General features: G+C 43.9%; 1 protein-coding gene across 1 annotated transcript; it reads left to right on the forward strand.

The window, feature by feature from the left end:
- The first annotated feature begins 89,158 nt into the window (after nucleotides 1–89,158).
- Nucleotides 89,159–243,544, forward strand: HHIPL1 (HHIP like 1). Its single transcript, XM_086937760.1, has 9 exons — nucleotides 89,159–89,689; nucleotides 104,562–105,211; nucleotides 144,832–144,975; nucleotides 153,171–153,499; nucleotides 174,687–174,813; nucleotides 176,115–176,260; nucleotides 199,178–199,259; nucleotides 233,515–233,597; nucleotides 240,260–243,544. The coding sequence occupies exons 1-9, from the start codon at nucleotides 89,603–89,605 to the stop codon at nucleotides 240,913–240,915; spliced, it is 2,304 nt and encodes a 767-aa protein (XP_086793886.1). The 5' UTR covers nucleotides 89,159–89,602; the 3' UTR covers nucleotides 240,916–243,544.
- The last annotated feature ends 17,648 nt before the right edge of the window (nucleotides 243,545–261,192 follow it).

Consider the following 261,192-nt stretch of genomic DNA (forward strand, 5'->3'; position numbering starts at 1 on the left):
ACTGCTGCCTGAAGGCTACCTTGGGCTCTTCAGCGGACTGCCCTGCTGCTTGAGACCTGCTTTTCTGCCTGAACCCAGGGCTTCCAGATTGGCTCCAAGAGCTAGTTGGCTGGCCCCCTAATCAGAGCCTCAGGGATGGAAAAGTCTCCACCCATCTTGAGCCCTCACCTGGACCCAATATGAATGAGTCCTGACCCTTCAAGTGGTCCTGCTCCCAGCCCTGGGCCGTTGAAAGTGGTGCTAAAGGTAATCAGATAGCCCAAATCCAAAATGTGAGACTTAAAAGATTTTCATCCAAAAATGCTCTATAAACTAAGAGGAGACCAGGGCCAACCTGCTTGCTGATCTGCCTAAGGTGCATTGCCAGTCGGTCTGACTTTGCAGTAGCACCCACAACATTCTTCTCTGAAGCAGCAAAATCTGTTTAGCTGCTACTCACAGAAGGGGGAGTTGGCCTCAAGGAGCCCTCGTCAGCTACAGCCTGCAGCTTCATCCCTCTGGAGATTTTGAACTTCATGAAAGAGACTAAGGGCCATGTTTATGAAAATGGTGACGCAGGGCAGTGCAGCAAATCAACTTGCTGCACTGCCCTGCGTCACAGGGAAAGGGCAGGAATGTGCCATATTTATCCAATATTGCACATTCCTGTCCTTTTCCCCTGCACTGGCTCCGTATTGGCAGCCTAACACCAACACAGGCTCCCTTGCACCTTGTTGCAAGGGTGCCTGTGTTGTATGCAGGATTGTTTTCCTGCAGGAAGGTACACCTTCCTGCATAAAAAAACAATCCTGAGAGGCTTTTTCCTCTTTCTATGTGTGCCTGAGAATGCAGCACACTGAGAAAGAGGAAAAATGAGGTGAAATAAAGATATTTCTCCTCTTTACGCCTCTTCTGGGGAAGCATATCTTTTTGGCATGGTCCTTGTAAATCTGGGAATGCGTAAAAAACCACGGGAGTTGCGTGGGAATGCCCACCACAACGCCCATGGAAGGCCTCTCTTGCGCAGAGTAAGGCAACACAGCGATTTGTGCTGCATTGCCATAATTCAGATTTTTTAAGCCATTCAAAGCCACGCACAACAGCCATGCAAACTACAAGTCGCACCCCAACTGCAATGCTCACTCCCTTAATGCCACAGATGCAATTACAAACATTATAAAAAACCTTACTTCTTAAATTACTTATCACATTACACATGCCAATTACATATATATGTATATATATATATATTTATATATGCCTCAAACCGAGTCCATCAGCAGAAAACGACTCCCGCCCTGCCGGAAAGACACCTCGGACACGGACCTTCGAGTTAGTGCAAATTTATTTAGATTGTTGCAGATATATGCCGCATTACGTTTCGGCTCTGATGAGCCTTGTTCACATGACAACGCAAATCTTAGCAGTGCTCATTTTAAAGTGACAGTGCAAGTTTGAAATTCATCACATGACTATTACATTCATAGACAAGGAAGAAAGCTTGCTTGTTAGAACCAAACCACGATTGACATATATATATTTCTCAAAGTTCATTTGTGTTGTTGGATATTATTCCAGAATGAGTGGGCCGTATAAAATTGCCCCTGAACATTTATAATCATGTTTTTTACATAATCATGTTTAAATAACATTGCAGTCAAATATGCAGTAAAAACCAAAGCTGGCCCATGTTGAAATAATATGATACACAGCATATTGATTATATTAGCTGGTGGTACATAAAATTTGCCATGGCATAGTTGCTGACATGTCATTAGGTATGTCACACACAGTACTGAAAAGATAATACCGGCATGAATGCCCTTGCAGAATGTTCGTAAAATACTGAACATAATCCTAAAATAATTCAAAAAACCTGTCGGCAAAGTATGCATAGTGACAGATATCTGTTGAAATAACAAAAATGCTTAATGCATACTTTTCATAATTAGATGACTGTCATATAAAGTGCAAATGTGCAAAATAGTGCAAGTACGCAATGTAAACATGACAACTCAATTGCCCGGGATGTTGTAGAAAAAATACCTGCATAATACAGTACTCAATATAGCTTATACAAATATCCTTTCACCTAGGCACGTTATATTTTATGTCAGTCATAAATATGAACTGTCCTTACTTGGATAGCTGCCATATGAAGTGCAAATGTGCAAAATGGTGCAAACAAGCATTGTAAACATAAGTATGAAATGCACTACCCGGGTATCATACACCCTCCCTATTACATACAATATCAATATGAAATGTAATGGAGTCAAAAATGAATCCCTAGGTCAATACTCAAATAACTCATATGGTCTTCATGTCCACATTTGACACAAAATGTAGTGCTAATCATCAGTAGAATACCCCTAGAGAATAGCAGCATGGGTTAGATCCATATGTAATAAGCTAATATAAAGTGCAAATGTGTATACGTTTGTGCAGCTACTACAATGTTAGCTATTCCAATTAATGTCATGTTCCAGTTGGGCTAAAACATTTCTCCTGATGAATAATCATATTTAAAGTGCTTCAGAGTCTATGAAAGTGAAAATACATACATGAGAATACAAAGTGTCCCACCTGGTGTACACAAAGATAAAGTAAAAATGGGGGACTAGTATGTCAAAAATATTAAATTCCATCAAATAGCAGCAACAGTATTCAATCCTAAATTAAAGGAACTGTCTTAATTAATATCTGTTTCAGTTAGTCAACATATGCAAAAAGTTAAGGGAACTCTTATCCAATACTGATTTCGATTTGATATATAACAAGATATATATATATATATATATATATATATATATATATATATATATATATATATATCTTGTTATCTATTAAGATATATATATATATATATATATATATATATATATATATATATATATATATATATATATATATATATATATATATATATATATATATATATATATATATCAGTGCTGCCAATTCCGTCGCTTTAAAAACTGAAATTCGGGCACACAGGAGGTAACCGTTGGCGCTGTTTATTCGCAAATTGTACGGTAAACAAACGCGTTTCGGAATCAATCCTTCGTCAGTGTTAGATCTCATTACTGTGAGGCGCCATTTAAACACGATCGCGTCACCAAGGTAACAACAGTGACGAAGGCCTCTTAGACACGATATTGTGGCACAAACATTTACCGTCATCTTTGCATGGTAAACATATCAATTTTTTCTACTTGCATTTTAAACGTTTGAAGATCAAAATCAATTGCAAAAAGATGACAACCAACAGTATTATACTGATATGTTACATAACAAACGTTGGAACATTCCACCATCACTGAAAGTAATCTCGCCGTGTATCGGCATATGTCCACATCATCGGGGGTAAACTCAATGTATGCTGGTAAAATTACTTATGTCTTAAAATGAAGAACAACGACAAAAACAACTAACCCAACGGATTTCGACATCCTGGAAATATCCCTGTGTCGTTGTTGTCAATCAATTAACCCCGCTTGTGGACACCAAAATCAAGCCGTGTATCGGCAGCTCAATGACGGGTATTGTCCCAAACAAAAGAATACCTGTTATACACAGTGCCAAAATACTACTCTGAAAGCATGAAATAACAAAATCCCAGAGAATGGGCAGAATTCTAACAATAACTATAATGAAATCCAAAATTCGAAAAATATATAATCAAGCGAAAACCTCATTACATTATATCACATACAATCATGCTGATATTGAAAGAAAAAAATGTCTAAATCATGATACTGTTTACATTAGCCCAGGTGTACTGTCAGCTCTTCACTGCTATTTAACCCATTTGGTGTTTTGGTCTGTAAATCGATGATATATCGAGATTCCAGTCTACGTAATCTTTGCACCCTATTTCCGCCCCTATGGCTTACGGGTACATGATCAATTCTGTAGTACTGGAGCAGATCCCTGTTGCTCTGATGTTTTAATGCAAAGTGCCTCGCCACTGGATAATTAACATCCTTATTTACTATGGCTCGTTGGTGTTCCAGGATCCTAATATTTACATTGTGAATGGTGCTCCCTATGTACTCCAGTCCACAGGGACACACTAGACAGTAGACTTCAAATGGGGTAAGGCAGGAAATGAATTTGCTGTTCATTTTGTGCTTTTTTAAACCTGGGATATTATAGCTCAGTGTTCTTTTACTGGAAGCACAGGCTTTACATTTCCCACAAGGGATAAAGCCCCTCATATCCTTAAGTGTTCCTGTTTTCTGCGATAAGGGTGGTAAGTGACTCTGAACTAAAACATCTTACAGTGATTTCGATTTACGGAAAGTCATTAAGGGGGATGCTGGAATATCTTTTCCTATATAAGTCAGTTTGTAATATGTGCCAATTTTTCTTGAGAATACGTCTCAGACATACATCATCATCTGAATACCTGGTGATCATGCAAAATTAGCCCATATGTTTATTCGTATCATTGCCACCTTCTCCTACAATTTCTTCTTTGTTCATTAACAGTTCTTCTCGTGGTTTAGCCGGAACTTTTTTATAGGTAGATGTTAACAACCCCTGCTCATAGCCCCTGACCTTGAATCTAGCCAAACATTCACTTGCTTCTTTGTCAAAATCTGAGTTGTGCGTACAATTCCGTTTAAGGCGAAGAAGTTCTCCGTACGGAATGCTTTTTATCAGGTTGGGGGGATGACTACTCTCCGCATGGAGAGTTGAATTCCCTGCAGTGGGCTTTCTATAGAGTTCCGTACCTAGGACTCCCTCTCTCACAAACACTCTAAGGTCAAGATAATTGACCAAGGTGGTACTCATCTCATACGTGAATCTCAAGTTCAAGACATTGTCATTCAATGCGTTGATAAACTCTTCTGCCTGCTCGGAAGAACCCTTCCATATCAGGAAGAGGTCGTCGATGTATCGACGCCATACCACTACATTGTCCCCCCACTTAGAATGGGACCCGGCTAGGGTCACCTGTTCCTCCCACCAGCCTACGAACAAGTTCGCATAGCTGGGGGCAAAGCAGGTGCCCATCGCAATCCCTGAGATCTGTCTATACATGTCTCCCTGAAACAAAAAGATATTATTTTGAAGACAGAAGTCGATAAGTTCTAATAGCATAATGCTGTGTTCTGCGAACTAGAGAGACCTTTTTCTCAGGAAATAGCTTATTGCTTGAATTCCTTGTGAGCACTCATTACACGTATATAGACTCGTGATGTCAAGAGTAATTAACAAAAATGTAGGATCCCATTGAATGTCACTCAATTGTACAATAAAATCCTTAGTGTCTTTAACGTATGAGGCAAGTTCTAAAACCGTCTGAAAAAGGAAGGAGTCTATATACCTGGAAAGGTTTTCAGTGAGTCCTCCTTTGGAAGAGACAATAGGCCTCCACGGCGGATCAATCAGGCTTTTATGAACTTTAGGAAGTTGATAAAACGTCGGTATTACAGGTTCACAATTTCTCAAAAACAGGAATTCATCAGTATCCAACATAGATTTAGTTCTCCATTTGTTAATCAACTCATGGTAAGAGGAAATACTCTCAAGATAACGCTCCTTCGTTGTTCTTTCATAATATCTCTCATTATTCCGTTGTCGTAGAGATTCGCGGAAATATTGCTCTCTAGTTTGTAGCACAATGTTGCCACCCTTATCCGAGGGTTTAAAAATTATGTCATCATCTTTGCTCAGAATACTCAGGATATCTTTCTGTTCTTTCGTCAAATTCTGGTGTTTGCGAGCTCGACCCTTCTTATCGTGCCTCAGTCTCACCAAATCTTGGAGAACCGAATCCGAAAAAGAGTCAATCGCATCGTAGGGCATTTGAGGATTAAATTGGGAAGGATGCTTAAAGATAGTCAGAGGTGCTTCCTGATCAATGCCAATCTTCCTAGTCCTCTCAGCTATGCTTCTAGACTCTCCTGTTCTGAAAGTAGATCTTCCAGCATTTCCACCATGCTGAGATCATGTGTTGTAAGGATGTCAGTGTCCTTGGTCACGGGTTTGATTTTTATCTCCTTGCTTCTCCAACTGATGGTTTGAGTTTATGAAATTTAAATAATTTTATCTTCTGGACAAATTAAAACAGATCAATCCTGGTCTAGGGCTGAATGTTAATCCTAGTTGCAGTATAGCTTCTTGTGTTGGTGTTAACACACAGGGGGTCAGATTGCCAATGGTTAGGTTGTTTTCTGGTCCTACCACCTGTTGCCCCTCTTGCTGCATGTTATTCGCTGTGTGACTTTTCCTCTGTCTCTTCCCCTTCCCACCGCCTCGTCTTCTTCTTCATTTTCTGGTGGTTTGCTCTTGCCCCCTCTGAGCCATGTTTGTCGTATTAAGTTGAACTCCAAATGAAAAGGTGACTTCATTTTGTCTGATGTTGGAACAGCTATATCATCTCCTGACTGATCCTCCTCAGTGGCCTCTGATTCTGAGGTTTTGACCCTGGCAGGAGGGGGAGTAAATTTCTTCTAATTCATCTCTTTCCGGGGACCATCAAATTTTTTGGCAAAGGTCAGAATCCTGCCCTGTGCGTAGTCTCGTTTGTCCCTCTCAAATTTTTCTTGCTTACGCTGTCGAATTTTAAGTTCGTATTTTTTCAAGCGTACCTTCCTTTCTTCTCTGAGTTGTTCTTGTTTACTCTTATCAGTATCTTTCGCAATTTCCTGTTCAAGGCTCTCTATTTCCTCCAGAGCCGTAGCTCAATCGCTCCAGGCAAATTTTACCAGGATGTCCAGCATCCCCTTACACGATGCCGCAGTGTATTCAGCCCATTGTTGCAGCAAACCTTGGTGACGCGATCGAGTTTAAATGCCGCCTCACAGTAATGAGATCTAACACTGACGAACGATTATTCCGAAACGCGTTTGTTTACTGTACAATTTGCCGAATAAACAGCATCAACGGTTACCTTCTGTGTGCCCGAATTTCTGTTTTTAAAGCAACTGAATTGGCAGCACTGAGAATTTTTGCGGCAGCACCGCTGTGATCGGGCACCCGCCTGAGAGTTCCTCGGCTGGGTGGTGCACTTTGGAGCGGGATATATATATATATATATATATATATATATATATTTCACTTTCACTTCCTCCATGTAAACCGGGACTCTTCGCTGGCGGTGCGAGTCGGGTTTGGAGGATCCCGAAATTATGCCAGTTTCTCGTACAAAAAGTACAACGCACTCCGCACAGACAGATTAGGACACAATAACGTCTGCTTAGTCAAATCCTGGGTTTATTCCATAACCACAAGCCAAAAACAAATGAGTGATATGCTGGTGAAGAGCAGCCCAGAGGTAGTAAGTAATACCTGATTGCAGACAAGCAAAGGGTTCATAAAATGCACAATTTGCAAGGTGTGCAAAATGGGGAAGAATAAAACAACATACATGAACCCATTCAGTGAAATACCAGTACCCATTACCAAGAAGATCACGTGTAAGTCTGAATTTGTCGTGTATGTTACCCCCTAGCCTCATCTCATTTAATTGAATAAGGGGCACAGAAATAAACAACCTTCCACACCGGGAAGCATTAACAAGATGGCGCAAATACAGGCCAAGCACCAGTGAATCTAGGGGCACAGACAGAGACCAGTTTGTGGCGCATCCCGCCTCTGCTAATGCAGTGTTGCTTGCAGTAATTAAACCACACAGGAGCCCAGTTTGTCGCCAAGGCTTGGGGCATGGTCCGGAGGGAACCAAAACAAGTAAAGCTTATGTTCAAGACGCCAGGCCGCCGCGATGAGGCACAGTGAGCCAGCATGGCGGAGGGAGGTGGAACACAAAAGGCTGCGGTTGCCAGGTCAGACATCATGTTGGTGAAACTCCGGGCGGGCTTTAATGCCCTGGGCACCCGTTTTGATGCCCTAGATAAGAGGCTGGGCACCACGGGCAAAAGGCTTGACCAGCAGGAGGGACTCTTAACAACTGCAGAGGGCAGGAGCTCCAGCCTGGAAGATGGCGCCAGCCAAACCACAAAATAGCTTGAGCCTATGGAGAAATTACTCAAGTCAATCGTCATTAAGAACGAAGATTTGGAGGTGCAGAGTGGCGCAACAACATACGGGTAGTGGGTGTACCCATGTCCACTAACACCGGGTGACTGGATGGGTTCATGGAGGCACTCCTGACTGATCCCTGACTGATCCCTTTGGACGGGAGTCCTTCACCTCCACCTTCGTTGAGGAACACGCGCATCGTACTCTTGGACAGCGCCCCTTCCAGGCTGCCCTCCAAGGACAATTATTGCCCCCTTGCTCAGTTTTAAAGACTGGGACACTGCATTGAGCATGGCATGAGAAATGGGCCCCCTCTGTCCCCCACTGAACTGCGATGGTGCAGGAAGCTGGATGGGAGTATGGGAGGGTAAAGGTGAACCTTCGTAAGCTAGGACTGCGCTATGGGATGCTATACGCGCCTGTTTAAAAGTGGACATGGATGGCCGTTTGCATGTCTTTGACTCTCCCAAGGATACCCAGGAATTTTTCTGGACTGTTCACATGAGGCACAGGGTCAGACTGATTTGCATATGGCCATGTCTGAACTGGGGTGGCAGAGTGGGCTAAAGAAAGGTGATGGATTAAACCCAGATCTGTTGACTAGGTGTGAGTGTTTGATTGGTTCAGATGCTGCATCCATCACCACCCCCTTTTGTACCGTTTTGTTTGCCATATGTTGGCAGGGTATGCTCAGACGTGAGTCCCTTGCTCACTTTGCCACTGGATTCAAGCAAGCTGGGCTGAAAATGGCAGAAACGCCAGAAACCGGTCCTCGGAAGCTTGTTTCCGGTCCAGGGAAGACATGGCTTGGCAGTTCGGGCTGGACTGTTCCCATGAGGCACAGGGTCAGACTGATTTGCATATGGCCATGTCTGAATAGAGGTGGCAGAGTGGGCTAAAGAACGGTGATGGATTAAACCCAGATCTGTTGCCTGGGTGTGAGTGTTTGGTTCAGATACTCCATCCATCACCACCCCCTTTTGTACCACTTTGTTCGCCATAAGTTGGCAGAGTATGCTCAGACGTGAGTCCCTTGCTCACTGTGCCACTGGATTCAAGCAAGCCGGGCTGAAGATGGCTGAAATGCCAGAAACCGTTCCTTGGGAGCTTGTTTCCGGTCCAGGGAAGGCATGGCTTGGCATTTTGGGCTGGACTGTTCCCATGAGGCACAGGGTCAGACTCATTTGCATAGGGCCATGTCTGAACTAGGGTGGCAGAGTGGGCTAAAGAACGGTGATGGATTAAACCCAGATCTGTTGACTGGGTGTGAGTGTTTGATTGGTTCAGATGCTCCGTCCATCACCACTCCCTTTTGTACCACTTTGCTCGCCATAAGCTGGCAGGGTATGCTCAGACGTGAGTCCCTTGCTCACTTTGCCACTGGATTCAAGCAAGCCGGGCTGAAGATGGCTGAAATGCCAGAAACCGGTCCTCGGAAGCTTGTTTCCGGTCCAGGGAAGGCATGGCTTGGCAGTTCGAGCTAGAATGTTCCCATGAGGCACAGGGTCACACTGATTTGCATATGGCCATGTTTGAACTGGGGTGGCAGAGTGGGCTAAAGAACGGTGATGGATTAAACCCAGATCTGTTGACTTGGTGTGAGTGTTTGATTGGTTCAGATGCTCCGTCCATCACCATCCCCTTTTATACCACAGGAATTTTGCCAGGCATACTCCAGGTCGGGGCGACAGCAGGGAACACCTTCTCCGCAGCCTTCACAGAACATCCCCGACTCTGGTGTAAGTGTAGATCTCGTTTCGGCCAGTTAAAAAAACCATGCCATCACTAAAGACAGTGGTAGTCCTGTGTCCCATCGCATATAACAATGCCTGTTTCAGTCTTTTCTCACTTCCTTGTCAGTCTTGCGGTAGCTGCTGCCCGAGGTGGACTATACTTCACCCACACAGGTGCTAATGCGCCAACAGTACCAGGGAAGCAGCGTGGTGTTGCCACCCCCCTAGTGCAGATGCACTTACTATGTTTGCCACAGTATTGTAGAATGCTTTTTTCTCCTGTATGCTTGAATTTTGCAGTTGTGGGATGGGTTTCCCCTGAAGTTTGGTGCTGGTGATGGGAGGAGGGAGGGGGTTATGGGGTTTTCATGCAATCTTTCGCAATGTGGTTCCTTCAAACCTTTCTCTTGTAGTGCAGTAATAGCTATTCAGGTACAGGCAATTCTCTTAACATCTTTCTAGATTACGGTTAATAGGGTATAACCAGAAGCCAACATTATGATGATGTCCTGGGATGTAAGGGGTCTCAATAATGCATGTAAATATAAGCAAGTGTCTACCTTGGCCACCAATTGAGGAGCACATAGATATTTTGCAGGCTACAGTTCCTATTCCAGAGGGCTGCAATATTGATTCATAGGCGGGTACCCTTTAGGAAGATGGTGGTGTGCAGAGATGTTGGTGAGCGATATTTGCTGTTCAAGGGATGTTTATTAGAGCATTCAGTACTACTTGTCAATGTTTATTCACCAAATATTGATGATCCTGAATTTTTCAAATCCATTCATGCACAAGTCGAGTACATGGGGGAGGAACAGAACTGCTTGGGTGGGGACCTTAACATACTTCTCGACCCAGCGAGAGATAGCACAGCAACCACCACAGACACCAAGCCTAGAGCCAGATGCTTGCTGTCAGATATCAGAGAGACATACGGGTTGGTGGACACATGGAGATACCACTGCCCAAGTCAAGACGGGTACACCCACTACTCCGCCCCACACAGCACATGGACCTGGCTAGATTATTGGCTCCTCACCGCAGGGGCAGCTCTGTGGGTCAGCACAATTTATCATCTCCCACGCACATTGTTGGACAAATCCCCTGTCCTGATGCAGCTGAGAATCCCACGGGCAGGGGGTTTTGAAAGACCATGGAGATTCACTGACATGTCCCTGAGGGACGTTGTATTTGAGTCAGAACTCCGCAACACGATACTGGAGTGTGTTACACTTAACGTTTGCACTGTGAACACGAAGGCCACCCTATGGGAGGCTTTTAAGGCGTGCACCAGGAGAGTGTGCATCTCAAAGAGAGCTGGAGTACTTAGGGACCTACGTCCCAGACTATCACAATTGGAAGCGCAGCTGGTGGAAATTGATAAGAGTGAAGCTGCCCCACACTTCCCCAGTGTACAAAGCTGCACATGGCTGAGCTTCATGAGGTGGCAGAGTGGGAGGCACACTATTTGGGCAGGTATGCAGTGGACTGGTGATATGGGGATGGGGAAAGGCCAGGTAGAACCCTTGCTAGATTGATGCAACAATCCCGCAAACCAACATATATAGCTGAATTACACGGGCAGGAGGGTTCGCGGATAACTGGCAACATAGGCATCCTCGAGGAGGTTCTCAATTATTATGTTAATTTATACACCTCCAGAGCTGCGGGGGACCCAATGGCATGCAGGGATTATTTGGATGAGATTTTCAAGGTCTAGCTTGAAAAAGCGCATCAGGACTTCTTGGCCGAACCTTTTACCGAAGACGAGGTAATCAAAGCCATCGATGCACTGGATGGCTCCATAGCCCCGGGGCTCGATGGGTTCACTGGATGCTTTTATAAGAAGCTCAAAGGGATCCTTGCCTCCATACCTCCTAGATATGTACCAGGTGGCGGTAGAGTCGGGAGTGCTTCCCTCCACACTGAGGGAGGCGGTTCTAATACTTCTCCCTAAACCCTGGAAAGACCCATTAAAATGCGTCTCATATAGACCGCATTCACTTTTAAACTTTGACAACAAGATTCTAGCCTAGATAATGGCAATGCGGCTTGCCCTGATTATTGGCCAAATGATCTCATCTGCCAGTCGGGATTCATCCCCCATAAATCAATTGCACTTACCCTCTGTACTTTGTTCACTACACTGCACAGAGTGTCACCATCGGTTCCTGTGGCGACTGTGCTGCTCAATGCGGAAAAGGCAAGCAATAGACCAGAGGGCAGAGGCTAATACAATCCGCACCCAACAAATGAATAGTGTCCCCTAATTTAATTGAGGGTGCACGAAACCAAGGAGTACTTCCCTCTATACTACCCACAATGTAGGAACTAATCCTACAAATTCAATACAACAGCAAAAAAAGGTTTCAGCATTCTATAGACAAATTAATAATACTTCTTATCACAATCCACTCCAAGTAAGTATTGAAAGAATAATTGCACATAAGGAAAAAAGGTATCCAGATTCGATAGATGTATTTCTTGTTCCAAAATTCTTTTGATTATTCATCGAACAGAAACTTCTTCCATAGATGAATTCATCTTATCCAACATGTTTCGTCTCATTAAGAGACTTCTTCATCGCTTATTCAAGAAAATATACAAATACATGTTTAAAATGATGGAGACTAACCTCATTGTTAACATTGAATACAGAACATCAACATTTGTCGCATTTAAAACAGTTTCTTATACAAATTCGTCATTATTTACAAAGAGAAAATTTTTTATATACAACATCTCCAACCAGTGCACAATTTAATGTGAAGAGAAAAACAAAAAAGAAAAACAAACAATTCACCTATGAACTAACATTATTATAATAACACTAAGGGTGAAAACACTACAACATCTATACATATGTTCACGAAACACCCCATGAGTATAGAAAACACAATAAAAACAATACCTTTAAATATGTGGTATATGTTATGTTCCTCAGGTAACGCGAAATATTTCAGAGAAGCAGTGTAAGTAAAACACTCAATACAGTATTCAAACAATCTGTAATAATAAATGATTCATTAGGAATTGATTTTCCTTATGAAAGTTCCTAAGCAATAGAGATCAGAAACAGCATATAGACATCTACTGGCAAACATATACTTAATGAGCAAAGAGTCTCCCATGGAAAAAGCAGAAAAACCACAGGAGTACAGAAAAATAATGATGTCTAACCATTATGGAGTATACATTGCTTCATAAGAACACATCTCTAAATGTATAATAATCGTTGTATTCTGATTGTCCATAACATCTTTGTGTTTCTAAAAAGTAGGTTTAGACCCAAGAACGTTAACATAATAAACAATAAAAAATTATCCTTTGATGAAACACCATATCGTTTGATTGCATAGACAATATTTTAAGCAAATATAAAAACCCAGACATTTATTTCTTGAATGGAGAGATGACCCGCTAGAAAGGACACACTAGTGATACATTGTAATCTATATCAAGTACCACTATAGTTAAATACTAAGCTCTATGACTACAGCAAACACAAAGAATGTTTAAATCTCTCACTCGCAACATAGAGAGACCGATCCCGTGTTTATACAAATCACGGAATACACCTAATTCACCCATTACGTGCTCAAAGATTTAACAAAATCAATATAAACAAAGCCTGTGTTGACAGAAAGTCCCGCCAATAATGATTAAACTAAGACGGCGGCCATGTTGTCTTATCTAGCACTATCGATAAATGCCTAAAATACTTTAATTTCAGAAATTCCCCTTAAGCAAATATAAAACTACAAGATATAATATGCACAATCTACCCAACTAAGGAGACTTTACAATGTATTTTTAAACAAAAGCTCCACAGTTTGCCTTGTTGATCATAGTTACGTGTCACCTAACGTGACATGTTTGAATGAGCCTTAGTGCCCAAGTATATATTTGCCAAGCAATATATTCATGTTTATTAAGATTAAAAACATGGCAATGTTAGCCCGCTCACAATAAAGAACCAATGTTCCCAGCTGTAACCATTATTAAGTATTATAAACAAAAACTAACGTCACAGTCAATTTATAGAAGACCTGACAAGTGCAGAAAAAAACTATCAAAAAACCCAATGTGTCCCCTAACTCACCTTAAAGCGGCATATTAACCACACGCAATCCGGTCAGTATGTAGGTTTCGCCAAACAAACCCAAACTGACCACTCATTTTTAAATACTGCGTACCGGAAGTCACAAGTCAAGTGACTCCGTAAATGTCCAATCAACAAGTACAAAAACACATTTCGGCAATCTTAAGTCTAACTGACTTTGACAGCAACTGGTTCTCACATAAAAGCCACTTAGAGATGGAGAAGCTCGACAACTACCGTAATCGTAAGCAACAAAGTGCACAGAGCAAAAACGATGGCGGCCATCTTATAGTAGTTCACAAGATATCCATGTCCATGTGTTTAGGCACAAAGAAAAAAACGTATGTGTTTAAAATAATCATAGTAAAAAGTTTCAACAATAACTAGTCCTTACATAAAAGTTACTTCAAAAATAAAATAAAGGAAATCGCCAACTTCCATTCTCTCGAGCGTCAGCACACAACAGGCAGAACAATAGCGGCCATCTTGTAGTTATTGACTCGAAGTTGCCAGACAAATGATACCTCAAAATTCATACCACAAGCTGTGCTCCAAATTGCCATGATTGTGACTATTGTGCAACCATCTTGTAATTACCTTCTAGGGAGCCAAAGCCCATATATTTAGACATGGATAAATGCACGGTTTTGACAATAAGTTGAACATATACATTTCATTAGTCTATTCACATAGAACATAATACGATAACACACAGTACATAGAAATAGTTGACATCTCTAACATAGTTATATTCAGAACACAATTCTGTGCACTATGCATATACCTTCATGTTGAGTAGTGTTTTAACGCTAGATGGAGAAAAGCAGAAAACAATATGCTCACAACTACATTGCTACTCCAATATTTCTATGATACAGCAAATAGCAGAAATCCAACAAAATCCCAACATGTCATGTTGAGATTCGTCACAGAAAATAGTACATCTCATCATTAACATTTAGACTAGAATATACATTCCTAAGACAACATATTCAGGAGGCTTCACGTTGCCTGAGGAGCAATTCCCTAACACCTCCTCTCTCTGGCAATTTTACATGATCAATGCTGTGAAAGTTAAAACTCATATCATTAGGGTGCTCCCGTTGAATATGCATAGAGACAGGATATCTCTCATCTCTATTTTTGATCGCCCTTGCATGCTCCTGTATCCGCAGTCTCGGACTGCGTATGCTGCTCCCAATGTATTTCTTTTGACAGGAATATGTAATCATGTACACTGTATACATGGTGTTACAATTGATAAAACAGTTAATCTGAAACTCCCTAGAAACTTTGTTTCCAAAGTTTTTAATCCTGTTAAAACCAAATTTGCAAATGCTGCAATTCCCACAAACATGAAAACCAAGAGGTTTATCAGGTAGCCATGTTGTGGGCAAAGACGCATGCTCCCTGATATAACTGGGGCTTATCATTTCCTTCAGAGTCTTATTCCTGCGGTAAACCACTTTAGGTTTTCGTGGTATTACAGATTTCAAAGCACACTCTTTTCTAAGAAGATGCCAGCTTTAACTCAAGATGTTGTATATATGATTACTCAACATGTTATGCTCAGTGATAAACAGGATCTCAGAATCGGATTTGTTACCACCCTGTTTCACCCCTCTTTTGGGTGTCAAGATTTCCTTTCTTTTCAGGGATAAAACTATTTTCTCTGCCTTATCTAGACAAACTCGGTTGTAGCCTCTCTTGCTGAAGTTTGTTTTAATATTTCTAAGATTTCTGGTGAAATCTCCCTCCAGACTACAATTCCGCCTAGCACAAACCATCTCGCCATAGGATATTGCTTCAATTGTCAAGAATGGATGTGCACTTGTGGCGTGTAGATAGCTATTACACGCTGTCTTCGTTCTGAAAATGTCACTGTGTATAGTCATCATCATCAAAGCTTTATTTCGATATAAAATATATCCTAAAAGCATTTTACAAATTATGTAGTGAGGGTACAAAATATAAAATATTTGGACAGGGGTACCATGTTAACAAAAGGTTAAAAACACAACAAAATGATACGACTTTCCCTTTTTGTTTCTCCGTACCTCCCATACATATTTGTGCAATCAGTAAATAACAATTCATCAAGGTAAAAGCACGCAACACATGAATTAAACTATCTCTATGTATAGTTGTTTCTTTAACAAATAACCTCAGATCCAAGTATTCAATACTTGTCTCTGAATATTTTATAGTAGGTTTCACATTGAACCTGTTCTCATTTAAGTAATGAAAATTGCTGTTAAGCTGTTCCACAGACCCATGCCATATCATAATGATATCGTCAATATACCTAGCATAAAAACTGACACTGTTGCTCCATATCTGTGCTTGAGGGCGCCAGATATGCTCCACCTCGTACAACCCCATAAAGAGGTTGGCATAGGATGGAGCAATTCTGGAGCCGATAGCAGTACCACACCTGTGCAAGAACCACTCGCCATTGTGCAAGAAGGCGTTATTCGTAAGAATCACCTCTGCCATTGTTAGCAGCATATTGGTGTGTTCAAGATATTGTGCACCTCTTTTGAACAAAAAGTGTTTCAAAGCCCTCATTCCATCCTGGATGCGGATGCACGTATAAAGGCTTTCCACATCCATGGTAACAAAAAATAAATTCTCATGCTCCCATTTAAAATCTTCTAGTTTATATAAGAGGTCTGAACTGTCTCTCAAATAATATTGTACATTTTTTACAATTGGTTGAAGATAACTATCAACGTATTGAGATATATGTTCAGTGGGGCCACCATTTCCAGAAATAATGGGGCGACCCGGGGGAAAAATACCACCCTAGTTTATCTTTTGTAAAGCGTAGATACACGGTGACCTAGAGTTGTGGGCCTGTAAAAATCTATATTCATGATCGGACAGAAGGTGTGATTTATGCCAATCCCATAGTTTCACCATCGGTCCCTGTGGCGACTGTGCTGCTCAATGCGGAAAAGGCTTTTGACTCCCTTGAGTGGCCCTTCTTGTACGCCACACTGGGTCGCCTTGGAGTGCTGGAGCGGTTCCTAGCAGTCATCATATTACTATATACGCCACCTATGGGACGTATTCGCCTAATGGCACGTTAACCTCCATATATTCACTTATACAAGGAACCCAGCAGGGGTGCCCACTCTCCCCCCTGTTGTTCGGTCTGGCATTGGATCCACTGGTGTGGCAAATGCAGGAGGGGCACAGCCATCGTGGTCTGCAGTTTAACACTGGTCCTTTACTCCTCACCCTGTATGCGGACGATATCATACTTATATGTACGGCACCCAAATGACAACCTTGCACCGATTCTCTGCAAAGTTCCTAGGTATGGCACCTTGTCGGGCCTTTGCATCAATTGGGAAGAGTCTGAGGTCTTTCCGTTGACCACGGCACCCTGTAGAGAGATGGCAGTGTATCCCATGGCGTGGTGCGAAGAATCAGTTAAATACTTTGGTATCCATACACACAGAGAAGCGGATCGCAACCTACAACTCAATTACGGCCCGGTGGTGGAGAGGTTGGGACGCAACATTGAGAGCTGGTTGATACTGCCCTTGACTATGGCGGGAATGATCGCCATTGTTAAAATGGTAGTCCTCCCAGACTTTTTTTATTTATTTCATAATATCCCCATTCCGTTGTACAGCAGTTTCTTCCCCACCCTTCAGACACACTTGATTCGGCTGGTATGGGGTAGCAAGCAACCCCGAATTCCCTAATGTTTCCATATGATAGAGGAGGGCTCGGGGTGCCAAGCTTCCATATTTACTACTTAGTAGCACCGGCAAGCTTTGCTTGGCAATGGTATCACACGGATGCCAGTATTCCATACTTTAGGCCGGAGGCCGATCTGGCACTCCCGGTGTCCCTTAATACGCTACTAACTGTTGGGTTCCAGCGGGACCCATAAGACATTCAGACGCTCTCCACAACGAGCTGGGCGTGCGCCAACTACTCAACATAACTGGATCCCGCATCCTGTACTCCTCAATATTACCACTAGCGGGTAATGCCTGGATCCCCATCCTGCAGGAGACGCTGGTAAAACGGACATTGGCAAAATTTTACTTGGGAACGTTTGGAGACCTGTTCCCCAGTGGTCATATATTCTCATGTATGGAGGAACCCCATTTTCGGAGGCCACAGTTATGGATCATTTCATACTGCATAGGTTGCAGAGGGCTCTGAGGGCTAACATTTTTAGTTACCTGCTTGAACCTCCCGAATTCCCCCTTTTGACAGGTATTATCAAAGATTCAAGTGGGATTCACCTTATGTCCAGACTATATAAGGCTGCTGTGTCTTTGCTTCCCACCTGGGATTCCGGGGTGCAGACGGCCTCGAAGCAAGACCTGGGCCACCTCATCTCCGACTCACACTGGAGTCGCTGCTGCACACAAATTCGTCGAGTTTCCAGGCCCGGCCCGTGCAGGGCGTTATACCGGGGCGGTGACGTCAGGCGGGGGAGGGGCAGGGTGGGGGCTTTGAAAATGCGGGATATGGACCATTACAGGTAAGTAACGGAAAAAAACAAAAAACGAATTTCGTTGCCTACGCTGCATCACATTTGGCGATGCAGAGCAGGCAACTAAATTCGTTTTATTCATTTTTTTCGTTACTTACCTGTAATGGTCCATATCCCGCATTTTCAAACCCCCCACCCTGCCCCTCCCCCGCCTGACGTCACCGCCCCGGTACAACACCCTGCACGGGCCGGCAGGGCCGGCTCTAGGCATGTGCAAGTTGTGCACCTGCACAGGGCCACCAAACCCCAGGGGCCACCACGCCAATATATATCCTTAATATATTAATCCTCTGAGGATGGATACATATTTGCGTGGAGGCCCCTGGCAGGGATTTAGCGGCCTCTGGCTCTGTTCCACTTCTAAACTCCCTGACCCCCTCCCCTCTTTACTGGCCTGCGCGCTCCGCCCCGCCCGGACCCCCTCTTCCGGGCCCCCTACTTACGCTCCCTGCCCAGGGCCACCATGAGCCTAGAGCCGGCCCTGGGGCCGGGCCTGCGAGTTTCCCCAAATCACCCGCACAAGTTGCTGCATTTTAAATTTCTTTGGAGGGTCTACATGATTCCAAGCACACTACGCCGCATTGACCCATTCCGTCTACACTCCTGCCCCAGATGTCGCTGCCCAGAAGCGGACTTTGCACATATTACTTGGACATGCAATAAGATAGCAGGATATTGGAGGGTAGTCTTCGGGGAAATCTCTTGTATGATAGAGATGGAGCTTGCACCCTCGCCATTGCTGGCACTTATGGGATACACGCATGACCTCCCCAAACCCAAGCGACGGTTTGTCGCCATTGCGCTCCTCATTGCCAAAAGGGAAGTAGCTCTCAACTGAGGCAGTAAATACACACCCACGTTGAAAACATGGCTACGCAGCATGGCCTATTGCAACACTAACAGTGACACATATGCATCGTTACAGCTGCCTGCTGCCAGGCCCCTTAATATATGGCAGCCATTCCATTCTTATTTACTGACTGCAGGGGATACCGGCAGCACTCGGCCCCACAGCAACACACCCCTTCAGGTACTGGGATAAACAGGGGAACACCTGGGTCCATTGGGCGAACGCCGCCGCCATAGTGATTGAACACATGTGATCTCCTCCCCTTTGTTAATCAGGATTTTCGTAATCAATGATAGCCTTGTAGACCTCTAGCTGTTTATCGACCTGAATTTAACATTTTACCATGGTCAAACACCAAGCAGCACTGTACTTCTGTTTAAATGTTTATTGTGAAAATCAATAAAAAAAGTTTTAAAAAAAAACTATGTCACAACAAAATCTCAGGATTGGCAGCGTGCCATAGTTAACCGCGTTACGTGACACAAGTCAGTACTTCCTGTCAGGACTCTGGCCTACAGTCCTAGCAAAGCCAAGCGACAGCACGCTTTTGTGCAAACATTTAAAACAAATCGGTGACCAATACACAAGGACATCAGCAGTGCCAATTAGATTTGGTTCTGGAAGAATGTTCTTACTGCAATCTGTGCATTAGAATGTATATGGGACCATTTGTGCTGATTTTTAGGGTGAGAAGCACCGTCTGGTTTTGGCGAGTGTTGTATTCATGTTTCTTCTGCCAATTTTTAAGGTGTTAAACCACTTTAATGAAGCCTTTCCTAATTGGTTTATTGAAGCATATGAGTTATTGCTACTTTCGGAGTATTGTCTAAACCCCAGGGGCCTCATTTATGAGGCTGTGCGTCACTTTTACGCCACCGGTGCCTCACTTTTTGTGACGCACCAGTGGCGTAAAAAATGCGCCTTGTTGCGCCATATTTACAAAGTGATGCATCTAGGTAGATGCGTCACTTTGTAAACACCTGCACCACATTATACCTGCGCCAGGTATAATGTATGCAAGGGGGGGCGTATTGACGCAAGAAAGGGTCGTAGAAGTGACGCAGTGAAATATGTAAGATTTCACTGCGCCACTTCTAGAATGCAAATGCGTCAATATCTAAAGCCTGCCTCACAGCAGGCGTAAGACTGACGCAGGCCCTTTCACATGGGGCTTGCCCCATGTGAAAGGACGCATTGCTGGAGTTGCGTCACTTTTGTGACACACTCCAGCAATGCGTCACTTTTGCGCCATACAGATTTGTCAGATATACTGACGTATCTGTAACTCCTTGTGCAATGATGCGTCATACTGTAAATATGACGCATCATTGGTGTTGCAAGGATGGCACAATGAAAAGTGACGCATCGCTGTTTTCACGCAGCGATGCATCACTTTTCATAAATGAGGCCCCAGATTTCCAATGTGAAAATGCACATTGTGGTGGTAGTAAACCACACATGTTGACTGCTGATGCTCTAATGACGATTCAGATATACACATTCTGCAAATTAATTGGCCATACATTCAGACATAGTGGTGTGGTGGTCACCATCAGAGAAACTTTTCAAATAGAGTACAGGTCTTGAAGGGGTGCAGATATAATATTTTAAGTCGATGTAGTAGAATTAAGGCGATGATATATGTTATTTCTAAAAATAAACACCGTGCAGCTGCACTCATGCTGGCCATTCGAGCCACGACACTTCTTCCCTGCTCTGTGTACCATTTTTTAAATGATATTTAATGAATGCACCTTGATGTGCACTGAAATCGATGCAGGTGAAAGAGTGTGTTGTGAGAGTAGGGAAGTCCCTCATCTGTGAAACCCGGATGCCCTGTCATTGAAGGTCCTACGTCTTTTCCCAAATCAGCACAACTAGTAAAGTCAGAATATTTACAGGTGCAAACTCACAAATGCCCGTGGGATTTCACCACTTGTGCATTTTGAGAACTTTCACTGGCTAGCACAAATCACTCTGTAGCCAGTAAAAAAAAGTTACCTTTTACTACAATGCAAAATATATCTAGCAATGGATGAAACCTGATGGAAAACATTTGCTCTAATAGCTTTTTAAACTAACATTTGTGTTTCATTTCATGAGCAACATTATTTTCAATATTTATGATAAAAATATTTTTAATTTACAAGCAGGGAAGGAAAAAAGATGGCAGTAAGTAGCGATAAACAACAGTAGAGAACAGATAAATAATGCCAGCACTTGGTCATTTATTTCACATATGTAACTTATGTAGCAACATCATCAAAAGAACAAGCAAAACACTAGCTCCTAACAGGCACCCAGGCTGTAAATGAAAAACACGTATGAAGTGAAGGGAAGAACAGAGACGACCTAGTTCACATGACCAAATCTCCAAATCGGTTTTATCAAGCCAACAAAGTGGAAGTTGTGTATGATGGGTTCATCCTCTGATTTAAATCACAAACTGTTCTGTATTATCAGCAAACTCAGGTCGCGCCACTGTTGTCTGTTTGTTAGAGTGTTTTTATTAGTTAGAACAATAATGCCTAGTTTATATAAGTTTAAGCTAGAGTGACTAGACCTTAGACAGCTTGCATTCACGTCTATTCTTATTTGCAGAAAGGAAGTGCACTTTTATTTTAGCTAAACAAGCCTTTCCACTTTCATGTGTTTCTCTGTGTGCTGTTCCATTTCAGAAAATCAGTGAAACCGAAGCTCATTCCATGGACTCTGGATTAATAAACTGTATTCATTTGTGTTCCTTTTGTTTGAGGAAGCCAGGTTCAGGATGTTACTGGATGTTATTCAACATCGTCAAAGAATTCACCAACCCCACCGCAGCCTCAAACGACATCACCCCCTCCCAAGACCTCTGCGATTCGTTATCCTCCTTCTTCTACAACAAAATTGCCGACATACATAACAGCTTCGAAAACAGTCCCAACGAACAATCCTCTCCACCCCCCTCAGAACCTAAACCGCCCTCTAACAACCTCAGCGCCTGGAACCCAATCACCACTGAAGACACCATCCGCCTAATGAATTCCATCCACTCTGGCTCGCCAACCGACCCATGTCCCCACCACATCTTCAACAAAGCAGACTCCATCATCGCACCCCATCTCCGTGATGCCATCAACTGCTCCTTCATCTCTGCTACCTTCCCAGAAAGCTGGAAACATGCCGAAGTCAGCGCCCTCCTGAAGAAACCCACAGCAGACCCCTCTGATCTTAAAAACTACCGCCCCATATCCCTCCTCCCATTCCCGGCCAAAGTCATTGAGAAAGCCGTCAATATCCAACTCGCCGCCTTCCTCGAATCCAACAACTCCCTCGATCCCTCACAGTCCGGCTTTCGAGCCAAACACAGCACCGAAACCGCCCTCATCGCAGCAACAGACGACATTCAAACACTACTGGACAACGGAGAAACAGTGGCCCTCATTCTACTCGACCTCTCCGCCGCCTTCGACACTGTCTGTCACAGCACCCTCATACAACGCCTCAGCAACATCGGCATAAAAGGAAAAGCCTTGGACTGGATCATCTCGTTCCTAGCTGGAAGAACTCAGAGAGTCTGACTTCCCCCATTCAAATCAGAGGCCACCGAAGTCATCTGCGGTGTACCACAAAGATCATCACTCAGTCCCACCCTCTTCAACGTTTACATGAGTCCACTCGCTTCCATCGCGCGTCAACACAACAGTAACATCATCTCCTACGCTGACGACACCCAGTTGATCCTTTCCCTCACCAAAGACCCCAACACCGCCAAAACCAATCTTCACGAAGGCATGAAAGAAGTAGCCGTATGGATGAAAAACAGCCGCCTTAAACATAACTCAGACAAAACGGAAGTGCTCATCCTAGGATCATCCCCCTCTGCTTGGGACGACTCTTGGTGGCCTGCGGACCTGGGCTCAGCACCCATTCCCACAGACCACGCACTTAACCTTGGCTTCATCCTAGACTCCACACTCTCGATGACCAAACAAGTCAACGCCGTCTGATCCTCCTGCTTCAACGTACTTCGTATGCTCAAAAAAATCTTCCATTGGATCCCCGCCGAAACAAGAAAGACTGTCACCCACGCACTGGTTACGAGTCGACTAGACTACAGAAACACCCTATACGCCGGAATTACAGCCAAATTACAGAAAAAACTCCAACACATCCAAAACGCATCAGCGAGACTCATTTTGGACATCCCTCGCCAAGATCACATTACCGGCCACCTGAAAGACCTCCACTGGCTTCCCGTCAACAAGAGAATAACATTCCGTCTCCTCACCCACGCACACAAGGCCCTCTACAAACTAGGGCCCGAATGCCTCAACACTCGACTATCCTTCAACACACCCACCCGCCAACTAATATCCTCCAATCAAGGCCTCGCCGCAGTTCCGCGTATCCAAAGATCCACCATGGGAGGTAGATCCTTCTCCTACTTGGCGGCCAAGACCTGGAACTCACTCCCCACTCACCTCCGCCTTACACAGAACCACATCTCCTTCAGAAAAGAACTTAAAACCTGGCTATTCGATAAATAATGAACCCCTCCCCAAGCGCCTTGAGACCCTCTGGGTGAGTAGTGCGTTATATAAATTCTTGAACTTGAACTTGAACTGTTATTGTAAGTTTCAACGTCTTTCACTCATGTCTTTCATATGCACCATTCATTAGTTGAATCGTCTATCATACTTCTGTATTACATAAATGGCTTACTAGGAGGATATATTGCTAGTTCAATCCTGTTTTGTCATCTTGTACCACTAATTAGTGCAGCCTTTTTGTCTAAAACCCTTTGAAAGATGCAGTTTTTAGGAGATGTGCGAGACTTCTTTAGAGAGCAGACTCAGCACCAGTCTATCTATTGATTTATGCTTAAGACCTTTTCCTAACTTACCACCGTGTAGACACTGCGCTAGTCTGTCTATTGATTTATACTAAGAGCTTTTGGCACACTCTTTCAAGACAAACTCCTAGTCAGTCCTCCTGCTTAACTATATTTTGATGTGGCTATTAACTTGCTTTGAAAATAGATTTTATGTTGATCCTCTTGCTGCATTATTTTAATTACTATTGAAACATTTATTGCCAAGTCTCTAACTGACTACTTTTTGCTTTCTAGAAAGATCTTAATTTTGAAAAAACCTTTTTGATTTTGAATTTGAAATTTGTCTTGTGAAGGTTTATGTATTGGTCTTTGGACTCAGTCTTTTAAAGACTCAGATAGTCCCAATGCTACGCATCGACCCTCTTGCTTATTTTAACTAGACATCAACATCTGTATTGCTTTCAGTCTTTCTCCCAGATCTTACATTTTCCCAGATTGCACTAGGGTTTGAAAACAAGCAGGAGGTCTCTCCATCAATAACCCGCATCCTTACAAAGAACCAAAGGGATATCTCGACAGCAATTGATAGGGGATCTTTTTTCAGTTGCCACAAGTCCTGCCTCCAAAGTGAATTTTTTTGGTTCAGGACTGGAAAAATGCAGACCCTGGAATAGTCAATCATTTAGTTTTTCGTTTGTGCTCCTGCCCTTGTTGTCCGGTCTCTGTGCTGAAATTTATGCATATCGATAAGTACCATGCAGTGGGACCTCTACTGAGCTGAGATGCTACCTGTGTCGCAATCAAAGGCCATCTTCAAATCTACCAAGAACCTCTGCTCAATATTCATATTCTTGAGTGTCTCTTCTGTTTTGAATATTTGGCAAACTGATCAACTGGCATCAACGCGAAATGGAAGCAATTTGAGGGCACCTTCTTTGGAAGATATCTTGGCCTCAATGGTCTTGGTTGTATCCTGCAATTCACAGACTCTCTAGGTGTCAGCGATGGCCCCTTCTCCCATGGATGCTCTTTATTGGTGCAGCCCTGTGCCAGTGGTGGGGGCGACCTTGGGGTAAATATGTCACCCTTCATTCTTTACGACTTCTGAAGGCTGCCATGGCCATGAGGAAAGTAGTCTTCTCGTCGTTGGGGATGGTTCATGGGATTAGACCATCTAAGGGATCACCTGCAAGTGACTCAGATTCAGCCCAGTGCCCATTTGTCCAACTTTTTCACTTTTCATCAGGTTGTCCTATACTTCGGGGGTCTCCTCACAGGCAATGGTTTTCACCAGGGCTCCATCCCTTGGGATGTTAAGCACCTGCTTCCTAGAGGTGACTACTCCAGGATTCCTCTTCCCAACTTCAATATCAAATTGAAGAGGGCAACATAGGGCACCATTTACAGTACCACTTGCTGGAAATGCGCTACTGGCCTGCCATACACATGAAGCCTCATGGTGGGAACCTGAGCTCTGCTTAATGCTTTTCCTGAAGTTCAGGACTTCCATGTAAATGCGTTTATCTATCAGTAAGTACATTTCATTTGTGCCACATCTGACTATTCTGGGGTCCTTTTGTGTCTATTGTTGAGTACTTGATCTCCTGTTCCAAGTAGACCTATATCCATGTACCATGTAAATCATGGGCTTTGAGAGCAAGTGTACTCTCAGTCAAATACTTTTCATTTATATCATTCAATTTACAGAATAGGATAATCATTATTATTAATATAAATTTAATATTATTCAAATGAAAAAATCATAGTATCAACTTAATTACCAAAAGAACCAAAATGCAAATCATGGACCTTACTGATTTTTTGTTTAAAGGGATACCTTCCATCTAACTCAAAAGTGGCTGTGGTTTGCATAAAGTGCTAGCTAAAATGCTCCCTTCTTAGGTCTGGGTTTTGACATCACAACTGTCGAATAGACCAGCTGCTAACAATATACACAACGTGGGCTTTAGGTCCGCCCATTTCAGTAATTGGCTTTTCATCAACCAGCCTCTTTCAACCATTGGATTGAGGCTTAGCCAGTCATGTCTTGGTTCAACATAGTGGAGTATTGAGCTCCCACTTAAAGCTATTGGCTATTTGGGTGTAAACTTCCACCACCACTCGATTGCCTGTGTTGAACTGCATGAGGGACTACTTTACACTCTGTGTCTGTTCCTACTGGCTCCCCCGCATGTGTCTTATTCTAATCTACAAACAGTGCATGCCTTAAAATGTAAAACCCAGACCCAATGACTGTTGATGCTTTTTAGATTAAGCCACCCCGCAGAAGACACACCCCATAAATGACATTAGCCATGCTGCCTAACCTGGAAGTGGATCACTAAGGGACACTGACCCAGAAGTCCTGTCCTAAAAATAACATTACCCATTGATGCTGACCTAGAATCAATGTGTGATCTATTAGAATAGTTCCTCGTTTCCATTGTGGAACCTCTCAGATTGGGTGTGGCATCTCCCAAGGCTCATCCTTAAGCATCTTCTTTTCAACAATGGACCTGCTCGCTGAGATTATCAGATCCTTTGGATTTGAAATCGCCCCATATGAAGAGGACACCCGGCTGATTACATCTATCTCCAACAATACCCTAAACACTAAGCTCACTTCAGTTCTTGTATGCTCCTGGTGGCCAGTTGGATGAAACCAAAGTGTTTGAAGCTCCATGGCAATAAAACAGAAGTAATTCTGTTGGAAAGTCTGTAAGTGACTGGTCCGAAGTTTGGTGCTTGGCGACACCCTACAGCCCAACTCTGCTAAAACCTGGGTATCATACTTGACCAAAACCTCATGATGGCAGACCCAATTACATATGTTTCTGCTTTCTGTTTTGGTTTCGCTTGACTTCCACGTGATACAAGTAAAATGGCGATTCAAGCATTCATCACCAGCTGACAGAACTATGGAAATGCTATTTAAGTGGGTATTCCTGCATGTATAAGGTTCAAAGAATTTCATTCTGGTAATGTCGAGGTGAAGTTGGATTTAAGCCTCATTGTAGTTTCCTTGGTATGGTCGCAAGGACCAGTGAATGCATAGATTACGTTTTGAGTGTTGCAGTTGGAAAAAATGTGTGAGAACAGTTCTAACACTTTTAAGTGCAAATTCCTTAGATTCAATAGCGTATTCTCAAACACTACAATCACCACAAATTATAGTGTCGAACAAGTGGTACAGTACCATGAAAATCATGTAATGTGCGCTGGGGTCTACTCTCTGGGATGGCAGGCATTCCCTAGTCCGACTCGATTGGCTTCTTGGGATCATCGCACTCGTGCGGTATATAGCGACCACTGCCACATCTTAGATTAACTAATCACTGCTTGCTGCATCTCTACTCTGTAATGTTGCCCGTGCTCGGGCTAACCCATGTTGAGCCTGCCTGTGGGGATCCTGAGCCCCACCCTCCTCTGAACGTGGCGCATGTGGGCTGCCCCTGCGTCCGCGCGGGCCGGCACAATAAATAGCCCAGGGCACTGGGCGTGAGTCAGACAGTGACTGGCCACTAGCTTAAAAGAACTGAGTCAGAGTGTTTATTTACGGGGCTTCTCCAATACTACACTAGCGACGAGGTGGTCTCGCCACCCCGCCGCGCCCACTTGTGCCCCGACGCCGTCAACTCAAGGAGCGGCCCGCTGTGGTCCCCCTGGCGGCCTACCTCGTCCTCGTCTGCCCGGCGCTCCCCACGTGGTGCCGTGGCCCGGCTTCGCGGGCTCATTAGCCCCTGCACACCTCCTGATCCGTCTGGGCCCTGTACCGAGCGCTGCTCTTCCACCAGCAGCGCTCACTTGCCTTGAGCTGCCTGGGTCCCTGTACGCCGGCCGTGCAAGCGCGCGCACCCGGCTGCGGCCCACACGCTATCTCGGCCCACGGACGGGCCGCACCTCTAAAGGTGAGTGCGCCACGCACACCAATGTGCTTGGCGGCCCCCCGCTGCCGGGCAGCGGCCCCACATCAGCCCCAGCTACCGGCCTCCATCTGGAAATCACTCACGGGGGCAGAGCGTGCAAATAAGCACTGGCGTCAGGTGCCATTCCTCACGCATCGCGCGTGGGTGTGTGCCTGACCCCCAGGCTGCCCAGAGACGGTACAAAAAGTCCATTCCACGCTACTCTGTGCCTGCTGAAGTCACCGCACACCCCGCCTGCTGCACCCCACGCTGGTACACTGCATTTGTGGAGACAGGCGTCACCCACATCGCCTACGCCCGGTATCTGCAGCCATGACCACTGTGCCACCTTTGGAGCCTTTCACCCTCACTGGCCCCCCTCCATCGCAGGCTGCAAGGTGGAAGAAATGGGTGGAAAGACTCGAGAACTTCTTTGAAGCAGCAGAAATTGCGGCTCCACGGCGGCGCGCCATACTGCTACACCTAGGGGGTGTGGACATCCATGAGATCTTAAAGGAAGTCAAGGAGGGTGGCCCGCCAGGAAACTACGCAACCATGTGCGACGCAATCACCGCATATTTAGAACCCTTCGCAAGTGCCGACTACGAGCGGTTCCTACTCCGCCAAGCCCGCCAACTCCCGGAGGAGTCCGTGGATGTCTTCTATGCGAGGTTAAAGAGGCTAGCCAGCACTGGCACCCTCCCGGATAGAGATGACAAAATCTGAGCCCAGTTCATCCAGGGCTGTGCGTCCTCGAAACTGCGTGAAAGAGTCTTGCAAGAAGACAACATGCCCATGCGAGACATCCTCACACTCGGGCGCTCGAAGGAATTATCTAAGACCAGAGCCGCGCATATGGAAGCCAAACCCGCCGTCGTGGTCAAAACAGAGCCGGTGTGCGCCATACGGACGGACGCCCAAGATACCCGCCCAAGACCTTCCCGGCGGGGGACTCCCAAGCCTGCCCAGTCATCGTGTGGCCGCGCCTGTGCGTGGTGTGGAGGCCCTACGCCCCATGATGGGGCCTGCCTGGCACAGGGTAAGACCTGCAGCGCCTGCGGAAAGGTCAATCACTTTGCAAGTGTGTATCAGTCAACACCGAGGAAGAAGCAGAGTGGCCCACTCCGGAGAGTAAGGACAGTGGAACTGCCCCCCGGCAGCCCCGCCAGCAGTGACATGGGCGATGACGAAGTGGACGCCGCCTCTGTCCATGTGGTCCGGATGCTGAATACCCTGGCGGACACGCCATCTGCAGCGCCAATGTGCACAATCAACGTACAGGACCAAGCCATAGCAGCCTTAATCGACACTGGGGCGACAATCAACCTAATGGCGGCCAGCGTGTACCGGACGCTGGTGAAACCTCCAGCACTCCATCCCACCAGGGTGCAAGTGTACGCCTACAGCACCAGACGCCTGCTTCACCTGTGCGGGATGTTCCGGACGGACCTATCCCGTGATGCCGCCCGCCAACAGGCAAAAGTCTACATGTCTCAGGAAGGCTCAGGATTCCTACTAGGGTGCAGAACAGTGCAAGACCTGGGGCTGATCCACTTTTCCCTCACCGTCCAAGCCCACAGCCTTGACCATCTGATGCAAGAGTTCTCGACCCTGTTCGACGGTATTGGATGCCTAAAGGGACCGGCTATCCACCTTCATATAGACAAGTCCGTCTCCCCAGTAGCCCTTCGGCACCGACGCATCGCGTTCCACCTACGGCCCAAAGTCGAAGCGGAGCTCCGGTTGCTAGAACAAGCAGGGATCATCGAGAGAGTAAGTGGTCCCACCCCGTGGGTATCGCCTATCGTTGTGGCGATGAAACCAAAGCAACCTGACGCGGTCCGAATCTGCGTGGACATGCGCATCCCGAATCTCGCCATTAAGCGCGAACGTCACCTGACGCCGACAATCGATGATATCTTTGGGGAGCTTTCCGGCTTGAAGTGGTTCTCAAAGATGGACCTTTGGTCAGGCTACCACCAGATTCCCCTCCACCCGGATTTACGCCCAATCACCACCTTCTCTACTCACGCCGGGCTCTGGCGATACACCCGGCTCAATTTCGGAATATCGAGCGCTGCGGAGGTGTTCCAGAACATCATCCAGAATGTCCTACAGGGGCTGGAAGGCGTCCTGAACATCAGTGATGATATCTTAGTTCACGCGCCAACACTGGACGAAAACATCAGACGCCTCAACGCGGTGTTTGCCCGACTCCAAGAACAAGGCCTCACCCTCCACAGGGAGAAATGCGAATTCCCCCGCAAGGACATTAGCTTCTTTGGCTATCGGTTCTCAGACCAAGGGATAAGCCTGGATCCAGACAAGGTAAAGGACATCCACGATGCCCCCACCCCAACGTCGGTGACCGCTGTCCGCAGCTTCTTAGGAATGGTCACCTACTGCAGCCGGTTCATCAAAGACCTGTCAGACCTCACTGGCCCCCTTCGCGACCTCACCAAATCTACCAGCACTTGGGAGTGGGGCCCAGAACAACAAGAATCATTCCGGAAAACCAAAGCCGCACTCTCCGCAGATACGACCTTGGCCTATTTTGACCCCCGGCACAAATCGCAACTAGTGGTGGACACCAGCCCAACAGGCCTAGAGGCCGTCTTAGCTCAACAGCAAGCCTGTGGAGAATGGGCCCCCATTGCCTACGCGAGCAGAACCCTCACACCAACAGAACAACGCTACTCACAGATCAAAAAAGAGGCCATCGCGATCCTGTGGGGGTGCAGGCACTTCCACATCTACCTGTATGGCCACCCGTTTGTAGTAATAACGGACCACAAACCTCTGGTCCCTCTGTTCCAAGGATCCTCCATGCGCCCCACCCGAATCAAAAAGTGGGTACTCCAGCTCCAAGAATTCCAATTCACCGTGGAATATCGGCCAGGCACCCATAACCCCGCCGATTTCCTGTCGCGACATGCCCGCCCAGTCACCGAGGCAGAAGCGGCGGAAGCTGCCGCCACAGAGGAATATGTCCGAATGATCGTTGAGAGATCCAGGCCGCTCCCGATTTCCTTGGGCGAGGTAGCAAGAACCACCAAAAATGACGACTGCCTTCAAATTGCGATCCAGGCCCTCGAATCAGGAAACTGGAGGCCTCTGCAAAGTCCGGCTCGTTGCGCACTCCCGAAATCAAGTCCGGAACGAACTGACCGTTTCTACGGAAGGCTGTCTCCTACGAGGCCCTCGCCTGGTGCTACCGGAATGCCTCACTCAACAAGAGGCCCTCCTGGCGCATGGTGCACATCAGGGCATAGTGAAGTCGAAGAATCGTCTTCGGAGCAAGCTCTGGTTCCCAGGTTTAGATCGGATTGTAGAAGCCATCGTGCAAAGGAGCCCCTTGTGTCTTGCCACAAGCCTGCCAAGTCGCCCGGCACCAGTGATCACTAAGAGTGGACCGACGTCCCCGTGGGAACGAGCCAGTGCTGATTTTGGGAGCCTCCCAGGCGGAAGGCACATGTTTGTGGCAGTGGATGATTTTTCACGATATCCGGAAGTGGAGATACCGTCCTACACCGCAGCCTCAGAAGTCATACCAAAGCTAGAGAAGATGATCGCCACCCATGGCCTCATTGGCGAACTACGAACCGACAATGGCCCACCTTTCAACGGCACATATTTTGAAGAATATTTGCTGTCCCATCGAATCAAACACCGCCGGATAACCCTGAGGTGGTCCCAAGCAAATGGGGAGGTAGAGCGGCTGATGCGGACACTGAACAAAACTATCCAGATAGCTTTGGCGGATGGCCAAGGTCTAGAGCTGGCCCTCTACCAGTTTCTGCGGGAGTACCGGTTGACCCCTCACTGCACCACAGGAGTCCCACCAAGCCGCCTTTGTTTTGGCAGAGTAGTAACAGACACCATCCCATACCACCCTATGTGGGCAGCGTCACCGGCTCCCCCGAGCCAGTCCATGGAACGGAGAACAAAGACAAATATGGACGCATCCTGAAGAAGAAAAGCGTTAGACAGCCCAATTGGTGTAGGTGACAGGGTGCTTGTACGGGACCGCCACCCAGGAGGAAAATTCCGCTTACCTTTTGAATTAGATCCCTGGACTGGGACAAAAGTCAATGGCACCATGATCACCGCATTCCGAGGAGGAGAAAGGGTTACCCGGAATGTGCAGTTCTTTAAAAGAGCCCCAGGGGACGACTGGGAAGACTTTCGAGAACTGAGAGAGCCAGACCCCGGTGTCGAAGCCGCAGACGATCACCCTCCTCCATCAGCCTCGAGCGGGACGAGCGACCGAGCCACCCAGGACCCTGAAGATCTCCCGTCGCAAGGGGCGCAGAGCAGCCGGGACACATCTGAGATGGACTGTTCCGAAGACATGTTCCGAACCCCGCCAGACCGGGGTAACCAGGGCAGATATCACCTGCGCCCCCATCCAAGACCGCAACAGTGGTATCGAGACTTTGTCGCCCGCTGCCAGCCAGAAAGAGGCATGAACCTGTGCACCAGCTGAAAAACAAGTAAGACTGTTCCAATTGTTCAATTGCATCTACCAGAGACTATACAATGTTATGCAGTTATGCACATTGTTCCACTGTTTGAAATGTTTTGCATTTTTGGGTAAAGGATGAATGTGCTCGGGCAAACCCATGTTGAGCCTACCCGTGGGGATCCTGAGCCCCACTCCCCTCTGAACGTGGCTCATGTGGGCTGCCCCTGCGTCCACGCAGGCCGGCACGCAGCCGAGGTAATAAATAGCCCAGGGCACTGGGCGAGAGTCAGACAGTGACTGGCCACTAGCTTAAAACAACTGAGTCAGAGGGTTTATTTACGGGGGTCTCTCCAAACACTACATATTCCTCTAGACCGCGCTGTGTGGTAGAAATTGCAACACCCCTAATGATTTAGGGGCAGGTAGAAATTACACTCCGCTCCTTGGCGCATGCTAACATCTTTCTCTTAGTCCACGTAGCAATATGGCTATTCACTACCTTTTCTCAGGCTCTGATCAGTAAATCTTCACTGGACTACTAGTGGACACACAATCAGTTCATGTGGCTATTCACTACCTTTTCTCAGGCTCTGATCAGTGAATCTTCACTGGACTACTAGTGGACACACAATCAGTTCATGGATGTTTAAGTAGAGACCTACCTATTGTGGTTTGAAGCAGGTACATCCCTATTAACAATTCACTAGACTACTACTGGACCCTCATTCAGTTCATGGATGTATAAAAAGAGACCAACCCCAATGCAATTTGGGGACAGGTAAATTCTACTCCATATTTTCCTACTCCTCACGTCAATTGCAATTTCAGTCTCACATACCTCCAATTCTTTTTGTCCATAGGTACTCCATACTATCCAGCTATGCTGGTCCTCTCCCTTTTCATTTTGAAATTCATTAACAGGTCAGCAAATATTCAGGTGTATATATCACTTGATTTTGACACGGAATATGGATTTTTTTCCGAAACAGCATGTAGATACACACGTTTTGATCACGCATCATATTCCTACTGTTACCGTGTCAGCATGCCTAAATAGGGATCATTTCCATAGGCACAATATGCATGACCCTTTTAGGTTGATGACTGTGAGTCTAGCTTCAAATGCTCCGCTAAATGTGTATGCTCTGGAGATTGCAAGAATTCGAGGACTGAAAATGAAACCATATTTTAAAACAACTCTCCTTTTTCTTTCTCTGCCCTCTAATTCTTTGTCTCAACAGGTGTTAATATTCTTATTGTATTATTGAGTTATGTGTTAGGCAAACTATATGATTTCCTAATGATAATCCCATATTGCGAAGGGATTGAAACGCCATTGACCTACACTCTGACCTGTTTGATTTTGTATAAACTTTTTGGTTGGGTGCAGTAGTGATTTGTTTTGCAAATAAATTACCCTCATCTTTTGTATGTTTACTGGTCATATTTGTTATTTTTTGCATGTATGTTTACTGTGTTGTCAGTTTAACACTTGTTTTGGAACTACCCCGGTGGGTGTATACTCCCTACTTCATGTTTTTTAGAAAATTTGAATATAAATTCCTTGTTTATTGTCATTGGAACAACCGTTGGGAACTATTATGTTTCATTAAATATTTTATGTACAATAATTAACTAGTGGCCGCTGTTCGTCTTCTCGCATAGTACTCTTGGTTCGTAGTAATTCTTGGGTTACCCTTATGGTTTTGAAAACAAGTACTAATAATAGCATTACTTTAAGACACTTGTTTATTTTTCTGTTGGCAAATATAAAGACATTTTCAAGGTATTGTATAGTGCGGCAAAAGAGACGCCTATATGTAATAAGATTTAAAGTTTCTACCCATACAGATTTACGACCACAGAGTGCTTCACAACCCTAGGCTACGGTAGGCAAGAGCTTTGTTGTAACTAGATTTATCTCCTTTAGGTTGCTGCATTCATTATTACATGGCGCAGGTAGTAAGTCGCAGTTACATTCATTATTAAATGGCGCAGGTAGTAACTCGCGTTACATTCATTATTACATGGCGCAGGTAGTAAGTCGCGTTACATTCATTATTAAATGGCGCAGGTAGTAAGTTGCGTTACATTCATTATTACATGGCGCAGGTAGTAAGTCGCAGTTACATTCATTATTAAATGGCGCAGGTAGTAACTCGCGTTACATTCATTATTAAATGGCGCAGGTAGTAAGTCGCGTTACATTCATTATTAAATTGCGCAGGTAGTAAGGCGTGTTTGACAAGCAAAGTTTTATGATTTGTTAGTTTAGCTTTTTAGCTTTGGTGCATTAGTATATTTGTTTATTCATGGTGTTTTGATATTACTTTAGGATTTTCAAAAGTTGTTAAAAGGTGTTTAAAAAAATTTAAATTTCCCCAAGGGAAGGGGATATGTGCCATGTTCTACGGTATATCCTTTTACATTGTTTCTTTGCTTTACTTATTCTTCTTCTCTTTTCTATTAAGAACTGTCCGCTTTATTGTTTTTATTGCTTTATGTTGCAAGCAATTCTGTTTAATTTCTGTGAAGAAAAGGAGATATGTTGTAACTAGATTTATCTCCTTTAGGTTGCTCAGCCAGTATGAGTGAGATGTCTGTATGGAATGTTGGTGTGCATGATGTCAGAGTGAATAGAATGTGTGTGTGCCTGGTGTGTGTGGAGAATGTCAGTTGGTGAGTGAGGGCTGAGCAACATCCATCAAGCTCCTGGTGGGACCTAATATTTATCTTACTGAAACCAACTAATAAACATCATACTTGGATCAATTACCTGGCTACCATCTACATTATATCTTCTTTTACCACAACATTCTTCATCCTGATGTCCTTTAATATTGGGAGGAGCAAGTAACCTCTTATAAGAAGGTACCTTTAATGTCTATTTTGTCTCCTAAATACTTATATTCTTGCTCTTGAATTAGTTTATGATTATTTATGTGCCAAGGACCAGCATGTTTTGCTGAACTTTAGCATGTTTGCTTAGTTGAGATTAATTTCCAACTTGGTTGCTAAGGTATAATTGCTTAATTAGTGCAACAGCCTTGTAGGCTCACCTTGGTTCTACTGAGGAGAACAATATGTGCTTATAACATGCTTGTTAATGGTTTCCCCCCTGTTTTTGGTGCACAGGCTTCTCTATTTTAAAAAGTCAACTGTGACTATAAGTATGAAAATTGAGAAACAATACCAAGTTGCTAAGTAGTAGGGTTCTGCAACACCTTCTTTCTGAGCGTTAACAATATGTAAACTTTGTTAGGTTCTAATAGCAACCATATTTAATGAAATGCGTATCCTGCTGGTGATTGGTGATTTTTTGGCCATAACAACACAAATCAAACATTTGTTTTAGAAACAAATTTAAAATAGTGGCTGTGAAACTTCACCACCCAGATGTCATCGAGGAGTATGCCTAGGGCTTCCGTTTCATAGTTGTCAGTATCCTCAAAATAATCAATGTTGTCCCACGCCTCACTGCTTTGGGTGCTGGCGCATTGTTTTCGTTTTGAACAGTATAAGCAGTCAAATTGAGGCGATTGGTCATTGGCTATGAACCTTCTGCGCCATGGAATTTCTGTACTTATTTGTGTAAGCATAGAAAGAAAGACAATCTGTTAGGAATTCCTATATATTGAATTTATGTCATAAGTAAAAAACATATTCATGGTAGAGCGCTCTCTTTGTTCATATATGGCCACGTCCCGCTCAGAGTTGCTCTGATTCATGGATGCATAGGCTTCATCAGGGTTTACCTAGAAGTTATGTGACTGTTCATATTTATTGTTTGTACACACTCATATAAATTGAGGGTGTCTTTTTAGCATACGAGTTGTATCTCTTCCCAGTGGTGGCAAATTCTCTTTCTTGTGGGAGTTTAAGGCTTTGATTGTGAATTTGTGGTTTGTGTAAGGTAACATGTTAGACGGTATGGCTCAACTGCTTATGGCTTATGACTCTGCAGATGTGGCAAAGTGATATTTGGAACTGCATGGAGTCCATCCCAGAGAAGGAAAGGCTGGTGTGTCTCAAAGAGTGCCAGCGCTATTTGGTGGGATAATTCACATGTGTTGGGAATGCACTATGTAATGGGCCGATGACAAACTACGTTACGCAGCAGTTCCTTAATTCTCACATAGAAAAAGTGCTATTCATCTCGGATTATCCAGTGTAACTTCCATCCTCTTTCATGATGCACTTGCTAGTCAAAATTGATGCAATGTTGATGCTGCCAAGACCCTGCAAAATTTATTCAGGATTTCCTTTTGCAAAGAGCAGTCACTTCCTTATGAGTTTTTGCATGACATTTGATGGGAAACGGAGAGGAATTCTGTAAATCAAGCTGTGTGGAGAAAAATTATTAAAAAAATGGAAATTAAACGTTGAAGATTATTATGGACTGTTGCATATAAGCATGGGTTTGTTAATTTGACGGAACAGGCAGACATTTTATGAAAGGCAATGTTTCACATGATGAGTACATATATTGTTATATGTACGGTAGTAAGAGTTCTTAGTAAGGACTACATGAACTGATAAAATAGGAACTACTGAATATTAATCCCTATTTTTTACTTTTTCTGTGGCAACAAGAGTCAAGGAGGAACTAAGCTTGACTTAGGCAAAAGGTTTATAGCTACAAAGTTGAGGTAGTTATACTACTCATAGGGGCAGAAGTGCTGATGAACATATATCTAAGATGCTCTTCACATATATGTTTTAGTTTGTAGAATTAAGTTTCATATGAGAATTTAAAGTGTACACTGATATAAAGGTTGTATTGTATTGTAGTGTAAATGCATTTATGTAGTGCTTACAACCCCTGACTAAGCATTGAAGTGCTTTACACCAGGTAGCACACTCCTCCGGAACCCAAAATGTGTAGTTAATATAGTGGTTATTTATTATTGCGATTAATTTTGTGCTCTCGAGAGAACTGTTCCATGCACTTATTCCAGTTTCTTTGTATTGGATTGCATTAAAAGGAATAAGGGGTGACCATTACTGTGGAAGAGGGTATGTGTGTTCATGCAGATGGTAGATTGGATTAATGGACTGCAGGCATGACTTTCAAAGAAGATTAAGTTGTGTTTTTTGCGTTTTGGAATTAAATGAGGTCTATTTGCAGAAATACAATTATAAAAATGAAGGCATACATGCATGTGACTAAAAGTAGGCTGTGCTCATAGAGAGGAGGCAAGCAGAAGAAAGAAGGTAAAAAGAGGGCCATTCGAATAAAAAGGTGAGAGAAGCTTTACATACAGAGGTTTTGGAATACAGAGTAGGCGTTCTGAGATTGCAGGCAATCTGAGGATGCAAAACTGTAAAAAATCAAAAAGAAATGTGTATGTAAGGCAATGCTATAATAGGTACCACGATAGGCCCCAGCAAAAGGGAACAGACTAGCTCTAGACCACTGCTTCAGCAAAGATAGCTAATCATCTTAGAGGCCGGCAGCATAATGTAATGGCGGACACACACAGGGAAATATTGAGAGCTCTAGTCTAAATGCAAAGGAAGCAGCAAGCTTGTGATTCTAGCAACATGAGAATATACAGGGCAAATAATGCAAATACCAAAATGAAACTCTGCAAATTCTGGAGCAAATGCCATCTGATGTTCACCCCCAAACTCTAACTCACAGTACCAATTAGAAGAGCAAAGTTGAAACCTATGACCTTTTTGTGCATGGAACAAAACTGGGGCTTTCCCAGACAGTGGAATTCTTTTGCCTGCTTTCGTTGGCTGGAGGATGAATTCCCAGACACTGATGGAGGAGCTTGGAGGAAGGCCACCCTTTCAGAGATTCAATGTGAGCTTTGTAATCAAGGGCTTATGGTCAGTTCTTCTTTAGCACTCCTGGATGGTACAGGATGGTGGACTATAGTTTATTGTCGAAGGAGAGGAAGTTTGTAGGCCTGGCCATCCTTTGTCTGCGCCTAATTGTTGCCTAAAGAAGGGTAATGACAACCAGGTGCAGCAATCTCACAGCTCATTGTGAATGTGTTGTGGGTGCTCTTGCCTGGAGACAGTCCCAGTTTTTACTGCTGTGAGATGCATCATTTTACACAAAGGATGAGTCTGGATGCCAGCCTGACAAGGGCACTTCAAAGAGAACCAAATTAAACTGGTTCTGCAGCATGTGATAGGGTTTGCATTGTGCATTCACTTACATGCCAGGATGATGCAATACAATATATATTTTTTTATCTACACTTTTGTAGGCTTCAGCACAAAGCGCATGTTGAAATGTCAGTGTAAACGCCCACAACATGCATACCACATTAATCACTTTTTCAAATATTTTAACGTTAGATTTATTGTTGCCCACACTAATTATATTTAAATGAACCCCTTCTTACTGTAAACTTATGGACATGTGCCATCTGAAATTATAAAATTAATTTTTATTGGATACTGCATTTTCTTCTTAAGCAAATAGATTTCAGCTTTCCTAACAAAGTTTAAAGCCAGCATGATAGTGTTTGTTCCTGGATTGCAGAAGTGGCTATTGCTGTCTTAAATGTAAAATAGTAGGCTCTGAATAGCGCCAGATACTGGTGAATTGTAGTTGAAGCTTTGTAACTCTAAGGTCTGCATTACTAACAGTGCCTTAAACTTTGTATTGGAGAATTTATAGGGCGCTTCATATTCCAGGATGAGGTTGCCAAGCACTCAGATTCAAATCTATTTCCTGGGGCCGCTATCAGAGTGCATAGCCCATAGGATGTGGTTTGTAACTTAGTCTATTTATGAATTTATCGTTTTTTCTTCGAAACACTATGGGGCATATTACCAAGCAATAGCGATAATTATCGCTATTGCTTGGTTAGAGACAAAAATTTACCGCTGAGCTGCGGCGATTTTTATTGCAGATAAACTTTGGTATTACCAACGTTTATCGCAAATGCAATAAAAATCGTCCGCAATGCATGAATATCGCTGAAAAGTCAGCGATATTCATGCATTACCGAGCTAATGCTCTTAGCCATGTTATCCACCTCCCATTGGATAACATGGCTAAGAACTGCTCAGGGCAGGTGCTAGCTTTTGGAGATATTCGCGCTTAGCGCGAATATCTCCATAAGTTGGTAATAGGAGATAGCGATGTTAGCAACTGTTTCTAGTCGCTAACATCTTGGCACGCCCACTTTGCATGTCATTAGTGATAAATATCACTGACATGCAAAGTGGGGCCCAAGATAGTCGCTATCTCCTACTAGCTGTCTCTAACTGGTGTTAACGACAGCTAAGTAATAGGGAGATAATTTTATCTCCGCTTTCTTGGCTTTTTTTTTTTTTGGTAGACCTTTATTGCACATTATACATATACACAGCGGAGTGCCTACAACCCACTGATAGGGCCGGCCGCAATCAGTGTACCAGTCGAGACAGACGAGTCCAAGAACATAATCACTAGGAAAGTATTACAGCGTAGTAAGGCACAACTCGTGAAGGCACAAAAAATGTTCATAGTAGAAATGTACAAAGTACACCATAAGACTGCGGCCGTAGCGCCCTGATGGAATCTCGGTCTCTTTTACATTTTGAAGAACAACCCTGCTGAGTGCCTGATCGTTTGGAGAATCGTAGCTTGCCTGCCTGCTCTGCCAGCTACTTCATCGGCAAATACCTCCACAACTTGCCGCTCCCGCTGCGCGGGAGCCGCTGCGTGTTACAGAACTCTGACCTGCCAGAGAAGAAATCCTCGGAACAGCTGCCGCGGCGTGGAGAGGCTGCAGGGGTGTTGCGCGGCAGGGACTCACTGTTCCAGGAGTCCCTGCGAGACCTGACGTCACCTGGTCAGCGCCCACTGCCTGCCCCGCCCACGGCCGGCTGACCACTGATAAGGCGCTTGCCCTTTCAACTCGGAGACAACCCTGCTAAGTGCCTGATCGTTTGGAGAATCGTAGCTTGCCTGCCTGCTCTGCCAGCTACTTCATCGGCAAATACATAATTACATAATCACTAGGAAAGTATTACAGCGTAGTAAGGCACAACTCGTGAAGGCACAAAAAATGTTCATAGTAGAAATGTACAAAGTACACCATAAGACTGCGGCCGTAGCGCCCTGATGGAATCTCGGTCTCTTTTACATTTTGAAGAACAACCCTGCTGAGTGCCTGATCGTTTGGAGAATCGTAGCTTGCCTGCCTGCTCTGCCAGCTACTTCATCGGCAAATACCTCCACAACTTGCCGCTCCCGCTGCGCGGGAGCCGCTGCGTGTTACAGAACTCTGACCTGCCAGAGAAGAAATCCTCGGAACAGCTGCCGCGGCGTGGAGAGGCTGCAGGGGTGTTGCGCGGCAGGGACTCACTGTTCCAGGAGTCCCTGCGAGACCTGACGTCACCTGGTCAGCGCCCACTGCCTGCCCCGCCCACGGCCGGCTGACCACTGATAAGGCGCTTGCCCTTTCAACTCGGAGACAACCCTGCTGAGTGCCTGATCGTTTGGAGAATCGTAGCTTGCCTGCCTGCTCTGCCAGCTACTTCATCGGCAAATACCTCCACAACTTGCCGCTCCCGCTGCGTGTTACAGAACTCTGACCTGCCAGAGAAGAATTCCTCGAAACAGCTGCCGCGGCATGGAGAGGCTGCAGGGGTGTTGCGCGGCAGGGACTCACTGTTCCAGGAGTCCATGCGAGACCTGACGTCACCTGGTCAGCGCCCCCTGCCTGCCCCGCCCACGGCCGGCTGACCACTGATAAGGCGCTTGCCCTTTCAACTCGGAGAAAACCCTGCTGAGTGCCTGATCGTTTGGAGAATCATAGCTTGCCTGCCTGCTCTGCCAGCTACTTCATCGGCAAATACCTCCACAACTTGCCGCTCCCGCTGCGTGGGAGCCGCTGCGTGTTACAGAACTCTGACCTGCCGGAGAAGAAATCCTCGGAACAGCTGCCGCGGCGTGGAGAGGCTGCAGGGGTGTTGCGCGGCAGGGACTCACTGTTCCAGGAGTCCCTGCGAGACCTGACGTCACCTGGTCAGCGCCCCCTGCCTGCCCCGCCCACGGCCGCACTTCCTAGTACAAAAACAGCAGTAGCTCCGTCTCGCGGGACGCCGGGCGAAGCCCGGGCAAAGGGCGGGCCGTCTGTGGCCGTCCGAGGACGTACAAGGACGGGACGGGCCACCCTATTAACATCTGCGCCCAAAACGTAAAGTTACAGTGTAATATTGCCCTAAAGGACCCCACCATAAAAGAATTAAATATTGTAAGAGCTCAATATAGATATCGCAAGCAAAGTGTGGGCCGATAGAGGAACGTCCTGAAGTTCGACAGTAACAACAAAACTAAACGTCGGAGAAACCAGCCTCACTAAAACTCAAACAGGCCGACAAAAGGAAAAGGAAATGGGATTTAAAAAACTACGATCACGTACAATATTCATGAAACGTATGGGCACAGAGGATGCAGTACGGAAATCCTCAGACAAAGCAATAAAACGAGGCCGCATAACTCGGACCCCAGCAATCAGTGAATATTTTTCTGCCCTAACATCTAAAGAGGATCTAGACATGAAATTACTGGAAACAGAAAATATTCCCAATCCACCGTCACACACAGGGGCAGAAACATGCACGGCAATGAAACCTCAACCAACTCTAAATTTGAGCAATCTGGTCTCTGACCCTATAAAAAAACCTACTAATTCCTCACACGACCTACAATCCCTGGAACACGAGGCGATTCATCTAAAATCCTCCACACCTATAAAAAGCTTCGGGAGTTCATACCAATTAGAAGAACTTTGTGCAAACAAATCAAAGATAACAGAAAATCATTCAGAACTCAAGTTAACCAATAGTTCTCTGAAAAAAACACCTGAACAAGCTCTTACACTTGATTCCTCTTTGGATCCCTTTTCACTAAAAAACAATATTTCTGTTAACACAGTCACACCAATGTCAAAGGCCCTTTTTTCACTACAAGAAATATTGGAATCGGTCCTTTCTTTTTTAGGAAATATATTAGAAAATTCGGACCAAACTTTGGATGTCCAAATTGGTATACTAAAGCACCTAGTGGAAGAAAAAAAGAAAAAAGATCTCCCTGAAATAGAGAAAAATCAATTGATACCTAACAACAATCGACTGCAAAAGAATAACACAAGTAATTATAATAATGAAAAGGAGCAAACAAAACGTGGCTTTGGTACTCAGACATCAGAAATACCAAAACGAAAAAAGGAAAAGTTGGAAACCCAAAATGAAACAATAATATACTCTTTAAAAAAACTATTTAAAGAAAAACCTCAAAAGGTAAAACAATATCCAATTTTCTCAAAACCAATCAAAACAGATACACACAAAAATGATCCTGTTCAAGACGCCCAAGAAATCAGCCTTAATAATATATCAGAAACTGAAAAAGGTGAAATAATCAACAAAAAAACGGAAACCGAACAAGTAGGAGGAAAAAGAAGGAGAAAAAAACCTTTAAGACGGATCCACAAAAAGAAAAACCGCAAGTTAAAATTTCAAAAACCTATTACTACCAATAAACCACAAGAAGTACAAGCAGTTGAAGCCATAAAGCCTCAATCTTTTGAAAAAGTGGAAACCTGTTATAGAAATAATGAAGAGAAAATGCAACCATTGGATCCGAGAGCAAATTATATCTTCCACGCAAGCTCTCCGAAAAAACAGCATACCGAAACACAGGTGAAAGTGAAGACGTTGACAAATACCAACAAAATGGAGAAGTGTCACACTCCAAAACATTACAACTTGAAGAACTTTTTCCAACGGATACAGTCCCACTTAATAGAGGAAGGGTCATCAATCCCCTACACCACATAAGGCCTCTGAAATCATTGAACAGTAATGAAATAGATTTAGTAAATTTTCCGAAAAAAGATAATATCAAAATAGTAACGGTAACATTCTGGTCATCTGTTCTTCCAGGGATCATACTCAATGAAAAGGAGACACTGCATAAACATGGATACGACGTCATTGAAAGATTGGAACCAAAGGAAAACAAAATCCCTAAATGGTACAACGACCAAATACGATTAATCTCTAACTCACAAAACAAAAATCTCCTTAGAAACTCTGATGTAATAGAAGAACTAGGAGTCATGTACTCAGGAGTTAAATATCCAGGGAAAGATACTCTAAAAATTCAGGTGGATAATGGTGAAAGGGCAGTATGGTATCATGATTCAAAAGAAAAGGAATCCAACAATTGCACAAAGTCCTGGTCTTGGGTCTCGGAGACTTTGAACAGTAATAAAGTCTCTACATGCCTACGACAACCTGTTTAACAATGGATTAAAAATCACATCGTGGAACATGGCAGGAAAAACTAAGAATAAAATGTCTGAAGCCACGAGTAATCCGCCTGATATCCTGATCCTGAAAGAAACCTGGGCAACTGAATCCTTCTCTCAGAAAGGCTACTATGTTTATGACTTTCCAGCAAAAGCCACCAACCGGGGCCACGCAAAATGTGGTCTGGCCATTCTACTGAGGGAAGAATACTTGTGGGCCCAGGAAGTTGTTGAGACCAAATCAGATAACTTACAGTGCATTAAGGTTTCCTTAAAAATACATAATACAGCACCCAAATAGGCAATCCTGCTCTTCAATGTATATGCCCCTCCTGGCAAGAAACAAGATAACATATTTTCCGATATCATGGAAACCATTATGCAGATAGTAGAAGATCAACTCCATTTGTCATACATAATTGCAGGCGATCTAAATGGCAAAATCTCTAATTCTGAAATCAGTAAGTGGGTAAAATTATACAATGAGGAATCTTTAGAATTTACAACTCCACATTTCCCTAAAGGCATACAAACCGATAAAAGAGGCAAACTACTACTATCTGTATTGCCTAATCTAAATGGAGTAATCTTGAATGGCAACATAGAAGGAGACATTCCGGCATCTTACACTAGACGGGGTAACGGAACCTTTTCTATCATAGATTACATCATTTGCGGTATGGATTTGCTGGAAACTGTTACGCATTTGCACGCAAATGTTAACTCTAAAGTGTGACCACGCTTTGATGAATCTAACTACCGATTGGATGCCTAAACCTACACCTGACAGTCAGATCATTTTCCATAGAAGTTCTGTTTTGATAAAAAGTGAACAGAGACAAATTTTCTGAAGCTCAACAACCCTGGACAAAATTTCTACATTGATTGAGCACACTCAACTCCTAGCGAAAACATTTTCGGAAGATCCAATAGAAAATTTTGAATACATAATTAAGGAACTTAAAAAATTTCTATTAAATAAGCTACATCATGACACAGCAGGAAATAACAAGAGGAAAAACCAAAATCAAAATAAAAACAATACCCAAAACTCTATCACTAAGAAAAAGCTCAACAAACTTATACGTGCCCAATATGTGAACTTTTCTCTGTCTATTAAGAAAGAAATTAATAAACAAAAAAATCAACTGAGAAGAGAGAAACAAAGAAATAAAAAAGTAATGCAAGATCGTAATTGGGTTGACATTCAAATAGCTGCAAAAGAATATAATCAACGCAAATATTGGTCCCTTATAGCCAAAGTAACAGGAACAAAAAAGAAACTTCAAACAATACCGGTTCCACCGAAGGATTGGGAAATTTACTTGACTGATCTCTACAAAGCAAACCCGATCAAACCAGATGGAAAAAGTCCGGACAATAACAAGGAAAAAGATAATTCACCAATATTCAAAATCACAGCAACCTCAGTAGAATGGAACATCCGAAAAGCAAGAAACACAGGTGCCTCCGGCCCTGATCAAATACCTATTAAGATCTTTCAAGCAAACCCAAATGAGTGGAGTCAGTTGCTATCAACCCTTTTTAACCATATTTTCAACACCGGACAAGTACCAAAATCTTGGCAGGGGAGTATCATCATCCCCATACATAAAAAGGGGAGCAAGATCATCGCAGGGAACTACCGTCAAATAGCACTAATGGATGCTGTAGGAAAAATCTTTGCCGCAGAGGTATTAGATCGATGGAAAGATTGGGCTTTCTCGTTGGATCTAATACCTATGTTCCAAGCAGGTTTCAGACCGAAACACTCCGTTACAGACAACATTGCTATCATCCAGACAATACTAGACAAATATGTAACAGAAAAATCTCAGGTTGTATACGCAGCATTTATTGACTACTTGACTGCGTTCGACCGTGTTGATCGACCAACACTATGGAACAAACTCAGGAGACTTGGAATTCCAGAACAATTGCTGCAAATCATAGTAAATCTTCATACTAGCACTTGGTGTCAAGTACAAATGGGGGGGGAAAAAGGCTTAACGAAAATGATTAATACAGCTAACGGGCTAAAACAAGGGTGCCTCCTAGCCCCGATATTATTTTCCTTATATCTAAGCGACTTGCCCAATCAGTTACAACAGGGCTCAAGTTTACCTCCTCAAATCGCCAAGCATAGCATACATGCACTACTTTATGCTGACGACATAGTGATGCTAGATCTTACTCCCTTCGGTTTACAAAAATCACTGGATATCTTGTACAAATACTCAAAAGAAAGCTTTTTAATCCCAAATTTAAAGAAAACAAACGTTGTAGCCTTTTCGGGGAGGAAACAAAGTGCTAAATACAGCTGGAGTCTCGGAGGAGAAAAGATAGAAGTAGTTGACGAATATCCCTACCTTGGCAGGATTCTCTCCAAGAACTTAACAAATACAAAACAGATAGAAAATGTAATAAGGAAATCTGAATTACATGCTGAGGCTCTCTCAAGACTCTATTGTTCTACTGGGAACAGGCATTTTTCCTCACTGTTAAAAATATATAGAGTAAAAATCCCCCCTGTGCTATCCTATGCAATGGAGTATATTCCAATAAAGCAGTGGATCTATATGGATCGCAAAGAAGGAAAAATCCTTAAAAGAATCATGAAGGTCTCAGATTCTATACCTGTTCAAGCGCTGAGATAAGAATTCTCCATCACAAGTTCTTACGCTACAGCCGTGGCTAATGTAATTAGGTGGACCTACAATCTCCTTCATGCAAAAGAGGGCACTTTCAGAAACCTACTGAAAAATGAGACTTTTGACTCCGAAGCCAAAAAGCTAACTTTTCTAAAGAACATGACAGTTGTACTCAAAATGGCAAAAATTAGTCCGGACATTTTGCTCACCTGGTCAGCAGCACAAATGAAACTTTTCTGAAAATGTTTTACCCCAAAATTGAGCTATGAGCTAGACTACGAACACTGTAATAAATTATCAACATATAAACCTTTCGTAGACTCACTGGAATATCAATACATCCAGCCATATATCGGGTTTTCTTTGACGCATGGTGCAAGGAGGACGATTACTATGTTACGATTGGGCATCCTACCCGTATTAACCTACACAGTAAGATGCCTACCAGGAGGATCGCCACTATGTCCACTTTGTGAAGGGGGTGACCAAAACATTGAGCACTTGTTATTTGTATGTCCTAGCTCAAAAGTAACTATAGCACGTGCAAGATACCTTGACCCTATTTACTGCACCTGCAGAATTACAAGAGTGAGAGAACTTTTAGAGTTGTGTAAACAGCCACCGAATGAATTTGTTTGCTACAATTTATATACATTTTTTAAATCTTTTTTACCTTTATACTGATGAATGTTGAAATCATCTTTTATTAATTCTGTAAAATGTAACATTTGTGGTCCTCTGTCGAGTACCAATACAAATAAAAACTTTTTGACTTTTGACTTTTTTGAAGAACCAAACTTGAGCAAAAATAAAACCCCGTCCACCCCCAACCCCCCCGATCCTGGTCGTTGTGAATAGTCCGAACCTGTTAAGTACAGTGTCCATAACGCTATCACCTCAGAAGTGGCAGGTGCGCATTAACCAGGGCAGGCAAACGTTGATAGGCCTATGCAACGAGAATCAAAACAACAGCAAACACTCGTCCAAGCAGTAGATCTCACTTTCCAGGTGTGGTGCATGCGGGTCCCCAAGGCACTCCCATAGTTCAGCGATATTGTGCAGGGCAGACGGCACACACTCCTTCAGTCAATACTCATTCTGGTGCAGCACCCCCCTCAGATAAGGCATCATTCACACTCCTCTCGCTATCAGTATCATCTAGGGAGAGCATATAGAGCGTAAATGGGGTCCATATATCCCGTGGTCGTGCCTTTTCCGGGAGCCCCTCATAGTAACAATTCACTTGATCTCTACAATAAGCTATGTCATTCAGCCACAGTCGCACGTCAGGCGCTCTCCTCCCTCCCCAACTCATAGCCACTCTCCGTTTGGCCAGCTGGAGCGCCAACACAACAAATCTTCTAGACTTTGCAGATATACCAGAAGCGATTCCCAGGAGGCAAAGTCGCACATCCAGCGCCACCTCGGTCGATGTCATGGCAGTAAGCGTCCCAGATACCGCCTTCCAGAAATCGTACACTCGTGAGCAGCCCCAGGCCAGGTGTACAAAGTCAGTGTCATCCTCTCCGCATCGGACACATTGGGCAGACTCCCGAAGGCCAAACCTAACCAGCTGAACCGGCGTGTAGTACCACTGATGCACATATTTATAATGCACAAGCTGAAAATTACCATTGATCATGTACCCCCCTGTCATAGCACAGCATTCAGTCCACTCGTCATCACTCAATGGTTCTGGGAGACTCCTATCCCATCTGGCTCTAGCCAAGACTGCACCCCCTCCCTCATCTTCTTGTGCAGCACGATACAGTTTAGATAGCAGCTTAGACCTATCCGTGGCAGTGTAAAGCAACTGTAAAGCCCCAAGTACCAACGGCTCCTCCGGGTATGTTGGATATAGAGCATGCACCGCAGCCCGAAGCCAAACATATATAAAGGTAGACATAAAGCGTTAGTGGAGCGGGCCGTCATGGCCTGCAGGGGAAGAAACGAAGCACCAGGGAAAAGGTCCCCCATAGTCTGGAGTCCAGCCTCCCTCAGAACTTATAACCCCCCTATCTCACCAGACACCGAAATGCCTGAGTGATATAGCAGCGGCATAGCTGGCGCATATAATGGCAACCTGGACGCCCGCCTGCCCAATTCCTCCCAGGCAATCGCCGTGATCCGTACAGTGTCTATCTCCCCCTTCTCGAACACCGAATGGTCATTAACAATCATGGCTCTCAGGGGATGTGGCAGAACAGCACTGGCTTCCAGGGCCACGTGTGACGTATACGGCGGAGCACACAGCCAGTAAATCGCAAAATGCGCCTGCGCACAGAGATAGTAAAGCTTCATGTCCGGTACAGCAAACCCCCCCAGTTCGTACGGTTTGGTCAGTACCTCCCACGTCACGCGTGGCTTCTTACCTGCCCAGATGAGAGATATCAGTAGTGACCGCAGCCTGGCAAAAAAGTGCGACTTCAGTGGGACTGGTATATTGACAAAAAGATAAAGAAATTTCGGCAGAACTACCATCTTAATTAAGGACACTCGCTCCGCCAGTGTCAGAGGGAGACGGGTCCACCGTGCTACCTGATCCTCTAATTTAGAGACGGCAACACGATAATTAGCCCTTACAATTTCTTGAGAGTCTCTGTGCACCCAGACGCCGAGGTATCGAACTGACTCAGTTGCCCATTCCAGGGGAAATTCCAACGGGATCTGGTGCGTAATATCTGTAAGGGGCAGTACGACAGATTTGTCCCAGATAATGGTCAGTCCAGAACGGCGACCAAACTTAATGAATTCTCGGAGGATGTTCTCGATGTTCTGGTTCGCGAACAAAGAGGACCATGTCGTCGGCATACATTGACACTGCCAAGAATCTAATAGGGAATTTCAACGCCGCGTCCGCATACCTCTGCCGCAAAATACAGGCCAGTGGTTCCATCATGATAGCAAAAAGTAAGGGCGAGAGCGGGCAACCCTGCCTTGTCCCCCTCTGTATCGGAAATGGGGAGGAAACATGACCATTGACCCGCACTCTCGCTGTGGGTGCAGTATACAAGAGTGCAATCAGCGAAGTAAAGAAAAAGGGCACCCCCATCCGGTGCAAAACAGCCAACATATATCTCCACGCCACCGAATCAAAGGCCTTGGCAGCGTCAAGCATGACCGCCACCGCAGCCAGTTCCGGTTTAAGCAGGTGAAGCACAGCAAATAAAGCCCTCAAATTATGCGTAGTCGATCTGAGAGGGACAAACCCTGATTGATCCGGCAGCACCATGACTGGGAGGAGCAATCGCAATCTCGTGGCTAGAACTTTAGCAATGATTTTAACATTGGTGTTCATAAGTGAGAGGGGGCGATACGAGTCGCATTTATTTGGGGGCTTCCCTGGTTTAGGCAATGCCACCAGCAGCGCCTCTCGCATTGTCACCGGTAGTCGGCCGCATTCAAACGCTTCCTCCAAGACCATCGCCAGCTGCGGTATCAGCAAATCTGCATACTCTTTATAAAATTCGGAGGACAAACCATCCGTGCCAGGCGCCTTCCCATTCGGGAGAGCAGCAATCGCCTCCCTAAACTCAGCCTCAGTGACATGATGTATCAGAAATTCCTGCTGTCCTCTGGATAACCACACCAAAGCTATGTCCTCGAAATACCTATTCACTTCCTCCTCATCCGCCGTGTCCCTGTGCTCATAGAGTTGCGCATAGTGTTTCGTGAAGCATTTTAGAATACCGTCCGTGCTAGTCACCACTTTCCCGTGATCGTCAATCTCCTGCACCGTACAGTGACGCGCCCAGGGGTCTCTGACCCGGTCTGCAAGGCCCTTCCCCGGCCTGCCCCCCTCTCCATAATATCTAGCCGTGGCGTGCTTGGATAGGAATTTCACCTCCTGCTCCGCCAAATCATTATATTCAGTGACCTTTGACCTGACTTCGGCCAGCAATGCCGCCTCCGCACCGAGCTCCAGGCGACGCTCCAGAACCAGCAGCTCCTTTTCCAGCCTGGTCATGGAATCTCAGATAGACGTCAGTACACCTGACCATAGGCCAATACACGCTCCCCTCACAGTCACCTTGAAGGCCTCCCATACAGTACTCATATTGTCAACAGACCCCACATTGTTCACAAAAAACTCCTCAATGATCTGACGTAGTCGCTCACGCAGCACCAGATCAGATAATACACCAGGGGAGAAGCGCCACGTGAAAGGAGCAGGTGCATGCGTAGGCAACTGCAGCACCAGTTTAACAGGCGCATGGTCTGAGATAGTGCGAGGCAGATGTTCAACACTCGACACCCATCCACTCACATCACGTGTCACCAGCCAGTAGTCTAATCTCGACCACGTATCATGCGCAGAAGTGTAACATGTTCCCTCTCTCCTGCATGGGTGCTGCATTCTCCAGATATCCAACAGTTGTAGCCCACTCATACCCTCACACACCGCATCAGCCGCTTTCTTGCGCACACATGGCCTATCCTGCTTTTTGTCCAATTCAGTATCCAGCGTGACATTCAAATCACCACCACAAATGATAGCTGACGGAGGTAGCATATAAAGTTTGTTCCAAAGGGTCACATAAAATTCAGGATCGTCGACATTTGGACCGTATACATTTAGAAGGGTGATCAGCGTACCGCACAGTTTACCCTGCACAATAATATATCTACCCTCCTGGTCAATTTCCTCATGGTGTATTTCAAACTGAACATTTTTCTTCACCAGAATCATCACCCCCCGGGCATAGGAGGAAAATGACGTGGCCAGTCGGACCCCCGCCCAGTGTTTACCTACTATTTCAGCCGCCTTCCCCCGAAGGTGTGTCTCCTGAATAAAAACCACCTGAGCACCGTGCCTATTTAGAAAAGCAAGCATCTGCCGCGTCTTTTGCGGCCTATTGAGACCCCGCACATTCCATGTGACACAAGTGAGTTTACCCCCCCTATCCATATCGCCAAACTCTCAAACAGCCCAGCAACCAATAGGCCTCCCCCAGTTCCCGCCCACCAACCCAACAGTCACCACCCAGTGATCTAGAATGTTCACGAGCGTACTTGCAAGGCACAGCATACAAATACCGACAAGAGTTAATACATCCTACAGGTAATTCAGAGCCCCAACCACCGACCAGGATAAACAACCACTCCCCAATAAACTCCAAGAACCCTTCCCCCAACCCACCACCCACTTCAGCAGACCCAATTTGCCAAAGCCATCCCATGCCCCCCCCCCATTGCAACCCCCAACAATGCAAACAACCATGTGTGGGGATCTCCCATATCCAGGGGCGCAGCGGCGCACAACTCCCGCCAGAAAAATGACGAGAGCAAGACCATACTCAATGATCAAAAACCCAACCCTCAGCACCCTCTTGTTCGTGAACTGAGAAAAGCAAAAACTCAGCCAAGTATCAGCACATTGTTATATGACACCAAGTGAGATTGTCATGGATCAGTAAAGCACCCAGCACCAAGTCTATCATCGCGGTGGGCTCACATGCCCACCCCCATCCACAGCATCGAGCCAGACCCCCCACAGCCCCCACAGAATATATAGTCAGTACAGCAGCTCACATGGTGTGACTAGGAAAAATGAACGCAGACCTCGTTGTTCGTTCCACAGCAGCAGTCGCGGGGGCTGTACAAGGCAAATCCAACCCCAGAGTACTCTAGGAGCGGGCACAGCTACCAATTGTACAAATCCAAAACAGGCTCAATGCAGTGCTGCTCAACCGTACCCCCCCCCTCAGTGTAGTACATCCAGCGATTTAAGCTACTTCATCCTGCCGCTCTTCCTTGCCGTCCTGAGGCCCATTAGTTGCCCTTTTGCGCTTTTTCTGTTTTTTGGCGTAGTCCATAGCCGCTTTAGGAGAGGAGAAGATCTTGTTGTCCGACGGAGGTCCTATCCGAAGGCGAGCAGGGTATAACATGGCGTAGGGAACGTCTTCAGCCCGCAGAAGCTGCTTCACTGCGGCAAATTCTTTGCGCGCTGTCTGCACCGCCATGGTAAAGTCAGGATAGAACTCAAGCTTGTTACCCTGATATTCAATGGAGCCTTTCTCCCTTGCGAGACGTAGAATGGTGTCCCGGTCTCTATAGTTCAAGATCCTGGCCACTATCGGTCGCAGTGTCGCCCCGGGTGGCGGGCGTTTTGCCAGGGAGCGATGAGCACGCTCTACAATGAATACTCGAGATAACTGGTCCGCCCCAAAAATGTCTATAAGCATGCGTTCCATATAGTCCTCCATGCGACCAACATTCGTGGATTCCGGTAGGCCCGTGACGCGGACATTATTCCTTCTGGACCTCCCTTCCAACTCCTCATTGTTTGCCTGCATCTGACTGCCAGCACCCTCTCCATGTTGAAAACCTTAGTGGAGACCGTGGCAAGGCCATCTTCTGTGGCGGACACCCTCTGCTCCACCTCCCCCATTCGCTCATTTTGGCGGTCGAACTGCGTCGCCATTTGGTCCAGGCGGTGATTAACCGATTCCATGGTACCTTCAATAGATTGGAGGGTCTTTTGCATAGCCACTAGCGTAGATTCCAAATTTGGGGTGCCCCCAACTGCCCCACCTTGCTCAGTGTCAGGCGGCCCCTGGGAAGACATGAGCGCCATCTTCTTGGCCTCAAACATGATCTTCGGCTGATTCCTCTCCGGCCTGCCCATGGTGGCGAGCAGTGCAACCCAGTCCCGGGATATAGCCGGCGCATGGTCCCAAGCCAAGATGGGGCAGACACCAGCCGACCCACTCCAAGGAGAAGGCCCCCGCCTCAACGACTATCCCCGGCAGGCGAAAGCGCGCCAAAGCGTACTGTTGGCAACCTCCCGGTGTTCTCGGCTTATGGCAGCCCAGCAGCGCCCACAGTCAAATTAGCAGATACAGTGCCAGGACCTCAGACTGCGCACCGTCCTCCTGGCAGCCCCCGCGTCACAGATAGGGATCCCAAGGTGGCACCTTCCTCCCCGCCACCGGTCCGTCAAGGAGGGCACAAAATGGCGGGCGTAGAATAATTCCTCTGTTATACAGCAGCGCTCTGCACGTCTGCACCGCGCGGTGAGAAGGCAGCCTCATGCAGTGCAATCCGCCCAAGCCGCACGGGCCACTCCACCACTCCGCAGGCCGTCACCCCGTGCCCCTCGCCGGTCACAGCTCATGCGGCACGGCCCAGCGCGGCCCGGCGCCACCTCCGCAGCCCCGGGCTTGCGTAGCGCCCCGTATCACTCACCGCAACCAGCAGGGCCGAGACCAGGCTGGTCGTCGTTCTGGTTCCGCTCAGAGGTATCCACGCCTGGCACCGCCACCACAGGCACCCGGCACAGCGTCCTACAGGCTTCCCTCGCAGGCAGTAGGGGGATCGTCAGCCCGGACTGCAGCAGGACGGGTCCTCCGAGCAGGCCGAGGTACCGCAGGCGGGATTCCGGTGGAGGACTGTCCGGCCCAGGAGGCGCCCGCCGCAGGCGCTGCCCAGCAGGTAAACGCACCAGGGACTCCCCACTGTCAACAGGGGGTGCGCCGCTCAGATTCAGGGCTCAAGGTTCAGGTTTTGCAGGATAAATAGGCAAATATAAGATGGTCTCGGCGGAGCCTCACGCAAGTGCGGCCATCTTGCTCGGCGCCCTCTAGCGCCCCAACTTTCTTGGCTTTTAAAGCCAAAAAAGCGGAGGTAAACCCCCTTGATAATATGCCCCTATGTTCTCATTTTGTGAATTATTAATGAGGAAGGAACAAATGAGTGAAGACTTACCTCCACTCATTCGATTTGTGCGATAACCTCATTTGTGGCTCCATTGTTGGGTCTTGCTGTATTATGTTGAGGTTAGGTGTACAGCTGGGATTACAGAAATATGGGCAGATGTGGTACAAATATGAAATGCATTTGATAGGAGGCTTAACGTTTGGTATCGTGCCTTGTAAAAGCCTTTTACAACGTGAAGAAGCAGAGACCAGCAGACACTACTCTGAGACCACCCGGCCAACTATCCAGATGTATATAAAAGCACAATGGGGAGCCTTACAAGCACAGCACACTACCCCAATATGTGCTGTGGCACACCCTTATCACAATAATACACTGTTCCCAGAACAGTCATGGTCGGCCATTTGCTGGAGGCAGCAAATTGGTCTTCATTTTAATAAAGGCAGAGGGTGAGGTGTTGGAGATTTTCCCCTGTAATGGGATGCCCAGAAAAGGAAGCAGTATGCCTCCCTCATAAGAGGTACACTGACTACACTTCCACTATGCAGTCTACATAACTCCTGAATGCTTCTTTGCCCACGTCTGTAATATGGACCCCCCCCGCTCCCCGCAGGCAAAACTAATATTACAGAAGGGATAGTGCAGGGCCTGCAGTCTATTCTATAATACCATAGTGCCTCAGGCATAAATAGACGTGCAGAAAAACCTATCTCACCCCGTGCCACAATGTATAATATGGCCCCTGACATGCTGACATTGGACACAGGTTAGGCGCCACACTTTGCAAAGCACTGTACCCAAAGCATTTCGATGGCCTGAAATCCTCAATTACTGTATATCCCTAATGGATAATATCCCCTCAAACTCCTTTAGTGCTAAGGAAATGAACTCGGCTCCTGGATCAAAGAAAATCTTCTGTTTTCAGTACGACCCCGCCTACAGATTGTTGCATCAATCGCTACAAATACACACACTTTATTTCAGATTGAAACCTCCCTTTCTTTCACAGTATGAGCAACCAAACTCAAAAAGAGGCAACATTATCTCTCACTGATAACTTTTAGCAGTATCTACAAATTGGGAAACATGCATGCTTTTTTCTTGTGGCAAAAAATAGCAAAAAAACATCTTAGAACAGGACAAAAGCACTTTGAAGTCCTTTGGTGGAGTGGTGTGGCTCACTGCTTAGAGGCGGCAGACCCGGAAGCAGAGGACGGCCCGGGACCAGGGTTCAATCCCTGACACGGCAGGGTCGTGAACCAGGGTCAGCGGACTCGATAATTCTCGCCTCAGTGCCTACTCTATCCAGGGATCACACTCGGCAACTCTGGGCATTAGCTTGCCTCATCTCCACAACGGCCCCCCACAAACGCCTGGGATGCCTGGTTTCACCTTGGAGATACCCAGGAGGGAACATCTCACAGGGAAAGCCAGGACGGGTTCCTCAGCGGTCTATAGCGCCAGGACGCCTCCGGGTAGCAGTGCGCTTTACAAGACACACACATTCACATTCACATTACATGGTGAATTGTATGTATGTTTCCGTAGCCTCCTTTGGCATCTCAGTTCTGACTAGAAAAAAACACTTGCATCAAGCCTGTTACAGCACTTATCTATTCATCTCAAAGACACTGGAAAAATACAGCCTAAGTTGAAAATAGTATGTCAAATAGCAATGCAAAGAAGGATCATATAGATACTTATGTTTCTGTGGAACTTCGTAAAAGAATGATGCATTAATAAACTTGTGCATGTAAGCAATGGTGGAGTTGTATTTTAAAATGTGAAATATTGATATATCCTTTTATTACTACTGTTAGATGTAGGACCTTCATGGCAGGTTACTATGATATTTCTTAGTTGCTTTAGATACTCACTCCGACCTGCAGACATCAGTGCCAGCAGAAGTGACAAGTGAAATTGGTGGTGTCTAGTATCTCAGTTTTCTCTCTTATCCCATCCCCCTGTTTATTTTTCCCTGTTTTCTGGCCATCATATTATTGTTGTATGTAGTTATTGGTGGAGGTGATGAGAGATGGATGAGTACATTGCTCACACTGGCTCCGGGGTACAGGTTAATACATTCTGACACTTTGACCGTTATCACCTGGATGTTGGGCCACATCCTTCTATGCTAATTCCTGCACATAGGATAAATGTTGAGTGCCTTCACTGGCAACTTCCTGCTTCATCACTTTCTGTGCAGATGTAAATGTGTTTGTATTTATATAGCGCCTTCTACCCAGAGGCCTTGTAGCGCTGTATTCATAGCGCTGTGGAACCCTTCCTGGCTTTTCCTGTGAGATGTCCATTCCTGGGCACCCTCAAGGTGAAGCCAGGCATCCAAGCGCAGCTGGGGCCATTGTGGAGATTAAGCAAGCTATTGCCCAGAGTCACAGAGTGGGACCCATGATTAGACTAGGCACTGAGGCGAGAATTATCAGGTCCGGGAAGATTGAGTCCAAGAGCTGCCGAGGCAGGAATTGAACCCTGGTCCCGGGCCAGACCTCTGCATCAGGGTCTGCCGCTCTAACCATATAGTCACGCTTCTCCAGATCTTAGCAGGGGATCAAGGGTGAGGTCACTTCCAGGTAATTGGCCATGGATGATGCCATTTCCAGGTCAGATGGCTTGGGTGAGGTCACTTTAGCAATAGAGTACATGGGCAGCATCATGACTAGGTTATGGGTCCTAAGAAACATAATTTTCATGTCAGGGATGGTGGATAATGTCACTTCTAGGTCAGGGTCAGTGGATGATGCCACTTCAGGGTCAGAACTTGTGGGCTGAGTCCATGGGTGAAGCAATTTGCAGGTCAGGGTCCAAAGGTACTGTCACTTCCAGGTCAGTACTTCTTTGGTCTGGAGCTATGTGCAACATCACTTCTGGGTAGGTGGGCATAGCTTAGGTCACTTCAAGGCAGGACTTCAGGGGTGTGGTGTAACTGCCACATTAAACATACCCCGCCCACTTTGAGTTTGCTGGTAGACACCCCTTTATACTATTACATTTGATGCCAGCAAAGTTCAGAAATGTGTGAGTGCTTCTTTTCAGTTTCTAATATCGAGTACTAATTTAATTCGAGAAAGAGAAGAATCCATAAAGTATTGTGCATACATTTAAAGATACATAAAGGAAATATGGTAAAGTGGCTAAGTTGTGGACTGTGGAACCTGGAAACCAAAACTGAATTCCTATTTTCTTCCATATGATCAAACTACTCATTCAAGTGTATTCCAGAACAGAACTCTTTACTTCACTCCACCATTTTCTATTAGCTGTTATTTGGAGCAGAATTGATTCAGGTAAGAAAATGTGCACTGCAAAACAAAAATGCTTTGCTCATGTACATCCTATATAAATCAATAACATTCCTTACTTTTGTAGTACATGCCACAAAGAGAATTGTGTCATGGTACACTTATGGCACAATCATGTGTGGGTTGTATTAATTCAGCTTGAATTTAGATGTTCATTATTTGATGTTCGTCAACAACAACTAATATATTATTGAATTAATTAATCATACCTCTTTAATGATGAATTCATTTTTTCTTTATTCGGATGCAAGCGCGTCCTTAAAAGATACAATAATGCAATCATAGAATATACAAGAAAACGCGGCATAATATAAATACATTATAAACAACGAAAACATCATCAGCATTTAAAACAGTACAGAATAATAAACTCTAAGAGTTTAAAACTATACGCACCATTGCGCTAATACAGTAGCGGCCTATGGTGGGAGTGGTGCCTGATGCTGACATGGGGTGGGGGTAGTAAACTCCGGAATACGGCTGCACAGAGGTAAGTACACAAACAAATAAAACGAATTTCGTTGCACGCTCTGCATTGCCAAATGTGATGTAGCGCGCGCAACAAAATTTGTTTTTTTTATTTGTTTGTGCACTTACCTCTGTGTGGCCGTATTCCGGAGTTTACTACACCCCAACCTGCCCCTCCCCCGCCACACATCAGCACCTGGCAGCACTCCCACCATGGGCCGCTACTGCACTAAAAGTAACATCATGAATTCAGGCCATTCAGAGATCAATCTATTCTAGAGAGCCTAGATCTGTGAGCGGCCCGCAGAAAGTTAATCACAGCACAAAGGGTGTACGGATTTGGTAGCAACTGTAAGTGCAAAAGTGCACTTTGGCATGCCTAAACTTCAAGTTCTTTCACAGAGGCTGGAGAAATCATTTTCTTTTCAAAGAGAACAATTTACACAGTAAAACAAAGTGAAGTGTGTCCTGTGGAGATCTAAGATCGCAGCCACAAGGACCTCTTTGAGTTCAGGGTAGAAATCCATCCGGGGATGCTAAAAGATGGTGAAAATGACTAAATCTAAAGCGTGTGATTAAACATCTGTTATGAGGCTAGTTAGGGCAAAAAGGTATGGTTCCAAACCCAATACAGACTTTAACATAAAAAGGAAGGACAGCGGCGGCTTCCTCTGCAGCGGGCTGGCTAGGGTTTGAAGTCCGCCCCCACTCAGTGCAACAACAGCTCCCCCACTGCGGGAGTCTACTTGGCTTTATTGATGAATAAAGAATAGAATTAAAAAGGGGGTTGGCTCTAGCTTTGCTTACATTGAAAAATATTGGGTAACACAATAATATATCCTCAGCTACAGTGTCTTGAGATGGCCCAGCTGCACTACACTGCCCTTGCCAAACACATAACACACTGCCCTAGACACCACACAACACACTTTGTCCAGGGTGTGCATATTCAGGCAGGCTAATTGCTAAGGAACACCAATCAGTAATTCCACGTCAACTAAGCCATTGTTGATAATACTACCTAAAGGGTCATCAGGACAATACTCCAAATTTACACTTTCTTCAATGGAACCATACCACAAACCTGGACATTGTGTGCACTCACATGTACGGAGGGATTCTTATGTCATCTTTTCTGCAATGTCCTCCGTAAGTACATTAAATAAAAGTACATTAAATAGAATGTCCTGTAGCTAGCCTGTGTACGACTCCAAGAATCACCACCTTTCACACCGTCTCCACACTGTCACAATAGTTTTCTGTTACTTACCAAGAACTTCTCGTGCTCTGTTGTTCTAAAATCTTTATATAATGGACACAGAAGTGCTACTACATGCAGTGTGCAGCACATATAGGATGTCCAGTATTTCTCCACCAAGATTGGACCCATGACAAATGGATCAGTGTATTGACTGCTTGCCGATGATAAATGTGGTGATCATAGGCTGGAATTGCGACAAGAAAGACCCAACCATCCATGTGTCAGAGATTGGTAAATTGAGTGTTTTAAATTGGGTAATAATAACATTTGTTATTTAGAGTGTCTAAAACAGACTTTTCCAATGAGTAGCTCATGTGCTACAGGCAGTCCTCCAACTGACTGTAGTTAACTGTCCTGTGTGCATCCCAGCCTAGTAAATATAAAACTTTTTCTTGGTTGAATTAATATATGTATTCCAAAACTGATTGTGTATTAGAGATGAAAATGTCTGTATTTGCAGAACTCATAAACATGATTTGAGGGGCAAAAATTACTGAATTTCCAAAATAGATTTAAAGCTGGCATTTTAGTGATAGGTCATGTGGCATTGCGTTGTAATATCATTCCCTGGGTGCCAGGGACATTGAAGCTACGACAGCAAAATATTACCCATGTAAAGGCATTCGAAATTGACAAAGCCTTATTATGGTTTGGCTTGATAGCACAGCTGTTGCCAGACAATTATGTGAGCATCACTAGAGAGGAGTTTTTGCTTCAACAACATGTTGAGGGCTAGAAGTAGGTTTTGATTGGGCAGACGTTGTGTACTTCCACAAAAACAGTGCTTGCCCTCTGCGCAGCCATGGTTATTTTGTTTATTTATCTAGCTGCCGGAACTTGAACATGATGGAAACACACATGACATTCAAATGCTATGAAGTGTCCTAGATAACTAGATCATTTATTTTGCTTTTCTCTGGCAACAGCACAGCTGGGAGGAGGACAGTCATTAACCTACATGGATGTTTAGGTCTCGCTTTCAGTGCAACTGTCAACTGACCTGTTAAACTATACCAATTTATTTCTACAGTTCTTTGCTGCCACATAAATACATACATACATATGTACCTATGCTATGTACTTGTAATGCTCCACATTACCACACTACATTACTTTGAAGCCAGACCTACTGGCATTGCCAATGCTCGTTTACATTACTGCTGGAAACCATGACTAATGCACTAAAGTCATTAAACATCTTGCATGCGGTGTCCACCTTCGTTATCTTGTATGATGTGGTCACTATTACAACTCTAATAATATTAGCAGTGTGGGATGGTTTTCAGTGCACGTAAGCAGTTCTTAAAACAGAACATGTTGGAGCCCCAAGCCCTAGAACCGAGATAGTCAAAGTACGACCCCCGGGGCCGGATGCGGCCCTCCTGGCCTTTACATGCGGCCCCCTGGCGAACAACAGCACTGGGCTGGGAGCATGAATGTTTCTAAATTCATGTTTGCAAACTATTACTTAAAAATACTTCTCAGTTTACTGATATACTAAGGTAAAATGCTTCTGAATATTAAAAAAATTCACTTTTTGGGATTTTTCTAGGCTTTTACATTTGTTGATGTCTTTAAGAAAGAATGTGTTCCTAAAGTTAAGCGGTACAGGACACCTTTAATTCTTTTCTCTTACTTTAGTTAGAAAGTTAGTTTAGTTGGAAATAAATCCTTACCCCTTTAATTAACATCTTTTGAAAGATGTTAATTAAAGGTGCAAGCATTTATTTCTAGCTAAACTAACTTATTAACTAAAGTAAAAGAAGAGAATTAAAGGTGTCCTGCACCGCTAAACTTAAGAACACATTCTTTTTTAAAGACATGGTGCAAGAAAGTTGAAAAAAATTAGGTGAAAGTCCCAAAAAATAAAAAAAAGTGCATTTCTTTAACATGCAGAAGCATTTCACCTTAGTATATCAGTGCATTGAGAAGTATTTTTAAGTGATAGTTTTCAAACATGAACATAGAAAGATTTGCGTTTCCCCCAACACTGGCAACAATGCAAATAGTGAAATAAGAGGTAAGTTGCTTGTTATGTTCACCGTCTGAGTAGCCTGGTTTGCTGTTATATATGTTCGACACCTGCCATCCTGCTGGCATCAATGCGGACCTCGGTCACACGACAGGCCAACTTGTTGGCCCCCTGGAAAATGTTTGCGTGTAACTATGGTCTAGATTACTGGTGCTCCTAGTAGGGCCTGCTAGTTGAGGTCGTCTGTAATGCACAGTATGCCCACCTCTCAATGATCAAGCCTGTGTTCCCTGCCTCCCAACAGGAAGCAAACTATTGTGCCCTTGCGCTTGCTGATGTTGCCTTCTCCCTCTGCTACTCCTCCGCCGCTGACTTATAGCTCCTAGGATCCTACAGTAGTGCGAGGGCTGCTTCCCACGGCAGGTCGTCGTCTGCACCACTGCGTTGAGAGCCGGTATTGATGGAGCGAGGTGGTAAAATCAAAATTTTGTGCACCCCTCTCGAAATCAATGTTCCATAACGCTAATATTTTACTAATAGTGTGATGTGATAAATTAATCAACCATAGTATAAAGATGCATACACGAACATATGGGAGTATTAATCTTGCTTGCATGATGCAATAAAATTAACTAATATGTGTTGTTATTGTGATGTGAACTAATGCACAGCTTAATTATAAACAAACACAATTTAAATGTTCTTCTTGTACACATTTTGTGCCAGAAAGTCGTTGGAGATGTAAGTATAAAGCGCATTTATGTGACTTATTTGCTAGGTAACAACTAATAGGGAAATATTAGAATGGTGGGAGGTAAACAGAAGGGTTTTATTGCCACAATTAACGTGAATTTGTGTTTGTTTCTATGATAGTTCCAAAATGTGGCTTGAGAGGCTTAGTATGAAAATGGCCACTCTGAATTCACTGCGAGCGAGTATTGGTCTGCGCATGTGCATCCTAAGCCTGCAGGCGCCAGTGAGATGACTATGCTTGGATGGGAGGTTCAAGGACTCTTTGCCCCGGAACCTTGGAAGGGTGCCAAGCATGGACGATGTAATGCTCGGAGCCTGAGAACTTTTCCCTATGTTTCAAGTGAAGGAAGCACCTAGGCCACAAACTGTCTTAAACAAAGACCCTTTATTTTTCTGCTGATTCATCGTGAAAAACATACTGTAATGATGAGGAAGTGCTCATCTACCCCAAAATGTGTCCAATCAGAACTCGAATTGGTGATGTTAGTTACTTTTTAGATAGATTAAGTTAGGAAAATAGTGTATAAAAACCCCTGATTTTGGTTAGAGGGGGTCGCTCTTTCGATTTCCTCTGGAAGTGCTGCCGGACTGAAGATCGATTCTTGGATGTATGAACTTCTTGTTTTTCTTTGTTTTTCTTTGCAGGTCTGTTAGGATAAGATGAGGGTGTTAGCTAGGGATGTTAGGAGAGAGTGAATTTGGAACTATCTGTTCTTTGCTAAACTTCTTATTGAACTTTTAAATAACTGTCTTTTTCTGAGCTTTAAAATGAATGATCAGTTTGAAAATAAAGTTAAAAGATTCTTATTGAATAAAGAAATAAATAAATGCCTAAATGTCGGACATACTAAAAGTTTGCTTTGAATAAAAATTAGATAAATGGAGAAGTAAAAGCTGGTCTTTGGTTTTTCCTACGCCTAGTTTTCGTTCCAGCAGATCCATTGCCACTATGGTGGTGTGTCTGAATAAAATGGTGTTTAAAATGAAACCATGGTAAATTGCTTTACAATTGCAGGTGTAAATAAAAATAGTTAAATAGGTTTATACACTCTGCCAATGTTATAGTAGGACTCCTGGTTTGTTGGCCAAATCTGTGAAGCCAAATTAAATGAATAGAGTAAGTGTGCAGTGTAATGAGCCCCACTGTAGAATGAATGTGTGTTCTGAGGATTCGGGGGAATGGCCATATTGATTTAGAATATGTTGCTTGGAGTCCCGCTGCAGCAGTTATTACTTGGTAGCAGAGTAGTGGTTGCTAAGGAAATTAGGTATGATTATGTATAAAGCACTATATAAAGTTTAAAATGTACAGATTTATGAACTAACATTTGTTAAGTTCGTATTACGTTATATGTAGTTCAGAAAAACTTCCACGTGTTGTGTAAAGCTAGTGCCTCTGTCTGCAGGCAGAGGAAGTGTGGCAAGTAAAGTTGCACAGTGCATCGGTCTGTTTCAAAGAAGTAGTATGGTTGTATACTGCGGCGGTATTGTCGCATATCACTGTTTAGGGACATTAGGTGTGAAAGGATAAATGCATAGTGAGGGTAGTCTGTGAAATCTCGTTTTTTAAGTATAGGGATCATTGCGTATCCTGACTAAAACTTATCACTGAAGAAAATAGTAGGACTTAACCTGAGCTTGATAGAAGGGTAAAGAAGTGGCGTCTACTTTACTAACGAAAGAGGAATTCTGTGGTGGGTTAGAAGTAAGCGCTATCCACTGGTGATGCAGAGTTCATGTAGATTTGGGAAGGGATTTCTGTATGAGCGTGTGTAAATGAAATTGCAATATGCGTTCAAGTGAAACTCTGGGATTGTCTCTAAGGAGGTGAAAAGATCTCTGTATGTGCTTTCCTGGAGAAACAAGTTTGTTATTGCCTGATAGAAGGGTAAGGCCAGTAGTGTTGCTTTATCGACGAGTTTAAAAATTCTGAGGAGATAAGCGTCGTCTACTCTGGTTACAGAATACTTGTGTGATTGGAAAATTCTATCACTTTATTAGCGAAACAGGCAAATGGTATTGTTTTCTGTAAGTTACTTACTGATTTTGTAAAATATCTTGTAAATACGGCTTCTTGAAAAAACCCTGTAAAGGAGGGGTCAGTCGGCGTTGCAGAAGCCGGAGCGCTGGTGACGTCAAAAGTGTCACGCTGGGATTGGTTCACGTGACCAAGACAGAGTAGGAGCTGATAGGCTCATAACGAAAAAGCAGCAAGGTGATTGGTTAAGCACTAAAAAGACGTATCTTGATCTAATTGGTGCGTTAGTGTAAACCACGCTGTGATAGGTTGGTTTACGGAACAGCAAAGAAGTGTGCGATCTTTTGTAAGACAGAGAATTATCGGAGAAATGTCTTAATATTACGAAGAAGAGAAGAAGAAACCTTCATGGTTTAAGAAATTAAAGAATCTATTTTCAAAAGACAAATAAATTGTGACTAGAGAGGGAAAATTACTTCCTCCACCAAAAACGCCCGCTTTTTACATGTTATCAAAATATGGTTACCATACATGCATTTGGTTAGAGAATTGGGCAAGGTATACTCAGGATGATGGTGTGCTAGCTTTTCCTGAAGAAGGATCGCTTGATTCAGCAGTTTTGAGAAATTTGAGAGACAAAATTATGAAGCTCGAGCCGAGACCTAGACAGACACAATTTGAGGCTTTAGTTGAATGGGAAGACGAGATGCATGAGCAAGAGCGTGAAAAGGCTATGTAGACATATCAGACCGAGAGGTAGAGGTTGAAATTTATGGGGTTAAACTCATGAAAGCAGAATGCGTAGATGGAGAGACAGTAATATGTTTGATGGTATGTATCCAGTTAGGTTAGTGGATGAATATAAGGGTCGGAAATGTACAGAAAAGAAAAAGAATATAGAAACATCGAACCAAAGTTATGGTGACAGTGAATAAGAAGATTTTGTATTAGAAGAAACATTAAATAGGAGACCGCCACCATATCAGCCAAGTTCATTATGGACTACTCCGAATGCTCTGGTAATAGAGGAAAGAAATAATGAAACCCCAAGACCATATTCAAGTTTAAAAGACAGAGTGGAGGTTAGATATATTCCAAATACACCTGTTGTGGAAGCTAGAATTACAGGTACTCCTGTACCAAGGAATGATTCACTCAGAAGTGTGCAAAGTAGTGAAAATCGAAGTGATGTGCAACCAAATATTTCTGATTATGAACGTTCTGCACATGAACTAATTCAGAACCTTACTAAAAACATGGAAGCAGTAATACCAGTATTTGAAAATCAGAGAATAAAAGAACCAAGCTTGACAATCCCATTACAACAAGGTTTGCAGAAAGTAAGAGAGAATATTTATCCTGATTTGTCATTAATAAAGCGAATTGTTAATGTGAATCCACCTGAATTGACTTTAAATCAAAGCTCATTATATGAATACCCGATTGGTGCAGAATCTGACTCTGCAACACCAGAGAAAAGTCTAGATAAGATAGATTTAATACAAACTCCTGTAGGACCGTCAGATGAAGAATTGAGTGACTGGATTAAAACTCTGAAACTAAAAGAAAATGAATTAAAAGTATTGGATGTAGCAAAACTAAAAGTAGATATGGAAGAATTAATTATTGGAACAATTGGTACAGATAGACTAAAAACGTATCAGGATGATGAACTTATGTTTATGTGTAAAAGCATTACATGGATAGCTAAAACAGTGTATGATCAATTGGAGGAATTAGCAAGTGAATTGGGAGTGGAATTTTCAAAGTTCAAATCATTGCAGAAATCATACAGAGTGGATTTTGCAGAAAGAGACATTGAGAATATGAATACTAAGAGAGCTAATTGTGCTGTTGCGAAGATGGGGAAATGTAAATAAATGGAGACTTAAGTGGGCAAAGAAGAAGGAAGAAAATAGTGACAAATCCACATTAGCTTTTCCGGTTAGGGAAAAGGAGGCAGTAACAACTGAGTTTCCTATGAGAGAGATACCTGGAGGAGTAAATGTACATGTTTCTTGGAGCAGACAGGATATATTGTCATTTACTAATGATTTCCCAAGATTGAGAGAGAAACCGGTAGAATGGTATCGACAAGTAGACAGATTTGTGAAAGTGTCAAAAGTTTTATGGATTGATTTAGAAGATGGATTGTTTGACATAGTAGTGCCAGCAGATTTATGGACAGAATGTAAAATAGCTATAGATTGGCCAAGGGAAGAATTTGCCAGAGACAAAGTCACAGGAGCTCCGTCACCAGATGTAATGGGGAAATATGAACATGTAATAGTATGGTTGAAAAATAAGATACCTCCAAAAGAAACTGATTGGGTAAAAATATACAGAACCACACAGGAGCCAAAAGAATCTGTACATTCATTTCATTAAATATTGTTGTTCGTTTTTAAACAGTATTGTGGTTATGAAGAACTAAATGAGAAAGATATGAGTCATTTTATATACAGATTTGCCTATGGGTTAAGTCCAGAGATTGGAGACATGATTCGACACAACATGATAGGTTGGCAGTCAGGTACTGTGGATGATGTTTTGAGAAAAGCGAAATATTGCAGTGAAGAGATTGATGCAAAACAGAAAAAGCTGAAAGAGAAAGCCATGTGGGCAAATGTAAAGGTAGCGGAACAGCAAGTGGTGCACATGGAAAGTAAGAATGCAGGAAATCAATGAAATTTTAAGGGTAAACCAAAGTTAGTGGGAAACATGGTGAACTAAAGAAGAAGCATCCTTGTTTTTAGTTGCGGCAAGTTAGGGCACTGGAAGAATGAGTGTAAATGTCCGCCAAGAGTTAATGTAGAAAATAATTAATTGAATTCGCAGGTGCAGTTTGAGGTAAATCAACAACAGCAAAAACAGCAGATAGCAAATCAGCAAAGTCAGGTGCCACAATCGCCACTGCCAAACAGTATAAACCAGCAGAGATATAGTGCAGAGACAGGATTCAGCAGAGGTGAACAGGGAAAAAGACTGCAAAGAGTGAATGCGTGCCCTCAGTATTGGTTACAAGAAGAAGGTGACAGTGAGTCGGATAAAAGTTTATGACGGTGCCTGAGAGAGGGAGAAGAGTGTGTGCATGGAGCCACTCTTGAGGTAGATCAGTATGGTCCATTTGTAAAGGGAAAGGTGAATGATGTGAAAATAACTTTCCTAGTGGACACTGGTGCCACCCGTTCTACTGTTAGATCAGTGGAAATTCAAAATCTTCCTCTCTCGGGAGAGAGCATCCAAGTTGTAGGTGTAGAAAATAGATAGATACAAACCCCTTTGACAGAACCAGTTGAAATAGAAATTGGAAATTACAAAGATATGCATCGATTTGTGGTGTGTGATAGTAGTCCTGGTAATTTGTTAGGCAGGGATACTTTGTGCAAAATGAATTGTGCCATATATTGCTCACCAGATGGCATAGAAATGCAAACCTCAGATGAAGTCAGTTTGTATAAAATGACAATGCTCATGATTGAGGCAGAGCAGAGTAAGTTATTTCCTGTTTTGATCGAGAAAAGATTCCTGTTGAATTGAAAGAAGTAGTGAAAGAGGAAGTATGGGATTTTACTGAAAAACATATAGGATTGATGAAAGGTGTTGATCCTGTAAAAGTTACAGTGAAAGAAGGAGCAAGTTACCCAAATATGCCTTAGTATAAGATGACTACAGAAATAATTGAGGGAATCACTCCAGTGATTGACAAAATGATTGAGCAAGGAATTCTTAGAGAAATAGAAAGCAGCCCTTGTAATTCACTGATCATGGGATTGAAAAAGCCAAACGGAACATTTAGAATTGTGCAGGATCTTAGAAAGGTTAATAAAATTGTTGTCCCATGTTGCCCGATTGTTCCGAATCCAGCAGTGATTTTGTACCAAATTCCCCATGATGCAGAATGGTACACAGTAATTGACCTGTGCAATGCGTTCTTTATTTTATTTATTTATTTTAAGAATTTGTAAAGCGCGACTGTCACCATTGCAGGCATCCTGGCGCTAACAGAAATCCAAACCAGATAGAATCAGAGGCATCAGAGTAGATCCGGGGAGAAAGGCTAGCCAGGGAAGACTTTACTGTCCCATTACATACAGAAAGTCAGACAATTTTTGCTTTCCGATTCCAGAATCGTATTCTAGCATGGTGTATAATTCCACAAGGGTACACTGAGAGTTCATAGATTTTTAACCAGTTGCTAAAGAAATCATTAGAAAGTTTGAACATGCCTGGAGAGTCTGTATTAGTACAATACATAGATGATCTTTTGATTGCATCAAAAACAAAAGATGCATGCGTAACTCACACAGTAGCACTGTTGAATCATTTTGCAGAAGAGGAACATAAAGTGTCTCCATCCAAATTGCAGTTTTGTCAGAAAGAAGTACAATATTTAGGCCATAAGATCGTAAAAGGAATCAGACAAGTCACGATAGAAAGAATCAGAATGATTCAAGAAATGCAACCACCTAAAACACAAAGAAAAGTGAGAATGTTCCTAGGAATGGTAGGTTATTGTAGACAGTGGATTAGTGGATTTTCATTAATTGCCAAACCATTACAGAGATTGACAAAAGCAGATATCAGAGACCCAATAGTCTTGACCAAAACTGAAATGGAAGCATTTGAACAGCTAAAAACAAAATTGTGTGAAGCACCAGCATTGGGAATGCCTGGTTATGAAAAAGAGTTTGAATAGTAATGCAATGAGCGAGAAGGATGTGTACTGTCAGTATAAATTCAGAGACATGGAAAAGTGAGCAAACCAATTGCGTATTTCTCCGCTGTTTTGGACCCTGTTGCAAAGGCTTTGCCAGGTTGTCTGAAAGCAGTAGCAGCAACCAGTGTAAGTTTGGAGCAAAGTGAAGGAATTGTGATGGGATTTCCTGTGAGGGTGTATGTACCTCATTCAGTGGAAATTCTCCTCACAAGAGCAAAAACACAATAGATGACTAACAGCAGAATGACTCGTTATGAAAAAGTAATTTTGGAAGCTGAAAATGTGACAATTGCCAGATGTGTGAATGTTAATCCTTCTACACTATTACCTGACACTATTGAAGCAGAGGTGAAAGGTGAACTTGATCATAAATGTCTGGATGTTCTTGAGTATTGCACAAAACCCAGGCCAGACATTAAGGATGAACCATTCCCTGAATCAGATTTTGTGATGTTTGTGGATGGATCGTGTCTGAGAACAGAGAGTGGCATTTTGAGTGCTGCTTATGCCATTTGTACAGTAGCAGAAGTGTTGGAAGCATCTTGTTTGAAAGAAATTCATTCTGCTCAAGTAGCGGAGTTGATTGCTTTGATACGAGCATGTGAACTGGGAAAAGAGGTGAAAGTAACCATAGTGACTGATAGTCAATATGGTTATGGAGTTGTTCATGATTATGGGCAACTCTGGTCTCAAAGAGGTTATTTAACTTCTGCGGGAACCCCCATTCGGAATGCTTAATTCGTGAAGACACTGATTGATGTAATTCAGCTTCCTGAAAGAATAGCTGTAGTAAAGTGTACAGCACACAAAAAGAATGAGGATTATATTTCTCGAGGAAATAATTATGCGGATGCCATTGCAAAGCATTGTGCGAAAAAGCAAATGTCAATCAATCGAGATAAACTGAAAGAACATGTTCCGAGTTCTTTGATGCTAACCACTGTAGTTGAGACATGGCAGGAAGATGCAGGAGAAGGCAGAACCAGAAGAAAAAGATATTTGGCTAAAAGCAGGATGTAGACAGAGAAGAAGAAGATGAAATTTGGGTTTACAAAGATGAAAGACCAGTAATGCCCGATAGCATGATTTCAGACATGGCTCGAATGTACTATGGTCAAGCCCATATTGAAGACATGCCATGATTCGTTTTTTCAGACAAACTTGGTATAAACCCAAGTTCAGGATGATTGCTGAAAGTTTGTGCCAAAGGTGTCTAATATGCCAATAACTTAATCCAAACAGAAGAACTGCTGCGAGTTTGGGAACCATAGGACGGGAGGGTGGTCCATTTACAAAGGTTCAAATTGATTTTATGGAATTGCCCCCATGCAACAGGCTTAGATATGTTCTTCTGATAATCTATTTGTTCTCCCGATGGGTGGAAGCATTCCCCACAAGGAGGAATGATGGAATAACTGTTGCCAAATCGCTTTTCAAGAGATAGTACTGCGTTTTGGATTCCCAGTATCGATTGAATCAGATCGCGGATCACATTTTCAAAATAAATAGATGCAGATGATCTGTGAAGCTCTGGATATTCGCCAGAAGCTGCATTGTGCTTATAGACCTGAGGCTTCATGGGTGGTAGAGCAGGTAAATGGAACTATTAAAAACAGAATTGCAAAGATGTGTTTGGCAACAGGACTTAAGTGGCCAGATGTTTTGCCGCTTGTCTTGATGACATTGAGAAGTATTCCTGACAAGAAAACTGGATTAAGTCCACATGAGATTTTGATGGGCAGGGTAATGAGGCAAGCTTACACACCTGTTAACAAATTGCTGACGATAAATGATGATATCATATTGGACTACTGCAAAAATCTGTCTGATGTGGTAACTTCTGTGCTCCACCAGGTGTGAACTGAGTCAAATTCTAAAGAGAAAAATCCAGCTCATGATCTAGTCCCTGGTGACTGGGTTTGAGTGAAGGTACATCGCAGAAGAAACTGTTTGGTACCTCGGTGGCAGAAGCCACAACAGGTAATCTTGGTCAGTACTACTGCAGTCAAGTGTGCTGGAAGAGGTGGGTACATGCCAGCCACACCATCCGTGTGCCTGCACCTGAATACCCATACGACGGTGAAAGTACAACTGACTCTGATTCTGAAGCTGAATCAGAAGAGACTCCAGATACTGAAGATCGACAGGAACGTCAACATTTGGAAGTATCAGAAGCCAGTTCTGCGTCTGAAGATGAAGGTGAAAGAGAAATTGTGGAGATACCAGATTCCGAAGATCAATTTGAAGGTCGAGAATCGGTAAAGACAGACACCAGTAAAGACGCGAAAGTAAGTGAAAATAAGGTAATTGAAGAGAAGAAAGCTGAAGAGAAATCTGGAAACTCTGAAGGCAGGAACGGAAATGATGAAACTGGATAAGAGGAAGCGACTCACGAAAGGGATGAGATTCCAAGTACCAGTTATGAAGGTGTTCCTAACAGAGTAACAGAAAAGAAAGCTGAATCTGATGAAGACAAAGACATTGTAAAGATCATAATCAATGATACAGCTGAAGATACTGAAAGTGAAACTGATGACAGTTCAGATGAAATTGTGTTAAGGAAAAGTCCAAGGAAAAGAGCTTGGAGAGTAGTACAGCATAACACGTTAGAGCCAAAGACTAAGAAAATCTGTAAAGGAGATAATTGGCCTAAAGAAACTGGTGGACTGAGATTCAAACTTGTGAACAAAGCAAAAGAGACAGAAGAGCAAGTGAATGAGATCACTAGCCAGAGAGAAACACTGGGCAAGAAAATAGAAGTTGTTCAAAGGCCAAAAAGAGTAAGATGACCAAATCGGAAGTACAAATCGCCAGAGTGGACTTATATAGTCTTACCACCCATTGCTGAAGTTAATAGTAGTCAAGAAAACTTGTACTGCCCAAAAGCAATTGGGAAAAGTGAGTAAAAGAAGTCAGCTTAAGAGAAAATTGATTAGTATTCAAAGTATATGATATTAAGTAAAAGCCTGCAGTCCTGTGAGATGGATATTGTAAATATAGAAGATGTCGGAGTTGACACAAGGTCGAAGAAAAACTTGTTAGAGAAATAATTTATAATATAGATTAGAATAGAATTGACACAAGGTCAAAGAAATCTTGTTAGTACACTCTTTGGTGTATAATTCATAGGTGACGCAAGGTCGAAGAAACTGTGTTAGAAAAATGACTACCAGTAATCATAAAACAAAATGTTCTATTTTTAGAAAATGGTGCCGATGTTTTTCTATTTGTATGGGATTACTGATAAATTATCGATAATTTTAGCTATTGTTATTCCTTTCCAGGATAATTTAACAAAATTAAAATCAAATGTGAGTTTGAATAAGCTAAGTGAGAAAGTAGAAGTTCATGAGACTCATGTGCATAAACCAGAGTTGCATCAGGATAGGTATTTTAGTGATTTCTCACAAAACAAATTTTCAAAGCTATTGCTTGAGTATATAAAAATCATGAATGTTGATGATTGCTATGTTTGTGTAAAATTACCTGCATCAGTGTCAGAAGTTGTGACTTATCATCACCTTCCTCTTACATATGGAGTAACCTGTAGTGTAATTGCAAGTTTGTTTTATCAGGTTGGAAAATTGGAATACCATTATTCCAATGTAGATGAGATTTTTCCTAAATTAAGAATTGATAAATCATTGAACAAAAAGAGACCTTGAAAAGTTATGGGAGTATATTTCTTAGAAATGGAGGAATTGACTCACGAGTAATTGAGTATGCTTTTAATCATAATTTGACATGTAAATTGTGAACGGAGGAAAAGACATTTCTAGATATGGTTGAAGAGAGAAGAATTGCTTATAAGTGAGAAAGTAAAACATGAAAAATCGAAGTATTGGACATTTACTGATGAAAATTTTGAGGATAAGAATGTGAATGTAGCTAAAAACATAGATACACCAATGTTAGGGAACTTTTGTATAAGAAGAGACAATACTGTGTATGACAATTATTTTGTGGGTGGAAGTCAATGTAAAGACACTTATAGAATTATAGGGGGTTGGGGATTTAAAGGAGGAAAATATCCTGTTTTCCCAGGTGTTTATTTTATTTGTTGGAATAGAGCTTATTATAAGTTACCTGACCATTGGTATAGAACTTGTTATGTGGGATTGGTCTTTCCTAAAATTTTCCATGTAGATAGAGGTACTAATGGTAAACATGAGATAGGCAAAGTTCTTAGTAGGAAAAGAAGAGTGTATTAGAAATAATAGGCAATGTTTTTGGAGCACTGATACCAGCAGTGGGAATTTCATTTAATGCAAATAAAATCCGAAAATTGTCCACGATAGTTGATCGATTGTCAACAGATACTGCAGGAGGTTTCCTGATGGTTGATACTGAAAGGGTTGCCATGAGAGCAATGGTAATGCAGAATCGACTTTCCCTTGATATAATTTTAGCAAAAGAGGGAAGAGTCTGTGGAATATTGAAAGTGCAACATTGTTGTACGTATATTCCAGATAAAAGCCAAAATTTAGAAAGGTATATTACAAACATTACAAATTTACATAAAGAAATTGAACCACTGGAGGTTGAAGGTGTTCTTGAGAAATTAAGTAGAAGTCTTACAGCAATTAAGCATTGGTTTGAAGAGATAGGTAGTTCAATTATAGGTAAAATATTAATTCCAATACCAATTATAGTAATAGTGATTTTTCTGATAAGATTATGCTGTATATGCAAAAGTAGAAGAGATTTTAGAAAAACAATAAAGAAGACAATTAAGGAAAGAAAAGCAAGGGAAAGAGAAAAGAATGAGCTAGAGATGGAAGAAGTTAGAGAAAAGATGTTTAAAGAAACAAGGAGAAGGATACTAGAGTATAGATTATACTAATATGAAACATTTGAAACATGTTCTGCTAAATTTTCCAAAATTTTGAATGATGTTTGGTGATAGGATCACCAGATGAGGGAATTGATAGAGCGAGGTGGTAAAATCAAAATTTTGTGCACCCCTCTCGAAATCAATGTTCCATAACGTTAATATTTTACTAATAAGGTGATGTGATAAATTTATCAACCATAGTATAAAGATGCATACACGAACATATGGGAGTACTAATCTTGCTTGCATAATGCAATAAAATTAACTAATATGTGTTGTTATTGTGATGTGAACAAATGCACAGCTTAATTGTAAACAAACACAATTTAAATGTGCTTATTGTACACGTTTTGTGCCAGAAAGTCATTGGAGATGTAAGTATAAAGCGCATTTATGTAGCTTGTTTGCTAGGTAACAACTAATAGGGAAATATTAGAATGGTGCGGGGTATACAGAAGGGTTTCATTACCACAATTAACATGAATTTGTCTTTGTTTCTATGATAGTTCCAAAATGTGGCTTGTGAGGCATAGTATGAAAAGCGAGTATTGGTCTGCGCATGTGCATCCAAAGCCTGCAGGCGCGAGTGAGATGACTGTGCTTGGATGGGAGGTTCAAGGACGCTTTGCCCCGGAACCTAGGATGGGTGCCAAGCATGGACGATGCAATTCTCGGAGCCTGAGAACTTTTCCCTATGTTTCAAGTGAAGGAAGCGCCTAGGCCACAAACTGTCTTAAACAACAACCCTTTATTTTTCTGCTGATTCATCGTGAAAAACATAATGGAATGATGAGGAAGTGCTCATCTACCCCAAAATGTGTCCAATCAGAACTCAAATTGGTGATGTTAGTTACTTTTAAGGTAGATTAAGTTAGGAAAATAGTGTATAAAAACCCCTGATTTTGCTTAGAGGGGGTCGCTCTTTCGATTTCCTCTGGAAGTGCTGCCGGACTGAAGATCGATTCTTGGATGTGAGAACTTCTTGTTTTTATTTATTTTTCTTTGCAGGTCTGTTAGGATAAGATGAGGGTGTTAGCTAGAGATGTTAGGAGAGAGTTAATTTGGAACTATCTGTTCTTTGCTAAACTTCTTATTGAACTTTTAAATAAATGTCTTTTTCTGAGCTTTAAAATAAATTATCATTTTGAAAATAAAGTTAAAAGATTCTTATTGAATAAAGAAATAAATAAATGCCTAAATGTCCGACATACTAAAAGTTTGCTCTGAATAAAAATTAGATAAATGGAGAAGTAAAAGCTGGTCTTTGGTTTTTCCTACGCCTAGTTTTCGTTCTAGCAGATCCATTGCCATTATGGTGGTGTGTCTGAATAAAATGGTGTTTAAAATGAAACCATGGTAAATTGCTTTACAATTGCAGGTGTAAAGAAAAATAGTTAAATAGGTTTTGACACTCCGCCAATGTTATAGTAGGACTCCTGGTTCGTTGACCAAATCTGTGAAGCCGAATTAAATGAATAGAGTAAGTGTGCAGTGTAATGGGCCCCACTGTTGATTGAATGTGTGTTCTGAGGATTCTGGGAAATGGCCATATTGATTTAGAATATATTTTTTGGAGTCCCACTGTAGCAGTATAACAGTAGTCTTCTCCGCGTTCTCCGTGCGTGTCTCAGGCGGCTCCTGTATAGCGCGGCAGAAGTCCGATAGGTCGTGCTGCGCGCCTTGTTAGCAGTAGCGGGGGTCTCATTCTGCCCAGCCGGGCGCTGCCGTCAAGAAACCGCCCGCTTCACGGCTGCAGCTCAGAGCGGCTCTCACTCTCGGATTCGCAACCGCAGAGTCCCACCGGGCAGCGACAGACTACAGTGGGGAGAGGAAGGTGAAAGGGACTTCCCATTCCCGACTCCACTCACTACGTCAGCTTCTCTTTTTTCCTGCGACGTCACACCAACTCCCAGTCTGCCCTGACTCACCGGCAAACCCCGATCTGCATCGCAGCCAACTTCCTATGCTCAGACAATCCAGAATGTTCACGCTTCACCACTCCGTTGCAGGGACCATCGGCGGCCCGGCCAGAACCACAGGCTGTCACAGTGCCAGCAGGGTTCCACCGCTAGGCTGCACGCTCCACTTTCGGCCTTCAGCACCAGCAGCTCTCCACCTTATCTACCGCATCAGAACGGGGCTGATTTCCATGGTTCCACGGTAAGGACAGCAGCGCTCAAGTATCGGGAGCTTCCAGGTACCGTTGAAATGTCTTAGTACGGTGAACCGACAGGATGTTTCCCCTCAGGGTCCGGAGCCTCACCAGGTCACGTCCGTCATCTTAGGCGGTCGGCCACGCCCCGCCCTGCCTAGTGAATACGTATTAAATAGGCATTCACTACGTATGCTCCTGCAGCCATCTTCTGTGTTTACTACCCACCTCTGTGATGTAAGATTACCTTCAGAAAGCTTCCCAAAAGGCCCTTTAAAAGTCAGCTGTAAGTGCTTTCCAAGCTGACTTTTAAAAGGGCGTTTTATGAAGCTTCCTGTTTGGACAAAGACTGATAGAGACACAGAGGCAAATAGAGGTGACAGATAGAGGCAGAGACACAGAGACAGATAGAGACACAAATACAGGTAGAGACACAGAGACAGATAGAGACAGAAACAGACAGAGGCAGACCGAGATAGAGACAGGGACAAACAGAGATAGAGTCTGGGACAGACAGAGATAGAGACAGGGACAGAGAGAGACAGGGACAGATAGAGACAGAGCCAGATAGAGACAGGGACAGATAAAGACAGAGACAGGGACAGATAGAGACAGGCAGATCTAGGTAGAGGCAGAGACAGGTAGAGGCAGAGACAGGCAGAGGCAGATAGAGACAGAGAAAGACAGAGATAAATAGAGGCAGAGACAGATAGAGACAGACAGAGGCAGAGACAGACAGATAGAGGCAGAGACAGACAGAGATGGCTGAGACAGACAGAGATGGAGACAGAGATAGAGGCAGGGACAGATAGAGGCAGAGACAGGGACAGATAGAGCCAGATAGAGACAGAGCCAGCTAGAGACAGGAACAGATAGAGCCAGAGCCAGATAGAGCCAGATAAAGACAGGGACAGACAGAGGCAGAGACAGATAGAGACAGGGATAGATAGAAACAGAGATAGAGGCAGATACAGATAGAGGCAGAGACAGACTGAGACAGAGACAGACTGAGACAGACAGAGATGGAGACAGAGATAGAGACAGGGACAGATAGAGGCAGATACAGGGACAGACAGATAAAGGCAGAGACAGCTAGAGACAGACAGAGAGACAGGGAGGTGGAGAGGGAGACAGAGGGGGCAGATGGAGACAGACTGAGGGAGACAGATGGAGACAGAGAGAGAGAGAGAGAGAGAGAGAGGGAAAGAGAGATAGAGAGAGATGTGTATATGCCGGGTCAAGTGGCTCAGTGGACGAATGCGTCCGCTGAGGGGGACTGTGTTCAAGCTCATGGTCCAAGTTTTTTTTGCTCTAGCCCTGCCCCCTCCCCCACTGACCCCGCCCCCACCGGTGTGGCCCTCGCCCACAAACCACATTGTAAATTTGAAAGAGAAAGTTTGTGAGTACCCATGTTCTAGATGCTGCAGAGGTGAAGTATGTAGTACTATATAATAAGGGGTATTATATTTTCAAGACATCTGCATGAGGTACATTTAGATACAATGTATTGAAGTAGGAATCATTTAAACATTCAGGGGTTATTTATTTCCTAAAACTATGGCATTGAACCCAACAGTGTGAAATATAGCAACATGACAGTTTGCAGAAATTAAGTCTGCTATTTCTGGCTGAAAGTGTTTGAATATTTATTTATTTATTTTTGCAATTTATTGAGCGCGAACGAATACCCGTAGGCGTCTCGGCGCTAGATTATTCACCTAATATTCTCCAGATAAAAAAGATCCTGAAGGTTCATTATTGATATTACTGATTAAAAAGCCAGGTCTTCAGACTTTTGCGAAACTGCAAAAGTGAGGGGCTTGTCCTGATGTGCTGCGGCAAGGTGTTCCATAATTTGGGTGCCACAACTAAAAAGCGGCGATCACCCCATGAAACTGTTTTTGATCGTGGAACCACAAGTTGGTTGAGAGTAGCGGATCGAAGCTGTCTGGCAGGTCTGGAGGGTATCAGCTGGTCCTTAAAATAATGTGGTCCTTGGTCATGAAGTGCCTTGTATACTATGCAGAGTGATTTAAATTTGATCCGATTGCGGATCGTCAGCCAGTGGTATGTCTTGATAGTCTCTGATATGGGCGAAAACTTAGGTGTTCTCGAAAGCAGGCGTGCTGCTGCGTTCTGGATTGTCTGAAGCTTATTGGTTACCCTAACCTGGGCATTTAAAAAAAGGCCATTACACTAGTCAAGAGACGATAACTCTAAAGAGCTGACCAATGTTTTAGCAGCTACCTCTGGCAAGAAGGGGATGATTTTTCTAATCAGTCTTAATTTGTGATGGGCTGTTGCCGCTACTCTATTCGCATGTGCCACAAAATTAAGATCCGCATCAAAGGTTACTCCCAGGTTCCTGACCTTAAGGGCTGGGCTAGGAGGGGTTCCAAAGGCTGATGACCACCAGGTTGCAGACCAGTCTGGTAACAAGGTTCCAAAGATGAGCACCTCCGTTTTTTCGGAGTTGAGTTTAAGGCAGTTCGATGCCATCCACTCTCCGATTGCTAGCATTCCGCGTTGGAAGCGCTCTGCCACCTCGTGCCCATCGCCTTTAATAGCAAGAACCAATTGTGTGTCATCAGCGTAGGAGGTTAGGCTCATCCCATATGCTTTGATGACATTAGCAAGGTCCGAAACATAGATATTAAATACTGTCGGACTTAGGGATGAGCCTTGAGGAACCCCACACGGTAATGACAATTTGCCAGATTGGTATGGCCCCAGGGTGACAGCCTGTGTTCTATCGGCCAGGAAGGATGCAAGCAGATCTCTCGCAGTATGGAGAATGCCCATTTTTCCGACACGGTCGACCAAGATCTTATGGTCGACAGTGTCGAATGCCGCCGATAAGTCCAGCAAAACGAGTACTGCTGTCCCTCCCTGGTCACGAATTGCCCTGATGTCGTCTGCGGCTTTAATTAAGGCGATTTCAGTACCATGATATCTTCGGAAAACAAATTGTGAATCATCCAGTAGAAGATGTTTCTCTACATGCTCAGCTAGTTGTTGATTCATGGCTTTTTCGATCACTTTAGCTAAAAAAGGGAGGCTTGCAATAGGCCTATAATTCTTTAATTCGGCCTTATCCAGACTTGCTTTCTTCAACAGGGGTTTCACCAGCGTGTTCTTTAAGGAATCCGGGCATGTCCCAGAGGACAGTATAGAATTATAAACTGCAGTGATGACCGGGATTAGTGTGTTCATGACCGGTGGGAGGACTGAGAATGGACAGGGATCTAGTGCCGATCCAGTTTTGATAGAGGAGACAATGATCTTTATTTGATCTATAGTAAGAGCCTTAAAGCTGGTCGGTGCCTTATCCGAAGGGAGATGGACAGGAGCTGTTATCGTCGGGTTCCGGGTAAAAGCCTGATAAATATTGTTTACTTTAGAGAAGAAGAAATTAGCCAGTGCCTCACAAAAAGATTGTGAAGGGGGCAGGGTAAGATCTGGGGTATTACCTGACAGAGTTCTGGTGATGTCATATAGTTGCCTTTTCGAGTTTTTAGCTTTTTCAATTTGTTCTGAAAAGAATGTTTTTTTTGCCTCTGTGATCATAGCTTTATAAACGGTCAATGATTCTTTATATTTGGTCTTACTCTCTGTGTCATAGTTTTTGCGCCAATGCCTTTCCCTGTTCCTACTCAGTTGTTTTTGCCTCCTTAGGTCCTCTGTGTACCATGCGGCGAATGGTGTGGTTCTATTCCTAGATTGAGTTTTAATTGATACTGGTCATGAAATTGTCGCGTGGCGATATTAGGATCATTGGACAGAGATGGTCGTGTGCTGTCCAGTAACTTTGTTAATTCAGTCTGATTAATATTTTTCCATACTTTAAGAGATCCTGGGACAGGCGTAGGGACCTTTTTTTTCAAGGTTTCGTTAATTGTCAGTCTGCTAAATATAACATAATGGTCAGTCCAGGTCATGGGTAAGATGTTTAATATATGTAAGCCTTCCACGTTGGAGAAGATACCGTCTAAGGTATGTCCAGCCTGATGGGTGGTGGAGGTAACCATTTGTCTGAGACCCAGTGTATCCAGGTCTGTGATTAGGGCTGAGGTATCCTTATCGTCATCTTGATCTAGATGAAAATTCATGTCACCCATAACAGTGAAAGACTCTTCAGTGGCTATCGATTCTAATATTGTACTCAGATTAGCTAAGAACGCAGTCCTTGTACCAGGAGGTCGGTATAAGAGTACTCCCTTGAAATTGACGAGGGCAGTAAGCTTAATACCGAACTGCAAGGCTTCGCATGCGGTAGCTGGAATGGATGATGATTTGACGACAAACCGTTCTCGAGCTATGATGGCCAGCCCACCTCCTTTTTTTAGTACGCTATCCTGTCGGTAAACTTTATATCCCTGAGGTACGGCAATTACTAAATCAGGGTCTGACGCCTCATCCATCCACGTTTCAGTAACGAACAGGACATCTAGATGGTTGTCACTTATAAGGTCTGCTATTTCCTGCCTATGTTTACACACCGATCGCGCATTAATGAGGGCCATAAGAATATTGATTTCTTTAAAATGAACTGGTGGCATAGGTTGCGTCTTGGGACTATTTGTAGATATCGTACAGTTGCAATTGGGGCATGTAAGATTAGGTTTTTGTAACATTTCTGTTGGATGAAGCATTATACAGCGGGACGTGGGGAGTGAACGAAGCTCCATCAAGAATGAGCGGGGGTAGACCAACCTATGATCCAATGGGGCCAGGCCTGGGGTCATGGCCCTAGGCCCGGTCTCGGCGCGGACAGGCGCAGACGGGCTTGCCTTTGGCGCGCCGCCGGTGCGCCCGCTGCGCGGACGGAAAGGCCAGATGTTTTTATACATGACTCAAGAAGATTAGAGGAGGGTGGGAGGCGTCCAACAACTGGAGCGCGACCCTTTCCTCCCTGCAAGATGGCGGCTGAGGTGGGTGGAATCACGGTGTCAGCCCCGAAATCGGCTGCGCCGTGCCAGGAAGAGTGTCAATTTCAGCTTCGGTGCGACGCTAGTCTCGCGCCGAGGTGCGGGGAAGTACGAGATTAAAATAGCCCAATTAAAATATTTACAGTAGTAAAGACACACACGTACTTCGCAGGTCAAATACTTGAAATGTAGCACTTGGCAAAGGTTGAGGTAAGAGCCCCCGGCTTCCGCCTCAGGGGAGAAATTAGGTAAATGTCACCCAATGAAATGTTACGCTGCTTAAATATCCAGGGAGGGCGGGAGGCGCCCAACAACTGGAACGCGACCCTTTCCTCCCAGCAAGATGGCGGCTGAGGTGGGTGGAATCACGGTGTCAGCCCCGAAATCGGCTGCGCCGTGCCAGGAAGAGTGTCAATTTCAGCTTCAGTGCGATGCTAGTCTTGCGCCAAAGTGCGGGAAAGTACGAGATTAAAATAGCCCAATTAAAATATTTACAGTAGTAAAAACACACCCGTACTTCGCAGGTCAAAAACGTGAAATGGAGCACTTGGCAAAGGTTGAGGTAAGAGCCTCCGGCTTCCGCCTCAGGGGAGAAATTAGGTAAGTGAGCGTAATCTGAAGCTGGTCAGTTTCTATTTGAGATATGTAGTTGGACGAATAATCAAGAAGCTTCCATAGTTCTTGATTTTGTTCATGTGTTAGGGATCATGAGATTCTTTCAAATAAATCGGTGGCGGATTCTCTTTTTGTAAATTTTCAGTGCAAAACCTCCTTTACTATTGCATCATAGCACCGAAATAATATATATTGCAACATAACCTGCAGATAATCATTTATTTTCTACATTTGACATCTATTTCAGTAAAGCTGACCTGTGCACCGACTGGGGAGCCTAAACAGATTGCCTCCTGGCCTCTCATTAAAAGGCTGGCTTGGGTTCTTCAGCGGTCTGTAAATATTGATTTTGGGCCATGCAGCAGCGACAAATATTCCTTTTTTGGGTGATGCTGGGAGTCGCTTAACTACAAAGGAAAAGAGAAATGTACCAACTCCTGAGTACACTGAAACTTTTTTGTGCACAAACTATTTTGCAAAGTAAAAGCTCAGCATCTGCCTATGAACTTGAAAGTTTGAAATGCTGACTGTGAATGGATTTTAAGGATCACACAACAGAACATGGCAGCAACCGTTCCTTTCTTTAATTCTTTCTTTGTTTTGGAGTCTTGCAGGTGATACCACTTTTAGGTTAAGTTATTCCTAAAAGTACATTGTTTAAAGGGGTTTGCAAGAGGTGCACTGTCATATGGGACAATCAACTTTTTAAAAAATCTTTCTTGTTGCGCACTGTGCAGTGATTATACATTTGTAAAAGGGCACCATACCACGACTCACAGTGAAGTTAGTCAGTTACTGCAGTTATGTTTGTGTGGAAATGTACATGTGTCCTGTTCAGTGTACTGGTCCAATGTGTGCTTTTTCATGAAAAAAACATATTTTGCCGTTTACTTTCTGTTTTTAATTTTTTTGCAAATGCTCTGCAGCTCCCATCGCACTACTACTGGGCCTCTTACATTGCTATGGTGCCTTCATATGCACGCATCGCACACATCATTTAATAATTATCCCAGAAACATAAGCTAAAATACTTTGCCAATGTGCTCATTTATTGTAATTCAATATTTTTTCCAGAAACATTATCTAAAATACTCGCTAATGTGTGCATTTTTTAGTTTAGTTAAAAAAACAAAGATGGCTTGGGATGCGTTAACGCCTCTCATATTTAAAAAATAATAATAAATAAAAAGAAAGGGTAACCTCACATGAAAAGAGCAAAAAAGACAGCAAACTGTGCAACAGATAACAAAATAACCTACAAAGAATGGCTAGGGGGAGAATAAGAGAGACAAAAGAGGAGAATGGGAAATAGAGAAATGGAGTTATATAGGGTCAACTTATAAAAAAGGATTCAAAGACACTATTGAACTGTGAACAAGTATATATCTCTGCTATGAGTGCCTGATTGAATATGAAATTTGTATCCTGACTTTTTGTTTGGCCCAGCCATTACACTAATCTAGTATACGCACAGAGGCCTAGGCCTGTCCTAGGAAATACGAGGTACAGCACCTGCTTAGTGACTTGGAGGGGCACCTAAAGCATGGCCTCATTGAGGGAACAGGACCCTTGTAAGTCACACAAAGTGCAGGTGGCTGCATGTTGAGTTTTGGGGAATCTTTAGTATGACTAGATCTTGTTCTTTGTGCCAAGAGACAGCACCGTCAACTAATCCCGCTTGCGTATATTTTCTGCTTTATATGTGAGCTCTTGAGGTTCGACTAACATTTGTGTGTCTGCAGTATGGAGACAGGAATGCCTTTAGAAATTCAGTCAGTGCATTGTTAGCAAGGGGCCACTGATTAGTTGTTCCTGAGCACTGCCATTTTGCAAATGTTATGAGTGAGGGGTGGAGCTGCAGTTTTTTTGTTGTTCAAGGTGGTACATTTGGAGAAGGTGAACATTTGAGAAGCGCATATCGACAAGGACATATTTTGTAGCATAGCCTTTGCAAGTACATGTATGTGTTGGTTCTCTGGGTAGAGGCTTAACATTTCGATAAGGTTTTAGCACCCCATCAATATTTTCCTAACCAGATTATCATGAATCTTTCTCTACATATGCATGATCCAAAACATTTACATGTCTTCTGATCAAGTAGAATGCTCTTTTAATGTGTCCACGCACAGAATATGACATCATTGGAAGGTCACTTAGCGGGGCTGCTCTCTTGAACTCACTATACCGAAGAGAGTCAAATGTGTGACAGTGTCGAATTTTTGATGCAGGCAAGGTCAATTGTTCCACTAGTAGACATTTGTCTGATTCTCTCACATTCTTTGACAGATAGTTCAAGATAACTGTAAAAGACATTGTGCAGTTCTTTCATGGTGCACAGTGCCATTGATAGCTGTAGAAAAGTCTGAATGCCCTCTCCAAAGTTTTGCATGGAATAAATCTTGACCATTAGCAATTGTGACATATAGTCCACAACAGCAGTTTTCAACAAGGACACCTTTTCGAAGTGAAATTCTTCAGGTGAAAGTTTTTTTCAAGCTCTTTTATGAGTTTGTGCTTCACTGGCTTGGTTGCAGCATCTCCATCAAATAATGCGTTTGTTGGAAGATCATGCAACAGAATGGCCTTGATAAATACACACCTTTCTTTTGGTACATCTCTCTATGTGCTTGCGAAAGTTTTTGTAATGGGTGGTTGGATGAAACTCTTACTACGGCAATTAAAGCATGGAATTTTAGCTTTAATGATTATGTCAAGCAGCTTTTTCTCTATCAATACAAACCTCTCCTGCTTCAGTTCTGTGTACAGTTTCGATCCATGTTCCAGGACTTCCCGTAGACGTGCCTTTATATCATTATCCACATATTGTTTGTTCACGAAGTTGTGTAGTTGCACATGCTCAGTCATTTCAAATGAGTTTCCTTGCTGCTTCATGAAATGAAAAATGCTGTCCACATGTTTATTGAAAGGTTCCCTTTCTTTTCCACAAGTTTGTGATGAGGAACAGTTGCACGATGGTTCATTAAATTATAATTTGGCATCATAAACAGAAAGGACTTCATGGTAAACTATCTGCCATTAAGCAACATATTCACTTTTACATGATCAATCAATAATTCCCTTTGAGCTTTTCTGTGATCTCTGAATCGTCTGTTCCAGTTTCATATCTGGAGCCACATCATTGAACTGTCCCTCTCTGTCTTTCACCACAAAATGTCTTTGGATTAACTTTCTGGAGAGGTATGATTTTCCCACCTCTATCTTCTTTAGTCTTTCTAAAATACCAGGACCCATATCTTAGGTAGTTTATGCAATCAAATTCACATAACTCAGTAATCAGTGACTCCACAATCTTTAAGTGCAGCTCACAATCACCTTCCTGATCAGCATGTATCAAGTTTTTCACTAGAACTATCATGAGTAAAACGTTTCCCAAGTACTTGCAAAGTTCTAATTCTTCTTCACTTTCTTTGACAAACTCTACAAGCTTGGTTTTCAGGTTTTCCGATTTTGAACTGAGTGTATTGAAGATTGCCTGGCTTTGCATTATGTCTTCTGAATAAAGTGCACCCTGCGCCTTGGTCACTTCTAAGATAAGTTATGCAAAACCTTATTTGTCATTCTTGTTCAAGAAGGCATTCCAATGCAATGTTTCTATAGCCTCAGATATTATGAGCAAACTTTGTAACATACAAAGATAATGAGCACCGGTCAATACTAACTGGACAGTTTTGCTTCCAAATATTTCAGCCTCATAAAGTGCTTCGTGTATTCCACATCCATTGAGATAACTTCATGCACACCTCAACACAAATGTTGTCAAGTGGAAAACGTCCATCATTGCATAAAGATCATCAAATTCTACTGGATTGCTCATAAAAATGTCACCTACAATATGGAAAGCACCTTCATCGCAGAAAATTGGCAGGATAGGCTGGTCTTCAAGCTGAGCATGCATATTTTGGATTTTTTTTTAGAGCTGTGTATAGTGTTGCGTAGTTTGTGACTGAAGATGGTATTCCTGATAAAAACCCAACCTTCTTAAGTGGGACGGTATTCTGGGAGCTCAGAGCATGAATTCCAGCCCACTGAGGAACTGGCATTTCCTCAGCCTTCAGTCCGCACCAAATAAGCAATAAGATACATTCGGTTAAAGGAGCTTTGTGGACTGCAGCATCAGGTGGAAGATCCATGTCCTCATCAACTTTGAAACTTTCTGGTAGATTGGGACGTGTTCTGGCTTGTAGTGATTATGCACATTTGGCTAGGCAGTTGGGTTATAAGTTTGCAGCTTTGTTTATGTCTACAGCTGACACAGCTTGTTTTGCAGCAGCTACTTCATTGGTACAGCCTTTAAAAAGCACCATGGCAGTATCATGTGTGCTGGATATTCCAAAGAAGAGCTGTCTTCAAAATCAAAATTTTCAGGAGCAGCAATTATAAATCCCTTACTGGTAAAGTGACTTGGAATTGGTGCACTGTCGTATTCACAAGGTTTTACAGCACGAGCTGCTAACAAGTTCCTGCTCCGTACTATGTCAATATAACTTGTTGATACACACATCCTATTCATCGAAGTTTCATCAATGACCATTATTTCTCTGATCTCACGGAGTGTGAACCCGTAGCCAGCACTCAAGATGGGTCATGTAACTTAATTTGTTTTTTTAAGGAGTGCAAACTTAACAAAAGGCTGGCAGTTACATTGCTGTTGGGAGCTCATTGTACATTCCTATTTTTTATTGTATGCACGCATGCAGTTTAGGTGGGCATATAAATCTGCTGCAAATACATTCATCTCGCTGTTTAGATCAGTTACTCATCTAAAAACGTAATCTTGGAAGAAACTAGCTGCACATAAAACATGTTTGACCTTTGATATTCAACATAGTCTGTTTTTTTCATGCCTCAATCCCTTTGGCCATTGTTTTGGCTAAACCACAAATAACACATTGAAGATCCTCTGCTTTTTGATCAGTTGTTGGAAGTGGACGAGGGGCAGCTATCAAACTTTACGTGGTTATGCACTTAGTTTGGTTGTCATCGCTTTCTCAGAAGACTCGGGTTCTTGTTGTGATTCACTAGTTTGTGCTATATTTTAACTAATGTTTCCAGGCTTTTTTTTGCATTGTATACGACTTGTAGCACTTGCTGTTACATTGATAAAATATTTGATCCTCTTCACCCATCAGTTTCAATCTTTTGGGAACTTCGTCTTGCTGTATTTCTGCAGCATCTCAAACTCTCTTCTGTCCAGCCGCAGTTGATGTTAGCTTTTCTTTCGGATTAGCTTGGCATGTGACAAATTTTTCTTTGTTGAAGGAGTCCTCAGATTTTGTTGTTAGCAACACTCTGTCAGAAGGTAAAGATCTTCAGCTACCACCTGCTTCGTTCATGTTTATGAATTTGTATCAACAGAAAACCTGAAACAAAAACAAATATTAAAATAAATTATCAATATGAGGGCTAAAACACATCATTATAGAGCCGCTATTGAAAATGTCAGAAGGGTTGCTCTGAGGAGGTATTTTCTGTCACTATAAGACTGCTTTCCCCCATAACAAATGGTTGGCACTAAAATGAAGTATATAGGTCTCATGGTTCCTGAAATTTTACATCATCACTGCAACACATCCGCCGTTTTAAAAAATGTTGTCCAGGAAAATTTTAACTGGATTAGCAATGTCCATCCAAGCTAAATGTCTTCTCTAATGATACAAAGACACAAATCAAAAATGAAAATCTCTGGACAACGATTTTTTACGCGGTATATCAAGCGGCCAGGACGACCTCATCACTCTCTGAAAAACCATTGACAAACTGACCACTAGCCTTCTGGTCATTGTGGAAGCTTATAGGTAATACATACTTAGGGCTCCCGGTTTTATGGTCTTTTTTTTGCCATTTCTGTCTGTATTTATCCATATTTATTATTTGTTATTTTTATCTGTAGTTATCTATATTTATTTTGGGTTTTGTGCAAAAGGTTCGCTGAAATTTGTATATTTCCATATTTATTTAACCAATAAATATATGCACTCATGCTTGAAGGTGTGCCAGGTTTCAGTGCTGAGAACACCTGCAGAAAATAAATCAGTGCGCTTATATGAAAATATGCAAATTTCAGCATCAACCTTGCGCAAAAACTTAATGCTGTAGATGCCTCTTTACTAAAATTCCTTTTTTTAACACCCTTATCTATCAAATCACACATCTATTGGCCTGGCAGTCTTGGCAGACAGTATTTAGTATAACTCAAAAAGCAACCCAACTTCTGTTTTTATCCACATTTAAAAATAAATACAGACAAGAAAATGAATGTCTTCTATCTGTATTTATCTGTAAAAATCAATATAAACTGAAAACATGGAGCCTTATGCATACTCAAAAGAGGAGGCAGGACCACTGTGAACTTGCACTGCTTAAGTCTATATCTGGGCATTGTATCTGTTCAGGACAGGGCAATTGAGGCTGAACCTAGACATTCCGATATTGTACTGGCAATTTGATGACCCTATGACAGACTCCTATGACTGAAGTATCTGCATTGAGCATTTCAGGCTTAACCATATTAGATATTTGACGACATAGATGGCCTCAAATGCTGAAATGTGTGATGTCAACAGGATCAAATCTCGTATTAGATCACATCTCATATTACAGGTTGCCTTTAATTTTATTAGACTTAAATAACTGTTATGTCACTTTCTGCGATCCAAAGAATACTTACATTAATATCAGCCAATGGTAATCACTCTGCCCTTTTTTCCTTCCCTGCGACACTGTAAACAGGTACCAACCGCATGCAAATTGGTCATGGTTCCACCTGAAAATGGCCAGTCCAGTACAAACGGTCAAGACAGGCATGCTCTCTATGGAGGGGAACGCAAGCAATCCCAGACATGTGTTGGCCTTATTGGATCTCGCCTTTGAGATGCAGCTTGACTCCCACAGCACAGCGAGCTACTGGATCCATCTCTGGACCTAGTTGTTGTTCTTCCTCTCCTGACACTTCTTACTGCAGCCCAAGTCAGTCTAAGGACATATGATGTTTCTTCTGCTTCCCCTGATTTTGATGAAGTGACGCTGGTGCAAACAAAAGTAAGATAGTAGGGGTCCGCCGTGGCGCAAAATGATGAAGTTCCCCTGCGGGATCAGAAGAGGGGCCCCTGAGAGTCCCGTATCTCACCAATATTCATTGGCCTGGGCTCAATGGGGGCACCTGAAGGCAGTTGTGGCAGCTACTGGACGGAGGCGGTGGAGCGGGGGTTAATTAATAAATATCAAAAACACTTACCTTCGAACAGCTGGCAGGTCGCTGCCTCCCCTGCATTTCTTCCTTCTTCCTCTGCACTCCAGCCGGCAGCTCGAAACCCCCAGCACATAGGCTTCCCAGAGCCAGTGCTGCAATGCAGCTGCAATGCAGCGTTGTGATTGGTCTGAGCTGTGGACCGGCGCTCAGATTCGAAACAGGGAGCCTGTGCATGTTCCTGACCAGGCTATGTAATGTAGCCTTGTAGGAACATGCACAGTGCGCATGAACTGTTTGGCCGGCCCAAGAGGACTGGCCAAACAGATCATGTGCACTTGCGGATTGCAAACCACTCCTCCCCTGGCCAACCCCGCCCCAACTCACACTGCATACAGGCTGCATACCATAGGAAAAATGAAATGCCAATAACGTACAAAATGACAATAACGATACGTTTAGTAATTTTCTTTTTTGCACAGTGAGGCAATGCTCCTCCGCCTTAGCGGACGGGCCGCCACTGCCTGAAGGGGGCGGCCCCCACTCCTACCAGCCCTGCAGGAGCCTGCCTGGGTGAAAACTGAAATGAGAAATGCATTCTTTGGCATCCATCGCCTTAGGTGTGAGCCACCAAAAGGAAAACATCACTTGCCTCTGCCAAGCCTTTAGAAATGTGTTAATTTGAGCGGGGTACGTCAACGGTATTCCGAATATTAATAATATAAATGTAGCGGAGATATGAACGAAAATCATAATATACATGATAGAAAGTTACGGGCTACACACTTTTAACGATTTTAACGAATTCAATAAATCTGTAAGCACCACGAAGCTTGATTTCAACTGAAGCAGCTCTGCAAGACACCTTAAAAACGTAATGTTCTCGATTTTAAATGTAGTCTGACTGACGAAAGTCGGACACTGTAGTAAATATTTGCAAGTAATAAAACGAACAGAGCAGCAGCAGTTTGGTCGGGATTGGGACTCTCGCTCCACAAACGCAACAACAGATGAAGAAAGAACGTGCGAACAGTTTTGTGGGCAAAGTGCACGTCCCGCCTGCCAAGGGGAGGCAGCTGGTCTCAGACCATACCCCACGGCTGGGGGAGGAGGACGGCGAGAGAGTCAGTCAGGAACGGCAAAACGACCACCATTCTACGAGAGGGCTTTGACTTCAGAGCTAGTTACCAGCCCTGAAAGCTCACAGCGACAGAAGGAGAAAGTGGACTCCGACGGAGATGAGAAGCAGCGGCGTCACTCGGAGGGCGGCAGAGCTGGGTGACTGGGTCTGGCCTGGGCTCTGCTGCTCGCAGCATGTCCGGGCTTGACGGAGTCCCACCCGCAGTGCCTCGACTTCAAGCCCCCCTTCCGGCCCTCCCGCGAGCTGGTCTTCTGCGTTCAGTACCGGGAGTTCGGCTGCTGCGAGGCGGCTCGCGACCGGGAGCTCATGGACCGCTACTACAGGGTGCTGGGGCGTCTCGAGCACTCCCTGCACGCCTCCTGCGCAGCCCACGTGCAGGACATTCTGTGTCAGGTGAGTGTGCGGTGCCACGCAGCGGTACGTCAAGCTGGAAGACCCCCAAATAGCGATGCAATATAGGGTAGGGTAGTCACCTCACATAAACAATTGCTCCTTTCGTGCAGAATGTATACTGACTGATACTACCTATATAATTTGTGCTCTGTTATCGACGTATTGTACGCCAAACCTAGCTGTTATGGTTTCGAACGTGTAGCTAAGGCACAAGCATGTAAGCAGCAGGTGCTAAACCCACTGAGCTGCCTTATTAGCCCTGCGTCCAAGGACAGGCAAGCGACGTTAATAGGGTAAACGGTGACCCATTAACCATTTTTTATTGCTGGCAGCGGCTACGTATGTGTTTTCTTTATAAACACACTGGTGCACAAAGAGCTTGTGGAGAGCCCACCCTGCAACATTCATTGGTGGCAAGCAGCGAACCCCAAGGTGAAGCGGGCCACATAATGTATGGGAAAGATTTGTGCCCTTTTCAACCAAACCTAGAGTTTCATGGAAAAAGCACTAATGGGTGAATCTAGGCCCTTTAATTCCAAGAAATACTCTGGAATTATGGCATGGTTACAGTAGTGTTTTGTCTTTAATATCTGAGTTAAGGGGCTGTACAGTAAACCCTACAGTTACATCATCTCTTGCTCCCTTTTTAATCATATAAATCTATGATTTCCATCATAGCAGCTTTTGATGTATAGACCTGCGTCAAAAATCATCTGAATTTTGAGAGAGCTTTACCTCTTATGTCCATGTCCTGTGCCTTTGGATGGACCATTATGCAATCAAAGAATCTAACCACATTTGTTAGTCCTACAATAGTGTAACATTTAGCCTTCACCGCAATCGCTGTTGTGTGGTTGGTAGGTATATAAATGGAAATATGTTGTTGGTGCTTAGGTCTCAGCTGGTGGTGAATTTCCCCACCTAGAGACCTAATATGCTTCTTTGAGTTGATAAATAAGTTGACAATTCAAATAATGTTCACTGTGAGTGATTGCTTTTTATATCCGACATGTGTTTCGTTCGGGCAAACAATACGTCCAAGAGCTTTCAATGCCTGATATGATGATGTCAGAGTTGGAATTTAAGTATCACGTCTGTACCTCCATATTCTCCATCCCTTCCACAAGGGCATGTTGTAATACCACTGGCAACTGCTGAAGCAGAATGAGGTGTCCTGGAGCAGTCTGCATGTAGACTTCTAAGGGTTTTTGCCTTATGCTTCTTTTATGTGTGATGGAGTAATGCTCTTCACCTCTTTTTCGTAGGTGTTGTTCATTGACCTATGTGGGGTTGATTGTGTCAGTGCTTATGGTGTTTGTCAATCTAGTGTTGCTTTTTATCCTAACTGGCATATGTTGACAGCGCTCTTAGGTTATTCTGCATGTCCCAATGATCATTTTTGAAGATGTAGCTTTTCATTCTTTTGTTTGTGTATGTGTTACTAGCAGCCCGTCCCGACGTTGTCCGGGAGCAATCATGGCTCAGGGCCCCCGCCCGCCCTGACGTTGTGTAACCTGCCCACGTCACTGCTCATGTCACTTTTTCCTGCTGTAATGCCCCGTTTGGTACCTGCCCACGAGACACATTATTAGGACTTGTTGACTGTTCTCCGCAGAGGGGTGACCCGGGTGCTCTGCGTGACGCACAGGCTGTGTCCACTACCTTTTTATATTTTTAATCCCCTCTATTTTCATTGTGTTGAACGTTACCCATCCACCTGCCAGTGATTAACATAACAGAACAGATTGTCTACGTGCGCTTTCTCTTTCTTTCTTTATACATTCTTTGCTTTTTAAATTTTTTTTTTATTAATGCTCTTTTTATTGAGCCTCCTTTGTCTCCTTAATGGAAAAGTGCAGGTAGTTAGCGTCACAGAGTACCTGCTTGCCCCTCAGAAGTTCCTGTACTGTCCCGTTACTTCCCCCGACAACTAATTGATTCAATTTCAAAGGAAATGCCTTTTCTGAACAGCAGACACGCTTTATATTCACTGTGCTCATGGGCCTGATAGCAGTGCTCTGCGCGTTTCACAATTCCATGTTATCAGCACCTTACGCTCTCATCCGAGAAGAACACGGCAGCTTCTCCACTATGGCGCACACCTGACGATTCAACATGATTTTCAGCGGTTAGAAGCAATCCATGGCTGCCACAGGTGCTATACAAACAGCCTCAACCTTAACATAAAACAGCATACCAAAACAATGCAGAGAAGGCATGCTTGTACCTTCCCAGCACTGGTGGCGATGTCCGGATGCCTGCAGCGGGGGGCTGAAAAGATGGCAGTGGTACAGTGGTTGCCATGGGGAAGAAAGCGTAAGAGCTCGCAGTGTTTGCAGCCTTAAAAACCCCGGTGCGGGCCCTTTAATAGGAGAGCAAGTGCAGCTCCTCCGATAGGCCCCGGTACCAGCTCTCACTAAATTATTAGAGCCGTACAGTACAGTGAATATTCAATCTCTGCAGCCCCTCACTGTCTGCCCGCCGATCCTCACCGCCTGTCCGCTGCTCCCCTGATCTCCGCCGCTCCTCATCACTGCTCCTCCCCGCGCTGATCTCCGCCGCTCCTCCCCATGCTGTTCTCCGCCGCTCCTGTACGCCGCTCCTCGCGTGTACGCCGCTCCTGATGTCAGTAAGCACGTCGCGGCTGGCGCTACTTTGAAGGGAATACTTTTTTTTTAACTTATATTATTTAATAACTTATTTATTTTTAATATATATAGCCCATGTCCATCTGCACACCCTGAGGATTACAACGATGTAGCGGGTGTGTGGATTGGCGCTATGGTTCCCGAGTTTACCCGCCTCAAAGCCTCAAAGTTCTTCCTTTATAATAGTAGTATAGATAAGGACATAAATACACTATTTTGTGGTGGTACTTTCGAAATGGACGCAACTTTATGTTGTTTGTCACACTGTACTACCTGAATTTGGGATTTGTTCATGTATGGTGCTAAACTGACCTGCTGGTTCCATTGCCTTGTAATGACGTTGTGTTTGCACAGTCATTTTGCTTTCCAATGATTTTTTGCACCTGCTAAAATACCACAAGATGTTATTTTATTTGCAGAAAAACCTATGATGTTAAAAGTGGCTGCTCAGTTCTCTTTACAGACATCTGTAGTATAATAGCATAATCTCCTAACCAAAATATTGTCTGAGAGAAATATTGCATCTTAAATATTGTTTAGAAAAATATTGCCGCCACTGGCGTGATATTCTATAAGCAATGGTACGATATTTTTGTAAACAGTATTTGGGACGCAATATTATTGTTAGTCAATATTGTTTCTAATAATATTCTGACATATAACCAAGCCTGTAAATTGGTGACAAATGATTATGGCTGCATTATTTGTGCCATCTTCAACCTTGAGACGAGTCCATTAATGTATGCCAGAAAGGATGTTTATGCCACAAGATAAAAAGTAACAAAAACGCCTTAAAACTAGCGTGACAGGAGAAATTGGTTATGTCAGGAGACAGAATCACGAAAATGTGATCATCTTTAAAAAAAATCAGTTTTGGAATGTAGTCAATCTAGAATACTTTCTCTTTGGAAATATTGTTCATCAGAAATATTGCACCATATTTGAGATGGATTTCGCCAGAAACTTCAGAGTATTCTGAGAAGAATGTTTTTGTTTTTTAACCATGAAATGAAATGTACAATTAAAGATAACATACTATTAATTTTTAAGACTTTTAATTTCAGGGTATATAGGAGTCTAAGAGAGAGTCTCGACTGAGAGTGGTCAGCATCTAGGTATATTTAATTACCACTGGTCCACAAAATGCACTGGAAGTTCCAGGACAGCTCTCTTTCTTCCAAAATGTGCCAGTCTATTGAATGTTAATATATGTACAACTTTGAGTGGGAACCAATCAGGCAATCTTTACATCCATGGGATAAGCTGTAAATTTCAACCTAAGTCACGCAGACCATTTTTACTCGACTCCGAGCCGAATGTTAAGGTTGTTTTCAAATTTAACCTAACCTTCAGTGTAAGTCTTTGAAACCCTAACATTTAAGGGTGAAAGTCCTCCGACCTCGTGTGCAGCTGTAGAACCCTGCACTTTCTTAAACTTTCTCGATGATACTGTGCTTTTCCTTGCAATTAACTCAGCATCTGCGAGCCAAGTGGGGGTGCTATATGTGCATTTTTGTTGCTGCGTCAGCAGAGCAACAGGATTTGCTGGACCTGGGATGTACTCCTACACATAATAGAAGGTGGTGAAAGTCCACTTTACAGGCTCTGGCGGGGCCTGTAGTTGGTTCCAACTGATACCCTAGTGAGTGGCCCAGGATAGGCCTCTTTACCTGTACACCTGGGATGGAGTCGGCCGACCACCTCTTGGGTAAATCTGCAAATTTCCCCACATATGGGTTTGTTATGCTTGGGTTTACATGTATTGTGACGTATCAGTCGTATCCTCTGTGAGGCATATTGCTTTCAGCACTTCTATGCACTGGTTGAAAGTTTTTTAGGTTCCCTGGCTTTGGTGTAGGCCTTTGCCTGTACCTCTGAGACCCCATTAAACTGTCATCTTTGTTTTATTTTTGCTGTCATATGTATTAACTAAGAAAGACAAAGCGTGTTGGAACAAATGCATAAATGAATATCATGCACTTCGAGTTACTCACTGCCCCTACAGAAAGGGATTGACCATATGCAAACCAGTCATGAACATGTCACAAAAGGAGCCGTCCCACATCCACTGCTAGTATATATCCACCCTACAAAGTAATACAAGCAACTACTCACATAATTCAGCCCTGTTAGACCTCGACACTTATTGTTCTCAAACTCTCTGGAACTTGTGATCCAATCATGTTGCAACGAATGTATGACGTTACAAAGCATACTTTTACAACGCATACCTTTACAACACATTTTTTACAACGCAACATCCATTACAACGCATTCCATTACAACGCATGCCATTACAACAAATTTTTAAAAACTACCTTTACAACGTATTCTATTACAACGCATACTACCTTTTCAACGCATACCATTACAATGCATACCATTACATTGCATGTATGGTAAGTATTGGATAGTGTAGGGGTAAAAATTATTATTCTAACTCCAGGGGGGTGCAACAGTAGGGTAAGTGTTGGATAGTGTAGGAGTAAAAATTATTACTCTAACTCCAGGGGGTGCAACAGTAGGGTAAGTGTTGGATAGTGTAGGGGTAAAAATTACTATTCTAACTCCAGGGGGTGCAACAGTAGGGTAAGTGTTGGATAGTGTCAAGGTACTATGCGTTGTGATGGTATGCCTTGTAATGGTATGCGTTGTAATGACATGCGTTGTAGTGGTACATGTTGTAGTGTCATGCGTTGCAATGGTTGCGTTGTAATGGTTGCGTTGTAATGGATGTCGCGTTGTAAAAGTTTTGTTGTAATGGTAGTGCGTTGCAAAAGTTGCGTTGTAAAGGTTGTTTCCCGTTCCATCTAGTCTGACCAACTCAATCTAGGTCATTACAGATACTGTCTCCAATCCTGAACTTTTCACTTACAAATGCATGATTACAAGTACGTTAGTTTGATTAGTTCAGTGGCAGCAAAACAGACTATAGCGCACAGAATGCATTAGGCTATCACACAAAAGTCCAGGCCTGTAGGGAGAGTGGTTACCTTAGTTCCAGGTGAGCTAAATTTACATATCTTCTGCCCATTCGCAATGGAGGTCATATTTAACAAGACCCATTTAGAAGTCGATGTTGGGAAGAACCCTATTAACATGAATAAGAATAACTTTATTGTACACTTAATAAAAACTCACAATTTTTTTGTTAAAATACACAGCTTAAAAAGAAGTATATATCAAAGATAAAAGTGATTATCAAAGATTAACATTTGTCGATCGCCATATTTTCAATAGTATACAAAGTTTATGTTTCCAATTTACTTTTTAATGTTGTTTGTATGAGTTGCAGTCCCAGAATTATGCTCTAGTGCTCTGTCTGCCTGTTTGTCTGCTTCCTCATTTTGCTTTTTCTTGAGTCTTTCCGTCGCTGCATCAAAGAATTTTGAGAGACGGCAGTTTAATTGGGTCTCCTGCGGGTTAAAACATAATTTGACCGCCTGTCTGCAGGTTCTGGTACTCTTCTGATTCCAAATTGCACGTAGTAAAGATCTCCTTTTATCCAATAAGCCTGGGCAAATACATATTATATGTGTTAGATCTTCAGATCCAACTCCACAAAGACGGCAAGTCTGATCATCTTGATTCCTTTTCCATGGTGCCAGATGAGGGAGGATTGGTAATATACCGAGCCGCAGCTTTAGAAATTTTTCTTTTGTCTTGTGTTTGAATCCATGATCCAAATAAACTTGAGGCTTAAGTGTTTTGTAGTCGTTTAGGACTGTCCATCCGTGTGCCCTCTTTGCTAGAGCTTCCTTATCTTTTGTTAGCGATATTATTTTTGTTACTTTGGTTACTACCTTTTTGAAGCTCTTATGGTCTATTGGTGTGTCCCAAAGTTCGATCAATTCGAGTCTTTCCAATGATTCCATCAGATACTCTCTGGCATGTGATCGTTCTCGTCGTTGCAGCTCAATCCAAAGATGGGCATTTAAGGTACCTTGCTCTGCGTTTTTGATCTTATGCCAGCATTTTATGTAACTGCCCCTTCTTTCCACTGTTTGCTTTTGAAGACCGAATTCGAGGCGTATTTGGGCTGGAGATACGTAGCTGGGTAGCTGAAAAATGGATCTGTAGGTTTTACTGATCACTTTATCGAGGATCGGCGCATCTTTTCCAAGAGTTGATTCACTTCCATATGTCAGCGTAGGTTGAAGACAAGCTCTTAATACTTGTAGAAGCGGGTCAAGCATACAATCAGGCAGTACTTTCTTCAGGGGCTTCATTGCAAGATAACTCATGGTGCCTTTCCGGTGCAGCGTCTCTAATTGAGGTTTAAACGAGCCTCTGCTGTCTAATGGGACCCCAAGATACTTGTAGCTTGTTGCATGGTCCAGTTTCTGCCCATCCAAATACCAGCTGTTCTTCCTAGCCTTCTTGTAATTCACAGTCATAGTTCTTGTTTTTGTTAGATTGATAATTAATCCATTGCGCTGTGAGAATGAGCTGGTAGTATTAGAAGGTGCTGGAGACCAATTGGAGTCCGGCTTATTAGGACCAGATCGTCAGCGTATAGGAGATTGGACAGCGTGATTTAGCCCAATCGAGGAGCATGCGATTTAATGCTGTCCAATTCCCCTGGTAAGTCTGCTAGGAAAAGATTAACCAATGTAGGTGCTAGGACGCACCCTTGTTTCAGGCCTTTAAAGGTGTTGATGCGCCTAGAGAGGTGCGTCCCATCTCCCAGCTTAATCTTGACCCAGGTATTGGTGTGGAGTGAGATCAGCTGCTTCAGAAGAGGCTCTGGTATCTCCCATTTTTCCAACTGTTGCCATAGTTTGCCCCTGTCAACGTGGTCAAAAGCAGAGCTGTAGTCTATGAAACATAGAAACAGCGAATTCTTTCCTGCTTTGGCCGCGTCTGCCAGCAGAGTTAATGCCATGACGTTGGTGGTGGTTCCCTGCCTCTACAGAAACCTGTTTGGTTTACCGGGAATATTTGCTTTGATGCTGCCCAGGATTTCAATTCCTCCAGTAGTATGCCAGCATAGTACTTTGCCTCTATGTCTATTAGGGCAATCAACCGGTAGTTGCAAGGATTGCTCCTGTCACCCTGCTTGTAAATTGGACTTATGATCGATCCTTTCCAGGATTCCGGGCTAGTTTCTAGCTCTTGTATGCCCGTGAAGAGTGGGAATAATGTGTTGCTCCAGAATTCCTTATCGTGTTTGAATAATATTAGTGGTATCCCATTTGAGCCTGGCGCTCCTTCCGATTTCCCCTTCTGTGTTTGTGTTTTTATCCGAGCCGCTGTTATGTTAATTTTATTTTCATTGCTGCTTGATATTGTGCTAATGTTGCTTGATCCATTTTCCTTCTTTTGATTGTGTTTTCCCACTTTGCTTTTGGTGGCGTTTCTGGACCCTTTTTTGATCTTTCCTGTGTCATTGTCCTTCTGATTGCTCTCCGTTTTCTGTAATTTCACTTCAATGAAGTTGCCCTCTTTGGTTTTATTAAAGTGATTATGCAGATGATCTGCCCAAACTGCCTCTGATACATATGAGTTTATTCCATGGTGCCCTGGCCGCTGCAGGCTGTAAATTGTTTGCCAAAATTTGGCGCTGTTTTTTAGTTTTCGAGTCGTGCTTTTATTTTTGCTCAGAATTCGTCGTTCGTCTGTCTTTTTGTTACCCAGATTTGCCTTTTTTAAGCTTGCTTTTAAGCCGCGTAAGGTTTCTTGCAGTAACTCTTTTTGAGGCTGTACGCGCAGTTGTTTCAGAGCTTGTTTTATTTTCTGTTTGAGTCTTTTTATCTTCAGTGTGCTTGTCTTTCCTGGTGCGGGCTTCTGAGATTTGCCTTTAAGCGTCTTTGGTTTTGTTGCGTATTTGATCCCAAGGGCCTTCGTATACTCTTCCCAGGCTTCTATTGGGTTCGTGACCTGCTTGCCCTGGTGAATTAGATCCTTCGCATTTGTAGATAGTTCTTCAATCTTGTCTGGTTTGTATCTTATTCGTTTGAAATCTGATGTGTATTCGGACCCGACCCTTACCCTGGCTTCCATGGGACTCTCTCTGGTTATGCTTAGGACAATTTCTTGTGGCAGATGGTCGCTTTGATCACTAGCACCCAGTTTAAATGTTTTGATGATATCAAACAGAGAGAGAGTTGCAAGTGCATAATCTAGGTGGAAGGAGATTTTTGCGGAGTGATAAGTTGATGCTGGAGGGATATCCTCTTTGAACCGGCCATTCAGCACCTTTAGATTTAATTGCTCTAATTCCTTTAGTAATTGATTTGAGCACTTGGATTGTTTAATTGGAAGTGCTTGTGCTTGGGTTGGAATACCTCAGGTTCTGTTAAGCTCTTGTGCTAGTTCGTCGTCCAATGTGGTTCCAAAGAGAAAAAGATTGAAGTCTCCTGCCAGGATCAAGTTCTCAGCTTCCCCCTCTTCTATGATTCTTGCTGTTTCCTTGACCAGCTATCTTGCGCCTTTCCATCTGTGCTTCGGATGTATATAGGAGTTAATTATAACGAGAGGGTGGTCCGACTTTCTGATTTTAATTGTTATAGCAATAGCCTGTATAACATTTGGGGCTATGGTCTTAATCTTTATCTCCTTCATTGCTCCTACTGTGAGAATTGAGCAAAGATCATCAATCCGCCTGAGCTATGACCAAAGGTTGCGGTCCTAGTAGCTGGGACAATTTGCATCATGTATCCTTCCAGGACTATCTCACGTTCTTCCCAGGTTTCTTGTAATAATATCAGGTCAAATGACCTTAAATATTTTAATGTTTCCTGATCATCCAGTTTATCTGTCAAGCCATTGATGTTCCAGATACATACTCTGAGATTGTTCCGTGTAGTGTGTGATAAAGGCTGGGCAGGAGTCCCTTGTCATTGTCTGACCCTATTTGTTATTGTTCGCTGTATTTTGTCCAAATTAGGGGTTGGTGGTTTTGTTGTTACCGTTTTAGTATATAAGAGCCTCCCTTGGGGGCCTGGTGACTGGCTAACAGCTCCTTTTAAAATCGATGTTGCTTTATGAAGGTGTTCTTTTTTCCTCTCCTCTAAAAACGGTGTTGGGTAGGCTGGTCTCCTTCCTAGTTCCAGCTTTATTCACCACTGAGAGAATTTATTAATTTCTCCTAGGATCCGATCAACCAGATCGTTGGATGTCCATGTTGTCTTTGTTGTTTCTGGTTTATACGGTTCGCGTGTGGATTGGAATTCGATTTTAAGTAGGTCAGTTGAGGTGATGTCTTCCAGTCCCCTAATTGAGTTGACAAATTTTATTATGTTTCCTCTATTTAGGGTGTCCATTTTGCCTCTAGATTTATACTCTGGGATAAATAGTAATATATCTGTCTCATTAGATAGTATGGCTCTGGTTTCTTGGGCTGAGGTTGGTTCGGGATGTGTGACCTAGTTGGGGAGTTGGTCATTGTTATTTTTAAATATGGCAGGAGTTTCCCTTATTTTGGGATGTTCCAATTCCTGCTCTAGGACCGGCTGTTCATCATTTTGTGGCCTATCCCTCAGCTGGCTGGCTGTATGACTCCTTGCTGAACTACGTGGGTCAATCTCTTGCTCAGATCTTTCCCATTGTTGTAAGGGTTGTGCCTTTCTGTGTTCCTTTTGCTCGGGCTGTTCGATTACCGTCTCTAATAATTCTTTTGACATTAGAGTTTTCAGTTTGTTAGGGATCCTTATAGTTTCCAGTTTCTTAACCAGGGACAGAGTCTGCTCAACCTGGGGAGAAAGTACAGCTGTCTCTTCTTGTTCAGCTTGGTCCTGGGATTCCGCCGACTGCCCTTCCTCTTTATGAACGACATCTATCATTTTCCTGTTCCTGCCCTACCTTTTTTGTTTCTGTCGGATTCGTGAGTTTGTTGTTACCTCTGTACTAACTTTTTCGTGAGATGAGGGGTTTAAGATGGAGTTTTTTGGGGATTGTCTGGAGTTGGGGGAACAGTTCTTCTCATTTTGAAGCAACTTATTTTCTGCTTCTTTTGTGATTCCGTTTGTTTGGGAGTCCCTAGTGGCATTTCCCTCGTTGACTATGTCTATCAGGTCAGATGCTGCTTTTGGTTTCAGATTCTCCAGAAGGTTTTCTAGCATTGTTGGTAGCGTTGATAGCTTATTTATTATTGGGGAACAATCGCATTCTGTTCTTGCTAACGCAGAGAGTTCTGCTGCTTCCTGTCCCCTTTTTATGAGGCCATTTAAGTCTCCTAGTTTCCTCTCAATCTCTGAAGTAAACTCAGCTAATGTTTGCAATACTGTTAGCTGCATGTCTAGTTTGTCAGATTGGTATTGTAAAGCTGTTGCTGATAGTTGTATTGTGTTTAATAAGTTTGTCCAAAAAGTAGTGAACGAGCTTTGGCTCTCTAGTCTGCACGTACTAGGGGATTTTCCCGTCTTGGAGGTTATGGTAGGTTTTAGGTTGTATGCGGCCACTAGGTCTTGCCACTCCTGTGATGCGAGGAAGGTCATATCGCTGTCTATAGTGTATGAGTTTTCCCGTTGCTTGTTTTGAGGTAAATTCGGTCGGCCCATTTCTCTCTGCTCTTTAAAGGCCATTTGGAAGCCATCTTGTGTACTCTTCAGCAACGGTGAGAGACTACTGTTTGATTGAAGTGTTACTGTCCTCCTTCTAATACACTCTGAGTTTTTTGCCGTGGGAATGGGGTTGATTGATCGCCCCAATCTTGTGGGTCCTGATGGTCTTAAAACTATGGAAGCATCTAATGCTCGGTCTGATCTTAAGCCACTGTGAGATGTTTCCTTGCCTTGGGAGCTTTCCGTTTTGGTCCTCCTGGGAGGTGTCTTCTTGCCTTGAGAGCTTTTGTGTTGGATGTCTAGTGGGCTACTGATCTCCACTGGCCTTTCTGTTGTTGTACATACTACTCCATCTTCTTCAGTTTGGGTTTTTTGCCTGCTTTCGGTTGACACCATGCGGTTATTGACGGCATGAATATCCGCTACGGTTTTTCTTTGTTCGCCCTAAGTTGGCAGGGCATGCTCAGACGTGAGTCCCTTGCTCACTCAACGCTCCGTCCATCACCCCCTTTGGTTTTTCTTTGTTCGCCCTAAGTTGGCAGGGTATGCTCAGACGTGAGTCCCTTGCTCACTTTGCCACTGGTTTCAAGCAAGCCCGGCTGAAGACGGCTGGAATGCCTGAAACCGGTCCTGGGAAGCTTGATTCTGGTCCAGGGGAGACATGGCTTGGCAGTTCGGGCTGGACTGTTCCCATGAGGCACAGGGTCAGACTGATTTGCATATAGCCATGTCTGAACTGGGGTGGCGGAGTGAGCTAAAGAACGGTGATGGATTAAACCCAGATCAGTTGACTGGGGCTGAGTGTTTGTATTGTCAACGCTCCGTCCATCACCCCCTTTGGTTTTTCTTTATCCGCTACTGTAACCTTTAAAGTTTTTTCAGTTTCCAGTGTTTTTTGTATTTGTGGCCGGGGGTATTCTATCTTCCCGGGCTCCAGTGGGGTTGGTAAACAACCTTCTGGATTCCCGTTTCAGGATCTTTTAAAAAGGCAAATTTCGTGTAGATTTTTGGTTGATAGGAGTTTGAAATTTTCCCAGCCGGCTCTCCTTCAATAGTTATGAGGTCTTCGATTCTATCTCTTTTCTCTCCTTTAAGTGAATTGTTTGGTTGTTTTATGGTGTCTGGATCCTTTGTGGTTACTAAATTGATGTCTTTAATGGCTTCCGTGCCGATACACCAAAGGGAGCCCATGTCTTTACTGATTTTTTTTGTCGATGTTGGCGTCTTTAAAGTTGTCCTTTTCCTTAATGATTAATATTTTGCTGGGGTCTTTATCTGAAGGTGATGTAGAAGCTCCGACATCTTTTATAGCCCCCTTTTTGCCTTTTGATATTGGTTTTGAAATAGACCTTCTCACTCTTCCTGACCTCATGGCTAGCCAGGTTAAAGTGTTAGACTGATAGACTGATAGCTAATAGTTGGTTATTGATTCTTGATAGACCACCTGGCGGTGCAAATAGGGTGAAAACTCCTATGATAATAAGTTGGTATTGTTAAATGTTTTAGACGTCTGGTTTGTGCAAACTTAATCCAGGGGATTTTCCTAATTTATTGGGAGGGCGGGTAGGGGCTGCCCTGATGCAGTGCACAAATCAATTAGGCCCCCACTAAATCAGCCAGCAGCTCTTGGCACTCTGCCCTCCTTATGGACTGTTCTTGGCACTCAGCTCCCTTCTACCCCTTCTGCTCTCCGTGCCTGTTCCACTGGGTTGCCCTTGGGTCCTCGGTTCCTTGTCCCCCCCCCCCCCCCCAGGCTCTTCAGCAGAGGTGGAGCAGGGCGAGGGGGGGTCGGGGGATCAGTAGGCACAACTCCGAGGCTCGCAGGACTTCACAGCGGGGGGTCGGCGGGGGTCGGCAGAAGCCGAGAGCCAACACCGAGCTGAGGCGGAGAGGGAGCCTTGCCTAGGCACCTGAACAACAGTATCTCCACTCCACTCCACTCCACTCACCACTCCTCTCTCTCCCTTCAGTCCCTCTGTTTGCTCCTCACCGGGATAGCTCCGGGACAGCTCCGGTCGGCCGCAGACCCAGATGCCGCGAATGCTCCTGTCTCCGGTCTCCCAACTTTCCCAAAGCCTCTGCGAGCTACTGGAGCCGCTGGAACCCGCGTCTGGAGCCCACGTCTCCTTGCTCCTTGCTCTCTTGTCTGGCTGGGCTGGTTCGCTCGCTCGTCATCCGGCAGCCTGCAAGTCACGGATTGGAATCAAGGGAATCTTGAATACCACAAGTACCCACGGGTAGACCCGAGCCTTCCACTGTGAGACTACTGCAGTAAATATTTTGCGCGCGAGTGCTGGTTTCCCTTCTGAACGACAAACAGCCTGCTGCGTGCTGATTATCCTAACATGAGTAATTATAGAAATCAAAAACATGCCGGGTTCTCTAAGTACTACCCATGCATCAAGGACAGATACTTCAAAGTTAGGTTACTCGTATCAGAGAGTGCATTCAGAATCAATGTGATAATGATAAAATGATAATTACGCACTTATATAGCTCACGACTACCCGGAGGCATCTCAGCGCTTGTACGAATACCGCCGAGGAACCCTTCCTGGCCTTTCCCTGTGAGGAGCCCACTCCTGGGCACCACCAAGGTGAAGTCCGGCATCCTCAGCGTTGTTGGGGCCGTTGTAGAGATTAAGCAAGCTATTGCCCAGAGGTGCAGAGTGGGGGTCATGATCAGAATGGGCACCGAGGCGAGAATTATCAGGTCAGAGTAAATTGAGCCCAAGACCGGCCGAGGCGGGAATTGAACCCTGGTCCCGGCCAGACTACTCCATCAGGGTCTGCCGCTCTAACCATTGACCCACACTTCTCTACCTATTTCTCTACACTTCTCTATCAGTACTATCAGAATTAAACAACACAACCAAACTCATCCTCTTCAGCATGAGCCATTTTTTCTGGTTCCAGGTGCTAGTAGCCATACCTTTCAGGAACATGTTTTGATAGATATTGGTGTAGTTACAACTAAACTGCTAAGTCCTTGTCTCTGCTGAGATGCACAGAGTGCTCCCTCTATCACTGCAGATCCACTCTCCACCCACACATACTCCCCACACCATTTGACTGAAATCCTATACTGAATTTTTAGATATCATATTGTGGTGCTCTCATTGTCTGAGTTGATTGATTCCCAGCACAACAAGTAGACACATGTCCTGGTACTGGTAAATAGAGCTTGTGATTCTGCCTGGCATTAATTCCTCTGGCAAAATTGATTTCCCATCATCACCATGATTAATTTTGCCTATGTAGAGGCTCCCATGTCAAAGGTAGGGTCAAACGCAATGCTCTTCAATGTGTCAGCAAACGTTTATTATATATTTCTTGGTGAAAAGAATCTCTGGCACAGGGTAAGGTCCTTATTGCTGGGCTTCGTGATCCAGTAGCAAGTTTTAGAGGTGGTAGAACTGCATACATTTATTTGAGGGGATGTGTACTAGATGTCAGTCTTGATTTGTGTGTCAGAAGTCACAGACTAGCTTGGTCAGTGGGGGAGGGTGGTGAAAAAGGGAAGGCACTGCAGATCTTGTCCGATTGGCTTTAAGGTCTTGTTGGATGCAGGACAGGGAGGCAAATGACAGAAATTTAGATGTACTACCATTTAATTATATTGATTTGTTTGTAGTTTTGAAATGTGAGTACTTATTTGCTGTGACCTACATGTTATTTCTCAGCATCTAGAAGAACTAACAGACAGTGTCTTTTTTTATAGGAGTGCTCTCCATATGCAGCTCATTTGTTTGATGCGGAGGACCCATCTACTCCAGTGCGGACCGTGGCGGGTCTTTGTAAAGATTACTGCACAGATGTGTGGCAAAAATGCAGGCCCATCTTTGGCTATATTTCCGACGACAAGGACTTGTTGGATTTGGAAAATAACATGGCAAAGTTATGCCACTATTTGGCACTCAATGATGAAGACTACTGTTTTCCCCGTCTGCTAACCAACACAAAACTGACCAAAAATCTAGGCTTGATTACAGCAGACTCCGAGGGCTGTTTACAGCTGTGTCTCGTCGAAGTGGCCAACGGTTTGCAGAATCCAGTCGCAATGGTACATGCGAACGATGGTACACATAGGTTTTTTATTGCAGAACAAGTGGGCTTGGTTTGGACCTACCTGCCCGATCGGACGAGGCTTGATAAACCATTCCTGAATATCACGGAAGCAGTACTCACATCTCCTTGGGAAGGAGATGAGCGGGGATTCCTTTGTCTTGCCTTCCATCCTAAATTCAAGCACAATGGGAAAGTCTACGTCTACTACTCGGTTGAAATTGAAGACTTTGAAGAGAGAATTCAAATTAGTGAGTTCACCATTTCCTCTCGTGACATGAACACATTGGATCATAGTTCTGAAAGGTATAGTTGTTTAATTATGTTCTATATAATTATACTGGTGTCATGAAAAGCTAGGTAATGCTTTTTATGCTGATGTGAAAGCTTGAACTCAAAGATTATGTTGGCCTCCCCATATCATGCAACGTGTATGCTGGTGTTGTGGATTGATTTATGACTGAGTCATTGGTGTTATTTTTTGTGATATAGCATGTGCAGGTATGTTATCTGTTATTTTATGTTATGATGTGCCATGAGGGAGCATGCCATGGTATATATGATTGCGCTATGATGTGTTAAGTTCTAATGTTATTTTATTCTATGCTGCGCTGTGGTAGGGTATGTTATGTCGTGTTATGGTTCAATATATCACCGTGTCTATTTACATAGTTGTAGTGATATGAGTTGTAAGATTCACTGTGTTCAGCATTTCCATTTGTAGTCAGTAATTTTGTATTGGTGAACCACAGGACGTCCAAAGGAACATTGACTAAGTACTCTAGTCCTCTTGTTCCAACGAAGAAAGAGAAAAACATTACTTCTGTCCCTAAATAACTCATTAGTCCGAATACTGGTCCTTATTGTTTGGATCCGAAAATAGGGGGTCATTACAATGTCAGTTAACCCGCCACTGGCAGCCTGCCGGTGCGGATTCGCCGCCATCGCAAAGCACTTTTCCGCCCACCAGATTACGATGGCGGGCGGTGTGCATGGCGGATGGAAAGTCCGTCCGTCACGGACTCGAGCCAGGCATTCATTACAATTACCTAGTGGACCCACCCCACATCAACAAAAGGGTAGCGGTGCCTAGCAGGTACTGTCCGCCATATTATGATGCTGTTTCAAGCCAGACTTTGAATGGCTATTCCTCCCCAGTGTATCTCTGCTTGGGGATTGCCCCAGGAGGGCGATCCCCAAGCAGGGGCGATCCCCAAGCAGGGATCCGACCAGTAGACACCAGTGAGGGGGGAGCGGCCCCTTGGGCAAGGGCCTTCGCTCCCCCCATAACAATTGGCATCATTCAGTCTTTCTACCCCCTTGGGGGGCAGAAAGTCCACTAAATTCCAGGGATTTTGTTTTGGCACATTTATTTTTAGGGTGAGGGCTGCCCAAAACGGGCATTTCAATGTCCCCACCCCCTGCCGCAATAACAGCCTTTCTGCCCCCCATGGGGTCAGAAAGCCCACTACACACCAGGGATTTTCTTTTGCGCTATTGTTGTTATGGTGGGGGCTGCCCAAAATGGGCATTCCAATGCTCCCACCCCTCCCCGCATAATAACAGCATTTCTGCCGGCCTGGGGAGAAGATGGGGCAGAAGCCCCAATGTGCCCCTCCGGGGGGGGGGGCAGAAAGCCCACTAGGTGCCAGGGATTTTTTTTGGTATAATTTAATTAGGGTGGGAGCTGCGTCAAATTGGCGTGCCAATGCCCCCACCCACCACAATTACAACCTTTCTGCCCCCCTGGGGGGCAAAAAGCCCACTAGACACTAGGGATTTTTTTGGGGCAATTTTAATTGGGTGGGCGGTGCCCAAAACAGGCAAGCCAATGCCTCCACCCTCCCATCAAAACTACAGCATTTCTGCCCCCCCTGGAAGCAGATGGGGCAGTAGCCCCCAATCTGGCCCCAAGGGGGGCAAAGAGCCCACTAGATGGCAGGGATTTTTTATACCAATTTGAATCAATGGTGGGGGCTGCCCAAAACTGGCATGCCAATGCACCCACTCCCTGCCTGCAAACAATCCAATCTTTATGCCCTCTGGAGGGCATATGGGGCAGCTGCCCCCAATCTGCCCCCCCTGCGGGCAGAAACCTCACTAGAAACCAGGGATTTTATTTATTCGTGTAGGGTTGGGGGCTGCCAAAAATCGGCATGACAATACACCCACCCCCTCCCAGAGAAATTCCAGCCTTTCTGCCTCGGGAAGGGGGGGGGTGACTGATGGGGCAGTGGCCCCTGATCTTTCCCCCTAGTGGGAAGAAAGCCCACTATGCACCAGCGATTATGTTGTTTTTTTGTATGTGCGGGGGCTGCCCATAATGGGCATACCAATGCGCCCATCCCCACAAAAAATAGCCACAGTCTTTCTGCCCCCCCCCCCCCATTGGGGGCATATCTGGGCAAACCTCTCGCCCCGATTCCCCCCCAATGTGGCAGAAAGCCAAGCCAATTAGGCACCAACTTTTTTTAGCAATGTGCCTACCTGTCGACTTTGGGCCCTAGCGTAGCTGGAACATAGGGAAACCTAGCAAACCTATACATTTTTAAAACTAGACACCGAGGGAAATCCAGGATGGGGTGACTTGTCCGGCTCTAACTAGGTTCTTGTTACCCAGAATCCCTTGCAAACCTCAAACTTGGTAAAAAAAAACACATTTTTTTCTCGAAACACTCTCGGGGAACGTGGGGTGGTTGGAAGTTTGTGGATCCACACAAATTCCAGACCTTTCCACCACAGAAATGTGAGGAAAATGTGTTTTTTGGACAATTGTTTAGGTTTGCAAGGGATTCTGGGTAACAGAACCAGGTGAGAGCCAGTCAAGTCACCCCATTCCGGATTCCCCTGGGTGTCTACTTTTCATAAATTTATAGGTTTGCTAGGTTTCCCTAGGTGCTGGCAGAGCTAAGGTTAAACAAGAATTTGCAATGCAATAGGTCTCGCATTAGGAAAGTTTGAGCTATTGGTACTGGTAATGACATATTTTTTATTTATGTGTTGGTTTTGAAAATAGCGAAATTAATAGTGCCAATAGTTTTAACTTTTGCAAATGTGACACCTATAGCATTTTTAAGGCAACATGTGTTGTATTTACGTGACTTAGATGTATTGATATTACAAATAACAATGGCTTTAATTTTTTTAAAATAATTAATAGTTGAAAAAAGTTATTGTAATTTATAATGGCAATAGCTTACACTTTTGTAAATAACTTTTGTGAATTTTATGTTCAGTGTATTTTATTGTAACGAAAGAACAGAAGTGAAATATTAACATCTGTTTGTGACATTTGTAATGAAGCTTGAAACATTGAGAGAACATATTTGAACCAGTTGATGTTGTATGGTTGCACAGATTGATGCTGTGGTGGCACTGAGTGATGTTGTGGTGGCAACGAGTGATGCTGTGACGTTCAGTGATGCTGTGGTAGCGCATAGTGATGTTGTGGTGCCCCAGAGGGATGCTGTGGTGGTGCTGATTAATGCTGTGGTGGTGCGATAGAGTGAATGCGATAGAGTGAGTGCGATAGATAGATAGAGGGCGATAGAGTGAGGGCAATAGATAGAGAGAAGGCAATAGATAGATAGTGAGAGGGCGATAGATAGAGAGAGGGCGATAGATAGATAGAGCGAGGGCGATAGATAGATAGAGATAGGGCGATAGATGGAGAGAGGGCGATAAATAGATGGAGAGAGCGATAGATAGATGGAGAGAGGGCGATAGATGGAGAGAGGGCGATAGATAGATGGAGTGAGGGCGATAGATAGATGGAGTGAGGGCGGGCGATAGATGGAGTGAGGGCGATAGATGGAGTGAGGGCGATAGATGGAGTGAGCATGAGATAGTATGTAAAAGAGAATTACTGGAGTCCTATTGTATGTGCTCCAAAATGCCTTTGTAGATAGGCCCCACTGTGTATCATGTATATGCACATCCACCTCGCAGAGGCACCTATAGTGCTGTTAATTAGAATATTCAGAGAAGGCTGCTGCTTGCATTCAAGTGCACATTTATTACATGTAAAAAAATAAAACGAGCTATGCAGTCATCTGACTACTAAAGATGGCATCTGCTACCCTTGCACTTTATCTGCTGTAATTAGTGTGGCATCTCACCAGACCTGGCCATTGAGCCTTTGAGAGCCCTTCTAAGTGGATTGGGAAGTTTTTGTTGTTGTTTTGTTTTAAAATCCCTGTGATCTAGCTATCCCGGGTTCGATCTGAGCCACTGGGGCAGCTTGCAGTAGAAGAGGCTCCCTGAACTGTATTGAGGTGTTAACATGCAGCACACTCCAGACGACTGCCTACAAGCAGATCTTATCAAGCCCCTTTCATATTCAGGGACGCAGACCAATTGGTTCTGAATTTACAAGCTCTAAACAAATGTCCGCTTCCTTTCATCTTGGGAGGGCGGGGTGACGCAGGGGGCAGAGCGAAGCGACGAATAGTGAAGTATGTGACTTTTACATCTTCCTCTGGACAGGCAGCCTTCCAGGGAATTTACACGAATTAAGCATTGCATAGTTCGGATTTAAAAAAGTGGATTTACTAAAGGATAAAGGGGAAAGAACTTTAAGGAAAGCAAAGGTTGATTGAAGGCGCTGGCAGCGTCCTGTTGCTCATTAAGGGTTCTCGAGTGACATTTGTAGTCGATTTTGGTGGAAATGGCTACTGTATTATTAACCGACACCCGATTATCATGTTTCAGTATTTGGCTGCAGGAAGTTCTAAATGCATTTTTTTCTTGCCGTGCGAGGCGCGCGCTTTTATTTGAAATACATGTTTACATTTCCATCAAAAACATACTTTGAAGTAGCTCTGTGTACACATAAATCTTTTGGCTGCAAATCTCAAAGGAAACGTGCTGCAGCAGCATTTGAAATGCTTTTAAACATCCCCGCGTTCCGTTAGTCACCGGTTTATATTAAGCACCAGAGTGCACGTGATGCCTTAATTAAATACTTGCCAAAGCTACCTTCTGGAGAAGTTCACGCTATATAAAATTTGTAAATGGAATTCCCATATGCATTAAGTAGGTGAACTGCTCCTGGCAAGAGCTCCGAGAATGTTGGCCCCACGGGCCGAGACTCAAACGTGGCTCCTCGCTCCCCTCCGAACGGAGATGCAGGGGCTCTAAAAAGGGTCACAACACTGCGAAGCCTCGTTAACAACTGAATGGTCTTTCACCGACCTTTGAAGTACTTGGGTGCGGCTTCAATCAGTCAGTCGCCAGCCCTGGGAGCTGTCTCGACTCGGGCTAGCACACACAATGGGAGAGAGAGTGGTGGAGATATGGCTCTGACGCGTGCCAGCGCCTATTTTGTCCCTCTTTGTAGAGAAAGTCTGTTACAAACACAAATTACGGAGGGCTTGTGTGTGCCCAAGACTAATATGCGAGATTGTTCCTTTGGGAGCACTTTTTTTTATGGTATTGTACACTGTGCGCCCCACATGTATGCAGTGGGTGGGGGGGGCTTTTTTCAGATGGGAGAATATGTTCGTGCGGAAAGCAGCATGCAAGACACCAATTTTATTTTCATAAAACATACCTACCTGTTTATGTAAACATGTGCAATAGGCTGTAAACTATGTTGCACTGTTTGTAATGGTAACAAGGAAATATTGCATGAAAATCCATTATATTTTAATAATATAGTGGAGAAAGAAATATTTTTAGGGAAGTGGTAATCTTGCATTGCACTGAATAGAAATCATTTCCATGTGCGCGCTTTCCGACATGGTTTTGAGGGACTGACTATTTATGTGCCGGAGTTCTTCAGTACAGTCCGTCTTCAACAAGACTAGTCCGGACTTGTTGCTAGAGACCTCGGAAGGAGGCATCTGTACCCACAGGGGTCGTTCACATGACCCTGAGGTGCAGAGCACTGAATGAATTTTAACCTTTGAAGCCGTTCTTGTCAGTGCGCGAGCCTGTCAAGTACAGGGCCCACATCGGCCAATCTCCTCCTGCTCCGTGCATGAGCCATTCCAAGACAATGACTGGAGTCTGATACACCCCCGATTCCAGAGGTCAGGATACATGCAAGCTCCGCAAACAAGAACACAGACCAAAGAGCACGCATAAAAGTACCTGGCACCGCACAACGTAAGGAAGGCGCTAACCCTGCACTCAGAGTGTACAAAATAAAAGTACAAAATAAAAGGATTTAGAACAGAAGCCTCTGCATGGAAGAGTCTTTGCTCTAATCCTAGATACGGACAACCTCAGTTCCGGGACTAAGCAGATATCTATCAGGAGAACAAGACACAGTATTAATACAAGTTCACCCCTGAGGAGGAGAGTAATACAAGGTCACCCATGAGGAGGAGTTGGCCCAACCCCTGGAGAGTTTCAAAGAGTTTTCCAGCAGATTAGGAACAATCTTAAATGCATTATGGGTAAGGAGGGAGCAAGCTTGCATAGCTCACAAAAACAAGTTTAAATAGGTTATTGTTTACAAGATAAATCCGTTTCACCAAAGACTCAGTACCCTTGTCATTGGCTTCGGTTTATCATCATAATGCACTCTGGGGGTGCTGAAGTAACACATCTGAAAACAATGATTGATAGAAAAGTCCAGCACTGGTCCTCTGTGTCCTTGGTGATGTGACGTCTTCTGCTAACATTATGTCTGGGTGAACGGCTTGGTGGCCTTTCTTGTTTGCACAATGTTAGGTAAATGTTTTGTTTATATAAAGCTCATGTTACGAGGCCTGGTTTGTAAGATGGTGTTCCACTGGCCGCCAAGAGCACTGGTATGAAGTAATTTGCCCAGGATCACACGGTTACATTGTTAAACAAGCAATGTCCTGAGCAAATGGTGGGGGCCTGAAGCAGTGGAGTGGGAGAGGTGAGGGGGGAGTCACGGGAGATTAAGGGACAGAAGGCAAGCAGATGAAGCGACAGGGGCACGGCCTGGCGGCCGTGAAGTGCAGGCGGGGGGCGGGGGCGGGGAGCAGAGCCTTTGAAGAGCCAGAGTCACGGCCTGCGGCCGTGAATAAGTGAAGTGAATAATTAGGGGAGGAGAACTGGCAGGCTGATTGGCAGAAGGCTCAGGCAAGCTCGTGCACAAGGTGTGCACTTCCCAAAATCCGCTTGGGGAGAGCCCTTGGCCTTAAGTAGTGGTTTAGCTGCATTAGGGCTCTTAGGAAAGGGGCGAGCCCTAAAAACTACAGCTAGGCACTTTGCAAAAAAAGGGACCTTTTTCAATGTGAAAATGTGGTGTGTCCACGTTGCGTTTTGCTCCATTTCCTGTCGCGGGCACTAGGCCTACCCACACAAATGAGGTACCATTTTTCTCTGAAGACTTTGGGGAACGCGGGTTGGTGGAATTTTGTGGATCCACGCAGATTCCAGAACTTTCCACCACAGAAATGTGAGCAAAAAGTTTTTATTTTACAATTTATTAGGTTTGCAAGGGATTCTGGGTAGGAGAACCTGGTGAGAGCCAATCAAGTCACCCCGACCTGGATTCCCCTGGGTGTCGAGTTCTAAACAATTTATAGATTTGCTAGGTTTGCGTAGCTGCCGGCTGAGCTAGGGTTAAAAAACTACAGCTAGGGACTTTGCAAAATAGTGTCAGTTTTCATTGTGAAATGTGGGGTGTCCACGTTGCGTTTTGGGCCGTTTACTGTCATGGGCACTAGGCCTACCCACACAAGTGAGGTACCATTTTTCTCAGAAGACTTTGGAGAACGCGGTGTGGGTGGAATTTGTAGATCCACTGAGATTCCAGAACTTTCCACCACAGAAATGTGAGGAAAATGTGTTTTATTTGACAATTGTTTAGGTTTGTAAGGGGTAAGAGAACCTGGTGAGAGCCAGTCAGGTCACCCCATCCTGGATTCCCCTGGGTGTCTAGTTTTAGGAAATGTATAGGTTTGTAAGGTTTCCCTAGGTGCCGGCAGAGCTAGGGTTAAAAAACGACACCTAGGCACTTTGCAAAAAAAGGGTAATTTTTCACTGTGAAAATGTGGTGTGTCCACGTTGCGGTTTATGCTGTTTCCTGCGGCGGGCACTAGGCCTACCCACACAAGTGAGGTACCATTTTTCTTGAAAGACTTAGGGGAACGTGGGGTGGGTGGAATTTTGTGGATCAACGTAGATTTCAGAACTTTCCACCAGAGAAATGTGAGGAACATTTTTCTTTTTACAATTGTTTAGGTTTTCAAGGGATTCTGGGTAACAGAACCTTCTGAGAGCCTGTCAAGTCACCCCATCCTGAATTCCTCTGGGTGTCTAGTTTTTAAAAATAAAAATGTATAGGTTTGCTGGGTTTCCCTAGGTGCCGGCAGAGCTAGGGTACAAAAACTACAGCTAGGCACTTTGCAAAAAAAGGGTAATTTTTCATTGTGAAAATGTGGTGTGTCCACGTTGCGTTTTGAGCCGTTTCCTGTCGTGGGCACTAGGCCTACCCAAACAAGTGAGGTACCATTTTTATTGGGAGATTTAGGGTAACACAGAATTGTAGAGCAACTGGTATTACGTATTGACTTTTGCATGCATTTCTGCCTTCACAATGAAAGACAATGTGTAAAAAAGAAGTCATTTTGAAAAATTACCTTTAATTCTCTTGCTAATATGGGTATTCCCAATTTTGGAAATGTCCGACTATCTACTGTTTCTAAACTCTATATTTTGTTCCCATTTCAGAAATACTTAGGGGTCTTTCATACTAATTTTTCCATGTATACATTTTCCCAGAATAATTGCTATATACCGGTACATAATAAGAAACCATTGCAAGTCGCTGCTCAGTTATTGGCTCTGGGTTAGTTGGGTTCTTGGTGAAATGACAAGTCCTATATATCCTCACAACCAGAAAGGACTAGCGGATGTAACGGTATATTGTTTTCAAACAGCTGGCATAATTAGAAGAAGTTACAGGTGAAAACGTTGACACACATGGCTGTTTTTTACAAGTAAATTTCAATTTTTCCTATATTTAACTGTTAGTTTCTATAAAGAAACCTTGAAGGATCTACACAAATGACCCCTTGCTGAATTCGGAATTTTGTCTACCTTTCTAAAATGTATAGCTTTCCAGGATTCATTATTGCTTTCATACCCATTTCTACCATTAGCTGGAAGGAGGTTGAAAGCACAAAAAATAGCAAAAATAGGCTATGTCCCCAAAAAATGCCAAAAATGTGGAAACATTTTTGGCTTTCTGACAAAAGTCTGTCATTCTCTAAAAGCTGGGAAATTGTGATTTCAGCCCCATAAACCATTTGCTGATACCATTTGCAGGGAAAAACAGACACTTTCATTTGCAGCACTCCCCCCCCCCCCCCCCCCAAAAAAAAAACATTTTGCTGTATTTTGGCTTATTTCTGGGTCTCCTCTTGGGAAATCCACAAACCCTGGATACCTTTGGATTCCCCATGATATTGGAATAAACGTACGCCAATTTGGCGTCCGTTTATGTGGTCAAAAACGTACAGGGTCCTAAGCGCAAACTGCCCCAAATAGCAAAAAAAAGGCTTAGCACAAGGGGGGAAAGGCCTAGCAGCGAAGGGGTTAAAAACAGAGAGGACTTTTAGTAATATTACCATGTTTTATTCCCTCTAGATTTTGGTTTCTGTTGGCAATTAATCAGGGATATATTTTTCTATATTTTCTGGCATGCTTTTTCCACCAGCCTTTAACTAGGAGGGGGCTTTCTGTGCATGCTCCTTAAATTTCCTATCCCAGTGTGGTTTTACTGAAAATATGTAAATCAACATAAACAGCAAAATGTCCTGAAATTGCTTTATTAATTTGCATAATAACCTTTCAATTTGCATAATAACCTAAAGGATCACCAGGCCAGGTATATTGAACGATTTTAAACGTAGTCTCTGGTGCTTCTTAAAAAGTGTCACCGTTAGTGGTCTTAAGATAAGCTTATATTGTTTACATTGCATGTTATTAGCTCATTGTACCCCTCGCGTGTCATTGAATCGCTGTATGGCGAGTAGCACACTACTCGGAAACCCAAAGTTAGTGGTCAGTCCATTAGCAATTGGGGTTAGTTTTGCATGCCAAGATATCAGAAATTCCCTTGAGACAAAATTAAAGACAGGTATACATAGACATACCTCCCAATACCAAAAATACAATATTATACAACAATAAGAAATTGAAAAATTAAAAATTCATTTATTTTGAATACACTGTAAAAGAACCATATTGTGGGGCTAACTAATCTAGTGCCCTAGTCTAAAATACATCAAATAAAACAATACAATCAATGGTGACCTGCACAATTGGAGTTTAGGACAGAACAAGTACAACATAAAATTGTTAAATACAGATTGTATATTCGGGCTCCGTTGTGGTTACATCGATATTTTGTTACTACAGCATCGGTACATCAACATCGATGTTGGAGTCTTGAATTATACCAGGAATGGCGTCGACACGTTTCGGTGGGTTCTTGTGATATTAACCACCTTTTGTCAAGACTTACAAATATCTGTCAAAATCAGGGGGTCTAACAAATCTCCCTAAAATAAATTATATACACACAGTTAGAATCATACTTGTGAATTTTAGGATACTCATCAATAGATCACAAGGTATACATAAATTATTAACTCTAGACCGTTATCAGTGCCTGGGATCTTGGGATTAACATCACATGTCTAGTAATTCCCAATTGTCTTGTACACTCAATTATATAGCTGTTGAACGTGTTCCCTCTGCTCTCTTAGTCAGAAATATTACAAACAGTTATTTCAATGTACACATGGAAAAATGAACCGTTGTCAAAGTGACAGGAGAAGCTACTGCATATTCTCTCTATTTAATGACAAGAAATGTCTACCACATTTCCAACAAGATACTGTGTAGACGTAATAAAACAGATATCAATACACAGTTACAGTCATGCGTATGGACTCTAGGGTACTTGTAATTGGCTCACAAAATATAAACTCTTAACTCTGGCCCTAATATCTTGGCCTAAGATCATATACTAAACAAATCATACCGGGAGACTGATAACACCATATTTGCTGAGCTTTATAAAATAATAGCCAATTTCCTCTACTATCTTAATATGAGATGTTTCATACAATTATCTCTATGAACACATTGCAAAAAGACTTGTTATGGAAAAGGTAGGAGAAACTACTGCTTGTTCTCTCTATTTCGTAGCAAGATGTGTCGTAAGCATTTCCAAAGCACCTATATAAGCAACGTAATAAGAGGATTTGTGGTAATGAATCCCTATTCAAAGAAAATTCTATAAAATCTTTGAAACCCAACTGTATAATTGGTCTAGGCTATACACCCAAAATTCATAGCTGCTTATATAATCAGGGGGTCTAATTATGTGGCATTCTTACCCTAAGTTTCTGGCATCTTAAACTTTCTGGAAATAAGGGTCTGTCGATCGTGCTGATGAAAGATCTAGTGAAGATCATAGATACTTTGTGTCACCGGATATATGTCCTGGGGCAAAAATATGCACAAATAAGTATGGTAATTCTCTGCTTGACACGATATAGGTATCTAAGGATAGTGGTCTAAAGCCTACCTGTTAGGGGTCTGCAATCGAAATTTGTCTGTGCTACTTCGAGTCAATGCCCAAAATCAGATCAGGGGTGTTGATAAATAATCATTATTCGTTCCAGGCGTGCTGATGAAAGATCTAGTGAAGATCATAAACACTTTGTGTCACCGGATATATGTCCTGGGGCAAAAATATGCACAAATAAGTATGGTAATTCTCTGCTTGACCCGATATAGGTATCTAAGGATAGTGGTCTAAAGCCTACCTGTTAGGGGTATGCAATCGAAATTTGTCTGTGCTACTTCAAGTCAATGCCCAAAATCAGATCAGGGGTGTTGATAAATAATCATTATTCGTTCCAGGCCACAATAAACTAGGAGGGAAAGAGAAAGAACAGGTTGTACTGTTATATTAAAGACTCTGGTCGTGAAAGTTGCTGAACTATCTATGAAGGGATGTATTCATTGCTGAAAAATGTACCTTCGGTGGTATCTGTATAAAAACAGCTTCTCGCGGATGTCGAGACTAACTGTTGGTCAATGCCGAACCGCTTGTTGGCCTTCAGTATGCTGGTAGCTACCTTTAGGGTAAATAAACAGAATGCCACATCACTATATGTGATTCTATTCGCATAAATGCAGCCTATTGTGAGGTCGGCAAAGAGCCTAGGCTCGTTCCTACCTGGAGGATTTCTGGTAACGTCGATGTCGGGTGGGGGTCCGAAATGAATACACGGGAATTGTGCGTCGGTTCAATTTAAAACCCCTATGAAAGTCTATAAGTGGTTCGTTTAGGTATACTTGGGGGCCTATTGCGTGCAAGTATTAAAAGTCCGCCTAGAGCGAATCAGAATCTTGAGAATACTAGAAGCTTATTGGACCTTACTATAGCTCTGGCCCGCCCCTCTCCTGTTTGAAACGGGTTCTCTATCTGGTCCGACTTCGCGTTATGGCTGTAGGGGCGGCAAGTAGAAAGAGCGCGCTTGTCAATCTTGATGTAACGGAACCCTATATTTAAATCTTATGGCTGAACGGGTGTTTGTATTTGAAACATCCTGTGTGTGAATGCAGAACCCTCGTGCGGTGAAGGAAAGCTTGTCTGTCATAAGAAAAGGAAGTCTATGAATCAAATAAAAACGGGACAGCTATGATTCAAAATAAATAAATAAAACGACCTCGTGCGACAAAGAAAAACTTATCAACAATAAGGAAAGGGAAATCTATAATTAAAAGAAAGCGGGAAGAAAATCATAACTTGCCGAAAGGATAGAACGTGCAGTGGCAAGGCCAATCGAGAACATCAGCGGGAGGAACTGAAACCTATTGCCGTAGGCAGGAGCCCCTACCGTAGGTATGGAGAAAAAATGAAAGTACTGAAGGAAGAAAAGTGATGGTTAAAGAATAGCCAGCACATAGTTGGAAAAAGTAGTCAATAAAGGGTACATAAATACATTTATAGTATACATCCCAAGGGTACTTCAATATAGAAGCGGATAGAGCTGAAGGTATTTAAAATTGAATAAGTAGTGGGTTCAAAGTCTCAATTATCCAACGGGACAGTTCCAAGCCTGTAAATAAGGGAAATGGATGGCCGCAAAAGGGATATAATTAATGCTACTGTATGATTACTGAAGGGCTATTATAAACATTTTGCCCAATCTTCCCTCGTATTAAGACCTTTCAAGATGGTATTCAGATGGCAAAAATACCACTGTTCTCTTAGCTTTCTAGTTTTATCAATGTCTCCTCCTCGCCGATTAGTCCTAATTTTTTCTGTTTAAGTGATGCTTCGAGTTTATCTATCTCTAGTTTTTCCAATTTTATAATTTCTTGAGCTGTTTCTAATATAAGTATGAGCCAATCACGGCTGCAATGATTAGCAATCTGTGTCCAAGTCTCTATGAATTTTGGGTGTACTATGAATAAACCCGGCTCATTACGAACTTGCAGTCCTATTGGTATCACTCCTGCTTTGAGATAATCAATCAGGAATTCAGCGTGAAGTTCTGTTCTAATTAACTTCTTTTTTAAATTGAGAATCTTCACTAGCTGTTCGTGGCTGGTATTGTTGAGCCCTTTTGAACTATTTGCCCTTGGATTTAAATTCATCAATCTATTATACTGGTCCTCAGAGAACCCAAAAGTTATCAATTTGTCCATATTTGATTAATAAGCGTGCTTTATCCACGCGTTATTACTCTACGTTTAGAGTCTAATGTAGAGACAGAACGCCTCTCCAACCAAAACAGCTGTGCAATCTATGTATGAAAATAGAGAGGTACCCCTTAAATAAGTCAAGGGAAATGAGGTTATCCAACCAAGATATCAGAAATTCCCTTGAGACAAAATTAAAGACAGGTATACAAAGACATACCTCCCAGTAACAGAAATACAATATTATACAACAATAAGAAATTGAAAATTTAAAAATTCATTTATTTTGAATACACTGTAAAAGAACCATATTGTGGGGCTAACTAATCTGGTGCCCTAGTCTAAAATACATCAAATAAAACAATACAATCAATTGTGACCTGCACAATTGGAGTTGAGGACAGAACAAGTACAACATAAAATTGTTAAATACAGATTGTATATTTGGGCTCCGTTGTGGTTACATCGATATTTTGTTACTACAGCATCGGTACATCAACATCGATGTTGGAGTCTTAAATTATACCAGGAATGGCGTCGACACGTTTCGGTGGGTTCTTGTGATATTAACCACCTTTGTCAAGATTTACATATATCTGTCAAAATCAGGGGGTCTATCAAATCTCCCTAAAATAAATTATATACACACAGTTAGAATCATACTTGTGAATTATAGGATACTCATCAATAGATCACAAGGTATACGTAAATTATTAACTCTAGACCGATATCAGGGCATGGGATCTTGGGATTAACATCACATGTCTAGTAATTCCCAATTGTCTTGTACACTCAATTATATAGCTGTTGAACGTTTTCCCTCTGCTCTCTTATTCAGAAATATGACAAACAGTTATTTCAATGTACACATGGAAAAATGAACCGTTGTCAAAGTGACAGGAGAAGCTACTGCATATTCTCTCTATTTAATGACAAGAAATGTCTACCACATTTCCAACAAGATACTGTGTAAACGTAATAAAACAGATATCAATACACAGTTACAGTCATGCGTATGGACTCTAGGGTACTTGTAATTGGCTCACAAAATATAAACTCTTAACTCTGGCCCTAATATCTTGGCCTAAGATCATATACTAAACAAATCATACCGGGAGACTCGATAATACCATATTTGCTGAGCTTTATAAAATAATAGCCAATTTCCTCTACTATCTTAATATGAGATGTTTCATACAATTATCTCTATGAACACATTGCAAAAAGACTTGTTATGGAAAAGGTAGGAGAAACTACTCCTTGTTCTCTCTATTTCGTAGCAAGAGGTGTTGTAAGCATTTCCTAAGCACCTATATAAGCAACGTAATAAGAGGATTTGTGGTAATGAATCCCTATTCAAAGAAAATTCTATAAAATCTGTGAAACCCAACTGTATAATTGGTCTAGGCTATACACCCAAAATTCATAGCTGCTTATATAATCAGGGGGTCTAATTATGTGGCATTCTTACCCTAAGTTCCGGGCATCTTAAACTTTCTGTAAATAAGGGTCTGTCGATCCTGCTAATGAAAGATGTAGTGAAGATCATAGACACTTTGTGTCACCGGATATATGTCCTGGGGCAAAAATATGCACAAATAAGTATGGTAATTCTCTGCTTGACACGATATAGGTATCTAAGGATAGTGGTCTAAAGCCTACCTGCTAGGGGTCTGCAATCAAAATTTGTCTGTCCTACTTCGAGTCAATGCCCAAAATCAGATCGGGGTGTTGATAAATAATCATTATTCGTTCCAGGCCACAATAAACTAGGAGGGAAAGAGAAAGAACAGGTGGTACTGTTATATTAAAGACTCTGGTCGTGAAAGTTGCTGAACTATCTATGAAAGGATGTATTAATTGCTGACAAAATGTACCTTCGGCGGTATCTGTATAAAAACAGCTTCTTGCGGATGTCGAGACTAACTGTTGGTTAATGCCGAACCGCTTGTTGGCCTTCAGGATGCTGGTAGCTACCTTTAGGGTAAATAAACAGGATGCCGCATCACTATTTGTGATCCTATTCGAATAAATGCAGCCTATTGTGAGGTCGGCAAAGAGCCTAGGCTCATTCCATGTATTCACTCCAGTTACTTTGTATTATATTATTGCCATAGATGTGATCATTAGAGGGGGCTATGTGAGAAGCAATAGCTTGCTGGAATTAGTAGATATTGTTATGGTTTCCAAACATAGATTAAGATTGATAGGCATAACATTTGGAGTGATTTATGTATAAGAGAGGTAGACAGAGAGTAGAAGGGAAGCAGAGGTGCATTTAGGAAAAAAAGGGATGGAAGTAAAAGTTTCATTGAAGTTTTTCATGCATGAATCTAAGGAATACAGCAAGTTGAGAATTTGTGGCTGCAATTTGTGCATGTGTACCTGTTGAAAGAAAAAGTTATAAATCCTGCTCCTAAGGAATGTAGCTTACGCAATCTTTCTAAAGGCACTTAAGAGGTGACACGTACTTCCCACAGTGAAAAATGAAGCTCAGTGCTTGTTGAGACTCTTTACTGTTAAGCAGAGCAACAAGTAAGCACATTCCATTACCATTAATTGCAATTTTAGAACACAATCCAGAGAGACTCCTTTTATATACTTACTGCAGCAGTATATTCAATACCATAAGGTATTGTTACAGTTCATGAAAATACAAATCATATGTACCATACATCAACTATACTTATAATATAAAACATGTGTTCTGTAAACACCCACCAACTTAAAAATATAACAAGCTGTTACCTTTTAGGCGCTGATAGATTTTTTGTTTGTTCTTCCTCTGTCTTTTTGGTTTGTGGGTCCTTGAGAATGTGGAGGTTGTTGCCTTTTAAGGTGACTAAGGTTCACTATTAGATACTAATTTGGAATGCACCGCCCACTGGACCGTCGCCCCTCTCTACCCAGAATTGTTATAAGAAATATCTGAAAACTCATATATACTGCTGACACCTGGGCACGTTGACCCCATAAACATTTCTATTCACCGTGCCTCTGTCTGTATTGTTTTGTTGCCAGTTTCTTCTTGTTCCACTCACACGATAATTCCTTTGATGAGATTGTACATCTCAGCCTGATCCATCCAGTTACCTGAGTTCTTTTTATTAGTTCTTATAAAACCCTCAAAAAGAACAAAACATATTAACATAACAGTCCATTCTATACATTATGTATAGTAAATTACAATAGCATATGCATCATCACCTTCCTTACAATAAATTTCAAAACTTGTGAAAGCTTGAGAACCAACTGATGGTGGCGCATATTGAAAGCTCATTTGTTTTGAGTTCATGATTGCACACCCATTCTGTGTACCATCTGCATTGAACATATAGCCAACCTTTGTTTTTATACTTTCCAGTGTAGCAGATATTCATTCCAGGGCTAGGTTACCTATTCAGGGGTGATAACATAACTCAATGTAGAACTTGACTCAGTTGCAGCTTTTTTACTGCTCGTTCCGTCACATTAACACCAGCCCAAGATCTTAGATTCTCCTGTGTCACCCAGCATGTCATAGTTTACATTTTCTGTTAAAAGGCTACAGCAAACATACATTTATAGTGATCTGATTACCCAGCTCAATATCTTTAAAAATTCTAAAGCACATTCAAATAAATACATCAAAATTTGGCTTTGTATATATAACCTTTCTCATATATTTTAGGTTTTCCCCTCTGCATTTTAGTACCAACAACATTTTATAAGAAATATATTTAACTCCAAATAAAGGTCTATGTGGTACTTAAGCCTATTACAACTGTTGGAAGAACAACATGTCTACTCCATGTTACCTTGTAAAACTGCTCAGTCCACCACTTTGTGAGAGAGCAATTTATTTGTCATACAACGGAAGAGTGCCGGGGTCACTCCTGCATGTAGAGCCCTCCGTGCGGAATGGCCGCCGACGCTCCCAGCATCCTCCAGCTTTCACGCGGTGTGAAACACTATAACGCTACACCACAACATCATTCACCTTCCCAGTAAAGTAAATTTTTCATGGACATTTCCTTAATTCCATTACTTTGATAAGTGATGTATTTATTGCGATAATAGTTTATCTTGCAGTATATTTCTAATGTGTGTTGCCCCATTATAGACCAAAGAATGGTAAACCAAGACCGATCATCTGCTTACAGTAATGAAACCATGAGGTCTGCAGTGTTGCACTCTAGGATTTCTTCGTACTGCTGCTTATTGTCTTCCCGCCTCCTCCTACCCCACCTACATCCATGCAAAGCCCACTAGTTGGTCTTTATTCGATTTCCTCCTTGCCCAGGCTCCTCCACTTCAGTGATGCAGCCATGTTCTTTCAGGTCCCGGTCACCAACAAATTTCGGTTTGGTCTTCCTCCCTGCACGGTCTGTCTTGCAAAGTATGAGTGGGGCAATTAGTAACGCAGCTGAATCGGCCTAAGCTCCTTGTCCCCTTGATCTTGTAGCTCTCACAGCTGGAGGAAACTGTTCTGGGGAAAAAGAGTCCTGTTTGGAGCAGTGCTGTCACTCAGCTGACATTTGATATTTTGTGCCTCTGGGAGGTACTATGCAGAGAACAGCTGAACTGAAAATCACCAACGGAACTCATCTAAAATTCTCAATAGACTTCTGTCTGCATGCCATTTCAATCTTGTACACTTTGGGGAACCTACACTTCTTTTGATAGTCTACAGGTCCCAAAATGCAGTTTCATGTATTTACGAAAACCGAGCAATCACTGTGAAAAGCTTTCTATAGTACTAGCTCTGCTATGCTTCAGCCATGGTTATTCTTTTGGAACTTGTGAAGCAATAGGATTGCAATCGGACCACCTGTGTCTAAGCCTTGTGCAACACAGTAATATGGTTCCACTTGCAGCTGCCTTTAACTTTTTATAAGCTGCCTTTGCCTAAAGCTCATTCTTCGTGCATTCAAATTTTAATTTTTTTGTACTGGATATCTTTTTGCCTGTGTGATGTCCTATTTCTGGCTTGCCACTGCCAGTCTATGTCCTGTTCCAGTGCTGTTTGCTGCAAATTGCTCTCAACCCATGAAGGAAGCTGTTTCTTTATGTGCTATACCAATACTTGGTTATATCGTGAAAAGAGTCTAGAGATTCCCCCATAAGTGTACAGGGATCAATGTAAACCTATTTGTGGTAGCGTGGCCGAGCAGCCTTGGGCCTAACACAGAGGAGTGTAAGACATTTGTTATACACGCAATGATTTATAAATGACACACAACTCAAAAAGAAGATCCACATCAATTTTAGAAAAATGAGTGTCTTTCTAGGTTTATTTTTAAGAAAAAAATATACGTTCAAATGTGAATACGTTTTTCATGAGAAATTCTTTTCACTTCTAAAATTGGAAACAGAGCAGGGTTCAGTTCAGCAGTGTTTACCTATGGGAGGGAAACAAGAATGCAATTCTGTAGGTAAGTACACAGCTTACAAGTCCAGTCTTAAGGGTTGGTGTTCAACAGGCAAGGTTCAAGTTACCACCAAGACTGCACCACAAGCGGCACAGGGACAGTCGGGTGCAGAGGTAAAGTTCGAAGTTGGGTGTCCAATATTAACCAATGCCGACTGGGGGTGGTCGAAGATATGCTGTTTACAGGTAAGGAAAAGCAGTGTTTGGGGTCAATCTTCAGTGGTTTAGGCAAGCACTGGAGAGGCCACAGGGCAGCACCGAACATACACCCTCAGCGGCACAGAGGAGACCGGGTGCAGAGTGCCAACACAGCGGTGGGCCCCTATGCAAATAAATTGAGGAGTTCGGTTTCAGTAAAAGGATCAGGCTCTGGACAGGAAGCCAGACGAAGAAAACCCACAGCTGCCCAGGTAAGTACTGATGCATGGGGACATAGGGACACCATCGGTTGAGCTCCCCAAAGCTCAGGGGCTTTGGGTGCAGGGCTGCCCTTAGACTTCAAGAAAGGCTTACCAGAGCAGGTTCCAGTCGTCGTGTAGAGGCTTCAGGTGTCGAAGTGTAGTCGGCAGGGGTCACTCCACAATGGACTCTTGCTCAGTATCACTGGGTAATCTTTGCAGGACTGGTGGGCCACTTCGACTTGGGCCATGGGCATAGGGTGTAGAGGTGGGTCCGGTGGGCGGTTCCGCAGTTCCTCAGGTCAGAGCTCTTGATCTTTACACTGGTTTCATATGGACATTTCCTCTGTTCATGGGAGTTCTTAATCTTTATTGAAGGCAGGCATTCCTCACAGGGTTATGGAGGTTGCTGGGCCTGCAGGATAAGTTGACTTTTTGTAGCAAGGGTGAGAGGCAACAGGCAGGCCGGCTGGGCTGAAGCCAAGTCAGTCATTGGTTCTTCTTTCTTGCTGGTGCAGCTCTTTGGTGTCCGGGCTTCATAGGTCATCAGGAATATTATTTCAGGGTCTGGGGGTGTCACCTAAATACTAGATTTAGGGATGTTACAGGGGAGTGACAGGTAGGGACCAATGGGTCCCTTCTCTGGGGTGTCTACACCCTCTATCATGCCACCCTCTTGTGGAAGGGGGGCATAGCACTAGCCCTGATTGGATAAGTCCCACCATCTTCAAGATGGTGGGCACCGAAAAATGGGCTTAACTTCTCCTCCAGCACCTGAGGGGTGGAGTTGCCAAAAGGGGGCACACCTCCTATCTGTCTTAGTTTTCCTGCCGCTTCTCCCGCCAAAAGTGGGGGTTTTCCATCTGCTGCTAGCATCAGAGCTTGGGGTCTTATTACAAAGGCATCAAGGCCTTTGAAGCTTCCCTCTTGCACACCGTGGCTGCCTGGGGGGCTTTATTTATGGCCTCAGAGAGCAAGGGCTCTCAACCGATTGATCCAGAAACATGTCTATTGGTAGCAGACTGCCCAAAGACAGTCAGAGACCACATCAGGGTTGGTAGGTTTTCAGGGGGCATCTCTGAGGTGCCCTCGGGATACATGTTTAATAAGTCCAACATTGGGATCAGTGTGGGTTTATTAAGAAGAGTTGTTTGGTACCAATCACTCCTGGGTTCAGTGAAGCCATCATGGTACTTGGGAACTTGAGATGTCGAGTTTCCAACCCAGGTTCTCTCTATGGCTTCCCAGACTCTTACAATATTAAGAATAGGCTTAAATATTTTTGGGGCATACCTGCTCATTCAGATATGCCCACACCAGAGATATAGTGCACCCTGCCTTAGGGCTTGTAAGGCCTGCAAGAGTGGTGATTTACCTATGCCTAAGGCAATGCTGCTTGACACGGCACACAGGCAGTGTGTCATGTCGACTTTCTTGCTTTCCTCTGCACCAAGGCATGCAGGTTGCAGTGGCAGTTTGCATGTCCTTGGTGAGGGGTCCCGACAAGACCCTCTTCCGTTCCAAGGCCCTAGGTACCAGGGGTACCATTTATTACAGTTGTGCCAGTGTAGGGAAAATACACTGGTACTGGGAACTTGATTAGCAGGCACTGAGCACTCCTCAGTCAAATGTGCATCAAAAGCCAGGCCAAAGGGGTGTGTGTGGGGGTGGGGTTCTGAAACAGAAACCCACTTTCCTACAAACCCATATTGTCAGTCAAAAATCTTTATTTCGATAAATTAATATAAAAAAAGGCACGGTACTTAAAGGGAAAAAAAAAAAACACATTATACAATGTTAAAAATATGCATCTTTAGATTTAAAAACCAAAAACCATGTCATAGTTTACTAAAAGACAAATCCAGAAAGCAAAAGATTTTTTAAAAACATCACTAAATTCATAAAAAAGCTATATCATAAAATATTTAAAAATCATCATACCGCCATCAACCTAGTTGGTGATATATGGTACTATTTAACTACTAAAGAAAGTTAAAACTTTCTATTGTAGTAAAGCAGAAATGCAAAGAGTATCTACATTCCCATATTTAGGAGTCACATTTGAAGATAAGGGGAGTTGGGGCCCCCAAATAAGAAACAGAAATAGCGCCCTAGTAAGAACATCTTCTGCCATTCTGAGTTTCAGCAGAAGGCTGGGGGCTAGGCCAGTCCCAGCCCTTATGACTATTTATAACGCTAAGTGCGTGTCTGTTGCAACCTATGGCTGTTCACTATGGGGATATGGATCGATAGACTGTCTTCAGGTTTCTGAAAATAAATTTTTTAGATCAGTCTTGTCTGTACCTCAATCTCCACCATCTTATTTGGTTCATTGTGAACTGGGGGCCGATTTTATAACAGACAAAATCCGAGTGGCCCCTTTAATTATGTGGCTTAAAATTTGGCTTAATAATAAACTATCTTTAAATCGGGGCCATTTTGAAAGACTGTCTTTTACTTGACAATGCCCACAAAATCAAGTGGTTAACCTATGTTAGAAATGGTTTTAGCGCTCTGGGACGACCTAACCTCTTCTCTTCACCGGAGACTATATTGCGGACTGATATTGTTAGAACTAAAAGTGATATGCTCATGAGACTGTCCCTGTTAAGAGAGGAAAAGGAGCTGATAAAACCTTTGGTTAGAGCACACCTTTTGGTCGCAACTCCTCCAGGCCCTGAATTTTACCTCACCCTGGTTAACCGCCCCTTTCATAGGTTTTTATTAACTCGTTTCCGCCTAAATATGATTCACCTGATATTAGGTCAATACACAACTTGGTGTAAACCTGATCAATCTCCACCTTGTTCTTGCAATAGTTTTTCTATCCAAGATACTATACATTTCACCATGTTCTGTGGGCACTTTACAGCGGAAAGGAGGAAGTATCTTGTGCCAATCTTAAAAAAGGCAGGGTTTCTGCAAGTCAGACCAGCACTTCTTTATTTGCAGCTGTTAAACCATCCCAGCACTGTCTTTCACGTAGCCAATTATTTGGTGTGTGCGGTACGCACCAAGAAAAGACTTACGGAGAATGAGAGATTTGCCATATTGTCGTGAAGCTTTGCACCTTGCACTTTAGTAGTTAAATAGTACCATATATCAGGAACTAGGTTGATGGCGGTATGATGATTTTTAAATATTTTATGATATAGCTTTTTTATGAATTTAGTGATGTTTTTAAAAAATCTTTTGCTTTCTTGTTTTGTCTTTTAGTAAACTATGACATGGTTTTTAAATCTAAAGATGTATATTTTTAACATTGTATAATGTGTTTTTTTTTCCTTTATGTATCGTGCCTTTTTTTTATATTAATTTATCGAAATAAAGATTTTTGACTGACTGACAACCCCATATTGCATTCAGCTTTTCATCATTTTCAGTTTTTCGTATGCAGGCATAGTGCAGATTTTGTTTCTCTCCTTCCCTAATTGTTCCTAGTTTGTTCCTTCTTTTCCTTCTGACATTTGTCTTTCCATACCTGTCTTGAATCCTTGTGTCTCATCCAGTTTCTCCCTTGCTTATTCCCTGTTTCTTTTCCTTCGTCTTGTATCTGCTCCTTAAACTACTTGTTTTTATGTTTAGGTCAAGCTGGTGTAAGCAGTGCGAAGCACTGCATCCAGCGAATCATCTTTTGTTACTCACTTCCTGGGAATGTGAGACAGGGGATGGGCACGCGCAGGCGAATCTCCCATGTGAGCGCGCACGTTCACCCACACGCCGTGCACATCTCCTGTCCTACATTGCCAGGAAGTGGCTAACACATACACACAGACACACACACACACACACACACACGCGTGCACACACACACACACACACAAACAGACATGCGCACACACACACACAGACAGACAGACGCATATACAGACACACTCGCGCACACACACAGACACACACGTGCACACATTTCCCCCCCCCACTCACCGGGCTCTTTCCGCGTGTCCCTCTCTCCCTCGGCAGCCAGCGGGTCAGTCTCGACATGGGAGCCCCGCAGTGCTATCCGCTGGTCTTCACTCTGGCCCCCTCCTGGGACCCAGGACTTCAACTGCCGCACTTCGCTTTGGCGTCGGGGCTCACTCTTCATAACAAATAGCGCGCATGCGCGGGCATCCCCGCCCTCTCAGTCACAGCCCGGTTACTGAGCTGCTTTCTGTTTCGCTGTCTTCCGTGTTCGCTGCGGTGGCTCCTGAACCAGTGTGCTTTGTGATGCGCCTCATATAAGATAGGGGTGGATGTGCGCTAAACAGATGATGAGCGGATGTCACAACAGGCTTGGTATTATTAGAGAAAGATGGTTATTTAGGCCCAGCCTGGCGAGTATCTGACAGCACCGTTCACCTCCAAGCTCACCCTATGTTTACTGCAGATGGAGGGCTCGCACTGGCGTAAAGGAAATTTTATAGCTATGTTAAAAATGGTTTCGTGGGAATCCATTTATCGCTTGCGGTAGGATTAATAGTAGACCAAACTGGTAACCTGCCACCTGGACACATCTCTAGTATTTGAATCAACACTTAAGAATTCTAAAACTTGCTTTAAATAAACTGCAAAATATACCTTTCCTGGCGCTTTGTTTCTCCCCGTAACACAAAATTCCTAACGTAAATCCCATTGTTGTAAAATGGCACAGCGAGGACTTGGCACCGACCGCACGACAATACTTGACACACTGACCCTGCGCTGGAAATAGTTTAGTAAGGTGCCGCTGTTTGACTGGGTGACTGACTGACTGAGTGTGTGTGTGTGTGTGTGTGTGTATTCAAACTGCGGCAGAATAATGAAGGTAGAATCACGCGGGGGCGGACTCATCAAAAAACTGAAGTCTAACGGTCAAAACTTGCACAGGGATGCGTGCAGTATGGCTTGAAACCATTGGCAAAGCCGGTCGGTCCCCGAGGAATGACATTGGTTTTACCAGTGTTTTGTTTGTATCACTAATGATGCCGGCTGCAAAAGGACGTTGTTCGGAGGCCCCCCTACGCTGCTTCCAGGCTTCTCCCGCGCGAAGGAGACTTATGTAGGTTATGCGGGTGAAAGGCCAGGACACTTAGCATCCTGCAATGTTGATCATCGCTCAGAAGTCCTGCACAGTTCACGGGCGAAAGACGGGTGTGTGTCCACCTAACATGATTGCTCATTTAAACTAGGTGCATAGTTTTAGTCCTACTCTTGTATTTCCGCGATCTTGAAACTATTGGTAGTGTCCTACATTTGAACGGTCTTGTTTTAAACCCTTGTGTGTAATCCTTTCTTTTCTTATAATGTTGCAAGAACTTGAACATCTCTGGGATTTACTTTTATTATGCGTGAAGCAAGCGGGATTTAAGTCATTTCTTTATACACAAACTTCATGGCGCAGCTACTCCCAGGCTTACATTGGTTTGCACGGAGTGCAGTTGTAAACAGCTTGGATTTGGACACAGGAGCCGATGTTATTCTATCGCTTTGAACTGCGCATCACTGAAATGTAGTAGCGCTTTCTTAAAATAGGTTCAGGGCGGGATCCGTAGACCATTGACTACTATAGATGGAGAAGAGATCTGCCCGCTTCGGTGACATAATCCAGGCGTTCACGCCTCGAAGGGCGTTCGTTTGCTGAAGGTTAGCATGTTCTAAAATAGGCTGCCTTACTGTGTGCAAGAATGCATCACTCAACAACACCACAGGATCACTCGGCACCACCACAGGGTTCACTCAGCATCACCACAGCTGCATCACCACAGCATCACCACAGCAGCATCACTCAGCATCACCACAGCAGCATCACTCTGCACCACCACAGCAGCATCACTCTGCACCACAACAGCATCACTCTGCACCACAACAGCATCACTCAGCACCACCACAGCATCACTCAGCAACACCACATCATCACTCAGGGCCACGAATGCATAATTCAGAGCCAAGAATGCATCACTCAGCACCACCACAAGATCACTCAGCACCACCACAGCATCACACAGCACTACCACAGCATCACACAGCACTACCACAGCATCACTCAGGGCCAAGAATGCATCACTCAGCACCACCACAAGATCAACAGCACCGCCACAGCATCACTAAGCACGACCACAGCATTACTCAGCACCACCACAGCATCACTCAGCACCACCACAGCATCACTCAGCAGCACCACAGCATCACTCAGCGTTACCACAGCATCACTCACCGCTACCACAGCATCACTCAGGGCCCCCACAGCATCACTCAGCGCCACCACAGCATCACTCAGCACTACTACCGCATCACTCAGCACCACCACAGCATTACTCAGCACGCAACAATATCGCGCAGGGCCAAGAATGCATCACCAGCACCGGCACAGCATCACTCAGCAGCACTACCGCATCACTCAGCAGCACTACTGCATCACTCAGCAGCACTACTGCATCACTCAGCAGCACCACAGCATCACTCAGCAGCACCACGGCATCACTCAGCAGCACTACGGCATCACTCAGCAGCACCACAGCATCACTCAGCACCACCACAGTATCACTCAGCAACACCACATCATCACCCAGGGCCAAGAATGCATCCCTCAGCACCACCACAGCGTCACTCAGAGCCACCACGGCGTCACCCAGCGCAACCACAGCATCACTCAGCGCAACCACAGTATCACTCAGCGCAACCACAGCATCACTTAGCGCAACCACAGCATCACTTAGCGCAACCACAGCATCACTTAGCGCAACTACAGCATCACTCAGCGCAACCACAGCATCACTCAGCGCAACCACAGCATCACTCAGCGCAAATACCGCATCACTCGGCTCCACCACAGCATCACTGGTTCAAATATGTTCTCTCAATGTTTCAAGCTTTATTACAAATGTCACAAAAATATGTTAATATTTCACTTCTGTTCTTGGATTTTCGTCACAATAAAATACACTGAACATAATCTTCACAAAAGTTATTTACAAAAGTTTAACCTATTGCCATTATAAATTACAATAACTTTTATTTAAGCATTAATTATTTTTTAAAAAAATTAAAAGCCATTGTTATTTGTAACAGCAATACATGTAAGTCACGTAAATACATCACATATTGCATTACAAATGCTATAGGTGTCACATTTGCGAAAGTTATAACTATTGGCATTGTAAATGATAAAGCTATTAATTTAGATATTTTCAAAACCAACACATAAATAAAAAAATTCTCATTTACAATACCAATAGCTCAAAATTTCCTAATGCGAGACCTATTGCATTGCAAATGTTTGTTTGTTTTATCTGCCCATTGCTCTTGTTTCTCCTTTTGCAGTCTGTAGTTTTCCGTATATTGCACGTCTCTTACAGTCGTTGTACCAATTGATCTTATCCTGACTTATTTATTCTCCAACTTTACCATGCATTGCGTGTTACAATTCTCAAACTCCTTTTGCCTTCCTAACATATTTAATCTCCACCATTGCCCCATCTTGCTTCTAAAGTTCCTAGCCTCACTGTGCTTGTGTTGCTCTGTTTGTTTTCATTTGCACCCTTGCTGCATTTCCCTTGTATGTTTACTACAGTTTTTAAGTTTCTTGTTTTGACCTTTTGTCTTGATTGTCCCTTGCTTGCATTCCACATTCTTCTGCCTTAAGTGTCCCTCTTGACTTGGAGTATTGCCTTTTCTACTTCTCACCTTGTACTCATCTTGCAGTTTAACTGTTAGGCAGATGTCCTATTTATTCTTTACTTGTTTATGCCTTTGTTCTTTTGTATAGTTTGGCTCCTGGTTTCCAGGAGGCAATCCCTGCTCCACCATTTTTGTCTTGTATCACATGTAGTCGTACGTTGTGACAATGTGATATTGCTACTTTCTTAGGAATCTCCACTGTGTTTCTGGCTGGATCCATAGGAGTCGGTCTCTTGTATGTAAGTACACTCATTGTTTGTGTCCAAGGTTCTAGACACAGAATCCCTTTTGTTGCCCCCTTTCTTGCAGATTGATTGTCTGTAAGAATATTCTGCACAGAGATATTGAGTTTCACTAACACTGTGGAAGTTCTGAATCTTATTTTGTGCAGCCTGGTCGTAAGAGTGTGTCTGTCAAGTAATTCGTTCCTTTTCCAGTTGACACACATTAGGGTCGCCTCTCCGTACCCGTGATGTTTCTGTTCTTCATCCTGCTTCCGCTTGCTTTTTCTCAGTCTGTGTTTTGGCTTACTCCTCTTTATCAGTTCATCCAATTCCTGATCTATGGTGTGATATTTCTTGACATTATGGCGTTCTCCCTCAGAGCCCAACAGCATTCGTTTTACCCCGACTGCTTGTGGTGCACTGTGCTCACTGCTGCATAAGAACGAGGTGACCTACAGGATTGAGCAGACACAGTCTAAAAAGGGGTATGGGTTACAGGAGCAGAGCTGGTCTTTTCTGGGGCTTGAGGACGCAGGAGATGGGTGGTTGGGGTGGGGGATGTGGGATAGACGGTCAGAGTGCCAGAAGGGATTTCAGCTGGTCCAGGCGGATGACCTGGCTCGCGAGGGTAGGTAACGGAGGTTACTTCACCTAGAGGTTCATAATGCTGGCTGGGTTTCAGTGCCTTTTTGCTGTTGACCTTTGTCCCCTTTTCTGAATTCATGTGTCCTGCTCATTCCCGGAATATACGCAGGGATCTCTGGAACATGTTAGCAGAAAATCAGCAGTGTGACAAAGGTCACTTGAGTGTGCTGAACTGTGAACGCTGCCTCTAACATACTGATAGTCATTGTAAAAAAACAGGCCTTCTGAAAATACATATAGTCCTGAAACCCGACTTCTTTATTTCTTCCTATGGTAATTGAAGATGCAAAAAAAATACCCATTCACGATCGTAAACAAGAATTGTTTCCTGACAAATGTGGCCGATAGGAAATAAATCCACAATCATTGCAAAGTACCTATAATACAATTATTCGGCCAAGTGTATTTTGTATGTATGGAGAAAATGAGTATATCTCAGCCTACTTTCTGCGCACTAACAAAAATGAAAACAGTTCAGTCAATTATATACATTTTATCTATAGAAGCAAGACCATTATTACAGCTGTGATTTGCTAACCAGTCCGAAAATTTTTTAGTGGCTTCCAGCTTGCACACGCTTTTATGGATGACTTCCGTCATTTGCTTTACTAACAGATTGTTAACTCATACCTTCCACTCCTAGCAAACTGATTCAGTCGTTAACAGTCAGAGTAAAGGAGATGAAACGTAGAACCACAGAATTCACCAAATTCAAACACCGAGTTTCACATCTCCACCTGGTACCATTCTTCCCAGATTCTTTTACCTGGTAAAGTCAGAAGGATGGCCACAACAGCATTAGAGCCAAACCGGTATGGAGACCCCGCTTCAATAATGACAAGGGCCACTATGTGTGTTTAAGCTCTTTAATTCCCCGGAGCGCCGGGAACACCGCTTCACTTCTCAGCGGTCGGCGCCTTTACAAGATGGCCGCCTTCCGCTTCCGCTGCGCTCCCATCCGGTTCCGGCCCTCTAACAACTAGACCGTCACCACATATCTCCCCCCTTTATGCAACCACAATACTTGCTGTCCATTTCAAAGTCCTTGAATCTCTCAGGAATTCTTATTGTTCTTCCTGCTCTCGTCTTCGTCACTCCTTCTTCTTGTTCACTTCCTCGTACTTCCAACAACCTACCACCAGTCCCTGTTCCTACGCTGGTACTTTCCGTCCCTTTTCCTTCTGTTCCTTTCCCGCTCCTGCCATTTGTTCCACCTGTTTCTCTGACTTCCTCTTTCTCTCCATAGGCATCTTCAACTACCTGCTGCGTACAATCTTCCACTTGCTCCATTCTCCTTCCGCAACTTTCCTCTTTGCTTCTCGCCACGTTCTCTATCTCTTCCTCTGTCTCCGCTCCCCACTTCAAGATTTTGCTGCACTTTGCCATTCTGTCCTGCGACCACACCTTGCCATCGCTGAGCAACGCTGACCTAGCATAGGGCTCCAGGACTTGCAGGGGCGGTGTGAATTTGCTTTCTCCCTTCCTTTTGAGGTTCGCCACCTTTACTCTTACCCAATCGCCCTTCTCCAGTGACACTCCTTGTACATTATGTCTCTTGTTGAAATGTTCAGTGTAGGTCTCTTGTGCCTTCTCCAGATTCCTCCTGACCACAGCGGGCGACCATTTGCTCTGCACCACCATCTTCCTCCACGCTGCATTGTCCTTAGTAAAGGGCTCTCTCCCTCTCAGTACTTTGAACGGGCTGTACCCCGTGCAACCTGGTGTGATGCGGAAGACCCACAACAGCTTAGGCAATTTCTTTTCCCAGTCCAGTCCATCATTTATAGCCGCTTGAATGGTGCCCATAATCATCCTGTTAAAACGCTCCACTTGTCCATTTCCTGCAGGGTGATATATGGGTGTGTGCTTGACTTCTATGCCATTCCTGGATACAAAGGCTTCCCATTTCACTGATGTAAACTGCGACCCGTTGTCGCACGTGATAATTTTTGGAATCCCTTCCTTGAGGAATATGTCTCTCAAAAAGGTTATCACCGTCTCAGTGTCTACAGCTTCCTTCACTTCCACCTCTGGCCACTTGGAATATTTGTCAATTAACACAATGGCGTACTTTTGTATTCCTTCCATGTTGAGAATAGGTTCCATGATGTCGACAGACACCATCTCCCATGGTCCATCCGGCACCGGGAATTTTCCTAACGGTGGTCTCAGCATGCTTTGGGATTTGTCCTCTTTGGAACAGGACTCACATTGCCTTACATATCGTTCTACTTGTGCATCGATGGCTGACCACCAGTACGCTTGTCTAGCCAGGGCTTTGGTCTTGGTGATCTCCTGGTGTCCTTCATGCAACAAGGTCAGTAGATGATCTATTATTCCTCGAGGAGGAACCACCTTGTCGCCCCTCAGAAGGAACAAAGGATTCTCCCCCAATGACATCTCATCTCTTACTTCCCAGAATCTCCTCAGTGTTTCCGGGAGGTGTCTCTTTTCCGGCCATCAATGGACAACGTACCCTTTTATCGTTTCCAGCTCTTCGTCCGCTTTGTAGGCTTCTTCCCACTCTTGTGCACTGATCACCTCCTCCATATCCGGTATGGTAGCCACCACATACCCATCCCACTTCGGGGTCGTTTGCTTGCCTGCTTCTTCCTTGGCCGCTGCTCGACTCAGGAAGTCAGCCACCTTGTTCTGTGGGCCCGGTATGTGCTCTACATCGTACACAAAGTCTAACAAGCTCAGTGTCATCTTAGCAATCGTTGGTGTAGCATGGGCAAGGCCATTTGAGGTCAACACCTTTATCAAGGGTTTGTGGTCTGTTCTTACCAGAAATTTTGCACCCCAGAGATACTGCCTGAACCGTTCCATCGGCCCACACCACCGCTAGCATCTCTTTTTCTATGACGCTAAATTTCTCCTCATTGGGCGCCAACGACCTTGAGGCAAAGCTGACTGTCGATGTCTCTCCCTTTCTTGATCTCTGCATTAACACTGCCCCAGACCACAGTCACTGGCATCAGTGGTGAGAATGGAGTCTGCGTCTGGATCAAACCCTTTCAGGGGAATTGTTTCACTCATTTCCTGTTTCAACCTGTCAAATTCCTCCTGCTCTTCCTTATTCCATTTGAAACCGTTCCTTTCTTTAAGTAGCTGGCGCAGACAGTGTGTCTTAGTGGCGAAATTGGGAATGAATTTGCTATAATACTCAGCCATTCCCAGGAATGACCTGACGTCCTCCTTCTTTCCTGGGGATGGCGCGTCCAATATCGCTTGCATGTTGGCTCTCTTTGGCTCTATGCCTCTCTCACTCACTTCATGACCGAGGTAGGCCACTGACGGTACCTCGAATTTGCACTTTGACACTCCGCCGTCAACCCGTTCTCCTGCAACGTGCGTAATACTGTGTAGCTTCGCATTGTGTTCTTGTTTTGACGCTCCCATGACCAAGATGTCGTCCTGAAAGAACTGAACACCTTCCACCTTCCTGAAGAGTCTATGCATAAGTTTTTGAAAAACAACTGCGGCTGCCGATGCTAGCCCAAAAAGCATCCTGACAAACTTGTAGCAACCGAAGGGCGTGATAAAAGACGTGAGGTGACTGCATGATGGATGAAGCTTCACCTAGTTGTAGGCTGGCGACAGATCCACTGTGGAGAACCATCTCATTGATACGGGGAAGAGGAAACTTATCGACCACAATGTTTTTGTTAAGTTCCCTGAGGTCAACACACAGCCTCACCTTCCCATTGGGCTTCTGAGCTACAACCAAGGGCGAGAGCAACTCTGCGCTCTCAATCGCCTGTATCACTTCCTCTTTTTCTAGTCTGTCAAGTTCTGCCTGGACTGCTTCCCGGCATCGGAAGGGGATGTTCCTCACTTTGTGTATGACCGGTTTGGCTCCCTCCTTCAATTTGATAAGGTGTTTGTAGTTGGCCAATTCCCCTATCTGTCCATTGAATACCTTGGGGTACTCCCTGCGCCATGCTTCCTTGTCGCTGCATCCTTCTATGTCCATCAGCATCACCTTTTCTACTCCTCCCGGGTTTAGTAGTATTCCTAGTGCTCCTTGGTCCTTCCAACTGAGCACCGATGGCCCCTTCTCCGCAATGTATAGTTTGCAGTTTGCTTGTCTTCCTCTGAACTCAAACAGCAGTGGACAGTAACCTAACATAGGTATTCTTTGCCCCGTGTATGTGACGGGTCGTATATCCAAGGGATGTAGCTCCTCCCTTACTTTCTTTCCGAATTTCTCTTCCCACACTTGCCTTTGTATAATGGTGATGGGGGCTCCGCTGTCCGCGATTATTTCTATGGGCACTCCTCCAATGTGAATGTTCAACCTGGGTTTGTCCGAATTTGTGCCTTCCACATCCAATATCTGGGCATCAATGTAGAGGACTTCCTCCAGTTCTTCTTCCTCTGTCTTTTTCTCTTCTTCTTCATGTTGTTCCTGGTCTACATATCTGACCATGGCTCCCTTGGGATTTTGGCGACATACCTTTTCATAATGTCCGAAGACACTATAGTATGCACATTTCGCCCTGAACTCTGGGCATACCTTGTCATTTCCCAAATGCGACGTGCTACCGCATCTGTAACAGCTTGGCCTTCCTCCTCTTCCTGTCCTTTGAGTTGCACTTCCGGCTTGTGAGCTCCTTCTATTATCTTGGCCCTTTGGTGGATCCTTCTGCTTAGTTCTTTCGCCTTTGTGGTTCGTCATGATTCTGCAGACTGTCTGTGTGCCACCTGCATCTCTTCTGGCTGCTTGGGCGCAGCGCTTGGACATCTCCGCCTTCTTAACTAGAGCCCAGACCTCCTTCAGGGGTGCATCACCGTTCACCCACAGTTTTTCCTGGACATGTGTGCTGGACGTGTGCATTATGATTTGGTCCCTTATTAGCTCATCATGGAGAGCCCCAAATTTACATGTCAGTGCGAGCTTCTGCAGCGCGGCCACATACTCATCGACCGTCTCTCCTCCCTCTTGTTTCCTCTGGAAGAAGTTGTGTCTATCAATGGCTACACACACAACGGGCCTGTAGTGTGCGTCTAGATCTTCAATGGCATGGCTGTACACGTCCGTGTCGGTGCCGTCCCTTTGCCCCTTGACAATGGTGTCAAAAACCCTGAGTCCCTCCGGACCCAGGTTGTGTAACAGGATCTTCTTTCTAATTGGGCTTGAAAACGCCACCTCACTCTCCTCTTCTAGTGTCTCTAAGTAGTTTAGGAAGTACCTCTTCCAATCCTCCCAGGGCATGGCTGGTTCCCCTCTTTTCGGGAGGAATGGTACCATTTGAGTGAGTGATGTCGATTGTGACGCCATTTTCCTGCCCTCTCTGGGGCCTGCTCGTGCTGGGTTCTCGCGGTTGGGCGGGATGCCTGGCGCCTGTCTTGCGTCTCTGTCTTCTCTGCCACGCTCCCTACTTGCTGTGCCCCCTGACGCGCCCTCCGTAGCCAGGAGCAATGTCTGTTCACTCCTGCTTTCTGTATCTGGCCCTCCGCCCCTTTCCTGCCGACCCACCAGCGTGGCGTGGTGGGGCCGAACTTGTGTGTAAACACTCCCCTGTACTCTGCTGCGCGGTGTGCTGTTGCCTGTTGTCCCACGTGGCTCACTGTACCTGGCTGGTCTCTCCCCGTCTGGTGTCTCAGCACCGTTCTTTGCACCTCTCACGATCGACTGTTCCTGCCTGCTGCTCGTGGTACAAGCACCTCCACGTCTGCTTGTGCATGTGTGCTGTCCTCTGCCGCTCTCCGGGTTTGATTGCCTCTACTCCCGTGGTAGGGAATGTGACTCCGCCTCCCCTCCGTTTAATAATCGTTGTATTTCCGGAGTGCGGAAGTTCGTCCTCCTACCCTCGGTGCCACAGGTTAGTCCCGAGCCTCGTCGCCATTATGGAGACCCCGCTTTAATAATGACAAGGGCCACTGTGTGTGTTTAAGCTCTTTAATTCCCCGGAGTGCCGGGAACACCGCTTCACTTCTCAGCGGTCGGTGCCTTTACAAGATGGCCGCCTTCCGCTTCCGCTGCGCTCCCATCCGGTTCCGGCCCTCTAACAACTAGACCGTCACCACAACCAGCCATGTCTATATTATCTCTAGACATAGCAAATGTCACTGACTTTATCAAACTAATACCCCTACGTTTGATACGCAACACATCAACCCAGTTTTTGATGCAGATGAATAATGATTCTGGGGTACTTTGAGAAGTATTGAGATGCTCAAAGAAAATCTCAAACCTTCCCCATTGTATCCTTAGAAAACTGCTAATTATATACACCAACATGATAGCAGTTAAGTTTTAATATGTACCCCCCACACACAGACCTACCATCTTTAAAAAAACTTTACATAGCGTGAGGAGATGGCACATTTTCAGGGGGGGGGGGGTCTTCTGCAGAGAACTACCCAAGTGGTAATTCTGCACCCTACTACTACCAACCTCCCAAAAAAAAAAAGGAGAAAGTCTTTCTGAGGCTGGTGCCATAGTTTTTGGGTGCTAACTCTGTGCAGTAGTTTCCAGCTGATCTTCCCTGTATGGTGGGTGACTCCTCACTGTGCAACTGTGTGAACATGTGACACATAGTAGCGCTGTGCGAATTTGCAGTTCTGTATTACCAAATGGGCGTGCGATCTGCACTCAGGCCGTGGCACGTGGTTTCTCATTTTGAGTTTTGATCAAAATGGAAGGGCAGATGTAGGACTTGGCCTTTTTGGCTGAAGTTCCCTAAACCTTTTTCTTTCCCCCTAGACTGTTTTCCTGACATAGAGTTGCCAATTTAGATGCTTTGGGTACTTTGCTGCTGATCAGTGTCAAAGTAAAAGTGTTGCCTATGTAAAGTGTAATGGTAATTGGTGACCATGATAGGTATGTTTGCCTTACTAGTAAAGTCCCTAGTGATGTGCTCTGTGTGTGCCAGGGCTAGTAATGCAAAGGAGCGTGGAGAAGGGAACTCAGGCCTGCAGTGTAGGGCCTGCGTGCAGTTTGTCAAGTTAGCATATTGTCCTGACAAGTGCAACCACTTGTCAGGCCTTACTTTCCCTTTTGCTACACAGTGGGCACCCATGTGGTAGGTCCCGGGTAACCCCTGGGCAGGGTGCAGTGTAGGTAAAAGGCAGGACATATATCAAGGTGTGTGTTATGTCCTGACAGTGAAAAACACTCCATTTCGTTTTTAACTGCTGAAAGGCCATCCTGCCCATAGGACAGAATGGGGGAGGCTGGGTGTTGTGTTTGTTAGCCTAGTTTCCTATAAGTTAAAAATGGAGAGGTGAAGTTTAGTATGTATGATCTCACGGCGTCATAACACATCTTTCTATGAAAGTATTTTTGTCACTGTGTGTTCAGAAACCACTCTTTTAGAAAGTGGCTGAGTTTTGTGCTTTAAGCATTTCTCTGTGTCTCTCCTAAATGAGGATTGACTGCCTGGATTTGTGAGGTGAGAGGAGCTGGGAGAGGTCTTGACTCAGGGAGGGGTTGAGATGGCATTGGGAAGAAGAGTGATGCACCGGGTTCAGTGCTAGATATTTTTGTAGAAGCTTGTAACCTGTAGATTACTATACAATCAAAAATGCACAAAACAACATGTGTAGAAAAATATATATTTTTGATTTATTTTTTTCTTATCATATTCTTACTTTTTGTCAACTTTTTAAAAAACAGATTAGATATAAAAAATTGATAGACATTAAATATCAGACATAATTAATCATCCATACAATAATAGAAATACACAACATGATAATAAATATTCATACCACCGATTGACATATATTGTAAACAACCCTACATTTATCTATTTCTTCATTTGTTATGTTCTGGTAGACCTGACATACAAAGAAGAAAAGGAAGAAAACAATTATGATATTTGTTTGTCCATTCTCAAAACATAGATTTTCGTTGTTGGTTACCAAAGGGGAAAAACACAGTTATGATATTTGTTTGCCCATTCTCAAAGCATAGGTTTGAATTGTTGGCTACCAATGCGTTTCGGCAGAGCCTTCATCAGGGTTTTCTTTACCAGTGGTTACCAATGTTGTATGTTCCTGTTGTATTTTTTCTGCTAAAGCGATTCCTGCTTGCGCTTCTATCTCAGTAAGTTATCTGTATTAGACATAATCTTCTATCCGTTCTGTTTATCAAAATTGGACAAATGCCTCCTACCATGTAGCCTAAATACCTTTAAAAACTTGATGTTTTCACCCTATGGGTGACAAACAATCTACTGGCTGAAGACTGGTGTTGACTCGATTACTTGAATGTAAATCTTTTTTCGGTACTCGCAGTTCCTACTGTGTATAAATAATAGGATCGATCTCTTGCTTTGATGCTTGCTCAAACAACGATCCTCAACCTTTATAAGTTGTGAAATAACCACGTCTAGCTCCAGGTTAGTTATCGGCAAGGAGTTGAGATGGCACCAGGCTGCCCTGCATCTAGAGATTAGGGGGAGGAGAAGCCCGGGTGGTGAAAGGGCCTGGGCTGGTGCTATAAACCAATTGAACCATCTCCTGCTGAGTCATTAAGGATGCAGGTCCCCAGTATCAAAGGGAGAAAGGTGACACTGGGAGGGAGACACCCAGAACTGATTTAGGCTGGGGTCAGGGATCCCTGAGCACAACCAACTTCAAAGACATTTAGGGGTATAACTATGAGAGCTGAGGCCCATGAACGTTGGAATGAAACAGAAATAGATTTAAACTGAAAAGGTTTGGACCCATTTCATGGTCAAGAGGAACCTCTGCTAAGGAAGGAACAACTGAAGAGACTGATGGGGAAGGACCAATCATTGCTTCGTGATCTGGGGCTGGCCTGCAGTTTGCTGTTCTAACCAAGAAAGAGGCTGTTGGCACTGTGCTCGGTGTGTGGGGTCCCCCTGCTTGATGAAGACTGTGCTTTGTGCTGTGTCTTGTAACCCCAAGGGCCCGAGGTGAGCTGGCTCCCTGTTTGGAAACCCAGGAACATAAATGTTTCCGGGGAAGTTTCAAGCGACACGGTGAGCGCGTGGTGTGGCAGCTTGAGACCCTCAGAAAGTGTGCCCTGTAATCTTGGACACACGGAGGAGCAGCTAGACTCCGACGCACAGAGTGCGTGTCGTGGTGCACAGGAGGCGTTAGTGGAGAGCGCCTGGTCAACGTGTGCACAGAAGCTCAAGTGAGTCTCAGACGCGCTGGGTGCGTGTCGTGGTGCATGGCAGGCGCTGGTGAAGAGCCACTGGTCGGCGTGTGCATCGAAGCTGGAGTGAGTCTCGGACGCACAGAGTGCGTGTCATGGTGCACAGGAGGCATTGGTGAGGAGTGCCTTATCAATGTGTGCATCGAAGCTGGAGTGAGTCTCGGACGCGCAGAGTGTGTGTTGTGGTGCACAGGAGGTGTTGGTGAGGAGCACCTTATCAACGTGTGCATTGGAAGTGGAGTGAGTCTCGGACGCGCAGGGTGCGTGTCAGGTTGCACCGGTAGGCATTGGTGAAGAGTGCCTGGGCATCGAGTGCACCGAAGGAGAAGTGAGGCTCTGACACGGTGAGCGTGTTGAGGTGCGGCTGAAGGTGTTGGTGAAGAGTGCCTGGATATCGGGGCACCGTAGGTGGAGTAAGTCACAGTTAAGCAGTGTGCGTGCTTGGGTGCAACCTGGGACTGTGGAGGTGATCGACTGATCATTGTGTGCACTGGAAGAAAGTGAGTCTCGGCAACAAGGTGTGTGTGTCTTGGTGCCAACTGAGACCACAGAAAGGAGTGCCTGGTGAGCGTGCACTCGGAGTTAATGTGGAGTCCCTTCAGCATTGTGTGTGTGCTTCGTGCCAGAGGAGACCCGAAGGGTGCGATGGTGAACGTGCACCCGGAGTAAAGTAATCTTGGGGTGTGGGGTACGTGTGCCCTGTGGCCGCCTGAGACCTTCCTAACAGTCAAACCTGGACTGGCAGTCCCGGAGGAGCTGAGCTGCCAGGCCGAGCCGCTGAGGCCCGTTGAGAAAGTTCTGCACGGAAGGCCAAGTTCGCGGAAGGTGGAGAGGATAGTGGGGTCGCACCCCCAGGTAACGTGGATTACTACCTGGGCGGGGTGCGGGCTCGGAGGGACACTCTCTCGGCCTCTCAGTCCTTCTGATGATGTGGGCCTGTGTTTCGGCTCAGAGTGGGGGCCCGTACTGATGAAAGGAGTGCCACTACTGGGGCCAGAGTAAGAAGCTGTACTCTAAGTCATCGTTGAACCGTGTGGGGGGCAACTGTTATCGAAGAGGCTGATTGTCGTAATACACATTGCCAATATTGCTGCTAACGAACTGATGAGCTGTCTTATGACGCCTGACATTATTACTGCCTAACGAAGTACACAATTGTAGCGCTACGCATTGCATTATTCCTTAATTGCAAAGTACATGGTTGTAGCGGCCCACATTGCATTAGCTCTTTATAGCAAAGTACATGATTGGGGTGTGACGCATTGCATTATTCCTTCATTGTGCAGTACATAATTGTAGCGGTACCCATTTCATTATTTCTCCCATTGCAAGGTACAGGGGTGTATCGTTACGCATTGTATTATTTATCCTTTGCCCAGCACAGGATTGTATCGTTACGCAGTGTATTATTGTTTGTCCATTGCAACGTGTGTAATTCTAGCATTGCGACCAGCATAGCATTTTGAAAGTGGTGGTTGGGGATTTGAACCTACCGGCCAGCTGGAACGAATAGTACCATTTATTATATGTTGGCTCTTGTATCGTGTGGTCTGATCGTATATCTTTTTATATAAAGTTTATACTCGTTTTATCAATCCATTTGTGGTGTCACCAGGGGGTTACTGTGGGCATGGTTGCACAGACTGTACATTTGTCCCTTGGAGATAGGCCTGGCTATGCGTGTCAAGCTACTAAGGGGGTGAGCAGGGCTATCTCAAACGGTGTTCTTACTTGGCATAACGTTGAGTGGGGAGTCCTGGGTCTCGCACTTGGTGACAGTGGTGTGAGACGGGGACTCTGGCTTCCAACAGCAGATATAGACAATTCCTGCTTCAGTTTAAAATGGAGGCTGTTGCGGGTTGATAAATGCAATATGGATGCAGTAATGGATACAGACGTCCTTTGTGCCTGAGTCGTAAAGGGGCTGTAATATAATTAATGCACTATATTTATGTGCAGTCCAAAATGAGCGTGTGTATGTGTGTCCACACTTCCTGACACATCTTTTGTTAAGTTATATCTCTACTTGTTTTGAAACAGGTCAATTTTAAACTCCAAATATACTTGGCATCCCCTACCTATTGTCATATGTCAGTTGCTTCAAGAATAATATATTTTTCCTAGGCCCGGGTGAAAATTCTGTTACGCTTGCGCAATCGTGTATAATTTCGCTACTTTCATACTCAAAATTCCCCAAAGTACACTATTATGCCAGGCCACGTAATGATGCGCAGTGAGTGGCAAAAAATTATCCCTAGCGCACGGGAACGGCAAGGAATCGGGCAACTTCTGTTTTCACCATTTGTGTTTTTTGCAGTATTATTTTGGTGCCAAAAACGGCCTTGCATCGTCCAAAATGGATACCAAAATTTATTTTGCGCTAAAATATAGCACCATGTGCCAGTTTTGTATTTCACATAATTTTTCTGAAATTGTATGTAATTACACAAGTACAAATTACATGAATTTTACCCTTTCCTAATTTTTTCACACTCGTTGAAGTTGGCCATATTAGTTGTTGTATTGTGGTTGGTAACCATGGTACAATTACATTTTTAATGTGAATGAATGCAGCATATTTTATTACAAATATTTGTTACTTCTTTTCTTGGGAGGATTGTGTGCTTATGTAATATTCTGTGAGAGTGCTCTGGGCGGCATGGTTGTGCAATTATGATTGTATCTTCATTCAATAAATTCACTCTTGAATATTCACAAATTGCTCTGCATGTCTTAGAAAGTCTAACATTGTAGTGGACTAGTAGTCATCTTCGCTATGACTGCCCTTGATAATTATATTATCCATTGTTTTTCTTCACCAGGATAATTCTGGAAGTAGATGAGCCAGCATCAAATCACAACGGAGGACAACTACTGTTCGGAGATGATGGTTACCTCTATATATTTATTGGTGACGGGGGAATGGCTGGAGACCCTTTTGGAAAATTTGGAAATGCTCAGAATAGGTAAGTCCATCAGGCTCCTGGTGGTTGCTTGTATGTTTCATATTTGTATTTTTTTAAGTGTCTCAAACTGAAATTGTTTGATTGTCCTGCAGTTTTAAAGGCAAAATCATTAACTACATTGTTTTTATTCTTTTATTTTCCTTGGCATGGGGAAGTTCCTCCAAATTCGCCACATATACTGATTTCCCCAGGATCCATCTGAGCGCACCTATCTGCCTTTATAGCTCTGTCCCTTTCCATGATCAAGCATCTGCACCATAACCTCTTGCACCCCAGCCTGCTGCTCCTTAGTTTTTCCCGGTGAGATGGCAGTAAGCGGTATGGCTGAATCCTTATCATAGGTTGGTATTCCCTTGAGGACCCATCCCTTGTGAACTTTAAGTGACACGTGAATGGCAGTGACCTCAAAGGTTGCCAGGAGATGTGTCTAACAGAAGCCCAATGGGAGCATGGAATGCCATTGGAATCCCCCCTCATGGCTCCATTTTGAAGTTCAGCATGAAAAGAATCCACATTGCACTAGCCTGTGGGTGTACTATGAGGGTGACTAACAGGATAGTAGTGAATAGAACTTTGAATATGCATGAACTATTTTCTGCACATTTGCGTTCAGTAATTTTTTTTATTTTTTTAAAATTAATTTTCTTCATTGCAACAGTTTGACAGTTACAAGGCACTTCATCCAAAATTCAATCTGTCAGTACAGGATACAAGTATCACACGCAGTGATTGAATATACACAGCCATTTAGCCAACATCCCTACATGGGCAGGCGGCGTCAATCATCAATTTGGGAGAATAAAAGGGACCGGGGAACCGCAAAGGTGAGGGTACAGTTATTAGGACCCAACACTATGTTAGAAGGTTAACCCTCTATAGTGCAGCTCGCTGAACTACCCATCAGTAACAAACCCGCAACAGACGCCAACCCCACACACCCTAGTGCCATAATTCCCCCCCCCTCAATGAGCCATACACACGGCCGCCACATTCCCGCCACTGCACTGTCATACCCCAACCCCTCTGTACGTAGCCTTCGAGTCCTCAGCCAATCCCCGCTGGCTCGCTCACACTCTCAGATCTTCTGGCATTTAAACCATCTGCCTCCTCCGCTGCGTGTCGTTCCTCATGCTGCATGTAAGAGACATACAAGCCCCAAAAGTTTTCTGGTCTGCTTCTGGGGGGCAGAAGCTCACTGTATGCGTCCGACTGTGTAGAGCAACAAATCATATCCCGGGACCACTGTTGCAACGTCAGGGTTGGCCCCCTCATCCATCACAAAGCCACTCGTCTCTTGGCAATAAGCAGCCCCATATTGACCAGTCTGCGCGCCGCCTTAGGTAGCGCCTTTGTATTTTCCAACAGTGCCATCAGTGGGTCCGGTGTAAGACTCAGGTCGACCACTCTACCCAAATCCTCAAACACACTTTCCCAGTAAGAATAAACTCCTGGACACAACCATGCCAGATGCATAAAATCTGCAGCTGGCGAATCACACCTCTCACACCAGGCATTATCTCGTAAGCCATATCTGCACAGCCGTTCAGGGGTATAGTAGATCCTGTTCAGAAACTTAAAATGCACTAACCTATGCCTACCATGCAGTGACACTTTCCTAGTGTTCGTGTAGCAATAAACCCACTTGTCGTCCTCCAATTGCACATTCAAATCACGTTGCCATGCAAGTCTGGCCGCATTGTACTTATGTGACCTGTGCGACATCGCTATCCTGTAGATAGACGTAACCAGTTTGCGGGGGGAATCGCTTGTGATAACATGCGTCAACTCCAGTACTTCCGAGGGCTCCTCCATACTATCCCCCAATTGCGCCCTAAGAGCCCTTCTAGCTCTATGAAATTGAAATCTAGTCAGCAGTGAGACCTCCTCCATTTAGCCCACCGCCTGCTCCAGCATGCAGACTACTCCATCGCGGAACAGATCTCCGTCTACCTCTTCTTTAAGTTCACACTATGCCTGAACTACACCCTGTTCAGTGAGGGGTCCTATCCATCTCATCCACTCTAGAGGCATGGCTGGAGAGTACAACAAAGCACCTACTTGGTTCAGTAATAGACAGTGACACGCATGCCGAGTGGTATTCAATGAGTCTAAAATGCCCGTTCTACGGTATACAGGCTCCATGATAGTTGCTGGCAGAGGGATAGGGTCAGCAAAGAGTTTCTCTAGTCGTAAATACGGGACGTCTGCATCTCCGTGGATCCAAGCGTGCAGCTGTGCTCCTTGGGCCGCCCTATAATATAGTTTGAAGTCCGGCGCACCCAGTCCGCCCAGGTGATACGGCAGCATGAGCACTCCCCACTTCACCCTAGCTTGCCTTCCTCCCCATGCCAGCTTTAACATCAATTGCCTCAGTCTGTGAAAAAATATGCGTGGCAGCACCAGCACCAGCACCAGCGGGATATTTGTGAAAAAGAACAAGAGTCTGGGCAGCACCACCATTTTCATAATAGAAATACACCCCATCAAGGACAATGGTAGACAGAACCACAAATCGACCTCGTCTTCTAATCGGGAAATGACCGTGCCGTAGTTTTCCCTAAAAACTATATCCGCATCCGTGTGGAGTTGCACGCCTAAGTACCGCACAGAGTCCATAGTCCACAGTAATGGATTTTCCATGTCGAATTCGGTAGTGTTTGGTGTCAGCGGGAACACTAGGGATTTGCCCCAGTTAACCCGGAGTCCAGATAGCGCACCAAATCGGATTACCTCCCTAATAATCGGTGCTAAGTTGTTTTCCGGGTCTCTTACATACAATAGCGTATCATCCGCATATGTAGATACTACTATTCTATACGTCGGGAACCTGATGCCTTTATTCCTGTGATACTCCCTCAATGCGCATGCCAATGGCTCCGCTACCAGGGCGTACAACAGCGGGAACAGTGGGCAGCCCTGTCTTGTGGCTCTAGTGTTATTAAAAGAGGCCGTGACCATATCACCAATTCGCACCATGGCCGTTGGTTTGTAGTAGAGTCCTCAGCATTTGTAAAAACACTGCCCCCATCCTCTGCAGAACTCGCGTTAAAAATGACCATTCCACGTAATCAAATGCTTTTTCCATATCTAGGAAAACTGCCACCGCCTTTGTGTCCTGTCGGGTGTGCTGCATAACACCAAAGACTGTGCGGAGATTATATGTTAAATTCCTTGACGGAATAAATCCCGCCTGTTCAGGGGCTACCAAGATATGTGCCATCAGTGCGAGCCTAGTGGCCAAGACCTGGGCGAATATTTTAACATCAACGTTAAGAAGAGACAGTGGACCGAACGAACTACACTCGTCCAACGGTTTACCCGGCTTTGGGATAGCAACTAGCAAAGCCTCCCTCATAGATGGGGGTATAGTGCCCCTTTCACACATGTCATCAAATAGGGTAGCAAGGTGCGGGAGCAGTTGTTCTAGGAATGCCTTATAAAAGGCAACTATCAAACCATCTGTCCCCGGAGCGCTTCCCTTCTTCATGCTGCCCATCGCTTCAATTATCTCATCCCTTTCTATCGGGTGCATAATAATTCCCTGTGTGCATTTGAAAGAAAGGGAAGCTAGATATGCTTCAGGTATTCAACTATTTGTTCATCAGTTCCCGTTGACCGGGAGCTGTATAGCTCTGTATAATATTGCTGGAAGCGTTCCGCTACCTCGGCCTCCTCTGTCAAAAGCTCCCCTCCTTCTGACTTGATCTCAGTAACTAGCGTCTTGCCTCGCCTCGTCTTCATTAAGCGAGCCACACAGATCCCGGCCTCTCCCCTTCACCATAAACGCGCGCTGTGGCACACTTGCCTAAATGTTTCACTTCGCTATCCGCGGTCGCATGGTATTCCTCCAGGACCTCCTTAAGTTCCTTGTCTATAGTCTCGCTGCCCACCTCAAGCCGTTGCCGCTCTAGACCTTTTCGTTTTCCCTCAACATCCGTCAGAGTCTTACGTAAAGCTCTAAGGACCCCCGAATGCTTAGCCATCGCTACACCTCCAATGTAGACCTTAAACGCCTCCCACGGCGTTTGGAAATCATCCACCAAGCCAACGTTCGTGTCAAAGAAGGTGTCAATGGCTTCAGCCATCTCCTCCCTAAACACTAGTAAGGAGTAGGGGGAAATCTCCACGTAAACGGCGGCAGTCGCCTACCCGGGGTCTCCAACACTATCAGTAGCGGGGAGTTGTCTGAGAGCGTGCGCGGTAGCACCGAACAGTGCCGTACCTTATTTATCAATGCATTTGAAACCATCCAGTAATCAATTTGTGTATGTATATTGTGGTACGCCAAATAGTGGTTATAGCCCTCCTTCTCTGCATTCCTCTCGCGCCACACGTCACACACATCCAAACGCACTATGACCTCTTCAAGCTTCTTAGCAGCCGCCGATGGGTTCCTGACAGGTCTGGCAGATCTGTCCCTGTCCGAGTCTCTGACCAAGTTAAAGTCTACACCCCAAAGAATCTTAGTGTCTCCCCATTCGGTAACCGTCTTAGCTATGTCACTAAAAAATTCTGGGCAATCAAAGTTAGGGCCATGAACATTTGCGTTCAATAAAATTATTAACAATCAAGGATAATACCAAATAATTACACGGTACCGTGACATTGCAATAGGCAAACAGTCATTGAATAAAGACTTAAAAATAGGAATGTTGGAGACTACTTGACCGCATATAGAATGTTAAAAGAAAGAAACCCCTCATGCTTTGCCAGTGGACTATTTGGCAGTATTTTTTAACAAGCATAAGCAAAGCCAATAGATTTCACCTATCTGAGATCTATTGGACTGGTCAATGCTTTTTTTTCATGTTCCATAGCAGTGCGGCCACTGGGCAGCATGGCAGAAATTAAAGAAAAAATAAAAGTGCTATGATGTGTCTAGTGTTGACTGTGTAATACCACTTTTATTTTCTTTACTTTCCACCATGTTGAAAGTAAATATAATAAAAACGCAGTGATGCAGCCTTAGCACTTTTTTGTGGCAGGGAAGATGGATTCAAAATCAGGGGTGGTGGGGACGGGCAAGCAAGGACGGGGGAGCGTTCTGGGGTACGGTTAAAGATACGAGGGAGGAAGCACATTAAAGATGAACAGGTCAGTTGACTACCAACATCCTGAAGAACCTGCCAAATCTCACTGAAATGGATGCAATTACAACATGGCTTCTGGGAGCGCGTTGAAAGTTCGAATGAAAAAAACAGCCTTTTGGTGTGAGTTTTTCAGTACCCTGCTCGTGGCCACACGATGCATGCCCTTGTCACTGTCCCAAGCCTCTCTGACTGGGACTGGAGTTAATGCTTTAAACCTGCTGCTCCAGAACTGACTTCTAGGTGCGCTTTGAGAGATGATGGCCTTCAAATAACCTTTTAATTACTGGAAATCGTACCAGGATAATGTACTCCTCTCAAAGATATCAGTGATATAAACCCCCAGGATTTTGGCCTGGGCTGTGCGGATCCCAATTAAATTTGACTGTGCTGGGCTATGTTCTTTGTAGAAAGTGTGTTTATTTTCTTACAATTTTTCTGAAGCATTGCAGTGGGGTGTTCTTCAGATGTTGATCCTCAATAAAGTGTATTGACAAAGTGCCCACTCGCATGCAGATATTCACGTGTGGACACGGATGGATGAACAGACACGCACATTTTAAAAATAATTTCAAAATACTTCATAATGGGAGCTGTTTTGTATTGTCTGAAAAAGTAAAAGGGCTGTTGAAGTCAGTGTGAACATGCAGCCCACAGGTTCCACTCAGATTAAATAGCTCACTGGGGAGAAAAGAATGCATTTTTGCAGAGATCTTACCAAATAGCTCAATGAGCTCAGTGCTTAAATGTAAACCGTATCCACCTATATAACATAACGTGTATTTGTAAAGCGCACATCCACCCAAAAGGGTATGTTGTCGCTGAATAATAGATGTTTATTGTTACCCAACCAACTCAATGGTATTCATTTTATCGACCTCAGAAGGTTGAAGGTTTAAAAGTGAAAGGTTCACTGGACCCACCGAGATTTTAACCTGCGACCATGAAGTCAAACACAGGCCACTAGAGTGGACGCATTAGTCCACTAAGTCACCAGATCAGACCAAATTTTGTACTCCAATCACAGAAAGGTTGATCACGGAATTGTAGTATCTGCTGAGCAATATAAACTAATGTGCAAAGGGTGCTACTTGTTCAAGAAAGTTGTTTACATTCAATAGACTGAAGCAGTGAGGCTATGCTGGGCAACGCCTGTGTTTGATGGAGTTGTCATTCTTCTGTTTTGCAGTTAGGAATTGTTCAGTAGGAGGTCTACAAGGATGAGATGCCCGAGGGTGGTGGAGGAGGGATGGCCCCTCACCACTTTTCTGAATGCGATCCACATTCCAATTATCAGTTCTGTTAAGTGTCTGGAGTTGTGATTTGTTAATGCTGCAACTTTTGAACTTCATTTTCATTTTCCCCTCCAACCTACATGACGATGACTCAAGTCACCCCACTTCCAAACATAGCCTTTACCAAATTATTTATACTCCGTTCTAAATGAGCAGGTGCATGTGTCCACACCTTCTGACACATCTTATATTATGTTAGATATCTACTTGTGTTGAAACAGATCAACTTTAAACTACAAATGTAACTTCCATTTTGACTCATCTACTCTATATTCAAGACATTTTAAAATACTTAATTTTAAATACAAGTCTTTTCCTCATGCTTTTGCAGGTCAGGGGGCTGAGGCAGAAAGAGATAATATAATTCGTATAGTTTGGAATTGAGGAAGCCACGAATGCAGTGCAATATTCCTGTTATTATACATGGCAGCTTGGATATGAGATCTCACGCTGGCTCTAAAATTCAATAGTGGGGCACAGAGAGTTATAGCAAAGAGGCATTCATCATATCATTACAACTCTCTTTAAGGGTGCAGGGGTTGGAAATCCTGCAACCATGTCAATGGTTCCAACCAACAATCAACGGCAATAAAGAAGTGCTAGGTTTTAACTTTAAAATCTAAGAGATATAGGCAAGCAGCGCAGGAAATACTGCAGAAATGAATGAACGGATGGATAAATAGGTATAAGTGTTGGTCGGCAGGATGGAAATGTAGATAGATGCATGGATGGATGAAGGATAGAGCAACAAATCAAACAAATGAAAGATACCAGATCAGAAGGCAAATGAAAACTTCTCACTCACCAATTAAGCCTCTTAACAGAAATGCCTGCACTTGAAAAATGAGCAATATCACCGGACAATGCAGAGCTTCTTGAAGCTGATGTTTTCTATGATTGCTCCAGCCATTGTTCTCCTTTACAATTGCCACTAACTGCTTGATGGCCAGTAAACAAAGGGCTGAACAAACAGGAACTCTAGTGCAGCCGAGGTGCACACTGGAGATAAAGCACATTAGAATGCTCCCTTTTGTCCGCAACAAGAAAGCATCCACCACATTAGCACCATCTGCTTCACGGAACAACAAAGAGAATGCAAGAATTCCCCCAGTCGCGCCCCATTCACAGAGCAGCCCAGAGATCATTTGGAAATTGCTCACAGTAGCAAAGATGTTCAACAAAAGTCTGTAAGCGTCCGTTGGGGGTTGCGCACGCTTGCTCACAATAACAAAGAAGTTCAGTGGATGAAATAGAGTACTTGGGCCATGGGCCTCTGATCAGAAAAACATATGAACAACTGGAAATAGTATGCTACAACCAACAGAAACGGAGAAAAGTAAGTGGCAAGTACACAAACAAATGAAAAGTAAGGACAGAATGTAAGCTCCTTTTAAGATTTATATTAGATACTACAGATTTCACAAGCACAGCGCAAACGCTGTGCAGGCGAAACTCAAAAAGTACTGTGAAACGATATGCTTCTCTTTTAGTCTAAAAATCATGTCCTCTAAATTAAAGTTTGCTAAGTGGTTCCTGCTCCCAGTAAATTGTTAATTTTCCACTGACGTTATAACTGTATTTATTTTGTTTCTTACACTTGTGTTTTTCAGAATATTACTTTCAAACTAAAATGTGATGTTTCTAGGCAAGGGAACAGAAATGTGCATTTTAACAGCCATTTGTGAAAGTTTACCAAGTCAGCACTCTTAGATTTTTATTTTAAATTGAGTGGATAGGAGAAAATATGTTCTTTTGTTACAAATGTATGTGTATTAAACATTTTCTTCTTTATTCTCTCTTTCACCACTGACAGGTCAGCTTTATTAGGCAAGGTGCTGCGGATCGATGTTGACAATAATAATCAAGGACCACTTTATAGAATTCCACCTGACAACCCATTTATTAATGATGCCTCAGCTAGACCTGAGGTCTATGCTTATGGTGTTAGAAACATGTGGCGCTGCTCGTTTGATAGGGGTGACCCCATCACCAAGGAAGGAAAAGGACGTCTCTTCTGTGGCGACGTGGGACAGAATAAATTTGAAGAAATTGACATTATAGAAAAAGGAAAAAACTATGGCTGGAGAGCAAAAGAAGGCTTCAGCTGCTACGATAAAAAGCTCTGTTCCAATTCTTCACTGGGTAATTTCATATTATACTTTGAAGTTAACTGCTTTTCATACTATACTGTTTATTGTATTAGTTGCTGTATGTGGGGATCATTGTTAGTACTTCATAATGTCCTGATTGCTTACCGGTAATCTTCATGACTCTTAATGCTAGTGCTTCTTATTCCAGCCTTTATCTACAAAGTGAGGCGAGCCGCCACCCGGAGAGATAAGCCTGTATGTATAACCTAGTTGGGAAGTAGAATATTTTCTCATTCCTTTACTGCTGAGCCTTTCTTCTCTTTAAATGTTGTGAATCCCTGTCCCTCTCTCTAAATCCTCATCCCCACTTTCCCGGGAAACTCCTGACAATACTAAGAAATAATCTCCATTCGGAGCCTGAGAGAAGCCTCAAGGAGACATATGGAAGGGAGGGTAAGTGGAAAGAGGAGAGGACTTGGACATGAATGAATGTAGATTACCAGTAAGTAATCGGGACATTATCGTCTCCTTCCTGTTCCTTATCCCAGTTACTTACGCGAGTGTGCAGAAGCTAAGACTGATTCTCAACACCCAGAAAAGACAGGACCCAAGATGAGGGTAACATATGTTGATTGTGAAACAGAATTATAATAAAGCACCTTGCAGTGATACAGATCCTAAAAAAGTCCAGTGAGAGCCCTGGACCTCTAGGCAACAGTCAGTTGCACATGCATGGATATGAGACCATGTGGCAGGCCAATAATTGTCATGCATGGCAACCCATTAGCCTCTGTGAAGAAGGCTGCCATACTACAGTTGAAGCCAATGTCATGGCCCGCAGGTGCTGCGTCGTGATCCAAGGAAACATGCCTGATAGATAGCAAGTTTTGCCCACTCACTCAGAGGAGCAGTAGTAGACTTTTTAACATGACTAGCTACTCTTTGAGAAACAAATAGGGACTCAGCAGAACAAAACTCCCTGATTCCAGTATATGCAGCAAAATCAGGGATAAACCAAGGCAAACCAACCTCTTGGGACACATGATAATCCATGTGGCACACCCTGAACCAGACTGCTAAATCACCTTTTCTGAAATCAGATTAAGGTAGAGGGCAGAAATTCCTAAAGAAACGAATTTCTGCAATCATAGGCTGCGGTGATAGCGTCAGTAAGGCTTCTTTGCTCATAAACTGTAAAAGAGGGGACCTTAGTCAGAGGAGCAAAAGGAGAAGCTTCCAGGAATGGAGGCTAATGTGAACCACAGCCGACAGTTATAGCCCAGAAGCTACAGCTAGCAACCTATTCAGTCCCCAGGGTGATCAGAGCCAAACCCTTAAGGAAACCTTCCAAAAGAAGTCCAAAATGTGACAACACATGGGGAGAGAACCGAATGCCAGCAGCCATTCTCACAATGGAGGTATGACGAGAAGACCCACACAGTCTGAAGAGAGGATGCAATAGACATCCACTAATTACCGTTTGTTGAATGCTTTTGATATAGAAACCCAGAGGTCTAGCAAGTCTTTTGATTTCCCGATAAGTGCTAAGCAGCCTTACCATCAAGGCCTCGCCTGCCTCGCTTGGTCCCCCGACCCCCTCTTTTCCCTGGTGTAGCATTTTGTTTATGAGTGTTACATGTCATGCTGAGGGTGCACTGTCTTAGACACCACAACCATTCTAGAGTTCTGACGTAAGGAGCATCTCATCACAGTTCGGCTGATCAACAAAATCCCTAATCAGGCAAAAATCAAGAGAACTTTTTCATAGGAAACAATGAAAAGATACAAAAGTCTCCAGGAACATGGCCTCATATTTTTACAGAGCTATAAAATCAATAGCCCCACAGAGGAGAAGAAAATGTCTCTGCAGACTGCCATAAAAATACACATCGCAATCAGAGGACCTCCTTCATCCTGAGATCAGTACACTATTTTTTGATGATTAGGTGCAACCAACGGCCACCCAGATCAGCATGCTGTTCCAACCAGATCTACTCAAGAACGTGAGCATTGTGCAACACACTGGTAAGAAACAGGGTTTTAATCTCTCACGAGCCAGAGGTGCGGTGTCATCCCTCTTTAAGAAAGGGTGGGAGATGTCATGTCAGACATGTGTTGCTTTTATCTAAGACTAGGGTCCACAGCCAGACAAGGACGCAGCCAGCCTGGACACAACTTCCTGCCCCAGGGGTGTGCAGGAGGCGTATGGAGGAGCAGTGCAATCCAGGCTAGGGCAATGCAAGATCAAGACAAGCTCACTCTGAAGTAGAGGAACTACACCTCGGCAGCAAGTCTGATTTTCGTTTTCTAGTTCTTCACCACAGTTGTTAACCATGCAAAAGTAATTTATAACCAGAGCTATACTACCCATTCAACATACATGCAAAGTTGATAAGGGGTGCTGAGGTCATCCAACTCTGAAAGCAATCCGGAGGTACAGCACCCAATTTACTGATATGCACCCAGGAGTTGATGTCTTGTGGAAATAATGGTCCTATTTGCTCCAGCAGACCCCCACGTATTGGCGTATAGTATGAGTTTCTCTAAAGACCTACCTGTAGAATCCATGACGTTTTAGCCAATATGATTGACAAATTAAGTGGTAACATTTTTTTTGTTGTCGTTTTAGAAGTAATACTACGAAAGTAGACCCCTAATCTGCACTCCTTATCCTTTTAGAAGAGAGCCAGACTGCCTACATTCATAACTAAGGGCATTATACGATTGGTATTAAAACATTTACCTGAGCTGCATTTAGATCCCTCTATGCAGAACAACTATTTTAAGTCCTGCTGTCAATTTCCAGATGATGTAGGTTCATAGTCATGTTACACAGTACTTTGTTTTTGAAAAGGCTTTTTGGATCTCCAATGCCATTTCCTCTACTCTCAATTTTAGAGTGGATTGTGGCTCTATTTTCACCGTTCTAGCTCCCAGGAGTCAAGGACTGTTTACCTTTACATTTTACACCATTCTGGCCAGGGCTGTGCTGATCTTAATTAGGTTTGACAGGGCTGGGGTATATTCTTTGCAGAAAGTGTGTTTATTTACTTTATAACATTTCTGAAGCTTTGCGGTGAGCTGGTATTCAGATGTTGATCCTCAGTAAAGTGTATTTATTTTTAGTGGCCAGAAAAGGGTAAGCCTACACAGATCTGTGAAGCAAAGCGAAGGATTCAACACCTTTCAGGCACAGTCCACTGATTGCAATGTCCATGTTTCAATGCAGGGCAGCCTATTTAAGTTTGACAACACAACACAATACAGCAAAACATAACATCTGATTTTTGGCTGCCAGTCACCAAAGCATGATCTGCTCTCCGTAGGTGATGGGACAGCATGCACATAAGCTTTTGAGGTTGCAATTAGTAGTATGTGCTTTTTATTCTAGGAACAGAAACTGATGCTTCCTAGTCCATGACACTAGAGATTTTTCTCTTCCTATGGGTGAGTAAGTGAGTGATGAGTGAGTTAGTGAGGTAAAGTATCTGTGTGGAAATGTGCATAAATGTATTTGCATGTGTATGGCCGTGAGTGTGGCTAAGGCGCCTTACTAGAAGGGGGAGGACTATGTGGAAATTTGGTTCAATGTAGATTACAACAATCCTTCATTGGAACACAGGCCCCCCTTCCCTACAGAGGCAACTACTAACCCCACTGGTATATTTCCTTAATTTAGGCCCCTAATCTAACAGGGGTTGAATTCCAATCTCTGGGGCAATGGGATGTTATGGATGAACTAAATACATCTCCTTTCCTGAGGCACTCATATTCGGTGACTACGAAGGAAGCTCATTTATATTGAATGGGTTAGTTTTTACTTTTTAGGATCAAAGTTTCAATGGCAGCTCCAAGTAGGAAAGAAAAATGTTTAAAACAATGACTGTGTCTCCATGAGGAAACTCTTACTTTGAATGTTCTTGCCAAAAATGGTCACCTGTCTAAAGATACACCTCATGGACCACTCTAAAAATTGTTTTATTAGTGTAGTGACAATAGAGGGTATTATGCACAGGATTATTGTTAGGAAAAATAGCAAACCATTGATAATATTAATGCCCTTCTTACACCCTCATTGTATATATTATTTACATAGACAATAATAATTCAATTAGGCAGCAATATATGAAAAATATATGATTATTTTATTTTTCTTGTTATTTATTTTACTTTTTATATCTTTTTTCCATTTTGGACAAAACGATTCTATATTTCTTGTATATATACACCTATATTGATTTGATTCATAGAAAAACACTAGTAATTCATAACAATAGTAATAAATAACATACAGTGCTCAATGTGAACAAAAAGACAAGACAATATACATCTGAATATAAACAAGTGCTGTACGATATATTCGGTCGATGGGGAGTTTATGAAGGCAAATGCGGTAGAATAGAACACAACTCGTTTCGGCCTGAGGCCTTCATCAGGTGACCGTCATTCGTTTTTTACAGAGACAGGTGTACAACAAATTCCTATACAGACAAGGATAAAAACACATAAAGTACATGCATCAATATTTTGAAAATAATTGATATGCATTTGCTGTCTAAACATACATAACATGGTTGAATGAAGGAGGAGGGGGTCTTATTGTGACAATCTATTGTTTCTATAAGGGTCACATACTTTATTATATAATTTTATTTTAAATGATTTCATGATACATTTTCAATAAGTGTGCAAGGTAAACTGGGATTCATGACCCTATATCATATCTTATCCCAACAGCTATCATACAATATATGCAACGATATATAACAAACAGTTACATAACACTGACAATGGAGGTCTCTTTTTATAGCCCTTCTGACTCATATGTTTTAGCTAATGTGTTCAATGTTTCTAATAGACTTAGTAGCAAAGAAATCTATGGAGACGAGAAGAAGGACTAAGAAGATATTTGTCCCAGGTGATAGAATACAGAAGCGGGTGCCAAATATTAGTGTTATTTTACATAGAAGGATTTGAAAATAAAACTAAACAAAGGATTATAGGTAAATAGTGTGCTCAAAGGCGGGAGGAGTATGAAAAGAGGTACCTACTTATAGTAATGTGTGTACAGGCTCTGACTGTTGTTGATACAGAGAAAGAGTAAAAGGTGAAAAAAGTAAATAGATACATGACCCCTTAGTTGGAATGTACGCTAAAAGAGAGAGAGAAGAGATAGATACTAAAGACCTAAATGACAACTCCATTGTCAGTGTTATATAACTGTTTGTTATATATCGTTGCATATATTGTATGATAGCTGTTGGGATAAGATATGATATAGGGTCATGAATCCCAGTTTACCTTGCACACTTATTAAAAATGTATCATGAAATCATTTAAAATAAAATTATATAATAAAGTATGTGACCCTTATAGAAACAATAGATTGTCACAATAAAACCCCCTCCTCCTTCATTCAACCATGTTATGTATGTTTAGACAGCAAATGCATATCAATTATTTTCAAAATATTGATGCATGTACTTTATGTGTTTTTATCCTTGTCTGTATAGGAATTTGTTGTACACCTGTCTCTGTAAAAAACGAATGACGGTCACCTGATGAAGGCCTCAGGCCGAAACGCGTTGTGTTCTATTCTACCGCATTTGCCTTCATAAACTTCCCATCGACCGAATATATCGTACAGCGCTTGTTTATATTCAGATGTATATTGTCTTGTCTTTTTGTTCACATTGAGCACTGTATGTTATTTATTACTATTGTTATGAATTACTAGTGTTTTTCTATGAATCAAATCAATATAGGTGTATATATACAAGAAATATAGAATTGTTTTGTCCAAAATGGAAAAAAGATATAAAAAGTAAAATAAATAACAAGAAAAATAAAATAATCATATATTTTTCATATATTGCTGCCTAATTGAATTATTATTGTCTATGTAAATAATATATACAATGAGGGTGTAAGAAGGGCATTAATATTATCAATGGTTTGCTATTTTTCTTCTCAACCCATGTCTTTGTATTCCCTACGATTAGCAAACCACTAGTAAGTAGGGGTCCCCTTTCTTTCCAAACCAGGATTATTGTTAGACCTGATAGCCTTAGGGTGGTCTTCCCCCCCCCCCCAGTTTTTTGCCTTCCGTCTTCACTTTTTCTGACATCGTTTTGGTCATATTAGAACCCTTAACACTGCTAACCATTGCTAAAGTTCCTGTGCTCTCTCCCCTTAACATGGTAACATTGGGTCATCCTCAATTGGCATATTTATTTTACTTATAAGTCCCTTGTGAAGTGGTACTCCCTGTGCCCATGCCTATAAATTAAATGCTACTACTGGGACTGTTGCAATGACCCCCCACCCCCCACACATAAGATCTCCAAACCATGTCTCAGGCCTGCCATTGCAGAGCCTGTGGGTGCAGTTTACACTGCCATGTCTGCCTGGAAGAATAAACCTTTGCCAGGTCCAAATCTTCCCATTTTATAAACATGTCACCCATAAGGTAGGCTCTGGACAACCCAGAGGCAGGGTACAATGTATCTAAAAGGAAGCACATGCACTTTTAAATTTTACATGTCCAGGTAGTAAAAAGCACTTACATTCTTTTTTCACTAATGCAAGACCTACCTCTTCTATTACCGTATTACATTTTATAAATATAATTCGCCATAGTAAAGGAATATAGTTTTCGAGTTTGGTGTCTCTGGGATCACAATTTACAATCTAAACTTATGGTGAAGTCGGATTTTAAAATGCAATTCTGAAAATGCCCCTTTTAGAAAGTTGTACAAAAGGGGGTGGCGATGGATGGAGCATCTGAACCAATTAAACCCAGATCTGTTGACTAGGTGTGAGTGTTTGATTGGTTCAGATGCTCCGTCCATCACTACCCCCTTTTGTACCGCTTTGTTCACCATAAGTTGGCAGGGTATGCTCAGACGTGAGTGCCTTGCTCACTTTGCCACTGGATTCAAGCAAGCCTGGCTGAAGAAGGCTGTAATGCCAGAAACCGGTCCTAGGAAGCTAGTTTCCGGTCCAGGGAAGGCATGGCTTGGCAGTTTGGGCTGGACCGTTTCCATGAGGCACAGGGTCGGACTGATTTGCATATGGCCGTGTCTGAACTGGGGTGGTGTGGAGTGCAAAAAAACGATGGATTTAGGCCCAGATCTCTGTACTGGGGTAAATGTATGACTTTGTTCTGCATCCTGTCCATCACCTGTGGTTTTTGCATTTGTCACCCCCAGTGGGATGGGTATGCTCAGACGTGAGTCCCATGCACTCCACACCACTGGATTCAAGCAAGCTGGGCTGAAGACGGCTAGAATGCCAGAAACCGGTCCTCGGAAGCTTGTTTCCGGTCCCGGGAAGGCATGGCTTGGCAGTTCGGGCTGGACTGTTCCCATGAGGCACAGGGTCAGACTGATTTGCATATGGCCATGTCTGAACTGGGGTGGTGTGGAGTGCAAAAAAACGATGGAGTTAGGCCAGATCTCTGTATTGGGGTGAATGTATGACATTGTTCTGCATTCTGTCCATCACCTGTGGTTTTTGCATCAGGCAAATATTCTGCCTTAACATCTATGTTGTTTCCCATACAAAAAAAACTTCAAACCTCTTAGTAGATTTGATATCAAACTGCTGTGACATTGTCTATCTCTACCAGGAATAGACAACTTCCAATCTGAACCTAAAAACTTTGTAAAGCCAAAAAAAATGCTTGCATCTGCAAGTCATTGATACCCATCCTCTTCTCTGTATTCCATTTGTCATCAGTTGCCAGCTGACCCAATCAGGTGCCCCATCCATACAAGCTTGAATCGATCTCTATTGCAAACTCTGGTGATTTTCCAAAGATAGTTTTCCATTCTATTCCCATATTCTCTCTCAGCCATTAAAGCTCTCCTCACACTTCTTGAGTCAGGACCACCTTGCCTCCTAAACAAAAAACACTTGTGCAGACTGCTTGTCTTTGTTCACTGCAGTAGTACAGAGGCCCCAATACATAGCCTGAATCGATGCAGATATAAAACATATTGTGCTTGCCAGATTTCTTAAAGTTATCAACTCTTTCCTCAAAATGTAAGAAACCTTGCTGTATTTTCTTTAATGGGACTCTCAGATCCCTCCCTATTCTGACCGAGAAACTTATCATTTAGGTATCCAACCTCCCCATGCTGATTGGTCTTCAGCATCCATCTTTCATGATCATTGCCTCACCATTCCCTAGAGGCTCTCATGTTTTTTCTTATAACTTGCTATGTGTTGTGTGTGTATTCCATAGGCCGTCAGTACACACCAAGTGAATGTCCAAAAGAGCCTAGATTGAATTAACTCATTACTTCCTGGATTCTTGACGTTCTGAGCATACACCCCTTCTTCTAAAAAAACTCGTTATGCATACTTCCATTATTCATATAAAAAAATATATTTCTTTCCCTGCTGTCAAATTAATCCTTGTTAGGATAAACCTCCTTTTCCTTTAAGCCAGCTTTGGCTCTGACTCTCTTTGTTCCTCTAGGGACACCTTTTATCTGCATTGTGCAATAACCACCCTTTTTCACAATCTCATTCTCCTCATTTACATATTGTCCTCCTTTCAGTTTCCAAGATGTTTCCTTTTTTCCGTTCATGTCCATCTGCAAAAAATCTTCGCAAGATGGCTCCCCTCTTTTCCTTTCTTCAGTTGTCCGTAAAGGAGGCCCCTATTTCTCTATTCACAAGGCACCACATCCTCTCTTCCCAAGCCACCTGGCCAATCAACACGTTTTCTTGTGATTCTAATTCTGCTATCATCTGTATATTGAAAGTATACATTAATTTCCCTCATTTTAACTTGTATTCGCTTATATAGGTTTTAAGTTATCTCCGTTTTTTGGCAAGGATGTTCGTTTGACATCCATTCAGCAATTAGCTGTCATTTATGTCCCTTCATGGAAGAGTTCATAACGTTACTCTACTTTTAACAAACAGAACAATCCCCAATCTATAATGGTGTCAAGGTCTGGCTGGATTTCGTTGTAGTGTTTTGTGATGACAGCTAAAGCATCCCGTGATGCTGGTGATGCTGAGACCTGTGACTGGCAAATCTGTTCTCAATGAGTGCAACCTTCCCCAGTAATGCTAGTGTCCGCACAGGAATAAAGGACCCACCTGAAGCAAAACTGGGAGATTCATACATACTGCATCTCCTGCACCTACCTGTAAATGGCTCACTAGGGGCTAATTGTGCAACTGTAAGAAACCTTCAGGTAAGGTTTTTTTTTGTTTTGTTTATTTCCGAATTGAAAAAATCCCAAAATGAGAAACGCCTTTCTGGAAATTAAACCTAATTAATTTCCATATACTGGAAATCCTCACGCCTTACTTTACTCGCAACACATGTCCCTTTAAACTCCATTAAAGAAAAAACATCACACTTTATCAAAATATACACCCTCAGACTACACAGTCACTCAGCAGACAAAGGAAGTAGGGAGGTCAAAGAGCAGCATTCTAAAGGGAAAGTGAGTTGAAAGAAGGGGTCTTAATTGAATAAACATTCTAGTATAAGAAGTTAGCTAGACCCTAATTTCTGTTTTTCTTTAAAGATGCTGCTGTAAGTTGTGTCATCATCCATAATGTTAGCCTCTGGATACCATTAAATAAAGGAATTCTTTAGCGCTCTTCAATATTGTCTAGCTGTTTGAATTTAAACCGGATTTTAAATCTTGTCAGTGATTGTGGGCTGTGCATAAAAGCGATAACATTGGAAAGCTGGCTGTTAGTATGTTAACCTAAAAGTATTTTTCTATTAATTGTTAATGAAGTAAACCCTAATGACGGTTTTATTTTAGTATGAAAGCGTTTGCAGGGGCCGAGTCCCTTGTCTGACATCCATTCTGCTGCCCGAATTGCGAGGGTCTCTACTGCCCTGAACTTACTGGCACAGCGGCCGGGCTTTGCCCCGACAAACCGCACTTCCTGACGACCGGCCGGGCTTTGCTCCGCCGGTCAACTACTACATCTCCCAGCAGCCTCCAGGGGGGAGGCGCCTACGACGAGGAACAGCGCGCCAGGCGGCGCATAAAGCGTTTGCAGGGGCCGAGTCCCTTGTCTGACATCCATTCTGCTGCCCGAATTGCGAGGGTCTCTACTGCCCTGAACTTACTGGCACAGCGGCCGGGCTTTGCCCCGACAAACCGCACTTCCTGACGACCGGCCGGGCTTTGCTCCGCCGGTCAACTACTACATCTCCCAGCAGCCTCCAGGGGGGAGGCGCCTACGACGAGGAACAGCGCGCCAGGCGGCGCATAAAGCGTTTGCAGGGGCCGAGTCCCTTGTCTGACATCCATTCTGCTGCCCGAATTGCGAGGGTCTCTACTGCCCTGAACTTACTGGCACAGCGGCCGGGCTTTGCCCCGACAAACCGCACTTCCTGACGACCGGCCGGGCTTTGCTCCGCCGGTCAACTACTACATCTCCCAGCAGCCTCCAGGGGGGAGGCGCCTACGACGAGGAACAGCGCGCCAGGCGGCGCATAAAGCGTTTGCAGGGGCCGAGTCCCTTGTCTGACATCCATTCTGCTGCCCGAATTGCGAGGGTCTCTACTGCCCTGAACTTACTGGCACAGCGGCCGGGCTTTGCCCCGACAAACCGCACTTCCTGACGACCGGCCGGGCTTTGCTCCGCCGGTCAACTACTACATCTCCCAGCAGCCTCCAGGGGGGAGGCGCCTACGACGAGGAACAGCGCGCCAGGCGGCGCATAAAGCGTTTGCAGGGGCCGAGTCCCTTGTCTGACATCCATTCTGCTGCCCGAATTGCGAGGGTCTCTACTGCCCTGAACTTACTGGCACAGCGGCCGGGCTTTGCCCCGACAAACCGCACTTCCTGACGACCGGCCGGGCTTTGCTCCGCCGGTCAACTACTATATCTCCCAGCAGCCTCCAGGGGGGAGGCGCCTACGACGAGGAACAGCGCGCCAGGCGGCGCATAAAGCGTTTGCAGGGGCCGAGTCCCTTGTCTGACATCCATTCTGCTGCCCGAATTGCGAGGGTCTCTACTGCCCTGAACTTACTGGCACAGCGGCCGGGCTTTGCCCCGACAAACCGCACTTCCTGACGACCGGCCGGGCTTTGCTCCGCCGGTCAACTACTACATCTCCCAGCAGCCTCCAGGGGGGAGGCGCCTACGACGAGGAACAGCGCGCCAGGCGGCAAAGCAGGTCCCTCGTCCCGCGAGGACGCGCGCGGGACGGCCGGACGAAGGCCGGACAAAGGGCGGGCCGTCTGAGGCCGTCCGAGGTCGGACAAGGTTGGGTTGGGCTAGGTCCCTTATTCTGTGGTGTTCGTAAACGTTGTGTTATTACATCTGGCAAATCTGGTGATCCTCACAAGTGTGTATTGTAGAAGCTGTGCACATATTTCATCATGCCGGTTAAAAAGGCAGTTACTTCTAGTAATTCTATCGAGAATTATCTTGTACAGGTTGTTGAAAGAATCAATAGTGATAGGAGATCCTCTCTTGGTATAGATCTGACTACCCAATCCTCCCTTACTGATATTGATTCAGATGATCCTTTTGGTCTTCAGATTAACACCTGCTCTAACGGCGTAATGCCTGATCCTGCCCCTGATACCAGCATTATTCAGCCTAGTGGTATTGTAGCTGGAATTGTAGACCGCAGTATTGATGAGGTATTGGTAGAGATCGCTAATAGTAGCGAACCCCTGATTTCCCCCTCAGCTCCTATCTTAGTTGCAGGGAAACGGGAGGGCTTAAGGTCAGCTAAGAACAGAGTAGTAAACCCACCTAGGAAACAGTCAGAGGAAGAGGAGCTTGATTTGACCAACGAGGCTTCTCTTACACTTTCTAACGCCCAATTCAACAGACTATTGTCTCTGATTGATAATAAAATTAAAGGTGCGGTTAAACCTCTTGTCAGTAAAATAGACAAGTTAACATCTGAGGTTAGCCGATTAGAAGGACTATTAAAAGATACTGTGAGTGAGATGGATAAGATCCCAGAAAATGTTTCTACCAGGATTAAGGACATCCTAAGCAAACCAGACACAACTGATAGCAGCGGATTGGTCTCCACTTCCGTCCCAAATCCTCAACTGGTAACTAGGTGCGTCCCGGCTGGTGATGCTTCTAATGTTTTCATCCCAGTTCCCGACACTGAAGACCAAGCTGCGGTAAAAGGATCTTTCGAGCTTGTAGTAGAAGCCTCCCCACTAGTACTTGTTCTCGCCAACGTACCACCATTGGCCCACGATGAGAGGGAAACAACATCTTCCCTAATTAACAAATCCTTATCGTGGCTGACCAACAATATGGTTATTTCTCCCTGGGGTAAGCAACAACTTGCAGAAGAGCTTGTTAAAGCGAGAAGGGTACAGTGGATTGGGGACAGAGCGAAAAAGTTTAAGGGGGAGTGTGTTGTCCTACATTTTTCCGACCCAGGGGTTTTACCTAATATTTTGCCCAACATTTTCCCACCACAACGGAGATCCACCTCAATTGTCCCACTGACTTTGGACTTCTTTTACCCAAGAAAGGGAAGCGGGCCTAACCCTAGTATTCTAAGAACCAAATGGAACATTGTGACAAAGAGGGGGAGGAAGGATGTTGCTTCAGTGGATTGGGGATTGGGGTTGGAAAATCGATTCTCTGCACTATCGAATCTAAATGCTTGCGACTGACAACCACTTAGTAGCAATTCTTTGATTTTGTCTGATTGTGATGGAGGTATTGTTGAAGGGGTTGGTAATGTTGTTAAAGATTGTATTTGGGGGAATTCCTCTGTGGAGATAGTAGCCCCCACCAACGGAAATAATAGTGTGCAGAACTCTGGTGGTACGGAGAGTCACGAGACTATCATAAACCCTTGTTCTCTTTTGATATCTAGCTCAGGGAAGCTTTTGTCCTGGAACATAGCTGGACTATGTTCTAGGATGGATTGTGCTGACTGGTTGGGATTCATTAATAAATACGATCTATGTATCTTTCAAGAGACTTGGGCATGTGACCCTATCTTTGCCCTGGGGTATATAAATTTTTATGTTCCTGCCACCAAGGGCCCTAAAGGTCGGCCAATGGGGGGCCTTACCATATGGATCAGGCAGTCTCTGAAAACCATAGTAAAATGTGTGGAGCTTGACCATAAAGATATTCAGCTTATCAGATTGACCAGTGATGTATCCATCACCATAGACATTTATAATATCTATGCTAGAGGTGGCAGTAAAGGTAAATCAGAGGTTCTTTTGAGTCTTTTCAATTTTCTTGAGACTCATTCTGCAGGTAAAAATATTCTAATTGCAGGCGATTTAAATCGCACATTCGAACCCCTTATCACTGGCGACTCTCCTCTTGGAGCAGAGGAAGATAAGCTTTGGAATATCCCCATATTAGAATCACCACCAATAACTCGCTGGACATCTGACATATTAGGCTTGAACGCAATGTGTCTTGAGCACGGGCTGCGAGCCCTGAACGGTCGAACTAAATCAGACCGTGTTCCTGCTATGACTTTTAACAATGGGCGTAATAAAAGTCGAATCGACTATGTCATCTGTAGTACGTCATTATGGTCATCTCTCAATGACATGGTAGTAATAACCAGGCCAGAAAGCGACCACGACCCTTTATGTGTCTCACACAAATGGTGGACATCTAAAGAAATTATTCACAACCTCTCAGATGAATTTCTGCCTCCAACGATTCTACCATCTAACAATATGCGTAGGTTAAGGTGGGCAGGTGTCAAGGCAGACCAACAGACCCTTGCAAAAATAAGTGCTGCGGCTGACAAGGCCATCATGGCATTGGAGAATGTAGACGGGTGTTCCCAGGGCAATGAGGATATCATAAATGCACATACTATTCTCTTTACGGAAGTCAAAGGCTTCTTTGTGAAACCTGTGAACAAGAGGGCCTGCCCTTGCAAATCAGCAAAATGGTATAACCCTGCCTGCAGGACGGCAAGAATAAAACTAGGAGCTGCAATTAAAGGTAAAAATTTGGATGGGATCCGTTCAGCTAGGAAGTACTACAAAAATTGTATTGTAAGGGCTAAAAGAGACTGGGACGAAGAATACTGGCAGAAGCTAAAGGATGCAAGTGATCGTAAACATTCCAGACTCTTTTGGCATATTGTCAAATGGGGTCATGATAGGCCTCCAGAAACTCCCAATAACAACGTCTCCCATGATGCGTGGGTTAAATTTTTCAGTGAGCAGTACTCCTCCAGGGATCAACTTTCTAATAGTGTAAGTCTAAAGTACCTCTATGCAGATGATGACATCTTTGTGCAAAGTGAAGTACTGTCCGCCCTGAAATCTGTTCACCCTGGCAGAGCTCCGGGTATAGATGGAGTCCCTGCGGATGTCTTTCTAAATGACACCGACAGGTGGAGTAAATATATCTGCCTTTTATTGAATCATATTGCCAAGGGAGCAGAAATCCCGGCATCATGGCGTGGTGCTGTTATTATTCCAGTATATAAAAAGGGAGACCGTGCCCAACCTTGCAATTACCGCCCAATTAGCTTAATCGACACAGTCCAAAAAGTTGTTGGACGTGTAATTATCAACAATTTGTTAGATTGGGCTGAGGAGCAGAATGTTTTATCCCCCTTCCAGGCTGGGTTCCGCAGGGCAACTAGCACTGTGGACCAGGTCTTCCGTTTTCAATTGATACAATGGAGGACCGTGGTACTGGGAGGATGCAGCCTTTACGCAGCGTTTGTTGACCTGCGGGCTGCATTCGACCTGGTGCCAAGGGCAAAATTGTGGGAGGTCCTTGCAGCTCTAGGGGTCCCAAAGATTATTCTAACGATGATTATGAGACTCCACGAGGGCACTTATGCCAAAATCCAATGGGGTGGCTATGGCAACGACACTATTGATTTTCCAGTCGCCAGAGGCGTCCGTCAGGGTTGCTCAATGGCACCAACACTTTTCACTCTTTTTATTAATGGAGTCGTTGCCCGCATGCAATCGCAGGTAGTGGATGCTCCTTCCCTTGCAGGTGCAAAAGTTCCTATTTTAATGTTTGCAGACGACACCCTAATTTTATCAAAATCCCCCAGCGGTCTCCAAAAGGCTTTGGTAATTTTTGACAAATTTTGCAGCGACCATGGTCTGGAGGTCAACGCCGATAAAACAAAGCTCATGGCTTTTAATCCATGTAGAAATTTTAAATCTAAAATAACCATGAGTGGGCGTTGCCTCGAAGTAGTAAACTCTTTTACCTACCTGGGTATTCATATTTCAAATGACAACAGATGGAACCAACATATAAACATCGCAGTTTTAAGACATAAACAACTGGCTGGTACCATCATTAAGGAGCATTTTAAATCTCTGACAAAACCAATCAAACCTCCTTTGATCATATATGAGGCCAAGGCCGTGGGGTCTGCCCTGTATGGGGCTGAGCTGTGGGGTCAAGAAAATCTTCTGGACCTTCAGGTCTCAGAAAATAATTTCCTTCGTAAACTTACAGGTACCCCACAGAGTAGTCCCCTTTTGCCTCTTAGATATGATCTCGGTAGGAAAGAAATATCGGTAATGTGCAAATTACGTCCAATATTATACTGGCGTAGAATCTGGACCACCCCTGAGTTGTCGCAATACGCAGCTGGGTTCGCTGATGTCATCAAAGCAGACCGATTTCACAAAATCAAATGGTTTAGATTTTTAAAAGCAGCATTAGGCGAACTAGGGTTAAGTGAACTGTGGTCCGACCCAACTGGGTCGTCCTTCCCCACTAAGGAATTTATAAAAAATCTTTTCTGGGAACAGGTAGAAAACAGGAGTCTTCTTAGTAACAACCATGGGTCTATGACGGTTATTTTTCTTGAAGCTAAGCTCTTCCCCATGTATGAAATCTATTGGGATTTAATAACGAAACCCTTGGATAGGAAACTGTTTTTCCAAATGAGGGCTGGCTCTCTACCTCTGTGTAATCTAACTGCAAAATGGAGAGAGGGAAGTCCAGCTCTATGCCCAGTCTGTGGGGAAGGAAAGGAAACGTTGGGTCATTTTTTGTTCTCTTGTTATGCATATTCTGTTCCTAGACGTGTTTGGTTGGCTCCTATGTCTAGAAATCTGGGTACTAAAAGCAGCATGGTAGCCTTACGTATAATAAAAACTACTTCCTTAAATTGGATTACCATAGCGACCGCAAAGTTTTTGGGGTGGTCGTGGGTAATTAGGCAGAGATTGCTAGTAGGGTAACTACTCTCTGCTTAGTTGAACAGAGATTGCTAGATCATCTACTCTCTGATCCCCATGCGGGGTGTCTGATCTGTTAATCTATTTTTATCATGCGAACTTTGCACTTTCTGTCAATATATATTTGTTAAATGAATTTTTAATTGTCTTTTAAAATGTATCGTGCTAAAGTCATATTCGAAACTGTAATTTAATTGTATTTTTATTATGTGTTTGTTTGTCTGCTTTTATGAGTAATACTCGAATAAAGCACTTTTGAATTGAATTTTAGTATGAGACCTGAACAAAATTACAGCTTGTGCATTTGCATGTTGAATGCACCACAGGTTCAATTTATTGTCAACCATTAGCATTTTAAGAGGTTTTGGTTTAAGATTCATCTGTGACGGCTACATTCAACCAGACTAGGCAATTGTGTTCTTTCTACTTTGCCTTTTGTGCAGTTTTGTTTAAAAGTTAATTTCACAGTAGCAAATGCATTATTCACAGCCACAGGAGTGTACCAAATGCAGAAGTGCAGTGCCTACCCTTTAGTCAGCCGGATACATGGTTTCAAGGCCTGGGTTACTTAATAAAAAAAGAGAATTAATCGTTGTATGCAACTTCCACTACTGTATTTTATTAGGGAGAAGCTAAGCACATATTTGGACAGAACTATATACAGTTTAATACTCATTCAGATGTCAAATACGTTCATGTGTTTTCCAAAATGAACACAATTAAAACCTTGTATTTTATAAAACATGACTATATACATTTATTTATACTTGAACCTTGTAATAAAATAAGACAAAACAAAAATGCTGATAATCACTACTGTCTCAATTGGGGCTAGGAAATAAAGCTATATGAATAATGGCCCACCCGGTACTTTTCTAGTTTGTTAACTGTCTGGTGATATAATAAAGAGATCTCATTCTCTGTGGTTGTTTAATGTGAAGTACATTGTTTTTTGGTAGCGGTAGTGTGATATAAAAAATAGAAAATTAAATAAAAAAAGAAAACTCCAGCTCACAATAATTTCCAAGTAAATAAGCCACTTGATGATAATTAGCCAGCAGAAAGACAACTTGGCAGGACTGCGTGTTGAATGCCTCTGTAGCGTACTAGATCAGCCCTAAATGTAAAAGTTTATTGTGGCATTTTATGAATACATAGTATAAGATAAAATGAGCACCCTTGGTGAAGCACAAATTGTATATTAATCATTAAATCTGGCATAGTTATCAATAATTCAGTAGGTGCCAAACTACGGGGCCAAGGGATCTTAGTGGCCCTCTAAACTCCAAATTATACCTGTATTTTAATATCCGAACAATGGACAGGAGAGACCCTATTCCTTGGTTGCAACACAGCCCATGGCACCCTTGCCACACCACTGCATTAAATATACATCCTTGAGGACATTTGGATTTCAAATTGTATTTGCTGCACTTATTGTTAGGAAGCAATTTAGAAAATGATTGCATTTCGAAGATACAAAATCAATCATGTAAATTTCAGCCATGTCACAATAATATAATCGTTTTCTATTTTTACTTTAACCTTATGGCTATTTGATTAGCCCTAGCTTTAATCTTAACAATATGTTTTGCTTTGTCTGAGACATGTTTTTCTCTTCCGATGGTTCCTTGACAATTTTCGATCTATTTCATGTAATGTTTATACATTTTCAATGTATTTATGTAAATCATATCTAGCTAATACGTAATGTTTAGGTTATCATGGGTAGTCCTCTTTAGATCTTACATGACAGGGCAGCTGCCTGCCCATCCTTTGTTCCCAAAATACACATACAATTGGCATTGATTCCACCTAGAGAAATATTTTTCTCTCCTATTATGCTATTGGCCGATATGTGTATCATTCTATGGTAGTTCATGATTGACTACTTTGAATCTAAAAGTACATTGATTCATCCCATACTAAATTGTTTATCTCAGACAGGAATATATTTGTTCTTTTTTTCTCAGCAGCTGGCTTTTTGCTATGTTTAAGCCTGTACTTTAATGCCTGTTTTCCCTTGTCTGCCTTCCTCTTTTCTTCTTTCCTCTGTATCTTTCCTTTTGATTTTACACGTGTGTGTATTTCCCATTGTTTTCCCAGTATTAAATGCTTTCTACATCAGTCTTTTATTAGAACATTGGAATGTTGAGCGCTCCATTGAAGGCAATGGAGTGCTCCGGGCTCCTAATGGCTGGTAGAAGCCCGAAGCATCAACATTCCACTGTTTGAATTAAGGCCTCATGCACTCCGAAGCAATTTCAACCCCCTTGGGCTCCCTGAGGGCTTTGTTTTACTATTTAGAGCATTCTGCCCTCTAGGGGCGGAATGTTCTAATAGCCTTAGAGCCCTCTGTAGTGGGCTCTGCCAGCCATTAAAGGCCCTCTCCCTTGTTAAAGGCCCTCGCCTTTGGCTTGGCCCTATAACACTGGAGCCGGACTTTAATGGCCAGTAAAGCTCACTGTGTAGGGCTCTAAGGCTATATTCATTGTTGGCCCTCTTTAATGTTTCAATGCAAAAAAACGTTTTGCCAAAGCCAACAGGTTTGGCATAATGAACCGATGCAGGCAAATATTGTCACAAACGCTATTTCCATGCATTAGCACATCACAGCTAGATCTATTGGATTTGCCACAGCTTTTTTTTTTCAGGGTCTCCAGATTGGGTACAGGTATGCATTCATCCAGAGAGAAAAGTTCTCTATCTGTAATATGTCTGTCATTTCAGATTTGCAGGTCATCACACAAAATATCACTTTATAAAAATTAGCTATCAGTATACCACAGACTCAAAATAATCTTAAATGCCTACGACACCGAGCTGATTCTCTCACTCCCCAACGAACCCACAGTCACCAAAAATAACTTCCACGACAGGATGACGAATGTTGCCACCTGGATGAAGGAGAGCTGCCTCAAGCTAAACTCAGAGAAGATCGAAGTCCTCATCCTGGGCTTCAACCCCTCTGCCTGGAACGACTCCTGGTGGCCCGCAGATCTTGGACCCCCACCTACAGACCACCCACGAAACGTCAGCATCATCCTGGACTCCTCACTCACCATGAACCGCCAGAACAACGCTGTTTCATCACCCTGCTACCACATGCTACGCCTGCTCCAAAAGATCTTCAAGTGGATCCCCACAGAGTCCAGAAAGACGGTCACCCACGCTCTCATCAGCGGCAGACTCGACTACGGCGAATCACTCTATGCCAGCAACACCCAGAAACTCCTTAAGAAACTTCAGAACGTTCAGAATGGCTCTGCTAGACATATTCTCAATATTCCCTTCCACAGCCACATAGCTGGTCACCTGAGAGACCTCCAGTGGCTCCCATTCAACAAAAGAATCAACTTCAAGTTCCTCACACACACCTACAAAGCACTACACAACACGGGACCTGCATACCTCAACCACGGACTCGCATTCCATGCACCCACCAGAGACCTCAGCTCCGCCCAACTGGCCCTGGCCGATGTCCAACGTATCCGCTAGACCACATGAGGAGGAAGATCCTTCTCCTTGCTTGCAGCAAGGACTTGGAACACCCTGCCTCTCCACCTCCTGGCAATCACCATCACTGCCTCAATTAAGGAAGGGCCTCAAGACCTGGCTCTCCGACTGAACCACAGTACCTTTCGACGGCTCAGCAGTCCCTCCTCCCCCATCCAGACCCTTATGGGTGAGTAGTCGCACTTTACAAGTCACCTGATTGATTCATTCATCCCTAAATGTATGGATGTACCATGTTACAACGCATACCATTACGACTACCTACTGTTACAATGCGACCATTACAACGCATACCATTACAACGCATAGCGCTTTGAGGTGCTGGATAGTGGTAAGTATAATTTACTATTCTAACTCCAGTCCCCGTGGACACTAGGGAAGGTGTTGGATAGTAAATTATACTTATTCCCTATCCTAGAGCGCCCCCCAGCGCAATGCGTTGTAATGGTATGCGTTGTAAAAGTTGCGTTGTAACAGTAGGTAGTTGTAAAAGTTGCGTTGTAACAGGTGTATACCTACATGGAGAGGGTAATATTTTTGTATGCTGCACCATCAGTCCATTCAAGCACGGAAAGGCTTGGGTCCTATTTCTACCTGGACTGGACCACTCTAATAGTAGATAACAATCAAGATGTCCAGATAAACCATTCACAACATATTAATGGTTAAACAAGACCTTAGACTGTGATTCCAGAGTCCTTGTGATTTATTTAACTTAGCTTTAGCATTTATTGAAAACAAGATTATGCAATTTTTTCATTTTATATATCAGGCAACACTGTGTTTGCGTAAGCATTTTCAGATGATGTTCACTCACAATTTTTTTTTTTAAACTTGGACATATTGTGATACAACGCTATGGGCTTACAAGTTTCAAAGGGTGTTGTCTGGGCGGGAAAGGAAGAATGTAGAGCACTCTCTCGAGGCACAACCTATGTTAATCATCCCGATCTTTAGAGTCAACGCGTTTCGAACCCCATCTTGCTGGGGGTTCTCCTCAGGGCTAGGACCTTGTCTTGAGAACTAAAAATAATAACAAATACGTGTTTTAATTACAATGACCCTGTTCTGCATGTTAAACTCTCTCAGTTGTATACTTTCAATAATTAGGTACTTGCATATACGCCGAAGTATCAGGAATTATTTGATCAGGGAAGAATACTTCTTGATGCGTTGTAACTGCGGGTGTTAAAAGAATATATTTTTTTTAATGTTTTGAAACTTGTAGGAAACTTTGCTCTAGCAACGAACAGGAAATGAGGCTCCCATCGTACCTTGATTGAAACAGAAGCGCCAGGGACATTTTAATGAGTACGAGTCTCTATGCTTTGTTCGTTTCCTTTTTCTCGAGTCTTCTTTAATCTGAGGGGGGAGACGAAATTGGCTTTAATTACAGCATTCTTTGTATGGGAGCTAGCTGTATCTGTGCCTGTTTTAGCACTTGGAAAAATTGTACATACAAAAGAATGTGAGTGATAAAAAAGAATCACTATTTCTAATTGTAATTTTAATGCTAGTGTTGTTTTCCCTCTCACAGGTGACGTACTTCCAATTTATGCTTATCCTCACAAACAGGGAAAGTCTGTCACAGGAGGGTACATCTATAGAGGTTGTGAGTTTCCAAATTTAAATGGGCTCTACATATTTGGTGATTTCATGAGTGGGTAAGGAAAATGATTGACCAATTACTGAATTGTATTCCTGTTAACTGTGTCTTAAAGGGATTTGGGTGTCATTCATTTTTGTTTTGCTCTCGGACAGAATAAGTATTTTGGGCTTGATTCACAAAGTCCTCCTAGAAAAAGCCAGAAATGCATTTCTTTGTGTGTATATCTACATTTGGACTGCATTTGACCTGTTCAGAACTGCACAATGAATTAAAAGAGGAAACCCGGGACTCTGCTATTTTTGCAGATTCCCAGGAGTACTCCTATGTATAACTGCACAAATTTAGATTTCTGCCTGAAGAAATGTGACACAACTGTGCATTTGTACTTTAAAAAACTCCTTCTCCTCTGGGGAAATATGTTTCCTCTGAGCATATTCGGAGTGGGAAACTACTTGCGGATTGTTGGTAAATACCTACAAACTGCAGCTGTTTTTTGATAAAGAAATGCAGAGAGAATTTACCTACATTTTCTTTGCTGCGGATTTAGTGATAGTACAATGTGTTTCTTATGTCCAGGTTGCACTAGAGTCTGCGAACTTACATTATCACATGAAACTAGAAATTCTGATCTCTGGCATGGCAATGCACAGGATCAAATCAAGCATTCTCATACTAAATACTATGCACAGGCAATTTCTTATCTATACATATGAGATTTGTTTTCCATAAATATGTAGAGGTCACTTTATAGGTGGATGAAAATAACATAACTATCTGTTACAAAGACCCTTTTTTGTAGCATTTGCTAATTTTTATAATCATCATATATTTGTGACAAAATGTGCAGTAGAAGTAAATGGTAAAGAACTATTTTTGTTGATTACATTAAAAAGTATATGTAATCACATGATCATTGTGCTTCATAAGGTCGGAAATTAAGATGAAGTTAAAGCTGGATGTAATTGTTATTAGAGGAACAAATGGGTTAACATAAAACTACAATGTCTAAAGCAGAGTAAACCATTGTTGGGCCAGATACGACACATGTTTAGGATATCCACATCAAATATATTTTCGTAACTTTTTCTTAGTTTGAATGTCTTATATTAGGAGTGGGTTTCCTCAAAATCTGGCACGGTGGTCCTTCTGAGGTGCTAAATATTTCCAACAAGTTTAGTATACTAGATCCATAACTTCAGATTGACATTTATCTTCAAAACAATAATGAAGATTATTTCAAATACACATGAATGCACTGATATCGCTTTCAGTATAGATCATGTGTTGAGAACATGCACTGTGTTGAAGAAGCTTCATAGCTGAACAAATATTGCTTGTTTTGTTTTTTTACTTAAGGCGTTTGATGGCACTGAAGGAAAATCAACAAACTGGGGAGTGGCAATATAATGAAATCTGCATGGGAGTTGGACAAACATGCATGTTTCCTGGTCTTATCAATAACTACTACCAGTACATCATCTCTTTTGCCGAGGACGAGGCAGGTAATTGTGTTTTATACGCTGATGTGTTCATTTATTGATATTTATTTCCCGAATTAAAAATGAATAGTATCTCAAATTGATTTATGAGAAACTTGCATCTGATATTTGTCTGACAATTTCTTCGAAAACGTTGTAACCTTTACACAAAATTTGCAAAGTGTTTTAAAAAGCGAGTGTGAGACAAATAGTTTATGAAGCAAAAAAAATCCTACTCAAGATCGTTTTCAATGAAACTTTGCCTGCATGTGAGTTTGACAATTTTACAATTATGAAGTCAGCACCGTACAGCTGCGCTCGAAGAATATTAAATTTGCACACTCGTAATCTCATTTAGATTGCTGACAGTACTCCAGTAGTGGCTTGAACAGGGATTTCAATTAGCTTTTAAATTTCTAATGTTCTAATTGTCTCATAGAACTGTACTTGGTGATGATGTTATGATGTTCGGGGGCATCTTAGTCAGCCGCTAGTGCTAACAACAACTGCCATTTCCACAAGGAGATAAAGAAGGCAATTTTGCTTTGTCTTCTTTCCTGAATTACCTACTTTTCCAATCCCTTTGTTCCACATAGACCTTTATGGAATAACTAGATATTGCTTTCATATCGTACTTGCTATATTTAATTTAATTCACCAAATAGCATACTCAAATTTGGTTTGCATGGATTTACAACTCTCCCTCGTTTCCCCCAGTATTGCTCTAATAAAAGCACGTTGTATTGTTTCAAAAAATACATTCGTTATTTATAAATTGGTTATTTAAAAAAACAATCTGAAGTGAGGCAAAAGTGACTGGTTTTTGAACTGGACTGACTGACCCTTCTACAACAGTTTTATGAAGTAAAAAAGAATCAATTCTTAACATTAGAGTAATTATTCTTTAAATAAGGGAAGTCAATTTGATACAAAAATGCATTGGTTCGTGAAACAGAAGCAGTTTGTGATTCGAAAATCCTAAATATGTTAAAAATATTTCCCTAGTTAACATTGTCACAGATTTTTTAGGTTTTTACATTTTCTTGAAACAAGATTTGCTCAGCCAAACTAATAAGTACAGCAACTCTTTAAAAATGCAGTTGTGAACAGGTTTGAGCTGGGAGTAAGCAGTTTTCCCTTTCAGCCCATGTGGGTGGAATGCATGGACTCAATGCACCACTGCTCAAAGTGTGTTCACAAAGTGTCTTGTGGTGGTGGTTGCTCATCTGTGCAGAAATGCCATTCACATCCTTCCATATCAAGAGAAACAGCAGACAACAATACTTAGCACATACTCAAGCAGTGGTGTCCTTATACCACAAGTTAAAATTCACAGTGAATGCCGAAATGTCGCCCTCCAGCCCCAACAGATCCATCCCTTCCTAGGCTCCAGCCTAACCGCCATCACTCAAAAGCATACACCAACCAACAGAGGGTGAAGGCATTCCTAAAGCTGCAGCCTCGTTTTCAGACAGGAAGTCCTCTTACCATAAGGATTCTGAGCTTGATGGGGGATAATAGCTTCTTGCAGTTACATAGTGTTGCTGACACACTGCATTTGTGCCCATTTCAAGAGTGCATTGTGAGGTTGTTGTCACAATGGGAAGATCTAGTATTGATAAAGGCTAAAATTCAGTGTACTTGCCTATAGTGGAACCGCAACAATTTGTAGCTCAGCAGACCTTTCCTCGACCCCCTTACACAGGTGATACCATCGACACCTCACTCAATGGGTGGGGACCTCACCTCCGCCAAGTCGTGCTAACCTTTTATAGGCAACCCTGGTACTCCATTCTAATGGATATATCGGTCAGCCTGCACACAAATCAGCCACTCAGTCCAACATTCTTTTTTAAATTATTTTGCAACCTTTATTTATCAGTTATCATTTTACAATACAGAACAATAAAATAAACATAGAGAACCTTTACATAGATATCCCCCTATCCGGGGCAAGCATTCCGACACTCATGGAAAGGGGATGTTAATAACTTTGTTCCATTTTCCCTATGTTTTCTCTATGTGAGTGTGTTGTTACAGAACATAATGTGGGAGAGGGTAGGTTACCACCAGTGGACGAATTCTCAGAGCCCAAATTCTTCACAGAGGGCTGGGAACTACTTCAGCCGGCCTCCATCCAGTATTTGGTCCATTGGTCGCAAGCCATGATACAGCCAGTAAGGCAGTAGACTGGTTGGCCGCCTATGTAGCAAACAGCATTGTGCTGGCCGGACCTTCTCATTCAGCATCAGCGTCATCTCAGACACCCCGAAACTAAGCAACTCACCCTAGCAATTTGGCATTTGAGGATCGAGGATTCCAGTACCTGAAGCTCCCAGAGTAGTACATGCTAATTCTGTGCAAGGTGGGCAAGCCAACTAAGCATGTCTGTTATGCAACAACGTGGAAACGATTTGTCCACTACTGCGTCAGTAAATACATAGAACCCTTGCCTTAAAGTCTCTGTGCAAGACATCATTTGCTCCCTATTGCATCACTAACCAGTGAATTGTATACATATCTTTGGTAAGCAGTAGCCACTAGTGCAATGATGCGATACTGCTTTTGGCACCTATTATATTAAGAAGTGCATGTAACATGCATCACTTGTTCTTTGTGTGCTTGTTTTCTTGCTGGTCTCAATGAGTTTCCATTGTTTAGTGATTAGCACCTGAACCACAAGGTTGTATTTTATGCCTCAGGAATTCTGGGAAGTATCAAGAAGGAATTGTGGTTTCTTTGAAGAAGCCTGCATTTTAAATGCAGAAGATGGCGGTGATCTTACCCAGTGGGTGCTCAACCTCACTTAACTGTTTTGTTGCTTGATCTATCTTAATTTCATCTAAACTGCAATTGCTTCAGCCAGCGGATATACAATGCAAGAATCCACGCTGTGTTGTTTTTTCACCTATATAAAAACAGCTCAGGCCTGATATGAATTTCATTGTTCATTACCCCCACTTTTTGTTGGCATTTTTTGTACAAGCACAAAGTCTGGTGACATTAAATTCAACACTGGTGCTAGAGAAAGATGGGCGTAGCCCAGTAAACTAATAAATGCCACCTGGATATTTCACATCAAATCATGATACTGAATAGCCTTTCTGTGACAGCATGCAACTTACAATTTCTGTTAATTCACAGTGACCAACAGTGCTATTGTTACAATGTCTAATGCATCATTATAAGTGCCCGGATACAAGTGTTAAAACGGACTGCTGGCAGCAACAATACTGGAGATCCCTTTAACTCTGGGGGTGTGGAATTACAGGTTGAACCCTGAGAATAGCCTGAGCAATGAGGAATTACGAGGGAATCTATAATTCGGACTCTGATTCTGCCACAAATTCCTCATTCTCCCCAACAGTTTCCCCCAGAGATTATGTCAGCTTTTGCCATCCCAGGTCTCCGTTGAAAACATGGCAGGCCTGTGGTAACTACTTGGACCTTGTAATTCCTAATGTAGCACCTCTGTTACTAGACCCATCTGGAATTCTGAGGCACTGCCAATGGTCTCTTAAGCATGCTAGCTGTAACAACTTAGGGAGTATCTTGCATTCTCTGGGTGTCATCCATGTTTGCCCTATCATGCTCGTGTCTACCTGAAAGCATTACTGAACCTTTCAGTTGCTTTAGGTGGTTGGTATTTTTAACTCCCGTACACTTTGTTCCCGTATATCACTGATGCAGCATTCCATTCTAGTTCTACCTTCAGTGGTTATAGGAGCTGCATCAACAAACTGACTTCCCGTCCACTTTTAGGATCGCACGGCGTAAGTGCAACAGAATCTTATAGTGTGTAAAACGACCAGATCAAATGCCCAAAGCAGTAACAAAGCAAAATACCTCAGACCTAAATGAACACAGTCTCATTAATACAGTCACTGTCACTAACTCTACCTATCCTTAAATCTACCTTTTTCCCCCACGTTCTGCAACTGCCCAGCACCTACATACCCCTGCCTGAATCTAACTTATACACTGGGGATTTGCCTTCCTCAATATTTAGAGCATCATGGCTAAATAATGGCCCCTTCTCATCCCCCCCCAACCATCCACCATCCCCTCCCCACCCACAGACCTGGCTGGCCCATCCAAAAGCTTAACAGTCCCTCCACTAATTGCCCAAGACTGCGCCACCCGAGGGTCAAAAGGTCTGGGTCAGCTTCACTCATTGCATCAAAGACATCCCCACCAAAGTCAGCCATGCATGAAGTGGAAAATTTACCCCCTGTTCCACCACACTCAGTCCCCAAAATAGAGGGAGAGTCAGTAGAGAATGAATGAATGAATGAATGAATACGCACTCATATAGCGCATGACTACCCAAGGGCATCCCAGCGCTTCCTGTGACACCTAAACATCCTTCACTGATCATGGAAACAGAAAGGTTTTCAGCTGTTTCCTTAACCGGAGATAGTTAGGTTCAAATCGGATATGATCAGGGAGCTGGTTCCAAAATTTAGCCGCATGGAGAGGGAAACGTCGGCCTCCCATCCGTGCCCGTTTAATCCTCGGGTCTACCAGAAGTTTTTTGTTGTTGGATCTAAGTGTCCGGGTGACATGATATAATTGCATCATAGGCTGATTCAAAGGGGGTCCGTTGCCAGTGATGGACTTATGAACAGTGCACATAGCCTTAAACCAGATTCTTTCCTGAACTGGGAGCCAGTGCAACTGGGAGAGTGCTGACTTAGCTGAGGTATGTTTTGGGACATTCATTAAAAGGTGGGCCGCACAGTTCTGGACAGTCTGTAAAATCTTAATAGTTCCTTATGGCACGCCCAGGTAAAATGTATTGGCATAGTCTAGCCGCGATAGAATAAGGGCTTGAACCAACATACGCCTAGCTTCAAAAGGAAGGAGAGGCAGAATCTTCCTTATCAATCTGAGCAGACCATAGCAGGTGGAGGCAACTTTACGTGATTGCACTGAGAAATTAACGTTAAGGTCCAACCACACACCCGAACTCTTGATTTGTTTCTTCGGTGAAGGTGGAGGGCCAAGACAACTAGGCCACATGAGATCTAAATTCAGGGGGGGCCGCATGTCCTAGTATCATAATTTCAGTCTTGGAGCCATTAAGTTTGATGAAAGACAGATCCATCCAATCAGATACCTTGATCAAACAAGAGGCCAGATTCATGTCACTTTTATCATGTCGGCAAAGGGACACCACCAGCTGAGTGTCATCAGCATAGGTGACAAGCTGGATCCCCCAGGGGAGCACCACGTCCGCAAGGGACCTCATGTAGATGTTAAACATGGTGGGGCTCAGAGACTACCCCTGGGGACTCCGTACTGCAGAGGGATCTGTTTCGACAGAACATCCTCTTCAAAAACCGCAAATGATCTATCTGAGAGGAAGGACTGGAACCATTTCAGGGCAGTCCCCGCTACTCGCACCTCCCTAAGTCTTTGAATCATGATTGGATGGTTTACCGTGTCAAAGGCTGCGCTAAGATCTAACAAAATGATCGCAGCGCAGCCTTCAGTATCCAAGGTTTTTCTGGTATCTTCAACCACAGCAAGAAGGGCGGTCTCTGTACCCTGATTGCGTCTAAAGCCAGTCTGGGTAGGATGTAGGCATTTATTTTCCTCCAAAAAAGCTGCTAATATGGAGATACCATATTTTTCTGCCAGTTTGCTTATACCCTGTAATAGAGAGATGGGACGATAATTAGCCCAGTCCTCAGGATCTAAATTGGGTTTTTTCAGAAGGGCTTTGATTCTTGCTTGTTTCCATAGAGGCGGGACCTGTCCAGATACAAGGGAGGAATTTATTACATCCCGAATAACCCGGGACAAAATCTCTGAGACCAAATTAAGAATGGAAGGAGGAGCAGAGTCTGCCGGAGATCCCGATTTAAGTTCCCTCAAAAGTTTCTGCAGAGTGGGTAGAGTGAGCGGAACATATTCCTCCAACCTAACTTGTTGAGTGGGTGGAGGTGATTGTATGTCCAGATCATTTTGCTGGAACAGTGAATAGATGTTATAGACCTTTGTGGCGAAGAAATTTGCTATTTCATCACATCATTTTTGGGCATTTACCTGTTCATTAGGAGGGCTAGGGGGAGTGATCAGGATTTCAAAATTTAAAAAATTTCCCTCGGGGCGTTAGATGCAGAAGCAATTTTTTCATGATAGTAGCTGGTTTGTGCGGTTTTCATTTCATTTTTATAGAGCCTAAGTGCTATTCTATAATTGCACTTACTAGTCTCAGAAAAATCCTTTGTCCATTTCCTTTCAGATTGCTTGCACGATTGTTTAAGCAGTCTGAGTTTGTGGGAATACCACGCTTTCTTGATAGATACAACTTGATGGCAGAATTCTTTCTTAGGGAGAGCGAAGTCAAGAGAAGACTCCAACTAGCTGTTGAAATGATCATTCTCCAACGTTGGATTCGGGGAAAGTACAGGGGTGGAGTTTATAAGATTAGTTGCCCATCTTTCAACTGAAAGTTTGGACCATGTACGACCAAGCTCTTTTGTCCTGATCGATGGTTGTAACAAATCTAGAGGGGTCCAAACAAATGATAATAAGAAATGGTCAGACCAGGGTACTATGATAGTCTTAGCCAAAGTAATATTGGCGAGATTAGTAAAACAAGTAGATGGCCTAATTTGTGAGTTGGGCTGGTCACAATTTGTTTAAGTTCAAAGTCTTCTAGGCCTGCCGTAAGGTCCTGCGGAGGGGAGGTATCAGGTTCATCTAAATGAATATTAAAATCACCCAGGATAAAAAAATTGGGAGCAAGGCTGGCCCCATTTATGGCAATGTCTGGGAGATCATTACAGAAATTACCAACTGCTCCTGGTGGGCAGTATAAAAGAATTCCTGAAAAAGTACAAGTGGGTGAAAGCTAATACCGAAGGAGAGGCTCTCACAGTCCGATAAAAGGCACCTAGTGGATCTACAACTATAAGTATTTTTGTATATAATGGCAATCCCCCCACCACGACCACTATCACGATCTTGCCTAAAAATGGCGTAGTTAGGTGGGAGAGCATGGACCACATCAGCATCTGAGCCTTTATTGGTCCATGTTTCCGTAAGAAAAAGAGCATCTGGGCTCCTCTCTTCTAACAGCAGATACATTTCGCTTGAATGCTTAGGAAGGGATCGACAATTAAGAAGTAACAGAGATAAGGGTTTGCCATTCCCATCTTGTGGGATGAAGGAATCGAAAAGCTTAAAATCGAAATTTCAAAGAGGACAATGAATGTTTCCCTTTTCCAAAGACATGATATGTGTGCACATATTCCTCATTTTACCTCTAATCCCCAGGAGCTGCTCTCTGTTATAGCAACGGTCATCGGGGGGGGGGGGGGAGGGGGGTTGAGCAGGGGTTCTGGCCCCTAGCCCCATCCTGGCTTGGACGGGCACAGACGGGCTTTCCTTTGGCATGCCAGCTGTGTGCGTCCGCTGCGCGGGGAGTAGAGCATGTTGTTTAAATAGGTTAGGCTCACTAGAGCGCTAACCCCCCTGTCTCCGCCCCTCGCCTGCCGGCAGAGGAGCAATGGAGCCGCCTGCACCCTCCACACAATCGGTAAAAACCGTGGTGGACCGGGGTGTATGGCAGGAACAAGAAGCCTTCCAACAGGTAAGGGTAATGTGCAAAATACATTTTTTAAGCACACAATAGTAATAACAGTTTTAAAATCGGATTAAAAATGCCCCCAACCAGGCTGTGTCCATGAGCAGGAAACCTACGTGTATCAAAAGCGCGGCGTCAAGACAGGCTGCTTAAATAGGTTAGGCTCACTAGAGCGCTAACCCCCCTGTCTCCGCCCCTCGTCAGCCGGCAGAGGAGCAATGGAGCCACCTGCACCCTCCACACAATTGGTAAAAACCGCAGTGGACCTGGGTGCGTGGCGGGAACAAGAAGTCTTCCAACAGGTAATTGTAATGTGCAAAATACAAGTTCTAAGCACACAATAGTAATAACAGTTTTAAAATCGGATTAAAATGCCCCCAACCAGGCTGTGTCCATGAGCAGGAAACCTGCGTGTTTCAACACCTCAGTAGGCACGCAGGGGAAGGCAAGAAAGAGGAAGCCCTTCCTGCTGCACCGGTTCTCCATTACACTCTACCCGCACCCCAGGCCCAGCTAATCCACTCCCGTGCTGCCGTCGGCCTGCACCAACTGCCCGCAGTGCCCAGGGGCAGAATGGGACAAGCACAAATCTACCCAGGCAACCCCATTATTGACTCTGCTCCTGGAAGGATATCGTGAACCCTGCACCACTACCGCAAAGAGAAAGGGCATGGGTGACATTTTAAATATGCCTCCCTGTCTGAATTGTGTTCTCAAATGTGGAAATTGTTTTAAAATAGTGAGCTTAGTATTGCCTGTAGAGGTGCAAATCCGGTTTGTACATCTGTGCCAGGACAATCGTGAATGCTCTTTAAATAAACACTGAGACAAAATGGACGCCGCCTTTCCTGGTTTGGGATTTTCAGATCCTTCACACTTAACCAAAATGTTTGCATTGTTACTATGCGACAGCATGCACTACTTTGTCAGTTCTTAGCGCTTGTTTCTGCTCAGTGTAACTTAAGTCTGCTGTTCTTAAGCATTTTTGCCATCAGCCACGCTCCGAAGGATTTACATTACAAATTTTGTCTTCTAAGTCTGTTTGTCACTGGATACATTTCCCTGCAAAGATTGGGCAGTTCGCCATCCTGTTTGTAATTTATACATTTTGAAATGTTAGCATAGCTGCCAAATTGCTTGCGTGTTTATCAGTGACATTTCCAAGTTTTCTGTGGGTTTATGTGAAATTTCAATGCATTACATGTAACACTTTACTAGGAAAGGAAACTAGAAATGTCAGAAATGAGCCATTTTCCCTCAAAATATTATGGTTCTTTTAAATTCCGGTGGAAATTAGAAGACAAACAATTATATTATGAAGCGCATTTGCAACCTCAAGATTATCTGGATTATTCTGTTCTCTGCTGCCTTAGTCTTCACCTTCCCTACTCTTTAAAAAGTACACTCCGCGAGTTTTACTGGTGACACATGGTGTCATATCTTTCTATACAGCAATTTTAGCAAGAGAAAAGACTGATGAAAAAAAGAATGTTATCTCCAGAATGTTTAACTTTCAAATACTCTTATAAAGGAACATCATTGGGACATGGAAATATGTGTAAATATGTGAATATCCAAATGACCTTCATAAGCATAAACACGCCGACAACAGGAGCAGTAAAGTTAAGAGCGCACTACTTACCTGTACGGAGTGTCATTATTTTTTTGGTGGGTGCATATTCTCTGCCGGAGCTCTCATCTATGGGGTAGAGGGGGGTTTGACTTAGAGCGCTAAATCACCAGAAACAAGCAGTCAGTCAACCAGGACAGGACTTCAACATTTGTGGTCTAGAGGCCAGGGGTCAGGCACGATCAGCCTGCTGTTAGACAGAACAGAGTCCGGTGGGACAAAGGAGGGGGTTCCCTAGCTCTCCTCAATCTTTCTTGCTTCAGGAGCATCAGCACCACTGGAGGGTGGGGGTGTGGGGGTGGGGTAGGGTGACCAGGTTCTCAAAACAAAACAAGCATTTGCAATGCAATAGGTCTCGTATTAGGAAAGTTTGAGCTATTGGTATTGTAAATGCCAAATCTTTTATGTATGTGTTGGTTTTGAAAATAGCGAAATGAATAGCTTGGTCATTTACAATGCCAATCGTTTTAACTTTCGCAAATGTGACACCTATTTGTAATGCAATAGGTCTCGCATTTGGAAAGTTTGAGCTATTGGTATTGTTAATGTCAAAAATTTTATTGACGTGTTTTTGAAATTACTGACATTAATAGCTTTGTCCTTTACAATGTCAAAAGTTATTACATTTGCAAATGTGACACCTATAGCATTTGTATTGCAATGTGTGTGGGGTTGTGAGTGTGTTGGGGGTTTTGTGTGTGAGCTGTGGTGTGTGTGTGTGTGTGCAGTTGTGTGTGTGGGGATTGTATGTGTGTGGGTGTGTGTGGGGGGGTGTGGGGCGTGTGTGTTGTGTGTGTGTGTTAGTGGGGGGGTTGTGTGGGGTGTGAGTGTGTGTGGTTGTGTGTGTGTGTCTGGGGTTTTGTGTGTGTTGTGGTTTGTGTGGTGTGTGTGTGTGTGTGTGTGGAATTGTGTGTGTGGAGTCTTGTGTGGTGTTTTGTATGTGTGGGGTTGTGTGGATGTGTGTGTGTGTGGTGTGTGTGTTGGTGTGAGTGAGGGGGTTGTGTGTGGGGGTTGTGTGTGTGGTGTGTGTGGTGTGTGCGTGTAGTTGTGTGTGTGGGGTTGTGTGTGTGTTTGGTTGTGTGTGTGGGGTTGTGTTTGTGTGTTGAGTTGTGTGTGTGTTGTGTCTGTTGGGTTGTATGTGGTGTTTTGTGTGGGGTTGTGTGTGGTGTGGGTTGTGTGTGTGCGGTTGTGTGTGTTTTTGGAGTTATGTGTGTGGGATTGTTTGTGGGGTTGTGTGTGGGGTGTGTGTGTGTATGTGTGTGTGTGTATGTGGGGGGTTGTGTGTGTGGTGGTTTGTGTGGTGTTGTGTGTGTGTGGAATTGTGTGTATGTCGTTGTGTGTGGTGTTCTGTGTGTGAGGTGTTTTTTTGTTGTGTGTTTGTGGGGTGTGTGTGAGGGGTGTGTGTGTGGGGGGTGTGTGTGTGTTGGTGTGTGCGTGGGGGGTCGTGTGTGTGGGGGGTTGTGTGTGTGTGGTGTTGTGTGTGTGTTCAGTTGTATGTGGTGTTGTGTGTGTGTGTGTTGTTGTGTGTGTGGGGTGGTGTTGATTTTTTGAGTTGTGTGTGTCTTGTGTGTGTGGGGTTGTGTGTGTGGTTGTGTGTGTGTGGTGTTGTGTGTGTATGTGTATGTGGAGTTGTGTGTGTGGGGTTGTGTATGTGGTTGTGTGTGGGTGTGTTGGGGTGTGTGTGTGTGTGGGGGGGTGTGTGCGTTTGGGGGGTTGTGTGTGAGGGGGCAGTGTGTGGGGGCTAATGTGTGAGGTGGCAGTGTGAGAGGGAGCAGTGTGAAAGTACGCAGCGCAGACAGTTAAATTGTTCTTGGGTTTGCATATATTTGAAAATGTCTGTTATTCAAAACAACTGCATTGTTGGTCACACCTCGCTGGGAGCGCTGTCTGGGAATGCGAGGATGGGTGCACTAGGCACTTCCTGAGCAGCAGAGATTTTCAAAAGGTTTATTTATGGCATTCCCTCTCGGCCTGGTGCAGTATAGAGAGGCGGGGGTGGCGGGGAGAGTGGAGAGGCCAGCAGAGTGACGCGATCTGTGGTGGGGGAGGGAGAGGGAATTGAAGTGCAGATGGAAAGTGCACAAACAACGCACACACTGCAAAGACATTCAGAAGCTTGCAGCAGTCTCTGGGTGAAAGAATACATGTCTGGGTGCGTGAAGTAAACATTAAATTAAAAGTGAATAAGAGAGGGATGCAGAACACAGAGGCAGGAGAGTATTGAAGTCGAGGGCAGGCAGCAAGACACACAGAGGTGAGGTAGGATAAGAGTGCTGCGTGGGGAGGGAGTGATATTCAGAAGAATGTAAGCAGGAGGGAAAGAAGGAGAATCCGAAAGGGGAATGCGATGACCAGGGAAACTGAAGTGAGCTAAGGTCAAGTAGTGAATCACACAGAGCAGTACTTCTTGACTCCTACGACGGATATCGGGTGGCTTGTGTGTTTATTATCACGGGTACACACCGACTTTGGCCCAGCAGCAATAACTTGCTTCAGCTGCAGGATTTGTCACAGCAGTGGGGGGCAAGGGGTTAGTGCTCAACAATAAATCAAAACAAGCTACAAACGTCTACCAGGGCACAAGTCCTTAAAAACAAGAAGTGGGCAAAGAGGTGTCATGAGGGAGACGGGGAGAGGAAGGAAGAAGAGGGAACGTGGAGGGAAAGTGAATGCAGCAGGGGGCGGAGCGGATCCCTTTGAAGCACGGCCACCGTGAAAGAAGTGTGTGTTAATTAGGGGGAGGAGAAGTGAGGCCGAGTGCGCTGGGGAAGCAACAGATGGCTTTAATTTGAAGCTCTCGGTGGCAGGCGGCTCGGATAAAAGCGCGGTCATGAGAACTCATGCACTCGAGGAAATCCGCTTTAGTTAAAGTTTTTGGGTTCACCGTAATAGGTCTCTCTACGAGACCTAAAATGGGGACAGGTCATAGACATAGAAGTAGGACTACGGTTTGCAGCAACCATCGACATAAAAGTAGGACTATTTGACAGCTGTCATAGACCTAGAAAAGGACTACAATTAAAGCTCCCCCCACAGACCGAGATGAAGCATTACAGACAAAAATCTGAGGTCTTTTATTGGCATCCCTCTCCTCTACGCAGCAGCATTAGTACTTTTTATTACATTTACACTTTTAAGGACTATAGCATATATTTGCCAAAAATCAATAAAACATTACAGGCTAGCAAACAAACACCAGATTTACTAGCTTCATCAATGCTCGTTTCTATAGCTGCGCGTCAGCACCACGTAAAGTACAACTCACTAATGTTGCTTAGTTGCTCATGACAGAAAAGCATGGGAGGTAAACTGCGGAATGCTAAATTGCCAAAGGGCAGGCATGGACCAATGTAAGAAAAACACTTCTCTCCAGGGATTACTGCCTTAGGGTCTTAAGGGTCGCTAAGGCTGGCCGAACACACAGTCCTCCCACACTTGCTTGGTCACTGCTGGGATGTCATGTTACCTTATTGGGGTATGTATAGTGCACTCTAGCCATTGATATCATCTCATAGCGCAATAATGTGAAGACCTGAGCAAAAAGCTTGAGCAGCGTTGCTCGCCTCTTCCACAGGCGTTAATACTGCTCCTTTAAGTCCTTTCCAGCTACACAGTTTGCCGTGATCTGAAAGGTCAGTCAAAAGGTCAAGTCATAGCTTTGATATGGAGAACACAGGATTTCTGTTCTGATCTTGGAACTGATAGAAATGAATGGTTGGAGCTTGAGAAGGACGTTGGGGACGTCATCACCACATGTGTTATCGGACTCTCATCCTAACATATAGAAATATTGTTTAAAGTTTCTGTTTCGTGTACTTCTAGGTGGGACATCTGGGGGAGAAGCAAACACACAGCCTCAACAGATCACAGAAGTTCAGAAAGTTCATAAACTGGGGTTGCACCTTAATATCACTATTTCCTCCTCTAGCGACGATTCAGTTTTGATGATATACAGTTGTTCAAATATGGCTGGCATGATGACGTAGGTGGCGCTGTGTGTAAAAAGAGAAGGGAAATCCCAAGAGAAAATGTCTCTCTTCAAAGGATTTCCCTTCCTGCTACAGTGCTCACCTCAGTGACGACACACGCCGTAAACGGTGCAAAGAGAGCATGCGCGCGCATGTTCAACCGGAACAATGAAAAACAGGGACATTTCTGTGTTTAACCCGGACACTGTTTGAAAACAGGGACATTTGAGTCACTTGGCGAAAAGTGTTGGGACACTTCCCCAAAAACGGGGACCGTCCTGGGAAAACAGGGACGTCTGGTCACCCTAGGAGGGGGGAGGGGGAAGGCAACAGGAAGGCTGCGCATCGCTCGTGGGTGTCAATAAATAACAAATTACTTTGTTGCAAGCACAGGGGGGGTCACTAGCCCAGTTTCCAGGGGAATAGTGCTCTCCAGTGGGACAGAGAGTCCGTCTCATTCATCCCAGGTGATAGTGTAACCAAAAGAACTCGGCCTATCATTTGCAAGAGGTGGAGGAAGAAAGGACTTTGCTTCGATTTTTGTTTGCTCAGCTTAGCCCTACCAACTGCCATGCATTTGCGTGATAATGTCCAATCCTTGCGGGATACGCATATATTGCTAATATGCGTAAGACTAATGCCAGATATGTGGCACTTGGCTTAAAGTGGTGTTCATAAGGAGAATGACGTGTCTTCGGCACATCATTGCATGTTCTAGTGGCTTGATCTCTGGGACTTACTTGAGACAGAGACATTTTAAGGCATGGGCAAAGTGGGCAATTGTGCAGGCTCCCATCTTCTAAGGGGCCCCTGAGAAACTGAGCGTTTACTCTTTCATACTTATGTCTATTTCTCTATCTCAACTTTTAACACATAATTCAATATTGCGAGGCACGTGGTGCTTCTAGGATAAAAGGAGGAATACAATTAATCAAAGTTATTCCAAGGAGGGGCCCCCAGAATATTTCTCGCCTGTGGTGCCTGATCTTCTTATGAAGAAGCTGACCTGAGATCTATCTTGTATCCCTCTAGGACATATCTAATTAATAAATATTTAAAGAACTGTGATTTATGGAGGTCAAACGCTTTTGTCAGCTTCCCGAATGTTTTGATGTGACTAGCTTTCCAGCCATCTTTTGTCAACTGCCCAAATGTTTTGGTGTGACTAGCATCCAAGCCATCTCCTACTCTGGAATTCCATATGGTATCCAGGGCCACTGGAATAATGCAGTAGGTGAGGGCCAAATTATATGGCAAGAAAAGGCAAGTTATGCAGCTTAATGTTTTGTAATAGTATTATTTCTTTACTCAATCTTTTTTTATATTTGTTAACACTGTATGGACATTGGATGCACCTTATTAGTACCAGTTTACCGCCCAAATATACCAATAGACAACAGAAAGGTGTCCAGTCCAGCTTTGGAAAGGGCCTTCCATTGCATGGCAACACATGTCACTGCATTTTTAGTAACCTTTGAATCATTTGAGCTAGAAATGTTTTTGGCAGATTATGGGGCAAATGATGGACTGTGTGGCAAGTACAGCAAACCTAGAATTATGCGGAAATTGCAGCAGCTATACAATCACACAATTTCAGAGGCCCTGATGGTATCCCTTGCATGAAAACCTGCCAGTTGGTTTACTACTGAAAGCCATGACCCAAACCAAAGGAGGTATCCTTAGTTATTCACCTGTGCCAGCCAATAATGTTTAGGGCCCAACACCAGCACTGTAGTGGTGTGCTAGTGATTTAGGCTAGTGCCAAGATCAATTTCTCCCCATACACCTAAGATCAAATTTGAAATCCCAACAAGAACACTTTGAACTGCGGCTCAATTGCTAAGCAAGAAGAATAAAGTGTACCACTTAAATAATTTCCTTTTACTATTTGAGACAGGAGTTATCTCCAGCAAACAGGATTTCTTGTTGTGCTTTCATTTAATAGGCAGCGTATGCTCAGACGTGATTTCCTTGCTCACTTGGCCAGTGAAAAAATCCCCCCCCCTTTGTATCACTTTGTTCGCCCTAAGTTGGCAGGGTATGCTCGGACGTGAGTCCCTTGCTCACATGGCCACTGGATTCAAGATAGCCTGGCTGATGAGGATTATGAATCCGAAATCGGTCCCAGGATGCTTGTTTCCGGTCCAGGGAAGACATGGCTTGGCAGTTCGGGCTGGACGGTTCCCATGAGGCACAGGGTCAGACTGATTTGCATATGGCCATGTCTGAACTGGGGTGGCTGAGTGAGCTAAAGAATCGTGATGGATTAAACCCAGATCAGTTAACTGGGGGTGAGTGTTTGATTGGCTCAAACGCTCCGTCCATCACCCCCTTTTGTATCACTTCATTTAATATATGGCAAAGAATGTAAATGTCCTTGGTGAGAAAGAAAAAAGAAAAACTGATGCAGTTGTTCGCCCAATTTGGTCTGAAAACAAAATGGGTGTATGCCTCATCTCATCCCAGTCCGTACAAACGCTCACACATGCATTCACTCACTGACACACAGACAGTGGCATAACAAAACGTGAGGCCCCCCCCTGCAAAATATGCCTAGGGGGCTCCTCACACTTACATCGGTAGGGACTGAGGGGGCCCTTCTAGTATGGGTAAGCTTAGGGCCCCCCACACACACACCACAGAGGCTGCGGGGGCCTTTGTTACACTCCTGGGTACAAAGCTGGCATACAAGTAGACAGACATGCACAGAGCAGACATGCAAAAACAGTGCTTGCTCTCAATCACACACACAGGTGCTCACATCCACACACACACACACATCCACACACACAGACATGTACACACACGATTGATCTCAGGCGCATGCATGCACCCAACATTTGTCTACAATTTTTTACTTACGTGGCGCTCCCACTTCAGCTTTGTCTCAACCACGGCAGCTCGTGCTCCATGGAACCTCCAACATTCAAGCAGGCACTTATCTTCCTCCTGGGCAAAGTGGCTGTGGTAACCAGGCACAGCAGGACTGAAGAATGAATCTGAAGGATCAAACCTGCCTAGCACGTCACCCGGTGATGTTCAGACCTTTCTAATGTACTGCAGAGGCTCCAACTTTCAGGATCCTGTTTCAAGTCATCCTTCTGCATTTTCACCCCACCCTGTCCTAGCTTGTAACAAGGTGGGAGGTATGGGGCCAGTGGGGCAGTAGCACGATGGGAAAGGATAAGGTGGCAAGCTGATACCCAGGTGGCCCCCTAGGCACTAAAGTGCTGAAACCTCAAGCACCCGTGTCCATCTTTACCAATGATGCCACAGCACATCAAACAAGCATTTGCAATGCAATAGGTCTCGCATTAGGAAAGTTTGAGCTATGGTTTTGTTTTTGAAAATAGCGAAATTAATAGCTTTGTCATTTACAATGCCATAGTTATAACTTTCTCAAATGTGACACCTATAGCATTTGTGATGCAATATGCGTTGTATTTACGTGACTTACATGTATTGATATTACAAATAACAATGGCTTTTATTTTTTTTTAAATAATTAATACTTAATAAAAGTTATTGTAGTTTATAATGGCAATAGCTTAAACTTTTGTAAATAACTTTTGTGAACATTATGTTCAGTGTATTTTATTGTGACGAAAATCCAAGAACAGAAGTGAAATATCAACATCTTTTTGTTACATTTGTAATAAAGCTTGAAACATTGAGAGAACATATTTGAACCATCTGTTGTTGAATGGTTGCACAGATTGATGCTGTGGTGGTGCTGAGTGATGTTGTGATAGCGAACGAGTGATGCTGTGGCATTCAGTGATGCTGTGGTAGCGCATAGTGATGTTGTGGTGCCCCTGAGTGATGCTGTGGTGGTGCTGAGTGATGCTGTATGCTATGCTATGTTTTGTTATGCTATGCTATGTTTTACTATGCTATGCTTTGCTATGCTATGTTTTGTTGTGTTTGGTATGCTATGTTTTGCTATGCTTTGTTGTGTTTTGTTAATCCCTCCTCTGCGCCGATCGTTCTGCGCTGGTGCGGAACGTTCAATTGCGCGGGCGGGGCCGGAACGTTCAGCAGACGTGCGCAGCACTACCGAGGGAGTGCACGCAACGTCCGCTGAGCGTGCGCCGCACCGAAGGGGTTAAGCTATGCTATGTTTTGTTGTGTTTTGCTATGTTGTGTTATGCTATGTGCTGTTGTGTTTTGTTATGCTATGTTTTGCTATCCTATGCTTTGTTTTGTTATGCTATGCTATGCTTTGTTTTGTTGTGTTGTGTTTTGTTTTGCTATGCTGTGTTTTGTTATGCTATGCTATGTTTTGTTGTGTTTTGTTTTGCTATGCTATTTTTTGTTGTGTTTTGTTTTGCTATGCTATGTTTTGGTGTGTTTTGTTTTTCTATGCTATGCTATGTTTTGTTGTGTTTTGTTTTGCTATGCTGTGTTTTGTTGTGTTTTGCTATGCTGTGTTTTGTTTTGCTATGCTGGTGAGGGTGTGTGAGGTTGTGAGGGTGAGAGGGTTAGAGGGTGAGAGGGTTGGAGGGTGAGAGGGTTGGAGGGTGAGAGGGTGAGAGGGTTGGAGGGTGAGAGGGTGAGAGGGTTGGAGGGTGAGAGGGTTGGAGGGTGAGAGGGTTGGAAGGTGAGAGGGTTGGAGGGTGACAGGGTTGGAGGGTGACAGGGTTGGAGGGTGACAGGGTTGGAGGGTGACAGGGTTTGAGGGTGACAGGGTTGGAGGGTGACAGGGTTGGAGGGTGACAGGGTTGGAGGGTGACAGGGTTGGAGGTTGAGAGGGTTGGAGGTTGAGAGGGTTGGAGGGTGAGAGGGTTGGAGGGTTGGAGGGCGAGAGGGTTGGAGGGTGAGAGGGTGAGAGGGTTGGAGGATCAGAGGGTTGGAGGGTGAGAGGGTGAGAGGGTTGGAGGGTGAGAGGGTTGGAGGGTGACAGGGTTGGAGGGTGAGAGGGTTGGAGGGTGAGAGGGTTGGAGGTTGAGAGGATTGGAGGGTTGGAGGGTGAGAGGGTTGGAGGGTTGGAGGGTGAGAGGGTTGGAGGGTTGGAGGGTGAGAGGGTTGGAGGGTTGGAGGGTGAGAGGGTGGAGGGTGAGAGGGTTGGAGGGTGAGAGGGTTGGAGGGGGTGAGGGGGGTGAGAGGGTTGGAGGGTGAGAGGGTTGGAGGGTGAGAGGGTGGAGGGTGAGAGGGTGAGAGGGTTGGAGGGTTGGAGGGTGAGAGGGTGGAGGGTGAGAGGGTTGGAGGGTGAGAGGGTTGGAGGGTGAGAGGGTTGGAGGGTTGGAGGGTGAGAGGGTGAGAGGGTTGGAGGGTGAGAGGGTGGAGGGTGAGAGGGTTGGAGGGTGACAAGGTTGGAGGGTGAGAAGGTTGGAGGGTGAGAGGGTTGGAGGGTTGGAGGGTGAGAGGGTTGGAGGGTGGAGGGTGAGAGCGTTGGAGGGTGAGAGGGTGAGAGGGTTGGAGGGTCGGAGGGTGAGAGTTATGGAGGGTGAGAGGGTTGGAGGGTGAGAGGGTGGAGGGTGAGAGGGTGGAGGGTGAGAGGGTTGGAGGGTGAGAGGGTTGGAGGGTGTGAGGGTTGGAGGGTGAGAGGGTGGAGGGTGAGAGGGTTGGAGGGTGAGAGGGTTGGAGGGTGAGAGGGTTGGAGGGTGAGAGGGTGAGAGGGTTGGGGGGTGAGAGGGTGGAGTGTGAGAGGGTTGGAGGGTTTGTCCTGCATCCACCCGTTCTTTAATCCAGCTGAGGAAGAACCTTAAATGGCTCCCGGCAACCCTGATCCTCGCCAGAAGTGGCACTGTTCTCTTCTGCCACCACGCTTCTCCACATACAAATTGTATCTGTCACACAAAAGTCCAGTTTCCACTTGAGTGTTTTTCTCCGTAACTTCCACGAAACTGGACAAATCCGTACCGTCATCCCATTAAACAGTACCAAGTTTATCATAACAAACAGGAAGGGCGTTGAAAAGTGTCTGGAAAAAGTCGACGTGATTCTACCTGCAGACGAGGAGAAGTTGATCAGATGTGCCGATTCTTGGCTTTGGAGCATGGAGCCAACCTGAGAACACTGTGCCCAGTTCAGACAAAGCACTGACAGCACGTGCACGTAGTTGTAATGGGGCATTTTGACGGAAATATGTTATAATTTCACTAGCCGTGCACTAGGTCGGTTCCTGCTACTTATGAGCGCAGGGATCAGCGGTATTTTCTTTAGTAGATTTATGTCCCGATTGCCCAAGGGTAAGGACAATAGGCACAACGTGAAACAAATAAATAAACCAATCGGCATAACAAGCCGTGAGCGTGCACTCTCCCGAACTTCCGGTTTCGGGATGTACACGCTCACGGCAGTCGTGGGGCGGGACTTCCGTCTTTGCAAGAAGTCCGCGCCCACGGAGTGAATGGCCTAGAGAAGCGGTGGCAGCAGAAGTCAGGAGTGGCGGCTGAGGCGGTAAGTGGGGCTTGGGGGGCTTGGCACCTGTGTGTGAGCGTGTGTGTTTGCAGTGTGTGTGTGTGTGCATGCAGTGTGTGTGTGCGCGTGCGACTGGAGAGGCATGGCTGACCATGGCAATCTGGAGATGTGCTTCTGGAGATGTGCACGGCTCCGGGAGGCTGGGCAGGCGCGTCTACGATGTGCAATCGGTGCTCGTGGCCAGGCCTGTCTCCGTTGAGAGCCAACTCAACTGCAATAGGTCTCGAACAAGACCTAAAAAGGGGTGGCATTTAGGAATGGAGGTATCTGTGTCCAGGACTGTAACTGTGCCAGCCCTGGAAAATCTGTGTGGTGGCTGTCACAGGCTCCTCTTGGAATATCCGGTAGCCATCATACTTATTCACTCTCTCAGACTACTTGACCCCCTTGATATTCCGCGTTTTTATTTGTACTACTAATGATTAATAGTTTTGTGTTCACTATTACTATGAAAGGAAAAAAAGGGGCAGAAAGCAGCCCTCCAGAAGTTTTGAGTTTGCATGGTGACATACCAGTGTTGACTGCCATCTAAGTGATTCAAGAGGTTTTGACAATAATATGGGTAGACAACGTTAGCTAGAGGAATTCTGTAAAATCTAGCTCTTTTATCAAGCAGTATGGGCTAAATAACTCTGTAAAAGCTTACTTTAGCCGAAACAATGTTTAGGAAACCTCATCAGATCCCATCTGTGAAAATTGTTTGTTTTTTCCTGTGATCAGATCTGAAAAGTCTCATTCAGAATAACAATCCATTTGAGTTTTAACAGTTTACTACACATTGAGCCTCTTTTGTGCCATAGAGTTGAGAGAACTCTTTATTGTTGATGTATTCATCAAGATCTAATTTCCAGTCATGTATATGTACATGTGTATCACGGAAACGACGTCAATTCCTCCTATAAAGGTAGACGTAGTGATCAGATATAGATTAATGCAGGAAGCTCCCGTATTGACTCAGATGAAATATTTGAGATTTGGTGAAGCTGCCTTCTGTCCTCAATGGGTGGTCCTGCTGCTAAAGTGGAACCACATCAAAGAAGCTCCAATTGCCTCTCTGTGTCTTCCATAAGGCGGAGCACGCCACCGTTTCTTTGACTATGTGGAAGAGAGCCTGAAGTTCGGTGAGGAGTAACTGAGTCAAATAAGATGGACAGGCTTTTGCTCTTAGAGCTTTATTCACCAGTACAAGAGTATTCTGAAGGGCAGACTCCGCCTTCTTAGTAATTGCATCCCACAAGGTGAGGTTCTCTTATGACAGAATTGACAGCAAGGAGTCAACGTGCACACAATCTAGCTTAGTTTTTCTAAGTCCGGCAATTCTTTAAGAATGTGACATAAAGCCATTTTCTTGAAAATCCTAATTGGATCCCATATTTTCACGCATCCAGGCAGATTTGTATCTCTTTGCTCCTTCTTTAGAAGGGAAAGGCGAAAAGGACTTGAGGTCTCCCTGTTGCTTCCTGTTGAACTCTCTGGAAAGAGAAGGATCTGACAAGTAATTTCTTCAGCTTGTTTCCATAAACCGCTTGTTAACCACTGTGGTTTTAAGGAAGCTGAGAAGGAATACAGATACTCAACAATTTAGTCACAGTCTTACCCGAGTGCTTCTAGACTGCAGCATAATTAATACAGATCAGTACCATTGCTGCTTCCGGGTGACAGAGCCCCTGTGATCCAGACCTGTTTTTGTGTGCAGAACCACTAATTGAATGCTTGTGCGCTGCTCTGCTTAGTAGCGAAGAACTACCCTTCAACCTATTCAACCGAAAAGGCAGATCTCAATATGGTTGCAGCTCATTTCTCTGTTCACCTCCACAACTTTTAATCCCTCTGTTCACTTGTCCTTCTGCAGTAATTTTAGTGGTTACAAATTACTGATTTGCATTTTTAAATGTTCTCCTTTGACTATTCTGTAACACTTCTCAATGGAGATCCCCAAGGCTCACGGAGGAAAAAGGATGTGTGCCGACCCGCTTACCAGTGCACTATGCCCTCACATAGAAACATACTTATTATTGTTGTACAAATTCAGACAAAAATTCAGAGATTTTCTAAATGTCACCGATTAGCTTGACCGTAGACCAATAATCTGCAAGAGCTTTTATTTACATTAATTTTCAGGTTTACATCAAAACTTTTACAATCTAAGACAATTTTGGCCTGATTGAGAATAGAGTGGAAATGGAAAATCCTCTTATTTGTGGAGAACGTATAAATCTGGAGGTGAGTGCACCAGTGGCATCTCCTCCTCTATGGCGGAGGAGCGTCACCTTCTCAAAAATGTCAGGAAAGGTAAAATAAAACAGCACTTGTTTTATTTCTCCTTTCGTGCCGAGTCTTTAATTTGGGGCGAGGCCTAGGGGGTGCAGCACTGAGAGGAGTGGTAATGCACTCCCTTCACTACGCATGAAGTTTGGCCGGTCATCTCAGACCAGCCAAACCATCATGCGCAGTGACGTTCTCTCCAAAGCCAGCTGCATTGCTGGTGATGGAGAATGCAGGCACAGACTCCCAGTCTGTCCTGGAGCACAAATCGAGGGTGATCAGGCTAATCCTGAAGCTGTTCTCACATGACACATGATTGGCTGCAGGGCATTCTGGGAGCCTGTGCTGAAGAATAGAAGCAGAGGAGCACGACGCGGCCAGATGAAGGTACGTTTTCTTTCATTTTTTTATTTTTTTGCCCCCTTCCGATTGCAACTCGTATGCTCCCTCTCACCCCTCCCATGGCTGCCCCGCCGCTCGTCACAAACACCGGCCTCCTCTGGAGTGTACCAAGATGTTTGCCTTCAGCTAGGATAGTATGGAAGAGGAAATTTCACCCACTGATACTGTTCATATTTAGGACTTCTTCCAGGAATTGGAGGATTTCCCATTTCCACCCAACTCTAATTCTAGCCGCTTGTCTTGAGTTAGAAACTTTACAGACATGAAGAACAAGATGGTCAGAAATGTTTGCTCAGGATTAGCGTAATTGTCAACTGTATAAAAACCAGGACATAATCATAGAGATAAGAGGATGAGGTAATTTCAATAAAGTATTTTTTTTCTGATTTGCTACTTTTCTTTTGATGGCAGAATTATGGTGTACATTTTGAGGGAAGCAGTTGGCAAATTGATGTATAGAAAGGTACAAGTTATAAGATCATAGCCTGATTTATAAAGTATAATGTCATATTTCCGCAAGTCAACTGGATGATAGTGTAAAATCCCTAGACATGCAAACCGCTCATAAAAAAAGGCTTTTGTGTAAAGATTCTTGAAAAAAGGCTAGTATGTAAAATGTTGATTCATCCCCTCCCATTTTGTTTTGTTTCTTGCAGGAGAACTGTATTTTATGTCCACCGGGATACCAAGTGCTACATCTCCCACAGGAGTAGTCTATAAAATGGTCGACACCTCGAGGTATGAAGGCAGCACTTGCAGTACAATCTTAAAATGTTGTCATCTCTGGTTTTCGCATGGCTCTGCTGTAGAGCTGCAGTTCCCGTCCAACAAAGATAACCTTGTGCACTCACTGCTGATTCGTTGAAGTCTGTCCCCCTGAAAGGCTGGCATTAAAAACACAGCAATCCGCTCAATAAACACATAGGCTACAGAAGTTACATTTTAACTCATTTGTATTTGCTTGTCCAAGGGTTAGTTAGATTGTCTATCCCCCTGGAATCTAATGTCAACTTTAGTTACTATTGTTGTTAAAAGTGTTTATTACCTTTTCTTGGCGTTTAAAATGGAGATTATATAGATAATTGTCCTAGGAGCTTTTTCTTTAGCCAGAATATTGATAAACATTGCACTCAAAAAAGGGCAACGGATGCGAATGACACTTTTATTTTTGTAGAGTTCAAAGGTCATCTAATTATGTCAATGTAGAGATCTGCGATGTCAAATGATTTTTTTTTACAAGGAAGATACATTAAAGCATGCATTGAGGTTGAGTACATGAGAGAAAGAATTATTCACAAAATCATTGGGGAAAATGGCATATGTAGGATGAGGCGGATAAAAGAGCGAACAGGGTGGTGAGAAAAAATAGTAAGTATCTCATGATTTTGCAGTTTCTTGCACGTAGCCAGGTAAATGATACCGTCCGTGTAAACGGCCGAGAAAAGATTGTAATCTCGGATTTCAGGGATTTTGTTTTAGTGATTTAGTTATTTGAAGTCATAATTTCAGGAAGTTGGTGGTTGTTATTACGTAATTGACCAAGAATGTCAAATATTATCCTAATCATCTGCCACTGGCTTAGTTTAATAAGTATTTGGTAGGACAGAGATTGAAACTCTGAAATCTAAAGGCAACACTTTAATTTACATATATCTCTCTTATACTTGGAAAAAAAGATTGAATTTAGGATCCAAATTCCCAAAGTCTGATTTAAGCATTTTTGGCATTTTCCGACTGCAAATTCCACTTATGAGAATGGAAATTACCCCTCTTTCACCCACCTCGCCCCCTCTCCCACCCACCTCGCCCCCTCTCCCAGCCACAATAAGGTCAATTTCTGTTTTCACAATTTCAGTAATGTGTGGCAAAATGGATACTGCCAGGAGATGGTCAGGGTCGTGGACATTTGGAAGATTGAGAACACCAACAATTTGGCCATTCCAAAACATTAGCACTGTTATTTTCCACCATAAGTGTTCACTTGCAGTTACTTCCATATAAGACTAGAGGAAAAGTGCATGCAGGAGGTCTGAAAATACCACAAGCTCCTGCGTATTTTCTAGGGCTATATGTTGAAGGACTGCTCAACATGAAAAATGTTTGCAGAATGAGAAATGGACCAGATTGCGGGATTTGGCAGCAGGGCCGGACCGGGAATCACAACCGGCCCTGGCAAACAAAGTGCTCGGCCGCCGCTGCCCTCCCCACTCGGCTTGGAGGTGCCGCCGAGCTCTTTGGTTTGGTTTTCGGCCGATTTTGGTACAAGGCCGATTTTCCAGGTATGTCACAAAAACGGCCCGGTAACAAATACGGCCCCCAGGGGCCCAAAACCGGCCCCCACCCGTGCGGCGCACCGGGGGATTGCCTGGTGCCCTCTATGGCCAGTCCGGCCCTGTTCGGCAGGGCCGTAGCTATAATTTGTGAAACAGATGTAGTGGTACCGGGGGCCCAAGTGCCTGAGGGACCGGATGCGACATAACTATAGCTGTTTTCACTATCAGATCAAGGGATGGTGGTCCACTTATCTTACTTGTATTAAGGCACATGGCATCCTTGCTACACTACTTCTAAAAAGTGGAGGGGAAACAAATGTTTATTCAGAATTTTATAACCTTCCTAGATTTCAGGGCATACACCCTGCCTTTATGGAAATAGAAAAAACGTGAGTAAATGTAAAAAAAATACATATGCAATTTTTTCTGCGTGTGAATCAAGCCCAAAGTGGTTTGATCATTTTAAGTGATCTGTTATGTGAAAGGCAGCGAGTCTTCTAAGACCCTCAATGCTGCCCGTTGCAGGGTTCCACCTCTAATTCACTTTGGGTTCGGTCGGGACAAAGGGTTGGTGGAGGGCATACTGTCAAATCCTATTGAGGTCACATGTGAGCCTGACAAGGGTGCCCTTGGGATCAGTTGTTTGGAAAGTGCACTACGTGTTGCTCCCGTGTCTACCAGAAATGGCGACTTTGTGCCCAGGACCTCAGCGGTAACATAAGGGCCTTGCTGATCAATATAGAGCTCGACTGGATCCCTCCCTTGCCCCTGACTGTCCTAGGCAAAGTAGTATGTATTGTCATAATCTGTCTGTTGGAATGGTCAAATGCGTTCACTCTTCCTGGCCTTTCCTCGCTTGCTTCACTCGCGAACCCTCTCCCACGTCCTCTTCCTCTCAGTCCACTTGCAATTTTCCTCGCCCCTCTGCCTCTACAAGCTCCTAACAAAGCCGGGCATTGGGTTTTCCATTGTCCATATTCTTTGCAAAATGCACATTGATCCTGCCCTAGGTCTTGGCGTCCTACATATGATGTTGATGAATTGTTTCTAGGTAGCTGTACTCTAGGGGTATTCTGCTGGTATCCTCCCCTATAGTTCTCCCTTCCTGTATTCGGCCCCTGGAGTTGTGCTACGATTACCCTTTCCTTCAAGACCTTCTTTTTCCTTTTCTGTAGCCCTGTCATTTTCGTTTCTCCGATGCTCATAGTACTGGGCCATTTGGAGAATATCCCCCGGTTTAGATGCTGCTCAACTACTTTCGCTGGCTTGTAACTTCTTAGATACATCTGGCAGTAGTCCTTTGACATAGTTCTGCACAAATAAGTGATGTCCGGTTGCGGTGAACATGTCTTGTCCACTGTAATCGGATAACACCGTTTAAAATCTGTAGAAATATTCTGAGACATCCTCTTGTGGTTTCTGGCTGCACATGATTACTATGGACCAGTCTATCTTTTTCTCTGGGATCAGCATTTTCACATTCTGCACTATTTTGTCAGGGAGGTCCAATATTGCTTTAACCGGTTTTTGACCAGGGTTCCGCTGTTTATCTAATGTGTTGAGTTGTTCCCAGGTATGACCAAGCAGTTCGGTATGGTCTACTTTCCTAATCTGTTTCCACACATCTGCTGGCAAACATAACCCGAAGAACAAGTCTATGTCGGCAAGTGTCATTATTGTTGATCCCAGAGTGGTACCTAGCTCAGAGTAAAAGGCGGTGGGGTTCTTTCGTAAATCCGGTAAAGATTTACGGAACGTCAAAATGTCCTGTCTGTCCCAAGGCTGATACACCCAATTGTAGACCACCCTTCCTCTAGCGTCTTGATGGATTATATCGTTATGAGTCCCTTGTCCTCTAGGAGGTACCCAATAAGGGGTAGCTTCTTTTATTGGCATCATGTTATGTGGTTTTTCCACCGGGGGTCCTGCTATCTTAGATGTCCTGTCCTTATCTATCCATCCTTGTTCGACGAGGTGACAGAATACTTCCAGTGTGGATAAAAAGAGTTCTGTAACATCGTTGTCGCCTTCATCTCCGGTGTCTACCTTTCTATAGTGAGCCTCTAGTCGTTCGGGCCCTACATCTTGGTACTTCTCTTCATATGCAATAAGAGTGTGGTAACAGAGACGTACAATAAAGTATTGTTTGTGGTTTTCAACATAGGAGTTGCATATGTCAGTTACATACTCTTCCGTCTCCTTCCTTTCTATGAGGGATTTAACTATTTTATCAATGCCTGTTCGCTCATTTCTTTTGATTCTACCTCTACTACTGTATCCTTTGATGAGGCATTTGGTGTGAGTGACTCTGTGGGAGCAGAGGCGATGGAGACTGAGGCGATCGTGCCATATCCGGCTATACTTTGGTGGTCCTGGTGTTGTACTACGGGATGAGTAGGGGCGTTAGGGGGTAGCATGCATATGATTGGGGGACCTTACAATAAATCATCATCTCCCCTTTGTTTTGCTGGTTACTCGGGGTAAAGAGTCGAGGGCGTTATAACAGGGCATTGACCTGATACTTTTGATTCCTGTTCCTTTTTATCGATTTTCTTTTCTTCTAGTTTTTCTTCCAACCATTTACAGGCTTGGTAAGCTGATTTTCTCGTTCCATTATCTTGTCTAGCTTCGTCTCTTTTCTTTCTTTGAGCTGCGTCTTTTCGCCATAAACCAAAACTGACAAGCATGGCTGGTCTAGTTTTCTTTTTGTGGAGAGCTAATTCTAACGTTTCTATTTTAGCAGGATCGAAAGATCCCGGCAGTGGCCACTGATTAACCCGGTCCTTCCTAGTATATTTATGCCATAGTTTGCTATAAGCTACGGTGGCTAATCCATACTTTACGTACATGTCCTTGTTAGGGGTGCCTTCCGGCGGCGCTGGCTGACTGACCTCTAACAAACGGTCTGGCCCAAAACAATCAAACAATCTAGAGAAAACAAGCATCCCATATTTATCGGTCAAAATGAATATCCCAATCAATCAATTTAGACAAAAAGTCTGCAATAACTGTCCTTCGCTGTCTGCAAAGAGAGAGAATATTCCTATTCTTCGCTGTTTGCAAGCAGGGAATGTCTCAAATAACTAGATACAAAAAAAGGGAATATTAGTATTTCAATCAAACTATTCAATCAATCAATCAATTTAAATCGTTTTTTCACGACCTTACCCGGACCGTATGGACAGTTCTTCGTCTTCCCTTTCCAGTGCCTGATTGTCCTCTCACTCCAACAATCAATGAAGCGTTCCTCTAAGGTCCCAGTCAGGACCGCATGTCACTCAAGAGAGGTCTGTTCGGACCCGGTGAAGTTCAGTCGATCGGCAGCCAGACAAGGGTCTTCTTCAGGCAGGTATACCTAAATCGTTTAAGTCATTCAGTCCGTCGTCAGGACCTCTCTACCGGACCCACGCGTCGCTGATGGGCCCCTACGTTTGGGGGCCAATTTGTGAAAGGCAGCGAGTCTTCTAAGACTTTCAATGCTGCCCGGTGCAGGGTTCCACCTCTAATTCACTTTGGGTTCTCTCTATCAAAATAAAGAGGCAAGCGCTGCAACCTGAAAGACAAGAAAAAGGTTTATTTCCCATGAGGAGACCACGTCAACTGCAGACACCGGGATGTCTGAGGGAGGTGTTCTGCTGATAACTCCTTTGGCTCTTCCTTTTATACAGGTTTCACACAATGCATTTGTTCCATCGACATGGTTACACTAGCTTGGAGTCCCCGCCCTGGGCAGGTTGCCACAAAAGCCTAACAGTAATTCTCTTCTCATTCAGGTCAAACAGACAATCTTATCTTGCAGCTGGACGTTGCTTCAGGGTCTAAAACATGTGAGACCGGCCAGATCTAAGAGTCCATTCTGTTGATAAAAACAGGTACCATTGTTGGTTAAAACAAGTCTTGCTGTTTGCAGTGCAATAAATCATGTTTGCAAGAGTCTTTTTGGTATTTGGAACCTGTTTGTGTAACTAGGTGCAGTGAGAGGTAGAGTGTCCAAGGGTTTGCCTGTAAACAGAGATGAGAGGAAAAACGAGTTTGTGGCAGCAAGTGGTGCTGAGGTTTGTCGCGGCAATAGAGTTTATATTCCCCAGCACACATACCAGGTCGGTCAGAGGGTCAAAGGTAAGCTAGTAAGGTCAGGGTGAAACAAAGGTGACCAACAGAGTAGAAAATGGCTGCGATAGATTAAAATGACTGCACCTTATGTGCACATAGAAATTTCCACCAGACAAGATTGCGCAGGTAATGTTCACGATTGTCATTTTGCTTTTAACAGTTATCATTACAGTGTTCAGTATGTCGCTGCAGCCAGAGGTTTAATTAAGGAAAAAATTGCTCCTTGAAAACTGTAGCTGGTGGTTACCCCGTAAATTGCACCTTTTTACTCTTGGTTTTCAGTCCTTCTTGGTCTGACAGTGTACACTTAGTGCAGTGTCAAGAGTGCTGCACGTTACTGTAGAAGAAAGTTATGCAGGGCAGATGGAACTCTAGTGGCCTACAGGGCAGTGTGCTGCTTTCAAGGCTCCGTCAGCTGAGGAATGTTCGGAACTGGAAGTCATGAAAGAAGACTTGAGGGAGTGGTACATCATTTTTATTTACACTTACACAGGAATTGATACTGCAGAGTAATAATACTCCTAGGTGCTGTGTCCTGAAGAATTCGAATGTTTCACATGTGTCTCATCAAAACTGTCTGTGAAAGCAATGATGTTATAGCCAACCTATTTACAAATTCTGGATTGGAAGAATCCCCAACAAACTCTTGAAGAGGCTTTGACAACTTCTTGGTGCTTGCTCACTTGAAACTATACAGGGCTATTACAACATTTTCCAGTGGTGCTTTTTGCTCCCACTTTATTCCTGTTAAACCTGGCATCCTTGGCGTGGTTTCCCCCCATCTTTTTGCCTCTACCTCCTGTAATTGTGATGCTGTGCTGGATTTTGTTTTTGCTGGCTTAGATGCTTTGGACACTCTGCCACTGTTAATCAGTGTCAGAGTGTAAGTGCTCCTTGTGTAAATTGTTATTAAGATTGGATATACATGATTGGCATATTTGTATCACCAAGAAGTCCCTGGTAAAGTGCACTTGGTGTGCCAGGGCTGGTGATGACAAATGCTACTTGTGAGCCTGCAGCACTGATTGTGCCACCCACATGAGTAGCCCTAAAATGGTGTCTCAGGCCTGCCACCGCAGTGCCTGTGTGCAGTCTGTGAACTGCCATGTCCTCCTGGTCAGTGTCCCCCCTGACCAGGCCTAACTCTTCCCTTTCTGTGCACATTGGTCACCCCTATGAAAGGCCCAGGGTGTACCCCCCTGGGCAGGGTGCAGTGTATGTGAGAGGTAGAGTATGTACTAGTGTAGGTGACATGCTCTGGTAGTGAATGGCAGCCATTTTAGTTTTTCACTATTGTAAGGCTACCTTGCACATAGGCTATCATGGGGAATGATGGTTACAGTAGCTACCAGCATATCTTCCCATAGGAGCAAGGTAGGACATAAACGTCTGGAAACCCTGAACTCAGAATTGAATAACACATCTTTTAGGAAAGGTGGTTTTTAACTCCTGTGTTTGAGAACAGCACTTTTAGAAAGTTGATGTTCTCTTTCTGTGTGCCTGGGCCTGTTTGTGAATTGACTGTCTGGTTTGAGAGTGACAGAGGCTGGGGAGCCCCCAGGAGGCTGGATGGGTCAGCCCTGGACTGAATGACTGCATTTGCAACTTGAGTGGTGGGAGGAGATAGCACCTGGGCCGGAATAGGGCTGTGCCTGCCTTCCACAATACTGGCTCCACCTCCTGCTGGGCGGCTGATGACCCTGCCCCTCACTCTGAAAGGAAAGGAGAAGCCAGGAAAACAAAGTGCTCAAGGAACACCCAGAACTGGTTCAGACCGGGCTTAGGGCCCACTTGCACAAAGAGAACAAAGACTTTTAGGTGTATAAGTACAGGACCCCTGACAACAGAAAATTAGATCATCCTGGAATCAAGAAGGAACCTCTGCCAAGGAGAAAGCTGAAATGAAGAAGGAAGACTGTCCTGTTGTTGCTCTGCTGGACTGACCTGCTATTGCTTTGATGCCAATGAGAGTGGAAGGACTTTGCTTTGTGCTGGGTCCCCTGTCTTGAAGAAATCTCCAAGGGCCTGAGAAGAGCTGGCTCCCTGTTCTAAAGTCCCAGGAACAAAAGGTCTTCACCCCCAGCTTCCCTGAACTCTACTGAGAGAGTTATGTCCTTCCTGGAGTGTGTGGCCCATATGTGGTGCCTCTAGAAGTTGTACCTGTGTTGGGAAGCTGGAAACCAAGCTTTTAAAGACTTTCTGCAAGTTTTGTCACATCGCTCGCTTGCGGAGGTCATCCCAGACAAAACGAGGAAATTCCCGCCGCTACGAATGTCGAGATCGTCGCAGCGCCTGTTGCCGCTGCCAGAGCCGTCGCATCCTTCGTTTGCGGGACGCACCAGACCGGTGCAGGAAGATTACCATCAATGCGAGTGTCGTTGCAGAGCCTGTCGTTGCTGGGTGAGATCGCCGCACAGCTTGCTTGCGGACCGCATCACGTCACTGCAAGTGTCGTCGCAGAAGCCATCGCATCAAGGAGCTGCGAAAGAGAGATCACCGCTGGTCCGCGCATCGTCGCCCCGGAGATCGTCGCAACTCCAAAGACCACCGCATCGTGGAACCTATGCACCGGAATCCATACAAGTCCGCCTTCCTCCCCATACAGACCGGATTCATCGCAACACGCCCGCTGCTGCAGCGGGGTTGTCGCATCGCCTCCCCAAGGTCTCAGGAGCAACGCATCACTTGTTTTCCACCGCACCATCTTCTGCTTTGGAACTTTGTTGCTTTTAAAAAGGTACTGATGGCAAAATGCGACGCAACAGTGAACTTTTCACGCAACTGTAGATTATTTTATCGACCTTAAGAACTCTTTTGCAACCATATTCTTGAACTGTGAATGTTGGATTTTTGTCGTTTTGGTCTTGTGTAGTTTAGATTAAATACCTTTATTTTTCAAAAATGTTGTGTAGTCAGTTTGTGGTGTTTTCACTGTGTTACTGTGAATTTTGGTACAAATACTTTACACATTGCCTTTGATAAGCCTTGACTGCTCGTGCCAAGCTACCAAGGGGGTGAGCAGGGGTTATCTCAGAGGGTTTCCTCCTTACCCTGACTAGAAGCAAGGGTCCCTATTTAGATAGTGGTACCTACCTCTACCAACTAGAGACCTACAGTTCTAACAATTCACTTCTTGGGGAAGATTTGGAAAAGATTGATCTGTTTATTTCGTTGTTAGGGAAGAAGGTCAAAGGTGAACACTTTTGGAAAGCAGTGCAGGCAATGCATGGTTATTTAAAAAAGAGTGTTATTGTGAGGACACATCAACGAATGTTAAAAAGCAACCAAACTCGTTATCCACATGAAGGTCTAAGGATAATCAGAATAGAATCCTCTGTTCGAGATTAGCACCCAGATTTACCATTGTGGATTGCAAGAAATAAAGTATTAATAGAGCTTTATTCTCTGCACTGAGTGCAAAATTGTGGAATGTCCTCCCAGCAAAGACAAGAAACGTCTGTGATCAATTTAAATTTAGGAAGGAAGGAAAAATCCAGGTCTTCCCAACAACCAAGAGAAAACCTGCTTTGCCCACATAAGATTTTACCAAACACCAGATATCGGCCTGCTAGGCTTACTGATTAAAGCTAAAGAGAAATAAAACCATGTCCAAATTTATAGACCTGGCCATTCTATTAGCGAAGGGCTTACTAGAAATTACCTGAAAGCCTAGTAAGGCCCCGGGACTCACAATGATTCTGTGACCTCAAAAATGGGCTAAGTAGAAAAAGAGTATTGTCTAAAATGAAATGATAGGGGTGTAGAAGTACCCCCAATATTCACACGTGTGGGTGAATATCTCCTGAACGTAGAGAGGCTGAAATCTAATTATAAACCACCAGATGTGATGCCTAGAAGTAGAAAGAGCAGATATGGCTGGATTAAGAAAGTACTTCCTTTCACCAGACACTGTAAAATTGCATATTGTAGCGAAATTGACAATCGATATTAGTAACCTTAATACGATATTGTCTAGGTTCCCCAAATTTAACTCTGTTTTAATTTTATACAATCATGTTGAAAAATTAAGCTCAAGCTTTAGGAAAGCCTGAAAGTTAACAATACACACAAATCCTACCTTAAGTTGTTAACCCCTTCGATGCTGGTGACAGAACCATTCCGTCATCAGTCACGGTTGAGCTGTGCTGATGACAGAATGGTTCTGTCACGACCACACCCTGTTCATAAAAAAAACAGCACAGCAGGAAAATTCCTGTAGCAGCGATGTGGTTAATGTTAAATGGTTTTTAGAACTATCACTTCTACTAGTACATTATGACTGAAATGGATGTGTGTCAAACTGCCTTGTGTGATTGTAAATCTGGTATATTAATTCGGATGTGTCTCGTCTAAACCAATAAATACATTTAGAAAAAAGCAAGGAAGCCAGAAACACATGCAAAACTGTCTCTGTCGTCTTCATTCCACTCGAGATGTAATCACAAATGACCAATCACAGCAACACGAGTAGAGCTCTCAATATGCACAACACCAATGCACTGCTCACATAGACCATACTTCAAACCAACACCTATCCGCCCAGACATTAAAAAATAAATTAATATAAAGTTTAAACAGAATCACTCTCTCTCTCTGCTGCATTTGATACAGCTAACCACTCTACCCTACTTAACACTCTTAAAGTCTGCTTTGTCCTCAATAGTCTTGTCCTCAATTGGTTCACCTCTTTTTCCCAGCACAGAACTCAACAAATCAAAATCGATGACTGCCTTTCTAACCCTACACCAATCGCCCTCGGTGTCCCTCATGGATCTATTCTCTCACCTGCTCTCTTTAACTTCTTCGTGGAACCCCTTATCCTCATTCTCAAACAAGCAGGAATCAATTACCACCTCTATGCCGACGACACAAAACTTTACTATAAGATTAAATCCCGCTCTGATGTCCTTCACCTCAATGACACCCCGACTAAGATCCAATCATGGTTCCACCACAATCATCTTATACTCAACCCTAAAAAAAAACGAAATCATTCTCTTCTCCCCTAAAAACAACCCACTCCCCATACAAGACTGGATCTCCAACCTTAATGCTCTCAACTGTTCAATTACCATTTCCAACTCGGTTAAATCTCTCGGCATCAGCATTGATAATAGCCTTACTCTTATTTCCCACATTAAAACCTCGGCCAAAGGAGCACTCCTCGCCCTCCGTCATCTCAAGAAAATTAAACCCTTCATCCCTGCTGACGACTTCAAATCTGTTGTCCAATCGCTGGTCCTGTCGAGAATCAACTATGGTAACGCTATCCTCGCTGGAACACCTAAAGTCCACCTAGCACCACTCAAATCTGTGCTCAACCTAGCTGCTAGACTTATCTCCAATCACAAACGTTTTGACCACATCTCCCCGGCCCTTAAAACCCTCAAATGGCTACCCATCAAAGGCAGATCCACCTACAAGATTGCATGCATCATGCACAAAGCCCTTCACCAAAACACACCGCGGAACCTCTCAGATAAACTCCACAAAGCGGGCTGCGCTTGACTGATGAGGAGCACCAACGCCCTTGTTCTAGTTCCCCCTCTGTTAAAGAAGAAATGCACACAAGCTCGCTCCTTCTCTGGAAACACTCCAAGCATCTGGAATACCCTGCCTAAAGACCTGCGCTGTAACCCCTCCTACTTCAGCTTAAAAAAATACCTTAAACTGTACCTCCTCATCAAATATTGGGATCCATAATACCTGCCTCTGACACTGACTCCCACTCTGCTCCTCCGTCAGGTTCCCCTCTATTGTCCTCCAGTCTCTCGCCTCCCCATTCACCCTCTTAACTCCCCTCCCTCACACTACTCTCTCCCCTCCCCCTAACTCCCCTCCATGCCTCTATCTATTCATCCTAGATCTATCCTTACACACTGCCTCTTATTGTTCTCCCACCTCCTATTCTTCGTCCCTGGTAAACAGACATAATATCGATTCCAAAATATCGATTGGACAAAATATTGAGTAAAAAATATAGACTGGACAAAATATAGACTAGACAAAATATAGACAACAAAGATATCGAGTAATATCGACTAGAATAGCCAAAATATCGAATCAAAAATATAGACTAGACATAATATAGACTAGATAAAATATAGACAACAAAAATATCGAAAATAAGGTAAGTTATTAATATTTAATAATATTTGTGTAATATAAATCTGTAGCGGGTTGTGGGTTTATAGGGGAATAGGGTGGGAAGTAATATAAATATAAATAATTAATTATGTAAATTTAATCTAATTGTTATTTAAATAATAATTGGTAATTAATTAAAATATAATTGTTAATTAATTAAAAATGAATAATTGATACATATTTAATTTTTAGTAATCTATTTTCTGTAGCGGGTTGTGTGTTTACAGGGGAATAGGGTGGGAAGTAATGTAATTATAATTAATTAATTATGTAAATTTAATCTAATTGTTAATTAAATAATAATTGGTAATTAATTAAAATATAATTGGTAATTAATTAAAAATAAATAATTGATAAATAATTAATTTTTAGTAATTTATTTTCTTTAGCGGGTTGTTTGTTTATAGGGGAATAGGGTGGGAAGTAATTTAATTTTAATTAAATAATTATGTAAATTAATTATATTTTTACATTAATTATTAATTGGTAAATAATTAAAAAATAATTGGTAATTAATTTAAAATAATGAATTGGGAATAGTAATTTTCACCCCTACGCTATCCAACGCTTTCCCTATTGTAGCACCCACTGGAGTGGGAATAGTAATTTTTACCCCTACGCTATCCCAACGCTTTCCCTACTGTAGCACCCACTGGAGTGGGAATAGTAATTTTTACCCCTACGCTATCCAACGCTTTCCCTACTGTTGCACCCACTGAAGTGGGAATAGTCATTTTTACCTCTACGCTATCCAACGCTTTCCCTACTGTAGCACCCACTGGAGTGGGAATAGTAATTTTTACCCCTACGCTATCCAACGCTTTCCCTACTGTTGCACCCACTGGAGTGGGAATAGTAATTTTTACCCCTATGCTATCCAACGCTTTCCCTACTGTTGCACCCACTGGAGTGGGAATAGTAATTTTCGCCCTACGCTATCCAACGCTTTCCATACTGTTGCACCCACTGGAGTGGAAATAGTAATTTTTACCCCTACGCTATCCAACGCTTTCCCTACTGTAGCACCCACTGGAGTGGGAATAGTAATTTTTACCCCTACGCTATCCAGCGCTTTCCCTACTGTTGCACTCTTTGGAGTGGGAATAGTAATTTTTACCTCTACGCTACCCAACGCTTTCCCTACTGTTGCACCCACTGGAGTGGGAATAGTAATTTTTACCCCTACGCTATCTAAAGGTATGCCTTCTGTTGCACCCACTGGAGTGGGAATAGTAAATTTTACCCCTACGCTATCCAATGCTTTCCCTACTCTTGTACCCACTGAAGTGGGAATAGTAATTTTTACCCCTACGCTATCCAACGATCTCTTTAATGTAGCACCAACTGGAGTGGTTACATTAAATTTAAACCTTTTGCTATGCTACGGTAAATATATTATATATGTTTTATTAATAACATGTATTTATATATATATGTATTATTATTATTAATTTTTAAAGTTACATTAATTATGTTATAATGTTACATTTATTTATTAATTTTAACAATGTTTATATTAAATATATTTAATATTATAATAGTTTTAACTTACTTTAAAGACATTAAAAAATCGATATTTTGACAGTCTATATTTTTAACACTCGATATTTTAAACTCGATATTTTTGTACTTACCTTAGTGAAGATAGAAAGTCGATATATTGATGTTGTGTGAAATGTCCAGAGTTTCTTTTATTTATTTATATAGCGCTGGCTAGACCCAGGAGTATCAGAGCGCTTTACCGGAGTATGAGGAGGAACGGAAATAAAAAAACATTTGATCAATGAAATAGCAATAAGAACCATTAGACCAAAGAGAGCAGATAAACATGAGTGATATTTACATAATTATTATATTAAGCTAAAGAGGGCAGTGAGTATTTAGGATAGGGTAGGTGGGTGAGGAAAAGATAAGGGAAAGGGACGAAGGGATCACTGAAATAATATCTACTACCAAAATATCGAGTTCCCATAATATCAATTAGAAAATATCGAGGGACATAATATCGACTTTCTATCTTCACTAAGGTAAGTACAAAAATATCGAGTCTAAGCCAATGGTATGTTCTTTGTAAGCTCACAATAGGTCTTTCACAACCAGACAGTTTGTGCTTTCTGGTAGGCGGGCCTCAATACAGTAGTCCACACTTGAAATGTTGCACACCTGTGGAAAATGCTGACACTTTATTTTATGACATTTAGTGAAAATCTTGCAAAATCAAGTGAGATGTAATGAAATTCACTTTGCAGTACTTCACATGAAAATTAATGTGAGGATGTTCATTGCACCCAAAAGTTACATAAGATACCACTAAGGGGACTGGTTGGAGAAGAACAGTAGAGACATTTTCTTCTCATTTCACAATTGTGATAGTAATTGTGCACAAGTCTACATATAAATAAGCCTCTTTATAACAAGCATAGACAAAGCCTATAGGTCTGGCGTTGGCCGCCTACCTTTTGGCCAGGCCATCAATAACTGTAAAAAACAAACAAAAAGTAAAACTGTTGGGAAGTACATTGTGTGTGATGTGCTGCTTGTGAAAGGGCAGCATTCCATAACTCATTGTGAAGTCAGTCAATAGCTGAAGTGGGCTAACATTGCCCCTTGATGCATGATGGAGCGGTGGGAAAACTATGTGAATGCCACAATCACAACCTAATTGATGAAGCTAGGCTGAAAACCCCTATAAGTGACTGTTATACTTTTAGTAAAATCAAAAGGACTTGGGTAACACAAACCTAACAAAGCCACTGGTCTGTTGTTGGCTGCTAGCCTCGGCTTTAAGAAGGAAGGAAGGAAATTCAGAAAGGCTGATAAGGATTTAAAGGAAGGTAGACAAAAAAGTAAGTAAGAATGGTAAGGAAGGAAAAAAGGAAGAAAGGAAGGGAGCCAGGAAGGAAGGAAGGCAAGAAGAAAAGATGGAAAGGAGGTAAAAAGGCAAAGGAAAAAAGAAAAAAGGAAAGAAATAGGACAGAAAAGAAAAGAGAAAAGCAAAGAAAGAAAAAAAAAAGGAAGGAAGGAATAAATAAATAAAGAAGGAAAGAAAAAAAGCAACACAGAAAAAAGGAAAGAAGGCAAGAAAGGAGAAAAAAATGTAAAAAGGTAAGTACAAAAGAAGGAAAGAAAAGGGAAAGAAGGTAAATAAAGAAAAAAGAACATAGGTAACAAAGAAAGAGTCAAAGAAAGAAGACAAAAAGAAAATATTGAGAACGAAAGAAAAAAATATGAAAAGAAGAAAATGAATAAAGAAAAAAGGAAAGTAGGAAAAAAGAAAGGAAAGAATGGAAGAAGGCAATAGAGTAAAAATAAGGCAAGAATTATGGAAAGAATGGATAATACGACAAATGTGTTATCAAGACTGAATTAAATATCTTGTGATCTTGGGTTGGGGATCATTCTTCTATATTATGGCATTATTTACAAGCATAGCACACGTACATGGAGTGAGTTGTACCTCCTGCACGGACGATCTGTCAGCGTAGAAAAAAGACACATGAAAGAATAATAATAGAGCGTGCTTGCTTTGTTTCTTTTCAATGGCTCATACTACACGGTGATGTGTATTGTGACCTCATGACCTTATCTGTAAACTTAATTATTGGGTGATGCAACAGTCAGGTATACAGTAACAGTATATGTAGTTGAACGTCTGTTATACTAGCAAGGGACCGAGTTCCTGTTATATGATTACTTGGATACATGAAATTGCAACATGAAATAACATGTTTACGGGTGAATGTAGGAAATTCAAAATCAACTGCGAACATATCCATTTCAAAGCGAATCTGGAAAGAAACGATGAAAATTTTGAGTATTAAACTGACACACAGTCGATGAAACCAAGAATGTTAGCCATTCAAAATATTTTTGAATTGACAACAATTAGAGAACGAAATATATTTCTAGGGTAATTCAATGAACTTTTAAATTGTGAAACGTTAGTTAATACAGGCAACTGTCCAATAGATGGCGGAAGAATCCTATGCAAAGTATTTATAATGTATTTTCAATGATTTACAAAGAAATGTAATAATATTTCGGTCTTATGTGATTGGTCTATTTCATATGGCACTAAATATCAATGAGGCCCTAAGAAGAGTACCCACCCATTGAGAATCACATCAACTAACTGAAAATGGAGGACAAAAATCGAGAATCAGTGTGGAAATATGGATTCCTGCTAGTTTTTCCACCACTACCTTGCAATTGTATTTTTGCGCGATTGCTTTCAAAGCTACAATCCCCAGCCAGTTGAGATTCTGGGGCGTAGTCGAGAAAATGCATTAAACTACAACTGCCTAGAAACGTAATCGTTTTGACAATGCTGGATATCAAAGGTTCTCCGTCAAGGAATTTTAGCAGCAGGAATGGCGATTGCTAAATATTTCTGACCTCTCCTTTTGCTGGCGCATTGACTGCTGACTATTGCCAACGCAGGCACTCTTGCACCATCCTGCCTGTATTATTTTGTGCGGGAAGGGGCACTGTCCTGCAAAAAAACTACCCAAAGAGGCATTTTCCTCTTTTTACTTGTGCAGACTGCAGCACACCTAGAAAGAGGAAATAACGAAGAGAAATAAAGATATTTCCCCTCATTATGCCTCTGTTGGGCAGGCGTAGCATTGTGATGCAATCCCAGATTTACTGACCTGCGAAAATCTGGGTTTGCGTCAAAATCTATGGTCCACCCATGGAATGTTTTCCCACGCAGAGGAATGCAAGGCACCAGTGTGCGCTGCCTTTTGTTACTTTGGATTTACTAAGCCACGCAAAGCCCCATGAAGTGGCTTTGCGTGGCATAGTAGATCTCACTTAAGCCCTTGCGTTTTGTTGCGTCTCCATCATTGACCAAAGGACAATGCAAGGGCTTAGTAAATCTGTCCCACTATGTCTACACACTGTGCTTTGGAATGCACTGTGCTTGCTATTTATGGACTCGGGCTCTTTCAGACAGTGGTCGGATCAGAATTTAAATCTAGTCCTAGAGTCCTGCTTCCTTTCTTTAGTTCACACTAATAGCACTGAAGCAGTTGAGTGGCAAAAGGTGGGGTTAGGGTGCCAGATCTTTGTGGTCCATGGTAAACAAAGCATCTGTGATGTCACGTCTGGTACTCAACGTGTGGGTGTTTAGTGATTTGACGTCCACAACAGCATGGAATGAACACCCAAACATGCACCACATCCATGAACATCAGTATCCGCAGAATGTTAAATGGTAACAGTTTGAGAAAATATTTAGCAACAGTGCATGAAAAATAAATGCTATAACTTAAGTCTGTGGAATTTTTACATTTATTCTATTTTACAGATGGAATGGTGAGAGTAATTAGGTGGAATTCTTCTGGGAGTCAAAAGGATCATAAAATAAATCTTCTTGATGGACTTTTCAGTAGTAGTACAACATATTTATTCCAGAAAGAATGGTAAACTGATTCTAACAGGAGTGAGCTGACTAAATCCGAACAATTAAAAAAGGAGCTTGAATAAACGGGGGTAATCAGAGCTTAAGGAGAACACACAGTTGCAAAATACTCTTTTCGGAGCAAGAAGCACCCACTGCAGGGCAATAAACACCTGCACTTAGTACTGTCCATTTTAAACACTGCCCCTCCTGCTAACCTAGCCTGTTGCCCAAACCCTTAAACCATTGTTAAAGACTGAACATCTCTAATGCTGATGGTCTCTGTCCTCCCAGAAGCCAGGTCTACCTTCCACCTTCCATCTTCAGCAGTTAGATCAAAGCAAAATGTAACTATTAGGAGGGTTTAAACATTTTGCATCAGCTAATCAGTTTCATGCCTCAATAGGACTCTCTCTGACCTGTCTTAGTATTTCTTGAATAGTGCACAAATACTTCAAATTTTCTGTGACCCCTTATGCTTACCACTGTCAACCAGAACCGTGGCAAATAACCTCCTCCTCTCTCCTGGTCCTCCCTGCTCCCATTGTCTCTTCCACTCCTCTCAGACTGGTCACACATAAAGTGCTGCTGCCCTGTCTGGTGAGATACCAGTGTTTAAAGGAAATACCCTTTTGATCCACAAAGCTCTTTCTCATTTCCTCTGCCTCGTGCCTTTCATTCCTAAATCCTTGTGCCTTGTTTGGCTCTCCCACTTCTGAAGAGCGTTGAGATATCTTGTGATGGCTTAAAGAACTAAGGGCCTGATGTACGAAAATGCAATTTTGCATTTCCCAAATAGCGACTCCATAGGAATCGCTATTTAGGAAATGCAAAATGATATGTATTAAATTACCAATTTCCTAATAGCGATTCCTGCAGAGTAGGAATTGCTATTAGGAAATAGCAATTAGGAAATCCTGTGCCATTCGTACTAATGGGTGGATTTGGCATTTCCAAACTAGCGATTTCCGATTAGGAAATCACTATTTTGGAAATGCTAAACGAAGTATGGCTACCAAAAATTGTGGTGCACATGTACAGCAAACATATGCCCTAGGGCCATGTGTGCACACTATTGCACTTTAAAAAATCTTCTTGGGATGCTTTTTAGGTCGAGCTTATGATCTGTCTCTCAACATGCTGTATTCAGTCAGGGGGCTTACTGCCGGCCTCCAGCTTCTGATTGACTTTTGTCAGTGTCCTTTAAAAAAAGTTGCTTCTAATTGGTTAATGGTTCCCACTTGTTCCACCTTTTTTTTCAACTGTTGACTCCCATGGATTGCCCCCAGGACTTGTTCTCTTCCACTTGTTCTATTTTGCCTTCTGTGCAGGAAATGTTTTTTTAAAATTGGAATGAGCGTCTCCCTTGCACAGCGCTTTATCTTTCACACACTTGCTCTCATCCCCCTGCTCTCTTGTGCACCCCTGATACTGACACTCGCGCCCTCTCCCAGGGCTGCAGCTGCCTCCTCCTCCCCCTGCTTGTTATTTGAAGTCTACGCGCCTTTTAACAACATGCACTCGCATGGCAGATCTCCCCACCACCTGCCCGTTGCCAGCTTCTGTTTACTTCGTGTGGCGGCATGTGCAGGTCTGTTAACACTTTCCACCTGTGCCAACACTTTCAACAATGGGCACAGTTATAAGAGACGTGCTGCCACTTTAAAATTCCCCTGCACAAGTTTGCTGACTCGCTGCAGTTTTCAGACCCCTCAGCGGTTATAATGCGGTAAGGTTACTACAATTAGTTTCATTTTTGGAGAGGAGGTAGCTGTGTGCTTTCAAAGTCGACACAATTATTTTTATTTGAAGGCTGCACGCCTTTTAATGACATGCACTTGCACGGCGTATCAAAAATAAATAAATCAGGGAGTGCCATATCAGCGTCTCCCTGAGCCCCGGTCTCTCTTGGCGTCATTAGTATTCTTTTTGTGCCTCTACAGCCGAAACTTCCACTGAGTTGATAAAGAGCGGCAAGGAAGTAGCATCTTTGATGCTTTAGACAGCTGAGAGCCAGCAGCGAGCAGCATTTGCTTTTGTCTGAAGCCCGCCCATGACACGTTATAAGCCCTTCCTGGTTTGCTACGTCTCTCTTCTTTCTCTTCCCCATTCTCTCATCTTTCCTTCTTTCATCTCCACTTCGGCCATAATGCTAATTGAATCCTTCGCCTCAAGCCTTCTGCAATCAGGGCACCGCAGGGGTAATTTAGATTGCTGTCACCTTACAGTTACTGGCCTCTTGCTAGGTGTATCCGCACATTTGACCATAGGCTTGCAGTGAGTGACAAGTGATTATGACACCATACCTTCTCAGTCCTTGAACAATCTCCGATGACACCTTGTATTGGACAAGGGGCAATAAAGAGTCTGTGCCCACTCAGTGCTTGGCATCGTTTTGAAGGGATCCCTCCAAATCTGGGCTAAATGTCCTTGCCGTGTCGCAAAGGAGGTTAATTTACCATGCCCCTGAAGGGACCAATATATTTAGTGAGCTGGGAGTTCAGTCTCCTTAGGCACACAGTGACTGACACATCTAGTGAACAAAAAGATCCATCACAATAGACAAGCCATGATTGACATAACTTGTGAGCTGAGAGTTAATTCACCATAGACACGCAGTGAACAAAGATCAGTCGGCATAGACACGCATTGAGCAGCGTATATAAGTGAGTTGAGAAATCAGTCTCCATAGACAATAGATAACTAGAAAATCTATCTTGCGAGCTGAGAGTTCAGTCACTGTGCACAGAAGGTGACCAGCATATCTATGTGAGCTGAGTGATTGTCTCCATAGACACATAGTGATAGGCATTTCAAGTGACCTAGGACATCAACCTTCATAGACACCCTGTGACCAGCATATACAGTGAGCTGGGAGATCAGTCTTTGTATCTACACAAGTCAATAATGGGCATTTGGGGTGAGCTGGGATTTCAGCCACTCTGCACATGCAGTGATTGGCATATTGAGAGAGCCCGGAGTTAACTCTTCGGGTTTTTAATGCTTCAGGCATACTGAGGGAGCTCGGATTTCAGTACCAATGTACTAACGGGCACCACTCTGCTCACCGGAAACTCAAATTTCCTTCCCCATACAGTGCCTAGCCTCTCTGATGACATGGTTGTTTAGTCTCTTATATAAGTACATGAAGCCGCACTTCCAAAAATAATGGTCAAAGTTGAACTACTAAGAAACAACTTGGGTAGTTTGTTCATTCAATAAACTTTATTCGACCAAGAGTGACCATAAAAGTATACATGTATGAACACACAAAATCAAACAAGAATTAGCAGCAGTAGACAAAAAACAGTTAAATGTTAAAACAAGCAGATAAAAATCATCACAATAAAAAATATAGTTGAAGATAATACATTTAATGCATGTAAGGAAGTGGGTTTCTGTTGCAGTAACCCCCCCCCCCCACTTTTTGCCTGATAACTTATGCCCTTTTAGTTGGTGTGCCCTGGGTCCCTGCCAAACAGGTACCCAGGGCCTGTGTTCCTTCCCTAAAAACTGTACTAAAGCCTAAACACAATTGACATCTCTGGCTACATGTCAGCCCCTAGTAAATGGTACCCTAGGTACCCAGGGCAGTGTGACCAGAGAAGACCCCTAAGGGCGGCAGCACTTATTGTGCCACCCTTAGGGGCCCTGTACCCTGACACACACACACACTGCCTTTGCAGGGTGAATGTCCTGGTGCAGAACTAAAGAAAGAGTCGACATGGCACACATCCCTGCGTTCCATGTCTAGCTGGGTGCACTATGCCAGTGGTGTGGGCACAGGTGCATGATCCCTGTGCCTCTACAGTATCCAGGGCCATTCTTGGGCACTGTAAGTGCAGTGATGCCATGTAAGAGTATATGGTGCTGGGAGGTTGTCATTATGAACTCCACAGCACCATGATGGCTTCACTGAAGACTAAGAAGTTTGATATCAAACATCTCAGCACATTAAACCCATACTGATGCCAGTGTGGGATTTAATGCCAAATGCACTACAGAGGGCAACTTAGAGTTGCCCCTGAACCTAACCTACAATCCAGGTCTTGTCCGAGAGGCTGCCTAGGCTGCCACACAGCAGACATGTTGCTGGACCCCTGGGTAGAGAGCCATCCGGTCTCCTGGGCCTGCAACAATGCACGTCCTGGGCGAGGTGCTAGGTCTCCTCCCCCAGGATGGGCAGGGGAAGCTTCAAAGGCATGCCACCTTTGTGAGCTTCTCCAGGCCACTTGCTGTACTCAGCAACTGGCCCCCACCAGTTCTGACCCCCACTTTGGTGGGAAGACTGGCGGTAAACCCCAAGGAAGGAAAGGGGTGTGCCAGCCTCTGCCAACCCCACCCCTCAGGTGGGGGAGGCGAGGTGAAGCACATGTCCGGGCTCTTGCCATCTTGAGGATGGGGAGCCCTGCCCAATCAGAGATAAGTTCCTGCCCCACTCCCACAGGAGAGGAGCAGGATAGGGGGGGGTACTCACCCCAGGACAGGGACCCATTGGTCCCTGTCCTCACCCTACATGTAACGTCCCTAAATTTGGTATTTAGGGACACCCTGAACCTTTTTTCCGCAGATCCCGATTCGAAACAAACAAGAAGATCAAGAAACCAGAAGACCCGCCGTGCAGCTGCTCACAAGAGGACAACACCAACTGACTTGGTCCCAGCCCTACCGGCCTGTTGATCCTTTAACCTGCTCCTGCGAAACTCCGGCGCCTTCAGTGGTCAGCAACCTCACAAACCCCGGAGGACCTGACTGCCTTGAGACTCTACCAAAACAGGGACTCCCACAAGCAGTGGTTCTGCTCAAAAAGCCACAGCCCTGGTGCCAGCCAGGAACCACGAATCCAGCACACTTTGCACCCGCCAAACCCGGCCTGGGCCTGAGTGGACAAAGACCCTGAGGACATCTCCCCAGCGATTGTGACCTGAAATCCAGGGCCCAAGGACCCTCCTCGACGACCCAGACGACGCTTGCAGCCTAACAACAAGGGACCCTTCCTACCGTGACCAGCAGGGGGTAAGATTTCCCAACGTCAAAAGACACCCCGGCGCCCCTCGGCCCCCTGTGCCCAACACCTGGGTGCCTACCTATCCTCCAAGATCCCAACTTACCCCTCGAAGTGTTGGTCGCCCATGAAGAATCTCCGTTCCCGAGCCTGCAGCCTTTGTTCATCTTCCAAGTTTTCCATTGAATAACATTGAGCGCCCGACGGCTCAAAATCACCCTGCACCCAGCCGCCCGAGTGCCCCTGGCAGTGCAACCTTTGTCCTAATCTACTTCCCCATTTGCCGTGAGCAAGTGACCAGGAGCCCAGCTCCCACAGCCGCATGGCCTGCTTGCTAGCAGCCAACAACCAAAGGTCCCCTGTCTCTCATAGGATAGCATTGGGCCTAACTACCTCTGCACCCGGCTGCCCCTGTGCCGCTGGGGGTGTACCAACTGTACCTACCTGCTCCTGGGAGACCCCTGAGTCTATGCCCAGAACCTTAACTCTGCCAGTCGAGTACTTACCCAAAAGCTGATAACTCACTTTTCTTCCATAGGGTAACATTGACTGGTTTCACTTGGAAATTCTTCTAAGTGTGGAGTTTTGAAACTTTAAAATATTCATCTAAAATCAGCTGAACAACGAATTCCGTTGCTGCATCTTTTAGCCCAGCACTGACCCTGAAAAGTAATTTTAACCGTACTTACCAGTAACTTGAATTTCCTTCCATAGGAATCCATTGTCTGGTTTTCACCAGAAAAGTTTCTAAGTGTCGATTTTCAAAAACTACAAATTTTCCTTAAAAATCGCCTGTATGACATCATCAAATTCTTTCAATTGTTTACAGGAGATACACCAGTGCTGGATTTAGAATCCAACACTGAGTAAGAAAAAGTAACGATAACAATACTTACCTGCTAAGTGAATTTCCTCCCATAGGATAACATTGGTGATTCTATGTGAAAAGTGTCAACTTTTAAAATGCAATAATATTCATTAAAAATCACTACTGTAACCAAAACGCTTTTACTCAATTGTTTACAGGAGATGTCCCAGGACTGAATCTAGGATCCAGTCCTGTGGTTAGAAAAGTAATCTATAAAGTAATTAATTGCATCTAACTAGAAATTCACATTGAGCTCAATGTAACATTGTGTTTGAAATTGTATTGACTATTGCAACAACTGTATCTATTGTACTCAAAAGTCTATTGCCTATTTTGAAAAGTACTTACCTAAAGTAACTCATTCTGAGAAAGTATATTTTGATACCTTGTTGGTTCTAAAATAAAACAACTGCATATGTTTATACAAAACATTGGCCTAGAGTTCAGTTCTTGAGTGTGTGAGACCATTTGCTGACTGAGTGTGTACAACAAATGCTTTACACTGTCCTCTGATACTGCCTTACTGGTCGACCAAGCAACCACTTTAGAGAGTAAGGTTATATTTAACTTTAGCCTCTGCCAAACCTCTGGGGACTGTGGACTCTGTGCACACTCTACCTTAATTTGGTCCTGTATATACAGAGCCACCTTCTTACAATGCACAATAAGAATAATGTAATTATTAAACATTTCAGGCTTTGATGATTGCAAGAGTTCCAAGGCCCATCCTGATTCTGAGAGCGCAAATGATAAAAGCAATAACTGATTGAACTATGGGCTCGGAGGACAAACACTAGCAGCCTAAGGCTCTGGCAAGCTGATCTACACTTAAAAGAGGTCGTAAAAAAGTACCTTTGGGTTCTGAGAAAAGATTACAGAGAAACATGAAATGGATTGAGGATTGTTTACTAACACTATCACAACAACAAGGAGGTAAAAACAAAACCCAGCTACCTTGAAGGGGGAATTGGCCAGGAAATGGACAGCACAGCCTGAAACGTGTAAGGTAAAATCTATGTTCTTGGGAAGGAATCCAGACTAAGTAAGGTTCAACCCGGGCTGATGATAAAATATCTTTATGATAGTGGACAGAGTCCATATCTTAGCCTTTTGTCTGCCATATCAAAATATTATACAACTGAGCTAGCGAGCAAACTTGAGACTTAGTATTCCCAATGATCATTCTGGGGGAATGGTAGAGGTGTGGAACTCCTAGTTCTGCAAAGTTTTTCCTGACAAATGACATCCAGGAAATGTTGTTTCTCTTATCCAATTGAATACAATCAGCTAATACACTGCAAGAGAATTTTGTAACAATGGAACTCCAAATGTTAACCTAAAGGAGTAGTGGGGCTAGTCTAATTGTTTCCTTTATATTGGGCAGACCAACCTCTGAGTGGGTAATAAAAGACTCTGTGCTGTTTGAACAGCCAGCAATCTAGTGAGAAATTTGTTCTCAGCTACTTGTAGATGGTTAACACTTGGGTCTTATGGTTAAGATATTTAAATGTTTGCATATTTGCATTTCCATTCAAGCGGGCTGTCAGTCGCATTACAGTTTCGGTTATAACTTCTATACTTCTTCCTGCATCCCACTGAATACTCTCTAATTACTACCACTAATTCTGAACTTCAGACCAATGGGCTTATTTTTCGTACAGTGCAAAGATATTTGAATTAGTGTTGCCCTGGACGAATGGCATTTCAAAGTTAACGTAATGCAGTTATTACAACTTTACTTGGCTGTCACCAGTATGTTGTGGCAGAGACTGACCTGTCTCACGGTAATGTGTCATGTCCACCCAACTTGTCGAGCATATCAGCCCAGTACTCGGGGTTCCTCTCTGCATTGTTATCCGTGCAAATTCTCCAAAGCTGGGTTTCCTCTGCTGCAGCCCATTCGATGAAGTCTGTCCACTATTTAGACAGAGTTGGTGAGTTTGGGCTTGCCCAGTGTATGGCAATGCGTCGCAGTGCAAGTACTAGACGAAGCTTAGAACACTTGTAATGCATTTTTCTGCCCTTTCTTGGGAAGAGGCAGCAGCCTCAACAGGCAGTGTCAGGAGGTAAGTTCTATTTTAACCTTCGTCACTGTGCTCTTCCGCAAATACCTCACCCCAAAATGTTTGTAGCTGTGCACAGGTCTATGTTACATGTCCAAAGTCCACAGGAATTACCCTACATCTAGTGCAACCCACCAGTCGAGTAGGATAAGTCCTAGGTAGGTGATGTGACATCATATACACTCTATAGAGAAAGTACATTTGTACCAGCTTAAATATGGCATTGGTGGCGACTTTACACACCTGTGCTCGAGCTCTATTCCATTGCTCGTCTGTGAGTGTGGTCTCCATTTCTCCGCCCCAGGAGGAACGCTTCAGAGAAATGTTCATCTGCCGATCATTTTTTTGGGCTGCTTTGAGCCAGGAAATAATACTCTTGGTGGAGTCTCGATCCAGAATCACTTGTAGAACTGCTCCGGCTCCTCCAGGAATGACGTCCAGATTTCAGGACTCATGTGTGATATGCTCGCATATTGCAAAAATTGTTGCTGATCTACTCTGTAGTGGGCTTCAATTTCTTCTACAGACATAAAGTTACCATTCAGGAACAGGTCCACTGCTCTCTGGCAACCACCCTCCAACCACTTAGAAACATCCATCGAAGCCTGTATATACAGGAAGGGGTGCAACCACCATAGCAGGAGAAGTTGAGCATCGGACACCCGCTTCAGTATCTTCGTGACAGCTTTTTCTCACGCTTGGGACACCTGGCTAACAATAAATGGAGTCCCCACCGGAAGGCTCCTACCACTCATGATCAACCTGGGGAGCTCGGAAATCTCAGTGGAGCCCAGTCCTTTTCCCTATTGGGCCCGTCAACACACTACAGTACCACGTATTGCAGCAGTCCCCCGAGGTAGCATAGTTGGAGTTCCGGGAGTACAAGACCTCCCCGGCTAAGATCCAGTTTCAGGATCTCCAGGCAGACCCAGCTCCTCTTAACTGCCCACACCAGGTTCACCAACAGTGTATCTATTTGCAGAAACAGTGCGGTGGCCAGGACGCAGAATGAATTCTGCGTGACAAAAGGCAGCAGGGTAATAAAACCATCTTGCTTAAAGCTACCCTACCTATTGCCGACAAGGGCAATGTAATCCAGAATCGGATGGGGGCTACCAGGCATTCCATTGCCCATATTGAGCTCGTTTTGCAGGCGGTGGTCATGTGTTATCTGTAGACCCAAATATAGGAAACTCTGAGTTTCCCATGGTAAACCTACCTCTGGGAGATCAGATACAGCTAAGTTAGTCAGGACTGACAGAGGATTTTATACGTAGTGAGGAGTTTTACTGTTCGAGAATGGATAGAGTGTAGGGGCAGAAAGGGATTTTAGGATTCAGGGATGGGTGGAGTTCAGGTGTAGTGAGGGCTTTTTAGGTTTCTGGGATGGGTGTCGTTGGACCCGGCCCTTTTGGCAGGTTCACCCCGAGACTTTTTGCTTTTTCCTAGCCTGTGTCTGTGACCTGGTGTTGGTGGTTTTAGGCATCTGCGCACTTTTTCACTGTGGTACAGTGTAAAGTGTGTAAAGTGCGTGAGCTCTCTGTGTATGTGTGGCTCCAGCGGTTGTGTTAGGTCAGAGCCTGTGTAGGCTCCAACGGGGGCACGAGTGGCTCCTACAGTTGGCGCAGTTGCGCCTAAGGGTCAGTGAGGACCCTGTCGCAGTTTGCTATTTCCCAGCTGCCCAGCAATTAGTGGGCAGCTGCACCGTTTAGGTCTTGGGATTGTCCTCAGGTGCCCAGCAAGTAGTGGGCACCTGCAACGTTTAGCTTTTGTGACTGGCGCTGCTTGGCAGCGCGCCCTGACATTTGGACACAGGGCGTCTGAGCCCCAACAAGGCCAGTTGGCCTAGGGACTGCCACAGGTGGTGGCTTATGTAAGTTCTGCGTAATGTGATTTCTCTGTTTTTAATAGTAATTGCTAAGGTGTTTTTGCGCTATTGAGTTATGTTCTGGCACCTCTGAATGTTTTTATGCATCATGTGTCTTCCTTGATTTTACACCTCTGAATGTTTTAGGCATCATGTGTCTTCTTGCGCTGCACCTCTGAATGTATTTTATTGCATCATGTGCTTTGTTCTGAACACCGCTGAATGTGTAGGTTTATGCATCATGTGTTTCCCTTGTCTTACACCTCTGAATGTTTTAGGCATCATGTGTTTCCCTTTACTACACCGCTGAATGTGTTTTCATGCATCATGTGTAATGTGTTGTGCTTATACCCCTAAATGCTGTGTGATACTTAGGTGGTTGTTCTTTTTAGTACAGGTGGTCCTAGTGAGGTCCTGGTTCCTGTTACCAGTGGTTACTGGTTGTGTGCCATAGTTGCTAATTTGTGCTACTATGATTTTATTCTTTATTATTCTTTATTCTAGAAGTGCTATTTCTGATTCTGACAGTGGCCCACGTGGCCCTGTCTCCTGTAAATAATCCCTTGTGAATATTGCCCGTGCCAGTTGGCACCATGTATTTTGTGTGATACTATCTGATGTGTTTTTACAATACAAAAGTTATTTTATAATAACCTTGTGTGGAGTTCCTTTTGTGGTGTGCCTAGTATGTTGTTGCTGTTGTGTGCTGGCGCAAATGCTTTACACATTGCCTCCAAGTTTAGCCTTACTGCGCGTTTCAAGCTACCAGGGGGTGAGCAGGGGTTATCTTGGCGTGTGACTCCCTTGCCCTGATAGAATGGTGGTTTCTTCCTAGCTTTGGCGTCAGCATTAGCCAACCAGAAATAGCCAGTTCTGACATTGTTGGTCAGCGGTGCGGATTTGGACTTGTGTTTGCGCAGTGCCACAGCGACAGCTGGCTACATTACAAAACTTTGCAATTTGTTATAGATAGTCACATGTTTGGGATTATTGTTTTTGATTTTTGTTTTTCCTCAAGAGTGTCATTCTCAAATGTGTTCCTGCGCTTTATGTTTAGTGGCAGATGAGAGAAAGTGACAGGGCGGGACGTCAGTAGAGGGGGAGGTTCCCATAGATCAGGAATCCCTTGCTGGGTCCAGTACCCAATCCCTGTTCCTGTCCCTGTGTGGGTAGATGGAAGAGAGGGAGTGTGGAGGAGAAATGGCTTGCTGGGGAGGGTGGTTATCCCCTGAGTGTAGTGTGTGTGTCTGGATTCCCCAGTATGGTAGGATCCAGTGGTGGCAGCTAAAATATGTCCAGTGCGTAAAGTCCCATTCCCAGTTCCCAGAGTATGGTGCCTGGTGCTCAGTAAGAGGGGTACAGGTTGAGAGTCAGGGGCAGTGAGGAACTGTCTCGCCAGTCTGGAGGGGGAGTGTGTGGATGAGTGGTGTGTTGAACTGGAGGAGTTGGTGTGAGTTTTTTTGTGTGATAAAAGGAGCTTGCACGGGAGGTGTACCTCTGGTGGTGTGCAGGAGGTCCTGCAGAGGCACTGGATGAGAAGGGGGACGTCTGGAGGTGTGCTAGATGTCTTGCAGAGGCATTTGGGAGTGATTCTAAAAGTAGTGGCTTGTGTATCTGATGATCCTGTATAGGGGAAGAGGTTCATGTGTAGCCCAACTAGGTCCCAGTAGGATGGTAGGGGTGTAGGGGCTCACGCCCTGTCTCAATGGAGGCGGAGTGAGTGTGGGACGGTGTGTCCCACGTTGGCCTGAAACCCTGTCTCAGGGCCTGGAGGGTTCCCTAAGGGAGCGCCAGGTCAGGGGCCTAGGCTGTACTTACAGGTCATTTGAGGAGGATCTTCCTGTGTCTAGAGGACGGGGAGTGTCTGTAACCAGAACTCCGGCGGTCCTGGTGATGAGGAGTACCGCTCCTAAGTGGAGGGTGCAGAACTCTGGAAGGGGGTGCCGAGGGACTGTGTACTTCTGACCCCGGTGCAACCTGAGGGTTTAGATCCTAGGTTGGGAGATTAGGAAGCTTCCAGGTCAAGAGGAATCTCTACCAAAGTGGATCAGCTGAAGAGACTGAGGGGGCTGCCCTTGCTGTGTGATCTGGGGCTCACCTGCAGTTTGTTGTTTCCACTAAGGTAGAGGAAAGGGGACTTTGCTGTGTGCTGGGTCCCCCCACCTGCTTGAAAGGGGACTTTGCTGTGTGCTGTGTCCCCCACCTGCTTGAAGAGGAACTGTGCTGTGTGCTTTGTACCTCAGAAGTGAAATAGTTTCCAGGTGGTAGACCAGTGATGGAGTGAGGTCCTGATCTGGTAGGAGAATTGTGTTCTGGTGAGTGCTTCCCAGTGAGGGTGCGGAAACCTAGAAGGAGAGGTAGGGTGGGGCATTCTTGCCCGTGACCTCTGGTCAGCCTGAGGGTGTGGTCCCTAGGTTGTAGGATCAGTGGTAGATGTAGCTACACTGAGAGGGAGAGTGGAGAATGGCTATTGTGTGCCAGGGGTTACTGCCCCCACTCTGTGGATTGGTCAGGACCTGTGATATTTGGATGGCCTAGGGCCTGGTCCTGGCCGTGGATGACTAGAGAGTACCAGTGGGGTATTCTAGTTGGGTCAGAGAGTTCTTGTTTGGAGGAAACCATGTGGGTTCAGAGTGGCGAAAAACCGGAGGGTGTCCCTGCCGTGCGGGCCCGTGTCCGTGTTTTGTCGCCCAAAGCAGGGAAGCCCATCAGTGGAGCGATTGGTCTACCCTGCGTTTTGGCTGGAAGGGGGTTGTGTTGGACCTGGCCCTTTTGGCAGGTTCACCCGAGACTTTTTGCTTTTTCCTAGCCTGTGTCTGTGACCTGGTGTTGGTGATTTTAGGCCTCTGCACACTTTTTCACTGTGGTACAGTGTAAAGTGCATGAGCTCTCTGTGTATGTGTGGCTCCAACGGTTGTGTTAGGTCAGAGCCTGTGTAGGTTCCAACGGGGGCACGAGTGCTTCCTGTGTGGCTCCTACAGTTGGCGCAGTTTGCTATTTCCCAGCTGCCCAGCAATTAGTGGGCAGCTGCACCGTTTAGGCCTTGGGATTGTCCTCAGGTGCCCAGCAAGTAGTGGGCACCTGCAACGTTTAGGTTTTGTGACTGGCGCTGCTTGGCAGCGCGCCCTGACATTTGGACACAGGGCGTCTGAGCCCCAACAAGGCCAGTTGGCCTAGGGACTGCCACAGGTGGTGGCTTATGTAAGTTCTGCGTAATGTGATTTCTATGTTTTTAATAGTAATTGCTAAGGTGTTTTTGCGCTATTGAGTTATGTTCTGGCACCTCTGAATATTTTTATGCATCATGTGTCTTCCTTGATTTTACACCTCTGAATGTTTTTATGCATCATGTGTCTTTCTTGATTTTATACCTCTGAATGTTTTAGGCATCATGTGTCTTCTTGCGCTGCACCTCTGAATGTATTTTATTGCATCATTTGCTTTGTTCTGAACACCGCTGAATGTGTAGGTTTATGCATCATGTGTTTCCCTTGTCTTACACCTCTGAATGTTTTTAGGCATCATGTGTTTCCCTTTACTACACTGCTGAATGTGTTTTCATGCATCATGTGTAATGTGTTGTGCTTATACCCCTAAATGCTGTGTGATACTTAGGTGGTTGTTCTTTTTAGTACAGGTGGTCCTAGTGAGGTCCTGGTTCCTGTTACCAGTGGTTACTGGTTGTGTGCCATAGTTGCTAATTTGTGCTACTATGATTTTTATTCTTTATTATTCTTTATTCTAGAAGTGCTATTTCTGATTCTGACAGTGGCCCACGTGGCCCTGAATCCCTTGTGAATTTTGCCCGTGCCAGTTGGCACCATGTATTTTGTGTGATACTATTTGATGTGTTTTTACAATACAAAAGTTATTTTATAATAACCTTGTGTGGAGTTCCTTTTGTGGTGTGCCTAGTATGTTGTTGCTGTTGTGTGCTGGCGCAAATGCTTTACACATTGCCTCCGGGTTTAGCCTTACTGCTCGTGCCAAGCTACCAGAGGGTGAGCAGGGGTTATCTTGGCGTGTGACTCCCTTGCCCTGACTAGAATGGTGGTTTCTGCCTAGCTTTGGCGTCAGCCTTAGCCAACCAGAAATAGCCAGTTCTAACAGGTGTAGTTTAGGGGTGGAAAGGGCTTTTAGGGTTAAGGGATGGGTGTAGTTTAGGTGTTGTGAGGGATCTTTATGGGGGCCGTAATTGATGATGTTTAGGGGTTGTGAGGGGTTTGGGATGGATTGTATGTAGGGATGGTGAGAGGTCAGCAAATTAAAAGCATCCAAAGTAATTGTTTGGCATTCTAAAAGATATAAATCTGAAATAATGTCCCTGAACTACAGCACTGGAAATAATACCTCGTAAGTACAGAAGCCGTCATCCTTTCTGTCATGGAGGAACTGCGCAGGGGTGCGGACGCTAACACCTGCCAGGCTCTGGTCCTCCTGGATTTGTCGGCCGCCTTTGACACGGTCGACCATGATATCCTGGTCGACCGTGTCGGGGGGGCAGGCATCCAGGGTTCTGCCCTGGACTGGGTCCGCTCCTTTCTGACCCAACGCCATCAAGCTGTCAGACTATCCCAGTTCTCTGCTTCCCAGGTTAAACTTACCTATGGTGTCCCACAAGGCTCTTCTCTTTCCCCCCTCCTTTTTAATTTGTATCTTTCCCCACTCATTCGCGCCCTCCGACAGTTTAATGTCACAGCGTTCAATTACGCTGATGACATACAACTAATTTTCAACATTGATTCCTCTGCTGATTCCATTTCTACCTTTCAAAACACCCTCTGCTTCATTAGCAATTGGATGAGCTCTAACCATCTGAAGCTCAACCCCGACAAGACCGAGCTGGTTCTTGTCGGGGGTTCTTCCAATCCTTGGGACTCTTTCTTCTGGCCAGTCAGCCTTGGCAGTCCACCCCGCCCTGCCAACTGTGCCAAAAGTCTGGGAGTCGTCATTAGCAGCGACCTCTCCATGACGCCCCAGATTAGTGTGGTAGTCTCCTCCAGCCATTTTCAATTAAGAAAAATTAGGAAAATCTCCCGGCTACTCACTTCTGAGGCCCTTACCCTGGCCCTGCTTGCGCTAGTAATATCGAGGATTGACTACGCCAACGCTCTCTATGTTGGCATTCCAGCCTACCAACTTAGGCGGCTCCAGCTGATTCAGAATCAGGCTGCCCGCCTGATTCACTCCCTCCCAAGAGATCAACACATCCGCCCCTTTCTAAAAAGCCTCCATTGGCTTCCGGTAGCTGCCCGCTGCAAGTTTAAGTTGGGCTGCATTATCTTCAAATCCCTTGCCGGTCAGGGCCCCCTCTTTATTTCTTCCCTCCTTCAACCCTACGTCCCTCCTCGCACTCTCCGTTCTTCCCAACTGGCCTTGTTATCCACTCCTAGATACAAAAGGAAGAAACACAGTGGGCTCAAGTTCTCCTTCCTGGCCCCCACCTTTTGGAATTCCCTCCCTCTGTCTCTCAGATTGTCTACTCCGTATCCCAAATTCAGATCTTCCCTCAAAACTCTTCTTTTTACTGAATCCTACAAATAAATGTTCTCTGTTGCTCCCTCATCTGCTCTCTTCATTATGGCGCCAAGAAACCTAATGATGTTAGTTGCGCCTTACAAATTTGTTTAACATAACATAACATAACATAAGTAAGATCTGCAACCATTGTATACACACATTAAATAGTAAAGCATGCAAAAGCCAATTTCGAACAAAAATATGTTCTATGAATTGGTTTCTATGAAATAGTAGATTTCAGTCATTCTGAAAATTTCCATGAAACAGTTTGGTGAACTTGTTTCTCAGAACAGTATTCTATGAAATCGTTTTTCTATGAAATCACATACAACTTCTGAGAACACCAAGTGCTCTGCAATCCCTTTCACTTAAGTTTTCTCTCTCTCACTCTCTCTGTCTCAGATACTGTTATTCTCACACTTTATGTCCTTTTCGGTTTCTGGGATTCTTTTTATAGATCCCTCTTTCAACTACCCCATGTTGCCTATTCAGAGTGACAGGATGGAAAACAAAGGAGACATTCAGGAGAATTGTAGCATAAATATTCTCTCTATCGACTCCATCAAACTTTCCCCAACTCACCACAACAAAATCTATCATCCCATTCTAATGCACTGCCTAGTCCTTCCTCACATTTCATCCCTCTCTCAGTCAATACATTGCCTGCCATCCTATAACCACTTAGTATTTCTCTCACCTTATCCACATCCTCTTACTTTCGCCAGACACTCCCGGCCTCTTTAGCTCACTCTCTTATGTTCTATTTCATTCTGCTTCCTCCTTTTGCCACTATTTTTCCGTTTTTGTCTTCCTCCTTTTCTTTCCCTATCAGTGATTTTCTCTCTGAGGCTGTGGATCAAAGTTTGTTAAATCAAAATAAGTGAGTAACAAAATGGGAGAGAAATTGTATTTGTCTTTTAGGTAGGATAATCCTTGTCCCCTTAATCAGTGTTAAACAATAAATGGAGGAGTACCTCCTGGAGGCTTCTCAGTGCCTCCGTCTAGAGAATATCGAAGTGCATGCGGTGCCAAAAAAAGGACAAATTATGTCCTTTATTAGAAGACCCCACACCAACAGCCTACCTAATCAGGCAAAGTTGTCCCATTTATAATTTTTACCTGTTGCCCAATCACTCCAGAATAAAGTTCTACTAGTGAGTAGTCTATTGGACAACTTTTAATATTCACTTCCAACCTTTCACCTTTCACATATAAAAGTCAAAAAATCAAAACCAGGTTCACTGTAGTCAGGTGTCGCAGCACACCCGGATGGCACTCGGCTATCCGGGTGGGACCCCGATGATGAAGCCTGTCACCAACTAGGTTGGTGAGTGAGGGGTCTTCTAACAAAGGACATAATTTGTCCTTCTTTGGCACCATGTGCACCTCGATATTCTCTAGACGGAGGCACTGAGAAACCTCCAGGGGGTACTCCTCCATTTGTTGTTTAAATCAAAATAAGTGCCAGTCCCCAAAAATGAGTGCCACAGGACCCCACTTGCAACCATGGCTCACATTAAGCAATTATAACAAGATACCACGATTTGAACTGCATGAGCCTAATAGCGATCATGGTTTTGCATAACATTTTAACTTTCAATTTTATTATTTAAACTTTTTGTAGCGGTTTTCAAATGTAGAAATGCATACGGTTATCTTATCAAATAAACCTTGACTTTTGAATGTTTTTGTATATTCGAGTGATTAATTCCACATCTGTCTTCCTCCTTTAGACGAGCCCCACCCGGGAAATGTCACTATGAGCCTTTGCCTGTTCGTGTGAAAAGCAAGCGCATAGAGTTTGTAGCAAAGGAAAGTAAGTTACATTGTTGTTTTTACTCTCGCTCTAATGATACAATAGTCTTATAATTGCTGGATGAAAGTGTACATCTATTAGAATTCTGTAAATATGGAGAAACTGGCAGCTTTTAACAGTGAAACGGTTTCACTGCCTTACAAAAATAAAACGAATGCAATAACAATACACAGCCCTAGGTATCAATTTACATATGTAAATACAGAACGTGCCCATTTTTAATTAGGTAGTTGTTTGATCAGTTAAGCTGCACACAATCATAAAGAATCAGAAGTTTTTTTAATAGGCACAAGGTTTTTTTCCCCATAATGGGTATGAAAGAAAACTGAAGCCTAGTGGTTGTGATGACACAGAAACCTAGGTGTATGAGCCACCAAAGGTGGTACTCCATACTCCATACCTCTGGACCGCAGATTCAGCATGCAGACGTTTATTAAAGGAGACCACGGCCAAACTGAAATTGAGTGGTACAGCGACATTGAGTTGAAGCCAGTGGCAGCACTGGTTAAGTGAAACCTTCTCACACAATCAAGACGGAAGTATTGGTAATGCCAATAGGTCTAGAGTGCCGCCAGTCCTTTTGCTTTGTCAATGTTTGTTTTGTTTTGTCATGATTTCTGCACAATATTATTGTTGGGGGAAATGACAGGCCGTTTTCAATTAAAAATAAAATGTCTTAAAGCAAAAATATGTTTTGGCCTCAAAAAGCACACATTTCCGTTGTAGTTCCTTGTTTGTACGGGATCTACTTTCTGTGTGAATGTGCTCCTTGTGAAAGGGCAGAAGGCCATCTCTCAGTGGACAGTGGCTGAAGTGGGCTGATCCATTGCCCCATTCTGTATGCTGTAATGAGCATAAGAAAAATGTGAATGACCCTATAACAGACCAATTGATTATAAGGGTAGCTGAACGCCCCTGGAAGCAAATTATTGGAAATATAAATTTTGTAAAATCCGAGGTTATTGCTAACTCCAGTCCTAAAAATAAGATCGTCACTATAAGCAGTGTTCTGACTAGTTTGTCATCTCTACACGTATTTCTTGCCAGTTGTGTACAAGCTTCCATACTCAGTTCGAGTGGTGACAGGGCGGCAGTGTGCAGCCCCAAAAGACCATGGATGTTATTCCTCTCCTGCACAGGTGGTACCTTTAAGAAATGAAACACCCAAAATGACAGGAGCTGTTAATCCATGTTGTCAGTTTCTCAAAAGCCAGTGTGAAATAGCCAGCTGAGCTTTGACCCCAGCATCTCTTTTAGGTGATTTCTGATGTCAATAAACCAAGTACCCCTGTTCCACTGATGACAGCCGATGAAAACAACAAGTAAGGCAGGAGGTAGGGTTGGATACCTTCCTACATTTCAAAAAGGAGGAGCCAGACATCTGGTATCACATGCCAGAGGCATGGCACTTTCCCCTGGGCACCAAACTCATGATGAAGCTTTCTATTGGTAAGTGGAGTGGTGCATTGGAATTTGCATTACCTCTGCACTTGCGCCAGAAGGACTTCTGATGCATGCACAGCTTGAGATAACAATGTACCAAGTAGTAGCAAAGTACAGAAGGATCAGATTATTGCGAAAGAAGCGATAAGCACCACCATTTGTCGATTCAGTTTGTGGTCTCTTCTGGTCAGGAGCCTATGTACAGTCTTTGCCATCTGGACCCTTAGCCTTTTTCCTCTACGCAACTTGGCATTGTTTTGTAGTCCAGAGCTACGTGAGGGCATCCTTGGCCACAATGCCTATACCGTCTAATATATCCAGGTAGTGACTTACAACAGGCAAACCCCAAAGTGGTATTAAGGCAATGATACCACCAACATTACTTGCCGTAAGACTAATTGAGTCCTCTAGGCATGCCGTTCAGAAGGCGCATCCTCCCATGCTGGGTTGTTGAGAGAAATGGGACGACATCATGCTCCATACGAACAATGTAGACCGTGTTGACAGGATCCACCTCACACCAGGATGCAAAGTAGTTTACTTGGGATGGTCTGCTGAGGTCAAAGGCCTGCATCTGGTTTTGGAGACTACCAGTAATTCCCCAAGTCTGCCATCCCAGGAGAAGGCTGTGGTGCTTTCCCTACCAATCACAACACATTTACAGGTCCCTTTACTCTACAATATTGAAGAGAAATATGACACTAAAGAGGAAACACTGCAACCCTCTGAATGGTACCAGTGGGGGTCTGTGTTCATAAAAGTCGTGTGAAGAAACACATCAGGCTCATCTAGTGAGAATCATCACAGCAGTTGTTTTCTCTCTCTCTCTCTTCTTATATACCCCGCCTTCCGCTTGGTTCTGTCTAAGAGTGAACACACCATCATTCGCTCACTCTGGAAAGCGGTGAAGGGAATTGTTGGCTTATCATAGTTCAAAGCTCCTGGTGGGTCAGTGGAAAAAAGTTAGTCAAAACCATGTATTGCATAATCTGACAGTAACCTGGGATCGGTCTAATTTGCTCAGAGTCCAGAAGCTGCAGCGAGGCCATGAAACATCTGGGGCAGGTAGCTGGATGGCCGAGAAAGATCTGACTAGCCTCCTGGTTTTCTTTCTGTTTCATCTTAAGATCCCCACCAATTATGCCACAGCCTAACCGTATACGCATTTTCTTCCCTTTCTTGGGAAGAGGCAGCAGCTCCAGCAGCCAGTGTCAGGACGGAAGTTCTACTTTAACCTTCGTCACTCGGCGCACTTCCTGCAATACCTCACCCCAAAATGTTTGTAGCTGTGCACAGGTCCATGTTACATGTCCAAAGTCCACAGGAATTACACGATATCTAGTGCAACCCGCCAGTTGAATAGGATAAGCCTTAGGTAGGTGCTGTGACGTCATATCACTCTATAGAGAAAGTAAATTTGTACCAGCTCAAATGAGGCATTGCTGGCGACTTTACGCACCTGTGTTCGAGCTCTATTCCATTGCTCGTCCGTTGGTGTGGTCTCCATTTCTCCGTCCCAGGAGGCACGCTTCAGAGAAATGTTTGCCTGCCTATCATTTTTTAGGGATGCTTTGAGCCAGGAAGTGATACCCTTGTTGGAGTCTGGATTCAGAATCACCTGTAGAACTTGGAACTGCTCCGGCTCCTCCAGGAATGACGTCCATATTTCAGGACTCTCTGCTGAAGATTCCTTTTCAATATATGTGCGTTTTTGACCAGTACACTTCATTTGATTTCAATATAGCTGTAATCGTGGCATGTATTTTCACCTATTTATTAATGGTCTCTCTTTGTTGTTTTCTGCTTTCATGAAGATAATTTGCAGACACTATTGAGACGAAATCTCTCCTTCACCTATATTAATTATTGTAATGAGTGGCCATATTCAGCTCATTTATGAATGAAATTGTGTACCTCCCCTGCTCACTTAGTACCTGTGGAACAGGTGAGGGTTTGCAAACTCATGCCTTTTGGTTGAGTTTGATAAGAGGTGAAAGTTAGCCTAATAGGCTGTAGAGGGGAGTCATTTATTCAGAAAAGGCCCTCATTATTCTCCGGGAGGTTTCCTGATTCGGACACTAACAGAAGTTTACACCCCACTGAGAGTTACATTGTGAGCAAAATTAATGCACACAGTGGCAGCTGAATTTTGCCTGGTAAACCTAGTAAAATGTTAGCAAGGAAAAAGTGCAATTTCCTCATTGTGCACCTCAGAATGGTAGACAGGAGGTAATTTGCTGTGCTATAACTTCCGGGGACTGGAAATCAGGATGGGCGTGCCATACTGCATGGCGTGGTTTCATTATCCGTATTTACTGGGTCCAACTTTTCAAACCCAAATAAGAGGGGCATCGTAATGTAGAGAATGGTATTGTTAGAGCCTGGCATGTCTGGCCTAGAAGTCCTCGTCTACTACTGTCCACTCGTCCCCACTCCTACAATAATTTTATAAAGTTTGTCAAAATGTATAGCATCAGTATAAATAGTATGAAACAGATGGAAGGAACATAGGGCCAGATGTACGACCAATTTTAGCATGCGCAAACGGGTTAGTGACCGGTTTGCGCATGTTAAAATTGGTATGGCCATGTACCAACACAATTTTGCGAGTCGCAAATGAATTGAGACTCGCAAAAAAGTGTTTAGAGACTCGCTATTTGGAAGGGGCGTTCTCTTCCAAATAGCGACTCTCTAACCCATGTATGAATTGTTTGCGAACGCATTTGCGGTCGCAAAACACTTGCAAATTACCACCCTCTTCACAAGGGTGGTAATGCAGTCACAATTTGGAAGGGGTCCCCAGGGGACCCCTTCCTCTTTGCAACTGTCTCTAAAAATATTTTTTAAAGGCAGGCAGTGGTCCCAGGGACCACTACTTGTCCTTAAAAAATGAAACGAAAACGTTTCTTTATTTCTTTTTAAAGGCATCCCGTTTTCCTTTAAGGAAAACGTGCTGCATTAAAAAAAACTGCTGTACTTAAAAGTAGTCCCAGGCATGGTGGTCTGTTGAGCCCAGCAGGCCACCATACATGGGAGGGCCTGTCATTCCCAATGGGCTGCTTGCAAATTGCGAGAGGCTCATTAATATTAATGAGTTTCGCAATTTGCGACCCCATTTGGAATCGCAAACAGTGTTAAACACACTAGTGTACATGGCAAAATGCGCCTCGCAAATTGCGACTCGTGAAAGAGTTGCAGTTTCTGAGGCTCAATTTTGTTGGTCGTACCTCTGGTCCATAGTGCCTGATTTAGAATTTGGCCGACTGGTTACTCCTTCTCAAACGTGACAGATATCCAGTGTGCCTTCCTATAAGTGCCATAGGATAGAAGGCACTTGCAATAAGGCATATGGGATATCCACCACGTTTGCGACAGAGTAACCCATCCAACAAACTCTTAATCGGCCCCATAATATCTTACAGAGCTTTCCTGCTTATGGTTAATGACAGTGCCTTAAATAAGAGCCCATAGACTGCACAAGGGCTTTATATATGTTCCTATACCATGTAGGGCCACTGGAGTAATGCAGGTCTTCAGCAGCAACATTCTCCACGTAATTATTGATTTGCTGCATTTGCCACTAAATTACAATCTGGTAGGTATTTTGCAGATTTCGGCCAAAAATATTTACCTAGCTGAAACATGTCAAAAAGTACTAAAAAAAAAAAAGCATCAAAATCTGGTTCCGCACAATGACAGACCCTTTACACAGGTTAACTGATGACATGCAAGTTGCTGATTGCTGTAGTCTGGTGTTAATTTGGTCCTAATGAGGTAAAGCTTTGTTCTGACAGTATCAAGTGTGCTAGCCAATGTTAAAGAAAAAAACAATTCTCTTTACCCCGTCCTCCAACTCAACTAAACATCAATAATGGTCATTCTAGAATGTTGGTCTATTTCATGATGTCTGCTGGACTTTTCAGTTCTATATTGACGTCAGTCGCCTGAGGGTCCTTTTAACAGGTGATGAAATTGCAAAATAACGAAATAATACTGCCAAGGACAGTGCAGCATAATTTGCCTTTTTTGTTGCATAATTTTATCAGCCCTGCCGCATAATTTGTGCCTGCATTGGGCATAATTCCAGTGGCCCTGATTAAATCCTTCTCTGCATAGTATGCATTGATCTCAAGATAGAGTGAATGAAAGCCCCTTCGTAGGGATAACATTAAAATGCGAGTCTCCTTTTGAACACGTGGCCTATTTAGCAAGAACATACAATTCTAATTCCACTTTGTATGTAACTTCGGCGTTATTCGAAATCTCAGTCTCCTCGAGCAGGACTTGGTCTTTTTTTCCAGAGGTTTTCCTAAATATTAGAAAATATTTTCTTAAATATATTAATAAAACTTAGCTCCGCAAGGCCAATAGTTTTGCCTGTCTCACAATAATTTTCAGAGTAAATCTGTGCAGATATCAATTACGACGCAACATGTATCAAACATTTTAGCATTCGCAAGAAAAGCAGACTCAAAAAATGCTTGTCACGTGTATCAAACTCCATTTTGCGATTCGGTAACCTGTTACCGAATCGCAAAATGGGTTTGCAATTCCGTATTTGGAAGGGGCGTGTTTAGGGCATCCCTTCCAAATACCAAATCATAACGGTATGTAAGAATGTTTTGTGGCTGTTATTGCTGTCGCCAGACATTCGCATTTTACCACCTACTGCAAGTAGGTGGTAACCCATTCGTAAATTGGAAGGGGTCCCCAAAGGACCCCTTCTTCTTCGTGAATGTATGCAAAAACTTGTTTAAGAGCAGGCAGTGGCCTCACGGTCCACTGCCCGCTCTTAAAAAATGAAAAGTTAACCATTTTTTTTTCTAAATGCTACCTGTTTTCCCGGCTACATTTTAAGAAAAAAAGGATGTATTTATTTAAAAGCAATCACGGACATGGTGGTCTGCTGACCCCAGCAGGCAACCCTCCCTGTGACTGTAGCAATTCCTAGGGGGTCGCAAATTGCAACCTACCTCATTAATAATAATGAGGTAGGTCGATTTGCGACCCCCGATGAATCTCTATATGAAACTCTTCGAGTTTCATACCTTTGAAATAGCGATTACCTAATTGCGATTCACTGAATAGCACAATTAGGTAATCACTAATATAAATGTTGATACATGTGGCCCTAAGGGAGTTATCACTGACTTAACACGTGACTAGGCAATTGTGGCATTTTCCAGAACAATTTCTTATCTTTTTTTTTGTTTCTTTAGAATTCATACCCAAAACTGTGCCAACCAAACGACCCAAGATTAAAACGACAACTAAACCACCTGCCAGAAGTCGTCCAACACCCCAGCCACCAAAGAACACAACTCCAGATTGGTTAGACGAATTCCTGAAGCTTCTGAGAAAAGAAAATGCTGTCCAGGAACCAAGGCTTCACCCCACCTCTGCCACTACTAAACAATCTACGGCAAAGCCTCCAAAGTCCAGGAAAGGAGGTCAGAGTGGAGAAAGAAGAGGAGAGAAGAAGAAAAGTAAAATTACAGGTGCTTCTACAAAGAGAACTGAATCTTCAGAATTACAAAATGGTGCAGTACGGCTAGTGAACAACCAAGGTAGAACGGACCGTGGAAGAGTGGAAATTTACGTAAATGGAGAGTGGGGTACTGTATGTGACGACCTGTGGAGCGTGAAAGCAGCAATGGTGGTGTGCCGCCAGCTAGGGTTCTCTTACGTCATCAAGGCAAGCAAACATGCTGAATTTGGGGAAGGACGCACACTTAATATCCTGCTTGATGATGTGCAATGTACTGGGAAGGAGCGAAACCTCTTAGAATGTTCTCACAAAGGCATTGGTAAACACAACTGCTCTCACACAGAGGATGCAGGGGTTGTGTGTAGCCAGACGGAAAATGTGAGCTAAGACCTTCTAGCCAAAGTGGAGGCTCGGAATTGGAGGAAATAAATTGTCCAGGATACTAACACATTTCCGTGTTAGTTAAGTACTAACCTAACCTTTCCATTCTGTTTGTACAGACAAATGTGTGCACTGTGCTGCCATCCACAAGAAGGGAAGCTCTCTAGGTGGCAGAATTGTCCAAAACCCTCATTTCAATAGCACATGGTATGTAAGAAAAAAAAAACTCTCAGACCCACTGAATGTCTAAAATGTTTATTAGGTAAGTAAGGAAAAGTGAAGTTATATCCTTACCCAGCAAGACTGAGCTTCACCTCCCCAAGTTATTAAGCATCTAATCCTAAACCCTCCCTATCTTCCAAAACGTTTATACTTTTTTTCACATATGCGATTGAAGCAGCATGCATCTGACAGAAATTGAAACTCTATAACAACACTAATAGTTGCCTGAGTTTATCAGGAGAAGAACGAAATACCTTGTAAAGAGATACAACTGCAGCAATCTCAAATGTTGAGCTAGCTTAACTGATAATTCTTGGTTCTTAGTGTAAAGCCAGGCATGGAAACGAAGCAATGTCCGAGGTGAGAAGGAGGGGCTACATTCTGTAGCAATTGAGACTGCGGGGTGCAGGTGCTACGGCCCATTCTGTGCTTTGTCTGCAGACTTGCTCGCAAAGCAGGGGTGGGAGACAGCTGGAGGCACAGCAGGAACAACAGGAACATGTGGAGAGCCGCAGGTGCCTGCTTACAAGGATGTGAATGGCGCACAGAGTTGTCCACCCTTCACATCAGTGGTGGTAGTACGCAGCACCTGAAACAGTCCTTGCAAACGGGGCTGCAGCACAGACTTTCTTCCATACCCCTTCACTGCTGCCCAGTAAGCGGGCTGCAAGTAGTGCAGACTTTGGTAGGACGGTCAGGTAGGACGGGTTGGATCTTGGAATAGAAACTGTAGATACATTGAAACAGTTGCCTGCAATATTGTAAAACTATGTCATCTTTCAGTTGCAAGTCTAGAGTAACAGAAGAAACCGGAGGATTTGAGGGTACATTTTGGGGTATCCCATACCCACTTCATACTGGCTTGATTCACTTCTCCCTGAAGGAGTGGCTTAAATGGATCAGAATGCCAAGGGCAGAGCATCGGGACACTTCTCTTTAGTTTCTGAACAAATCTTAGCCATTTTGTAATTTAGAGTTGAGTTACAACTTTCTACTCAGCAAGCTGATTCTGTGTGGTTGGCACAATGAAATACTGTTTGATTACTGGGCTTTTAGATTTCATGAACTACAGAGGAGACAAAGAGGGGCCTCGATCATGGGAAAGGTGGAGGGGCTACCAGAACTAGAGGATGAAGTCTCAACAACTTTTTAGCTACAGCAGTGACAACAGCGCATGGGCTAAACCTGAACCCACCCTGAAAACACACACAAGAACATATGAATAGGGGCAACACTTTGGCATCTGATTAAAGCCTACCTCCAAATGGAGAAATGGTCCACTATGAAGGTGAGTGGGCAACAGGGGTGGGATTAATCCCTTTGCCAATGTTATGAGCTGGGCAGGTCAAACAGGAGTGAAGATAGTTCTGGGCGACAGAAAGAAAGAAGGGAACATACCAATGTGTCACTGTGGAATGAATCATATTGTCTCTTCCAAAATTTACAATACTATGATTCAAGCTGACCAAGTTGGGGGTAAGAATTTAGGTCAACTACTCTCCTGTTGGCAACTCTCTACACTGCGCTACACTCTCTCTGTTTGATCTCTGTCTGTTTCTCTACATTAGATGCCTGCTCCTGTAGTAAAGTCAGCTCATAGTAGGTGCAGGAAATACACCCTGTAATAAGACATATATAGTGACTTTGCCATTAGGAGGTAATGCATCTTTTTTGACTGCTTGGTTAGCCAATGCATTCTCCCGGGATACTTCATCTTTTGTAGATTGATGTGTAATAACATTTACAATGGCAATCTTCAGGGGTAACAATAGCTAATTCAACAAGTTTTGCATGATCATAGCAATATTTGATAAGGGTTCCAGTTGAAATTAAGAACCCCTGTGGCAACCACCTCAACCCCAAAGGCATTCTCTGAGACAGTAAATATGGTAACGATCTTTTAGCATTTAGGACACAGAGACGAGTCAGAAACACAAGCTCGGCCACTTGAGCTGAACAAACCTGTTTTGCATGTCGACTTGCAACTAGTTCTTGTATCCTGCTACAAGTTCTCAGATGATATTTCTGAGACAAGAACCATCAACAAAATAAACAAGTTCACCATAGGGTATTGGTGCATCTGACAATTACATTTTTGGTTTGGTTATCTATTGGGTGAGCAGAAGGCAATCAATGGGGCTCACCCTCTGGGGGATGGCATCAACGATACATGATTCGAAGTAGGACAAAGGATGAGAGTGATGTCAGAGGCATACAAACAGTAAAATCGCATAATAGGTCAACCTAGTGGTGGGGAGATGTTGAACTTTCGTGATAGTCAAAAGGGTCACTACTGAGTGGGAGACCAAGGCAATCAGAGTGATATCTAGCACAGTATTTTCAGACATCTCAACAAGGTGGGCAGCAGCAACCTAGCTCAAAGAGGGTCGAAGCCCTGTTGCTATTGGGTCAAGAGCAGAAGAAAAATAAGTGATGGGTCTATTCATGTACCAATGGTCTTGCAGTAATACTCAAAGAGCATTCCTATTGCATTTATGGCAATACAATATAAAAGATTTACTGTAATCTGGAAACCCCATGTGGCTGCAGAGGTTACTGCCTGCTTCACTTGCACAAATGCTTCTTCTGCCTCAGTTCAAAGAAGGTTTCTGGGGTGTCATTTTTAACATACTTTTGGAGGAGTCAACCCAGGGCAGTGAACCCCAAGATACATTGTCTACATTATCCTACGATTCCCAAGAAACCATGTAACTGAGGGACAGTGACAGGTCGAGGTAACTTATGCTTGGCTTCAATCTGGTCAGCTGATATATGGTGCTCTCCATCTGAAATTTAATTGCCTACATAGCGTGCAAGGGACACAACATTGTATTTTTACTTTGACACCTTATGCCCCTTCTTAGCCATTTCAGTGAGCAAATAGATGGAGTGTGTTTTGCTTTTTTCTAAGGTGACAGACACGAGTGGTAAGTGATCTACGTATTGCACTTGTAGGGAAGAAGAAGTTGCCCATTATGCGTTTTAAAGTTGGGTAAAAATGGATGAGAACTCTGTAAAGCCCTCAGGAAGTCTTAGCCATATTAACTGGGATCTGTCAAATGAGAATGTGAAGAGGAACTGACTCTCATTGTGAATGGGGATGGAGAAGAAGTTTGAACACAAATCTACCACACTCAGCCATCATCGAGAAAGGGTGGTGGCAGGATTGGGCACTATGGGGAAGCAGAGAATCCCCACACACAGATCTTGAAGAAAGTGGTCGACAATGTTCTTGCTTGCCTTTTTTTTAGTGTTACATCAGCTCACCATGGGCACCTAGACACCCTGATTAATAAGATCAGCTAGGGCAGGTCTAATTTCAGTTTCTGCTTTGGATAGTAGAGGATACTAAGGCATGCTGGGTAATTTCTATATGGGGTCTACCTTTCTCTTGACAGAATCCATCGCGGAGATGCATCCAACATCATTTGCATGTAAGACCACAAAGAGGAGGGACCTTGTGCAATCTTAGTCATTAAAAATCAGATTTAACATTCTGATTATCTTACTGACAGATAACAGCTAGCGATTTATCCTCATTGCCATTCTTGCCACATTTTTAGAATAGCCATGTAACATACATATTCATATAGTACATTTAAATTAAATATATTTAAATGGTCAATTAAATGAAATTGACACATTTGTACCAGTTTTTAAGGTTATTATGTTATTTGGTTATCGCTGCTGTCAAAACCATTTTTCAAATTAAAAAGTGTTATTTATTGAATTATGGGAAACCCCAAGACAACTGTTTAGCACTAGGGAGTCCATTGGTCTCCATTAAATTGATCACCAGATCACCCTTGTTTAAAAAGAAAAAATATGTACAGATAAAAACAAAACTGGACACAGAGACATCAAATCCAACTCAACCAACTAACACTTATAACATGATGCTTCTTCTTATGACTGCTGCCTGTGACATCTATTAAATGTGGAATTCGTATTTCAAGCAGCATACCGTTGAATTGCATGAGAAATGCAAACTATGGCTTAACCCTTTCGATGCTCATGACGAGCTCAGCTCGTCATGATGCACAGTTGAGCTGTGCTGATGACGAGCTGAGCTCGTCATGAAACAACCAAAATAATCAAAAGTCAGCACAGGAGGGGAAAACGCCTAGCAGCCAAGGTGTTAAAGAAGTTTATTATTATTACACCTCTGGTCCTCAGGTTTATAGAAGTCGACAAATGTACATCTCGTATAGGATAAGAGCTTCACGTTGTGCATTTCAAGGAAATATTTTCTCAATCAACCAAGTAGTATTTATAGAGCGCAGCTTCACACCCCGAGGGTCTCCTGGAGCTTCCTGCAGAGCTCATTTGAAGAGCCAGGTCTTGAGCCCCTTCCTGAAGACAGTCAGCGAGGTTGAGGTGCGGAGGTGGAGGGTGTTCCAGGCTTTGGCAGCGAGATGGTAGAAGGAGCGTCCTCCAGTGTGGCAGTGGAGTATGCCAGGAATCTGTGCGAGGGTTAGGTGTGCGGAGAGGAGGGTCCTGGGGAGACGGTGAAAGTGTAGTTGGTGGTTCAAGTAGGCAGGTCCTTGGTCATGAAGGGCTTTGTAGGCATGGGTCAGGAGCTTAGAATGGCATCTTTTCTGTACTGGAAGCCAGTGGAGGTCTTTCAGGTACTGGTTTCTCTGGGGCAGCTTGAGGATCAGTGTGGTGGCTGCGTTCTGGATCATCTGGAGTCTTTGCATGAGTTTGGTGGTGTTGCTTGTATAGAGTGTGTTGCCGTAGTCCAGTCTGCTGGTAATGAGGGCATGTGCATCATCTGTTATACCAATCTCGTGTAGGCGATCGATGAGTGTGTGGTGGAAGACCATGTCGAAAGCAGCGGAGAGGTCAAGCAGGATCAGGCCGACTGATTCTCATCTGTCGAGTAGGGTGCGGATGTCGTCTGTTGCGGTGATCAGAGCTGTGATTGGATCTGAATCCTGATTGGAAGTGGTCTAGCAAGTTGCTTTTTTCCAGGTGTTCGTGAGTTGTAGGTTGATGGCTGTCTCTAGTACTTTGGCAGAGAACGGGAGTTGTGAGATTGGACGGTAGTTCTGGAGTTCGTTGGGGTCTGTCGAGGGTTTCTTGAGGAGAAGTCTGATCTTGGCATATTTCCAGGCCTCAGGAAAGGTTGCCATGGTTAGTGAGGCGTTGATGATGGTGGTGAGTTGGCAGCTCAGTAGATTAAATGTTGTGAAAACACTGAGAACCAGTAACACAAGAGGGGTACAAAGTTCCCCGGGAGGAGTGAAAAGGCAGAGTGAGTGTACTAGGAAAAGCGAAAAGGGGGGAATTCCCTTGTTGGAACTAAAACCCTCACACACCCAGTGAACTAGGTGTCATGCTTCATCATATGGGTTCTGCTCCTCGTCAGACTGGAGCTGCAATGTCTGACGGGCTCCCGAAACCGGGGCTCTTTATTGGAGATCTTTTGTTCCAGCCATATGGTGCATGCGCGTGAGAGGGCGGGGGAAAGTGTAGTCGTGAAGTGAAAGTGAATTAAAAAAGGTGAGTCAGTCCACAATGTACTTTTACACCCTCCCCAAGATCCACAAGGGGGTGTCACCAGTCCCTGGGAGGCCCATTGTATCTGGCATCAGCTCATTATTGGAGCCACTGTCTACATTTTGTTACTCTTTTCTCCAACCTGTTGTCAGAAAAAGACCATCTTTTCTTCTAGACACTAGGGATGTCCTCCGCCTCATAGAATCCATCGAGGGGAGGGAAGGTGTTGACCTACTCCTAACATTGGATGTTGAAGCACTTTACACTAACATCCCGCAACAGGCCACCTTGGAAGCTGTGGAGTCCACTCTCCTACTTGAAGAGTGGTCCTCACCCACCCTCATTTCCTTCATAATGGCCTGTCCATCCCTGGCTCTGACTGAACATTTCTTTCAATATGGGACACAACTCTATCACCAAATCCGTGGAACTTCCATGGGTTCGACTTTTGCTCCCAGCCTGGCATGCATCTTCATGGCCAATTTTGAAGAGAGCACCATCAGGTCTGCACTTAACTCCTACTATGACACCATAACACTTTGGCGCAGGTACATAGTTGATATCCTCATACTATGGAAGGGTGATCGTCCCACCTGTGAGGCCTTTTGCTCTTGGATCAACCTTCAAAATCCTTTCCTTAAATTTACTGGTACCATCTCGGAAACAACTATCCCATTTCTGGATTTATGTATCAATCTAGGCCCTGCTGGGCTCAGTACCACCCTCTACCATAAGAGTACTGACAGGAATAGCCTCCTACTATATGAGAGCCACAGGGACAACCTCCCCTTTGGTCAATTCCTCAGGGTCTGGAGAAATTGTACTGCTAAGTCTGATTTCCAACAAGAAGCTACCCTGCTCCAACATAAACTCCGGGATAGAGGATATCCTACCAGACTCATCCACAATTCCCGCAAGCGTGCTCTGAACAATCCAAGGGAGACTCTCCTTGAAACCCACCCCAAAGTACCAGATGAACTCATAACCTGTGTAACTTGTTTCACTAAGAATTCAGCATTCATAAAGAAAACCATAAACAAACATTGGTCCATAGTCAATTCGGGTGGCCTAGATATTCCCCGCCCTCGGTTTGCTTTCAAAAGAACTGCTAACCTGAAGGACGGACTGATCCACACACGCCCCAAGAATCAGAACCCAAACAACCAAAGCACTCTCTGGTGCCTCCCCCCGGTAGTTGGTAATTTTCCGTGTGGTGGCTACGTTGTGTGTCCACAAACACTACAGTGTAAGGAAGTCATACTCTCTGAGACCTTTGTTTGGCAGCTCCGCAAACACACACACTGTAATACCACTAGATGCATTTACATGATCACCTGTCCCTGTGGTAAAAATTACATAGGGATGACGATGAGGCAAATCAAACTGAGGATCACGGAGCACAAAAGCAATATCAGGTGCTCCAAAACACACAAGACTGTATGAACATTACTCACAACATGGCCACTCTGCTGATAGTATCAAATGGCTGGTACTGGAGTCCCACCCGACCATAACCAAACAGGCACTGTTCAGGATTGAACAAAGATGGGTGCACCGTCTGAAACTTGATACTGTGGGCTTGAATGATTTCATCCCCATGGCATCTTTGGGACGTTAGTCATTTTTCACAGTCTATCAAAACACTGTTACACTCTACCCTAAGAACTACCCACATTGTCTACCTCTAATGAATATGCTGGGGGTTGACCTTACTAGCAATACTCTACACTCCAAGTGGATGTTTACCACAATTTTCGGTTTTCCTGTCAGCACTCTTGGTTGGGACCTGTTACCAGACTTTCAGTTCCCAATTGACCTATCAGTCTTGATAACCCCCAGGTCTGTTCATGCCCTTCAATCCACTTTCTTGGGTTAACTTATTATTGTCCGCAGACTCTCATTACCTGCAGCCCCTTCCCCTATACTCACGGCCCGCCTATTAGCTGGGATCACATACGACTGTGAAACCAGTGCGTTATACACTATAGTCCCACCACATAGCGGCCCGAGTCAAACGGCCAGATATTATCTGTCCCAATCACCCTCGATCCCTCAATTTGACCGTTCCGTTATTTTCCCGAGGCTTTGGTGGCCCAACCATGACCCACACACACATTTCGAATCCGGTAACCTTTTTTCACTTTCAAGATGGCCGCAGCTAATACCGCATTTGCTTAGCCTCACTACGCGGTATAGATCCCATGCAATGTTGCAAACACGGCACATGCGTGACGGGGGAGGCGGCTCCCGCGGCAGCGCTTTTACTGCGGGATATCGACGGCTTCTTATACCAGGGTCTCCTCACAGTCTCGTCACCAGCTGCTCTGCGTCCTGCCTGGGCGCTGCACGTGGGGGTAGGTTTCGATGGCCTGGACCGTGCGCCGCCATAGGTAAGCTTGTTGTGAGCCGCCTTTTGTGAGCCACACCAAATGCTGGTTCCCTGACACTTGGTAAGTTTGTGTAGCTCTGCCTCGGTTTAACCCTCTGTTTTCGTTGTCGTCGAAGACACTTGCTTCCAGGACACGGTGTTTGGCTTGGGATTTGTGTTTGTTGCCCTGGGGGTCGCTGGGGATCAGTGTGCTGGGCACTGCCACGGTCACACCCCCCGCAGCTCTTGCGGAGGGGATGGGACACGGGCGGGGTGCGGCGCTTTGGTCTGTCAGTACCCTTTGGCGGCAGGCAACCCTGAGTTGGGCATCCTGTCTAATAAGGCAATCCTGTTCTTAACGCAATTCTTACTCCGGGCACGAGTAGTGCTATCAACTTGCACGGGATGTCCTTGATGAGTACTTTGGGCTATCACATTACTTTTTCACAATGGTTGACCCCAGTTGCCTCCAATTATTGAAATATGCCTCCTCCCCGGCATTGTTTCTTTTCCCTAGGTACCATACCTATTCTGCCGGTCCCACGGGCGCAGTCTGCGGGGCACCTTAGGGAAAACCCTGGGGTAAGCACAGAGCCCTCTACTCCCTTCATTCGTAGCATTCTGTTGTCTTCTTCTTGCTCAATTGAGATTGTTTCTGCATAACTTGGATAGTGGTTTTCTACGAATACCTAATCTATGTGTTTATGCTTTTATTCACTCTTGTGTGTGTGTACAACATAGAGCACCTGCGCAGCAATATGCAACAGAATATTGCACTCACCACAATGCTCTGTGATTTGCTTTTTATTTTTCTAGGTCGCATTACCTCAGCAGGACCAATCGGCCTACTACAAACCTACAAAATAAGGTTGAAATTTTCTCTTTCTTTGTGTAGTACTGAACACTGAGGTCCTGAAGAATTGCTATTAAGGCAAGAAACATGTTGACCTGACCTGAGGGTTGTGGATATTCTGCTTTAAATTTTTCGAACCATATATCTCCCCTCCCACCCTTTTAATCAAGGGAGCCAGCCACGCTAATAAAGTACATTGTGGACTGGCTCACCTTTTTTAATTCACTTTCACTTCATGACTACACTTCCCCCGCCCTCTCACACGCATGCACCATATGGTTGGGACAAAAGATCTCCGATAAAGAGCCCCGGTTTCGGGAGCCCGTCAGACATTGCAGCGCCAGTCTGACGAGGAGCAGAACCCATATGATGAAGCATGACACCTAGTTTACTGGGTGTGTGAGGGTTTTAGTTCCAACAAGGGAATTTCCCCCTTTTCGCTTTTCCTAGTACACTCACTCTGCCTTTTCACTCCTCCCGGGGAACTATGTACCCCTCTTGTGTTACTAGTTGTCGTACTTGTACACTGGACCCCGTTAAATATTGTCCTACTCCGGTTCCTCCTTTGTCTAAAAAAAACAACAACAAAAAAACACTGAGAACCCTCACATTCCACAAAGATAGTCAATGTGCTTTGGTTGGACCATTTAGAAACATGAGAACCACCTTAGTGTACAAATTGATAAAACCAGGGTGCTCTCTATCTTTCTTCACTACATATATCTCTCAATTTCTGTCTCACACAAATCCACATTTCTCGATTATATGTAGGTGATAATGAAGCGTTCCTAAGCAGTTAATGCAGCAGTATTTGAATCACACAATGCAAAACTTGAGAATGTGTTGCTTTTCTTCATTTAAGGCTCACGGTAACAAGGTCACCCACTGATATGTATGGATGTTATATGTTTTTCAGCAATTGCAGTGCAATTTGTTCATTGGAATTGATTTAGGGTATTGCTTTAATTATTGGTGAGCAATTTGTGGCTTAATAAAATAATTTGTTACATTGACCTAATAGTAGCTTAAAATATTTCTAAATTACTTACACTCGAAGTACCATGACACTACATTATGGAAAATTGCCTTGTTATGAACAATGAAAAAAAGTGTATTTTACCATCTGTGCTGCTTGCAGAATGCTTTGATTATGTGTTGGTACTTATTGCACACAGTATTCACTTTTTCATTTATGTACTACAACTGCTCCCTCACACCGATCATCCCTCCTATCTTTGAACTATGAAGGTTGAAGGACACTAACTACACCACTCGCACCACTGTCTAAAGTACAGCCTACGTCCTGGTAATGTGACCCAGTGCCAGAGGAATGATGTGTTAGAAGAGTGTAAAGAAAATTACTGGAAACTCATTAGGGGTTTACTCCCGTAGCTTTCTTCATCCTTATGGTCACATGAATACAAGTGGGCCATGCACCAGGAGCCCAGGTGTAGCAGAAGCCAAAAGGGGGTAGGCAGTACATTAGAAAAATCTCAAAGATAATTAAATAACCATTTTGCCCCTTGCATGAAGCTTCCAGAAGACCACTCCAACGGGGAAATTAGAATTTCAGCACGATCTATAACTAAGGCTCCCTGGTTTCCATTTTTACTGATTTTTACAGATAAATACAGACAGAAAGGCATTTATTTTATTGTTTTTATTTATTTGGCTAAAAACGGAAATTGGGTTGCTTTTAAGTAATTCTAAATAACAGGCCAATCGCTATGTGGACTGTAAGGCAAGAGAGGTAAAAAAGAAAATAATTTTTGTAAAGAGGCTTAAACAGCATTAAATATGCACAAGAGTGATACCGAACGGTTCATATTTTCATATAAGTGAATTGATGTATCTTCTGTGGGTGTTCATGGCATTGAAACCTAGCAGGCATTAAAGCATGTGTGCATATTTAGCAGTTAAATAAATGTGAAAATATACTGATTTCAGCTTCATTTTTTTCACAAAACCCAAAATAAGTAAGGATAAATACAGATAAAAGTAACATAAAATAAATATGGATAAATACGGATGGAATTGTTTACAAAATAAATACCATAAAATCGGGAGCCCTATTTATTACTTATGCCAAGATAGCTTCCGTTTTCCCTGTCCCCCTGATTCTAAATCACATTGGCAACTCTACCTCTGAAAAAATCATCCTCTGCTTCATCAAAAATGTTTGTTGTATTTTCTGTGAATTGAATGCAACATTATCTCATCTTTTATGTCTCCACTGTAAATGCCACTTGAACAGCAGTTTTTCATATACAGTATAGAAATATGATATTGTTCATTAGGCAGTTGAAAAGTGAAAGAGTAATGAGCTGCTATTCCATATCTTTTAACATAACTTCAGGTGTGTAATCACAAAGCAGTCTAGCAAGGACAGGCAGCTTGTTGACTGTAATAAACACTTGGTACAAAAGATGCCAAATACCCTTAAACTACAAAAAGGAGATATTGTTATTATTAGATGATCAACTTGAATGATACATAGTCGGGTATTTACATATATGCATCTGTGAGCATTCTTGTATCAAGATCTATTTTGATATGAAAATACTGAAAGCTCTGTGAATCAAAAATGTGCTTTGTTTATTATACTTCTTTTCATTTTCTACATCCAAAAACATCAAAAGTAAACAAAGTTTCAGTTTACAGACATAAGCGAACTACAGACCATATGAAAATATAGGCATATGTCAATCTTTATAACCTCAACCATACATTTTTTTTGACAGACACCGTTGTCATCAGAACATTACAAATCCATAGGTATCTCAAAAAGCTGTTGCAGCAGAGTTTTTGCATAACTTCTAATTTAAATAACATTATCCAGGACGGTCACGATTAATACAGTTATGAACTGGAGTATTTACAGTTATAAACGGCGAGACAGTAAAAAAAAAAAGATTTTTATTCACAAATAACATCATACAACAAATGACATAGAAATCAACATCAGTGTAGCTTTGGCATCCCCGGGAAGGCATCTTAATTGCAAATCTGTCCCATTCACAGAAGGCAGCAATCATGAGGTAGGCCCAACCTCAGCATGTGTGTTCTCCATCCTCCGTCTAAAAGTGCCACCCAATAGTGCCCAGACACCCTACTGATCAGTCCCCATGCTCTCTCAACTCCAACCACGGGCCCCATATGTTATCAAACTTCTTGGGCAGGCCCATGACCGATATGCTGTCAACTCCGCTAACATACACCAGTCTATGTTCTGCACCCACTGGGTCGAGCTTGGAGGCCTCTCTGTGCCCTAAGCCGGGTCTTTCCTAGCCACTGTCAATGCAGTATTACAGAACCGAAGGGAGTGCCGTTGCAACGCCTGTTCACCCAGATGCCCAGACACACAGTTTGTGCCAACAAATCAACCAGACCCCCTAATACCCCTTCCATATACCCCTGAATTATCTGCTAATACGCCACCAGACTCGGACAATCCCAGAGGGTATGCACCAGGGTAACCTTCTATCCTCAGCCCCTCAGGCAGTTGTCATTAGGAAGCCTGCCCATGTCATGAAGTCAAGTCAAGTCAAGTCAAAAAAACTTTATTCGATTGTTCATAGTAACAACCATAAAAGCACATTTCAGTAAACATACATTAACACATAAAATCCAGATAATGTTAAAAACGACATAGAATGGAGGATCACAAGCAGAATATACAATAAAATTTTTTTTAGATATAAATAATGTTAGTTAAAATATTTCTCTCAGTAACACAGTTACCCCTCCATGCTTTTCCTAAATTTAATTGCGAGTTTTAAAAAGCTACATACAAATAAAGTGCAATCACAGCTTAAAAGTTGGAGGTAATAAAGTGCTGGTCTGATTTGTGCAAAATTCATTTGTTTGAGGCATGGTTTTAAATATAGCTTCCGTGGTACAGAATAAAAGGGACAAATGAATAGAAAGTGTGCCAGATCTTGCGGTGACTTTTCGTCGCAGCCGCAAGCTGGCAACACTTGGCCCCGATGGGCCCCCCTCGGTATGGCCAGTAATAGATGGAATAAATCTAAGCGAAACCTCGTGAGCAGAAAGCGATCATAACCTGATAGGGGCCATGACAGGTACGGTTCCATGCACAAAGAAGTTTTTAATAGCACGTGTTTCCGAACACTGTCTTTCTTTAGTTCGACCTCCTCCCGAGCTAAATACCTAGATGCAATGAAGGTCTTCTTCACAAAAATAACATCAGATTTAGTGATAAACTCTGCCCCCGCTCTCTGACAGCGGCTCTGCAAACACAAATCATCTATCACTGATCAGCGAAGCCCTCCTCTCAATGACAGGTGCAGCGATAATGCACGCGGACAAGCTTGATGTCCAGAACAATATCCTACAAATAGTGGCAAACTTGATCTCTGGTATAGACTCAAAACTGGACAACTTGAACGCTCTGATACGCAGAGCGCAGGACAGTGCACAATTCAAGCCAGAGTCATGCAGTTGCAGTCCGATCCTGCACAGCCTAGAAAAACTCCCAAACATCATGACCACATTAATAGAGGACCTTAAGGGCGAAGCAAATAAAATAAACTGCCAGACGAGCTTGCCTTTAATCACAAAGGGTTCTACACAGGCACACTCCATGGACAATGGCCCAGTAATCCTCTGCCCAAGCACTCCGAAAAAGACTGCTTCCATGGCCTCGATCACAACGTCCACCGCTCATGGAACAAGAATTACCCTGAGCAAGGCTGAAAACCAAGTCCTTCAACAAACCCTTAAACCGATCAGCCCAGAGTCGCAAAACCTATCAAGGAAAAACAAGAAAAAACTAAGAAAACTCAACAAGGAGAAGAAAAATAACGCATATGCCACCAGCGTTATTCATAATTGGTTACGACCCAACAAACAGCCTCCCGATAATACCATAACAGTTGAAACACCCAATCTGGGAGCCACTATGCACATTGCAGAAGTAATCGAACCAACCACGGGAAATCCACACATAGTTACTTCAGCACCGGAACTAAGCTCGCCATCCCTCCTTGTGGCTCACCAACCCGCTACAGTTCCGATTAGAGAAAAATATGTGCACGAATCACAGGCACACAACTATGATGAAGCAAACAAACCTACGCCACATGAGCGGGAGTTCCACCAAACAAGCCATGAGCACTCTGGGCAACCTCAGTGCACACCGAGCGGAGCACTAGACTCTGACAACATAAAAACCCCCAATGACATCACTGGAGATCTACAGAGGGCCCTCCCCGGGTCAACATGCCTTAAACTGGAGCACGCCGTGAACAGGCCATGGAAGAACAGCCCACCCTGCTCAATGCCCACTGAGGCGCCAAATCTTACAACAGGGTTAAAACATCAGACAAACTCTCACCAGCCCGGCCCGACACCGCTACTCCCAACCGGTACTCAGGGTAAAACTCGGCCCAACGAGGCCAGCGTAAGCTTTGCAAGTCAAGAAAGCGCAAATGAACGGAAAATACGGCTACACCCAGAATACACCTCGCAAGGAAAATGGGACATCCTCAACCGCAGCAACCTCTTAACACTCTGCGCAAACATCCCGGGACTCGAAGGCATAAAAACCACAGATATCGAAACCATCTCTTTCCTGCCCCGGATGCGGAGGAAAATAACGAAACAACGGAACTAACTTTCATCAGCCCAGCCCTGGCAGAGGCACTGAGGAGCCAACATTCTCTACTGGAAAGCTGGGGCATAAAGATAAAGGCAAAGCCGGCACAAAAATATCCCTCAATTTTAAAAACCTTGATGTCACACTCTAAGCTGGACAACCAGGAACAGGGCGTGGCAGGAGTCACACGTGTAAATGCTTCCGCGAACTACAGGCCAAAAGTTGTGTCCGTTCTCCAGGGATGTAAAAGCAGCATAAACACTAGTTCAATTAATGGAACCCCAATCAAGATTACAACTAATCCCAGCCAAGGAAATCGACTGTGCATAACCAGGGGCCATGCAAGCAATGATTGGTCCTGGTTGTCATCAGCACTAAATTCCAGCTCCTAACACGCTCTGTCCTGCAAATTTAGCCCGATCCTACCAACACACTCCCATTGAGCGAGTAAAAACTTTAGACAAAAAGAGAATTATCGAGAGCTTAAAAATACTAACGTGGAACGTATCAGGCCTCAAAAAACTGCTACTGAATCAAGCCGCGGTGAAATTCTTGGAGGAAGCAGACATCATATGCATACAGGAAACTTGGCTGACCCAACTGCTGTCGTTAAGAGGATATGCAGAATATGGCAAAGCAGCAAAAAAGAATAACATATTTGGAAGACCCTCGGGGGGGACCTGCGTCTATATTAAACACTCGTTGAACATAGAATTCATGGAACTTCATAACCAACCAGACACCCTTCAGGCGGGCATTTTAAAATTCCCCCACTCCAACAACGGCACTGCTCCAATATTATTAATCAACATCTATCATAACACACAGGAGAACACAGCTAATTCGCTCACACTTGCAAAACAATTAGAATCCTTACTGCTACACCACTCATCATTAGACTGTATTATCCTCGGTGACTTCAACATCCACAACATAGGGGTCACTTCTGAGCAAAAACAACAGCGCGAGGCCGCCAAAGCACTCAATGAACTTTTAAAATCCTACAATCTGGCGACGGCGCACACAGTGCTCTTAAAGAATACCCCGGGAGCCTTGGTCGGTCCTACGTACAACAAACAAACGACGATCGACTACATCATTCTAAGCGATAAACTGCAAGCCCAAATGACAAACTTCATTGTACACCAACGCAACAACAGTGACCATGCGGCTCTAACAATCACCATGAATTTATCAGTGAATCCGCGACATAGGCCCGTATGCATCGGAGAAACGGACGGCCAAGAATTAATAAAGCTGCCTAGAAGAATTAAATGGGGACAAGTAGCCACCGCATCTTTTAACAACTGGGCAAACTCGTGGGCAGGTTGGCCACCGCGCATACACAGCCATGACGCAATAGCAATATGGGATGGAATCACCGCCACCTTAGCGGCAATACTTCGGGGACACGGGGACAAACAAACGACAATCTTCTGGCATCCCCCGACGGCCTTTGGATTTAATGCAGAAATCAAAACAAGTGCAAAGGATTTAAATAAAAAACGAAAAGCCCTCAGTAAAAACCGCTCAATCACAAACAAAATACAACTGCAGGAGGCGGCAAAGAGCCACTCCAAAAAAGTGTGGGCCGCAAAGCGCAACCATTGCGAGGCTCAGTGGCTGAAAATCTTCGATTTGTTGAGCCCCGGGAAATCACAGGAGTTCTGGAGTTACATAAGCCACCTTGGTCGAGGCACAAGTCACAAAGAAAACTCCCTTGAGGCATCAGCCTGGGTCTCCCATGTAAAAGCGCTCTACAACGAAGAACGACCAATCAATCAGCCACTCGACACGCCCCCACTAAGAGAGAACCTGGCTTTAATCATCGAAATATCGCCCCCTCCCGGCAAATCTCTAGTGTCCAAAATACAAAAAAAAATCAGACCAAACGGCGCACCGGGCCCCAATGGCCTCCCAGGCCACTTGTTCAAATCAAACATTGAATTCTGGTCCGAAAATCTGACCCATCTATACACTGACTGCTGGCTAACGGGGGACGTGCCGGACTCATGGCGAGGCTCGCTCTTGCACCCAATCCATAAGAAAGGGACTAAATCGGATCCAACCAACTACCGCATGATCGCTCTCTTGGACATCGAGGGCAAAGCCTACGCCAGTGCCATCCTGAAGGACCTTACAGACTGGGCAAGCGAAGAAAATCTCCTGCCATTCTGTCAAACCGGCTTTAGACCAGGGTCCTCGACCGTAGACAATATCATTGCACTTTCCTACATAGCCAATCAAGCGCGGGCGCGTAAAAGCCTCCCATTATTCGCCTGCTTCATCGATTACTCAGCTGCGTTCGATGGAGTAGATCGCACCATCCTATGGAGAAAGCTGGTCCACTGGAACATCGACCCCTCTCTGTTAAGAGCGATACAATCCTTATATAAATTTCATTTCATTTCATTATCAAAACACCTGGGTAAGAATCAAACTTTCAAGCGACTCTGCAACCGACAAGATTGAAACGAACCGGGGCTTTAAACAAGGGTGCGTGTTGGCACCCCTGCTGTTTAATTTATATACAGCAGACCTGGAGACAGCCCTGTCGGGGGCCGCCTTAGCAACACCAAAGATAGGGGCAACCAAAATTCATTTTATGCAATACGCGGATGACCTCGTAATCCTGGATCACACAAAAATAGGGCTTCAAAAGGCACTCACCGCCCTGGCAACATACAATAACAAAAACAGGCTGGTAGCAAACCCGGCCAAGTCAAAAATAGTAACCTTCGGGCACTACCCCTAAAAACAAGAGCAAAATGGAGCCTCGGCCACCTGATCTTGGATAGCACACAGAAATACACATACCTGGGGGTCCCCTTTCACGAATCGGGGTTGTGTGGCACCCACCTAAAGAAAATTCAGGGCAAAGGGAAGACCATCACCTTCGCCCTATGTAAACTACAAGCCTCCTTACACAGCCCATCATCAACTGCCATTCAAAGAGTCCTCAAGGCCAAGTTAATGCCGGCCCTCAATTACGCACAACAGGCGTATCCAGGAAAACTGAACAAGGAGTTGGAAAAAATTCACTGCGGGGCATACAAGAGATTGTATCATTTACCAAAATGTACAAGAAATACTCTAATTCGCCTGGAATTTTCACTCAACCAACAAAATCTGGAAGAGATGGCAGCCTTAAGCAAATATTACTACTTAACAACAGCGGCACGTGACAACAAACTGAAGGCCGTCTTGAAACACATCTTCATGGTACCCGGGAACCCCTGGTCAGCTACCATTGAAATGGCAAAACCCAACTTAACCTGGCGATCGAGTCGTGGAATCCAGACCTTGTCAACTACACGACCATCAAACACGCGATAAAAAAGCAAGTGCGTGCCTGCTCTCGGGACTTGGACCTTGAGTCTCTCGCAAAAAGAGCCTTTCATGAGTCTCTATGCTTGCCGCACACTGCGTACAACCCCCGAAACCATCTCATGCAGGCCGTGGGTCTCCCAGCCCTACAAAAAATCCTAGCCTACAGACTGCACCCTCTCCCGCTCAAAGAACTATACCATCCGGGAAATGCGGGCACGGGAGCTCGGGAATGCAGACTCTGCAACTACAAATGTGAGTCATTGGCCCACTTACTATTCTGCTGCCCTGCCCTACGTGCACCCCGTACCCTCTACCTCAGGCCCATCCTGAGAGACGCGGGGACACGCACAGCTGAGGAGGCAATACACCATTTATACTCCTTGAGCATAGTAAAACAGATGGCCTTATTCGGAAAGTTTATACAACAGACCCGGTCCGAGCTGATGGCAGCCAAGGGCGCACAGGAATAGAGACATTGTTGCGGGACACTGGGTGGCACTTACAGGTCCCTGACTGCGTGTGCCACTTTGAACTCTGAGAACTTTTTATAAATGCTTGCCCGCAGAAACATTTATGGTTTTAACTTTTGTAATTTTATACTCTGGTTTTAATGTAATTGTTTTAAGTAACCACACAATAAAGTTATTCATTCATTAGTGATAAACTCTGGGGTTGCAAAAAGATCGGGACGCCCTAGTTCAGAAAAACATTTACTGATATATTTAATCCAGGGGACTTTGAACCCGTTTTCCCATGTTAATGCTTCTTTCAGGATTTGTTGGGTAAGGGGTATGTCAGTATTTATCCAACAGTTTAGCCAACAAAGTAAGGGATTTACGGCTATCCTATCGCATAAATAGGGCATGCCCAACTCTTCATGGGCAGAAAAGTTTGCTGTTCCCCTCGGAACCTTCAAAACCCGTTTTAAGAAACTATTTTCTGCAACCTCCAGGCCTCTAGAGGAGGTATACTCCCATAGCTCACTTCCATAGCATGCAATAGCAGTGCTCTTAGATTGATAAAGTTGGAGCAATGCGGCCACCGGACTATTACCCATTTTTCTTGTGAAGTCAAGTATTGCTGCGTTGGCTCTGGTTACCTCTCCCATTTTCCTCTGTACTGCGGGTCCCCAATTTAGCTGGTGGTCAAAGAGGACACCGAGGTAGGAGAATGTTTTAGCTACAGGAATTTTTTCCCCATTAACATTAAATGAGTTTGGCTTTTTTTTCCCTAGGCCTACCTTCATGACTTAAGATTTTTAGTTGTTGATACTCAGGTCCCGGGACTTCATAAAAGCATGGAAAGAATTTAGCAGGGCTTGTAGGCCAGTTGCAGTCCTGGATATCAGGACTGCGTCATCCGCATAGAGCAGAACCGGCAGGCCTTTCCGGCCGACATAGAGGTAATCCACTCCTGTACGTAAAAGATGCTCTTCTAGGTCATTGATGTATAGGTTGAAGAGAAATGGGGCTAGAATACACCCTTGACGGACGCCCCGACGTATTCCAAAATCCCTCGTTACTTTTAAGTCTTGTGTATATCTGACATTTGCTCTTGTGTCAGAGTGCATGTCGGCTAGTAAGTTAATCAGGTTCTGCTCTACACCCATTTTTGTCATGGCATCCCATAGCCTACCTTGGTCTACACAGACGAAAGCCGACGATAGGTCCATGAATGCCATGTGAATTGTACCTTGTCGGGCCATGGTGTATTGTCCTATGATCATGTACAGGTTCAAACACTGGGTAATCGTTGAGTGTCCAAGCCTGAAGCCGTGTTGAATTGGAGAGATTACATTATTTTCATCTGCCCATGCTACTAACCTGTTTAAAATTACACCCCCCACTACTTTTACTACAGAGTTAATTAGAAATATTGGTCTGTAGCAGAGTGGGCTACTGCGGTCTCCTTTTTTAAATACGGGTACTTTGGTGGAGATCCCTCACGACTTTGGGCAATCAGAAGCTGCTACTGCATTAACTACTATTTCAAGGAACAATGGTCCCTAACAGGCGCAAAATAATAGAAATTCATATAGATCAAGATTGAAATCCATATAGTCTGTCCAGTCAGACAGGGTTTAATAACAAGATTGTAGGTATAGTCAATAAATTTAGTACAATATCAAAAGTGGGACACAGCCTGTGTCCTACTACTGTACAGAGACATTTGTGACATACATAGACAAGTGAAGCAAGCATAGGCAGTCTGCATATATTCCAAGTTTTGCAGACAGATATTTACAAAGAATACACTGTTGTGATTTAGCAAGTAATAAAATCAAATCATCCAGTGTAAGGTGTCGACGGCGTTTCGATCCCCTTAAAGTATAGCGGGATCATCATCAGGACATTAACCATTCATGCCTTTAAATTACTGAAACCACAGTCA

This window comes from Lissotriton vulgaris, chromosome 9 (genome assembly GCF_964263255.1).
Source record: "Lissotriton vulgaris chromosome 9, aLisVul1.2, whole genome shotgun sequence".
Classification (NCBI taxonomy): domain Eukaryota; kingdom Metazoa; phylum Chordata; class Amphibia; order Caudata; family Salamandridae; genus Lissotriton; species Lissotriton vulgaris.

Bases quoted from the DNA above. Each gene is read 5' to 3' on its own strand.
- HHIPL1 (XM_086937760.1), top strand. From the start codon at position 89,603: ATGGACCGCTACTACAGGGTGCTGGGGCGTCTCGAGCACTCCCTGCAC. The intron at 89,690-104,561 runs GTGAGTGTGCGG...CTTTTTTTATAG, and splicing joins TGCAGGACATTCTGTGTCAG to GAGTGCTCTCCATATGCAGC. The intron at 153,500-174,686 runs GTAATTTCATAT...TCCCTCTCACAG, and splicing joins CTGTTCCAATTCTTCACTGG to GTGACGTACTTCCAATTTAT.